Source organism: Fundulus heteroclitus, chromosome 15 (genome assembly GCF_011125445.2).
Source record: "Fundulus heteroclitus isolate FHET01 chromosome 15, MU-UCD_Fhet_4.1, whole genome shotgun sequence".
Lineage (NCBI taxonomy): Eukaryota > Metazoa > Chordata > Actinopteri > Cyprinodontiformes > Fundulidae > Fundulus > Fundulus heteroclitus.
The window spans coordinates 6,919,101-7,197,825 of NC_046375.1; the positions used below are offsets into that span (position 1 = coordinate 6,919,101).

A 278,725-nucleotide genomic window follows, 5' to 3' on the forward strand; every position below is an offset into this window, starting at 1 on the left:
ATATTAAGTAGAGAATTAACACCAATCGCACCTCCAGCGTGTGTCACAATGGCGGGTGTGACTTGGCGCAGCCTCAATGCCTCCGGCAAGTATGTGACTCAGTTCCACATGTCACCACTAGGTGGCATTGCACGCAAGTTTTGATATTATGTTCAGTCAGGCTAAGCTCGGTTCTGAGCAGGTGTTTTCAAAATATGGCCAAAATTTGGGCTTCCAAATGCAAGTTTAGTCTCTTACTGTTTGGTGGCAAAAGATTAATTCAAACTTCCTGTATTATTCAGAAAAGGTCATTCGCACCCAGTTGGTATAGAGTGTGTAGGTTGATAAATTTCAATCATAATCAATTTAGAGCAAGTTGGATCATGGATGTGGGATTTAGAGCCAACCATATGCAAATGTCTAAATAGTGAAATCTACAACTCCACCATACTCTGATAATCACATATCAGAGCACGATTCAACATTACTTTGTTCTGCATCACAGTTTGAAACTTTTATGAGTCAGAGTGTAACAGGAGGACATCCACCAATGAAACATGAAACGTCCTGTTCTAAGTGGACAAGATTAAGGTAACATTCGCAAAGGTCCCTTTGAATGTTTTGCGTTCTGGTCTGTGATCACACACAGCGCCTTGGTACAACTCTGGAATTGTGTGTGGACGTTTTTACACCTTTGTCTTTAAAGGTGTAAAGTCAGATTTTTAGGCTTGGCCAAGCCCACATGCTTTGATGCAGCATAAAGCTTTTGATACATTTTTTATCTCGAATGCTTTGAGACTATATTGAGTCATTTTGAAGTCCGTATGTTGAAAGCTTTAGGATGATTTTGCTCAGATACTTTTGTAAAAGAGACAGAATGGCAGCTTTGATCCAAAATGGCTGGCTCTGAGCGGTTTGGACCATGGCTCTAACTTATATCTGTGTAATAAATTTTATAATCCCTGGTGTAAATGTAACAAAGTTAAATATGTCTGTGGAGAAATTATAGACAAATCCTGATAAATAGGACCAGCATTGTCTGCTGTTTAGTCTGAACCTGCAGTCGATAGCATGAGTAGCAAGGGATTCCAGGTGATCCTCAGAGCAACAGCTTCACTGTATTAACCTCTTAAAAACTGAGAATTTTAGTCTAACATAAGTTTTCAATGCCAAACATTTATTTTTATGTTTCCTGAAAGATCTGTAAATGATGTTTACAAGTAATGAACACATTTTTCAGCCCTTATTCAGGTGTCTAAAATGTTGGGACCAAAATTGTCAGATCTTAATTGGCTATGGTGATGTAGTCATGAACGTCTTTGGCCAAATAATATTAATAAACTCCTGAAAGACATAAAAACGTGTTTGTATTGTGTCTTTGTATTTTGCTTTTCCTGTTTCATCATTTGATTTCATTTAAGATTTCATCTTATGCGGATGCTTCTAGGTGGCGCTGTGGAGGCACTGGGCCATGCCCACTAAAATTTTGCTGAAAATATTTTGGAGGCTGAATTGAGACGTGTCATTTTCGATTTGGTGCAGATCGGATCATGTCAGAGCCAAACGTTTGGCCATGGCGTGACTGTATTTTGCCACAGCACCACAGCCACATGCTTGGAACAAAAGTGTCGGTACTGGTGGCCACGTTACATCGACTCATCTTTCTCCGCTATGGGTAGTTTCATCGTGATTAAGTTGCAGATGTGCTGAGCTCAGCAATGTGGGTACTACCACCAACCGTGTCTGGTCGGCGGCTGGAAAAACTATGTTTTGAAAAACGTTACCAAAGTGGGAGGTTCCAGGAGACATGGATTAGCGGTGGGGGTTTTATGCATTGCTCATTTCTGCTGCTGTCAGGATGAGGGAAAGTGACCTGTTGACACCTGGAGTGACTAGGGCGACATCTGGTGGTTGTGCCAGGGAACTGTCTTTTGAGGTAGAGGATTTTTTACCCCTGAAAGTATGACATTGGTGACAAAAGCATGTACCAGTGACAATAGCATACACTGAACCAATAAGAAAATTAAATCGCAATAGCTACCATTCAGCCCGAAGAGGGCAGCACTATGACAGTTTTAGACAAATATTGCAGATCTAAAGTTCACATAAAAATAGAAAAACCTGCACAGTAACATTAAAGTAGCACATTTAGGCCTAGTTTATCTGCAGAAAAGTTGATGGTGGGGTGAGTTACACTTTAAGGTTTTGTTTTATAATTTCTACACTACAGCATTCATTGTTTTCCAACCCAAATAACAAGTCCATTTCCCACTTAAAGCTTTCATCTATGTCCCAATATGTGTAATGGTCTCTCTTTGAACATTATGAAGCCTGGCTCCATTGCCTATTTTAAATAAACCTAAAGACTCTTTTCAAATGATTTATATGTTTTATTTTTCTGAGCTTACTTATATTATTTCTTTATTATTTTTATTCTGTTGTTGCTGGTTTTATTGTATTACCACCTGTTGTATTCCAAGTTTTTCTTTTGTATTTTTGTGATTCGCATATTCTGAAAGTGTTCCTCAGATAGGGCTATACTCAACCTCACATCACTTCCCTCCTCCTAAACTTACATACTATATCTTACTTTGCACTAAAGGTCCTTTTTGTTGTTTGTTGCAATCTCCCTTTTTTTCTCTGAATCTTTGGCTTCTATATAAGAATTTGTTTTATTTAAATCAATCTGATTTCCTTTCATGTTTATATGGCACAGCTGCTGTTAAGGTTTAATGTTTCTTTTATTTTAATTGCCTCCAACTACTAAACATCGCTACTCTGTTGATCAATCATTTGATCATTTGTTTTTGTTATTAATTAAGTAGGATTAAGTTTGGCTCCTTGGATGTCAAAGGAAGACCTTTTGGTTCTTCGTTTCTAACTTTGACATTTCATAAAGTTTTGAAAATACATTGGTCTGAATTTAATTTGTATGTATAGCATTGCACTTGTTGCCCTCTAAATAATTCCCACACACAGAGCTATGGAAAGTTCAGCATGCTTTCTTCCCAATTGCAAATACGTCATCAATAATTTCCAGTTGAAATGTCCAGATTGCAATGGCTGCCCACTGCTGCAAAAAACTTAAGGGTAACACATTATCTCAGCTTTGTCTTTATATTTCATAGTGACAAACAAGGACAAACACAAACACACACACACACACACACACAGCCACACGCAGACTTCTTGTTATCAGGATGTACTACAGCTGCTGGTGGAGTGACTGATTTCTATGTGTTTGTTTGAGGCATTGAGTCTCTGGCTCAGGCAATTGGCCACAACAGTTTTGCAGGAGTGAACAATGACCTTTGACTCCATTACAGCTGATTGGATTGGTTTCCCCCCTCTCTCCGCTCACAGATGGCTGGCTGCCTGGCTGTACACCCTGTGGTGACACAGTGTGGGCCAATCTCTGGTATCAATCCCCTCTGCTACCTACCTCCTTCATTTGTCTACCCTCCCCAACCAACAGCAGCACCTTTTTGGGGACCTTTCATTTATCTTTAGTTCTGCTTTTCCCCCTCTGGGCTCTTCTTTTACCTCACAAATTATCTTTGATACCTTTGGCTCCTTGCTTCCTCCTTTATGATCTACTGTATCTCCCTTCCTTGTCTATCCATCTCTCTTTAAGCTCTATTCCGTTTTTCTTTCATCACACCGTCCTCCTGCTGCTACCTTCCATCCATCCTTTTTACACAAGCTGTGTGTACAAAAGCATGTAGACCTCAGAACATTGCCCCCTCATGTGATTGTTGAATCTTTGATTCTAAGCTGTAGCCATTTTTCTGCTCCCTGCAACTGCTCCTATGATGGATTTCGACAAGATTCTGATGCCTGCTGCTGGAATCCACTGATTTTCAGCTTTGGTTAGCTCATGTTGGGGTATAAGAGATGGCTCACATGTTTTTTTTTTCTTCTTTTTTACCAAAGCCTTCACAAAAAGTGTGGTTTACAAACAGCATAAGCTTTGGCTTAGCTGTACAGCAGATAGGTCACGGCCAGAAGGTCTGTGGGATTGATATCAGGCTCCATGTGTTGAATGTACTTTGGCAAGACACAAAAACCAGTGCTGCTCTTAAAGCTAAATGATTATGGTGAAAGGACTGTTCTTTTATGACACAATTCTAGTTGTACTGGCCGACCCAAAAGCCGCTGTACTGCAAATGGCATCGCCTTAGCCACATTTCTATTGCTTGTACATTCATAAACAAGTGCATGATGGGATCAAACACACAATGGTTGACTTAATCCTCCCACTAAGCCCACAAATACAATAAATAAATGTGATAAAAGATATATTAAACATTCTTTAATCCATCTTTTTACTCTGAAATGAAAACTGCAGCAGATCATGTCTAGCTTGATGGCAACCAGAACGATGCTTTGGCTGCCATAATTATGCAAAACATAACATTACCAAAAGAGGTTTTATACCAATAAATCCTCCCTTGACGTCACACTCTCGATTTATTTTATTTGTGTTAAAGTATTATGTACAACCTGATGCCAAACATGAAAGGAGGAAAGGGGAAGAGGGGTAACAAGGACAGAGTAAGATACAAGAGAAAGCATAGGGACACAAAAACCAAATAGCCAAACATTTTAGAAACGCGACATCAAGCTACTACAAAAAAAAATCCCATGATGACCACCCTGGAGGAACCTGCAAAGGACAAACACAAACCTCGGCAAAGAGACGAAGAAGAAAAAAAACAGGAAGCAAAAATCACAGGCAGCATGATTATGGTATAACACTGAAGATACTAATGGAGAAAACTACAAGGAAACACAGCTATTATATTATCAGTGCTTAAGCAGAACCAAATGTAAATACATGAAATAGACATAGTACTCCTATTATAAACATATAAACACAGTCATCTAAACTTTTCCTGCCCTTGGATCCAGTGCAACTTCAGGAGCATTGGAAGGAAATACTTTAAAGTTGGTCATCATCTACTATTATTTATCAGTTAAAAAAATAATAATAGCTAAAAGTCCATTAAATATAAATATATACATATATTAATATATATATATATATATATATATATATATATATATATATATATATATATATATATATATATATATATATATATATATATATATATATATATATATATATATATATACATACATACATACAAAATACAAGAAAGGAAGGCTGGATATCATATTCAGGCCTGAAAATATTCACAGGTTCTATCAAACCACTACTGTCAGAGACTTTACTAATTTTTGGAAAAAAGAGAGAAAAAGATACGGCTTTGCTCGGGTTTTTGTTGTCTACCCTTTGGTTTATTATTACCGCCACCTGCTGGACTGAAGGTGAAGTCCAGTTTTTTACACAACATGCCAATACATCATTAGGCTAATTTCAATAAATGTCACATGGCCTTTGTAAGCAATGGAAACAGCAACATTGAAAGTCCCTAGGTTTCCTTTTACCCGGGTAAAACAAATGCTGGGGCTATGGCCCCTTTTCAGTGGAAAAGGGGGCCATAGTGGTATTTAGGCCTAAGCACTTTCTTGCTTGACTGCTCTCATGAATTTCTGTTCCAGAATGCAGTGCTGTCTCTGGTTTCCAGTTCTCTGCTTCCACGCTCTCTGGAACTCCATGGTGGTCTCACCTCTGGATTTCTACTGTAAAATGTCCTTAACACTCCTCTGCGTGCTCCTCCAGGGACCTGCCTGGACCCCAACACATACCAACTATCCTTCGCCTGTCCACCCTTGATCACAACACAACATCTTCTCAAAGCTTCTTTGAAAAGGAAACATAGCTCATCAGAATCTGTTTGCACACACACCAAGCCTGTCAACTTCAATTCCTGTGGACATATATAAATAAGAAATTGTGAATGGTGTTTCTAAGTGGATCATTTCTGAAACAGAAGATTTGCAGTGTGCGCAAAATGGTGTGTAAACAGTAAAACTTAAAATGACTTCCAAAAAAGGAAAATATTGTTCTAGTTTGATGGACTTTTCTGAAAAATGTATTAAAAATTTTCCAGCTATAAAAACAGACAAGAAAATGGAGTTTAAAAATGACATGACTTTTTTTCTTTGGAGCACAACTTTTTTTCTCTATGGCTCTGTAAACCTTTGCTGTCTAGCTGTTTATCCTCAGACTCTCAAGAGTTTCACATTAATCTAAAGTGACAGCTATCAGGTGATTTTATCATCCCTTGTGTTGTCCTAAAGGATGCACCTGTTTGCAGAGGGGTGCAAGCTTGACCACCTGAAGCAACTCTGCAGTCCTCTATATAATTATCAGAAAAAAAGCACTTTACAAACCCATATTTATGACTTTTCACAGCTTTCAAATTGTATTTACATTAATTGAAAACACTCTGTGTAGTTGATTGTATTATTTAAAGCCATTAATTGCAACTAAACACATAAAAACTACAAATGTTAAATAACTGGATACATCATTGTCTTTAATGTCTAAACAAAGGCACCATCCTACTGTTTAATAGCTCTTTAACAACATCAATGCCTCACAAAGTTCTGAAATTAGAGACACATAATGAAGCCCTAATACAACGTCCTTTTACCACCGGGAGTTATGGATGAAATTGTAACAATCATACTGTCTCTTGTGAAGGTTAATTCTGGGCCAGTTCCATTTTAAGTATTTGTTATTGCTGATTCCAAGCTTTCATCTGGCTGACCCCTGGCCTGATAGCGAGGCTTTAGTACACAGACTTTTACTTTCCTGCATCTGAGAATGTTTGTTAACATATATTTACAATGTTTCTTTATATAAACCAAATTTACCGCCTTTCTAAATTACCTGGCATCCAAATGACCACCTTTTATTTAGCCTAAATCAAATTTAAAGTAATTCTGATTAGGTTTTGATGAACAGCTCTTGATCATTTGCTGCAGTAATTTAGATGAAAGTCAACTGTCCTTGTAATAAAAAAAGGGCTAACTGTCAAATGTAAATATTTTAAAACATGGACTTTGATATAATTATTGCCTTTTTATGTCACGAGAGGCATGGAAAATAATCTATTTCTGAAGGATGTGTGGCCAAATTCTCTCTTGTTCTGTTTTTTTAACCCTCTCATCCACTTTTATGACATTTTCTAAACCTGTATCCTTTCTCCGTTTATGCTCATACCTCTGACACGCCTTCATATGTTCATGCTTTTGATCCCCTCTCTCTTTCATCAAATCTTTTTTTCTTCTCTCTTTCCAGAATCACCTGTCATCCCCTCTCTTCTTCACTCTGTTCATAACCCACAGCTGTACTTCGTGGAATAAAGTCATTGTCAGTCCGTGACGCAGTAAATCCACCCCCACAACTGTGTTGTGCAATTATACACTGTTTAAAGTTATTTAATGTTTCATAAATAACTCTACGTCTGTTAAGTATTGTCTGGTGATGATCAGCTCTTAAGCTGATATCAAGACAATGGTTGAAAGGGATGAATTAGAGCACTAGCGATCTTTTAACAGAAACTCTGCACACACAGGAGTGACAACTTCTTTCAAGTTGAAGAATTTAATAACAGAAATAAAATGCACATCCAGAGAACATCACTATATAATGCTGTTTATGTGAATTAACACTATATTTCGATTAACAAATCCTCTCTACTAGGCTAGTGAAACTTAACTAAACTACTAAGCAAAATCAAGATAAAAAGGAACTAAGCTACGAAACTATTTACATGCAAAGGTAAACAAAAGACAAAACAAAAGTGGTTGATCATAATCAGAATAATTCAGTGAATCCTGTTCACTGCAGATCTGATTCAAAAACATGGAATGGAGTTAAATTGATATTACATTGACAAAAAATGAGCAAAACCAGCGTCAACAAAAACAGAACCCGGCCATCTATTGTTTGGTTTTCAGACATCTTGTTGAACACAAAACAAAAGTTTGTAAGTGTGATGGAAGTGAATAAATAATGAAATGCCTGAGGGCTTCATGTAAAAAAGGGAAAGTGCTAAAGATGAATTTAGTCTTACTGATGCAGCAGGAGCTGGTAGTGTCTTCCACAAAGGGCAGGGGACGACCACTGATGTACCACGATGTATCTATAGATAGATGATTAAGGCTTTCAATCAGAATCAAGTTCATTGCCAAGAAGGTTTGCACTTAAAAGGAATTTGACTTGGTGTTGATGGTGCAGACAAAATAGATATATATACAGAATTTCTAGCTATGTCTTTGACTAATATTGGATTTTTTTTATGTTCTGAAACACTTTAGTGAGACAAACATGCAAAGAAAATCAGTAAGGGAGCAAACACCTTTTCACACCACTGTATGTGCATTCTCAATTTGAAAAAAAAATCTCCAAATCAATTTCAAACACCATAAAATGTTCCCCATAGTCCCAGTTTAGTCTTTATTTGTGTAGTTTTTAAACGGCAAACACACAAGTAACACAAGAGGGAGGGATTGTTGGATTAATTCAACTGTGCATCAACCAGTTGGTGACTTTCAGCTGGATAGTCGTGAGCTTTTACCAGCTTGTGTGAGGATGTGATTAAAAGCTTACCTCGGCTGCTGTTTACAAGGACACATTATGTTTCTGTGCCCTGGATTTTAATTTATTTTTAGTGTGTGAGGCACAGAGAACAATAAGGGTGTTTAAACCCTAATTTATGTGTGTGTTAACGGTGATGAGGTTGTGACATTGCGCTGCTCTTCTCTATGTCCTTAAACCGTGTTTTTGCGAACCAATCAACAGTGAATTCAAAGGAAACTTTTCTAATCTGTGTGGGGTTGCAAACAGCGTGTGTATCCATGCTGGAAGCTACACAGTCCGTTTTGTACAGCTTTTCAAACTCTGTGTATGCAACGTTTGTGCGTGTACGTACGTTTATTTTTGTAGTGACACTTTCTCGTATCACTCTTGGCCAGGAGACGTTACTCAGTTCATCAAGTGTGGACAATGCCTGCGAGGGTGCTGTTAATGAAGCAGAAACTTCCTCTCGTGGAAATAGGAGGAAAAAAAAGATTTACATGGTAATGAAAGCATTAACGGGCTCTGACAAAGCTCCAAATGGACAGAAAACAAATATTAATTATCTCCTTTAATCCTTTGATATGTTTCATATTCTGATTTGTTTGAGCTGGAGGAGGGGGGCTTAGCCACTTCAGCCAGATAAAGCCTTTGTTGAAAGGATAATGAAGAAGCAAAAATGGACACATGGGTTGATTTTCCGATACCTGAATGTGCTACAGCAGTGTGAGCAGAGGTCACCTAGAGCTTTCACGGCAAGAATGCGTCTAAAATGTACACAAAATTGGAATTTTGAGGGGGATTTGTTCATTTTTTTCACAGATTCAGACGAATGACAACCAGAGTGAAAACATAGCTCATCCACTATTGCGAGCATAATATCACCTATATTGAATATAATCCACAAATGACATATTTTATCTAAAATGTGCTTGCATGCTTCCGCTCGCGCAACATTGCATTTTGCCAAATTATGTCAATGGTATGAAAATGGCTTCCCGATGAATATCTCTCCTTTATCTGAACTGTTAGAAACATTTCATAGAAATTATTGAGAGGATTGAATATTGCTCTCTCCTCAAAAGGCTGAACATTGCTTTTAAACTAAATAAATACTGATCGGCAGCTAAGGTGCCAGCACCAGATAGCTTGTTTTTTACGCTTTAATCTCCCATATTTGTCCTCCAATTTAAAACATGGAAATCTACTTGCTGGTGTACTCTCAGTAAATCTATGTCGGCTGCACACCAAGTGAAAGGATTTTAGTAAACCCTGGTCTATTTCAGAATTAGATCGTGCTTTTCTTTCAATGGAAGGAAGCATCTTGTCTTAGTGACCTTCCTGTCTTTGTTATATTACTGTGATGTTGTTGGATGCTGTCTATTATGGAACATTATGGTTCAAAACATGGTGCAAATCTCTCACTCATCCCTGCACTTTATATTACAAGGTCAACTTATCTGTAGACTCATGCATTAGTGCATTTTCATCTATAAAGCTATTCTTGGATTGTTCCTGCCTTATTTCTCCTCCTACATGTCACTTAGACAGTCCAACTGCAGACTATGTTCTCATGATTTTATCTCCTTCAGTGCTCCGTTAGTACAATCAGAAACCATTTTCTTTCCCTGCCCCAAGAACTTGAAATTCTCTCTACAGCGGGATCTATCTGCATTAATTCATCTGGGACAATTTAAATGTATTAATGGGGAAATCTTCCTTCAAAACCTGTTTTCAGGTCATTCGCTGATTTAGTTTGAATCAAATGTTTTGGTTGTTTGTATTGTTACTGTGCAAGTTTTTTTATTTTTTTTTTTTTTTTTATTGTATCAAAGCAGGTCTCTCTCATAAATACAATCTCGAATCTCAAAAAGTTAACCTCTATAAATAAAATGTCGAATAAAAAAAATATATTTCTGTTTGCCCAGGTTACAAAACTGCATTAATGGCCTTGCACATGTTTTAGGGTAAACCAAGACATCTTGACTACACACTGTTGAGGAAAATAAAATTAACTGTTATATTAATCAGGCATTTGTATGTAAGTAATAAGGAAGTACTGGCCTCTAAAACTGTGTCTCTCTTTAAGGCAAAGTAAACATGGAGCTTGCAGGATGTGTTGAGAGCGGGTTTATAGCTGTGGAGGTCATTTGGCTTGACCCCTGATCAGACGGTCTGAGTAATAAATCAAGCTTTACCAAGAAGAACAGCCTCTTTGTTTTAGAAACAGATCCTCCATGTCTGGGGTCCCCCCCCCCCCATCCCCCCAAAAAACTAAGCAGGAGTGGCAGTCAGTCTTTTAAAAGATGTCTTCAGAGTAGTGTAAAGTAGACAGAATCACTTGCATCACCATGGGGCAGGACATAATATACTGTATACAGCGAAATAGTATTGTAAATTTTGTCTCCTTTTGGAATTCCAAATGAATTAAATATGCATATTTTAAATGTTTGCCTCTGATCATTGTTTCTCCTTTACTGCCAAATATTAAACCGGGGTAAAACAGGCCTTCAGAAATAAGCAAGAGCAGGCCCATATTAATACCAACAACACCAAGTTCTAAAATCTATTGTTATCTCTCTTCTGGCTCACTACCATTGTCAGTTTGTACCAAAAGTAAAAATCTCACTACCTAAAACTTCTGTTACGAGTGCACAAAATGCAATGTTATGGCTTTTATTTTGAAGGCGGCTATTGCGGGTGGCTTAGCTGAGTTTAGAGGGCACACAGCAATGCTGCTTTTTAATTCATTTGGTGACTTTTTGAGCATGTTTAGGTCCCCAAAACGCCAGTACACTTGATAAAAGAATAATAAGAAACCATGTGATCATAATATGTCCTCACACTACCTTGAGTGCTGGGGTAACAATACATTTAAGTTGTCATAGTTTTAAAATTAAGTCAAAACTGGCAAGGAAAGACTTGAAATTATTTTTAAGGCTTGGAACAAAAATAAGCCAGCTTTTTAGAAACTATTTTGCAAACTGAAGACAATTAAAAGCACAAGTGGACTTTCAAGTTTTTATAGAAAAAGCCATTTCCTTAGGATGTCTTTTTTTGTATGACCTACGGCCTATATAGCCTTGGTTCTGAATATGCAGAATGTTTGTAATTTTTCTACAGGAAGTATCATAGATACTTCCTGTAGAAGCATCGTTGGTCAAAAAAATTATTCTAAAGTTTCAAGAATATTAGTATATTTCATCCTATTGAATATTTATTTCCAATAACATAGCAAAACAGAACATTTACAGTGGGTATTTGTTTTATGGTTACATGAAATGTCAATTTAGTTTATTTAAAAGTTTAATGGTCAGACATATTTCCTGCTATATAGTTCAACAAGACCTGTTTGCTTCTGTCTCTGAATGCACTTTGTGATTAATAAATCCCTAGCTTTGTCCTAGGTTTGCCCTAAAGTTTCACCCCTGATGGAAGTTTGACAAACCTCCTCTTTTTCGGTTATTTATTTCGCTTTTGTTTTTCTCTTTTGCTTCCTCTCTATCCATCAGTCTCCCGCTTCATCTCTTTTTAGCTCCTGCTGAACCTTTTTGTCTACGTCGTTTTTCTTTCCCTCCCCTCTGAACTCACTCTCAACACTGGATGAGAGAAAATGAGACATCTGTCTGGAAATCAAAAGAGCGGGGCATCTTGTCTCCACATGAATTCCTACACACCTTGTAATTGCTGTCAGCGAGCCCCCCGACAACTCATTTAATTGCCTGCCATCCAATTTATCGTAAGATTGGTAAGGCAGAAATAAAAAAAAAGGAAGAAGAATGAGAAGAGGTGGGTAAAGTGAGATGATAAGAGGAGTAAAAATGGCAGGGGAGGTGGAGAACTAAACCCAAAAAAGATGTGGTTGCCTAGCACTAATAAGAACAGTGCAGTGTAGATAAAAGCAGACTAATATTTAATAATAGTGAGGATTTTTTTTGTGTGAGGCAAAGTTATTAACTTTACAACTAACTCAGGAGAAACTCACCATGGACCCGCAATTAGTGTGGCCCTCATTAATGTTAGAGACAAGTGGATCGAGGGCGCTGAAATAACGATTCAAGGTGGGAGGGCTGAACAGAAGCTGCTTTTGTTCACAAAGGCACACTGCATGCTATAATTGGAATAAGTGCTGTCATTAACACTCCATTGAGCCTCATAACATTGTCTTTTAAGTTTATTTAAGGCTTTTAGAGCCCTTTTTACACTGATGGTAAGTCATTTACACATTATGCAATGTAGCAGAATTAGACAGGAGTCTAGCTGTATGCTAAACCTCCATTTAATTACAAGACTCTTCTAAATCTGCAAGGACGACACAGTATAACAAGTTAAACATCAAAGTACAAAGAAAAAAAAAGGCCTGTGTTTTAGTGCTGTTGTGGGTCAGAGCTCTACCAAAAAATGAAAAACAAACAGGGGTCACAAGCCAGTGATGAACTGGAAAACCAATCCCAGTGGATATTAACCCTCAGATAAAAAGAAAACAAGAACAGAAAATACAAGACAAGGCAGCAGTACTTGTACTAGCAGTTCTTTTTTTTCTTTTTGTCAACAGCCAGAAGTTGCATTATTTGCAGATAACTGGTGAAAAATAATCGAAATGCATCCTTTGTTGGTTGGTCTCTTTATTCTCATTCTGTCAAAGTCACAGCTGATTTTTTTTACACATTTTCTTCTTTCTTTGATGTCAACATTTTTGAGAAGCAACAACTTTGCAATGCTAACAGGCACAAAGACTGGCTGGTAACAAGTAGCAACAGAAACCTGTGGGATCGGCAGGGGTATGTCTGGAATGATTGCTGGGGTGTTGCAACGACATATATATCGTATTCGTGTGGCACTTTGCACAAGATCAAGAAGGCAAAGCAAGAAGTTTAAAAACAAACCACAGGATTGTTTTTGACTTCAGCAAAGAAGCTTGTCATAGGAAAAAAAAAATAACACTGGCCTCTCTTCTGATCTCATTGTCATTTAGATATGTGACTTCTTTGTTCCAAATAAATACATTTTACAAGCTGAGAAGAACATCTGTGATTGCATTAAGTAATTGGGATTAAAAAAGCCATTATTATTGCAAGAAAGCAAATGACAAGCTTTAGTATAAATAATTGTAAAATCTGTACATACATGAAACATCTGACACTGATGTCATTGAATTAGTTACATCTATTGTTCTGATTGTTTGTGATGCAGTTTTCAGTTTTCTTTTTCCTTTCTATTATGTTAAATTTTAGGGACGAAACACTGAGAAGAGTTGCTATAATACCAACCAGTAATATACAAATAATGTAACACTGAAAATATCCAGCAAAAATAAGTGGAACAATTCCTAAAGGCCAAAAATGTGTCGCTAAAAATCAAACGTACAAAAGTAGAGAATATTGTCCCATATAGTATTAGTAAATAAATTCACCTGTATATCTTTGGCCTGAAACATTTTATGGTCCCATTTTAAGCAGTCCAAGACTGAACACTGTCAGGTCTGTGTTGTCTCTAGCTGACCACTGGAAGGCTCAACTGAGTCGAAGATAATGGTTTCATGGGTTCTTGATCTGATCAAAAATCATTCAATCATTCGACGACCAGGAGGTGTAAGGAGCAGTTAGGGTTTTTTTACCCTTAATTTGTCCCAAAATATAATTTTAAGATGTTTCCAAAAAAGCACACGACAAAACTTTATATGTGCTGTCAGTTCATCTAGATTATGAGCCTATTTGAATCTGCTTTCAGAGTTTTTGGAGCAGCAGAGCTCTGTTTAAAGGCCGGTCTGCCTGCTAAGCTAACCAGGCAGCCGGAGTGGGATACCCTGGTACCCCAGCCTTTAGTCAGCCTGGTACTCTGGGATTTACTGCTATCTGCTAAGTGTTTTTTACAGCTAAAGTAAATATAAAGTGTTTGATAGGTTTGTGGTAAATAAGTGCAAGTACCAGAGTGTAAAATGTTCTTTTCGCCTAAAGTGTTTTGTATTTTATGTTAATGTAGACATTCATTATAAATAGTTTTGTCAGAGGTCTGTAAGAAAAATATGTTAATGGAGTACAGTACAGTGTGTCCCCTACTGTGCCAGGCGTGTAATACAGAGCAGGTGGGGTGGGGTGGTAGGGCAAGTCTTTGGCATTAAGACAGCAATTCTTCATGCTACACACCCAGACAGGACACATTTAAAACACACATACTAAATGCCATTTATAGTGGGGCAAAAAGGTATTTAGTCAGCCACTGTTTGTACAAGTTCTCCTACTTAGAAAGATGAGAGTGTCAGGATGGTAGATCCTGCAGTATGAGTATGATTACTGTTGTTTTGTTCACCCTTAAATCCTTGTTCCGTCACCTGTTTCAAAAATCAAGACTCTTATTGTCATCGCATGTTACTGTAGTGATTTTTTTTCTGGGTTTAGCTTTGTGTTAGTATTTATTTTATATATTATTTCAATAGTTGTGTTAGCTCCGCTTCTGTTATTTTGGTATGTTCGTCCTTAGATCATCTTGTTATCATCTGTTAGTTTTCTGTTAAGCGTTTCTGATAATTATTCGGGTATTGGTTGGATTGTTCCTGTCTGGTTAACTTTGTTCTGTAGATAGGGAAATAACAAAGGCCATATGCTAACCAAATCTATCATTACAAGAACACACCAAAGTATAAATAACAGAACAGAAACTAACGAAAGGCAAGCATGAAATAAGGATCTAACTTATAAAATAATAAGGTCGTAACAGAAAACTAAACAGGTAACACAAATGAGGATCCCTAACTAAACTAATACTAGTTCTGTTTCTCTCGTCAGGCCATTTTCCATCCCGTGTAGATTCTGTTAATTGCCTGCACCTGCCAATTGATTACCCCTCCTTTTATTTGCCTTGATTGTATCCCTCGGTTCACTTGTGCCTAACTACCATCTTATTGTTTCCCTCTGTCTCTTCCCTTTTATATTCAGTCCACGCTGTCAGACATATACCCCATATACACTACCCTTTTTTTAACAGAGCCGAGACCAGTCCGAGCTCGGTAACCAAGATAACTCTGTAAGCAGTGTAAATGGTAAGCAGACTGAACTGAACCAAGCTAGATATAACCGGACCGCGCTAAATGCAGACCAGTTTCAGGTGTGGTCTGTGCCTGTTTTTTCTGTCCCGGTTATCTGATAACGAAGAGTGCATGAGCAGACTGTGTCATTCCCTTACAGTCAGCTGACTGTCCGCGGTTTTTCCGGCGTGTCTGGCTGCACGTCCCGATTCACACTCCATTCAGACAAATTTTAGACATTCATAAAAATACTAGCTTCCTTACCATGCTACACGATTTCCAGAGATGATTCTGCTTAGCAGTGTGATTAACCTCACCGTCTGTTGTTGTTTCCTGCGTCTGTAAATCCTTATTAGACGTTCGTTTGTCTTATCCACGTCCCAAAAGCCAACTCTGTCAAACCATAACTTCCTGAATGTTACAGGCGCCGCCGTTTTGATTTGCTTTGTCCCGCCTTCAATCCCAGAGAGCAGCAGTATAGCAGGTCGTCACTAGGAGGCGAGGAGCAACCAAGGAACCGGGATAGCGTGATGTGTAAACGGTCATCAGAACGAGGCCCGGCTTGGTTAACTGATCCAAGCTCGGACTGGTCTCGGCTCGGATCGGTTTAACAAGGGTAGTGTAAATGGGGCTATATTGTCAGGTCATTCCTCTTCATTAATCTGTCTAACCTGTTATGGTCAAACCGTGTTGCTGCCTCCTGTTTCTCTGCTTGCCTGTAAGCCTGTTGATTTATTCAAATTAATATTCAACTCATCATGCCCCTCCCGAGCTCTTGTCTGTGTTCCCGGTCCAACCACAACCCTGACAGTACAACCTGACCATGACTCAAACCAAGCCAGTAAGAGCACCACTCAGTTGTTTGGGACCACCCACGTGGAGTTCACCCCTATTCTGCTGCTGCCTACTCCTTCGAACCAATGGCAAGGACGCCACAGGTGAACTTGATCCATTCCATGGCCTGCTGCACTGGTCTCAGCTTGTCAGGATGAGCCCACTCCCAACGCACCAGTTCCCGTCTCTGCCGTTTGACCCGATTCCTCTTTTTCTGGCTCAGCTGTCCTGGATGACACTAGCTGATCAGTCTGTGCAATAAAGAAGGTCCAGGTCACCATTGATCTACTAAGGTGTTTGGAACTGAACAACACCTTACTTGGGAGGAGACTGGAACTGATTGATCTCTCTGCAGTCCTGGGTAGAAATGTGGGGAGAGATGTTTCCGTCTTTCAACTTGGTGAGGCTACTGAAGATGGTGTGGCTCGTCCGCCAGGAGTCGCTGAATCACATTTTTGCCTCTAGCTTCCAGCAAAGGAAACCTCTTGTTGACAGTCCACGCAATTCCTCTGCTGATCAGCTTGGCTTCCTCACCCCAGTTCCTACCATCCAGAGCGATGTGTCTCAGACTGTTTCACCCCAGTTTCCTGGTCTACGCTCGACTCTCCTGTTCTATTTACAGCAGCTCATTCCACCACGTAAGCTCCAGCCATTTCTGTTGTGCTTGACGAGTTGATGCCTGCTTCTGTTCCCTCTGGCTCCACTGCTCCTCCTGCCTAACTATTGGCTGATCTAGAGGTCCTAGGAACTAAGAACAAAAATTCCCACCTGCCATCTGTTGCTTCGGTGCTGTGTCAGAAACACATTTGGCAGTGCAGGACATCCACAGCCATCAGAGAGCTTCTGACGTCCACGTCATCAACCATTGCAGGAGGTTCAGTAGTCCCTGGGTGCACCTCCAACCTTTAGTCACCAGAGGGCCGCAGAGTTCAACCATAGCCATTAGGCCAATCACCCTGGTCCCCCTCGTTGTATCGCATGGGAGCTCTGGGAACCCACTATTCAAGCCAGATACAGTGTTTGCGTTTAAAAATGTTTGTTTTAAAATGGAACAAGTTGGCAGGAGAGACAGGCAGGCAGCAATGGATGACCAGATGATGCAGGATGAGGCAGACTTGACCAGAAGAATGTCATAGGGGATGCAGGCGAAGACAGACTTGACCAGACGATACAGGCAAAGAGACTTGACCAGGTTTTGCCGATGAGTACCCAGCAAGGGCAGAGTAAGCTACAGAATCCCCAGGAACACTTCAACCAGGCTGAACACACAACCACTAGTGAAGTCAACTAGCGGGGGCAGGGTGAGAACAGATCTATAGGATCAGCAGGCTAAGCGACACAAGCCTACAGCTTTGAGGTCATGGTTCCAGCCTTCTGCTTCGAGATCACCCCCCTGAACTCTCTGGCTCATCGGGACAACCTCACGGTTGCCCTGCTGAACTGTTCTAATTTTTCTTTTCTTTTTTTGCTTTATGGGTTTCTTCCTGGACTCCAGCAAGAAGATTTTAGACCTGCACCAGGCTGGGAAAAGTGAATCCACAATAGGCAAGCAAGTTAGTATGAATAACTCAACCGTGGGAGCAATTGTAAGAAAGTGGAAGACATACAAGACCATCGATAACCTCCCTTGATCTGGGGCATCATGCAAGATCTTGTCCTGTGGGGGCAAAAATCCCAGAATTACACAGAGGGACTTGATGAATGACCAGCAGAGAGGTGGGCTAAAGTAACAAACACTACCATCAGTAACACACTCAGAGGGACTCAAATCCTGCAGTGCCAGGTCCAGCAGTGTGCCCCTGCTTAAGCCAGTGTATGTCCTTTCCATCTGAAGTTTGCTAGAGAGTATATGAATGATCCAGAACAGGACTGGGAGGATATCATGTGATCATCTGAAACCAAAATTGAACCTTTTGGCAAAAACTCGAGTTGTTATGTTTGGAGTTAAAAGAATGCAGATTGTATCCCGAGAACACCATACCTAATGTAAAGCATGGGGTGGAAACATAAATCTTTGGGGCTGTTTTTCTACAAAGGGGAAAGGACAACTGATCCGTGTTAACAGAAGAATGAACGGTGCCATGTATCATAAGATTTTAAGCCAAAACCTCCTTCCATCAGTTAGAGCATTGAAGATGGAACATGGCTGGGTCTTCCAGCACGACGATGATCCCAAACATGCTGCTCGGGCAATGGAGTGGCTACGTAAAAAAGCATTTCAAGGTCCTGGAGTGGCCTAGCCAGTTTCTAGACCTCAACCCATAGAAAATTTGTGGAGGGAGTTGAAAGTCCGTGTTGCACAAGCGACAACCCCCAAAACATCACTACTCTAGAGGAGATCTGTAGGGAGGAATGGGTCAAAATACCAGCTATAGTGTCTGCAAAGCTGGTGAAAACTTACAGGAAATGTTTGACCTCTGTCATTGCCAACAACGTTATGCTACAAAGTATTTGAACTATTGAGTTGTATTGACCAAATACTTATTTTCCACCATAATTTACAAAGAAATATTTAAAGCAGCAATGTGATTCTTAGATTTTTTTTCTCATTTTATCTCATAGTTGAAGTGTTCCTATGATGAAAAAATTCTAACTCTCTCATCTTTCTAAGTAGGAGAACTTGCACAGTCAGTGGCTGACTGAATACTTTTTTGCCCCACTGTAACTGTTTATCAAACATTGCTGACTGTCTGAAAAATGCCAAGCTGCACACACATGCTTAATAGCAGCCTGCACAGAACATCCATATGTGCCAAGTGGTGTATGTTGACTTGAAAAATCCTTTATCCCAAATTAAGCTAGTACTTGGTTCAAAACTTACATGATGCTCCTTTAAGAATAGAAGATGGGGTAACCGATGACCTGAAAAATACTCTATAGTTTCTATCTAAAAAGACACTATCTTCAGAGAGTTATAAAAAAGTTTCAAAAAAAGAAAGAATGGAAACGGCTTTAGTCGGACGTTGGTTTTTAAGGCTTTGTTTTTATTTATATGGCCACCTCCTGGACTGAAGGGAAAGTGAAGTTTTCCTCACAACTTTCCTATTCTTTATGAGGCTTGTTTAAATAAATGACCTGTGGAAAATAGAAAAATAGAAAAGCTCCTATTTGAATTCCCCAGGAAAAACTAAAGAAAAACATAAAACACATTAAGCATTTTGATGTCTGAAAGATCTATTATATATTATAGAAACATGCTAGATTAAAAACATGAAACACATGCACACAGAATAAGATAAAAGACATGCATAGCACAGCTTCTTCTCAAATGTTAGAAAGACAAAGAAAATAAAACATCGGTGGACTTAAATTAACTGGCCATAGTTCCTGAAGATGAAGTGGACACACTCTTCCTTCAGGGTGTGGGCTTTTCCTTTGATGCATATTAATGAGAATATATCTGGTATGAGTGAGGAAGGGAAATGTTTTCTTCAGTCAAGAGATAGAAAGAGCACATTCTTGCAGCATTAAATAGTGATGGGCATGTGAAGTTGGCTTGATAAAAACATATTGATATATGCTTGCATGAGTTTGTTCCTCTGTGTAAGAATCAGCAAAGATGGGTGGTGTTGTTACTGTTTAGACAGGTGAAAGATGAAGAATGTCATAGGGGTCACAGATATGATGTTTAAATATGCGCAACAGCCTTTTTGTGTCTGTTTTCTGAGGAACAGATGTGCTAGACGCTGTGAATTGTAAAACTCCTAAGGCTCACATCAGTTCCTGTCCAGCATATACAATATCATGCTGATATACTGATGTTAACAGAAGCAGCTGGCCTTTAAAGCTGCACGAGGTGAGATAATTTGTTTCAAATTCTGCTTCTGTAGACTCAACAGGGATACGAAACCCAGCAGGGCAGCGATAAATTCTATGAAAGCCTTTTGTTTGTTTATCAAAGGCATAAAATTACAGCAATGCCACTGTGAGGACCAAAATACACTTCAACAGCTGCATCCTGAATCACTTTGCTGTGTTTTTTTAGTTTATGACATTTCTTCTCTATCTTGGTGACTATGCAATGACACATTTCCTCACCAAATCCCTACCTTCGGGAATGTGAAGGTTAAAAAGTGTTTTAGTAAAAATGTGATTTAGAAAGGAAGTAAATTAACTTAAAATTTGACATTGTCACCTTTGAGCAGTATCTCTTGTTTTGCATGTGTTGACTTGCAACACAATCACATAAAGACCTGAATCCACATAGCCGTTTTTTAATTTGTCAGTTGGATTATAGAAAACTCACCTCTAGTGTAGTTTTTGCAGGACTTTTCCAGAATGAGATAATGAGCTTTTTAGCTACTGGAGCTAGAATTAATTACAGTATTGCTGCAGGCCTATTAGCAATTATGCATAATAACTGAAGAAGATACAGCAGAGTCATGAGTACAGTCTGCTGTTACAGTAGTTTCATGAAGTCAGATGAAAGTCAGCTAAATGCAAGAACAGAAATTCAAGAACTTTGCATGCAAAATTGTATCTGTTTGGCGGCAAGTTTTATTAGAGGTCTTTAGTTAGTTAATTATGGTGTGTTTTCATATTATTAAGTTGATTCTGAGGCCCAATATGATGTAGTAGGACCAGTGTGAGAAACCAATATTGTAGATTTTACCTGCCAATGCCCAAATATCAACATTATCAAAGCTGTGCAGGCTCATTATGGCAGATTAAATAATATAAAGCCAATACAAAGAGAAGAAACGATTTTTTTATGCACACTGATTATCCACTTTTTAAAAGTGTATGAAACAATTAAAGGAAATATGTTTTAAGAAGATCAAAGTTATGTAAATGAATGAAGATTTTTGTTCATGATCCTGGGGTGATTGTGTTACTTTTTTTTCTTTTTACTTTTTTTCTGTCTTCTCTCACCATCTTCCTACCATGTAATGTAGTTCTAATTAATCTCTCCTGACCACCAGAGGGCAGTGCTGAAAGGACTTAATGTTCCCTTCATGCATGTGCTTTTCAAGTAATAATATTATCAGTTACACATGTGACAGACTGGATGACAAATCAAAACCAAATAGTCTGATGCCATCCAAGTCTTTGTTCCTTTTTTCTTCTTGCGTGAGGTCTGCTGTGCATGTCTTTTGCTTGCAGAAATATTTGAACCGATTATTCCGTTGTCGGACATCCCATGGCCTGACATGTATTTCGCCCTCCTAGGGCTGCAATGATTTGATCGTTGATGGTTGACTACTGGCAGGTAGGTGTGATGTTCGTTGATGAGCACAGCGTTCTCGTCCCCTCTCCCAGTTATAGCCGACCTTATAGTCGCAATAATCTATTATAATGTATATCTATAGTATCACTAACGGTGTTTGCCTTCCTTGGTTTGTTGTATATAATTGCCGGCGGTAGTGGTTTCGCCCCCTCTTCAGGTTTTAGTCAACCTTGTGGTCCACATTCTTTATTTCAGCCTCAGAATGGTCTGTTTCACCTCCATTGAGAGCTCCTTTGACCACATGTTGTGTATACAATACTACAGCTTCCAAATGCAAACGTCACACCTGGAATCAACTCCAGACCTTGTAACTGCTTAATTGATGACAGGTTAACAAGGGAAGAGCCCATGCAGCGTTGTTATTTATTTTTGCAGTGGTCAGAGTCAATTGTCCAATTACGTTTGGTCCCTTGAAAAAGAGGCTGCTACTTATTAAAGAGCTGTAATTCCAAAACCCTTGCTCCAATTTGGATGTGAATACTCTCAAATTACAGCTGAGAGTCTGCACTTTAAGTCAATACTAATTATATAAATGCATCCTAAATATATTTTCATAAACAGGTAGAATAACGAAATTTGTGTCCAGTTTGTGTCCATACTAACTGTATGTTTGGGCCAAATAACAAACTGGCCAGTATTGCAGAATCATTCAAAACCTTCTGGCTAGATATACTGTAAGTAAATGTGGGAAGGCTAAAGAGTTTTGTATTGAGTTTTTTCATGTGTAAAAGTTGTGTTCACCCAAAAATAAAGTTTTACTTCAGCCACACTTGAAAGGAAGCAGCAGGAGAGAGGAGGTTGACAGAAAAGGGAGGCTGTAGGGTTGAAAAGAAAAGTTTTTCTCTGAAGAGATGGGATCAGGGATGAGGGAGTGATCTGTAGAGGCTGAACACCAGTAGACATTCTATTATTCTGCATAAAACAATGTTGTTTAAGGGAATAACGAATGACACCCATGGGACAAAATCAGGGACTGAGAAAAGTCCAAATTCTCATCAAGAGAAAAGGGATCTCTGCTATTTATATTTAAATCATAAGAGTGTATATATATATATATATATATATATATATATATATATATATATATATATATATATATATATATATATATATATATATATATATACACACACACATACACACACATACATACATTTATATACATATATTTTCTGTATATGTGTTTCTTGGCAGGGGAACAGGTGGGATGAAGCTAGAGAGGCTTGAATACAGATGCTACCAGCTGCAGCATGGGGATTGAAGCTCTCATTCCCAGAACCCTCTGGAGAGAGAAGGAGCTTTAACGGATAGGGGGGTAAAAATAGCAGTGGCACTGAAATAAAAGGCTGTTCCATGCTGCCAATATCTGCTCATAGTCCTGTTGAGGGAAACTGAAAACCATGCAGGCAATGCTGCCAACACTGCTCTGGGCCCCGGGAGGATTCGGAAACTTAAGTGTTGCAATCAACTCTGGCAAAGGTGTTTGATTAGTTTTACAAAATCTTTAATAAAACATATTTCTTTCTAAATGAGCACACCAACTCCTCCAACAAAGTTAAAATTAGAAAAAAACGACATATGACCTTTTCTGAAATGACTGCAATTAAATGAGACAAAACCTTTCCTGTTTCAGGTCAATTAGGACATCAGAACAATGAGAGAGCGAACTCTTTATTAACTTTAGGATAAGAGTAGTGGACTTCCACAAATCTGGTTCATCCTTTGGTACATTTTTCAGATGGCTAAAGATTCATCTCTCTAAAGCAATTATAAGCACCAAGGGAATTTCGATCCAATATATAAATCTGCAAAGGTTTAGGGTCCCAGAAACGAATGTTTTTAATTTGGTGCAAATCTAAATGTATAGTCAAATTAGATACAGCGTCATGAGGACAATAAGTAGCCGTATTGGAGCGGCCATCACAAAGTCTGATCTCAGTCCCATTGATAATTTGTGGACTGAGTTGTTTTTTTGTGAGCAAATGGACCTACAACACTGAATCAGGCACGCTAGTTGTGTGAAGAGGAATTTCTCCAGAGTTGTCAAAGGAGCAAACCTTTATAAATCTAATATTTTCTGCTACATTAAATCTAAAGCAGTGAAATGTTCATAAACGTTACAGGTTAAGACATGATTAAAGACATTTATGAACACTTAGATTAAAACTCTTTATCCCCGGCCTCTCCCTTGATGTCTTTCTTAAATATCTTTATTTCTCTTGGATGATTTAACCTTAATCTGCCATGCCTGACAGATTAATCCTGCAGACCTTCCTTTAGAATTCACTTACTAACCTTGTCCCTTGCTAACTTGAATAGTTCTACATTTGCATAATAAATGTCTGCAATTGTGATTTATTGTTAGGGACACCTTCAGAGAAGACCAGGAGATAACAGGCTTTGATCGAGGAATTGTTTAATCAAGCAATCAGGTTCTCCAGGCCAAAGTTGTTCACCTAAGTTTGAGCTTACATAATTGTCCTTATCTTTGTTTCTACTTTGCTAAACATACTGTAGGCCACATACATGGTTGCCAGTATTGTGTATCTGTTGCCGATTGTTAAAGCATTTTCAGAATGTACTGCTGAGGTCTTGCCCTTTACAGCCCATCTTCCAGAAATAAAATGATACAGAAAACCCTTCACCTATCTATTTGCCTAAGGCTCAGATATAGTCTATACTCTACAGAATAAACTTGACTTTTTATTCAATAAACATCCATTCTGTTTGGTAACTTAACATGTAAACAAAAACTAAAGGAAAACAAGATTTCAATGACTTAATAATGTGATTAAATTAGACTAATTAACCTGACTTGTGTATTCCTTTTTACAACACAGTCATTGAAACTGAACCCAAATAAAAGTGAAGTATACGGGGTATGTTGGATCAAGTCACCCAGCAATACAGCATGTCCATGCAATATTACACTATGACACATGAATACTTTATTTCAATCAGGGCCACCAAGCCAGGAAAATCAAACCCGATTTCTCAAAGAACAATTATCACAGCTCTTCTCTTATTCAGAGAGCATGCACGCAGATCAGAGAGCTCACACTCCCCATTTCTGGAATTCCTCAGCCTTGCAGCTCCAGGATGCTACTTATGCCTTTTTTGGGCACTCTTTGTGTAAAGGTCTGGCTTAGAGTGTTGCTTCAAGGCCTAATGTATCATCAGACAGTACAAAAGTTGTTTTATTTTTTCAGAAATTTAAATATAAACATATATTAAATACATAGAATTTTGTCTTATCCTTTTCTCCTCATTTATTTCTCTTTTACCTTTCCGTTTCTGTGTCCATTGAACTTGAAATAATCCCAAAATAATATCTAATAATTTTTTTTCCCATATATATCAAGCGGAACACTATGGCAAAAGCAGTAATGCTCCACTTGTGAAAGTAAATCTGTTGGGCTTTCTTTGGCATTAAGACAGCAATTCTTCATGCTACACTGCCAGACAGGAGGTGTTAAAAAAGAAAAGAAAAGGTTTCATTATTTAATAGCATTTATAATTCCGTTTGGATGTCAGGTTGTCCTGGTAAAGTTGATTTCTCAGTTTTAGTAGCAAAAAGAAACAGAAATGCTTTAAAAGTCTAAATCTTATATTATGTGGTTTGTGTATCGCATTATTTAGAATGTAGTAGAATGCAAATATGTCATGCATTTGAAAAACATCAGGATATTAAGAATAGCATACATCAGGATATATTAACAGTATAAGATTCTGTTACCCATCACTCATTTTTCTCCCTCTTTTCCATTATAATGGGAAGTGATGATGTAAGAGTTAAGATGGATTTTTTTAATACACCTCAAGCCACCAATTGTGACATGACTGTCACAACTAAGACACGCAGAATATGCTGCAGTATTAGGAAATTTACCAAAATAGTTACCAAATCTGATAGCATTGACGAATTAACACCACTATATAATGTAATGGCTAGCTATGCAAATGCTCTGTTTTCTGATTTACACTGCATATCTGTGTGAACACTGGGGCACACACATACACTGCATACAGAGCTTTTAACTTTCAGTCAAAGATGAGCATATTACTGCAGTGCTACAGTATGTATGCAGTAATATGCTGTATATTTTACACTCTTAATCTGAATAGGGCCAGGTCCAGTTGCTAGTATTAAGGTATGCTGTGGTCAGAAAAAGTTAAAATCTTCCTAAAAATATCACACTGCGGCTAATGTAATAGCTTTGGATAGAGAAGACTTTAAAGCTGAGTTGTGACCCTCCTTCCCCTGTTGTAGTACACTAGTCATTCTCTGTTTCTTTGCTAGAAAGATTTCCAGTGTTGGCCACCAGTTCCTTAAATAGTTATGGGGTGAAAACTACGAAAACACTAACAATTAGTTGTAGGCTTTTTGAATGTGATGTTAACATACTGTTCTTCAGCTTTAGTATGACAAGTGGAGTAAACGCTAAAAACAAGCCTGACTAATTAGCCGATTATAATTACTATACAAGTCACTCCTGACAAGCGGAACCGCAAAAAGCAATAAATTTCAGCACAATAAACACATTTACCTAAAATAATTCAATTAACTCCAACAGGTTTGTATTCAATATTGACTACTTGTGACTGAAATACCATTAAACTCCACATCAGTATTTCTAGCTGAAAAATCCACTTTGTTTAGTTCAGCCATTATTATGAGTAAATCAAAGTGCCAACTTTTAGCTGTGTTCTCAATCACAACAGTAGAACAGTGTCATTTGTATCACTTGGGTAGACATTGTTATGGTGTATAAATACTATTATACTACTAATCATGGTCAGTAACATTCTGAAACTATTATATTTTAACTTGAGACTGTGTCTTTATGAAATTAAAGTCTAATACCAATCCATGCCCATATTGTATGAACCAGAATTCTAACATAAATGTAATGCCGAAGCAGAGAGGGAACCCGATATTCAAGCCTGATGCGTAGCGCTGTAAAAGGTTTATCAATAGAAACCTGGTGCAGACAGAAAACCTCTGCAGACTCAAGGCGGTACCTGGCGGTGATGAGGGTAGGTATAGCTCACAGCAAGAGATTGGCAGGATGAGAGATAATGCTGATCCCCAGAGGGTTAAATCAGTACCATAAGACAGACAGGGGTCAAAAACAGGCAGGCAATGACATGCAGACAGATCAGTAGGGCTTGGCAAGGTTTGCAATCAAGAGGTCGGTCCAGGTCGTGTCCAGAAACCAGAAGGCTGCGTAAATGTCCGACAAGGGCTTGGTGAGGAAGGAATAACGCATGACGATGTCGTCAAGATGAAAACATGAAATGAGACTCTGAACTTCTACTCACTTTGAGGCTTTCAATAATCTGACACCAAATGACTGGGAAGATGTTGCTTAAATATGAAGGCAAGAACAGGTGAATGGAATGACACCGATTGTGCTGCTGCTGCTGGAGTTAGGATCACAGGTGCATCAAATCACACTGATTGCTGAGTGCATTAGGAGATATTAGGAGGTGTAAGGCCAGCTTCACACTGACTATGTTACATGTACGCTCCGTCCTTCCACTGCAATATGTGCCGTGCAGCAATCCAAACTGGATACGGACTGGATCTGTTCATGCTCCCAGAAAGCCATGACTCCCTCTCCCCTATAATCTGCTTTACGCCTCTTGTGTCTGACTTCCTTCTGGCTCATCTGGTTATTAGAAATGGATGTGTTTTTCTCCGTCATCCATCCTAAATGGACTCAACCTGTATTTCTGATTGAGAACGGAGAAGGGCTGTCTGTCATGCCGTAGCGCCACAGAGCCGGTTGGAAATACCCCATTGACTGAAATGGCTTTTATTTGTGACGGCACAGAGTACGCACAGATGATGGAGTCTGTGTGGACTACTGGTGAGAGGATCTTCTCAGTCAGCTGGACCAAAACATGACAAAGATACATTCTTGATTGATTTGACAGGACAGGATGTTGCACAAAATGTGCTTCACATCTGAATCCAGTATTTTTACATATGCCAATTTATGTGGCAAGATAACAAAAGGAGTGTTTCAGCAGTTTCAGATAATTTCCTGTCCTTGTCTGTAGCACCAAAGTTATGAAATATTGACAATTTTTCTCAAGGTTTTTTTGTTAGCTTGCAATGCACAGTTCAGTTCAGTTCACGTTTACACAGTGAGAATTGCATTACACAAAATAAATTCTGATACATTTTATACCACAGCAGCTGGCATTAAAATGTAAATCAGAAAAATACAAAAGCTGTTTTATTTTTGCTATAGTATGTATGTGTGGGTTTGTTTGTGAACACATTCATGGTATGCAGATTATAGTGTAACATTGCCCCATGTTGGTGTTTTACATTTATTGTGGCTTCAAGGGGCATCTTCGCCAACCTCTATAGCATGACAGATCCATATGTATGGCCTGGGCTCACCTAAAGCTTTGCTTTTGTGTCATCCAACCACTGTGCAGGTGGGAAATATTGCAAAACACATAATGTATTTTCATTATGTGGTGTCTGTGTACATACACAGCAAAGAGGAAGAGACAGTTTTACTCTTCAGCTATCTTAATCAGCATTGTCTGTTCTCTTGCTGATGGGCTGCTTAATTTCAAGTTGGTTGTTGGAATTTATGAAGTAGTCCCCGGTGTGAACAATGACCATTAAACACTTCAATAAAAATGGCTAGTGGCTTTCAAGTCTGGCTCCTTGTGGTAAAAATATATGATCAGATAAAATGTGTTATAGAACTTGTGTCTCATCTAGACACCGAGCAGCTAATTATAAATGACCTAATCAGCTCTGTTTGTTTTTGTGAAGCACTATTTCAGTCTTGTCCACTTCCTCCAAGTACTTACACCAGCCATTACTCATACATGGCTGCTTCCTATAATGTTTACTCAAATGCTAGACTGCCCTCTGGGTTACTCTTTTAGAAAAAGAATGCACAGTTGACACAAATATTTTATTTCTAAGTTAGTTTTTTTTTTTTTCCGTTTACTTATTTTTAGTAGGGGTGTCCCAATACCAGTTTTTTCCAGACCAAGTACTTTAGTTTAGATGCTTGCTGATTCCAAGTACTGATACTAAGTACTTAATAAATTGGTACTTATAGATCACAAATAACTTAATGTCATTGGCCACTGAAAACGATTGATCATCAAGGGCGATATATTTGGTTAAAGTTTTGGTTAAAAAGCTAATTATTTCCTTTGGAGGGTCAGCCAACAACCTCTTTGTGTATAGCACCACTACCTGGTATAGAGTGACATCTAATCTTTGAGTTGCAGCGTATCTCAGCCTAGGAGGAAAATTGGTATCAGTTCAGAGCATCAGGTTGCTTTTACAATACGAGTATGGGTACTTGACCCTAGAATTAGGCCCGATACCAATACCAGTATTGGTAGCAGGACACCACTAATTGCGTTATTCTTATCCCTTCCTTCTTAGTTATTTTATTCACCTTTGCGTTATTTTTTGTTGTGCATAATACAGGAGAACCTGATTGTCAGCCAGACAGAGTTAAGTTCTAAAAAGTTTTATTGAAAAGATGAGTAGTGGTAGACAAAGCAGGCAGTCAAAACCAGACTGGACGGATGACTAGTGGCAGGTGAAGCAGGCAAATAGAACCAGACTGCAGGCAGTAACTGGACAAACCAGATGAAAGCAGGAGCTGACCAGAACAGACGATGTGGTTCGAGGAACAACTAGGATGGGCAGAGCAAGCAACTGGAGCCCACAGTGAACAAGGTAGACTTCGAGCAGCACGCAAACAGTGGAAACGCACATCAGTGAAGGCTGAACACAACCAGGAAACTAGAGTCCAGTTAGTAGAGCACATAAGAACTGGTAATAACACAGTAACGCAGTGCACATGAGGTATGACAATATGTTCTGGCAGAGAGTGAATGACTGAGGCAGGTATAAGTAGGCAGGTGAACAGGTGAGCAGTGTTGACTGTAATTAGTGGCAGCAGGTGGATCTGATCTGAGCTGATTGGATGGGGACTGAGGAGTGGACTGAGCTGATTGGATGGGGACAGATGACTGTTGGCTGAGGGGAGTGAAAACTAATTAGTCCAGAAAAGTCCAAAACAAATAAACAAAAACCTAAATCATGACAATTTTATATTTTTATATTTTTGGATAAAAGTCAGCATCAAACTATATTTTTTATAAAAAATATTATTTTTCAAGAGATATATGAGGTTATCAATGATTATTTAGCAAAGTCCAAAGATTCTTAGACATTAATCAATCTTTTTGGGACATCATTCCCATTGATGAAGTATTTTCACTGCCAACTCTTTCACTTTTTTTCCCCCTATGTTGTTATTATGTTTGTTTCCTGATTCTGATAAAACTGATTTATTTACATGTTTGGCAATAAGACAACAAATACAGTAAAAAGAGTTAAAATCATGTCCCATTGTGAATTTCTGAGAATATAACTAAGCTTTTATTAAATAAATTGCAATGCAAAAATATGGAACCATGATTCACATCAACATGTATAATAAGCAGGTGTATTTTTTTTTTCCTGCTACAGCCACATTACAAATCATTTCTAGAACAGAGCTGTTTGACCTACAGCAGAGCCCCCACCCCTCCCTACCCCACCCTTGAATAAATGCAGGTTACCGAACTAACAAGATAAAAGATTCCCAGCAGAAACTCCTTTCTGTTCTTGTGACCAGAGTCGGTAATATAAAACACTGAAGTGTCATATTTCTTTCTCCCTTTGAGCTGAAAGGCAATATCTCAAGTCTGAACACGGCAAATAAAAATGTCGGATAATAAACCTCATATGGGTCTGGGGTCAGAGTGACATTGCTACAACTGACTTTTTTTTTTTTTAGTTTAGTTTGATTACAGTGAGCCTTACTGAAAAGTGTAATAACTGAGAATGTGAAAAGGTATTTTACATACATGCATTCTCTTTACTCCCATAATCCTTATGCTGCTGGGAAGGCAGAGGAATAATTGACATTGTTAAAAAATATAGTCTAAACCTTAATGCATTTCTTTCAGCAGATATGTGTATTGCAATATTGTGTCTTTCCATAAACGGGTGTAAGTGTTGGAGTGCACTTCTGTGCTAATGTCTGAGGTTATGTCCAGTTTATGGTGTTTGTATGTGTTTTCCTGTACTCCTACTAAAGTTGTTTGCATACCCCTAGCAGCCCTTTTACAGTAAGTTAGAAATAAATGTACCTGCTGTTAGCTTTGTTTTGCCTTCTAGTCAGCACAAAGTTTCACGTCACATATTTTTGCTGTAGTATTACTTATGGCTTTGTACATAATCAATGTACCTTTTGTATTTTCCCCCAGGCAATAATAGCCAGTTTGGAGTTTCTTACGAACCGAAACACAAACATCATTCATTGTTCTGTTCTTTTATTTTTCTTTTTTTCTTTTTTTTTACAAAGACTCCAAACAGAGAGAAAATGGAGCAGAGGAAAATCAATAAGCCTATCAGTAGGTAATAAAGATTTAGCTCTAATTATACTGATTTAAAATTAAAATTAAAATATCTGAATAAATTATAATGAAGGTAAATAAATGTTGCAGCATTAGCACTTCTAAAAATCCCTGATTTCCATTGCAGTTCTTCCAAACATGGTCTATTTGAGAGCCCTGGGAAGACCCTGTGAGGAAACTGAAGTTTTCATAATGTTCTCTTAGGATGTTGTATAGGGAATATTTATGAAGAAACACATAACAGCAGCCTTTCTGTAGCCTGGCACATGAATGTTTTATTAAAGTTTCAGTGCAATGTTTACTGCACAGGGGGTAGAGTAGTTGTCTTGCAGCGGGAAGGTCGTGAGTTCATCTCCAGCTTCGCCCTGTCAAATGTCCATGTGCCCCTGGGCAAGACACTTAACCCCAAGTTTGCCTACCGATCTGCATATCGGTGTATGAATGTGTGTGCCTTAGTGAGTGTGGCTATGGTGTGTCAGTATGACTAGAAAAGCACTATAGAATGTCGGTCCGTTTATTCGTCTTTATCACAACTTATATGTTCTTTCATTGGGTTTTAGCAAGGTTTTAATTAAAAACAAATGCGCCATAGCTCTAAAGGGTATATAACCCACTTAAGATTATTAATTATTGGTACTGAGAGTTTGAAAATCTGTTGCCAGATATCAGTTCTCATTAAAAATACCTACCTTAGCAACTTCCTTCAGTTCACCATAATCCATCACTGCCCTTTTCTCTGGTCAGACTTCTCAGAACTTCCTTGTTGGGTGACCCTCCCTTGTCCTCCTCCGAGATTCTCAGCTCCTTCCAGCACCAGTGATAACCTTCTCGTGTCAAGTAAACATTATTTGACATTATTTAATAGATAATAAATCTTCTGTTTAACCGTACTCACCTAACATCACTGCCTTACTGCATTTGTGTCAAACAAAGCATGACACGGTTTAGTCCAAGCTATGTAACAATGCTCTTAAATTAAGTTGATCGCTACAGGTGCATGCAAAAGATTTCTGTGTGTTATCACCAAGTACTTTACTTCAGTTGTACTGAATTCATCAGCAACATTTTTCAGTCTTGCAAAACATTAACCCAATTTGTGATCCTGTGCGCATTATTATGAATGACATTTATTTAAAGACACTCTGGAGCTCGAATGAGTTCAAAACAAATCAAGTGAAAGTTTTGATTAGATCCTGTAGATTAAATGCATAAATCAATATTTAATTCAGTATGAAGACCAACAGTTAAAGTAGCAGGAAGCAGCAAAAACTTCTGATATGAGCATGCTGGAGGTGACATTCTGGGATGCATTAAACTAAAAAAAAAAAAAAAAACACTTTCCAGACCTGCATATGACACAATCCATCAGCTGGTAGATCAGAAGCTGATAAATGATTCCGGATGAAACTCAGATAAGGACAGAAAATATGAAGTTTGGAATGAAGACAGTTTTATCGTGATCTTTTTGCCCCTGGAGCATTTGCTGGACGTTTTCGTTTTTGTTTGACATGACAGATGCAAAGACACTGAAGAGAAGTGCTGTCAGTGACAGATAAAATGAATCACACTGTTTATCTTGTTCAGATGTCCCCAGTCAAGAACTGAGATATATTAAAGGGACAACTTTGTCTTTTGAAGTCAGGTTGTTTGAAATGCCTATGATTAGTTACTGTCGTGTCTTTAGTAGTAGGTGTTCAGAGTGCTGTCTATTTTAAGACAAAGAGAGATTTCCTGTGATTCAGTGTGTTCTTTTCAGTATTTTCATATTTCTATTCAATAACAGTGAATCTTTGTCATACTATGTCTTGCAATTTGGTATTCCACAAGCAACAGACCATATAAAAACTGGATTGTGCATTAACATTATGTAAATTGTGTAAATAACAAAACTGGTTTGAATGCCTTTGATACAGCATTGGTAAAAATACAATAACTTAGATTAAGAAAAAAGATGTAATTTGGCTACATTTCAGAGCTCTTGCTATTTGCACCGTTACTGCTGTCGTCTCTGACAGAACCCTGACAAGTGGTCTTCTTTCTAAGTAGCTCATTGTTACTTTTGACAATAACTGCATTGTTATATCCTCATTTGTGTGTCGCTCTGACTAAAAGCATATGTTAAGAGCTTGAAAGCAAACACAACCAGAGCAGCACAATATATCGAAATGCAGCTCTCATCGCAATACCTGTGTGTAAAATCACAATTTTGTTGTGCTATAGTAATTCAGGAGCCATCTCTTCAAATCTACCTGCCAATAATACTGTGCACAAGTTGCAGTATTAATGAGGCTACTTTCACTTGCTAAATGCACTTGCTAAATCTGACTCTGAAACTCTAGGCAACAACAGCACTACTGTGCAAAAAAGCAGCAATTTTTATACATGTTGATTTCTTTTATAAAACAGAAAAGGTCTCCACAACAACCCGGCCGATGTGAAAAAGTAATTGTCCCCAAACCTAATAACTATCCTAGGTGTTGACGACTGTCAACAAGTGTTTACCATAACTGCCAACGAGTCTTTTACACGCTGTGTGGGGGTTTTGTGTTCTTTTTTTATTTATTTTTTGTAGAATTGTTTAATTCAGTCACATTGCTGACGTTTTGTGAATTAAGGGCCTGTTAAAGGTTTTGCCTCAGCGTCTCAATCAGATTTAAGTGTATACTTTAAACAGACCACAATAACACCCTCATTGTGTGTTTTCTGAACCATAATTTGAATTATTGTACTGCTATAATCCAAATAGATTTTTGTTTGGACCAGGGCACGATATGTTTAGCCTATTTTAGGAGAGGTTCTACTTAAAATGCCCATAATCCCAATTAATCCAAATATAATTGCCCCCATTTAACAAAGCAAACAATCATTACGTTCACACAGAGGTTTGGATAGCGTTTATTTGCTTAATATTTAGGTTTGTCTCATAATGCATTTTCCAGATGATCTAAAACATTTAACTGTTTACAAAAGCATAGGGATAGGCACAAATATTTTCACAACATTGCAAATGGCAATTGATAAAAAGATATATAAGAAGAAAATATGTCTTCGAGGTGCTGACTTTGTAACAAAATAGAGTTTGACTAAATTTTATTAATACCCAGAAGACCTGGGAAATACCTTGTCCTCTTGTTAAAAAAAAGTCTGCCATTGAAGTTCTGCAAAAAATAATGTTTCTCAAATTGCTAGAATAAAACAACACATAAAAATTCGAAAGCCATATCGAAGCTTTCATATGAATGATTTGTTCAGAGTAACTGCAAGCGGCCGAGTCAAAGTTCTCTATTTAAAAGATGTTTTGAGTGCAGCTCGTTGCTCGCCATGCTCTGGAGCACACCTAAGTGAGCTTTGCATGCTTTCCTATCGAGCCAACAAACATCAACACTCAACCTGAAGAGACCAAGAAAGACGTCAGAAGATACAGCTTAATAACCAGGCTTGCGGTGGTTTAAAAGGTGGAGGGACGGAAATTGCAAGCAGCTGGCGTTCTGAGGTGGTGCTTGTTAACACAACAAATGGAGTGCAAGAACGTTTTGCAGCCCTATTTGCTACAAACGTGCTCTAACTGCATATAGGTTCCATAAAAGAAGTAATACAGCAATGATTTCTTCCAAAACGATTTTCCCGATGCCAGTCGCTTGTGAGTCAACATAATTTCTTAAGTTCTGCTGAAATCTAGCTGAAGGGTAGGTAAATTTCTGATGGTGAAATATTTGTTTTAAAAAAAAAAATAACGTGGTGAAAGTGTTGTACACAAACCGGAGACATTCATGTCACATTTTCTGCTACATTTCTTTTTTTTACCAGGTGTTGCCACTCAGCTCATTGTCAAGTTGAAAATAGCTTCAGAAACACAGGAGGGAACCGTGGACCCCTGTTATTTTGTCTGTGTCAGTTGTTTGATGCAGCAACAGAGAAAAGTTAGGATGACTAAAAGATGGGAGGGGGGGTAGCCTATTGGTCCTTGAATTCAGGCAAGCGGGAGCGACTCTTCAGCCATGCAAACAGGCTGACTTGGCTGTGGAAAATAAACAGCAGACCTGAAGAATCAATTCTCTGTGGCTGTCAGAGGACTGTCAAACTCCACTCCATGATGGACAGTCTGGATGTTCACAGTCTATTTGCCTCCAGGCTGTGGAGCGGTGAGTAAGTGAACCGTGCAGGACCGAGCACAGACAATATGAAGAGGGAGTGCAGAGCAATATTTGCTGTTGGCGTGCTAGATCAGCATAAACGTGAAGGCTGGTCTCCTGTGGCCCGAGGAGGCTCCTGGAGGGGCTCCAGGCCTGGATGTGGGTGTGTTGGTGTCTGAGGTGGTGTCGATACGTGCAAGTGTTTGCAGTGTCATACATATTTGTCTGTGCGGTTAAGCTAAATGGTAACATAAATCAGCCTTGAAATTTTAATTAACCCAATCCATTTACTTATGGCCTGATTTGTTTTTCGTGGTGCATGAGCAGCTGAGATAAATTCACGGGAAATCCAAGATAGAGACAGTGCTACAGAAAATAATTAAAAGCATGTTTTATTTTATTTTTTTTAAATGCAGAGCAACCTGAAAAGTTTCCAAACTTTTCACAGTAATAAGTCACAAAATAGATATCCTGAGCCACACCTACAGAGTTTGCAGTTCTAAAGCCTGTAAATCATACAAGACCTGGCACTGAGATGGTCCTTCAGCACTTTTTCCTCAAGGTCTGTTTGTCCTCATTGTGTAGCAGAGTCTATTCAAATTTGAAAAAGATTGCTGGCTGTCTTGTTTAATATCACACCTGCAGGTTCTACATTTTGTATCTTTGGGCAATTCACAATTTGTAGCTCTATTTTATACCCAGAAGGAACCAATTCAACTTGTTCTATTTCCATTTTGCATACCTCTGTACCCAATAAATGTCATATTGCACTGTTTTTGATTTCATACCTTATTCTCTTATAAGTACATATGACATATCAAGGCTCCACACGAAACCAAAATAACTCTGAGCAACCCCCTACTGGCAGATATCATTTATTGGAGTCACATAACCTGACTTCTGTACAATACAAAATTATTGTTTTTACATTTTCAGTTGTCAAACCATGTACAAAACATTTTATTGGTGAGTGTGAATTGGTGATTGGTATGAAATGTTCTGTGGAAGGTTGCTCTATTTAAAACCTTAAAACGTTGGTGGAAAACAGTCCAAACTATTAAGTGGCAAAATTACCTGCTCTCGCCTTTTCTTAAATAGGTACAATAATATTGGCATCTGAGATCAAATAAATAACAATTTTCAGAGAAAATTCAAAAATATTAAGTGTTGAAAAATTGGTATTGGTCTAAGAGCATCTTAAAACAATACCTTAATAATAATAATAATAATAATAATAATAATAATAATAATAATAATATTATGCTGCTTCGCAATGGCATTTTATGCATTGCTGTGGCAGGCTCCAATAATACGAGCTTTGCCATTGTGTTAAGAAGGCAACAGCCGTACTTGACATTCTTCACTAGCACTTTGGGTGGTCAGCATGACTGGAAAAGCGCTATATAAGTTCAGTCCATTTACCATTTATTTACTATGTGAATCAGTTTATTTTCCCAAGACAATAAAGGAATTCGGACTTTGGCTATGCCGTTTAAAGTGTACAGACATTAGGCATAAACATATGAACAGCAGTATTTGTATGTGTGTATTTTTTGTGATATGTAAAGAAAAAAGGGGTGACAGTGTAATGGTGCAAATACACGTGCGCAGGATGTGTGGGGTCTGTCGCAATGTCAGCTGACCTTTTCCTGACCCTAGACCAAGTGCACAGTGGACTCAGTCTCTACCTGTTTAATTTTGTCAGTGTTAGTGATGCACATTTGTTCACATTTTTTTCAAGATTGGTCAGTTTGGTTTTGGATTTTCAACTATTTTAACATTGGTGTCCATGTTAAAAATTACAACTGGAGGATGATTAACAAACAAGCCAAACACACTCACCCCTGTAAAAAGAAAGCATAACTGAACACAGGCCAAAACAAAATATGCTCTGAGAAAACGATTCTTAAAAGGGTGGAATTTTTAATGTAGAGTTTATAAGGATCTTTAATTACGAAACTAAGGTGACGGACGCTTTGCGAAGTTTCATTGTGCCAGTGATCAGTGCCTCAGAAAAGTCCTTAGTCCTATGCCCTTTTAAATAAAAATCAGGATTTGTAATTACATCAAAAATTTAGGTATTAAATTATTAAAATATATGTTCTATCCAAGCTTGTGGATGAAGCAGCTGGTCCATTGTCATTCACACTCACTCTTATTCTGCCATGGATCACTGAACAGGGTCAGCTCCCGTTGTGTCCTTCAAAATGTAAGGACGTTCCAGGAGTAACGATTAAACATAAATGCAAATCCCCGGTAATAAAAGCATCTGTTTTCTTGATGTCTCTTTGTAATGTCCCTTGTAAATGTTAAACACAAGAAGTCCTTCAGAATAGTTCAAACGAAAGCTGTACATCTTGGGTCAGGAACTGAGCATGTCTGAAGCCCTGTCAGATTCTCCCCAGTTTGAGCTTAAAGGAAAGTCACTCGAAACAGTCATCATGAGACATTCACGGTCGAAATTGAATGAAGTACGAAGAACGAAGTTGATTGCAACTTAAAAGAAAGAAATAGGCCAAACCAATAAGACAATCGATAGTTTAAAACCGAGAGTCATATTCAATGAATTAAAATAATATCAAAAAGTCAATTTGTTTCAGTAACCCAATAAACTAACATAAACACATTACATAGATTGATTACGCACACACTGATGTTTAAAAGCCCTGATTTCTGTTAATAACAATTATTTCTGTGCTTACATGTAATGAAAACACAATAGTTACAATTGGAAAAACAATTACTCTTTTAATACATAAATGTGGGCTTATTGTGAAGTTAGGGTTAGTAAAGTTAGCAGGTTTAATTCTTGCTTGAAGATTATTTTCAAAATGTACTTTTAATCTTACTAATGAGCCCCATTGGAGCTATTCTATTGCATTGAAATTACTGTATGTTTACTTTACTTATTGTAAAGAGGAACATATTTATATTTTCATTGCTCTTTAGCTGTGAAGATCTAAATAAACATTTTATCAAATGTGCACTGTGATCTATAGAAGCTATAAATATAAAATTCATTACAGTGAAATAAAAGGCAAAGCCGTGTGTGTCTTAAACGTTATATTGTAGGTGTTCTTTTTTATCATTGAACAAATTGAAGAATGACTCCTTAAATAGTCCCACCCGGCTCATGGAGAATAGTTAAAGAAAAAAAATTCCAGATTCCCCTCTTCCTCATGTGGTAAATAGAAACAAAAAAGCAATTAGAACCTTATTTCAAGTTTACAAAGAACTGTTTCTACCTACTTCTAACTAGAAACTGGAAAAGTTAAGAATAACTTGGAAAGTAGCTGATACTGATGCTAATGAGCTGATTAGTTATTTTGCGGCAGGGCGTTGGCTGTAAAACTTTACAAAAAAAATCCTGTTTGTAACAGGCAACACAGCCAGGAGGGTGATGAAACAAACATGGTTTACCGAGCAAACTGATATACAGAAGAGGGTCACTCTTAGAAACAGGTCAACTGTGGAAAAACTAACCCACACCTTTAAAGTCAAACAAAGGAAGTTATAGAAACTTGTCTTTGTATGTCTGATGACAGAGGTAAAGAGGCAATACTTTCAGCATGTCAGCACATGTTTAATGAGAGTTTAAGAGAGATTATATTTTTGTGTCCAAAATATCTCAATGAAGCCACATTAAAACTTTAGTAGAAGTAACTTGTCAGAGGCTAAAAGACTACCGTTCTTACTCACTTCCACAGAGCAACAGGCATGCAGGTGTCTGGTAATGGTCATCAAGTCAGAGTGGCCATAGTGCTGCAGGCTCTGCTCAAGCTGAGCATTGATGGAGTATGATGGCTCTACACAAAAAAAGGGGAAAGAACTGTTAGGAACTTAACTCTGTTAGATTTTCCTGTACAAATGTGCAGCGCTAACGCTACACAATTAAACAGGAAGAGACTTTGCAAGGCCACTGTTTTATATATTTCTACGAAAAGGCCACAACTGAATGCTCAGTAGATATTCTTTATGTAAAACATTCTCATGTCCTTGTCTACAGAAGAAGATAAATGCGGCTCCCTTACTCTTGCTGATCTTCTTAATGAGCACAGTAATGTTTCTTTGCTGCTGCTGCTGCTGTGTGTTACAAAGCAACTCCATGAATGACTGGATGTATTTTTTCTCCCCTTTGTCATGTCTCGCTTCATGGCAAGCAGAATGGTGCTCAAACTGCCATAGGTAAACCAAACATATCTGCCTAACCGAGGGAGGCTTCATACCTATAAATCCTCCCTTGGTAATTAATTTTATTGCTGTTCAGGTGTTATTTACAAACTCATGCCAAACATGACAGGGGGAGAGAAATAAAAAGGGCAATGTAAGAAAAAGAGAAAGATGACAGAGACACAAATAAAACATATAGAGAAACAAATTACAAACCGGACAACAGCCGCTAGAGAAAATCCTCATATGGCCACCATGGGAAAACCAGGGAAAGACAACCAAAAACATCTGCAGAGAGATAAAACTTACAGAAGAAAAAGAAAAAAAGAATCAACAGCTCCTTGTCAAGTTGAAAATAGCTTTAGAAACACAGGAGGGAACCGTGGACCCCTGTTATTTTGTCCGTGTCAGTTGTTTGGTGCAGCGACAGAGATACTGATACCGGAGAAAACTACAGGAAAGCACAGTTACTATATTATCGGTGCAAAATCTATTTAAATGCCAATGAAAATGTTGTCACTATTTTGTTATGATTATCAGTTTTATTCCATGTGAGCGCTTAGCTGGTGCTTAAAATATTATTAACAATTAACCCAACTCTGGATACTCATTAAAAGTGTGACCGGCCACAGGGACACATTCGTTCACATATTTTCCTTTCTGTCATTCTTGTCTGGTTTGTGAATATTTGACACATCGTCCCCCATGTGGCTCACCTTACATCGCTGCTGTGGCTTGACACAAAGTAGGACCCATGTGGCAGCAGCTAGACAAAAAGGGAAAGCTTACCTGGTTTTGTTGCCCACTTGAAGGAGCAGCCATAGTGAAGAGGAATACAGCTGCGTATATGTTGTGGGCATATGACATTTTAATGCCAAAGTGTTGCTGACGATGTTAAAGTTTTAATATTTTCATCGTTCCCTGTTAAGCTTTGAGTTTCAAGAGCCAACTGAAAATGCTACATCTGTTGTAATTCATGTTATTAAAACATTTATGTAAATATAGCTTACCAGAAATCTGACACTTGACCATAAAACAGTTCAAACTCTCCTTGTTTTATGCAACATGATAGGGGCAGACACTTCAGCCATGTTGGCCATGCTGTCCATCATGAGACTTTGTGATTAGCTAAGGAGACACCAGTGTAGAACCTGCCTCAGTTTGTCAGGTCCCCAGGGGTGTGATATCTTATGGTAGCTCCCTGGAGTCTGTGTTTACGTTAGCCTTTGTTTTATTCATCCTTAGATCTTTCTTTATCTGGTCCATTTTCCATCTCCTGTTAGCTTCTGTTAAATCCTGGTTTCCTTATATAGGACATTTTTGACCAATCTGTATAATCTGACCCAATCTGTATAATATGATTGAACTTGACTTTGTAAAGTGCCTTGAGATGACATGTTTCATGATTTGGCGCTATATAAATAAAATTGAATTGAATTGAATTGAAATCCCTGCACCTGCCAGCTCATTACCCATCTTTTTCCTCTGCTTGACTGCTTCCCTCAGTACACCTGTGATTAATTATCCATCCATTGTTTCCCTCTGTTTCATCCCCTTTAAATTCAGCTCTCTCTCTCTGACACTTTGTTATATCCTTCGTCTTCATCCGTCAAGTTGCTCTGTTCTGGTCGCTCCCCTGGTACCCGGTCCCTTGTAAGACTGTTTTCTTTAATAAATCTGCATTATCTGCAACATCCGACCCCCAAGCTCTTGTCTGCTTTTCGGTTCAAACTCCTCAACCCTGACACAGTTAAATGTTAAGTCATAGAAATAAAAGAACTTCTCTGGGATATATACAGTGGAGTCACCATTAAAAACTAACAAAGTTTCAGTGCAGCCAAGTACCACTTTTGAGAAACGTGCAAACTCTGAGATTTCTTGATGTGAGTTAATATGAAACAACATCTCAACACTTTTCCTGTTATTTTGGGAAACAACTCACATTTTGACAATTGCAATTACAATCAGAAATACACAATTGATATGTCTTCTTTTAACTGTATATGTGGTATGCCCACTGGATGGCTTGCTCGGGATCTCAGTAATCTGCACAGATCAGGTTAGTTAAAGAGCAATATTTTTGACATAACTATTACAAGAGGGAGGAAGAGAAAAAAGGAACGCAGAAATGCTTGTTCAGCCAGTTTGTATTGTTGTCGTTTAATTAGCATATTTGAAATGTTTATGTGCTTCAGGCAGTGGTAGTCGGGGTCGTTGTTCCCTTCTGCTGTTATATTCTGTGTCATAAGATGAAAAACTTGGGAACCATGGTTTTGGATCACAGTAGCAAGGCAAATAATTAATATGCTGAAGAACAAAGATATTTGCATAAATAGCATAAAAACCTACCCTTTTTTCTCATGCTGCAAAAACACATTAAACAATGTTGGTGTTAAAGGTCAATTAAAACAATCAAACCTATTTTCATTTGTCAAAATGCCAGAATAATGTGAAGCAGAACTTTTTAGAGATTTTTTTTGCAATTTGTTCAAATTCAGAAGTTAACATACATGAAGATTACTAAAGTTTTAAAAAAGTTGGAAAAGACCAGAGGTTGATAACTGAATACTACAATAGAGCTCAATGGAGGCACAGCTTTGGATGTGTTTAAATCAACAACCGCCTGCCTGCCTGCCTGCCTGCCTGCCTGCCTGCCTGCCTGCCTGCTTTAGATCGCTGGTAATTGCATTTGTTGGAGTCTCTTCTTTCAAACTTTTTTTTTTTCCTGTAGGAGGGATCACTGCTCGTTCGGGTGACTGGCTTGCTCATTGTCATCAGTTGTTTCTCCCTGGATGGGCTGCACGGTCACAGTCCAAAGACGCGCATGCAACTTGTCAAAACTGGTGGTTTTCAGGGAGCAGAATGACAAAAGACAGGGACCGCTGTACTCTGCAGAGCCTCCTTCTCTGTTTGTATCACAGCAGTTCACTGTGAGGGAGCATTCATGCTCTGTTGCTCTGGTCTGAGTGCTCAGCTTGCCTTGGGGTGTCTGAGTTGTCCAACAGAAGACTGTAAATCCTCCTGTGTCTGATGGCTATTGATTAGATATTCACATTCCACCTCCCACCCAAGAGAAAACAGCTCTGACCTCGACTCTCTCTCACTTGTAATCCTTTTCCCCCATTCATGGTTGTGGTTCTACAAATTGGACCTTATATAGACATAGTGGTGTGCAGTATTATATGCAAAACACAAACACAGCTTTTTGGTTCTTCTCAGGGAAATAAACATATTGCCTTTGCACCTTTTTTTTTTTAATCTGACACTATGTCTTTTTTTCCCTTGCCTAGACTGACAGGAGCTGTGTTTACATGTACAACTGATACAGGACAAAATTATTCCTTCCAGGGCAATATTATGTTTGGTTGCATATAGAATATGCTATTCATATCTCTGTTTACATATTGCAGAGTATAGTCTGAGTGAGTCATCTTCATGCATGCTCATCCAGATCACTGCTTTGTTTGGGCTTCCAGAAAGAAAAACAAAAAAAGTACAGTATCTAAATCCCTGGAAATATAAAGCATTGCCTTGTTTTTTACATGACCCAATATGCACCTTATTCCCAACAAGGTCTGCATCCAGCTCACTGCTGGAGCTGGAGTTACTGAAACAAGTAGGTCAGTCCAGTTTAAGTAAAAAAATCCAACTTGGTGCTTCAGGAACTGAATGCATCCACTGTAAAGCAGCCATTACCCTTATTTATATATATATATATATATATATATATATATATATATATATATATATATATATATGTGTGTGTGTGTGTTTTTTGCATGTTCATACAGTGCCTTACTAAATTGTTCCTTACTATAGAACTTGTTCACATTTTAATATTTATTTGCAATAAAGGTTTGTTTTTTAACAACTGAAAATCTGAAAAAATGTCCAGAGGAAAAGTCAGCCTGCTAAATCAACATTATAGAAGCTTCTTCTGTAGCAAATTTAGCTGTTTAGCTGTAAGTATTTGAGATATAGCTCCACTAGCTTTTAACAGCTAAAGTCTGAATGTTTTGCCTTTACCTTTTTTTTTGCATAACTGCAGAATTAATGGAGTCTCTGTAAATAGTGATTTTCCATAAGACTTAAAGGAGCATTAAGCAAAATTTCACTATTTTAGATAGAACTAAAAGTAGCTTTATGAAGAACCAAAGGTATGTTTTTAGATGGACTATGGTTAAACGTCACACATTATCTCTCTGTGTTGTTCTCCAATCTCTTGTTTACATAGCCGGGACAGCCGCGCATGCACGTAGGCACATGCAGGTACACGTATGTGCAAGTGAACAGCTGCCCCCTCCCTGCCCATAAAATGCCACCTCCACAAAATGGCGGAGAGCTACTTACTCCTTCACTTGACATGTTCCTCTGATAGGTGATGCTGTTTTGCTATGTTTTTATCCTTTGCAAATAGGCTCATACGGGTGAGAAGGAGAAATGGGTGTCGAGTGGTAGAGTAGCGATAGAGAGAGGTGTGGCTACACATCTTGTTACAGACAGCGCTCCAGCTTCACCTGGTGGTGAAAAATCACTTATTGCTTCTTCAAAGTCTAGTCTTTGAAAAATGCCATTATACAAGAAAATGCTCTGGTCTAAAATATTCTATTGTAGCTATGGTTGTATGTTTGGAGTTGTGCTCCTGCTGGAAGGAGAAGCTTTCTCCAGATATGTAGTGTTGTGCTGGCTCTAACTGGTCTTCGTCCATGTAGCCATCCATCTTTCAAACAACTCTGACCAGCTCTGTGTCCCTGCTGATGGAACACATCCCCATTTCATGATGGTGCCACCATCCTGTCAGCATAGAGAACTTGGAATCGGGTCAGAAAGACGGACATATTTGAATTAGTTGTGTGACCTACATGGCTTGCGCATATTTTGAACGGGACTTATTCTGACTTTCTTCCAACAGTCACTTTCTTCTGGCCAGTCTTTCATCAAAGCCACACTTGTGGAGTTATGGCTAACACCTTTACTGTCAACAGATTCTCCCACCTCAGCTGTAGATCTCTGCAGCTCCTCCAGAGTTATCGTGGAACTCTTGGCTGTTTCTATGAATATTGCTCTGGTCGTTATGATGCACTTTGTACAAATATTGAAAAACATGCGTCAGTTGACTTCTGCTTCCCCCAGACATACATTGTTTTCACCCATAGAAAGCCCCAATAACATACAGTAGGGTTAGTGGCTTTAATTAAAAAAAAAAATCTAGAAACTTTCAAGGAGTATTAATACTTTTAGTACTTTTGAAACTCCCTTTCTGCCATGCAATCTGCATATTTTAAATTAGTATTTGATATTTCTTCGGGGGTGAAATCCTTATCCTGGTTAACCAGAGTTTGTTAGGTTAATGTCAAAGTATCACTGTAAATGTAAACATTGTCACTGTGTCTTTTTAACTTGCACTCATCTTGTCGCTTTCTCTCTATCACCGGATCATTTATTCCCTCTCTTTTGCAATTAGCATGTCACTTCTGTACCTTTTATCTGGGGCATAGCAAGCACTCTGGACGTAATTGCTCCCCACTGGGGAGGCGTGGAAGCACGCTGCGTGTCATACCTGATCATGTTAATATATGCAGATGCGTCTTCGCAAATGAATTAAGCACCTCTATCCGGAGGGAAGGTCTAAACTTAGCTGACCAGGCGTTCAACTGAGCTTTTATTGATGTGGGTTGCACAAAGCTAAGAGTTGCACCGTTAACAAAACCGATTAACCCTTACGGATATAGTTGGTAGCTGTTGTGATACAAAGAAACATGGCATTGGAAAGAGCAAACACACAGAACATAGGAAAGCGGGTCGGCTTGATTTACACAGTTTTCTTAGAGAAAAACAAATTAAACAAAAACTGCCTGGTGCTTGTTCTGCCCAGAAACTCACGTCTTCAAGCGGTCATGCGGTGTCAAACTAAATGGCAATAAATGCAATTTAGGAGACAAAAATTGCAGCTAAGCTATTTATAGCTGAAATGTGAATAAAAAGTCCACAACCTTAAGTTACAATCAAAACCGGCATACATCACTTTTATTATCTCCTTGCTTCATTTTACTACGTGTATTTACAACTCCTCCCCACATGCTGTGTTTCAACCTGTAGCTTTTAGCTAAAAGTCTGGGTGTAATCTAATTTCCAGGTGACAGTGTATATATCTATATATACAAATATATAGATATATATATTTGTGTGTGTGTGTGTGTGTGTGTGTATTTTAAATAACTCTGCAGGGTTTCTAGCATGCAGAGCTTGTCATCTCCAAGAAGCAGGGGTGTTTGGAAGCGATTGGAGCCATGCATGGCATGTCATTGCGTGCATGCATTTTTGTGTGTGACAGTAGGGAAATAAAGACTGAAATAGAGGGGAGCTTATTTTGGCTTTTCTTTGTGAATGAATGAATGTGTTGAGGGTGTTTTTTTTAACGAGGGAGAACGTGCATCTCGGTGTACACTTGTACATGTGTGCCACAGATTTGTATGGCAATTTCACAGTGGATGTCAGACTGCATCTGCCTATGTGCAAGAAGAGGGAATTATGGTTGGTGTGTTAAGGTGTGGGAGAAAACAAGTAAACTGTCCACATGAGTTATTGTTGGAGAAAGAATTGCAGGCAGTCTTTGAGTTGCATGAACATATTTTCAAAATTTGCGGGGTTGAATGTGTGACTCTATTCCCTCATGTGTGCATAAGTGTGTGGGTGCATGGACAGCCCATCCGTGAGCTGGAGGCCTGCCCAGAAGCCTCCGAGAACCCTCTCTCAGGTGATTTAGGAAGCTATCGATTTCATAGTCTTTCTTTGTTTTTCCGCTTTCTCATAAATAGCAGATCAAACTCGCTATAGCCCCTGTTTGTTTTGTTCTCTTCCTCCTGCAGGCTATTTACTCTGACATTTCCTCCACCATCCTTGTTACATGGTGCAGGAAAAAAAATCATTTTTTTTTTTTCATCAGACTCTTGCAGAGTAAAACAGCTGTGGTGATGATAAAGAGTCTGATGCAAATGAAATATCATGGATGAAAAGCTCTTGATGAGCCCATTATTTCTGTCATTGTAAAAGTTAGGAAAAAAAAAGAAAAAGAAAACTATATTCATGCTGTTAATGTTGATGCATTTTATTGTTCACTTTTCCAAAAGACCAGTGCATAATAGATTTTTGTTTGCCTCTTGGCATTATTAAGTTAAATAGTGTGTTGCATTTTTTTTTTTTTTTACTTCTAGGACCTTTAGCATTTTGGTCAGGGTAAAGTTACAAACTGCAGTATATTTTACATGATACACCATCATAAAGTAGCACAATAATAGGGACTGTTGTCATATCATGAATGGATGCCATCCCAGTTTTAGTAGCTTTCTGTTTCTATTCCTCCTGACTGCACCAGTCCTCCATACGTGAGCGTGGCTGCTCTGCTGGGATGGCTGCGCAAAACGATCTGGCAGATATCCTTCTTCCACATGCTGGTCAACTTTGGTTGCCACCCAGAGATCTACTTTTAGTGTTCTCTGCAGAGAGAACACTAAAAGAACCCCTCCAAAAACAGCCAATGGGGACTCAAGCGAATAACGTGTCCCTCCATGGACATCGGTCACTAGTTCTTTCAACGCCTCTGTGTGGCCATCCTCCAATTAAAGCCTTGTGTGGAATAAAAATCTAAAAGTTCACGCTCCCTTATATGTGAAAGAACATCAGTTATTTCAATAACTCACCATCTCATCATCAATCGCATTATTTGCTGCCACCTCCTTTTTAAGCCAGTCGGATTGCACCTAGACACATAATCTATTTCCCGGGGTAAACCTAAGTCTGGGGCTTTTTGGTTTTCGTGTTTACATTAGCGAGGGGCCATTTATGTAAAACAGCCCCAATGGCTTATGGGAAATTGGAGACGTTGAGGAAAAAACTGCAGTACCACTCCAGCAAGTCTCAGCAAGAAGACAGGGGTCAAACAGACAAATCGGGAAAAGTGGTTTGACCGAAGCCACAGGAAAGTAAAGCCATAGGAAAGTGAAATTAATCGTGTAAATGTGTATGGAAACGCTACCTGGAATTTCAAAAGCCCTAGGATTTTGAGTGGCAATGGAAAATGGGCTAATTAGAGAAAAGAATTGTCATCTGTTTAACATTTTCAAAGTCCAGACAAAATCCATTTGTTTATATGTGAGAAGACCTGAATTGCTGTTCTTAGATGCTCTTTATCCAGTTGATCTGGAGTGATTTTGAAAAAATGCCAGGAGCACAAAAAGGGCAGAGAAAGTTTGTTCTGCAGAGCACTAAATCAGATTGGTGACTACAAATATGCCACAACATTTTTCTGTTTTGAATTTGTAGTGCGTGCTATTTTATTCAGCCAGTTCACAATTCTCCACTATGAGATCTTGATACAAATACATTGAACATAGCAAAAAGTTAAACACTTTAGGGTAAATGTTATTGATAAGGGTATCAATAAGATTTCAAGGTACTTTACAGCCATATTTGACGTTATTGCTTTTTTGTCTCCAGGGATGAGGGCTTTTATGTAGCTCAGACAAAATAGAAAAATAGATTTAACAAAGATTTTACAGCCATCTGTCTTTCAAGAAACCGCATTGATGTGTAATACAACTGAAATCTTCTGGATAAAACCTTGACACCTTTGAAAATAGAACTATAAGACTTACATGATCGAACCTTACTAGGTAGAAGGAGACAATGCATGTGGCTCTGTGCAAAGATAATTCAATATTTTCCCTCTGAAATTGAATACTGAATAATCAAATATTTTAAGCATGCAAACGTGGCATGCCTCAAGATAGGCACATCAGCTTATTCATTATGCTAGATATCTTTTTTAAGTAAATAAAACGTACTTTGAGCTTTTTTAATTTAGTTTTCAGCATTATCCATTGTTTTTTTTAGACTATGACAGGAGGAATCTGGGAAATGTGGTTGCTAATTCACCAATTTCAATTCAAATGTGAGTTAATACAATCTTAGAGCGATTTTCCTACATACTTTTTGAGCGCTCATTGGGGAATGCTCTTGCCCTTGAGATTTCTGTGACGATGTTTGAGGTTGTGAATGTGTTCGGAACACTGAGATGAATGTTAGCATTTTACAGAAGTTTCAGCCTTTGCCGTCTGCCAACAGCTTAAATATATCTACCACCTGTTCCCTGGGTAAACTGGGCTCAAGCACCGAAAGCACCACTGTGACGTAAAAAAAAAATGATTTATAACACTAAGTTAGCCCATTTGGTTTTCTTCAGGGTCGACACCGGAGTGGATCAATATGTTTGCATCTGACATTTTTAGCGGGTTAGGAGGGTCAGCACGGACGGTCTGAAAGGTCAGCAACTGCAAAGCAAGCTGCGGTGCACTGACTGTGGTTGGTGGTGCAAATAGAACAGTGCCAATTACATTCTGTAAACTACAACCATAAAATTGTTGTCTCTTCAGTCGCCGTGCTGCGTTTGACAGCTGCCAGATATTTTTAAACTGATCTTACCCAAAAAGGCCAGCTGTATGAAAAATGACTCATTCTTGTAATCTTTTTCAAAGAAATTCAACTTCTTATTCAAAGTAACTTTTTAATTCTTTACGCCTCTCTTTAACTGGTTCAGATAAACACAAAATGAAGGTTTTGGAGCAGTCTATTCAAAGTAAATATTTAACTTCAAATGGCAATTCTGTGGTATGACCTTAAATTAAGTGTTTGCGGTTGACAGTCCTTCAATGCGGCTGAATCAAAACTGTTCTGCAACACAAAGGTGGCATAAATTCCTACAGAGCAATGCAAAACACTCACTGCCGGTTATCATAAATGCTTGATGGCAGCAAGGACATTAGGTTTAGGGTGTGATCACTTTTTGACATAGATATAGGCTGATTCCAATAGCTTTTTCCCTTTGTTAATGAATTTTTGAATTTACAGAAACAGATTAGGCTTTATTGGCCAAGATTGTGTGAGGAAACAGGCAATATGAAGTAGGTTTCAATTGCTCACAGCGTACAGAGGCTAAGTATCAATAAATAAACTTTAGAGGAAATATACATGCATGTTTGTGTACAGCTGCTTTATATGTATATATAAAGAAAAGAGAAAAGGCATGTTATGGAAGGACAATAAGCTTGTTTTGTTTCACAAGGTAGAAGCTGAGTACTCGGGCTGTGAGGTGTTAACTGTGACAGAGAGATAGCCTGGGAGGAGAAGCTGTCTCTATGGCGACTGGTTTTTGCAAACGGTGCTCTGTAGTGCCGACCCGAAGGTAAAAGTCTCAACAGGATGAGGATGTGGACACACTTAACATACCAAACCACGCAGTCATGGGTGTGCACAGGACAGGCTGACAAATGGCAGTGAAGAAGATGACAAGCAGCTCCTGTGAAAGGCTGCTCTTTAGACGTCCCCGAAGGAAGTCCGGTCTCTGCTGGGCCTTCTTCGGAACAGTGTCGATTTGTCCTGAGTGAGGACAAATCTCAGGTCCCGACAAAGGGTGGCTCCAAAGAACACATTGGATTTCTTGTGGTGTAATGGGATATTAGGTGATGAAAAACGGCTTTGCTTGTAACCCCAGTTTGAGAGGAGATCAGTTTGATTTATTTGTCGGGAAATCCCTCTTTGTCTGAAAATAGACAGCATCCTGATGGCCTCCTACTGCAGTGAAGACACTGACTAATCATAAGTTTTTCAAACAACGTGACTTGAAAACAAGTGCTATTGCTTTAATATATCTCACTCCCTGACTGGTTCCACCTGAACAAGATAAACAGTGTGATTCATTTTATCTGTCAGTGACGGCCCTTTTCTCCAGTCTTTTTGCATTTGTCACTTCAAACAATAACCAGAACGTCCAGCAGATGCTTTGGGGAGAGCAAAGATCGTGACAACACTGCCTTTACTCCAAATTTTATATTTTCTGTCCATATCTGAGTTTCATCAGGAATCATTTATCAGCTTTGGATTCACTAGCTTATCAACCGTGTTATCAAATGCAAGTGTGGGATAGTGGGAAATTTAGTCATATGGTGTTCTAAACGTCTCCTTCAGCTCGTAGCAGCAGTATATGATGGTGTTGGCTCTTGTCATCACTATTTGTCATCATGCAGAATTGAATGTTCATTTATGTGTTTAATTTATAGGATCTAATCTAAACGTGCAGCTGAGATTTGTTTAGAACTTACTTTAATGTCTTCGACCAAATCTTCACACGTAATTATTTGCAAAGATTACAGATGTTGTATTTTGCTGAGCTGGATTACTGAATTCATCACACCCACTTTATTACAAATACTCGGTGATAATAAGTGAATATTTGATGACAGGGTAATATTACTGATGTTCCAGCAGGAGCAATGTCATTATTATGATGATGATGAGAATGATAATGATGATGGTTATCGTTGTGACTCTGATGAAGTTAACGCTGTCTGACTATAATAATAATGACAAAGGAGCTGTGGCTGAAGCAGTTAATAAGGTTTTTAATAATAGCATCCAGATAGGAGTTATTTTCAGGAGACAGATATTTGTCTGGCTGGTGCAAAATCATTCCTCACCTTTGTATTACCAGGATTTGACTCATAGTGCTAGTTTGCAGGGTATTTTTAGGGGTTTTAGTCAATGTAGAATTAGTTAGTTTGGGAGTAGGTGCCTATCCTGTTGAGTTCATGCGCAGCCAACATTACAGAGCTGAATTCAATTTGAATTAACTTGCAATGAAGAATTTCTTGGTATAATTGAATGAAACCCATTTATGGAAACATAATTTAAACAGATCATCTAATATGGTGTTTGCAATTATGCTCCTTGAATCAAGGACACATTTGAGCTTTACAGAGATTATTTAAATGTAAAACGAAATTAGATCCCTTTTTAAATAAAGCAATTTGTGAGATATGCAAGCTATACCATAGAGGCTCACACATTTAGATGGAAATAAATGTTAACTACCTATAAAAGTTAGGGTTTTACGTATTGCGCAGCTTTGATAGCCGTCCAGCGGAATTTGGTAAAAATAAAGTCTTGAACGTTTCCCTTTGTTCAGTGACTGAACATACATTAAACCAGGGGTGTCCAAACTTTTTGTTACATGTGCCAAAATTGTCAAGTCAAAACCACTTGGCCAAAAAAATCAAATTTAAAAAACAAAATTACCAACAAATTATATTGTGACGTTTTTTTTTTTTTTGTTTTTTGTAATTTTTTTTTTTTTTTACCTGCTCCACAAAATTATCATGCAATATTTCAATTAAGCAAATTAGTCAGAAAACTTGGAAAGTGTTTCACAATTTGCCTTATCAAAATACAGTCATCCAGCTTGCTAAGTATTTTGGGCTTGATTTAAAAAAAAGTGTCTTATTTTCAGCAAAAGGAACAGGATTTGGGTCAGTCTGTCTCTGAAAACGCCTGCTGAATTTAGCCAATTTTAACAACTGAATCAATGGCAGATTTTGGTGCAACAAAGTCTGCATTTGACTAAGTCATTGGTCTTATATACTATGAAATTAAAGAGAATATGGTGTTATGGTTATTAAAAGACATTGTGTTGTGCCTAACATTTTCAATCTGCCTTGTCTGTAATAATTTTGCCATATTTGAAAATAAGAAAAAGTCTTCATCTGCACCAACCAACTGCGCTGGAGGACTGAATCATTCTTGAATTGTAGCTGGGGGCCGCACAAAACAAGTCCAGGGGCCGCAATTGCCCCCCGGGCCGCACTTTGGACACCACCACTGCATTAAACTGTTTATATGCTCCATCTCACTGCAGTAAAACTGTTCATTTGTTTTCTATGATTGTTTTGTATTCACACCCTTTGTGCCTTTGCACATTGTGTCTTGTTTATGAAGTTAATTGGTCGTATAACATCACATTAGACATTTTGAGCTTACATGCAAAATGTTACACTAGACAGAAAGGTAGCAATGCGAAACTGGGTAATGGCAGCATTATGTTGTGAGAATGCTTTTGTTGAGCAAGACAAGGAAGCTGGTTAGAGTTGATGGATGGTTAAATGAATCCCAATCCTATAAAAACTTGTTAAAAGCGGCTAAAGACTTGAGGCTGTTAGGGGAGGTGGTTCACGTTGAACCAGGATAATAAGCCAAGATACTCAGATCGGCAATGGAATGGTTCAGATAAAAGCATATTTATGTTGGAATGGCTCAAAAGTCAAGACATGAATTCAAATAAAATCATTTGCACAGACGATCCCCAATATACCTAATTGAACGTGAGCATTTTTTGGATAAAAATGGAGGCTTCTGTGAGCTCACTTTTACCTGGAGTATTTTCTTTAAATAACGTGTTTTTGAAGTATTTTGAAATGATACTGCCATTGTGTGGATAAGCCTTGGGCCATCAATCCTTCAGCTCCATTACAGCCTGACTTTCTTCCAACCCTCATTCTGATTAATATATTTCTTGTCTTTCTGAAGGTTTTCTTTTTTCATTTAATATTAGTGGCATTTTTTTTATTTTCAATTTTGTGTTCATTTCTTGTCCACTTCCTGACCGTTTCAGATGAATGGGGCTTTCTCTGGTTCTGTTTTTGTTTGCAGAGCTCCTTAGCTCTGCCCCATGAATAATGCAGACATTAAAAACGCAGCCAAGCTCCGGGGACACATTGTAGTGTAGAACAGGCATCTTAGCAAGGATTCGGTTTTAAATGGAATCTTCATTTCAGGCAGCCTGTCACAAAGGTAAATTTCATCTTTGTTCTTTTGTTTCGTCCTTAAATCTCCACCTGAGATAACTTACATAGGTTGGTAGACACATAATGACGCTATATCTCAGGAAGGTGATTCTCTAAAATCTTTTCACTGAAAAGCTGCTCCACACTGCAATGATCAGCGATGGATGATGCATCTCTTACATCTTGTGGTAGGTCTATAACATGACTCTCAGATACTTTTCTGAATTTCTTGTTAGTCCTTCACCTGTGCACCTTTGATTTTTTTTCTGCACAAACGAAGAACAGGACAGAAAAATCTGTGAACTAAAAAATGCACAAAGAGCAAAGAAAGCTTGGACAGCTATTACTCAATGCCACTGTAGAAGTTTCCAAAAATAATTCTAGTTATCTTTTAAGAAAACTATAAATAAATTATATAGCATTAAGACATTTAGGAACATTTTATTAATCTCTTAAGCTCTTACAGGCTAAAGTAGGGATGGGGCCCATCTCAAGCAGATGAGAATTAGGGAAAACCCTAAAAAAAACTAAATTGGTTAATCAGAGGTAAGCACAAGCACGTGATAAACAACCATGCACGTACACGCTCAAACCTAAGCCAGAGAATCCAAAGTGAAACCACATGTGTACAGGATGAACGTGTAAACTCATTGCAGAAAGGCCCTAGCCAAAACATGAACCCAACACCTTCCAGTCACCATGCTGTCAAATCTGTCACCTTGCAGCCCAAGACACTTACAGTACCTCGCAAAAGGATGTGTACCCCTTTTGTTCATTTTGTCACATTATGGACAAAAACCTAAATGTGTTTTACTGGTATTTTTATGTGATACACAAACACAAAGTGTGTGTGTGAGTGTGTTTTTACCAAATACATTTCTGAAAAGTGTGGCATACAAATGGATTCAGGCCCGTTCGCTCTGAGCCAGTGCAACGCATGTCCTGCAGAAGTCACATACCTAGTAAATAAAATCCTCCTCTGTGCAATGATATTATCCTTTTAAAAACTTGAAAGCTTGTGGTTGTAAGTTGTCAAAATTTAAAAATGCTCAAGGAACTTTAGCAAGGCACAGTAGCCCAACGTATTAATAGTTTATTCTGCTATCATTCTCCATCCTTACTTGCTGTATGATGATGACAAGTGGTTGTTGCTAATGAATAGGCGGATGTACTTGTACGTTATGTAATAGGAATGTGATAATGATCACACTAATGAATACAATGGCATGACAATGAGAAGCTAGTGAGTAGAGACAGTGGCACTAATGAAGCTAAACAGTGAGGCAAAAGAATGGAGGTTTCAGCCTTAATGTAGGGCTTTTTGTGTCTAAGTAATAGTGCAAGTGAGAAATTGCTTACTTCTCTGTCACGGCAGCAGCCCTGAAAGTGTGTTAGTCGATCATCATGAAACAAACGTTATATATGGCGGGAAGGGAACCATAGCAACGATTTGTCTCAGCTTAATATCCCATGTGGCACAGGGGTCCAAATTAGCTTCAAAGATTCACTTTGTGTTTGCATTTAGCTAATTTCCACTAAACTATCGTGCCAGTTTGTCTTGGAAACGGCCTTCCAATTTGTTACCCGTTTTAAAAGGATTCATTGGGGTTTTTGAAGCAGGCCCCATTACCAGCGGATATGCATCTCAGAGAACACAGATGCTGTGTCGCTGGCCGCATAGAAAGCCTTAAGATCCCTCCGCAGATGTGCTCGTTTCTGGAAGCAAAGACGAAGCGGCATGCCTGTGTGCTGGATTTGGACACATCATCTAGAAATTATACGGACGTAAACTGTTAAATAATTCATCCTGGGCCAGATTCTGCCTCTTGGTAAAAAAAAAAAAAAAAAAAAAAAAAACGGTTTATTTATGTCAAACAGTCTGCCCTTATGACACTTTCAAACAACAGCGCTAATTAGGCTGCATTCAAAGAAAACTTGCCCTTGTTATGTGATCCATAAACTAAAGTCTCAAGGGTGTTAGAAAAAAAAAGACTAAAATGCAGGAAAACTTAAAGCAAGGCGACTCATTCAAATTAAAAGATGTTTTTTTTTTTTATTACTTAATGCTCATCATGCCACTCTCGGTTCTTTTATTTTTGTTTGTTGTTGCGGTAATTATTTTAGAGCCGCTGACCACGACCTCTCCCCTGGGAAGTGCAGTCAGCAGAATAACAATAAAGCAGAAAACCGAGGCCCGTCTCTTTGGTTTCAGGTCGACAGCAGAATGTGTTTGTGTCAGTCTGCGGGAGCTAAATTAAAACTAAGTAGATGAGAGACGGCCCCCAGTCCTCTGAAGACTGTGTGGTAAGTGTGGGGGGGGGGGAGAGGAAGATTTTAATATGACTTCAACTAGTATTGGTGTTTGCTGTGTTGATTTTCTGTGAAAGAGGGGTTTAAAAGAAGCCAGGCCAAACCGATCCGCTGGAATGAGCTCTGGGGGATAAGTTGGAGGATTAAGTGAAAATGTGAGAAAGTTAAAAAAAAAGGGGAAAGGAGTTTAAAAAAAGAGAGAGAAAATGTCTTCAGCACAGAGAGAGAGGGATGAGTGAGAAATGAAGATGAAGTGAGGCAGGGAGAACAGAATGGAAATTATCTAGGATATGTTAGGACAGAGGAAGAATGTTTGAGACTACAACTTTAAAAAAATAAAAATAAACTGCCAATAAAACCAGCTGTCTTTTGGCTGCTTTGGAAAATGAAAAAGAGGAGCACTGAGTATCGAGTCCAAGGACCAGTGGAGCATTACGGGGCCCGGTGAGGACGAACAAGTTGACCGGGCCTTTTTCTCGGAGCAAGACCTCATTTACAGTCATTAGAGCTCCTCTAGCTTGGCCAGTAAAATTAAACTCCTCTCTATCTTCAAATCTGTCACTTTTTCTATTATGCACTACAGTAAAACATGCATCTTCATCCAGTGACATGACAAACAGCCCTCTTTGTGTCATGGCTCCTGCTTTGGCTGCGTGACTGATACTCTCACAAAACGTTGCCCTCAAACGAACGTCACGGAATGAAATTGTGGAGAAAATGAGCAAGCTTTGGGGGCGATAGAGAAGCTGCTTTGCTCACAGTAAACACAGATCCTTTCTGCTGGGGTTCCAGTAATGACTGAAGATACCTGCTGTGTCCTCCCTGCTTGTTCCTTTTACACCTCTGGGTCTAGCCTCTGCTTTGTTTGGCAGGCAACAACACGAAATGGGTTTTGTTGTGGATTTCTATTGGTAAAATAAAGATGTAAAGTAGTCAAGTAGTAAGAAACTGACCAATGTTTAAACAACATTAAAATGCACAGAACCAAATACTTCTTTGGCAATTTAACTCATATGTAGGATAGATTTGGTACTGCCTTTCAAGAGTTTTTTTATACATACACATTCTCAGCTCTTTAAAGGGTAATCTGCGTAATATGAGATGTTGTTTGCTGGTTAATTAGTTGGGCTGTCTGCCCAGATAGGCAGCCTGCAGTCAACATATTGTTTGCAGTCTGCCAGCTGTAGTTTTGACAGTGTTACCTTAGTAAGAGTGATGGATGGTGCTTTTTCAGTTTCCACACTTAATGTCCACGTTTTTCAGGACAAAAGGCCCTAAAGAACATGGAAAAAATGTGCCTTCTTCCAGGCTGCTGATTGGCAGTGAGCAGCAACAGGCGAGGGAGGGGCAACGCCGATTATCCATACTGCTCATTTTAATGACTTAAACCATAGAAAGAAAGCTGTAAGTGGTGCAAATCTTCTTAACTGCGAACCGACTGAAGCTTTTTGGGTTAGATTGTGAAAAGACACATTTTTGTCAAACAGTTTTTATTTTACTCAATCCCAACACCAAAAGAAAACATGAAAGATGCTCTTTAAGTGGTGTGAATGTTTTTTTTTTTTTTCAGGAAGGACTGTTAAAGCATGTTGATTTGTTTATTTTGTTAGAACTGAAATATAAAGATGATTTAAGTTCCAGGAAGTTAAAATGTTGTTACTGTCCACCAAAAATCTTGACTCTGTTCTGTATTTTCATCCTCTGAGATTCATGTACCTATCAGAAAGCGTTTGACCTGCAGTTTCCTACAATTCCTACAATACTGAGTGTCTATGGCTCTAATATATATATATATATATATATATATATATATATATATATATATAGTCAGAAACTCTACTTTGTGTCACAAATGTTGTGTAATCTGCTCTTAAAAAGCTTTCCTAAGATGAGAAAGCACTCTCAGGATGCAGCGTTATTTATTTCAGAGGCATAAAATTTACTTCATGCAAAATGCGTTTCCTCTGAGTAAAATCAATACCTTTAGCAACTTGGTGCATCAGTTTGGCTTATCCTTATTGCACTTCTTTGTGACTTGTTTTGGTGAGGAAAAAGTTCTTAAGCAGAGGATTCTACTTTCTCCGCCTTGCCTGTCTAAATATTTCTTCCACGGTCTTGTCTTCCTGGCAAGAGCAGCAGCTCACTGTGATCTGAAAATATCGAGCAGAACAGAGCTCATCAGGGAAACTGCCACCGGTGCCGGTGCGGTGCAGACAAGAGTGAAAAGGTGCAACGTTCACAGAGAGCGGTGACGTGAGTGAGTGGATTTGCCTGAAATTAAAGACCGGTGCCCGCTGAGATATTGGGCTCACCTCGCTATTACCCATAAATCCCCACTGCCCTCATTATGAAGTAAATTAATCTTGTCAGATGCCCAGGCATGGCTGAATTTAGGCCTCCAATTGCCGTCTCTCTTTACAGTTCGGCCTTTGTCCTCGTCAGTAAATAGAGATGCCCTTGTCAAACGTAAGATGTTCCTTGTTGACATCTTTACAACGTTGCTTACACCATGTCTTCTGAGATTATGTTGAGTCACCACACTTTCTTTACCAAGGATTTGTTTGAATAGTATATTTTCAAAGTTTAATATTTCATGTTCATTTGTTCTGGACCATGAAATGACTACTGTGTAAATCCACAGTGAGTGTCTTGCTAAAGTTTTCATCTTCCTAGAGGCGTCTGACATGTTGTCGTGTTTTACCCTGCAAACTTCCATGGAGTTTGTATCATCTATTTATTAAAAATTTGCATACAGTCCCCCAAAGTCCAGGGGTCTGCTACATGTGGCCTTGGAGCCTCAAGAAGCTCTTTAGACTCTTCTGAAAAGTTATTAAAGACTTTGGCCAAATTGTATAAAATAAATGACCAATATCTATTTATTATTTTTAAGTTTTTGTGCTGTTTTTGCAAACAATTTGTACAACAGAATGCCACCATGCATTTCTTTTTGAGTACAGCATAAAGTATGTTTTCTATTGTACCTTTCCATTGATACAGAAATTAAATAATGATGTTTATTGAGAAGAGTAAAGCTGCCACCCAAACAAAAGACCACTAGAGCTCGGTTGCCTTGGATCGGTAGGGGCTGGGTCGCTCGGTGCTGGTCTCAGCTTGTTGCTCAGGCGGTCTACTCTCCTCCCCCCTGGTGAAGGGAGTCACCTCCTGGGTCCAGGGGGCTGGTCTGCCCTCTGGACCTGGGAGTTTAGGATGTGTGCGGGGCGTGTAAATGTGTCTACGTCATCGACTCGAGTGTTATTGAGTGCATGGTTATGAGTGTCTGCATGTGTGGGCGTTACGGTGGTAACCTCTCAGGTCTCCACTAGTCGTGCCCCCAATAGCAGTTCATGTGGGGAAGTGTTTATCCATGGAGCCTTTAGCTGAATAAGAAATAAAAAAAAATGCTGCCTCCTCAGTCGAATTGGATTCATTCTTCCATCTGTAAAGCCCCATGCTTGTTTAAGTTGCTTCTCAGGGTATGCGTCCTTATCACAGTTCTGTCCGAGCTCATGCTTCGGGCTGCTGAATAACAGCTACATCTCTCCACGGCTCTGTCGAAGCAGGAAACCAGACTTAATCAGTTCCTGTTGACAAGCCATTTTTCTCAACCACTTGACTGCAGCATCATTCATTTCATTATGTTATAATGTAAACATACATTAGGTTCTAAGATGAAAGCTTTGACTCTTTTTTCTTATTGCATGAAAGATATGTAAATTTTAATAAGGTGATGTTATATTGTTCAAATGTGAAACATACATTTTTCCCCACAAGCTCGCATGAATAAAAATTAGGATGGATGGATGGATGAATGGATGGATGGATGGATGGATGGATGGATGGATGGATGGATGTTTGTACTCTATGACTTGGTATAGCTCTACCTTTTTTTTCACTGGGGTGTCGGCTAGTTTCCAAAAACTAGATGTTATTTGTTTCTGGAAGGGTAATGCCGTTCATTAGGCTTTAAATAGATTTTATTTAACCTGTAAAATCCATAGATTTTACAGGTTGCTGACTCCTGTTGCGAATTGATACTTCATAGAACCATGTTTCGCTGCAAGGCTTTGTTTGTGGGTTGATCAGCTCTATTAGACACATGTTGTTTTGCAGATTCTTTCCGGTTTTATTCCAGGACCACCCTGCATTTATGTCCATCCACCTTCCCATCTCTAATTAAGTCTGAAAAGCGTGCCCACTGCATGATGCTGCCACCACCATGTGTCGTCTTGGGAATGGTGGCTGTTCAACGGTGCTTTCAAGTGACCAGGGCTCCTTTTCCCCTCCATTGTTGCTGTTTCCACCAAGAAAAGGAAACTGCTAACATAACTTTTTATGGCTTTCTTCTTCTTTTTTGTCCCCCATGAAATCCAGATATGTGTAGTACTAGTTCCTAATTAATAGTTGTAGACCAGGGATCACAAACCATTTTGAAACTGAGAGCTACTTGATTAGTACTGTGTCATACAAAGGAGTCCAATCTCAACCTAACTTTATGTAATATAAATATGTTTTTAATGCTTTTCTCATTTTTAAATCTATGTAAATACAAGTATGATTATAAAGGAAAAGCAACGGAATAAGACAGCATTTTAAATTCAGCTCACTGTGGAGCACCACACATGGTCTATGGGGGCTACCTGGTGCCTGCGGGCACCATAACCCCTGGATTAGACAGATTCTCCCACCTGAGCTGTGAGCTCTGAGGCTCCTCCCGAGTTACCATTGATGATCTCCTTATCCATTTGCCCATTTCTAATCAGATTAAAGTACATAACAGTGGAATGTGTTTATTAACTTGAATAATAAAGGCAATTTGTTAAATTGGATTTTTTTAGGGAGTACCAAAGTAAAGGGGTCTCACATAAATGAAAACCACATTTTTACGATGCAGCAATGTGTTAGCCTATTACATAAAACTCCTCCAAAATACCTTGAAGCATGTGGCTGCAACCAGACAAAATGTTGAAAGGTTCAGTGGGTATGCATACTTTTGGAAGGAGCTATATCCCCCTTTGTAAAGGTGCACTGCCATGAATGGCCTGTCATTATTCTGTTCTTGAATCGTCTTTAACGTCGCTATCAGTATGAAGACGAGCCCATTGTCCCACCCTGCTGGTTAGCAGAGTGAAGCCAGCCCGGCCATCATTGCATCCACGCTTGTCACTGTTGGCTTGTTATCATTAAAAGAAGCCAGATAGCGTAGAGAAATGAAACACGTGGCTACTCCCTCTGTCTGTCTAAAACTGATAGGTTTGTTTTTCCTCAGCGCGTATTAGTTTGGTGCGTTCAGCGATCCCTGAATGGTCTGTGTGATAAGCTGTGAGGAGGATGTTTTTGGTGAGTGGGTTAATATTTGTTCTCTGCATACCCTACAGAAGAAAAATCTGTTTCCAATTTTAATTTTTATTTATTAACTGTTTTATTTTATTAGTATTCATTTATTTTTTTTTATTTTTTTTGCAGCTCTCCTGGCGTTTTGTTTAGACATCTGGGGGAGTGGGGAAAATGGTGACCTCAGGTTTAAAGGCATTGTCTCTGCTTTTCAATTCTACAGCACAAAAGGAGGTAAAACATACCGTTTTAACTCGGTTTTTCATACTGATGAAGCAGATGGTGACTTTAAATGTACCCTGTGGTCATTTTACTTCTAAGAAACCAATTTTAAACATATTGTGAAGTCTGTGCTTCTTCAATGTTTGTAATTAAACAGTGTGTTCCCAGGGACATACCCAACAGTAGTTAATGGAACAGTGGACCCAGAGGGAGCCAACATTATCATCAAATGATTTATCCTTTTCAGTATTAAAATTTAAATATGGTAATTGCATGTCTCTAATACATTAGCATACAAGACTTTGACCTTTTAGCCAGAAAGTTTCTGGTTTAGGTATTGTAACCCCAAATGATTAGGTGCAGCGATTAAACTGCAAGTAATCTTCAGGGATGTACCACAGATGTCCCTTTTATGGTAAAATATTGCAAGGAGCTATTTTTAGGGTTAGTACAGGTCAAAAGGAGGGCCATAATCACTATAAAGCAACAATAAACACACACACACACACACGTGTGTGTGTGTGTGTGTGTATATAAATATAATATATATATATATATATATATATATATATATATATATATATATATATATATATATATATATATAATATGGCGCCGATGTATGTCTCGTTTTTGTCAGTCAGCCCCAGGGCAGCTGTGGCTACAAATGTAGCTCGCATAAACTAGGCCCATTCATTTTCTGAGGACAAGATTGATTCATTGATTGCTTTAAGTCATGCAGAAATAAATATATTGCAAAGGCAAGATCCTCAAATTTAACATCAAACTCTGTTGAAGATTGTTTGAAATTAGTCATCAAGTCAATTTAATTAAATGAAAATCAAGGCTTGGCTGGAGACCAGATTAGATAGATTATTATTATTATTATTATTATTATTATTATTATTATTATTATTATTATTATTTATATTTAACGTGTTCTGTCTGGTTGTGGAGCACTAAGAAATGCTTTTTTAATGCCAGAGAGAGGCCAACAGATTTACTTTCCCAAATGAACCATTACTATTTTCAGAAAGCTGACATCACTGAGAAGTGTGGTCAGGTAAGTTTCTTTTTTATACAAGCAGGGAGTTTAGTACTTGATTTGAAAGACTCTGGATCTTTATTTTAAGTTATAAAGTTTTTCTATGTTTTTTGTGTTCATTTGAGCAGTAACACTGTGAGCCATATACAAATCAAGAAAAATAAGGAACACTTCAACTTTCCCCCAATATCTGTTGGTGTTACTATTGTCTATGAAAGCGTGGTTGTTTTTTTTTTGTGCCGTGGGGCATCACGGTTGAGGACCTCTTTCCTCTGATTCACTTCGTACTTATTGCAGTTTCTGTTTCCTACTCATTCAACCTCAATTCTGGGAAAATATGAACCATGTGGTGGCAAACAGGGGAATATGAAACAGAGCCTCCAAAGGTCCACAGTAACCCTAACCCCACATTTTTCACCTTTTAGTAATAAATGGGCTTTTCAGATGAGCACGAAAAGAAGAGTCCATCCACTTCTCTCTGTGTGCTTTGAAATATATCCAGACAGTTCATGCCGGCATAAAGGGAGTGCTGAAAATGCTACACACATGCAGTGCACACAATATAAAAGATATCTCTCCAACCATTTACAGCCACTGCCTCTACCATTTGCAGCTAGAGATCTCCCAGATAACCCACTATCTCACAAATTAGAATAGTCACTTAGCCAGGCTCTCCTCAGCATATTCCTTAACGGCAGCAGATTTGTGATGATCTCAACTACCATGATTCAATTTAAATTTCTTCTTGCCATGCTGAGTGCGAGACGGTGCTTTAGAGCAGTCCCGTTCTATAGGTGGCAAGGATTTTCTGCAAAGGAAAGCCCGATTGCCGTGAGCAGTGGCTGAATTGGAAGAAAAAAAAAGCCCACTTACCTGTAGATCTTGACCTTGAGATTTTTTTTTGCATTTCATTCAAATGGCTGGCCTTTTCAAGCTCAGCGTAATAACTGATGAGTTTCATAGTTGCACCGATTATGCTCTTCATTATGTGTAAATGCCAGGCACTGCTACAAATGGAAGACTGTGAGCCATTTAAACTCGCTTCTGACAGTAAACACAGGTGCTGCCATCAATCATGAAGTGACACGAGTATAACAATATGGAAGCAGATGTCAGCTTCACAGTACAGGGTTCATAAAACATCCTGTCATAAACACTGGAAACCTTCATCGTTTTCCAGGATGCCGGTGATTCCTTACTCCGCAGTCTATAAAATCGTGCGGGTGTTGAGAAATAAAGGTACGAAATACAAATGCTTAGCATGATTGGAAACCATTTGAAACTATATATACTAAATTCTGGCTCTAAGATGTTAGATGTTAATGTATTTATTTTTTAAATTATTATTATTTCAGGGATATCCCAATCACGATAAAGCATATTTGCCGACACAAAGTACCAGTCGAATGCTACTATAAAATCTATGCCATGTACGTCTTCGAAAGTTCAGCAGCTTTAAGAGGCAGCAAAACAACACACCATACAATTTATATAAGTACTTTCATTCAACAAACTAACATATGATTGTTCCGATGTTGCAGTATCGTATTTTTTTTGGTAGCAACAGACGTTTTGTCCCAAAAGCTGTTTCTGCGGAAAAGCCTTTTGCTTCTCAGTTCAGTCTCTGATAAAGTTGTCTTGCTCCTGCTATAATTTTTTTTTTATCCCATGAAGGTGAGATGTTTCTCCAACAGCAAGCCCTGGATAAACCTGGACATAAAATCTTTGCTGAGGGAGAAGATAAGGGCTTTCAGGTCAGCAGATCAGAAGGTCAGAAGAGCTGAAAGATGGACAGAAAAAAAGGAAAGAACAGCCTACGTGAAGAAAATGGAATCACAGCTGCTAGACAACAACATGAGTGATGTCTGGAAAAGCCTACAAACCATCTCGGGTCACAAGTAGTGCGTCCAGGCTGTAGGTGACTTGAGATGGGGGAATAAGCAGGACTTGGACCAGCCAGCCCCTCCCCCAACCCTCCTAACATGCCGCAGACACCCTCACCTACCTGTTCTTCCACCCAGAACTGCACATCTTTCAGCTCTCAGCTGTCATCCACCCCCTTCGCTTCAGATGACTCCACTAATGAGCCCGCCGCCGCCACACTGTCACACGATCCAAGTGAGGAACATTCTGAGAAAGACCAAACCGAGGAAGGCTGCACGTCCAGATGGCATCAAGCATGAAGCAGAGGAGAGTACCACAGCTGTGGAAAACCTCCTGTGTGGTGCGGGTGCCCAAGACCGCACACCCCAAAGATCTCAACAGCTACAGGCCAGTGGCACTAACATCGCAACTGATGAAGACCCTCGAGAGGTTGATGTTCAATCATCTTCTCCCCCTGTGAGGTCTTCATTGGATCCTCTGCGGTTTGCCTACCAGCTTGGCATCGGGGTGGATGATGCCATCGTCTACCAGCTGCAACGAGTTCTGCTCCGTCTGGAAAACTGTGGAAGCACCGTGAGAATCATGTTCTTTCATATCTCCAGTGCCTTCAACAACATCCATCCAGGACTTCTAAAGGACAACCTGGAGAGGTCAGGGGAGGATCACCAACTTTCTGAGGGATTCTGGATTACCTTACTGGTCGACCCGAGTATGTTAGGACATAGGGCAGTGTCTCTGACCTCACAGGAGAACCGCAGGGAACTGTGTTGGCAACGTTTCTATTCACCCTCTACTCTGCAGACTTCTCCATCAACTCACCAGGCTGCCACCTGCAGAAGTTCTCAGATGACTCTGCCATAGTCGCTCTTACAGATGAGGAAGGGTCAGGATCCAGAGCTTTGTAGGCTGGTGCCAGCAGAACCACCTCATGTTAAATGCAGACAAAACAAAGGAGCTGGAGGTAGACTTTCGGAGATGCAGACCCACCTGTCTGACACAGGTGAACATCCATGGAACTGATGTGGAGATAGTGGACTCTTATAGGTACCTGGGTGTTCACCTGAACCATAAACTGGACTGGAGTCACAACACTGATGCTCTTTACAGGAAGGATCGGAGCAGACTCTACCTGCTGAGGAGACTGGGGTCTTTAGGAGTCCATGGGGCGCTCCTGAAGACCTTCTTCAACTCTGTGGTGGCATCAGCCATCTTCTATGATGTGGTTTGTTGGAGCAGCAGCTTATCTGTAGCTGAGAGGAACCAGCTGGATAAACTCATTAGGAGAGCCAGCCCTGTCCTGGGATGCTCTTTGGACCCAGTTCAGGTGGTGGGAGACAGAAGGACTGTAAGGAAAATCACATCAGTGATGGACAACGTCTGTAGCAGAGCTGGAGAGCTCTTTCAGTGACAGACTGCTGCATCCTGGATGCTCTAAGGAGCGCTTCCGTCGATCGTTCCTCCTGGCTGCAGTCAGACTGTATAATCTTAGCCTTTCCCAACAAACATAATATCTATTCAAATCATGCAAATTGTTGCACAGGTCTTGAGCCAACCATTAATTGTTTATTCTGTTTATACTGTTCTAAGATGCTAACTGTCTACATCATGCAAATGGTTGTGCAGGCTCTGACTCAGCCATTAATTCTTTATTTTTGTTTTCCTCTAGTAAATGTGTTTAATTGTACAAGATATACAAATGTCATGATATATATGAAAAAGGTTTTGAGATGATTTATCAAAATCATTTTGTTTTACATCACAACAGACTGGCATATACAGGACTGCGTATACTTTTGAGAGACACAGTATGTATTGATGTATTGCCAGCATGGTAATAAGTGCTGCTTCATAACCTGGTATGAGACAACATTTATATCTAGTCTCTCCTCAGGAGTACCTCTGTCCTCACAGCATATTTCCCAGTAACTATATATTTTTTTCTCTCTTGTCAGTCATTATAAAAGAAGTGCGTGAGCACAAAAGTAAACACTGCAAAAGCTAAAGCTGTTGGCAAGTGACCCCTGGAGAGCAGCATGGTTGGGAGAAAGAGGCGATCGGCTGGAATTTGTTTAGAGCCTGAGTGCAGATCACTGCTCTCTTCTTCCATTCTCGATGACATTTAAGAGCCAATGGCATCAGGCAACACTGAGGACCGGAGACCTGTTCACAGCAATTCAAGATCCTGCTGCTTATCCAGCATAAACACCACTGGTCGGGTGTTGAAAAAGGTCAGTACTGTTGAACCCTCTGAGTCATAAAATATATACGTATAAGCAGGTAGACAAAATGCAAGAATGCTGTCTTTTACTTGCAGTTTTAGTTTTGTTTTTCATGTCGAGCACCCTTGTTACCTTTGTACCCTAGAAATCCTTTCATCTTTGTTCTAGATGCAGCTGATGCCATCGTGACATTTCCAGCTGATTTGGAAAAGGATGAAAGGATGATGAAAATGATGGCTATGATGATGATGATGATGATGCAGTGTGAGCAGCTGTGTTGGGCTAAGCTCCCTTTGCTGTGAGGAAGCATCAGTCACTCCTGTTTTTTGCATCCACAACCTCGATGGGACCTCCTGTAATCACAATTTTTATCCAAATTTAACCAATGGGAAGCTGTCACATTGATTTTTGGTTGAGTTCAATCACCTGGCAGATTTACATATCCCAGCAGTTAGCCTGTTGGCGCAAAGATGTGGGTGGCGGTAAACAGAAATATCAACGAGGAAATGCAGAGTGCACATAATACTGATTTGACATTGACTAACGCACAGAAAGAATTACGTATAAATCCTAGACAAAAAGCCCCATTAGTGGATGCTGCTGGGAATTTTCAGTATTTGTCACACTGCACAGTCATGAGGATAGTGACACTGTTGTGATCTTATACTGCCATCTGGTGTTTGGGATAAAGAAAAAAGCCTATGAAAGTTCTGAACATGTAAAAGCAATTAAATTATGCATTTTGCCTGGATTTGGCAGGTACACTATGCTAACCACCGTCTTTAAGAATTAATAGAAGAGTGAAAAAATTCAGGGTCTCATGCTAATCCATTTGACCATACATAACAGTAATTCCATTTAAATGCTTCTCTCTGCTCCTCTTAAGACATTGCAAGTATTACCATAGGTTCAAACAGTCATTAATGTTTTGGAAGCGCTTGTTCAAAATAAAACTTGGATCAGGATTATGTTTCACAAGGGAAGAAATATTCAAAATACATATTTTATTTTCAGAAATCTAAAACGAACCTACAGTTTAAGATCACTGTACATTGTACATAGCGGAAATATGCTCCTTTTGTTTGGTCTGTTATGTGATGTTTGAATCAAGTAACAATGGTAAGACTCTGTTTTGCATGAGTAGAATTTACTCAAATTAAAGAAAAGAAAATGTTCAGTGGGACCAAATATTGTCTTTTCTGGGTAAATTTATTAGATTTCAGTCAATTTTAGTCAGACAAATTTACAAAGACTGAGACCATGTCGTGACATGAAAGAAGGAAGTGAGGGACAGACACTCTGGACAGCATGTGTTGTGGTACAGGGGAGGTATACAGAGAAACAAAGAGATGGTTAGGTGGATTTCAATTCAAGGATTTCAATCTTAAATCTTTTGCTAAAATGATAAACAATAGTAACTCTGTATTTTCTGTAAAACCTAAACTGTATTGATAATTTGGCTAAGAAAAGAAGGTGCTGAGTGACACTAAACTCCATCCAGATGAAGCTGGGTTTGGCTGTACCTGACAAACTTGTTAGGATAGGGAGTCCCATCCAGAACAAGTGGCCTTGAAACTGACTACATTTGAAACCTGCTCCGAAAGTGGATAGGTCTTATACTCAAACTTTTACTGGTACCTGTGTAGATACCGTATTCGGCATCATGCAGATGTAGTGTATAAGAGCTATTTAGGAGTTAAGCAGAAAAAACATCCTTTCATCACCAGTTTGCAATAGGTGGTTATATACATAAAAATTCAGGAAGATCTCTGGTGGTCCACCACGTCCTTCCCTTTCTGTGAAAACAACCTAATGAAAACCTAACAATGGATTAAAAGTTATAAAAATGAAGTTTTCATAAACAACTATGATGTTTTGGAGATTGGGTAAAGACAACAGAAACCCGTTTTTGGTCTTGGCCTTTCTCTGATTGGCCACGAGATTTAAAGGAGCATAGCGTAAATTCCAAATTTTTTGCAGACGTCTGCCCCCTCTGGCAACCAGTTGAAATGACACCAGTGTTTAGCTCCAGGGGAGAAGAAGAAAAGCATCTGCCCCTGTGACTGCACTGGTCCTTTGTTTAGCCATGTAACTTCTTCAGAGGTAAGACAGTTATAAATAACAAAGTTAGCCCGTGTTCTCTCGCTAATGCATCGATTACGGCGGAGACTCAACAAAGTAGCCAGATGAACGAAAGCACACAGTGCGTCACACACACACACACACACACACACATGCACGGCCAGAGGATTCGGACCGAATCAGCCTCTCCCGAACTGACTAATGGAGCCTATAAAGGCAACTGATTTAGATAAAGTATAACTCATTTTACACATATCGGGCAATTGTAAGGGCATGTATGGGAAAGAAAATGAATATTTAACTTAAAAACTTGAACTATGCACCTTTAACCTCCAAGAGCAACTAATCTGGATTTACACAGAATGAAAAGGCCAAGAGAGCCATTTACTACAGGTAGGATATCAAATGCTAATAACATTTTAACCTCACTTCACCGAGGCAGCAATACTTTTAAAGCACTTTTTATTTGTTTCTTTATTAGATGTTAGAGACATGGACTATGTTGTGTAGCAGCATTTCTCATCAAATAATTACATCTATAGAGTAAAAAAAAGGCAACAAGTGGAAAAAAAAATATACAGACTGAATCCATTATATTTGTTCTGATTTAAAATATGTTTTAACATTATTGATAACTTTTAGTAGTATCATTTTTGTTTTGAGAAATAGCAAAACTACTGTTTGATTTGAGTGAAACTTTGCACCTTGGAGAACATTGCAACCTAGAAAAAAGGAAAAACACAGAGACGCATTCAGAGAAGGAGATAATCAGGAAACTCCACATAGAAACATAAAGCATAAACAGGCATCCAGGCATTGGAGGGATGAGATGTATCAAATATTTGTTAATCAGAAAGGGAAGTAAATGGACTATTTCTGCACATTGATGCCTTTTTAGAAAAGGCAAAATATACTGATTTGGTGAATGAATATTTAAATGTAGAATAACACTGCACTGTTAAATCAAAAGGCAACACAGTCAAAATCACAATTATCTTTATTCGGCAAAGATTGTGTGAACAATCAAGGAATTTGACTTTGGTTACAGTGCTCACAGCATCCAGACATTGTTCTGCAACAGACAGCTTGATTAATTTGACAAAAAGTGTGATATAATTTGATCTTGTTTTCTAAATACAAACTTATTCATGAAATAATAAACAATTGTCACTTTTTGTCTCAATAATTATGAACAACAATCTAACATGCTTAATTTTTTTTTTTGAGGGACAGAAAGCTTTTTTTTCTTTTTTGTAAATCAACTGTTTAATATAATTATTGAAGAAAATAGATCATGAAACCAAAAGAATAAATTTTCTTCTCCAGTATTTGATCATTGCTTACTTGGTAATTCTGCTTTAGAAGTTAATAATAATCATACTGAACCATTATGTCTTATAAATAACTCTCAGTTCTCTGCAAAAGCTTAGTTGCTTTTAGGATAAGTGCTTATGATACCAGTGTTTGGCATTTTATTAGTATATTTATGGCAGTTGGACTGCCACAACGATGAACATTGTTGCTTAAAAACAAAACACAGAACCATAAGGACAGGCAATAAATATCAGGAATATAATCTTGGGGTGCCACTAGCTATTAAATCTTGCCTGAAAAAATAAGATTTGAGGTTTGATTTAAAAAGACTTAGCCCAGTGGTGTAGCGTTGATCCTGAGGCAGCTGGTTCGGGTGCTGTTTGAGTTTGGGTGCTGCCATTGAAAAAACTCCATCACCCCAGTATTTAGACCTGATCCTTGGTATTAGAAATAGAAACTAGTTTTCAGACCTCAAAGACCTGCCAGGCACACTAAAGCTAAGTAATTCAGACAAATAATGTTGGGGCAGAAAATGGACTGGAAACCATTATAAAGGGGAAAAAACAAGGGTGACGTGATTACGTTTGGATCAGTTGGTTAGAAGACAAGCAGCTGCTAAGCACTTCACAAACCATAGAGACTATTAAACATATGTCAAGAGGCCTCCAAGGTCAAACTAATTTTAATGGAAGTAAATTCATACAATGTTTGTTTGGCTTTCCATATCGTAAATCACCAACAAAATCAATAGCTTTACATTCATTAAACCTACCGACCTATAGTGTATAAACAGTAACCTATAGTTACTGTATTTTCAGACTATAAGACACACTTAAAATCCTTAAATTTTCTCAAAAATTGATGGTGTGCCTTGTAATCCGGTGCACCTTATATATGATTATCGTTGTGCTTACTGACTGATTTTATGTGGTACAATGCACTCAGAAATCTGTCAATATGTGTAAGTACAACTTTGGTAAGCAATGAAGCCGCTCTGCTCAATGGATATTCGGAGCATTACGGTACACTGTGTCACTACCTGATCAGACCCCTGAGCTGTCTACAAATATATGAACCCAAAATTAACCTTAGTTTTAACATTCAGTTGTTTTAAAAGTTTTTAATTATCCTTTAAGTAATTCAATACTGTTTTTATGATAGCTGAAAAACAAAAGTATGTTTGTTATTGGTCAAATTTGTTTCTTTTAAACTTACAATTTTTGTGGACTGATCACTCATTTTTAACACAGTTTATGTATAATATGAGATAAGCTAAAATAAGATAAGGATAAGATAAAGCCCCTAAACCAGCATAGGAGTCTACAGGAGTAAATACAGAAGGAGCAACTCTGCCTGTATGTTCTGCATTTTATGGTTGCAATAACCAGCGATAACCACTGAAATTAGATCACATGGTGCAGATCATCAATTTGGGCTGAGATTGGTTCTGGAGATGAGTTTTTACTTGATGAGAATAATGCAGAAACCTAATAGATGGACCATAATTTTATGTTTATTCATTTGTTATCGCTGTATTTCACAAATTAAGGCTGAAACACGTTGCCAAATTTAGTATCATAGAGTTACAGAGGACCAACAAATGCAAGAAACTGTGCAAAACAATTGTTTTTCAAGGGTCTTAAACTCCAGCCATATTTACAAGCATCGTAGTGTAAGACACTGGAATGACCTGGAAACTTTAAACAACACTTTTCTAGGCCTTTAAAAAGCTGTGTGTATGCATGTGTGCATGCTCAGCACGCAGAAATATGACGTAATTATTGTTGATGCACAGAGAAGGCTCAGGCTTGTACATGTGTGAAAGAGTGAAATAAATTTAAATCAACAGTCCAACTTGTCTCTTTATTGAAATATATAATGTATTAATTCATACATTTATTAACTTGTAATACCACACGTCTCTTTGTTTAAGAGCATAAAACAAAGTATTTCAGCATGAAAGCATGTATTTATTTACATATTTAAAAACATGCCATACCACATGTCTGTTAAATAGCATAAAACAAGGTAGGAAATTACGTAGTTATACAATAAGATACCATATGCCTGTCTGCTAATTTCAGCATTGAAATATGTTTTTTTATGTATGACAGCATCTCGTATCATAAACACACTTCTGCCGTTTGTAACAAACCAAACCGTGTGAAATCCGGTAGAAATTCAGGGAGTTATGATTTATTTTAGTTGGGCAAGCAGCTTCCTCAGCACAAATAAATGCACTGGGGCCACGTGAGAGACCCATCCAAGATGGCGGCAGTGGTGAAACGTCAGTGCCAACAGGCAACGCCAGTCCATGGGGCGTCTACTTATATAATGTCTACGCGTGATTCGTGTGTAAAAAAAGAGCATGCAGCGACACGGACTTATTAACCCTTTTTCCTATGGGGTTCAGCACTGCCCCCTAATAGTGTGGCGTGGTACTTTTTGCCTCAGCAAATTTGAATTGCTCATTAATGGCCAATTACAAATAACTATGTTGCACACTCATATATATTTTAGACAGACTGTGGAACGTCAGCATATGCGATACGTGTGACCTAACATGTATATTGACGGTATAAAGCGGGGCATCAGGGGGCTGCCTGTGTCAGTCAGACAGTCGCCCTTCTCCCATGTATTTAAGCGGGCAACCTCAATTTAAAACAGCAGTCTGATTTTTTTTTTCTTTTTTTGATGCAGCAGAGACATGACAGAAGATGTAAGAGCTGCAACGTCCTTGACCATCCACTTTACCCCAAGCCTTCAGCTAACACTTTGGAAATCACATCGGTGTTGAAAGAAATAAACATGTATGCCTGCCAAATTGTGTTCTCTGCTATGTGTTACATGTCATTACTAAAATGACAACAGACTAAGTGTCTGTAAACAGACTGCCAGTGACAAACGGATTCAATTTAAAATGGGCTGTGTGCAAGACTTCCTGTTAAAGGTTGACATGACACTGATTCGAGTTTAGGATCACGATCCATTGAAAGAACAAATTTAATCTGAAAATATGCCATTTTATGGATTGTTCAAGACTTTTGCACAATTTATATGGGTATAATTTAATTGTTATTTACAATATTATGGCTTGAAAGGCATAAAGATAATTTGTCAAAAATACCAAGTATCTAATAAAAGTGAAAGTATATATTTGTTTGTTTTGACCACAAAAACACAAAAAATGGAATAAAAAAAATGAAAAGCAAAGGCATGTCATGAAAAGCACATATTTGGCTGCTCATCAGCATGCCACTCATTTAAAAGTATTTTAAATGAGTGGCATAAGCTAATAAAAAAGATGGTATTAGAAGATGCTAATAGATTATTATTATTATTATTATTATTATTATTATTATTATTATTATTATTATTATTATCATTATCATCCCTAGGATCTTAGCTGTTCCTAAGATTGCATTGTCAGATGTTTCGCAGGTATCTATTGGAGCCACTTCTCCAGAGTGGGGGTTACTGCCCCGAGTGGTCCGATTATCATGGGCACTACTGTTGTCTTTATATATATATATGTATATGTATGTGTGTGTGTGTGTGTGTGTGTGTGTGTGTGTGTGTGTGTGTGTGTGTGTGTGTGTGTGTGTGTGTGTGTGTGTGTGTGTGTGTGTATGTTAAACATCACACAGACCTTTTACCTAATGGTGGTAAAAGGTCACATGTCACGTCGAAACAACTTTGTGCTTCCTTCAAGGTCACTTAACCATTAAGACAACAATTTTTATTGCCACATTGCCAGACAGGACACTGTTTAAAAAAAGATCACTCGACCATTGACAATACCTGAGCAATGAGTACTTTCAATAAGAATTAAAAAGAGAGCACACATAGTTAAATGATAGCAAATTCAACTCAACAAAAATCATTAGGCCAGAGTATTAAAAGTTTTCTGGCCAGGATTACATTTTATAGTAAAGAAGAATAAACAGAGCAGACGTGGTTAATAGCAGCAATGGCTCAGTAAACAAATATTCGAAAGAAACAGCTAAAATCCGATGTACTGGGACAGTATGAAAAATTATCATTGCAAGTGTTGCTAGTTTCAGTGAGGAGTCATCGTCATGTAGAATATCTTCCAGCGTCTACTCAAATGCTTTTATTATTCAATCTAGAATTTTAAGTGATGTCAACTCGTATTACATGGCAACGATATTTTCCTGCACGAACATCATGAAGCTTTTTTACTTTTCAATGTATTTTAAATTCAAATGGTAGCAATTTTCTAATGGTGTTTTAATGATCTTTTAATTAGTCTCATCCACTCTGCCTCTGTTGTGTGACACTTTGATACTAAGGATACTGAGGTTTGCATTCTGTAGCACAAAACTCTGCATTCCTATGCTTTTTTTGGAGCATCTGCCTCTTGATCTGCAATCTGTCATCAGACACAGGGAACAAAACGTAAAAATTAAAAGGTCAAGGAGGCTCGACCTGTCTCACCGTGCAGCGTGATTGACACTGATGGTAATATCAGGTTGCTTCATCTGCACGTGGTTTGCATGATACGTTTGAGTTTATTTAATTTTTACTCATGTTTCAGATTGCTACGTTTGTTTACGTGGCCAGTTAGTGGGATAATAGTTCCATTTTGGACTCAAAACCCAGGCTAATGTGGTGGACGTTCAATTTGAACCAACTGAGGTGAGATCAAGGCTTTATCTTAGGTTAGACACAAAGTGTTCATGTTTTGGTGCCTATGCATGTTTCCAGGTTACGACGTTTTTTGTGTGTAATAAGCTCTCAAGTGATGGAGCATCTGCATTTTTGTTGTTTTATGAAATGGTACCCAATAGACTTGAGCATCGCTGCGAATCAGGCCCAGATGTCTGCAAGCAGAGTTGCGCTGTTCCTTTTATACCACATGATGGCGGTGTTTGGACAGCATCGGCAGTCAAAACAGCCAAGTAAGATGGAAAATATGTGTGCAACAAATGTAGGCGGGGGTTGTTATAGTGATTCAGCTCCTTGCCACAGGAGAGAGAGAGAGAGACCTCTCAGAGGCGCACTGCATATTTTTCAAAAATTCATGAAAAAGAGGCAACAAATGAAAAGCCTGCAGGTATTATGAATTTGATTTAGTGGCTTAATTCTCAAGGGAGACAGAAAAAGGGGGTAGGAAAACAGCATGCAGTGGTTCACAGAGTGTTGTGGTAAATTACACATTTAGGGGCAACAAATTGCAACCTGAAACCATGTTTACTGTTTCACAGCACCCCATCCACAAAAAAAAAAAGAAAAAGTGGGAAGAGAGAAAAAAGAAATGCATGCATGTGGTTTGTCTTTCCTTTGCAAACCTGGTTAACCCCAACTGGGATAAACCCATGAGTTTATAAGGGATGTGTATGCCTACAACACATTAGCAACTGTGCTTGGATTCCTCTGTGCTTCAGGAAGGCATCATTTAGCAACATGAAACGGCGCGTGTGAGACAGAATGTCTTTGTTGAGTCCGTTTCAAGTTAATGAACCTCTGCTGAACAAAGCTGACCAACCGCAATAGAAAAAATGAATATCGTTTAATCTGAATGATTACAGGGAATCACTGAATAAGCAGGTCTTCGCGGCGTGCCGAATTTGATTAAGTGTAACCTTTACGGAAGTCCTTTGCAGCCGTGTGACTGATGACTGAACCAGACTCTGTCCGCCCAGGTTTGCTTTTAATAAATGTATATGGATAGGCTTTGCATCAATATCAAATGTACAAAGAGGCTCAGCTTTCTCCCAAAGCTGAGGGTGCAGAGGTGGAAACTGAATAAGAGTAAAAATACATGAAAGCAGGTTTCCAGCAGTCGTGCACATCCTTCAGGTTCGACTTTAGACATAATGCTTGTTAAAATAAATAAATAAATAAAATAACCACCAAACTCCCCTCATCCTTTCACATTTGGTCCTTGAATATCTCATTTTGGAGACTTTTCAACACTTTTTACTAGAATTTTACTAGGCACTGTGTCTTCTTGGTATTGTCATGTGTCTTTATGCGCTTTTCTTGGGCATGGTTTAACTCTTTTCTGGCAGTTTTATGAGTACTTCATCTCTTTTAACCTTTTCAATATTGGTATACATTTGTATCTCTTTCTTGCTTCATTTTCCTTTGAGCTGTCATTTTTTTTGCAAGTCCGCTTGATCCTTCTTTTGGTTCCTTTTCCGACTGTCTCCGGCTCAGTTTTTAATTTGTTTTGATGTCTTCCGCCGTTTTTGCATGTATTTGCTGCAGTTTTGCATCATGCACCCTCTCCCTGCTGTCCTTTTGTGTTTGAGAGTACTTTCCTCTGCATTTGCACCGGGGTTTGTATCTATTTGTATTCATTTAGCATCTCCCTTTAGTCAATTCTTTCTCGATTTGCATATTTATTTTGTGTTTGTGTGTGTGAGTTTGCAGTCCATTTGCGTTTGTTCGCTATCTCATTTTAATTGCTTTGCACATTTTCTGCTTTTTAAAATTTTCTTGTGGTTGTTTGCTTCACTTTGTACCATTTTGTGGCTCTGTGTGATTGTTTTTGAGTCATTTGCCATCTCTTCAGAGTTGCTCTGTATAGCCTTGTGGAAATTTAATTGGGTTTCCAACAAGGAATGCCAATCATTTCCTAAACCATGTCTAAACCAGAGCTCAGGACTCAGGAGAGGAACTTAATCTAGTAGGTTATACCTCAGATTTGCTAAGGGGATTTTATGTATGTATTAGCTTATTAGACATAGTCTTTCAAATGTAAATTTAATATTAGGAAATTTTGATATTTAAAATCGGAAATTAGATCAACACAAAATACCAGAGTGGTTGAGTGTAAACTGAGCAACCATCCAAAAAAAACAACAACAAGCATTTAAGAAATATACATTAAAAAGTTTTAATGTATTCACCACTGTTTCCCATATATAGGGGAGACCGGGGCTAGTTGACACACTTTTTACACTCATACATAAATATTGGAATCAAAACCACATATATCACCATATATAAAAAACATCTGTACCAGATGAAAGAGCAAAGTCTCAGGTATATATTTTGTATTCCGGTATTTTTCATATCTTATTTCTAAGATAAGTTATAAGCGATCTAATGGAGATTGTCACCATGTGACATGTTGCCCCTCCAAAGGGTAAGTTGTCACACTATATGGGGTTTTGCGACTAATAAAATAAGGGCAAAATTAATTTTGTTGTTATTTTTGAATGTTAAGTGAATAAATGACAATAACTCACTTTTACTACTTATGAAATAACATGAAATAATATGCAACATGCATTACGAAACTGACACTTAAACTTTGAATACAAACAAAAGAACAAAAGAAAACTGCACGAGTCAGACTCCTCACCTGAGTTGCAGTTTTGGCATAGCTTATGCAGATTGAATTGCCAGGAGCACATGCATCATATGAAATAACATGATATAAAATTAAATACTATGAAACATTGATTGATAGCTGTCTGACCCTGAATGTCCGCTGGTGTGAATGTTTGACAGTATCACCCCAAAGTACAGTAATTGACATTAAAGTGCTTCCCTGTACTCCTGTTCGACTTGTGACCTAGGGTCACCTGCCTGACTGCCCTCAGCATCACGTCAGGTGCTGCACGGCCATGCTCTGTTTTTCTTTTATAACTCCTGACCATCTTCTCACTTTGTCCTCTCTTTCCTGTAAAAATAATGTAAAATATTTATTAGAACGTATTGATTTAAATTACCCCCAAAAAGTAAGTAAGTAAGTTGTTAGATGTGACAACTTGCACCAAAAATTACTGTGACATGTTGCCCCAAATGACCATGTTTGCTAATGCTAGCTCTATCTTAACGTTAGGCTAAATCAGAATAATGACTGAGGTATGACTGGATGCCTTAATATATACTTTAACGAGTCCATATGTATAACTGCTAGAATTTTTATCTGAATGAAGGTTATTTAAAAAAATATAGAGTTAATATTTTTTACTTTGGGTACTGGAAAATGGTCAATTGGTGCTCATCTCAATTTACTATGTCTTGCCCCTATATCTATCTATCTATCTATCTATCTATCTATCTATCTATCTATCTATCTATCTATCTATCTATCTATCTATCTATCTATCTATCTATCTATCTATCTATCTATCTATCTATCTATCTATCTATCTATCTATCTATCTATCTATCTATCTATCTATCTATCTATCTATCTATCTATCTATCTACAAATTCCAAACTCAGATTTTGTAAGTGTGTCTTAAAAATGGAAATCAAGTTTGTTCGAGTTTTCTAATCTGCAAACAGTAACCTAAACAGATGAGTCTGAGGCTGAGCGCACCTCTTGGGAAGTAATAGGCAATATCGAAATAAATGAGGAATGATCACTTTGCATTACACCGCATAACTCCAGAGGAGCAAGGAGCGACTCCAGCTGGCACCATCTCCTTCGCTTTCTGAGCCCAAGTGAATGTAGTACAACAACCTGACACTGGTGTGCGCACTGCAGCTTTCATTTCAACCCACTCACACCAGGACCCGCAGCAGCCAAAGTGAAGTCAACCAGCATGAGCTACGCACAGGCAGGAAAATACGTTGCAACGCCTTCAAAATAAATCATCTAAACCTTTAACAGGAGGACGAAGAGGCACTTTGAATACCAGGATGAGGGTGAGTTATGCATGTGAATTCTCAGAATCTGAGAAGGCAGAACCCTGGAGTCCTGACATTTTTGGTGGCCCAAAATAAGGGTTTTCTCTTTTTGATTAATGTATAATCTACTGCCTTGATATTTTAGTTTAAGTTTAGAAAGTGCAAATCCATATCGCTGTAAGAAGCAAGACATAAAGTCTTCTGACATAACTTATTACTCTTTTGTGGGAAGACTGCAAATTAAAGATTATCTGGGAAAATAAACTCAAGTTTCATTTGGAAAAAGGCCAGAAATCCTTTAAAATGTGTATCTAGTCCATCAACTTTAATTTATCTACATAAAAAAGAAAAAAAGTGGGGCCTCAAAACTATCTCTAGCCCAAGGGGCCACATCCTCTGATGTCCAACCCCGCTATTAAAATAATCTTCCGAGTTTATGTTTTTTTTTTTACATAATCTTCCCGGGGCTGCTTATCCAACTAGAGGTTTTAGGCAGCTGCAAAGCCCGCTTATACTTGGGCCAGCCCTGTGTGTAGAAATGAGTGAACACCAGGAAGACTGAAAGCATCTGCAGGGTGACCAAGACTGCAGAGAAAAAAAATGTTTCGCTTTGACTTTGATGGCTTTCCTTTTTTGGAGGGATATTTCTCAGCAGCTTGAATGAGCATTCTAGGAATTAAAGTGTGTTTCTTGCTCCAGGAAACAGTTTCTGGTCTCAATACTAAAAGTTTTTTTTTTTTTTTTTTTTTTTTTTTTAAGTTACAATCCACAAAATCTTGCATAACACCACTATTTCTGTGGTTTAACGTCATCTAAGTGAAGTGCAAGAGAGCATGCTGCCGTGGTCGGTGCTTTGTCCCACCGTATGAAGCATTGAGCAACAACTGCCTTACTTTCCGCGTGTGTATCCGTGTGCTGCTGATCAGTTGGCTGAAGGAAAGCTATTCAGGCTTAAAAGGAAGGGCAATCTGGCAGTTTCTGGAGGCGGATAGCATGACCAGTCATGTTGTTGAAGGTAAAGGAGTGCCGCCCACCACCTGAGCAGTCAGCTGGCTAATTAAGCAGCAGATAAAAGCCTGTCAGACTGCTACATCTACATTCTAGACCAGGTTGCTCTGCATATCAAAGTAATGGTAATTGGTAAAGATACACCAACAACTGTAATAATAATTATGGTTAGAATATTTTAGCAGCAGTATGGAAAATTGTTGCTTCTCCAATTTGAACAACAACACTTAAATCTGTTATGTTTTTTTTTTATTATTATTATTGTGCAAACATTTTGATACCATGTGGTACCCATTGACCCCCTTTCTTCACTCTGTTGTGTTCTCCCTCTAATGCTTTAACATTACATTAATTGCGGTTATTGCTGCAATTAACTTTTTATTCTCTCTTTTTTTTTCTCTCAATAGAAGCTACTCTTGGCCACTGCTTAACCATATTTCTATCTTAGACAAAACCATTGAAGGCTGCCCTTAAGTATGTTATTTAATTTTTTTTAATAGATAATACTACTGGATCAGTGCAAGTCTCTTTAACTGTATTGCATTAACCGTTACCTACTCAAAGCTAACAACTAACCTCCACAGCTAATATTAACTCTGTGTACCATTTTTTATTTACATAGAGAGGAGTCTGTTTAATCCTTTTAGCTCTCAGTTGGTTGTGGAACATTATTCCGCTGTATTTGAAATAACGTGATGATGGACCAGAACAGGTTGTACAGTAACCTATTAATTAAATCAGCATCACACTCCTGTTTAGCAGAAGCATTACAATAATCTACATATGTAAAACAGGTATTTTTTGAAAGGGGCCTAGTCAAGTGCTGTGACCAAACCAATATAACCATAAAAACACATGTATTTGTTTTTAAATAAAACAAAATACGGCAATCGTTTGTCCTGAGAGTGTTTACTAGAGTCCTTTTTGAGCCTGACAAGAGTTTTGCACTGGGCGCATTAAGCAGACATAAACATCGTTGTGCCATATAACAGCAGCACAGTGGAGCCATCAGGAAAACAAGATATTATAAATATAATGCTTATTCTTAATAAATGTAATTAGAAATGAGAAGTTTGAGATTTAGATCCTCTCTGAGAACTGCTGTATGCTTACAGGGGCCCTGCTCGCCTGGGTCAGGTCTCTTGTGCCTTAGACTGGCTCTAAACATTAAATATGATTGCAATATCTTGTTATGTAAAGATCTCGAATTTGAACAGAATCGCATTCTATACAGGAGATGAATTTGAGCGTTTTTTCTTGTTTATTTATTTGTCCTAAGATGACATGCGTTCTAATTTGCAGCTGTGTAAATCAACTTAAATTAAATCTCAACTGTATACTCTATGCTTTACACTCTAAAGCATGGGTCTTCAACGTTTTCCAGGCCAAGGACCCCCAAACTGATGGCGAGATGGAGCGGGGACCCCCTAATTATATATATTGTATAAAATTGTGTTATATCAAACTGGTCCTATAGTGCCATGTGTAAATGTACCTTGTTATTGTGCATTCAATTCTAAGATACTCAAATAATACACAGGTTCATATATTCATGTTTTTATTTTAAACATGTGCAAGGCACAGTGAGTAGGGTGGCCATGCCACTGCCATTTATAAACATAACATAATACAATAAACTGATACCTGCCAAGACCAACAATGTCTGTCAATTGCATGTAATCATGCATAAAGACATTTCAATTTAAAGACATTTCAATTAGTGGAAAAAAATTGCAGGGGGGATATAGAAAAATGTCTAATCAACCAAAACTTTCGCGACCCCCATGCAGTACCTCCGCTGACCCCCTAGGGGTGCTCTAAAGCACATACGTCAAACTCAAGGCCCGCGGGCCAAATCCGGCCCATCAAGGTAATTTATCTGGCCCTCAAGAGCCAAAACAGGCATATCATGTCATAAAGTAGAGGTATATGTCCGTTTAAAGTGTATTAAGTGGCTAAAACTGTGCCTCTTGTAGGGAATGTTGATTTTTTTTCACTGTGTAGTAACAGCATCCTGCCACTAGATGTCAGTTTTTCCACAACACATTAAAACGACCCAGAAATGTCCAAAAAGAGAAAATGTGATGCAGAATCATGAGTTGTGTATAAAGGTGCCAATTTTATGTTACTGGGATTTTATTGTTTTTATTTTCATGGAAAGACATTATGAAATCAAAAGTGTCATCAATACAGGTGCAACCGGCCCTTTTAATGACTTCACGGTGCCAAAGCGTCCCAGTATAGAAATGAGTCTCACACCCCTGCTCTAAAGCAACGCTCGACTAATTTAAGATGAAATTACAAAGGCTTTTATTTCTAAAAAACCCTCCCCGGAAGTCGTGTTTTCACTCCTCCCCGCACCGTGTTGACACCGGCCATTCAGTACATCCCCACAGATCAGCCTTGGACCGCCGTATTCAGAGACGCAAGCTCCTCCAGTTCCTGTTTCCGCTGCAGCCGTTCTGCCCAGCTTTCTGGAGCGACGAGACCCGCGTCAGACCCAGCCTCCCGCAGCCCCTCCAGTCGGATGCCTCTGGAAGCCGGCGCGTCACACCGGGGTAAGGAGCGCACTCTCATTTTGCTTGACGGAAACGCAGACGCCGTGAAAAGCAGGCTGCTGCTCGCGTCTGCACCCCCCCCCCCCTCCTCTTCCCCGGCCTGTTGACTGCGTCGCGGCTGATCGCATCGGGGTGGCCGAATAGCGGCCGGGTGCAGGCAGCGGTCTCCGTGACCGTTATCTGAGCGCCGCTGCTCGGACGTGTTCGGCTGCAGATGGGGGGGATGCGAGGATGCTATTCCGCTGCACCGGGTCCCTGCTTTGTTTGTTTATTTCTGGGCAAAAGCAAGCAGGACCCGTGTCGTTACCTTGGACTCAGATGAGAGATTGCGTTGTAACCTCTGGCGTGTGGTTGGATGAATCAACGCGCGTTCCCTCCGATTCTCTTGGAGAGGCACGTCGGAGCTGGAAAGCCGTAGCTCACAAAGCTAAATGTTTGTAGCCACACGGGGGTTCTGCCGTTGAAACTAAAGGCTGGAGCGCATGTGACTCACAACCTGGAGAGAAAGCCGCATGACACCATTTGTCATGTGTGCCCATCCTCTTCTGTCTGTGGTGTTATGAGCGCAGCCGCTAGTTTGGGTCAGCCTGGCTGCATCGCTGCTGCTGCTGCTGCTGCCAGGATGTGGGAAATGTGCAGGTTAATAACCAGCGCAGCCAGACAGACAGGAGTTTGATTTGAACACCAGGAGGTGTGGTCTAATAAGGCCTCCGATATGGCTTTTGAATGAAACGCTCTGGCGTGACATCAGAACAGCGATACGAGGGGGGGTGGTGGCTTCTGTTTCGCACCAACTTTCTAAAAGCTGCACGGTCGCAGAGGCCAGGGACGCTCTCATACGCGGAGACGACGTGAGCGTTGCAATGACGCGAAGGTGCCAAACGTCCTGGTGTACATTGCTTGCAAACTCCGTGCGTATGATGCAGGTGGATGCCGGTGACAGGCTTTACGTGCTGGGTTGCTGTCCTGCTGGAAGGTCACCCTCCACCCCAGTTTTTACAGTTTTTTTTTTTTTTTTTTTTTTTTTTTGCAGCCTCTAATAGATTTTCTTAATGGATTATCCTGTATTTAGATGCACCCATCAGCTCTGACCAGCTTCACTTCCTATGCTGATTTTTTTTTAAATTTTTTTTTAGGACCCCACACCATGATGCTGACACCACCATGTTTTACCGTGGACATGGTGTTTTCAGAGTGATCCGCAGTATTAGTTTGCACCACATACTTTATATTTTGGCCAAAAAGTATTTTTTTTGTCCCATCTCCCCAAAGCATCTTCCACATATTTGCTAACCTGATTCTCGCCTGATGGATTTGGTTCCGCAGAGCTCCCCACGGCCATCTGGGGTCGCTTCATTGGAGTTGTATTTCAGAAGGAGGGGGGGCCTTATCCAAAATCCTTGCGTATGATTGGATAAACCACTTGTCCATCATCTTTACTGATGTGGCACAAGCTATTGCCAATCCCGGTTGGGAGAAGGGCGAGAACATGGTTTCCACTAACAAAAGCCTTCAAAGCCTCTCAGGTGTTCTTTTAAAGAATGAATATTCTGTAAGAATAGTAGATTGTACAACACGGATGAAATAGCAGCATCAATGTTACCGCTCGCTACAGTCGCTTCTCTGATGCGTCACATCTATGAAAATCCCGGTGATTGGCTCGTCCGTTTTAAGTGGTATTGACGTCCCTCTCAATGTCAGCGATTCCAGATGGATGTGTGGAGCTGTGTGGAGCTCGGACGAACTACATCCACCTGGCGAGAGTCAGGTTACATGTATGCAAAGAATAAAATAAATGAATAGCTAAATAAAATTAAAAATGAAAATAAAATGATATGACTGACAAAAAAACTGGAATATGCTAAGTAATATTCAACTAAATATTCAGAAATATAAAAGTCATCAAAAGATCAACTTACCATAAGGCCGAACCAGTGAAAGGCCTGAGCTTGTTTCTGCAACCTGGCTGTCCCATCTAGGGGTAAAGGAAGACAGTAGCTACATTTACATGGAGAAAAGTAATCAGAATCATTTTCTTTTCAGGGAAATTGGATAACTGCGCATACCAGAGTGGTTTTGTTCGAAATAAAGACAGGTGCATATAAACGCACATCATGATCGGATTAACTGTGTGCCCATATAAACGGTACAATCAAATTATTATTTTTCACATTTCAATCCGATCGTGACATTTTGTGCACGTTAACATAGCTAATGACCCACAAAGTGTGTTGCCTATTTGATCGCCAGGATCCTTTTGTACTTTTAAGGCCGCAGTCATTGCGCCGCTTTTCCTAGAAGTTTACGCCAAAGGTCTTTTTGCGGCTGGCAGGGTGGATTCTTCACCAACAGTGAATGGCTTCTTTGCCTCGGCAATACGGTTTGCCACCGAACATGACGCTGTCAGCGTATCTGTTCATGTGACCGGGACAGCTGTCAAGAGTGAGCCGCAAGCCGTGTTGCCAGCCAGTTCTCATGCGAATTTTGAGCAAACTTTCAAGCATTATGGGAACATTAGAGAAGACGGCAGCGACAGGAACAGCTGATCAGTCATGTGAGGTAAATGTTGGCTACGTCAGAACTAATTCGACAAATGCATTCCTGTCTCTTCTAGCACATTTACTGCTTTTCGGAAGAAGAAAAAAAGAAAAAAAATCAAAAACCACCTCAAGGTAATGTTAAAAACTTCTTTTTTTTTTTGCAAAATTTTGTAAGTTTCTTTTGTAAGATTCAAATTTTGCCATTTCCATTATCCTTTTCTAATGTGACACTTCTAAACACGCATTATAAACATTGCTGGAAACGCGACTGCAGATGGATGTAATGGACAGAATATGGCCATTGGTCACGACAAAACACGCCTCAAAATAAAACATTGTTCAGGTTTGGATGAGAAAAAAGAAGAAGCAAATAACGCAAGTTATTTATTCTTTCTGTGCATTCTGGTACCCAATAACCCATGTACTGGTGCAGTACCGGTCCATGCTCTGGTGGATGGGAACCACTACCCTACGTGGCTCCTGGCATAATTTTGGTCAGCCATATTTGTAGAGTGCATCACTAATAGTTGTCCTGTCAACTGGATGTGGAAAAGTTCAAGGAGCATCTCTTATCTCTTCTGCCTGTTTTACAAGACTCGGTTCATCTTCCTTACAGAACAGCAAACTATTTGACAATAAGTGCCATGATAATTCCAGACTTCCAACCCATTTGCGCCAGCACTTCTGTTTGAATTGCAGCGGCTGATAAGGTGGAAGGCAACTCAACACCTATGGACAACTAATTCATCATTAATGTTATCTTATAAAGCGTGCCTTGGTTACTGGCAGAGCAGATTGATTGAGTTAGTAGCCGTAATCCATTCATGAATAAGTAAACAGCCGTATATACTGCGGCGACAGCACTTTGTGCCCGTAGTCTCGGGTTCTGTCGCCGGCAACAAGATAGATGTCTGCCTAAATTTAAACTGCTTTCAACTGTCAGCGGCCAATTATTTTACGTAAAGCAAAAGTGACTCATTCTTCGGCTGCAATTTGCTTTGATCAGGACTGGCGTGCCATTTTTACATTTTTTTTTCTTTTTCTTTTTTTTTTTTGCACTGAACTTGGGTGCTGGGTTCATATCTGCCAGTTCAAATAATTACATTGGAGATGTTAATTCAAGGCTGTGCAATTTTTGATGATTAAATCAAATAATAGAGAGGGCACTCAGAATGACCCTTAATATTTGCAAGGAAGTTTTTTTTTTTTTTTTCCTCTTCCACAATCCAGCTCTGACTTTTCCGACAAATGACACCAGCACGCTGGCACACTTCCTACCGTGTTTACGCCGAGTCACATGCATCCTGCCATGCACTTTAGAGAAGTAGCCTCCCTCACTTGATCTGATCTACTCTCCTCCGTCTCCTGTGTTTCATGCTCTCGCTTTCTGACCTTTGTGGCCCCACGTCTCATGCCTCACACCACTGTCTGTCTTCATTTTTTTGACTAATGACTTCATTAAACATATTAGTGTTGCTCTGCCAAAGCCGTTAGGCGCGCTGCACTGAGCAAAAATTGGCAGTGACTCCTGTAATAATTTAGACTGTATATATAATGGTGGCGTTCATCACATGGTGAGGAGCTTTTCTGTGTTTGTTTGCCCCCCCACCCCACACCCCAAACCCACCATCACTTTTTTTGTGCAACAACTCACTGCCAAGTGGAGTTTTATTTAAAATAGCACTCGGATTTGTTTTTCATTTCGGCTCTGTCTGCAGCGGCAGCTCCGTCATCACCTGCACAGCTAGCGACCATGTTTGCATGAAAAGCCATTCTAATTTCAAGCATCACAGTGTTTTGGCTCAGTGTACAGTGTGTGTATAATGCTTGATATTGGCTTGCGTGTGCTCTGTATACATCTCCTTTCCTGCTTTTGTTGTTCCAGATATATCCTGTAGTCCCCCCCCCCCCCTCTCCTGAAAACATCAGACTTTTTTTTCTTTTTGGAGAGGGGGGGGTTGCTTATTTCTGCTTTCAGTTGGGGGGGCGAGCACAAACAACAGGGAGGTAAAAACTCAATGCAAGGCTTTAAAATCCTTGTAGCATCGGGTGTTAACAATGCTACAAAAGGATGCAGGCTTATAGAGAAGCATTGTTTTGTGTGTATTGATCATCGCAGTGCAGTGCATCCCAGTTTTAGGCAATATTATCTCTAAATAGAGCAGGAGCCATTGAAAAGATGCCTTTGTTGAATATCCGGAATAAATATATATGGAATTAGGAGTGCATTATGTGCAGAAAAGAAGGCTGTTTGTTTGCATGTGATTGGTGTTTTATGGAATTTTTGTCTTTCATCTCGGGTTTTCTTCATCTTAGCCTTTTGAAAACAATTACTAACCTAATGATGGATAAAATGGGGATAATAAGTATGGGCCATGTCAATCATTTTCACAGTTAAATGTCTTTTTAATGGGGCTATTTACACGAAATTCACAACCCGAATCATATAAAGGTACAACGAATGAAAAGCAAAACGGTCCATTAATGTAATTTTGTGAAGTGAAGTGGAAAACCTCAGAGAATAAGTACCGAACATGCTTATGTGAAATGTTTTCAGTTATAAGGAGGAAAAGTCTTTGTTCATAATGACAGCTACCTTTGTTGAGATTATCAGGAAAGTCCCAACTACATTGCTCCATTAATGCTTCCTTTTAATTATCATATGCAGTATCATATACCAAAAACAGCCCCACATCATGATGTTCCAACCTCCAAACTTGCAATTTCTGCCATTTCTGTTGCAAAAGTGGTATGTGCAATTTCATTTAAAGAGTTCTGTTTTGGTCTTATCTCGTGGGACTATGCTTTTCCCAGTGTTATACTGGCCTATCCAGATGTTCTGTAGCAAACCTTAAATCAGCTTCAAGGTGTCTTTTCTTCAGCAGTGGAGTCTGGCGCGGTGTGGCCATAGAGGCCTTTGCACTTGAATGAGTTACTGACTGTTTTCATGTAAAGCCAGCTGCCGCTGATCCTCAGTCTTTCTGGTCACCTCTCTGAGTGGTCTTTGGCTCTTTGACAAATAAACTAAATATTCTTTTGACTCCTCTGTCATCGTTCAAGGAGAACCCGGTAAGGGTAATTTCACGGTACAATGGTGTACTTTAACCGTCAGATAATCGTCCTGAAGGAGCTCCCAGGAACATTCAGAAGTTTAGAAATGCATCTGTAAACAGTGCCATCAGGATGTGTTTTGCAAAAATCAGTTTGCGAGAGCTATTTACTTTTACTTATCATGACTTCTTGTGCGTTAGCATGGTAATGGAAGTGTTTATTTGCACTGATAGGGTTTAGGATTGCTTTCCAAATATTTACAGATTTCAGTGATTGTTCTTGGCTCCCTTTGCCTTTTTTAATGTTTTTTTTTCTTCATGTTTTCAATACTCGTTCCTTGTAACACACTTGTTAAATTTTTACCCAATTAGGTGCTAATTTGTACCATTTTCTTTGTATGTATGGATTACTTGAGCTGTTGCCCGATTCTGGTGTTAATTTCATGTCAATAAGCCCGCTAGAAACATATTGAGTAAGAAAAACGTTGACGCGTTCAATACTAATTTTTCTCACTGTAGCGCCTTGGAGACTTTTAAGAGAACAGCCACTGTACGGTATGTATGTAGGCACTGAGTTTGTTTTTAAGGCATTTTCAGGATGTGGCTAAAGGGCAAAATCTGTAGGAAAAAAGCCCTTTCCACATCAGTCTTCTCCCGCTGTCATCCTTTGCAGAGTGCCATTATTATCTGTATTGTAAGACAGAGTGTCTGTCTGGTGATTGTGCGAACCAATCACAGGTTGAGAGCGAGGCAGGTTTCCATGGAGAAACGGCAGCGAGGACCGGCCCAAGAGGCTGCCGAAGCCCAGCTTGAACAAGCTAGACTGATCTGGGCAGATAGCATTCTCCAGCAGGTGAAAGAGTAAGGCCCCAGAAGTGCCGCCTTTCTAAATGTCTTGTCGTTTATCTTCCTGTCTCACTCAGGTGTTTGGAATAGAAATTCAGTCAGAAAGGAAAAATAGTAGCTCTACCCAACAGCGTTGCGCCGTCAGGTTGGATAGACAGTGGATTTATAGCACATAAAGTTGTCGTTGTTAGATATCAAAAATGTTACAATGTTAGAGTTTGGGTCATAGTTTAACTCAGAATGTGGCCTGCCTTTGTTTTGGTGGTAACCAGTGCAAGGTCTTGACCTGAACTCTACCTCAAACGGTCTGCTGCCCTGGCTGTGTTTGGCCCTGCAGGGAGGTTGCTCAGCAGGAGCAAAAACAGAAAGGAAAAAAAAAAAGAGAGAAGATAACATCAGAAAAGATGTGTTTCCATGCGCACATAAGCAGACTTATGTGTGCATGGTTTTGCTATATCTCGGGGAGTTATTGCTACAGCAGCCATGCCTGGGAAGTGGGTCTTAGAACATTTCTTCTTGGCTCATTGGAGCTGTCCAGAAATAGGCATCTCACCCATTCAGACGCAGTGCTTAGATTCCCTCTTCCCCCGTTTTTTCCTTTCTGCTTATCACTGGGAGGTACTTAACTCTATTGTTGCTCGGTCTCCTGTGTGGCTCTGCATGCGTTTCTCTCTTTCTACTTTAAATATACAGGGGTAGGAATATTTGTAGTCATACCCCTTGAACACGTCGTGCCATGTCACAACCATTAGCTTCCTAAAATTGCAACATAAATAGGAAAGGGAAGGAAAAGATACAAGAAAATTAAATGAGGAAGAAAAACCTAAATATAAAAAAAATGCAGTAAAAATGTATTCCGATAAGTGAATCTTGATGTAACAATTAAGTTTCCTTTGTTCCACCACACACAAGGGAAACTGATCTTTTCTTAACAATTTTACATAATGATTTTGAAACTTTTGGCCTATTTACTAAGTCTGCTTACCCTATGATCTGATTCAATCTGACAGAGCTTAAGCTGTATCTAGACGTGCAGATCTGGTGGAGACATACCTCCAAAGACTTGCAGCCGTAATTTTAGCAAAAAGTTGTCGATACCGGGGGGCTACTTGAGAATGCCGAATTGTTTAGGTTGTTATTTGTAAACAATCCTCCATCATTCCACTTCACATTGCACTACTTTGTGCTTTTCCAAGGCATTGTGTTGTCTCTGTGTGTGTGTGTGTGTGTGTGTGTGTGTGTGTGTGTGTGTGTGATCAACTGCATCAAGAAAAATGAACTTTTCCAACTCTTTATCTTCCTTAACAGCTGAATTGCAATGGCTGTGACACACAGTGAGAATTTGGAGCTCATCAGAAGTTGCTCAGGGATTCACAGTGGGACACAACACCCCCCCCCCCCACACACACACACACACACACCTCCCTCACTCCCACATCCCCATAGATTCCCCTGATGCTCAGTACCCTGGGTCCATCAAAGCGCCTTTTAGCCGCCGCGAGTCCACGGCTGAGGACGGGATCAGAGCGAGCACGGAGGGCTGGAGGGATTCAGAGACGCTGCGAAAAACTCTCAGCTGCTTGACAAGATACTGTGCTTTCTGGGTTTTAGGAAGTGGCACCGCACAGTGCCTTACCCAAAGCTGAATCTGAGTTTGCTTTGGTCTTCAAGAGCTCTTCCTCTGAATTGGAGCGGTTTGAAAGCGCAGCCGACTCAGGTAGCATCAAGGCATGCGTGGGACAAAGGTTTGGAGTTTGGAAACAGCAGATGGAGCAAGAGATTGAGGTGCCCGCGCAGCTTCAGGCACAAACACTCCGATGATCTCCCGAACACAAAAGAAGAGTCAAAAGAACCAGACACTGGACATTAGGCTCATAGTGACAATAGCCCCAACTGCATTCTCCAGCCGTAACTCAGAACACACAGGCCAACAGCGACATGCAGAAAAGAGCCCGACTATGAGCTCATGTGACAGAACTGGTGCATTTCCCACACTCGGGTAGAAAAGGTTGTGTGACAGGACTGCCTCTGCATGGGGGGGGAAATTTGGTATTATTCTGTTTTCAGCGCCGAGCTGAAATTTCCCAGCAGTGGCTCCCCGTCCATCCACACACGCACACACATACGCCGAACGTCCCCCATTTAGCCAGGAGTATCTGATTCAGTGCTAGCCGAGTATCGAGCGCCCTTAGTGTGACCTCTGCACAAATCCAGAAAGGGTGCGTCCCCAGGCCTCTGGAAAGTGGGTGCTGGAACGTGATGAAAGGTGGGCGATATCTAGCTCACAGGCAGGGATTTCTATAGGTGCCACTCATGCCAGTCCTTCTTCCTGGAGGGCTTCTTAGCCTTAGTAGGGTGGTGTTGTGATTCCTGTTAAACTATTGATCCTGAGGGGGTAGATTTATCTCGTTGACCTGTTCGGAGAGGTCATATAGCAAGGTCACCTGCTCTATAAAGCTGGAAGCGGTCCAGTGTTATTTAACACCTAGCACCCCCCCCCCCGCCCCCCCCCCCCCCCCCCCCCCCCACAGTATGTCTCTATAAAGTTCAAAAGAGCTAAGGTTATTACTGTGCATGATTTGCTCTCTATATCCCTATGAGTTCATTGTAAGTGCATGTGGCATTTGCTGCGTTTGCTCCTGACGGTGTGGCGGCGTGCGGGCGGCGGCTGAAACGGATTGCGAAGGATTGGAGAGGATTGGCCTGATTGGATTTCAGCCGCGGGAGTCCTGTCACCTGGCACAGCGTGGGGCCTATGGAAGACGCCGGGCTTGTAATCAGACAGCAGTCAAACTGTGAAGAAACAGCAAAATCGGCAGTCAGGCGCTGATGGCACACTTAGTCACAATGGGGGAAAATGCCAACAAATACTCTGCATACCTGGTAGGGGTTTGTGTGTGAGGCGAACAGTGGTCGCAGTTAAACATTTTTCAAGGTTCGGAACAGTCCGGTTAAGTAGAGGATGGGGAAATATTGACTTTTTAACGAGTTTTTCTTTCCTCTCCAGTTGTCTACACACACATATACTTCTAAAATGATTAGCTTTTTAATGTAAAAGAAATTAATCCATCCATCCATTGACCCATGGAAGTATTGATTGAGAAATCCATCCATCCATGTAATAATCGGTTAAGAATTCCATCCGTCTGTCTGCCCATATTAATCCATCCGTCCAGTCATAAACACATTCATCTGTCCAGTCTGGGTTTTCTGCAGGTTCCATAAATAAAGCCTGATTACTGTAGAAACTACTTGTGACAAAGATGTACGTAAAAGTGATTAGACTGTGCTGTTAGGTTGCCTTTTAAAGACCCAAATGCAGTGTGCTCTGACTGAGGTCCAGGAATATCTGCTTACCATCTTTTCTTTTTTACAGTTTGGACCGAGATCCAAAACTGTATAAAACGACCTCTTCTTCTATTCAGCTTTCCTTTTTATAACGCTTGTTGAAAAGCACTCTGGGAAATATAGGAAATCGCTAACTCAAGGCAAATGTGATGAAAAATGGGAACAACGAGATTGTAAATATACCAATCAACACCGAAACGCGTGTTTGTTACATATTGTGTTTCTCAGACAATGCGGATGTTTCTGAAGACGGAATAGTTTATTTTTTATTTTTGTATCAGTGCACAATGGAGGGATTCAAATGGGGTCTTCAGCAAAAGATTCAGCTGATAATGCAGAGGAGGGAGAGGAGAGAAATCCTAAGGAGTCGATTGTCAAAGGTATGTGAGTGGACGGGAATGAACACAATCCTTGAGCCTAACATCTCAGGCTCATTGTTGCAAATTCTAATAGGCCAGAAATGATTTATGTTGTACTTGAAAGGTTTTCTCTCTTCGTTTAGTGGTGAACAAGTGAGGCCCTCTCATCGGAGATAAATGAAGAAAATTGGATGTTATGTTTATCTTTTGTACAATGCATATTCTTTCTACCACATTTAAAATTAAAAAACTCCTTAACTTTCACAACACAAACAAGTAACACAAGCAAGACTCTCAGGACGGTTTTACATGAAAAAACGAAACGACAACACCATTTTACCACCATTATTATGACTCAGTGCTGGTAATATATTCACTCGTTTTATTGCTTTCAGGTCATTGTTCTTGGCCAGTGCATGCTATTTTTAACAATCATTCTGCAACCCAAGGACAACCAACATGTGGGGGAGCAGCTGCAACTCACACAGCGAGCAAGCTTTACTTTAGGCTTTTCGCGCAAGTCTGCTCAGCAAAACGCTACCAGATCCGCAAAGCGGGGAGAAAAGCATCACATCAGCATGTTTTGACAGTTATTGTAATTGTGGCGCATTTAGAAGAGAGGATTTATGGTTATATTAACCTAATAGATGTATCTTGAAATATTTCCAGGAGCGTTACCCTCCTAGAATACAGTTGTAATATCTCTTATTAGAGCTCGCTGTGATGTTCACTTTATGATCGCTTAATGGTATTCCTGGGTACTTGGGTGCTCTGCTGGCCAGGAAAGTCTCATTTCCAATGCTTCAGTTATTGATTGAATTATAAAATGAATTTACAAGGCTTATGTTGCAGCCTGTGCAATATAGATGCGCTTCTTTTATTTTATGCTGCACTGTCAATAAAAATCCTCCCCTACTTGTGCCAGCGCAGATGGAGGTTATTTGCTGGTTGCAGGGGCACTCAATCTTAGTAATGTGCATGGTTTATGAAAAGCAACATGTATTACTCTTGAGACAAAGCAGGCAACACAGGACGCCAAGCGGTTTTTCATGTACAAGGGAAGCATTGAATTTTCCGTTCCGCATCACCCCTAAAATAAATATTTGCAGAAGTGAAAGACGTGCTGTCAGCTCTGTTCAAAGGGAATTGAGATGTACAATTAGTATGACGTTTCTTTTTCTTGATGTTTGTGTCTCGCGCAAACACGTAATCCTTTTTGTTCTTAATATTCTGCAGAGCAGCAGCTTCCCAATTAATGTCTAAGAATCTCAATTGTTTGTGTTATTACGCTGTTGGCAAGAGCAATGCAGCCATGCTTTTTATACCAGCGCTGCAGCTTTAATCATTCATCTACAGTATATAATCTCTTTCTGCATTAAGCTTCTAATGTATTACAAGAGAAGATTAAATACTCTCTGGCGTCTCTAAAACTTCTGTCAGTTACAGAGCACAGTTTATGACTAGCACGTTTATAGTGGCCGAGGCATCTTTTGATGCTTGATAGAATCCTATATTTTCTTTTCTTTGTCTCATATTTTCCCTGTTTACTTTTTAATTGAGTGTTTTTCTGCCTTATATGAAAGTGCTTTGCGTATTTTCATTGAAAGGGCGGCGCAGTGGCGCAGTTGGCAGCACTGCTGCCTTGCAGCAAGGTTTGAATCCCAGCCTATGGTTAATTGACCTCTCCAAATTGCCCTATGGTGTGTATATGTGGGTGCTCATGGTGGTTTGTCCTGTGTGTCTCTGTGTTTCCCTGTGATACACTGGCGACCTGTCTAGGGTTTAACCCGCTTTTCGCCCAATGATACCTGGAGCCACCCTGCAGGGAAAAGCAGGTATGGGCAGGTATAGACAATAGATGAACATATTGCTTGAAATTAGCTTAGTAATTGATCTGTGAAATACCATCCATTTGATCTAGGAAACCTTTATTATAGTTTTTTTAAAACATGCGCCTTCAGACCCTTATAGATTTAGACAAGCATAAAGAAACCGCACTGTGTAGACAGACTAGATTGTTGTCTAAATGATTGTACCCAGATTGCAGAGTCATCAAAACACAATTTGTGATTCATTAAGCTAGAGGTGGACCAATCAGGCTTTTCCTGGCCAGTAGCAATACCTGCTGTTTTTCCTGTTCTGACCTTCTTGTTACAATTTTGACCCATGCTAATGTTTTATTTTCAAAGGATTATAACGCAAAAACAAATGCAGCGGTTTCTGTAAAAGATGTAAAAGGTTTGAATTCACAGTGAAATTGATGGAACTGAAAAGTTATTCATGTTTATGCAAAAAAAGCCTTTCTTTTAGGTTAAACTCAGTAAAGTACGTCAAAGTATTTGGTGTTTGATGCCATTACAGAAAGAAAATTCTTAAAGGTATATAGCCATATGCTTATTAAAAAAAGACCCAAAACTGTTTGATCATGACAAAATAAAGGTTTATACACCAAGCTTCTATCCTCATAATGTTTTGATGGTGCTTTTTGAGGATAAAAATATCCCCAGGGCGCGGTGACCAGATATGAACAGACAGTATCACAGAACTATCATAATGCCGGTTTGCTTAAATAATTAAACAGTATTAAATGATGGCAACCCTCTGCAATGCTTTACAGTAAAGCGGCAGCTTGGCGTGATCGTACACCAACCGTTATCAATTAAATAAAACGATCTACAGCAACTTTAAGAGCCTCTTATCAGAAAATGTGCTCACGTCAATCAACTCTGCCGTCACATCTGAGCAATTGACAGGTTTTGTATCTGCTTCAGTGAACACCAACATTTGTACTGTATTACCAGCGACATTCCAGTCCCTTCCCTCTTGGAATCATGTTTTTTTTACGTGTTTTTTTTTTTTTTTTTTCCCTCTGGATCTTGGAACATTCTTAATTGTTTCGCTGGTAGATGCTAATAGCCGTTAGCCACTTCCTTGTTTTAACTCCTGCTGTACAAGTGCAGTACGTACTTCCTCTGTTCTTAAAAATAATCACGTAAGGCTTTATTTACTAACGGAGCGTAAAACACCAAAATAACAACTAATACGCCAGCAGGATGTGATAACCTTTAATAAAAACTTTGTATGCAACCAGTGAGTTACGACGTATATATTAAAAAAGTCAAATAACGCGGCCATGCACTTTTAAGCAATATATTGGGTAAGATATTATATCTAAGTGTTGTCCATTCATACTCCTCAAATCATTAATACATTTAGCCAGTTGGGTGGCTAAATGCTACCCCCCCCCCCCCAAAAAAAAAAAAAGCCCACAAGAGCTTTATATATTTAGTTGTTGAGATCCCGATGGATAGGTTTAAGGACGCTGTGCACTGGTTACGGAAGAAAAGTCTCAGGATTATGTGGGTTATTTGTAAGCAATTTTATCATTGCAATTTTCAGTAATCGTGCCATTGTGGCATATTTTCCTCATCATGTAGCTCTAATGATGAGAACCGACGAAGGGAAAACTCGCCCATTTAGATTTTTGGCCAGCTGATTGATTATTTACATGAAAACTCACTATATTTGGGTATTTTTAGATTATCTCTCTTGTGAGCTAGTTTTTTTTCATTACACCCCAAGATGCCTTGCTAGTATGGCTAGAAAGGACAAAAAATAAATAAAAATAAAGATAAACCTTTTAAGCTACATTTTGCTACCTCTGAAAGCTTGTACATTCCTCTCAGCCCTCTCTCAGCATTTGTAAGAGCGGTATTCACTACGGCAAAACCTTTGGAAAAGCAGCACAAGGCCGTGTCCATCTGACACATCTGCCGTGTAGCCTCGGAGATCTTGCCATCGCCTAGTGTTCCTGTTTGCATGCTTTCCTGGCGCTCTCTGACATCGCCTTATTGCCAGTACCATCAGTGCATGAAGGACTTTAAAAAGGCCAGTTTGGAAGACGCTGTCCTCAGCTTTAGTCTTGGAGAGCAATAACAACATGCCAGTCAGATATAAGGCCCCTAATAGGACTCAGTGTGATGACACAGCTGTCCAAGACCCATTATGTTGTTGGAGCTGTAAGACAGATTGGGGATGGGGGTGGTGGTGGAGCCAGAGCAAGCGACTGACCGCCGTCCAAAAACACGAGGCAACATCGTTCACTCGAGCAGCAGGAAAAGCATGATAGAGGTGCCGGGAAACAGCGCAGAGTTAGTGGGATGGATCCTGTCTGCGTCGGTCGCCCCTGAGCGAGTTTTGACGAGGATCGAGGAGACACTCCTGTGATGCCAGCCATGCTACCACGTTTGAAATGTGCATCTGTAGAAAAGCTGTGTGACACGCTGTGTGATGAAAAAACATAAGCCTGCCTCAGTGTGGCTGTTTATTTTTTTTTAAAACAAAATCTAGAACTAAAGTCGGCACATCAATTTAACGCGGGGCTTTAAACACCTTCCGAGAGCTTTTTTTTTTTTTCCCCTCAACTCTTGGATTTGAGGAGAGAATAAAGGATTATTGTTGATGGATTCGCTGTTATGGCTGCATTGAAGCTTTCCATCTTGAAACAAAGAAAATAGAGCCGGGAAGCTATCTGTACTGCTTTGCTGTCACATTAGAAGATTTATGAGGCACAATGCAACCCCATATGGCATACTTACTCATTATCGTTTCACGTTAACACCATGTTATTGAGTCATTTAGATACCGATGTGATCTGCGAGCTGATTTTTGCAGGCGTTATTGAACCTGGATCATGGGAATAATCAGGCTCCGTGTGTAAACCCAGCCCTCCGTTTAAAAGCCCATCCATCCACTCAAGTGAAATAGCAAGACGCCTTTCTCAATCATAGCATCATCCGCCTCACTCGTTCTGTGCGCCCTAATTGAGGCACTCTTGAGCCATGTTTATCACCGTGGCAACGTTACCTCACAGATAATCATTGTCTTGCGGATTAACATAACAACAGAGAGGAGGCTTTGCTTTAATTCCTTTAACACTGGACCAAGCTCCTTTGTGCCGGCCTGCCTGCTGGGCTTGTCTTAACTGAGATTAGGAGCCCGGGCCCCCGTGTTGCGCTCATGCCCTCGCCTCAACAACTTTGGACCAACTTTTCGTGGCGCCCTTGGATGGTTCTGTAATGAAGATAACTGTTAATTATTATGTTAATAAACTTTGAGCAAAATAGAAGAAAAGAAGACGTACTCGAGAGCTGCCGTTTAGGTTTAGCGTGGCTTTTAGGCTGGTCAACAATGTCACAATACTAGGGCTGGGTATCGATTCGAATTTCAGGACCCGATTCGATTACGATTCTCAAGATTTAGAATCGATTCTTTTCGATCCGATCTCAAGCTGGATTGCTGGTATTACAAAGATTTTTTTTTTTAGCTGTTACCTGAATTACATGACTGTGTAGTTATGCAGCATATTTATACTAGAGTTATATTAACATTCAACAGCAAATTAATGAAGTAATGGTAGTTAATGGGGGCTGTAAGGACCAAACCCTCTCCCTGAATGTTGGGACGATTGCTTTCACAAACATGCTGTGCGGCAGAATACCCAAACAGATCCAGGGTAGAAAACAGAGTGACGCCAGAGATATATACAGCGGCTGTTTGAATAGCAGCTGTATATGTATCAATAGAAAGTGATTTATGAGGAGCATAGGGTAATGCAGCGTTCCCCATCTGTTGCTTCAAACTGCTGGTCAGCTAGCTGAAAGAAACGACTACAACTTTTCCTTGTTTCCAGGACAGACAAATCGGGCTATTTCAGCAACTCCTGTTACTCCTATCAACGTTATTTAGCGGTTGGAACAATTGTTGATCATCTGTTTTGGTTAAAAAAGAAAAAAAAGAAAGAAAAAAAGTGATGTTTTTTTATGGCATATTGGTAAACCGGCGTTAAAACAAGAACTGGAACTAGGAAGACATATTTTTGTGTATGAAAGAAACAGAAGTGCCAACCAGCTGAGTTTGAAATGCTTTGGTTGCATTTTGGTTAAAAAAAAAAAAAAAGAAAGAAAAAAAATACTAATCGTCTAAAATTGATCTGCCTAATATTTTAACTGATGTTTTTCATTTTAAGAGAGTAAAAAATCGAAACTGTTCTTTCTAAAGTATTATTTTTTTATTGAAGATTAAGAAGAAAACACAAAAATGTAAGATTTACATTGTGCTTCTCCAGAACAATTACAGAAAAGCTTACATAAAGATCAGAAAGCCTATTTTAAATGGCATTTGTGATTAATGTTACAGATGCTTTTGAATGCAGTGCTGGTACGGATTCACTGATGGTTTAACTTTCCTTGTCCTAGATTGAGTCGGACACTCAGCCATAATCAGTAACTCTGTGTTTTTTGCTTTGCTCATCCTTCACATTAAAATGACCCCTGGTTCAGTGATTTGATGTTCCTCTTTACAAAGCCATAAAAGGAGTCGTTCCTGCCATTAAGCTTTTTTGCTCTTTATTTTTACATTTACATAGAACATACTCCTCTTCTCCTGGCCCAGCGCTTCTTTCTTTTGCTTCCTCTATTTCCTTGACGAAAGCCAATGATGAACCAATTACTGCCGTTAACTTTGTGTCCTCCCTCATACTGAGCCCAGTTCTGCCAGAGGTTTCTACCCATTAAAAGGGAAGCATTTCCTCTCACTGTCAGGACATGAGGGATTGCTGCAAAACCAGCGACTCGATGTAATTGGGTGGACATCCTTGGACAGATTTCTTAATTTTTTTTTCACAAATTGGCATTAAATGCTTAACTGACATTACCTCTGTAGTAAAATATATTGAGCTGAACTGGACTCTATTTCATTGGGACTGACTGATTGAGTAATTGATCTGGGTCGGGATGAGTTGAGTTCTATATAAATTAATTTAAATCTGACCCCGTTATATCGCAAAGGTCCTTGCGGTGGCACTTGCTGAAACGAATTTCTGCCACGCCGCAAAGACCACCGATGCTATAAAGTTTGATTGAGAGTGCTATGTTAATTGTGCGGCGTAAAAAAAACTACATTTAAGTGAGAGTAGTCTAAATAAGTAACTGACGCAATGACAAAATTTTTTTTACCTAATGGTACTGAACCGTGCCCTGCTTGGTGTCATTAGAAATGAGTCACAATTGGCAGCAAGTGGGTGGCTGGTGGCAGCTGAAGGGAATGGAGGCAGGCGTGTAACAGGAGTGTGCCGTGCCGTCCTATGCTGATCTTGTCAGAGAAGAGCGGAGCAGCAGGGGCTCCTCTGGGACGCTGAGTGTAATCACTTGTGTCCTCCTAGTGGGGTGGGGGGTGGGGGTGGGGTGATAGGCTGAGGCGGGAGGGAGTGAAAGTAAAGGTAAAGAGTGGGGAGCTCGGGCCGGCGCTGACCTCGAAAGCACACAAGATTAAGCAGAAGAATAAAACGCTGTCTTCCCAGTGCTTCACTAATACGCGTGGTAATTTAAAGACTCTACAGAAAAGAAATGTCAGCGCTGTGTGGGTGGGCACATTTCGGAGAGAGCGAGAGAGACAGAGCGAGCGAGAGAGAGAGAGAGAGAGAAGGAAAATGATGCATCAACAATCTGCATGGTGGTTTCTTGTGGCGAACCATTTCGGGCTTCTCCAGCAAACAAGTGGCGAGGCGTGCAAAAGGAATTTCAGGCCCTCTCAAAAAGATGACCACACCATGGCTAGGGAGCTCCTTTGAGCGATTAGCAGAGCCTTTATGCTCTCACCACACAGACACAAACCCCGACACACACAGGTCTTTGTTCCATTTATTCGCTGATTGTGGTTTCACACATCTTCCTGCAGCAGACACTATCTAAGTACATTATCCATTGCCAGGCTTTTTATCCCGACTGATAAGATGTGTTTAAGGCCAGTGTTTAATTTAGCGCAGCGTGCAGTGTACACACTTGGCAAGCCCATCGCAAAACCTGACATAGCCAGTAGCTCTGGATAGCATTTTTTTTTTTTTTTGGTTTCTTTTTGGATTTTCTCAGATCTTTTTTTTTTTTTTTTTTTTTTTTTGGTCAGTATTTCAATAAAAGAGGATCTAAACAACAATGAAAACAGCATGCCTCTTGCTTTCCGTGTCAGTGCTACCATGTGGAGCTGCACGCCAACGACCGCAGCAGTGGCTGGGGTATGCGACGCAAGCTGTATGAGGCAGGGACCAGGTGACATCTGTGACCCAGCACAGCGTCGGTGGATGCCGGACACATGCTCCCTTTTCAAAAAGCTGCTGGCGGCATTTCTGCCTCAGCGGGCCCGGCTCCACATAAACCCATCCTCAAACACACAGTGCCCTCGGATTTGTTGAGTTTAGTTAGTTTTGCATTTTATTATTATTGAGTAAACTCTTTACAAGCAGAAAAAAAACAATTGTTCTGCAAACATGAAACACCGGCCAAATCTCAGGATCATCCGCTTACAAAACACAAAGCCCTGAAATGTGCATTTTCATCATATCTGATTTGGATCGCTCTTTACCTCCAAGCTGTATAAAACCCGTCTCATGTAAAAGTTCTCCCTAGTGCTTATCATGACCCAAAATGCAGAGCTCTTTTTGGATAGACCAGGGGGTCCGTAACCTTTACAACCCTAAGAGCTATTTTAGCTGTCAGTCAGCTGAATAAAACTCGCTCAGAGCCACAAATGTTTTTTTTTTTTTAAGAAAACTTCAGATTTTCTTACAAACATCTACTATACAAAATTTGTTGTCGTTTGTAAATAGTTAACATTTTATTTCTATTTTGTAGGTTTTGAAATAAGGAAAAACTTAAAGCAACAAGCATTTCCTTTTTGTGAGATGTTGATATTTGAATCAACTCTGACCCTAATGAAAAGAAAAACAGAATCAAAGAATGATGTTTTTAGAGTCATTCTTTTTGTGGAAATTCAATGCGATTGTTCAATGAAAAACTTAAAAACAGCTAAAACCTGCATTTGTTCTTATATCTAGCATATCTAAGAACACATTTCAACATTGATCCCTTAGTTATTTAAGAACCATTGTGAAAGGCTCTGGAGCCATAAGTTGCAGGCCGCTGGGATAAACCAGCACAATGCATTGCATAATTGAAAGTTGGAAGTAAATAATTTTCCAAATGATTTACAAACGAAAAAGCTGAAAATTCATCGATACAGTATTTACTCTTACTCTTTTAGCCTTGAAGGAACCCAGTGCACCCAATTGCCTAATTTCAGACTCCCCCTGTGTGTAGTACTGAGACTTTGGAGGAGCTGGAACCAAAGCTGTGGTGAGAAATAATTTGACAGCACGGCCATTAGCGATGGACCCCAAAAATATGGCCTGTATGCGAGAAGATATTGTTGAAAAAGCTGCTCCGGTCAGCTGAGAGAAAAATAAAACATTTTTTTGCGTACGAACAGAATGCTTTTAAAACGTAACAGCCTAAAAACTCAACGATCACAGTGAAGCATAATGATGGCAGCGTCATGCAGGGAAGCGGGTAAAAGCTGACAAGAAGATGGACTGAATGAAAATCTCCTAGAGGCTACAAAAGACTTTAGATTAGGGTGAAGGTTCCCCTTTTAAAATTACCATGACCCTAAAAATACAGCAAGAGCTGAAACGGTTTGGAAATATAAAAGTACTGACTCAGGCAGGCTGAATAGAAACAAAATCTTTCCGTTTTTTTTTATTTTTACATCAACAGCTTTGAAAAACCATATGCATTATTTTGTTTGTCTACCACAAAATATTCCAATAAGATGCTTTGAGGATTTTGAAGCAAAATGCGATAAAGTTCAAATGGTATTAATACTTTTGCAAGGCTCTGTGTAGTGCCTAACCTAGAACTTTCTGCAGTTTCACAAAGTGACAATCAGATGATTGATCATACTTTTTGAGTTATAAACCCATTATATTTAGTAAGCCATTAGCCGTGTTATAATTGAACTGTTAATTAAAACAGAGGCCGCGTTTTCTCTTTATTGAGTCCCAAACTCCCCTCAGTAGTTGATTTTCCGCTGACTGGTAAAGGAAATTTGAAACAATATTGGAAAAGTTTGCAAAAATAAATAAAAAAATGAAGCAGTCTGCATTTGATTAACTTTTTTTAAGGTAATAGTCTGCATAGCATTGCCACACTATGGCAACAAAGAATTCATGTCCAATAATTGGAATTCAGAAGGCCAATTGGTTGTCCTAATTAGATTAAGAACGAGGACATCTACAATTTGTGGAGGAACATTTTTAAACCAATAAATGGAAGCTCATCTTTAAAAGAATATCATGACTTAGGACTAAAGAAGTAACTATAACATTAGTTTTGGCCTGTATGTGTCATCACAGCATTATAGTGATCAAAGAAATTAACCTTTTTTCTTATTATTGGAAGCTTTTAACCTTAACCTTTTGCATATAATTGGAAAACAATAGATACTCAACCGCTGTATCTGGACACATTAATAATTTGGCATGGTATCAATGCTAAATATTTTAGCATACGAGGCAAACGAAGAAGGGAAACCCAAAGATCTTGACAAGCCTGTGTGCAAACAGGGCTTTAACGTGGTGTCAACGAAGTCAAGCAGCACAACGAACTTGGCCAAACATCTCAAGGACTGACACCCTGGCCTTCATGATGAATTCTGACAGGTTAATCAATTAAAGTTCCCGTTCATAACTTCATTTCATTCATTAAATGTATTACTGACGCTAGTGTGACCGGTGGTCATCGTTAATGTTGTGTGATTAGCTGTGGCTAGCATGCTACTAGGCATGTTATATTTGGGTTATTTATTTAGCACTCATTTGCACACTTATTTAACAAGCATCTGTGATTCTGTTGAGAAAGCATGTTTTATGTTGAGTTTTTCACATTAATAACATATTTTTTATGGCTTTAATTATTTGTAACTTTTTAAAAAAAAACCCCATGGTATCAAAAATGGTATAGAGTATGGGATATTTTCCTGGGTATCGATATCGAGTTTGATATTTTAGTATCGTGACGACCCTAATGGGGAGTTTGAATTATTACAATATTTTCTGGTATTTATTAGGATGCCATTAAAATGGAAATGATTAAAATTGATAGGATGGAGCTAATAATTAGGGTCATGGCAAGGAGGCCTTCCAGTTTCAAAATCTGGGAGTGTAGACAGGGAACAGAACGGTGTGATTTATGTAATATAAATAAAAACTTTTTAATTAATTATTCATAAGAATATACTCATTTAACTTGCTTTTTTGATAAAATGTGAATAGAAGGCAGGTGAAGTATTATTTTCAAAATTGATGCTGCTTTTACATTGCTAATTAACCTTAGTAGAGATGCCTGTTTCATTTACACTCCAAACAAACTTTTAATTTTAAATCTAAATCTGCCACGGGTGGGAATAACTCAGCTTAAATATACCCTATTAACACGTTACTATACAACGAGTTTGCAAATATTCTCAATACATTTGTCAAATGAAATGGTACTGTACACGCTACGGTATTGCCCCGTCTCTTGTAGAGGAACCCTGAGACCCATTATGCACCACTATAGTTAATGCAGGCCTCAAGCACTCTGTCTTCTGTCGCTTCTGTTCCCCTACCCACACTGTCGGCGTGTGTACTGTAGTTTCCAAATACTCGTAACAACCCACATCCAGGACTATGTCAATAAAAGCACTACATTCCTGCCCTAAGTCAGAATGTATTATTCTCTAATTTTCTTTTCATGCGCCTCTACCCCACCATGCAGCGCTGCGTTCCTCTTCCCCTCTCCCTGCAGGGAACACGGCTCTTCTCCTGCTTTTTCCTTGCATCCTGATAAAGCAGACTCTCCCTCTGATGTTTCTTATCTGCTTGCATCTCATGCTGTAAAGTCCACTTCTGTTTGTTCTAAGCTCCCTGACAGTTTTATTTATTTTATTTATTTTTGCTCCCCCTTACACCCTCTCCCCAGTCTTCCCAACCCAGCACTCCTCTCAGGTGACGGCTTGGGCCGCGTACCTGGCACGCAATGAATCAAGACTTGTCAGAGTAACCAAATTGTATGTTGACCTGCTTCCCGACCCGTACTGTTTATCAGAGTCTATGATGTACTGTAGCTAGATAACCCCCCTCCGAACTCTTACTTTCCCTGTGCAGTATAGATTTGTTTCACTATATCTCTGGCAGTGCACGGCTCTGCTTGCCTGCAGAGGGTGTGTCCAGCGCAGGCTCTGCTTGGATGCATCAGGTTAATGCTGGCGGCTAGCACAGATCTAGCAAACAAACATCTATTACTGAAAGCAGGGAGAATGGTTATGTTGCCAAAAGGCCACAGCGTGTGTGTGTGTGTGTGTGTGTGTGTGTGTTTGTGTGTGCATATATGTGTGTCTGAATGCATTTCCTGACATGATTGTGTAAGCGTGCACGCTGACCTAGTATGCACGCTGCACTGCAAGAATCAACGGTTTCAGGCCAGCTCTGACCAGGCTTAGGGCTGTGGTGTAATAACATCAAAGTTGAAGCTGCTAGGAGTAGAAACTGTTATGCAGCGAACTCATTTGTGCGCCGTTGCTGTTTTGAGCGTCTTTTGGTCAACATTAGTTAACCTTTGCAAGCTAGGAATAAGAAATCGCTAGTTCATGGATTGGAGATTAAGGAAATCTGTAAATGTTCAACGACTGAAATGGGAAATCCTTATTTCTCAGGCAAAAATGAGACAACTTTGTGTCGTATCCTTTGCTGAGTATTGATAGATACTGATTGCATTTTAGCTGTATGAACACGCCCCTCATAAACATAAAATACATTTTTTTAAAAATCATGGAACATACAGCATTTATGGGAAAGCGATCGTGAATTGGCTTCACCTTCCAATTTAACATTTATAATTCAGAGAAGAAAGGCGAATCGGACGTCACCTAAAGCCTTCAGGAATGCGCTTCGCTGTTTTGCACTTCATTTCCTTCTGCACAAGATAATCAGCTCGAGTGTGAGTTTTCTTCCACAGCAGAACAAAACACACACGCAAAAAAAAAAAAAGAAAAAAAAGAAAAAGCCTAGGGAGGAACAGCAGCCTAATGAATCGCTTCATGGGGTGGTGGTTCACCGTGAAGGTGAAGATGGTTTAAAAAAAACAAAAAAAAAAAAAAAAAGACTAATTACTAAAGGGAAAAAAAGACTGACTGCAGGGTATAAAAACAGAATTTGAAAGGCTGAAAAATCTAAAGCAAACCATTTCGCTGGTTTAAACATTTGATGGTGATTCATGTAAATTAACCAAACCAGACGACCATTGCGTTGTGGCTTTTTTTTTTTTAAGCGCTAATATTTCCTGAATTCCCTGAAGATAATTACAGTACAGGCAAGGTATGTCACCCTCCGTTGCTGTGTTAGACCCTCGCCTTCTCTATGCTTCCTGCTTATCTTTTAACGGTCACGCAAAGGCCAAGCCGCAAAAAAAAAAAAAGAAAAAAAAAAGTCCTGGTCTGAAGATTTCGAATCCAGATGTCTTATCAGCGCCAGCATTGATGTCACAGGCAGAGGCAGTTTCCCTTCTGATGTTTAACTCCAGTTCGCCGTGGATCTCAGAGGGAACTTGTTTGCAAGGGATTTGACTGGCGGATTGGCAGACCCAACTGTATGGCAATATGGGGATTTGTTCTCTCTCTCCAGCATCAGATGCCTGCAGGAAAATCACTGAAGTTCATTTTAAAATGTGGGCTTGCCGCCGGCTTTAGAACCTGCTCAACCTGCCAGACGTTATTTTATTTATTTTTTGCTCTAGCCTGTAAGGGGGTTAAAATATACCAAATTGATCCCATTTTATATCATAGTCCTGCAAAGACATTAACCCATTGGGGTCAACGTTGTATGACAACATTAATGCGTAATAAAATAAAGAAAATAAAGAAAATTTGACTTAGTCATAGATTTGGGTGCCTGAAATCACCATGACTTCAAAAGACTTTAGACCATGCTCTGTATTTTCTGCTGTAAATCTAAAAGCTCTGGAAGCACGATCAATGCTGAGCTTTGGTGCTGTAACCATGTAGTAAGCAAACCTAAAGCAAATCACAGGAATTTTGAGTCTACAGAAGCGCTAAGCAGACAACTGCCAGCCAGGGGCGATTACTGAATAAGACTCACACAAACTAACTTTGTTTTACGTCTGATTTAGACGTAAAAAAAAACATCAAAAGCATTGTCCAAAATGCTGCGGCTTCCATGGTTGAAGGAGTGGTTTTAAATCCAATAGAAGATGAAGGGATTACAAGATTAAACGTGTTTATACATGAAAGCATACTGTATGTTTTTATTCTTTCTGATTTTTAGGGCACATTCCGAGTTTGTTTTTGTCCTTCTCCTTGTGCTTTCTGAACTGATTTATATGCAGCACGAGTGCACTTTACCAGAGTTTTGCTCTTTACCTTTTTTAATAAAGATGCACTGATCAGGTTTTTCCGGGCAACAATGCGGCGTTTTCTTTAAGGTCTGACCCGAAGAAGTAAGTAAGAAATAAGAAAGAAATAAGACCAAAGTGTATTCGGGAGATTTTTTTACGCAATCTCCTCGAGGGAAGGAAGAGTAGGGATGGGCTTTTGAATGCGCAGTTATTCAAAAAGTGACATTTCTAGGAAAAATCGTCTACTATACCTTTAACCTCTTTTTATAAAGCTAACAAAAAGTATATCAAAGCACATATAGTTCATGGGTGCTTTTATTGATAGAAAATGGTAAGATTTCTTAGCTTTGGTGCTTTATAAAAAAAAGATATACATAATCGATAACAGAGTAGAGTCCATCATGGAAAAAGTTGCTGAGTCCGATTTTTGGCAAATTTATTGGCATATCTCTACTTTTTGGAGTGAATCTGAGACTGGGTGTATTTTCAAGAATTAAATATGTCAGCCTATTTTTTGAATGTCAGTCATTCTTAGTTAAATGGCACAAACAGCTTATACATTTTTTTTTTTTTTTTTTTTTTAGAAATGTACTTATGTAGGCCTAAATGTCCTGTTATCTGGTTTTCTTTATGAGCAATATTTTGTTTCATGGTTTTACTGTAAGATTAAATCATGATATAATATTATTGTCACTCAACCAGTGACTGCAGGTCCTTGTGCTGAAGGTGGGTTTGATTGGATATTCTAGTGCTTCTAAAACTGCGACTTTATACAATCTGTGATGTACTCTGAACCTTTTATTGATTCATGTTCATCTTTGAGTGCGTAAAAAAAAAAAAAAAACGTTTGGAAAGAGTCGCTGTTTCTGCGCTGTCCCTCGCTACACTGTTATCTTTTCCTTCTGTCACATTTGCCCTTGACTTTGTATTGGCCTAAGAATGCAAAAACGGTTATTTTATGTGAATTTGCTCTGGTAAAATGCACCTCTTCTGGTTGATCTGTCACACTTTCAAAATCTCATTTTCCCCCTGTCACTCTTTCTCATGCCTCTTCTCCTTCTCACGCCTTTTCTTTCATATGATCTGATTTCTAAACAAAGATTGCTGGCAGATATGTAGTTATATTCCATCAGGACTCTTGTGTTAGTTCTAATATTCCTGCTATTTGTCTGTGTTCCCCTGTTTTATTTTTTTTTTAAGCTCACAGAGCCAAACACACTGTGAGCTTAGCTCAGGTGTTAGAATGAGGTGGCAGCCTGCTCTCTCTGTCAGGTCCTCAGCTCCCACTGGCCTTCCAGATGGTCTCCTTGTCACGACCGTACCTTTTTGGCTAACACAACACGCCCTGCACCCTTCATCAGTGCAATCCGTAAGCCCCTCTGCCTGTTGAAAAGCATGCAGTTGGAAATTATTATCTACGTGGAGGAAATCAAACAAATAATTCCTGATTAGGTTGTTGTTTTGGATCTAAGAGAAATGGCAAAGCAGAAAAAGGCACAAAAAAAAAAAAGACATCCGGCTTTCATGTTTAGGAGCTTTATTTTGTTGCCAACATGCCAGATGGCTCATGGGGTTCTTTACAGTATACTTCACATTTGATTTGTATGAAAGGGTTTTGTTGCGGCCTTCGCATCCATTGGTATCCTGAGCGAATAAGTGTGAAAACCCTAAATTAAATTGAGGATTTCAGTGGAAAAGGATACTTTCATGCTGAAAATCATATCTGAAACTTTAATTTGAGTGCATTTTTTAATCTACTAAAAATATATACTTATATACATATGACTATGTTTTGCAAAAGCCTTGGCACTACAGCTATAGGGACACCGGCTTTTAATACCCAGAAGACGACGTCCAGTTCAGGCCTTTAGACGGATCACTCTGAGCATTGGGTCTTCAGCTCACCTCACAGGTTTAGTCTGAGATTGACTCTGGTTTGAGCATATTTTTTTAATCGTTTTTCAGTTTTGTGGTAGAACACCGTAGACTTTCTTAAAATATTCAAAGAGCGTACTCTAACGAGGTTTTCAGAGGCTTTGAAAAACGAGAGAAACACTTCAGGCGCCCAGCATCACGTATGCTTTACAGTAATTATTAGTGGGAAGGAGAGGGTTTGCGGCCTAAAAGCTCAATCTTCGTCTTATATAACTAAAGTTCTAATTGAACACTTGGCAGTGTTTAGCAAACAGCGCATATTCGTGTTTGCGGTCGTAGGACAGAACATATGTCCTGACTCCCGATTGTCATTTAGATTGGATCTAATGGAAACCTTTGTGTGGAGTTGCTAGAAAAATAAAAAAAAAATTAAAATTGTTGCAGTTCTAGTTGTGCTATTCCTTTTAATCATTGCTCTGGTTGCAAATATTCTTAAACTTAGACGAGCATTTATTTTCCTCCAGTCATTTCCTGCTTGTTAAACACATGTAACTCGCCTGACTATCGCGTTCTTTTGTCTTTCGCTTTTTATGAAAGAGGCTAACATAAATAAGCCTAGATTTTTCATGGTAACTCGGTTAAAATTTAAAACATAAAGTGCAAAATAAAAGAAATGCTGTCACTACGTTTATTTCATAGGAATTAGAGGTGCAGGTAAGGGTGCAGGTTATGACGCAGGTTTTTCCCGTGTTCTGTTTTTGTTCCCAGCTTTGAAGAATTTTTCAGAGGAGTCCATGAGAACGTTTTGTGAAACTAGGCTGAGAGAAAGTGTTTTGTCCAGGGAGAGACCAACAACTCCTGCTGTATTTTTCTAATAAGAGAAGTAGAAAAAAAATAACTCTGTAGATTCAGCTGTGCAGGAGGTTTTTACAGCAGGACCTTTTTTTTTTTAACACCATTAAATTATTCAGCAAAAATCTGCAGATGGCTGTTCGCCCTTGTTTTGAAACGCAGTCATGCACGTTTTGCATGCATTCAGCATTGTGGATTCGCCGTTCTGATAGGAAGCCAACCCCTGACTTCCTTTTTTGGCCACGGTACAAAGCTAACCAGGCAGTTTGTCTTTACTGTGCTCTTGTTTGGTGTTGAGGAAGCGAGGGCCCTCCGTCACACTGTCTCTCTTTTGACGTGGTCGTCATTTTTAAACCTTGATTCAAGCACCTCGTTTATGGTTTTAATTCTGTTCCCGTCGTCTCTCCTTTCAGTCATTATTGAAGCAAGGTTCAGCTATTCAAAGACATATTCCCATTTGCTCCGTGTCTCAGCGGCGCTCCTTTTCATTAGCGTGCCTCATTCTCTCGTCTTGCTGCTCTCTCTGTTAATATATGCCTCCTTGCTACCCCCGGTGAATTCCTCTGTGGTGTGTATAAATAAAATCCCATTTGTTGTCCCTATCATGATCATCTCTCCTGCTGTCCTCCCCTCCCCTTCAATCTCTCCCGACGTACCCCTCGCCTCCTCTCTTTTCCTTATTCTCTCTCTGCCTGCCTCCAACCTCGCTGAAGGGTTGAATCGGTACCCCCCCTCCCCTTCATCTATTTGGGCCTCGTCACACAGCCTGACATCCTGTAGCAGAAAGCTACAGGCGCCCGATGTCCGAAACGTCACCACTGACCTCTCTCTCTCTCTCGAAAAAAGCACCTCTGCCGTGTGGGATTTTTAATTGACAATTACGGCACCAGCGGTTTTTATTCGAGCCTTTTTCTTCCTGATCCAGCGAGGGAAGTAGACAAAGGAGGTCTGATATATTTGCGCCTCTGTTATGTGATTGCAGCCGCACTTTATCTGTGTCTGGATTCAGATACAGTCGCCCACTTGGTAGTCTCGGGTTGTTGTCCACACAACAGACCACATCAGCGCTATTCTCACCAGAGCTCTCTCTAGATCACAAAGGAGTTCTTCAGCGAACTTTCCGTTCAAAACGGCGCGCCTCGCACTCGCGCACGCATCCGCTTTTGAGCAGCAGAAACCCCAGCCTTGATGTTAAAAAGTGCATACAAATGAAAAGTCCCCCAGAATCCTCCTCGATGGGGAAATTGAGTCATGGTCCCTTTCTGCTTGCGTAAACTGACAGACAAGCCAAGCGAAAAATGGAATCAAAAATGTCCCTATGCTCCGGGAGTGTGTGGGCATAAGCAGTGACAGTGTGCAGCTCTGTAACAAGCACATGCAAATCAAGTCAATCCAAACCCCCCCACCCCCGAGGCTCACTAAATTTAAAAAAAAAAAAATGTCAGTGAGGACAAAAGCTTGAATCTGCTGTAACCTTGCATATCCATAATAAGTGCTCTTCCCTAATGTGGAGTGAAAGGATGTAACGCGGGTTGACATTTTGTGGCTGGCTGGTCCTGGATCTGAGCTTTTGCTGTGTGGATTGTGAGTACAGAGGAGTATAAGCGAATTATGTATTCAAATTGACCCGATCAGACTCTTTTCTGTAGATGTTGCCTCATTGTCGATCAGTTACAGGCTTTCAAAAAACGTAAACACCATATTTTTGTACAGATTTTTAAACATTTGCTGATCAGTTTTGGCTCAACGAAAAGGGGGAGAAGACTTCCATGGCGCCTTTTTATGAGAGGCTCCTAATAATCAGTAGAATATAAAATACAAAGTTTAATTTGAGATCAAAATTCAGCTGTAGATTTTTTGAAAATTTCTTATCAGGAAAGCTTTTTTTTTGTTGATGGTTTAAAAGTTTAATATCTAAATCACTCCTTAGGGATTTTGGTGCAAAGATACTATTAACTAGAGCTACACCGTAGCATATTTCTCATTTGCCGACAGCAACTGTCCTGAATTCCCGATTCGGCGCTACAACATAATATACAATATCATCATTTAAAACAGTGTTTTTTTTCTGCTGTAGGATAGTTATATTAAAACAGAAATAAAATGCTTGTGAAATGTACAATGTTTTGTTTAAATTCTTGGCACCAGTGTCCTGTATTTGACAGTAAACTGCCAGGAACTGGAGTTGAGAAAGAGGGGAAACCCATGCGGCAAACGTCCGCAGGGGCGTGGAACTTGAACCCAGGATTCATCGAGGCCTCAGGTCTTGCTGATCAGGTCTCGCTTAGAGCAGTGGTAGGCCTACGTCTATTTATTTATTTACAAAGTTCTCTAACATCTTTCTGTCAAAAGAGGGTGTTTGCTTTTGATTTTAAACTGAGATAACCCGTTGATGTCACAACCTGAAGCATACCTGAAGCTTGGCTTTGAATCAGGTTTTCTTTGGAAACAGTAATTGGTAGTTGAAGTCGTCATTGATGACTAAGAGTACTAGATGACACGCACAAATGCATCACATCAGCAACAGGAGCCTTGTATTAGCTTTCTGTTCTCTACTCGCTGCTCTTTATTACAGGTTGGAGTAGTTGCTAGATGTGCTGTCACTGCCTCCTAGAGTACTAAAAGATATTTGAGGATAGTTAACAAAAAATAGAAGAAAACCTTAATGATGGTAAACCTTTTGTACTAAGTTTTCTATTTTGTTGCATTGTCCCCAAATAAGCCCTGTACGTCATGCTAAATAAGGTATCAATGCACCATGGAGTACATGTGTGTGTTTTTAAACTATTTCTAATGTAACAATGGATTAAATAATTAGCTAGAACTTGCTCCTGGGCATTATCTTATCTTTCTAAGCACACAGAAGTTAAATGCATGTTCCCTGTTTAGGCTGAACCCATAAAACCATTGCAAACACCATATTTCCTGCTACATCCCTAGTTTTATTGGTGTACTGCGAAAGCCAGCTGTGGGTCGGCGACATAGGGCAAACAGAGACGGCCAAACACTGCGCCATAGCGCATATGGCTGTATATGCAAATAGCTTTTATTGTCACTATCGGTGCTGTAGCACATAATTTTTAGGTTGCAGTATTACGACCAATTTCTAACCACCAATTTTGTAAAAACTGGAATGCTCATTTAAGCTGATTCAGATTTTTATTTAGTGGCTATGACTAAAAGCATGATTTTTCTCTACTTTCTGCAGAAATTGAAAATGTGACGAGTCATCTTTCTATCATGTTTTTTTTTTTGAATGCGCATTTTAAAGTATCGCATTAGAAAAGGTTGATGGAAATGGCAAAATTCAAATTAACTCACTAAAGAAAGGTTTTACACTCGCTCAAGGTGGTTTTTGAGTATTTCAAAAAACAGTGAATGGAAACGCATTCGTTGAATTAGTTCTGACGTGGCGGACATTTACCTCACATGACTAATCAGCTGTTTCTGCTGCTGGTATTTTCTCGGATGTTCCCATAGCGCTCAAAAGCAGGGCTGGAAGCAACAAGATCCATTGTCAGCAGCATTAACTCAGTCACATATAACATTGCTAAACATCTTGGCTCAGCTGGCTGGAAACTACACCACATACAAAACTCCGCAGACGTCGTTTTCAAAGTCCGACTCCCAAGATTGGCACCAGGTTAAACCATTGTTTTTTTTTTATGTCACCTCTTTTCATCTGCATTTCTACATCAAAGGCAGTGAACACTATCATGACGAACTACTTAATTATAGAACCAATTTAACACCAAACCAGATATGTGACCCTACTTTTCTTGACCACATATTTCAAGAACAGAGATAACTTTTACAGACAGAGAAATGGATGTGCCATTGGTTTCCCAGTTTCACCCATTGTGGCCAATTTGTACATGGAGACCAACATGTTGCCCTTTCTGGACTGAGCGGTGCATATTGAGGTACATATTGAGGACGAAGGGAGACAAGACAGACAAGAGTCCATCGGTAACAGAGGAGAAAATGAACACAAGCACGTCAGGGACTCACTTCAGACATGTGGTTATCCTAACTGGACATGATGTTCTACAAGGATTGATGTCCAACTCTCTTGAATAATAATATTCTGAATAATAAAAACACTTACATTTCTTGTTTCAAATAGTCCTCATTTAAAAACATCTTTTATCTTAAGGCAAGTCTTGTTGTTTATGCTTAATGCAGAGAAAAGTCAGTTATATCGCAATCGCAATTATGGTTAAAATAAATCGCAATTTTGATTTTTGGCAAAATCGTACAGCCCTACGCAGGACGGCCAGCAGCTCGGGGCAAGTTTCAGCAGTCAGCTTGCATCTCATGAGCAAGGACACACTTTTGATGACAATGATGTCTAGATTTTGGACAGACAGAACAGATGGTTGGAAAGTCGGGTGAAAGAATCAACCTTTGTCAAGAGAGAAAAGCCATCATTTAACAGAGGGGGAGGATGGAGCTTTCAACTCCCCAGTGTGTACAGCTCGACCCTTCAACTCACTTATCCATGGAGATAACACTAGCAGTCTCATCATGATTAAGGTGATCAAGTGGTCAAATGACACCAAGCGATAGCCTCTACCAACCCAGGAGAGTAATGGGTGGGTCATTGATTTGTATCAGACTTGGAATGTGCCTAGGAGGATGGGCCTCCATGTGCTTAAAAACAGCAGCGCTCCAACTACAGGCTGCTCAAGTGCGAGCCACCAGAATTGACAAAGACTCCTGGATAGGTGTCAAAACCTTTTCAGAGAAACCAAGCGAAAGTCCGGTTGCATCCGACTTAAGCCTATTGTCAATATCATAAGAATTTTAAACGTAATACAGGTGGTAATGTATTACTGTGTCCATTTATCTCTTGTCATTTCAAAGCGTTTCCAAATCCATAACAGAAGTACACAACTCGGATAAATAGAATAGTAAGTGTACTGCAATGTGTTCAAATTCCTGTTATTTGCTCAAATCATCCATCCATCCATGCACGTCGCGTGGGCCATGGTGGCTAGCTCCCGTGGGAATTAGGTGAACCCTCGACAGGTCACCAATGGATCATAGGGCAGCACTTGGAGACAGAGCAAAAAAAATAAAAAAACATGCATGCACACAATCATTTGACCTTCAGGGCAATTTTGAGCGACCAGTTAACCTAATACGCTTATTTTTGCTCTGTGGGAGGAAGCTGGATTACCCAGGGAGAACAGACATATGTATGGACAGAACAAACTCCATGGAGAAAGACCCCAAGGTTGGGATTTGCTTTCAAGTACTACTTGGTGCAAGGCAATCATGCCAATAACTATGCTTCCATGCAGCATGTACAAAATACTGCTTCCTTTATAAATGTTTTGTCTTCCCTTACTTTACATCTCACAGAAATAAAAAAAAAAGGCAACACACTCTTCATCTTTCTGTAAAATCTTCCACACCGATGAGATTTGTCAGCATGAGCTGTTGGTTGGTTTCGGGGTTGGATCTCTAAAAATGACCTAAAGGGCTTAAAGCTAGTTCTTGACCCAATTTTCAGGACGAGTCTCTGGTTTTCCGATTCAGATTTTAAGTTGAAAATTACCAAGACAGCTGTAGAAAACGTGGTTAGATTAGCGTAGGGACCAGTGGGAATACGGATTAGATGCCTCCACTAATTTTAAATCCCTCAGTCAGCAGAGTGGAAGTAAAGGAGAACCCATTTAAATCAGGCTGCACTGATCTCTGAGTCTTTGCTCAAAGTGATGGGTCACATATGTGTAAAGAGGACTTGGGCTCTGACAGACAGTCTTCATTAATGCTCCACTTTCTGCTGCACGGCCCAATCAAGGGGCTCCACACACGAGCACCCTCAAACACTGAAGCGCTTTCACACGAATACATCCATCCAAGCAATGATACGGGCGGGCTGAGCGTGGGCACTGATGGCTTCACCGCTTCAATTGATGGCCGATTAGAAAGGGAGTGAAAAAAGGAGATGCGGGGCCAGCGAGAGTGATGGAACGGCTGGTGTGCCCCGCTGACGACCGTCTGATAGCAAGAGCTTAGCGCCACTTCTGCTCAACATGCAAAGCCCATTACATTAACTCACTTGCTACCCAGCTGTTTCCATTAAACGCTTCAGTCCTGAAAAATCGGTTCAGCTGTCAACAGATACACTGAAGCCACAAATGAAAGCCTCCTCACTCCCAGGTGTGAATTTATGCCATCAAAAAAGCTGCCTCCTGTTTTACAGGTTGACTCTTTGCCCAACGCTTGTATGCCGAGCCAAAGGGAGTGCGGCGATAGAATCGGTGTTTTTGCCGTAGATTGCTTACATTAGAGGTAACTGTTATCACTTATATGTTGTCTTTTTATCCGCCTCTACAACGAACTGGCAGGTGCCATGTGTGGCAATATGTGATCATGCAATTTTACAGCGAGACTTGGCAACGCTTAGTGCAGTTTCTGTCACAGCGCTCTTGTTTGTGCTGTCATTCAAATATTTACTTCCCGGACAGCCATCTGAAGGGAATTCAGCAATATGTGCATTAACTGTGCGCCCATTTGGTGCTGTGATTGAGTCAAATGGTGGACAAACAGGCAAAGGCCCCAGCGAACATTTTTCCTTCGATAAAGAGGACAATCGCTGACTGGAGCGGCCTCTCCCTGATCCATCCTTGACCTCGCTGACAATAAAGGCTTTCAGAGTGCGGCAGGGTCCAAAGTCAAGAATAAAAACGTAAAAAAAAAAACATGTGGTGCTTTGTAAACATCTGGCTTGACTTAAATACATGAAATCTGATTTCACTTCTTCCTTGTTGACATTCTTGTTCAATGAAATGAATATCATACACAAAACTCTATGTACTACTAATATGTTTTATCTTTTCCATAGTTTTGCATCCATTTACAAGCAAACAAAGCACATTAGTTGACTTATATATCAACAGAATTACCGTATTTATTTTTTTCGGACTATATGGAGCACTTAAAATCCTTACATTTTCTAAAAAAAATTGCTGGTGCTCCTTATAATGTGGTGCACCTTATGGGACACAAAGATATATGATTTTTGTGGTAAAATGCGCTCAAAAATCTGTTAATGCATACGTACGACTTTGGCTAGCAGTGTTTCACTTGGGGGGGGGGGGGGGTTTCTTCCACTTAGCTTTCCATTAATATCACAGAATACATCTTTATACAAGCAGCCATTTTCTGTCTCTCTTATTTATCCATCTTTCTGTTTATCTTTTTATGTTTCCGTCTCTTCATGTAAATGTATACATGGTTATATTCTGAAGGCTACCTGCCATTCTCCCTTCCTACTTCTTGACTGAATGAAAAAAATTAAAATCTAGATCTGCTAGACTTCTTCTGATCCGTTCATGGGATCTATCTACCAACAAAAATGTGTTTTCCAAGAATTAAGCAGCCATCTGTTTTCAGCGATGGACTCAGGAGGTGGATTTTTGTTTCTAACTGACAGACTTTTGAGGATTTGCGACAGTCAAAGCAAATAATATTATTGTAGGACATTTGATGTCACATTATGCCTTATAATCAGGGGCGCCTTATGGTCCGAAAAATACGGTAACCAATATCTAAATAATCTCCAAAGGGTAATTGTTGCCTGCTGTTGTTGCTGAATTGTGGCTGTAGAGTATTATTTTTTAAGTCTATTAGCATGATCAAGAAACAACTTTGTGTGTTAGTTGTGTTGCTGGTGGTGTAAAGGTTGAGGACGAGCTGCATGCATGTGCTCAATTATGTGATCATGCATCTAATCTTTTTTTTTTTTGTCACTTCTTATATGTGTTGTCAAAAAGTAATGTGTAGATGGGTTGAAGTCCAAAGTAGTTTAGTGCAGTCAAGCAATGCATGTAACACGTCCTGCCTCATATTCTTCCTGCGTCCTATCTTGACCGTGATATTAACATATTAATTATTACAGTCAAAATAATCTGAAACTATAGAATCAATTTACTCCTATTTTGAGAGTAAGATGCACCCACTAAATTTGCTAGTGTATTTGTAGTTCTTATAGCACAGAACATTATACATATTTACCATTCTGCTCTTTATAGAGTAACATTAGGAGCGTAACAAGCTGGCTAATTAGTCAAGCTAACTACCCCGTTAGCCAGCCTGCAGCCTGCTACTAAACAGCCATGCTAGTCGCAGCTTGCCAACTATAGCTTTAATTCATTCAGTGCTCTTCATTAAGAGTTAGGTTGGTGATCCATTGCTTTGCAAAACACGACAGTCAATGTTTTTCAAACCCTGAATTATTCCAAACAGTTGATTTTTCTTTTTCTTTTCTGGAAGCAAGGGAAACATTCCTTCAGCTGGCTGATTAGCAGTGTGTGGCAATAGGTGTGGGATGGCCAGTGCTGTAGTATTCTGTGGTATCTACAGGAGGAGAAAACTCTGGTTTAACACTTTTTGTGGCATCTCATTAAAACAGCTTAGATTGTAGGGACAGTATGACAGAAAATGTTTGAGCATTCTTTTTTGTAGTGAAATAATTCAGGTAAAAAAATATAAGATGCAATGATATAAGTCCTAATTATCCTGTATTTTTGTATCTTATTTTGAAATAAGACAGGAGGTGACAGACTATGAAAGAAATGCTTTGCTGGCACTGCATAAAAATATTGTAGCATTCTGCAGCTGGCTGACAACGAAAAAGTTGACTCTTCTACATTTAGCATAAAGTAGAAGAGCTTTCTCCTCTTCTGTTTTTTTAAGAAACTAGAATGCCTTGAGTTGAAAAACTAAAACAGTTTTTTCAGGTGAAATTTAAACTAGATTAAACAGAAATTCTCTTAATATAGTTTGAGAGTGATGAATGGTTTTATTCTGTCTGTGAATAAAAGAGGGAACGTTTACAATCCTTTTTTGGGATTCATAAAACCTACTTGTGAAAACGAAGAAAAAGGCGATTCTTAGTTCTCCCAAAACATGTTAAAATATTCTCATTTCATGTTGCTCTTATGACATGAGTATCTTTACACGCTTGTCTTGCCTATTTTTTTTCTTTCTGGGAACCTCAAATTCTCATAATAACTGGGCTCCAGTTTCCTGTATGCTCTTTGTCTTGCCTCTTTTCTGTATCAACAACATCTCCTCTGCAGCCTATAAGAGATTTTAGGGCTTGTATTGCAGGCATTAGAAAAATCTCAGTTGGTTGCCCCTGCATGGTAAAAAAAAAATCTGTCTGAAAGCACCTAAGCTGGACAGGACAAAGTGAGAAGGAAAAACCTGTATTTCAAAGGAAACAGAAAGCTCAAGTATAAATTCCCAAGAAAACTAAAACGAAAGAAAAACAGATTTTTTTTTCAATTTACCCTGTAGAGTCTCTGTTCCTATTGCTCTCTGTGATATCAGAGGAACCACTAAAGATCTAATGTTACACTTGTTTCTATAACATTAGGAATTCCTTGACAAGGAGTAGTTAACGGTTTTATTAGTGTGGAACCATGTGCGTGTGTGAAACCACAAAAAGCTGAGCTTGAAATATGAATACAAAATGGTGCTTTTCTTTATAATATTTGCTCTCCCTCTTCTTTTAAATGGGCATAACAATGTAAAACAGCCCGGTGCACTTTGAAAGTCTAATTAGCACAAATTTTGCTAATACGAAAGAGGAAATTCTCAAGTATATGTGATTTGGCGGTAATGCCAACGTGACGAAGCTGGTTTTTAAACTCCTTAATTACTGAAGCTGCATGGCAGAGATTTTAAAATATTGACTGTGACAGAAAATCAAACCTAAAAGCAAAGCCATAAATTATGCCGGACGTCTTTTCAAGCGTGTGCTGTGTTCCCTTGAGACCGCTTATCCGTTTCAGTAGTTCCCACACCAGTCAAATAGTTGCCCTCTCACTATTTTAGCACAAAGAAAATAACATTTTCAATTGATCTAATGATTCTGAAAGCTTATGTTCATGTAAGCATTCAATATGGGGCCTGCTTGTTGGTTTGAAACCATCCTTCTCTCGCAGTCTCTTTCCTAATTAAGTTGTAGCAGATTTTCTTGCCCCTACCATCCTCATGCTCAGCTAATCACATGAGACAGTTGCAGTCAGGGACAAGACTGATCAATCTCATTAGATGAGCTGATACATCTGAGGAAACGGCATGAGTATTGGCTGGTGGACATGCGGGGACAAACAGAGCTGCGTGACTCGGAGTCTGCTTCAAAGTGCATCCCTTTGAGCGGTTAGGGGAATGAAAACAGGTTTTGCTCCGTCAGGAGTGCAACACTGAGACGGGGTAATGAATTCTAGGGGGCTGAGCATGCTAACGAGTTCATTATTGCTGCACGGTTTAGGAGTAATTACCATTTTGCATCCAAAGCAAGTCAAGTCTGAGTTACGCTTGTCAAATTAAGACAAGTGTGAACTTGTAAAAACCATCTGCATAAACATGAGAATGCACTATGTCAATTTATTTACTCTGCTGTCAGTGGCTTTTGGTTTGCTGACATACACATTGACCCTATAGTGCATTCCACTGACTCTGATCAGTGAGGATTTGTTGGCATCTGCCACATATTCAATGGTAACGTAGCCAATTTTGATGACTAGCTTACAGCTAATTAAAACCCAAAATTCATACAGACAATTACAATGTCATTCAAGACCGATACAAATGGATTTGCAATACAGCAATGGTATCTTCTAAACAATCAAGTGGAAGACTGCTGACATTTCCTTGCCACCCACAGGATAAGCTACACAAGTTCAGAGAAAAAGTTGAGTGGAAGGAAGAAGTGCATTTGACAAATCTGTGCAGGCAGCCTTGAGTGGATTGCAAAGGTAGATCCATTGAAGACTCAAAATGTGTGGACTGTGACTGTTGTCAGGCCCACCAAAAAGACATATTAAGGAAACAGGTTAAAACTGCAACAATCTTTATTACTCCTGAACCAGAGGCTGCAGAAGTGGTTTACCTGGACTAAGGAAAACAAGGAATGTACTGTTGCTCGGTGGCCCAAATTTCATTTAGAAATTAAGATCCCAGAATCTGGAGAAAGAGCAGAAATGCACATCATTCAAGCTATTTGAGGGCTAATGTAAAGTTCTCTGGTCTTCCTGTGGAACTTCCTGTGGTACCAAAAGTACCAATTAATGGTTTAATGACCGTGGGATCCCTGTGATTGACTGGCCAACAAACTAACTTGACCAAAACCAAATTAAGAATCTGTGCGATATTGTCAAGAGGAAGACAAGAGAAACCACAACCAATGTAGTAGGCGTGCTGAAAACCACTATTAAGGCAACGTAGGCCAGGGGACATCTACACTGTATTGATGCAGAAACTCATGTAGAAGGAGCCCCACCGAGCGTTGAGTGCCTATATTGTTCAGTGCATGGACAGACTTTTCTGTCTGTCAACATCTCTGGAATGCAAGTATTTGCTTTAATTGGTATCATATAGTATTTAAATTGTCTGAAAAGCTGACTTTAGATTTTTTTTTTACATTAGCTCTTACCCAAAATCATCAAAATTAAACATTTGATATACGTCGCTTTATTTGTAGTGAAAATAGATATTAAAAGTTTCAGTTATTTGAATCGAATTAGTGAAATAAAGTAACTCTTTAGTGAAATTCAAACGTACTGGGATGCGCCTGTATGTCTCCCATTGTGTGCTTGCTGGCTGCAAACCTGTTTCCCTCCGAACCTTTCGCTCTGTTTCCTTTTCCAGAATGAGATTGGAAATGGCATGTTCCTAATAAGCAGCCATGCATATAGCCCAAATCAGATAAGTAGGTTCCTCTTTTTTTTTTTTATTTTAGGTCTCGGAAGAACATCATTAATTATAAAAAAAGAACAAGCCACTGCAGTTGTCTGTGTTGGTACTCTTATTCCCTTACTTCCCAGAATACACAGCCACAGAGGAGGATGTGCGAGTGCATCCTCTGCAAGCTTCAGAACTCTCCAATGCTTCATTAAATCTCCTTGTAGGGGTTGCTCAATCAATGTTCCTGAAAAGACGAGGTTTTAAGAAGATCCCAACAGGCGTGTAGAGAGGGATTGATTCTGTACGTCGGCCGATGTGTGACATTAACAGCTTAGAGCTAAAATTCGTTAGGATTTAGCCTTTCTCAAAATCCTAAAAAGTTCACTTACCGACATTAAATACATTATTTTTTTCAAAAGGCTGTAATAATTTTATTAAATTGTTAGGAAGCGCTCACTCTCTTGCAATTCCCTCATTTTCTAATTTTAAGTCCCTGGAATGAATGATTTATAGCCTCAAATTGGTTATCCTTGCTTTTCCTTTGTTGTTTTGCACATGTATTACTTAACATGTCTTTCATTAGGCTGGGACCGAATAAATTATAAAAGCACACGAGAGCCGTGATTAAACTTCATTATCTGTTACAGTTATGGTGTAGTTTCTCTTCTTTGGACTAATGATTAAAGTAAATCATCTTTCGCATGTTATTGTTGTTTTCAACAGACACTTAGGGGAGCAAAAAAAACAACAACTATATGTATAAGACCTAAGGCAGCAATGGCAAAAAAAAAAAAAGATTCCCAAATAAATTAGCTATCTGTAGCTGGAAGCACATTACATCAGAGATCAGACAGAAATCTAACTGGAGATGATACACAACCACAATGTTGGCTGTGCACCTCGCAAAGCCTCCAACAATTGGTATTTATCACAAAGAGCCTTTGTTGTTCTGAATAAACAGATATATTACTGGGAGCGCAGAGTTCAGCCCTCATTGCCGGCTAGCCATAGGCACACACTCTGTCTTCGGGCTAAGAAATATGTTCACTGCTGGATCAATTTGGACTGGAACATCACAAGTCAGTAAGATGAAGGTTGAAGTACAAGAGTCACATATTTCTCCTAAGGAATCTGCAAAAGCATCCAGTGGAAAGAAAAAATGACATCAAGCAGACACATTGTTCAGTTCCAATTAGAGATTTTCATCAAGCAATGGTAAGTTTAACTACGTTCATCTGATTCTTCATCTGGATCCTGCTCTGTAAAAATCCGTACATGTAACATTACTTCGCAAAAGTATTCATACTCCTTGAACATTTTCTCACGTTACAACTACAAACTTTTTTTTCCATTGGGATTTGATATGTTAAATATGTATAACGAAATGCATAAATATAAAGTTGAACGAATATGATGGAAGGTTTTTAAGTTAACTTTATTTCATGATAAATGCATTTATTTTGTGAAGGCCTCAGATATTTGTTGGATAACGTTGGTGAGCAAACGGCATCATGAGGACCAATGAACACACCAGACCACTGAGATTTAGGGAAGCTACACAACAGCAAACCTACCAAGATTGTATTGTAAAGCTGGGCAAGGAGAGCTTTAGACATAAATCATGACCAAAAGCCTGTGCTACCTCTGGAGGAGCTGCAGAGATCCACAACTCAGGAGCAATAATTTGTTGATGGGGCAGTTTCAGCTGTGTGCTCCACAAAGTTGCCATTCATGTGTCTGGGTCGATGATAAACCTTCCAGCATGGCAGCGAACCTAAACATCCAATAAGAGCTTTTTGTCCAGTGGGATGGTTTAGATCAGGGGTGTCCAAACATTTTGGCACCACGGGCAAACAAGCCAGATTTATTTATTTAAAAATGTAAAGTAAATTAGTGTGAAATCTTACCTTTTTTATCTGGTCAGCAATAAACTAAATATGCAATATTTTATTGAAACAAAGTTGAAAAGATTCAATTATTGTAGGTCCATAAAATGGTCTCAGATGTTTGCCTAATGGAGGTAAAGGTGTACAGATGTCTTCTATTTTATTGGTAAAGAGACCAATTTTAGCCTATTCCCAAGCGCAAATAACATAATTTTTTCAAGAACACTTGCTGTATTTTTTAAGTTAAACCAACGGTTGTGCCCATGTCTGTTCTGGAGTAAATATTGGCTGGATATTTGTAGCCCTATTTTAAATAAACATGAAATCAAAACAACATGGCTTATTAATGAAAATACTTTAGTACCTAAAAATCTCCATTTAATAAGAGAGACATTTTTTGTTTAAACCCTCAGCTTTTAAACGTTACCAAAAGTGTCCATCTGCTTCTGTTTTTTTGCTTAAAGGTTAATTTCTTACCATTGTGTAACTGTGGTCAGGGGCCACAGTAAATTAAGGGCCATATATGGCTTCTGGGCTGCACTTTGGACATGCCGGGTTTAGATCGTAACACACTCGTGTGTAATCCGAATTTGTGGAATGACTTCACAATTGATATTTACTGTACATCCAAACCGAATGAGCTTGAGCCGTTTTGCAGGGGAGGATTGGGCAGAAATTTCAGCTGCTTCATGCGAATCTTGTCGAGGCATGAGCCAAAAGACTTGCAGCAGTAATTGGATCAAATGCTGGTTATAGAAAATATTAATCTAGGAGGCCTGAACGCACATTCACACAACATTGTAAACAGTTTTGAGGACCTAGCATCCAGTTTCCTTCTACCTCAGTCATGCACTTCTTTGTGTTGGCCTCGCAAAAAAAAAAAATGCCAAGAAAAATACACAGACATTTAGGGGGGTAACACAGCAAAAGTGTGAAAAAGCTCAAGGGGTATAAATACTTTTTTTTTCAAGGTACTGCGATTTAATGACAATAGCAGCTACAACAATTCAACACAAACTTCCCCAACAGAAAATCTATTTCTGTGGTTTTTAACACTGGTCGTATTAAAGCAGCTGCCTCTAAAAACATGCGGTGTCTCTGCAGGTGTTTAGCTTTGTAATTTTGACTGAGAGTGTGCTCCTCTTTTCATTTGCATGCCACTGCAGGTGCACAACCGAGATTTGGAAACTTTACATTACAAAGATTGCTTCTTTTTTTTTTTCCTCTCTCAGAAATGGGAAACTTGGAAAGAGCTACTTGAAAATTTGACGTGATTTCCACAGGGTGAATATTTAGTTGCTAGGCAGCGGTTCTTGGCATCCGACGGCATTCGTCAACTGAAGATGATAAAAGGTGGTGTGTGTGTATGCGCGCGTGTGTGTGCGTGCATGGCAAAAAAAAAAAACAGAAACAAGAGTAGATCAGATTCAGTTTTATGAACAAAGTGGCAATTTCATGAGGCTTGAACTGACTATGTTGTTTGGATAAATTGGCCCACATGCTGGACAGCTGATTACCAAAATAAGGCCTTTAATCAGCATGACTCAACATTAGGCAGCCTCCTAACAGAGAATTTATTCAAAGCTCTAAAATTTCTAGTTTTTCTTTGACTTGTAAAATAACCAGGGAAAAAAAAACAATCAAAGGTATGGTTGCTGTGGATTTACAGTCGAAACCAGATATCTGCATAACCTATTTGAAAAATGTTTGTAACTTTTTTTTCCCCCTGACTTTAATTATGCTAATCATTCCTGCTATATATCAGTTAGTACTTAAAAAAAAATAAAATCCCCGCTTAAATATTTAACAAATGCCATATTCATGAGACAGAGATTCAGTTTGAGATTTTTTCGACCTTTTTTCAACCTTAGGCATACGTACATTTCCTTAGTGTTAGTAGCATATTCTCTGAATTATGTGACCGGGGTTAAACTTCTCACAATAGTTTACCAGAATGTTGTCCCTTTCCTCCTGATGGTACCAATGATAGACACAAGTCGGGTTTGATGCCTGTCTTGCTTGCGCACACCTTTTTTCCACTCTGCCCACAGATTTCCTGTGGCATCAAGATATCCAAAGCATTGACGTTGTTTTAAATAGGTTACTTTGTAACTAATTTGGTAGTATGATTAGAGTTTTTATCGGAGAAGTCCCTGTTTGTGTGTAAGGTTGAACTTCCTGGCTGACCTCAACCTTTCTAAATAGTCATTCCTCATGATGCCATCTATTGTGTGAAGTACACCACTCTCTCCTGCAACAAAAATTTCTTATACAACATCATAGAACAGAATTGAATACAAAACAATTATCTCTCCACACTGGTGATATAAATTCTTCTTTGACAAGGGCTCCATGAACATCATCCCCACATAATTACACAACTTAATGAATACAAATAAAAAAAGCACATAAAACCACATAAAAGAAAATAAACTCAACTTTAGAGGTATATAGTGTACAATCTTCTTTCGTGTTCGTGTTCCGGGGGGATCATCTTATCAGTTGATTGTTCCACGTGCCAGTCTTTGTGACGTGCTCACCCAACTACACCTATGTGCATGCTAATTCCTTCCTAGTTTCCTCTCACTGCGCACTTCTAGTGTCCATGAATCCAGCGAGCTCGGGTTTCAGCCGTTCATTGTAGCTCCGCTGCTCTCACCGTATACTTGGCCTAGAGTCGCAAGAAGCAAACTGTCTTACAAGTTTCTGAGAAGAAGTGGAAGGCCTCAGAAGACAGAAATAGGACAAGAGTGTTTTAGGAGAATTTTTCACACGATGGCAGAAGAGCAGGTAGGATGGTCTTGTGCATGCAGTTATTAAAAAAGTGACTTCACCGGTTCGGAAAAATCGTCCACCATACCTTTAACCTCCTGATTTTCAGGAGTTTAGAGTGGATATTGCAAATGGTATGGATTATCTATTGTGGGTGTTTTTCCTGGGTCAGTGGCACCTTATATCTTCTGTCTGATGGAAGCAGCTGGAATGAATGATGACAGGGGGTGAGATGGATTCTGTGTGGTCAGAGTGGCCTTCCTGATAACAGAGACCATAAACGGTTCATAAAGAGGTGTCCGTTGTAATCCAGTAACTTTGCTGGCCTGGTTGATGATACGAGACAGTTTGGTTTTATATTTGACCATGAGGAAGTTGTACCAGGATGAAATATTTAAGGGGAGGATGGATTCTATTAATGATTTATACACCAGAGTACATGTGTAAATAAAAAATGTCCACTTCAGTCTCCAGGTGCTTAAAGGGTAACTCTCCTCCAAATCAACTTTTTGTTGCCAATAAACTATGTACATGGATGTCTTATAGTTCTGTCCACACATACTGGTCATTATTTTCTGACAATTTAGCACACATTTGTTCAAATCCTTCTTTGGTGTTCAAAAGTCTGTGTCTGTGTGGCGCCCTCTCTTGGTTTAACAAGTGTTTTTGCAGTGAATTTCGAATCAGTATTGCTATTGGATCAAAGGTTTTTGCTACGTCACCCAGAGTAACTGATGACGGTATCGAGGGCTGTCACAATAATCGCTATATTAATTAATCGCCCAATACCTTTTAATCACATGATTAATTAAAATAGGCTTGGTAATTTGTGCATGCAAATGATCTCCCTTGTGTTTCCCTTTCCTCTCGGAGACTGGATAAAAGTTTTCAGTACGGTGCATCGGCGTCTACTCACCCCTCCCTTCTCGTTTCCTCACTGTAAGCGGAGTTCAATTTTGTGTCAGGTAGGCACATGCTCAAGTTTAGCATGAAAGCTTCGTGAAGGAGAGCCTGAGAAGCGCTAGTTTGAAAAGAAAATGGAAACCGTGTCAAAGCCGAAAACACCACTGCAGTGTGGCAGTTTTTTGGATTTAAGCCAAATGACAGAGACCAACCGCTTAATCTATCGGAGCCATTATGTCAAGAGGATATACCTGTGTTATTATGTCATTATTATGTTATTTGAAAAATGTCTCCATATGACAGTATTGTGGCTTATCGTGATTATTTTTAGGAAGATTTATCGTCAGCAAAATTTGTTATCGTGACTGGCCTAACCAGGGTTTCCCTCAGAAAATGGACTAGTCCTGTCGGTAGGTGTCTTTGTGGGTTTGTGGTAATCCGCGTGCTACCATGGAGTGTTACCTATTTAGGGCGCAAGGTTTTCTGACCATTTTATGACGCTCTGAAATATCGACACATTTAAAATAAACAAACGACGCTTAGCCTGGCGGGGGGGGTGTGGGGGATAGTATAGCCTGGCCAGTCTTTTAATACACTGGGGGAAACCCTGGGCCTAACCGCAGGGTATACAAGTAACTCCGTCTCTTATGCCTCTGTAGCAACTTGGAGTTTGAATAGTGAGGTCAGTGGTCCGTCTATCGATTTTTCAGGTTGCCGATTTATTAGCTTACCATTCAGTTAGTTTATTTAGTATTTGCAAGTAGCCTAGACCATGGCCAGACACCCCCCACCCCTCGCACTTTTCCTGGTCTGCCGGGCACTGCCTCCTTTCAGCACATTTTTCAAATATGAGATTGGGTGGAGTAAGGCTCTGATAGGGTGTGAGTTACACTTTAAAAGACTTTGCATGCTCCACCTGCTGGCCCTGGATGACAATAGGATGGAAGATTGATGATCTGTCATCTTAGGCTCTGCCTCTGCCCCAGCAGCAAAACGTTTTGGTTTTCGAGGCATTTAGTTGCTAAAAGTTTTTGTCAAGGTGTTGATTACATTCTGGTACCGGGGGAAGGGCCTCAGGACCAGTCATGTGGGCAACCAGGGCCATGTCATCTGTTTATTTAAAAAGGGACATTGTTCCAGTGTTACAGAAGATGCCGTAGATGTAAAGTGACAACAATACTGGGTGATAAAACACAACCCTGAGGGAGTCCTGTGTTTAAAACCAATTGACAAGATTTAAAACCATGTAAGACGACCTCCTGCGTTCTGAATTTGTGAATCCATAAAACCAGTGCTGGGTAAATCTGGAGGTCTAGAAAGCACTGCAATAAAACGGTGGTATACGGTGTTAAAAGCAGAGGGAAAGTCCATAAATAAAACCCTGGTGTGTAGTGATGGTATCTAAAAGCATACATCTGGCATCTTCCACCCTACGAATTCCCTTATATGCAAACTGGAGTGTATCCATATTTTCAGACCCTATCTTATTAAGAAAGTCATGATGGTGCCCCACGTACTTCACAGATGGAAAGGTACCCTCTAGCTTGCAATTTCCTCTCTGTTTCTTTTAAAAGGTAACGATGATTCAACAGAGTACAGGACAAGTGTCTCCAGAAATATAAGGCTATGTTCGTAAGTGCATATGCAAATCTGCCTCTGTCTTGTTTCTTTTGCATTAATGGATTCTTCTTCTATGAGTGGCCCTTAAGGCCAGAAACATAAACTATGATGTTTATGTAAATGTCCAGTTTAAAATGTGAATGCCTTGATAACTTAAATGCTTGATGTTTTTTGCGTCACTATCTCACTACCAGCACAACACTGCCATTTTTATTTTATTCACTCATTATCGTCAGAGTGTTGTGGATGTTACTTTCTCAGTCCTTCCGGCTACCACAGAAGAAGACTAGGACACTAGGAATGTTCCTACCATGATTTCGCATCCAATCACATTTTCTCCATCACATTTAAAAAAAATAAATGTCTGATGTTTCTAATCTCAGGGCACGGGCTAATGGTATTTGCAGAGCAAAATCAGTTTTAGACCTGTTTTTTTTTTTTTTTAATGGCTTCAAGTGTGTGACATTGCCTGGAGCCCCCTGTCTTGAATAGTGGAAGGATGGGTCTAATTTTGGGTAATAGGTGACTCAGCCACCATCATCATGTGTCCCTCGGTGGGCTGCAGATGGTCGTTGAGCCACGGGTGCAGGAAAGCCATTGTTACACACACACACACACACACACACATTCACAGTCACACGATGCATCAAGCCTGTGACACATGCAGCCAATTCTGGCATTTGTCAAGGCACATCCAGTAAAAGGAGGGCGGGTGTAATGAGCCCCGCTCAGCTAAAGGTGAGCAAAACGCAGAAGGAAAGGGTTAATCAGTAGCCAAGATAATCGAATCATTTGTCATCAGATTAGATTAAAGCACTGAACCTTTCCTTGGGCGGTCGCAGGGAGATAGCTGCTGCTCGGGGACTATCGCATAGATGAATTATACGGTGTGGTAAGGGACGGCTTGCTTTTGCTTTAACTTATCTGCATATAATTGCTGATAGACCCAAGGTAGACTGCTCGGAAGTTGCAGGTTTTAGGGGTGTGTTTAGCCATGCATGCTAGCTGCTGAATGTGCAGCATGGAGAGAGTGACGGGTGAAGGCGGGGGAGAACTGTGGGGGTGGCATCCAGCAGCATGCTGGTTCCCAGTGGGGAGTGTGGCTGAGGGCAGGCAGCAGCCGGGTGCTGCAGTGCTTAGTTTACATTCCACAGACTCGGCTAAGCTTCACCAAGCTCTACTCTGCTTAGACATGCACACAGACGACACCCCCCACCCCACCCACACGCACATGCTGATGTGTTTGCAATTTATCAGAAAATATAGATTCACTATTCCTACACCTTGTAGAAAACTGCTGTACATCCTAAAACCCTTCATCATGTTCTTTCAACAATGCGGACTGATAACAAACCATCACATCTGTACCACCTCGCCTCATCCCTATTGACTTCCTTTCCCAAGTAACCTTGGCAACAGCGTCACCTCACTTCATTGTGATGGAGTGTGGAGGAGGAAGAGAAGGTGCTGCGCGGTTGCGTCGTGCGCGAGTCGCCCCCAGGGGTCCGCAGGCCCGCTTACAAGTGTACCCGACAGCATAGGCCTGCAGCAGATTCCCCCAGCCCTCCGAGACCGATTACCAGAGGTCAGAGAACTGGTCTCAGAGCAGCAGCCCTGCTGGGGCCTCTGTGTGTAACCCGTCAGAGATCAGCTGTGTGACCTGAGTGCAGATGGGGCTCGTCAGGATGGTTAGGTGGTAACACATGTCTGCTGTGGATCGTCTGTGAGCTGTTACAGGATCAAGGAAGATACTGACATCCCTTCTACAGAAATTAAAATCCATTCAAATAATTTCTTTTTATTCGATTTTTTTTTTTTTTTTTTTTTTTGTGACATGTTGGCTGTAAGTTGCCAATGCCTTTTTCTGAGATTTATGTCTTTGGATGGTTCAACTTTTTGCTTTGCCATGTTTGTGATACTGGTGAAGGGCAATAATGTTCTTTCCTTAGAGCACATGTGCCAATGTGTCAGAAAAAAAGTATTTTTTAATTTATAATCAAAACTTTTGATGGGCAAAGTACTACTGTCCCACCACTGGGGGTGATGTTGATTCAAGTGGTATAATTATTAATTACTTTCATTTTCTAAAAGAAGCATGACTTGGAAATAGTGCTGTAATTGGAACACAGCGTGGCAGGAATTTGTAACATGGGTGGTGCTGTTTATAATGTTTTTTTATTTATTTTTACTTGTAACTTGTGTGATTAAAAAAATATTGTCCCCGATTTGTCATTTGTTTAAAAAATATGTATACAATGAATAACAACTGTATAAGGTTTTAAAAGAAGCCTAACATTGGAGTTTTATTCATAATGCTCGGTTCAGGTTTTCATAACATCCTGGAAACAAGTGAAAATTTATGGAGTTTGATTAAGATTTGTATGAAAAAACTGAATACGGGATATAGAAATATTTGTATTTACAGACTTTTATTCCCTCTACATCTTCTAAGAGTCCCGCCCGTCCATCTATCCATTTGTCCGTCCGTCCGTCCATTTAGTAGGTTCCGGATTTAAAGTCGGACCACTGCCATGAATTATTATTAAACTTTTTGTTTTTAACAAATAGAACCTCAAAACGAATGAAAATGTAAATCTGAGGATGGAAAAGTATAACATTTTGGCTTGAAAATTATGCAGGGACCCAAATTGATTGTTAACTTGTTAGTTATTCTTAACAGGCAGTGAAATTATTGAAAGGCAATTCTGAGAGGGAATTTCCCCATATTGGCATTGCATAGAGGTTCATTTATGGACTACTGGTGACCTCCTCTATAGCTCATCTTGTTCCTTTCTAACTCACGGTGTTTATTTACAGGCTGTATAACAGAAAACATTTACATGATATCAACAGAAAATTACCTGAATAAAGTAATCTTTTCGTATGGGGAAAAGTCTAAATACTTCCTTTTAAAGTGATATTATTTTAGTTGTTTTAGTTTCCTTGTATTTTGAATATTAGGGCCTAGTCAGGTTGTCATGGCATCTGGTAACACACTGCTGCTTTGTGACGCATGTGGCCCTCGGCTCCTGCAGAGTCAAGAAATAATGAATGCTTTGGATGGAGCAGATTTTTGTGAGAAACAGTTGTGAGGAATGAAAGCAAAAAAAAAAAAATACAACAGCAACAGTGATCATAATGAATTGCGCTGGTGCAGTCAGTGACCTTAATAACGGCAAGCCTCGTAAGCTGAATACATCTGCAAAGCTTCTGTTATTTTTGTCCACAAAATGACATCTAAACGCTTATTATTGTAACACAGCGCCGCAGTGTTTCTGTTATGCTGAGCAAAAAAACAAAACTCTGTACAATCCCACCACCGAGTACAGCCCGAGAAATGATCAGATCAGTCCTCTCTTACACAGTCAACAAAAAGGCATTGTATTCTCGACAAAAGCTTGACATACTGCAGGACTGTTGCACAGGATTGCATTAGGGTTTACAATCCTTTGTTACATATTTCGCCCACTGTTCGGAGACAGCTACCAACTTAGGCACTACTTCGGTTTAACAGTTGTTGAGGCACAACTTAAATAAGCAAAACCCACCAGACCTAAAACATGGCGGGTTCTTCAGTCCATCTCATAATCGTTCTGCAAATTTTGCGAGACTAGGTTAGGCAGCAGCCGGCTCGTTAGTCTATAAAAGAGCGAGAGACTTTTGCGACGAGATTCTGAGCCGACTCAAATGAAATGTCAACAAAAGCGCTGCCAAAATACACCCCACTCCAGAGTTGACTCGCAGCCAAGATCTGGTGAAGGCGAGAGTCAAACAAGTGGTAGGAGGAGGACTTATCTGTACACAGATCATTAATAAAGTGTCCCCACGCCTCGTCGCTGTAACCGCACGCCAACTTTTGGGGAGATGCTGCATACGCTGCAGCCTTGTGCAATTTAAAGAAAGCTCGGCGTGTGCCTGTGCTCGGTTATGTCTATATTTATGGGAGAATTCCTGGGCTGCGCGAGCCCTGCCCTGCTTCTGCCTCCAGGTCCCCATTACCGGCAAAAATGACATTAAGGAAGCGCATAAACATTTTTAGCATCAGACAGTCTCAGACCAAACATCTACTGCAGCATCAGATAATTCAAAGCAGTGGCATGTGACAGGTCATGCAGATAAGGTTCCTTCCTTCCTTCCCCTGCAGTCCCACAGAGCTTAGTTGAAAGGACCTGTAACCCAGCGTGAACAACTTTTTTTTTTTTTTTTTTTCCGTAGGAGACAGCCTGTAATGAGAAAGCCCCATTATGTGTCCAGCAGGAGCTTGTGCCTTTGCGCTGCTACATCTCCCACAGTTACCCATGAGGTCTTTCTCTTTGTTAGTTAAGAGCAAGAGCAGCCGCAGACGTCCCTCGCTCTCTGCTTGTTAGCCAGCAGTAATGACAAGGCTGTGGGGAGCCAGGCAACCAGGCCAAGATGCTGGCAGCACGTTCCCCTCTGCTGGCCTTCAGCTCACCGACAGGAAGGGGAACAGAAGCAGACAGCACAGAGGACACACTGGGAGGATCAGATCCAACAGACTGGGGAGGAAAGGCAAGATTGTAGAGGTGGTGGAAAAAAGATGTATTTATTTATTTCTTTTTACCTCTGGACAGACTGAGACCAGACCGGGGCCATTATCAACATGCACACAGACGGCGTCGAGCAAGTACCCCTCTTGTTCGAACCTGGCATTCTCGCTGGCTTGCCGAGCAGCATTAGGATCGATGCATAATTTGTACAGAAATTGCCTCTCAGGGGTTTGTCTTGCTCTGGGATCCTGAATTTACAAGGCCCGTGATTTGAATTTCTGAGGCCGTTAACTGTTTGCATCAGGAGACATTACAATAGGAGTCATTGCAGGGAAGAATTTCAGCCACCCGATCGAAAAGGACTCCCTTTTTATCTCGAGATGCAAAATCCCGATACTGTAAACGCAAACGCTGCCTCTGGCATTTCGTGACATTAGAAATGCTTGTTCGTTATAACTGAACTAGCATATCGTGCGTGCCGCATGCTTTTACTGGATTCATCAGAGATAGAGAGAGCACACTGAAATTTCTTGGTGATTGTAATAGTCGGATTTCTGTGTGACTTATGCTGAGCAATGACTAGATGGTCAGTAACAGATAGTAAACGCACCATACTGGGCGTTACCAGGTCATGCTAACAGTTACGTATATTTCCAAAACTCTCAACATTTAAAGAGCCAACCATTTCCATGGAAGACCCAAGGTTAAAAGCTTTAAAATATAGATCAGAACACTTTGCCGTACTCTGTTTAGTCTTTCTGTTATCTGCTGCACATCTTGCTCTCTCTTGCAACCTGAAGAACCGCAGACATGTATCAAGAAGGCGTACATAATGCATTTTACTTTTAAAGTGCTTCTTATATCTCTGTGCTTCCTATTTCGTAACTGTAAACACTTTACTGATAGTAAAGGTTTTGTAGAGCATGGGCATGGTGGGTTCACTGGGGTCTTTCAGTTTCCAGTTGGCCAATCACAGGTAAGGGTTGATTCTGGTAACCTCCCAGTTTGTACATCTCTGGTATTTAGGTCAGGTTTATTGCCAGATCAGTAATCCACTGGTCTAGAACCTCAAGTAAAAATGTTGAATGGGATTGAGTTGCTTATATTTAAAACCAAGTAGAGATGGTTATCTCGACTGCTTCTAAAGCATAGTACAAAACATTGATAGTTATAGTTTAAGTCATCTTATTTGCATCGTTAACTTTGTATTTTGATTGTAACGTAGAGTTGAGTGAAAAAAGAAGACTAAACAGCATCTAAATTTAACAGAAGTTGCTAAGTAGTTACTTCATAGAATAAATCCTTTGTGGTTTTGATAGAGTAACACTGTTGATGTTAGCTGGTTTAGTTATTGCTGGTTTATGTAAATAACCTGCACTCATTTCAAAGAGCTTCATTTTTTTCCTTCCTGTTAGCGACTAAAACTATTTTGAACCTTATCTCAGCCAACTGAATAAGGGTTTGTGCAATATGTGGCAGATGGGCAACGGTGCGTTTCTGTAGGCCTCATCCAACTGTAGGAAATGGTTCAGCCCTTTTTTATGGCCTCTCAATAAAAAAAAACCTTAGACTATAGGTAGAAATTGAAACCACAAGTGTTTCAGACCTTAGTATAGCAGTAAACAGTAAATGTAGTCGCAAAATGTAGTGTGCATATTTAACATAAACTGTGCTTCGTTTGAGGAAGATGGGACCAAACGCCGTTGGAAGCGACTGCTTTGTTTTGTTGAGCTCAACAAGAAGCTACTGATAAGCTGCAATGGGGGAGGATGTCCCAAGCCAGCAGGGCACAATACTCAGTAGACAGGAGCACAGACAGGCACAGTGAAGACTTATTTAGTAGAAGATGGTGAACTCTAATTCCTGGTGTGGAAGCATTTTTTTTTTTTTATTTCTTTATGTATAAGGTTATTTTGTGCTGACTCAAAACCCTTTCCCTCAGTTCATCTTTTTGCTGCCAACACCACTCACGCTCCCCCTCATCTGCACAGCCGATCATCCATTCTTCCCCTCTTCCCCACCAATTTGTCAGGGCTTTTTGGAAAGACCCATCTTTTATGCAGACCGTTGATATAGCCCGGGCTCCGCCAGACCCGTGCCACGGTTGCACTTGAATGGAGCTGACTGCAGTGCTGAAACCCAATAGCCTCCCTGATATTGATCACCTTTGGATGTAACCTTGGTGCTTAGGAGTGACCTCCACGTATGAACCGATATTTGTGCTCTGGCGTAATTTGTTGCAGGAAGGGAGGGGTTATGTTGAATCGCTCAGCTCGTGTTCATCGAGTGGTGAATTCTGGCTGTGACGGCATCAGGAGGCAGGACGGCAGACTCGAAAACTGAATAGAAATGGAGTCTGACTCTGCACAAGAGCGAAATGGGATAGCTCCTGTTATAAATAGATGTCATCAATCTGAGGAAATGTCCCTCATTTGGCATGCGTCAGTCCTGGAGGGAGAAATACATATTCAATCTTGAACAATGAGTGTCAGTCACTCTACTTTCATCCAACACATGACTGCGGTGCACGGTGGCTGCTTATACACTCAGAGAATAGCAGCTGCAAGGAAGTAGGAAGGAGGGGAAACCCAATCATTTTGTTACCAACAATCTGGGAGCATGATTGATGGACATGTTCACACTGGACATGATACACATCTAACGGTACAAACATTACGAACCAAATACTTACATACTCTATAAAAAGACAATCATTTTCTCCATGTGTCTGACATTAACTCAAAGTCAGCTTTTTTATCTGTTTTTGCCAAGATGGCATTACCTTAACAGTTTCTAAATGTTGCTAAATGTTCAAATAATGAGGAAAAACAAAGTTTTACAGAATTGTTGTATTGCTTTCTTTAAATTTAGAAGTTTATATACTAAGACTACTATGCTTTTAAACAATTCAATTAATCCCAGTTTATGATGGCATGTGGTTGAAAGTTTCTAATAGGTTATTTTGGATTAAATGGCGTCACAGCTGTGGATGTATTTAAAGCGACAGCTCAGACATACTGCTTCGTTGTTACAAAATGGTAAAATCAAAAGAAATTAGGAAAGAAATCAGGAAGAGATGTGTACCTCCAGAAGTCTGTTTCATGCTTGGGTACATTTCCCAGATTCCGATAGGTCGGAGCTCATAGAGGGTCATAATACTCTAAAATGCTTGAACTTGAAAATGGTGTTTTAGAGTTTAAAAAATGGTTGATTTTTGGATAAAGAGTTTAAAAGTTCTTGAAACCAGTACTTAATGTGTTTTATGTTGCTTTCCAAACCTGCTAGCTTTCTTATTTAACATAGTCAAACTATAATATATTTTTAATTACCCCTATAAAACTGGTTTACCGGTTTCCACACATTTCGTCTGAACATAATTTAATCAATACTTAAAAGTAGAAATTAGGTAAGTTCGACAGCTGAAAGACACAGCACATTTCAGTCAGTTTTTTTAATGTAAGAACTTTATATATATATATATTTTAAACATTACTTGCAGTTAACTGTTTATCTTTTTATTAGTAGGTAGAAGGGTGATGCTTACAAGCCTGATTATCATTCCAACCATAAAGTTCAGGGGTAGCACCATCAATATTGTGCTTTTTTTCTAAAAAAGAGGACTGGTGTTTTGAACAGAATAAAGTTTACATGAAGAAAGAATGTGTGCATATATATTGAGCTACATTTCCAATCATCTGTTACAACTTGGGCACAAACGGGTCTTCTCAATAGACATTGAATCGCAATTTAGTAAATTTTTTTTAACAGTAAAAGGAAAAGAAAAATCCTCTTTCACATCTTTCTGATATTCAGGAAACATAAATAAATGTAGTAATCCTCGCTGAGCAAGAGCGGGTAGAACGTGAGGAAGAAAGAGTTTTTATCTTTTCGTACGTAGATATCTGGTATCAGCAGTGTATATGGAAATGCCATGGTGTCTGATGCAAAACGACTTGACCGTTAACATCCCAAAGCATCATGAGAGAGTCCATCTGTCCCCTGCAGGACGTCCCTGGACTGATCCTCCCAACTGTAAGGGCGCCAGCATGTTGAAGCAAGGATGCAGCTGCTCCCAGCTGGATCACAGTGTTACGCCAGCAGTGGAAGACATTTTTTGATCTTTCTCTCTTCACTTCCAGCTTTTACCAAGTCACGTTGTGTAAACTCCTGCTCCAGCTTTCCTGTGTACTAATAAAGCCTCCGTGGTGTCTGCTCTGGACGGAAGGGAGGCCTAGAAAGATCTATCTGTTTGCACTGACACATAAATGTGTTTTTGTTCTTGTCGCCACGCAAGGAATGTTGTTTGCAAGTGTGACTGGACTCACCAAGCCCCAAGTTTTCTCATTTTGCTGTTCACAAAAGGTTTAAGCAAGAGATTCTTGATAGAAGGTAGAAAGATGTCGGCGGAAGATTGTTTCCTTTTACTCGCATGTAAAAAAGCTTCATCTTCTTGAGGCGATGCACTTTTTTTCCCCCCTTCTTTTTACTTATTGACGCTTGCATCATTTCTTTCTTGTCCAGCCGAGGAATGCAGAGTTGAGCTATTTGGGGCCAAGCGCGAGCGTATATGCCGAAGAAAAAAAAAAAAAAAAAAACAGGAGCTGGTTTTGAAATGCCGCAGAGGGAATGTCTGCTGTGGCCTGTAATTGTCAGTTTCATTACACTAACAGCCAATGATATATGCAGTTCATGAAAGTCAAGACTGAACATAGTGAATCTGATTAGTGTCTCCAGTCAAGCAGAAATGCTTTAGTCTGATGACAGGATTGTTTTGCTACAACACCAGAATAAACTCTTCTTGAACCAGTCAAAGCAAATCATCCCTACATTCTCACACACACACACACACACACATAAAAAAAAGGATCCGCACAAGGAAACGGTTACATAATATGCATTAACTACTAACGACTTACAAACGGGTCACATTGAGTAGAAAGAATCAGCCAAGTGGAAGCTGAGGGGCCGAGCAGACGCACACAATGCGAGACGTAGAGGCGGAGTGGAAGAGACGGAGGTTAAGTCATGCATACGCACAAGTACGGACCTGAAGCAGAAAATGCAACCTGACGGGGACGTGGCGGTCTGTCAATACGGCTTATGATGCATGCAGACTGATGCAGCAAAATCATAAAAAAGGCAGAACTCTTTACCAAAGATGAAAGGAAATGAATAGACAGTGCTGGTAAACATTTGCTGCTGGAGTGCAAAATTAAATAGCGCAGAATGTGCTCAAATAATCAAAGACTGGTCCAGACTACCAAACCTTACTAGCTAAAAAAAACATTTTCACTTGAACTCGTTTTTTTACTTTTTCTTCTTTTAAAAGCACCAAACCTCGTTGTATGTTTACTGGGATTTTAGGTGGACTAAAACAATTTAGTGCTTATGAGGTGGAAAGAAAAAAAAATACTTGGGTTTCTAAATTTCTTACAGATAAAAACCAGAGGTTCGGGACGCATCTACCACATTTAACCTGAAATCCTTAAATACAATTCTGTGCAACCATTTACCTTTAAAGGTAACCTAACCAGAAAACAGTTCAGTGTGTGTGTATTTTGATTTCTCTGCTGTTCCATGAAAGTTTCAAAGGTTTGTTAAAGAACACAAAGAACTATCAGGAAATTGAAGGGGAACGATGAACCTTCCACACATGTCAGAGATGAAGTTGCAGAACAGGTTAAATTTATGTGTTTTTCACTGTGTTATGGCCAACCAAACCTGTAAAGACACGGATATCCACCTGAACTGACAGACCTGTGCAAGAAGAACTTTAATCAGAGAAACACCCCAGAGCCCCATAGTGCCTCTGGAGGAGCTGCAGGGATACAGAACACACGTGGAACAAGAGTGAGAATTTGTAATGAGCCAGATGTATTTCATGAATTACACTTTATGTGACAGTAGCGTATTTAGTAAAATCCATACACCTGACAATGACAGTTGGGTCTTATATGCTAATGGTACCGGTCAGCCCTGGTAGCATTGGAATGGCAGATGAAATTATGGATGTGGGTTCTGCTCTGGATGGCAGACGCCCCATCTTCACTGTAATATTTTGCAATATCACAAATGTAGTCAAAGTCCCAACCTAAGTCTTGCCGTTAACCTGTAACATGACTTTTGCTCCATGGATGTGATTTCAGCAAATGTTCTGTTCATCACATTTTGACTCAGGTAGGCTGAATAGACATGAATTACTTACTATATTTTTATTTGTAAAAAAAACAAAACAAAAAAAAAAAAAAAATTAATAAAATGTATATTTTTACTTTCATTTCACAATATTGTGCAGCTTTTGTGTTTGTCTGGATAAAAATACATTGACGGTTGCGGTTATAATGTGGCAAAATGTGAAAGCGTCCAAGGAGTGTTAATACTTTACAAAGACTGTGTTCATCCAAGGCTCCGGCACTCAGAAATTACAATGTAGTTTTTCACACAGTAAGACTATTTAAACATTGTTCAGGTAATCCTGACCTAAACTGATTAAACTAGAAAATTAATTGCAAACGTACCCTTCTCTGTTCCCCTCAGGTCCCACTGGGTTGGGGTTTAAATGCCAAGCTCTGACCAAATTCAATGAGAATAACGAAGAGGAAATGGAGTTAAGGCCAAGCATGGAGCAAAATCAAGAAATAAAAAACAAAAACACTGTGGAAGATGGTAGAACGCCCGAAAAGACGCGTTCACATAAGGGCAAGGCAGCAAAATCTGTCATCTGCACTTGTAAATTATTATTTACACAGTCTGCTTGTTGTTTATTGGCAGTCTGTCAGAAGCATAATACAGACAGAACAATGGTTGAAGGTTGATCCGATGCGTAATTTTTGTTTCGCCTCACTTGGATATCTTCAGTAGCAGGAAAGAAAGGGGGAAGCCGTCAGAAAATGCAGAGGCCCTGCAAGGTTTTTGCTCGCCGGCGACGTCCCGACTGCCGCTGAACTCCCAGGTCCTAAAAGAAATTACGCCGCAATAATCTTGTCTCTTACAGTCAAACATTTCTTTAATGTGGTGACATTTCAAAATGCACCAAAATTCTTTGGTTTTGTTTTTTTACCGCAGAAAGATTTTGTTTATATAGAATGCCGTAAAGGTCGTCTCAGAATCAGCTGTCTGGCGCAGATGCCCGCTAAATTGAATTTCTCCTGTCTAGGTGAAAGCCAGACTATAAAGCTGAGCGGAGGATAGGCGTCCGCACTGATTGGATTTAAGGTCAGCGTATTAGCTGTCCATTAAGGGAAAATGATGAGAGTTCATGTAGCAGTGTGTCATGAATCTTAGGGAATCTAATGCATCTCCTGTTTATTTTCATTGCCTCCTGCTTGGTCTCCTCTTTTCCTTCCTTGGCTCTTTTTATTATTTTCCACCTCTGTATGTCTCTAGAGCTATTTCTCTCCTTTTGTCTGCCGCTGCACGCTTGAGCTGTGTCCTTTGCCCTCTTCCCTGTTTTTAGTCTTCCTCTTCCACAGCTGCCTGCGTCTCGTCGGCTGAGGCTCTCTCCTCTACATCCTTTCTATTCCAGCCCCGGTAGTTGTTACTTTATGACTCAAACCTCAGAGAGAGAGTGAGTGCGAGACCGCGCTATGAATTGTTGCAGGGCTGTGCTACATTTGCCCTGAGCCAGGGCATAATGGGAGTTAACCGCCGGCCGTAAATTCGGCCGCAGAAGATGCAAGGGGTATGAAATGCTCAGCAGTGGGGCGTGCTGCTTATTGTGCTGGAAATGTAACTTATTGCACAAGAGACTGCCGGGCCCCCCTGTTCTCGTCAATCCTTGCTTTTATTGGGAGATTGCGAGAGAAGATTACAGCAATTCTTCCTCCCGTCTCCCTCTGTGGCTGGTGTTCCCTAACTGCAAACGTTGTTGTGTTTTCTTAAGAATGTATGTGAGCCACTGTCACAAAGCAGCGCATATTATAACGTCAGAGAGACTTGTTTGACATTTCCAAACTTGAAAAGCATTTTCCAGTACCCTTTTTAACTGATAACCCTAGTTAGTGAATGTAGCGTAATTAAATCTCTGTGTAAGTCCGAGCCCAGAGAACATTAGCGAAGAACCAGAAAAACCAACATCTCACAGAGTACGTTTCAGATTCCATAGATGGTATAGCACAAAAAAAAAAAAAACTAACAAGACTTGGCCAACCACTTAATGTAGCAAGCGGAGAAATTATCTGCGAAACAGACGAAAACTGAGGTAAGACTGAGAGACAGAGAACCCCCTCACCTCCTTTCTGAAACACAACCAAGATGAAAATATATCTCGGTTACACTTAGAACATACAATTGGTTAACATGCAACTTTAACTTTAAACTGCTTGTTAAATCTTTTATGGATGTGTTAAAGAGGTTGTACCTGGGTTATTCACTCCCAAAGACATCCCCACGACTGAAACCTAGCCAGAAGCACCTCCTTTGTGGTCTTGTCCTTTTTTCCAGCAATTGACGACAATACCATGAAACCACCTTGTATTATGCCTGCCTTGTGTCAAGTATGACACACCTCAAACTGATGGATTCCTCCTTACGTTCTGCCATCTTAAGTACATCAGCTCCAACTAAACCTCAAGCGGGGGTCGTGCAGACACAGAAGTGAAAACACCAAAAAGCAGGGTGCTGCTGCAGTGTACAGCAGGGGGAGAACAATATATTTTGCATCATTTAAAGGGTGCAACATGCACCAAAACACAAGCAGCTAGTAAATAAGCTTATTTTGTACCCTTTAGCTGTCTAGAACACATATTTCTTTTGTCCCTTGCATTCGCAGGAGATTGGAGACAAATTATAGAAATTACAGTAGCAGTATTTGGTCTGGCCACTTTTATGGCTTTCTTCTGAGGTCTGGTAATCTGAATATGGGAAGCCTATTCAGTCAAATCGATTCTCATTTTCCAGCTTGGATTAAGGCTCTAGGAAAAGAAAATGAAAAACTATTACAATTTTATTTCAGATGTTATTGTCTAAAATACAAATGGTCATCTACCTGCCCAACAATCTGTCCATCAATCTATCTATTTGCCCATTCATCCAGCCATGAGTCCTTCTGTCCATCCATCCATCCATTTGTTCATCTTCCATTTATCCATCCAATGTGCAAGCATCCTATTCCTCCTTGTCTAGTTGCCTGTTCTGCATTTTAAGTCTGGCCACTATTGCAGCATGTACCCTTTTTCTCCAGGAATTTGTTTGCACTTTAAAACGTCTCTGGAAACTCTAGAAATTGTATTCTGGAAAATGTCTGGGAGCGCTGTTTAAAGTGACCAAAATGAAGGTTGGCACGTTCTGCATGGGGTCACTGCGAGCCCATTCACCCTCCCCTCTCTCTGGCCTGTCCCTGGCACCCCAGGCTGCGAAAGGTCAGCCATCTTTGGGACTCATTATGCGGAACAGAAACTGGAACAGACAGTAAATGTGCGCGGGGTCCCAGCCGCAATATAGCTAGAGGTAGATGGGTAACCCTGACCATGAGGTTATGCTTTTCGCTCTCACGTAACGACGGTCAAGGTCCTTCGCAGCCTTCAGTCGGGCTCCCATACGGGGGGGCCGCTTTACAGCGCTGAACATAGAGTAAATGATTGATTTAGAATTTCTCTGCAAACCACCCATCGCCACATAAACACCGACGCTCAAGGTTCCGTCTCTCGCTGCGGGCTTGACACATGCAGCCGCTTGAACGTCATTGACCCCTGCTCCGTAAGTTTCTCTCTCACTCATACCCAAACGCACGATCTATTGCAGAGCCAGTTCATCAACTTCCCTGACATGTGGGGATTTACAACGCCGCCCTTGACCGTGGCTCGGTCCTGAGATCCATCCTCACTCGTCAGGAGATAGATTGGGTTGGCAGGTGTGAACCACCCACCCCCCCCCCCCACCCGACCCCGCCCAAGTCTGCGTTTTTATATGGACATAAAAGGTAATAAAGCAGTGGAGTGATAGGTGCTTTTCATTGCTAATTATGTCCCTCCGTGGCAATTAAAACCTGTTTGCATACACTGTTGGCACAAATGAGGCCCATCACACCCCCACCACTTGGCCAGTGAGGTGTGTGTGTGTGGGGGGGGGGGGGTGCATGTATGCATGAGTACCTAGCTTAGTGTCACCCTGGGGACGCGTGTCCATGTGTTTTCTGCCGTCAGCGAATTTTCCAAAGAGATGACCTTGAAGGAGAGCGCTTGGCTGCGACTCCTCCGAACGCCGAGCTGGAGCGGGCAAAGCGATGGCACGGCCAGAACTTCTCCGAGACCTTTAGCCACTTTGAGGGGACTTAATCCCAAAGTTGAGATGAAGTGGAGCAGCTTAAGTGCTTTAGCGGAGGCAAAAGCACACACAGTTCGTTCATGAAAATGAAAGACTGTCTCTGCGGATAGTTCCTGAAAGGAGAGGGGAAATAATAGACTTTTGCTTATCCTTATTTGATTATAATATTTCCTCTTTTAAAAGTTAAATGGTGACATTTAAATGCTTTCCCAGGCTTGCATTACTCACATTTTGGTCTAGTTGTTAATCAGTCAGTATACCTCACTCAACTATTTGCCAAATGGACTTTTATTCAGATGAATTTTAACTTCACACAGGATAGAACTGCTATTAAAGCCTCAAGGGCATTTTTATTTGAAAAAAGTGAATCTTTTCTGTAAAAGAATACAGAGTTATCTTGCAATTACAAATCAATAATGCAAGGATTCAAGAATCGCATTAGACCATTTGAATGACATTTAATAACCATAATAACCACCCTGCTTTACATTAATGGACAGAGCTCTGCTTTTGGTTGCTCATTGGATGTTTTTTTTCTTTTTTCTCCAAATACATTTTGGGTCAGTGTCTTTAAGTGGGCCACTAAATCATTTGGGTATCTTTGCAGCGTTTGCTGGCTGGCCAAGCAGCACAGCTCTTGGGTCCATGTGATTGAAAATTGCCCTACATACTGATTATGGACTTCTTAAATGTTGGAGACTCCTTTCGCTGCTGCACAAAAGACCTGGGATGCCCTAATCAGTGTTTTGTTTTGATTTTATTTATTGAATAATGCATTTGCCCATGCTAAATCTTAGACCAATGTTTTTGTAAAAAAGAATACAGTGGTTATGCTAAAAACCCAGTACCTTTTAAGATGCAGGAAAATAGCACAAATTAAACTCCTGTCCTGCTCCGGCAGATGTTTTTACTTTCAACTGTGGGCTAAAATGACAGGCTAATGCTATTTAACATCCTTTTTCATATGAATTGTAGTTAAATGGGGTCTTAAAAGGCTTCTTTGCGCTCCCAGTTAATTGTGTGCAGACAAAGCATCCTGAAAAGGTCATTCTCCTGATTTGTAAACTCAGTGCTTTGCTTTGGACGTGGAAGGAAAATCATCAATATCGCGAAAACCTAGATTTGTTTCATCAGCTAAATAAAGTGGATGGCTTGTAATACATTTTGACAGACACACACACATGTGAGCCCATAGTTTTTTTTTTTTTTTTTTAAATTGGACACACAAATTAGCTTGCTAGGAGTTTAATTGACATAAAACCCAGACAGGTATTTAAAAATGATTTCAAAAATGATCCGGGGCTTTATCTGAAGCCTTATATTGGCTCAAGGTCCTTTTTAAAAAAAAAATAAATAAAAAAAATATTATTTTATACATTTGTTTGAACACTGCTGAGGGATATTCAAGACTGATCTCAAAATTAAATTTACAAAATTAAATAGAACACAAACACAAAACTGTTTGGAAAACACAGAGAGGAAAAAAAAACATGCTTATTTTTTTTTTTTTTTTTTTTTTTACTCCATTGGGGCTTCTGTTGTACGCCAGATATGCCAGCTAAGCATCTATTGCACAACAAATGATGACTAATGCATCAAATCTTAAACGGTGACATTTGAGTAAATAAAAGTGTGCAATATTATAAACGGTCTATAAATGCAAACTTTATGTAATTTGTCTGCAATTACAAAATTGCTGCTTAATAAACCCTCACTGAGGACATGACCGTGGTCTATAACACGTTGCCTGTGGGTCTCTCCTTCCATATGTGTGCATTAAAATTCATTGCATTTATTTGGCCGTCATGCCCTTTAGTCCCCCGGCTTTCCATCAGTCTATTTTCTTCTCTTTCCACCATGCTTGTCCTCATGCCCGGCTTTCTCTTCGCCTTTTAGCTTAAGTTAATGGACTACTGCACATTCGGCTTAGAAATGTTGTGAAGTAAACAGCAGCTCATGAAATATTTACCACTCTCCGAAGTGTGAGGGTGGATGCCTGAATGTCTGTGGATGCAGTCAGCTGTACCCAGCCTTTGCTACTCCCACACCCACACCCACGCACACTCTCCCCCTCTCTCCTTGGCTCACGCTCACATATAAAACACCAGGGGCACCCCAAAAAGCGGAGGGTGCCTCTGCATCTCGGCACAGAACCAGCAAAGCAGTGGAAGGCAGCTCTGGGAGTGGTAGCGTTCTGCTGCTGAGTGAGTCACACAATTGCTTGTATTCATATTTACAAAAAAATTGCACTCAGATTCCAACATTTTGGTCTTGGATAAAGGAAATTAGATGAAAAATCATTGATATTTAAACCGTTGTTAGCTTTGTTAAACTGTATTAACGTGCATAAAACAATCAGGTTCATAATCTGTTAAAGAGCAAATTGAATCTGATTTTTTTTTTTTTTTCCTATGAACGATCAACGTTACAACAAACAATTAGGAGAGTTCTGTGTATTTCTCAGGGTTCGAATTTATTCGCAATCAACACAATGGTAATCAAGTATTTTACTGAAAACGTTTAAGAAAGATTAAGAAGAGCTCATCATTAAAAGAATCAAGAACAAAATCAACTTCTAATCTCCTCAATGACTAAATAAGCAGAATACGCTTACAATCAAATTAAGACAAGGAGCACAATTTAATGTACAAACTACCACTAAATGGGTAAAGTTTTGTGTCTTGGAAATGAAAAATACCATCCAAACACATTGAAGTTTTAAATTTATCAAGATTATTTGCTAAACTTAAGCTAAACGATTCTCTATGATCGTGTGAAAAAGCAGGCTCTTGCAAGAAAGACCTTTGTATACATTGCTTCCGATAGTGACAAAAAATACAATTAAGACAACGGGATCTTAAAAAGTTGGTTTGCCCTCTCTGACCTGATTGGGCCAGAGGACTGTCACATTGTGACACCATTCATAAACACTGGAGCTTTTTTTTTTTTCTAAGTTAGTAGGATAAGATTATTAACTTGAATAAAAACAATTTGAGTCCTGTTTATGAGAAACGTAGATACTGTCTGACATTTGGATAAACAGCTTCAACTGGTCCTGGTTCCAGGCCAGCATGGTAATATGGCGTTTCATTAGTGGTATTACGTGGACATTTTGACATGACCTTGAGAAAAGCAGGTAAAATACGAGAATTTTTACATCTTAGGAAGGCAGGGCTCATAACTTTATTGCGATAACCGGGTGACTGTTTTATTTTTTTGTTGAAATGTTTTGAAGTAACATTTATGCTTTACTTATACTACATAACACAAGATGTCTGATTCAGTTCAAAAGGTGTCGCCCGGGTGTGTCTAAAACTCCTTCTGTTGCTCTGTAGAATAAAATCTTTAAACAATGGCAGGTTGCTGAACTAGAGTTTTACACAAACTTTGCTGTCAGCTATGAAACAGTAAGAAGTAACTTAAGCTTAATGGTGACAAAGATGTCTGTTTGTCAAAAAAAAAAACTGCCTGCTCAGCAAAGACCACTGCAGGGTATATTATAGATAAAAACCGCCGCCAGAGTCGGCATTTTTCTTGTTAATGTTTTGTCTTTGTAGTCCAACCAGAAATTCCCCAGCATTGTATCTCATATACTGATAAGGACAATCAAATGTCTCAAACTGGTGATGTGCTGCCCTGGAAAGGCCTAAATTGTTTGGAATACTTTGATGTTATCAGCAAAGACCCATCTCCACCTCAGTGGAGGCTTGCATTGGGCTTCATCTGTCATATAAATATTTAAGTGGCGCATATATATGTGCAAATTTGTGCGAAAAGGCTTCTCCGCGTCCTTTTTCTTCATTTAATCTTTTTTTTTTTTTTTCAAGACTGCCCCTCTCTCAGTTCCTGATCTGGCACCTTATTTTCAAGCACAACCATATCTGTCCTCTACCAAGCCATGTGCCATGACACGCATCACATCGTGCAAGAAAAACCCTTAGATTTGCCTGTAGCAGTGAACACACAATATATAAAATCCTCCGAGCTAGCAGAAATGAGAAGTACATACTGTGTGTATATTATATATATATATATATATATATATATATATATACTTTAGAATGTTTTAAGGGACATTCCTATGTTCTTTAGGGCACTTATTTCTAAAATGTGCAATATGGTTGGTGCTCCCTTGTCATTGTCCTCAAAGCTGAGTTGCTGTGTTCGTGTAATAGGAGCTGCCCTTAGTTGAGCTGCATGCATAATTCAGTATCAAACCTCATCGCACTTCTTATTGGCTGGAGACCGTGGGATGCAGATAAATAACCCCTATTACTGCCTAAGACACTAAAGAAATCACCAACATTCCCAAAAACAGGTCTGTCCTGCTGACCCCCCTGGGCTTTCTCCACTTGCTCTTGTTCTGCGACATTTTGTGACGGTGCCAACAGGCCACCCTATGGGGTCAGACGCACTTCAGCTGCTCAGACGCGAAGGGGACACTGGGACATAATAATGTTGTCTGAAATTCAAGGTTAAGAGTAAGCCTTTGGTGAGCTGGAGTGCAGCAGGTGCAGACAAAGGTTGTGTTTATGATCAGCACAGGCCCACTTATCATACCCATTTTTTAAAGTAGCAGGGCTGGACGTTTAAAGGGAAGCATATTTCATCCTGTCCATAACCACTAAGAGCTGGCATTCATGTCTCCGCTTTACTTTGAGGCGGAGGATTTAGGGGAATAAAGAGGAAAACTTCTCTAAAATCCCTCTGTCAGCAAGTCTGTTCCACAGTCCAACTTGAATAATTGTCCCACAGTAGGGAACTCTTATTTATTTAACTGACATTATTAGGATTTCCATTAATAATGTATACCCTTCTGTTCGTTTGACTGAAGGGCAGATGTGAGAGGGTTTCGAAATTGCTCAAATCTTCAGTGGAATATTACACTGGCAGATTGTCATCAGTGGAACAAATTGTAGTAGAGTATCATAGCGGAGCAACAATTTCTCTTTAATCGGGTTACATTCTGCGGACACAGGACTCAATAGACATCTCCTCGTTCTTTTAATTATAAAAATCCAGCTATCTGAAACTTTATAATGTGTTTCTCCTCTCCTGTGCTGCTACATCAAAGCCACAGCTAAGCTGAAAGGCGTGATGAGAAGGGACCGTAGCACCATCTCCGCTCGTTTTTTTTGAAGCCACTGACTGGCCATTGTTGGTGATCATTTTCCTAATGTTCAGTTGCTGCAAATGGCTTTCATTTAGAAAACGGATCAACACACGAGCCTGCAGTTTTCACTCCTTCTGATCAGAGTATGTTTATTTACCAGGGTTTTATTGAACGAGGTTACAGTCGTATTCGGTGTTCTCTGAGTAAAGTAATTAGATTATCTAACTTATTTTGACACTGTTACACAATTATGGGGGGGACTGAATTTAAGTTCAGTGGTGTCAGGAAAGTCTGTAATAATTTTCACTTTGTTGTTGAGCAGCAATTAGAGCTGCAGGATATTGGGAAAATGTGGCAGTATTAATAAAGTAAAAGCGTTGCAATAACTGTATATGTCTTGTGATAAACAAACCAATTTTTTAGGAAGCGTTCATGTCTTTTTGCTTTACTGTTCGCAGCCAACATAACATCCAGATAATGAGCAGTTTATCAAGCCACTGACAAAAAACAGCAAATTCATTAATTCCATCTGTGAAGCAAGCATTTTGGGAAATAGTTGCATCTGGTCAACACCTGCTTCGTTATCAGTAAAACTATTTAATTGTAGCTCCTTTGTGACTTGACCACCTTGCCGGCTCTGTGCGCTGTCAAACATTTTATGCTACATTAAATGTTTAGTGGACTCTTTTTTTCGGAAATTTAGGTAAGAATCGTCCAAGTTTTATTTTGAATAACTTCACTCGTGCACAAGACAGTCCTACCTGCCATCTTCCGCTCCTCAGGGGGATCGCATGGAGAAAAAAATCTCCCAAACACAACCTGATCTTATTTCTGTCTTCTGAGGCATTCCTCTTTTTCTCATAAACTTGTAAGGCAGCTTGTTTCATGTGACTCTCAGCCATTTACAATGAACGGCTGAAATCGGAGCTCGCTGCATATATAAACACACATGTGGGACAACCGATAGATAAGATAATCCCCTCCGGAACTCGAACCCAAAAGAAGATCGTCCACTATACCTTTAAACAATAAGTGTTACCACGTGCATGATACTTGAATAATTACCTAACATTTATTCTGGCAGTTATTTATGATAATGTGCACACTGATATTGCTATGGCCATTAATTTGTGCTATGCAATTGGAAATAAATATCGTTTATTGTCCCTCAGCGGGGAAGTTGACGGCCAAAATGGAAGCAGGCAGATTCACATAAAGGTAAAAATATCCAAACAAAAGATAAGAATACAGGACTGTACAGTAAGGGCAAATTCACAACACCAGAAAAATACTGTGCAGTTTAAAAATGCGCAGCTGGGGAGGATCATTTTAAGGAAATTACAAAATGTGCATGTATATATGCATAAAGAAAACCAACAGCAAACGATTTACAATAAATGAAAAGGCTGCAAATTACAGTACAGACATAACCACTGATTGAGTTTGTGCAGCTCCAGCAGTAATACATTAACGCGACAGGCTACCTCAGGCTATCATTAAAAACTTGAGCTTAAAGATTCTGAAGACTGAGATAGCGGAAATAAACTGTGTACCCAGCCCAACTGTGGTGATGCTTTTACCTGAATAATTGTACAAGTTCCTGCGTCACAATTTGTCCCAGTCTGACAGGAACCTCATATCTCCAAGAGTTTTAACTTTTTAAAATGAATGAACAAAAAATGTGTTGCTTCTAAATGTGGATTCACACAGTTTGGTCAAAGTCACAAGCTCTTTTTGATACTTATCAGCCACAGGAGAGATTATTTTCACAAGAAAATTAAAATGAATGTTCTTGTTTTCCTAATACAAAATATTAACATTAAGCAGCTGTTCACAATTACCAAACCAGCGAAGCATTAGACACAATGGGGAGAGAGGAAAAAAAGGAGCAAAAGCTCTATAGGAACTCTTTATGAACCTTTTTAATTCAATACCTTATTTATTTAATTTTGTACTTCAATCCATGATCCCATAGCAACAGAACATTTTTGTGGTCTCTTAGAAACTAAAGCTGAACTACAGTCAAAAGTCTTAAAATACTTGTAATGCATGAAACAAAAAGATAAGATGAAAAGCAGTTGTAAGAAGTTAGTAATGCTTAACAATATAGGACGTTTTTTTTTTTTTTGTGTGCTGACAGTGTCAGTTTTCCTTATGAATTTTATGACATTTAAGGTTGACGGCATTCAATGTCATCGTCACAAAGACACTCTCGGGATGCAGCGGAACCTCTTGCATTCCCAGATCTTTCAGTTCGGGAGTTATTGGAACATTGACCTTGTCATTTACAGTTCCCTTTCCCAGAACAATCAAAAATCAAGGAGCTTGGACTTGTCAGCACCACAAAACCCTGGGAAGAAAAAGAAACCGATATTAAAGGCCACTGGAGAAGTTATTTGTTACCTAGCAACAATGAGCTCTCGAGTAAAGTGGTTGGAAATTTAGATCCTGTTTGGCTGTGGTGCAAAAGCAGTTGCATATGAAAACAGATTTTTCTTTTTTTTTTTTTTTTTTTACTTCCCCTTTTTCTTCTGTGTCCTGAAAGTAAATACCCTCATGCACAGTATGTTGTGTGGCACTGTTACATCCTGGTTTGCTGAGTCGGTGTCACCAGTGGGAATGATTCACTCGCTGGTTTGAGCTGCACAAGTAGGTTGAAGTTTATCTCAAAATCTAGTCAAATCCGATTTGAGCATTGAGCGCTTTTAACATGTATCAGTTTTAGTCTGCTGCACCTAAACCCCATTTACAGTTCCTCAAACACAGCGACGAGGCTTCAGTCGGCCCGGCTTTTAGTGAAGTCCAAATCATGCATTATCTAGCAGAGTGCTATCCTCACGCACCCCTTATTTTCCATAATAAAACACAGCTCAGCACTTCGTTGTTGTGCATGCATAAAGAGGAGCTCCCCGTGTGCCAATCCAGGTTAGGTTAGGCATAACAGCAACTGTTTCTAACTCCTGCATAGATTTCAATATTCCCCCATCGTTCAATAAGAGGAGAATTCATCTGCGCGTCTGTTTTACTGATCCGAGTCACTCCGTGCTGGGAAGTTTGCGCCACTGTTGCCTGGGCAGGCCCTAAAACTTTACAGCACGGCACCATTTATGTCCAACATATCAACTTTACCGTGGCGGTAAACATGAGCTACGGCTAATCCTGGCTGCCAGGAGAACCCCGGCAGGAGCATTTTCCTCAGTTCCATACGCTCCCAGACAGAGACACCAAGAGACACACTGCGACATGCCAATCACACCCATCCTAACCGCTGCTGCTCGTGCAACGTCTAGGATGTTTGGCATTATTTCTAGCGTGCTGTTATGATGGCACACACGTAGATGGCTTGCACACGCACACGCACATATCTGCCAGTCCTCATCCTGTCACAGGTCTGGTGCTGGTTTGTATGGCAGGGCTTTGTTTGGGAGTTGACAGAGAAGGCTGCTTCATAAACCCAGCGCGCATCCATCCCCATCTTCTCTGCTGCTTTGGGATGAAGGAAAGGGGGGGGATCCAGGGATTTTTATTTTTATTTTATTTATTTATTCATTCATTTCTATTTGTTCCCCTTCTCTGGTAGCTCACTGAATCACCTTGACACTAGTGCAATCTGTCACAGAGCTTGTAAGGAAATTCTTTTCTATTTTTTTCTTTTTTTTTTTGCTGGAGACACAAAGATTAATGGGTCAGTGATTAGAATCAGATATTTCCTTGATGAGCTTGAGATGATTGTTCCAATACCTTGAACTCCACCATTTTCTTTTTATTAACGCATTAATAAATTGGTGGTTCATTTCAAAATGAATAAAGGTTAAGGATATATACATTGATTCTTTAGTGGCGATAATCTTTAAATCTCTGTACCTCCCACATCTATCAGGGAACCTGCAATACTTTCCCTTCACGTATTTGTTCTGATCCTTAAAAAAAGAATCTGAGTTTGCAGATGATAAAACCAGTCATTTCTATTTTGTCCAGAATAATGTATTAACTGTGATTCAACTAACCTTAATAGATTAGGGCTGGGGGTGAACGTCAGGTAGATTAAAGAAAATAAACAATGGATTCTTTTAAATGTTGTTGCTTCTGTGTATGTACAAGTTGAGTTGATTCATGCATAGAAATGGGCGAATGAGCTAGACACAAAGTATAACATCCGTGTCCTGTCTCTACAGAAGTGCAACTCTGTTTAGGAACTGCACATCAGTGGGTAAATGCAAATTGCAGTGTCACACTGATCAATCCTGCGGGCTGCTGAGACAGGTCTCCGTCGTGACCAGTCAGCAGCATCCAGGACTGCTTTGTGCATTCTTTTGCTTAGGAACTGTCTGTTTCAGGCTTTCTGCTGGGATTGTGTCGTTATTGTTGTTAATCCTACAGTTGTGTTACTTCTTCGGGAGACATTTGAAAATCCCAAACTAATTGATGAGCTTTTTTTTTAATATCAGGATTAACCACAGGGGACCCAGCTGACTGTCTTTTCTGTGTTTGTTTCTGCAGAATGCAACTTGAATAAGAGAATCCAGAGGGACTGGAAGGACACAGCGAAGTGCTCTTGGAAAGGCTGGCCAGTGTGGAGCTGGGGGAGAGCTGAAGCCATCAATCGGGCCGCCATGCTTTAGCACACAGCAAAGACTGGCTGTTCACTGAAGAAACACCGTATTGCCTTTCCGTAGATAATTCTGAGCCACAGAAGCGAAAGTCTCCCACTTATCTGCCATTTGTCATCCTCGCGAAGATGCCAGTGCAAAGATTAGCGCGGTGGCATTTCTGGTGACGGGGCACAGAGCTTGCGTGCGCATCCAGGCAGGCAGGCCGGCTGGTGGACCGACGGGTGGACGGGCACACCACAAGACGTTACCAGTGGGCGCGGTGGAAGCATGCGGCCCTGGGCAGGCTCATGGCGGTGGATTACCCTGGTGCTGCTGGCCTGGGGCACACTCCTCTTCTACATCGGGGGCCACTTGGTGAGGGACAGCGAGCATCCGGAGCGATCCAGCAGAGAACTGTCTAAAATCCTGGCCAAGTTGGAGCGGCTCAAGCAGCAGAATGAAGACCTGCGGCGCATGGCCGAATCTCTCAGGTAACAAAATGTTAGATTGGCATGATTTGTCCGCTGCAACAAACACAAACACGCTTCAATATAGGGCTGGATGATCTATTGATCGATAGACGTATGTCGATGATAGAAAAAAGGGTCAATAAAAAGTTCTATAGAATAACAGTTTTCTTTCCTTATGCATTTTAGCCATGTAGGTTAATATTAGTCATTACATTCTTCCAACCAATCACAAACACAGACCCAGGAAACGCTCGGTCACCAAGCCCCGCCCCCTTCAAAGAGTTCAGAGAGCATGTGTTCTTTTTTTCTTTTTTAAAAACTTGTCGTTTTGGTAAAAAGTTGGTTGAATAAAGGGTTGAGTTTGAATTCAGTGTTTGTCAGTACTGTATCTAAAAATAGGTCGCTAAGCAACAGCATAAAATGGCCAGGGCTGTACTTAAAATATATGTTTTGAATTTGTTCATAATTATCATTATCGATCAATATGATTTCTATTTTATCTATATATTTTTTTTCTTTATCGACCAGCCCTACTTCAATATGCTCCCATTATATTATAATCTAACAGTTCATTTATTATAAACTATTGCCATCTTATCACATAGCTCTATGCTTGTTTGCTCGTTTTTCAGAGTTAGCCTCGCCCAAGGACAATACTGCCTGTCAGAGACATACAAAAGCAGCTACCAGGCTGACAACTAAACTAACTACTATGTTAGCTGTCAAAGTGGGCCCTATAAATGAACGATGTAATAAATGCAAAGATGTTGGTGTTTAATATCAGGTACCAGTGTTGGATTCAGGTTGCATTCATGCTATTTAGCAAAGATGGCTTGACACAGAGCAGGGAAATCTGCTCCATTTGCATGATACATAAACAATAGATGGGGAAATACGTTTGCCTCCTTGTCAATCTACCAGTTACACTTTAACAATGCAAAACAAATACTTTGCTACCCTCGCGGTACACCACCTTTCAATTTTAATATTCCGCCTCGCTTTCCCGTTCATTCCAGTTTATCAGATCATCTGCAAGTGTGATCCCCTTAATAAAGTGATTTTCCAAAATGCGGACAGCATATTAAGCGTCCTACCAGGAATGAAAACACTCTGGATCACTGTTACACAGCTTTAATAGATGCATACCGTGCTGTTCCATGTGCACCCCTAGGACTTTCTGATCACAGTCTGCTTCATCTCATTCCAACTTACAGAAAAAAAACAACAACAACGGAAAACCTCTAAGCCTGTGGTTAGTACTGTTAGAAAGTGGACTGACAAGTCAAAGCATATGTCACAGACCTCTTTTGATTCCACAGATTGGAGGGCTTATTGAAGCGTTATCCACTGACCTGAATACATTTAATGACTCTGTGACAACATATAGTACATCAGATTTTATGAGGACATGTGCGTGCAGACCTATCTCACATCTAACAACAATAAACCATGGTTGTCTTCACATCTGAGGAACGCCAAATCAGACCAAAGAAGAGACATACAGCAGTGGGGACCAGGCTGTGTACAGGTAGGGCAGGAGCAGCCAAGAGAAGATACAGTGTGAATTTAAAGTGTGGCTTCTTATCCAACCATCCAGCTTCAGTCTAGAGGATCTTGAAAAAACATTACAAGCTATAGGAGCCTGTCTCTCCATGCCGTAATGACCCTCTCAGTGGCCCTCCACCTCAAGAACGTCTTCTGTAGGTTTTGAAGACCAGCCATTCACACCTAACTCCCACACGCAAAGGACTACATACAACTCCTACCAACAACCATATCACCCCTTCTACTTTCACGTCTGCGCCTGCACTGACTGGCCGACTGGCCCCAATCTTCACTCAGATTTTAAACAAGTCTCTGGAGCTGTGTGAAGTTCCCTCCCTCTTCAAATGCTCCATCTTCATCCGGGTCATCTTAGCAACAATGACTACAGACCTTTCGCCCTGACATCTATGGCAAGAAAAAAAAAAATCCTTCGAGCAACTGGTGTTGAAGCATTTGAAGGACATCACAAAAGCCTGCTAGACCCCCTTCACTTTGCTTAGTGGGGAAACAGGTTGGCAGATGACACAGTCCGCTTGGGACAACACTTCATCTTGCATCACCTCAACCACCAGGGACATATGATAGGATCCACAGTGTCTGACTGACCAGCAGTAACACAGCACCTTTAGTCAAGAACCATCAGCACCTGCTCTCCCAGTGGCGTCTTCTTTCCCCATACCACTTCTTGCTGCACTCAAATGACTGGACCTCATTGGTGCAGTCTGTGAAACTCCTGCAGTTTGCAGACGACGCCACAGTCATTGGTTTGAACAGGCCGGAAGTGGATTGGCTGGTCCACTGGTGCAACACTGTCAGCCCTGGATCACTTCCGGTTCCTAGGAACCACCCTTTCCCAGGACCTGAGATGGTCCTCACACATACAGTAGACACTGTTCGTAAGAGGGCCCAGCAGAGACTTTACTGGCTGCGGCAACTCAAGAAGGTGCGACCTAGCAGAGGAGTCTGTCCTGTGCTCGTCCATGGCTGTGGGGTTTTGGTTCAACCACAAAACAGAACAGGCCCAAACTACAACAAACAATTAGGTCTGCAGAGAGGGTCATCGGAGCTGACCTTCCGTCCATCCAGGGCAAGCCTATATGTCGTGCACTCAAACTGTTCAGACTTTGACCCTCAGGTTGGTGTTACAGAGTGCTATTAGCAAAACCCAGCCTCCACAGAGACAGTTTCTTCCCCTGAGCTTTCTCACTGATGAACACAATGGATGCCTTACAGCCTGGTTAGTCAGCTACACTGCGGTGAAACAAAATGAGTACATAGTACTTTCCAGACTCACCTGACTTTTTCTGTTTGCTACATAAACAAAAGAAAACAATACAAACATACTTTTTATATATCTATACACATTTTCTGTACGCTGTGAGCACGGTATCGGAGGTCAGATGAATTCCTTCATCGTGCACCCGAGCATGGCCAAATAAAGCTGATTCTGATTCTGACACAGCATATCAACACAATCGAGAAAATACCAGCTGTCAAGCATAGAAGCAGAGGGGTGATGATTTGGGCTTTTCAGAACCTGTGCTCCTCTTTTCTTTTTCTTTTTTTTTTACCAAAATGTTCAAGAGTGAAATGTGAGGCCATCTGTCCTATCGATGAAACTCTGCTTAAACGTATCAATAAGAAAAATCTAGCGATCCCACATACAGCAGCAAACCCCCCCAACTGAGTGGCTGAAAAGGAGAAACACCACGATGTTCCATTTGGCCCGTCACAGTCAGCCCTCAACCTGATTGAAAGGGTGTGTTGGGACCATAAGAGAGCTGTGCAGAAACAATTAGCTGAACATGACTAACGATTAGGGCTCTAATTTGCTTCAAGGGAAGAAAAATTCCTCCAAGTTATTGCAAACATTAGGTGTATTTAGCTTTTGTACACATAGCTTATCCATCTTGGCTCCGTTTTTTTTTTTTTTTTTTTATATAACAATATTATATTTTTGTGTTTCTGTACGACCTTACCACTTTAGTGTTTTTAGCACTGATATTGTAGTATTATTTCTTTTTTACCGTCACTGCACAAACATAGGGGAAAAAAACGTCTGGATTAGAAACAAAGCATTTTAATCTGGTATGCTGAGACTTTCTAGGCATCTTTTAAAATCATCCAGCGTTGCAGCTTGCAGTTTTGCAGGACATTATCAGACCACTGGCTGCTGTTTAAATATATTATCGTGCTTCTCCACAACCGCACCATTCCCCCGTGTTTTATTTGTACGGAGAATGATGATCTGTCATTTAGACCCCAAAAAATAAAAAGCTCTCCACGGTGGATTTAATGCACCTGTTTAAACGCCCTGCAACCAGTACAGGCTGTTTGCTCCCTTTTAGTCCAATCGCAACATTATTTTAAATGCTAGAGCGTCCAAAGGCTTCTGGTGAAGCAAAGGCTCATCAGACGTCCACAGTTGTAGCGGCTTAATCAGTGGTGTGATAGATGCTGAGTGTGACAGATGGATAGTGTGTCACACGTCTCACCAGATTTTTGGTATTTTAAAAGACAATAGCACATTGTGCGAGTCCATTAACCGCGCAGCATCTTTCACACGTTCAAGCTATTTGTAACAGTGAGGCAGATGGTTCTGCTCTTATCACCGCATGCTGACAGTGTTTCTCTAAACACTTGAACCCCAGATCTGGACGTGGATGTGTGCGAGCTTGCCTTCATGTGTAGAAGACGCGGTGGTGCATTCTTGTGTGTGTGTGTGTGTGTGTGTGTCAGTGTGTGTGTGTGTGTGCGTGTGCCTGTGTGTCCGTGTGTGTGTGTGTTTGTCATATTAAGGGAAAGCTTCAGATGTTGCCATAGCTGCTCCTCTGTGATATTCGGATTCACTTTGATGCAAGGACCTCATCGGTGCAAACAAACATGAAAAAAACACACACACACATGCATTACTTCAGACAGCTGGTCCTTGATTAAATCTCCTGCTTTTGTAATTATTCAGAATTGGCTCACAAACAAGGGTGGAATTCACAGTATAAGAAAAAAAAACAAAAAAAAAAAAAAAAAAACAAGTGCAGCTTTCAGTCGGATGTCCAGATGGGTCCCTGACACACTGCATGCTCTCAGCTTGTTATTGAGTTCAGGATGTTGATCTGGGACTGAGGACTCCGCAGTTGTTTACTGGGGCAGAGCTGCGTCGCCTTGTCAAGTCCCACTAAGCTTCAGCTAAGTATTACAGAACGGCAGGCCAAAAGTAGACCGCTGGTTTGCTGAGGTTAAGCTTTATGAGCTATCAACAGCAAAATGGCTTATTTTGTGCTCTGTTCACGTCTGTTTTTTTATGCCTAGTGTTAGAGAATCCCTAGCCCTTGAAGTTTTTCCTTTTTCTTTTTACTTTAAACCAAAAATCCCAAACCCCAAACTATTTTACTGGGATTTTGTGTATTACAGAAAACACAAAGTAGTGAATAATCTTTGAAGTAGAAGCACCATGATGCAAACTTTTTACAATTAAAAATCAGAAAAGTCTGGTGGGTATATGTTTTCTTTGCTCCTGAATCGATACTTGGTAGAACTGCGTTTCGCTGAAATTACAGTTGCAACGCTTTGGGCTATGCCTCGACCAGCTTTGGAAACTGAAATGTTTTCCCATTACTCATTACTCGGATTGAAAAGAGAGCATCTGTGGGCACACATGTTCAGGTCCTGCCAATCTTAATTGGATTTAGATCGGTACTTTGACTGAGCCGCTGTGACACATGAAAATGCTCTTATCAGTTTTATTGTAGTTCTGGCTGGATGTTTTATGTCTTCCTACTGGAAGGCTAACATCTGTCTTTATCTTCCTCATTATATTTAGCTCCATCCATCAGCTTTGACCAGCTTCCCTGTCCATGCTGTAGAAAAGTGTTCCTGCAACATGATGCTGCTACCACCATGTTTGACGTATATATTTATAGTGCTTTTCTCCATAAAGGAAAGATTTCAGATTATCTTGTCTAGGTTTGCAGGTGTGTCCTACTCTTTCTGTTTTTAAATGATGGATATTCTTTAGATTTTTGTGGAATTTTTTTTTTTTCAAATCAGATCAATGTAGTTTGTTTCTATGCCAACTCACAACAAATGTTGTATTAAAGCACTTTACAAAGAAAAGGAACGTCAATCTAATCATACACACCGATTTGAAGTCAATACATTTTAATTTGATCCTAGTTATCAAACTGAGCAGTCAAGTTCAGTTTATTATTCAAACTAGTTAAAACATATCGGATCTAAAAGAACAGCAGCTGATTGCATCGAGTGATTGACTTGCAACATTCGCTCCTGGATAGGTGTGTAGTGACAGTGGGCAGTGGTCTGTTGAAAAATCATGAATAATTTTCCTTGGATTTCACAATTTGCCGTATGTTGTGTTAAGCTATAACATAGAATTCCTCTAGAATACTTTTAGACTTGTAGGCAATATTTAAGGGGTTTGAATTCTTTAGCAAGGCATTCTATGAACCCCCTTAGTGTCTGTTATTCTTACATGGGTGGTTTAATAAACACAAAGGCGTTGTTAGCGGGCTGCCCATCATCCGTACCACGGCCTCTGCCTCCTGCTCAACGACTAATCCTTCCCACCCCCATCCCATTTTCAAACCTCCTTCACCTTCGTCGTCCTCCTCCATCTCCAGCACCAAACTGCTGACAGCAGCACGTCACAGACTGTTACAGAACGGCTGGCTGTGTAACAACTCGCCAGCTCACTGATCACCTAATTCGGCTTCTCACACGTTGCTCTAATTTGGACTGAGAACACCAATCTCTGCCCGCTGCACAAGTTGCAGAGTCGGTTCTTCACGTGCATCCTGCCGACATCAGATGCGGAGGGGTGGGGGAAGAAAAAAAAAAAGACAAATTCATCCAAAGTGCGTAACTGTCACATAAAGTGTGCTCATTTTTTACGAGTGGCCTCAGAGAAATTTAAACCCATAAAAGTGACATTATTACATATCGTGTTGAGTTCTTGCACTGTGAAAAGCTCATTGCATTCAGGCTGATTTATAGATCGGAGTACAATTCAACTTGTTTAGTGTCATTACTCCACAGCAGCAAGAGATAGATGACTTAGGCATTATCGGGCAGCATGGTGCAGTCATTATGTATCTGACACAATCTCATGTTTATTTATTTATTTTCTTTATACCACTAAGTTGATTTTTCTGTTAAATAATTTGATAAATCACAGACAACACAAAATAGTATTCTTCCCCCTTACGGACTTTGTCTGATTTGTACTGTTTCCAAACTTCCAGTTCATCAAATAAAAATGTTATATCTGACAAAGATCCCCGGACTAAATGCAAAACGCTGTCGTCAAGTGATTTCCATTTTAAGGGAAAAAAGATGTGCAAAATAACCTTAAACTCAATACCTATTTGGGACACCCTTGGTGCCAATAGCTGCCATCAAGCATTTGTAGAAATTGGCAGTGAGTGCTTTACATCACTGTGGTGGAAGTTTGGCCAGCTGCTCTATGCAGTATTGCTTTAGTTTAGCTACATTGGAGGGTTTTGAAGCATGAACAGCTGGTTTGAGGTCACACCACGGCATCTTCATCAAAGTCCGAACTTTGACTAGGCCTCTCCAAATCCTTTGTTTCGATTTTTGAGCCGTTCAGAGGCGGACTTGGTGGTGCGCCTCAGTCATCAGTTAGTAAGTCCAAGTTGTCCAGGTTCTGAAGCAGCACAGCAGCCCCGGAACATCACAATGCCACCACTATGTATGACCGTCATTTTTTTTTTCTCTGAAATTTACACCTACCAAAAGGATTCACAGTGAACGTTTTGGGGATTATTTTTGGTCAGCAGCTATTTTGGCCTTGTGACTCTTCCATAGATGTCATTCTTTCCCAATCTCTTTCTTGTTGTTCAGTCATGACCAACAACTTTTATTGACGCAAGTAAGTTTTACAGTATCTAACACGTTTTTCTTGGTTCCCTTGTCTTGAATGCATTCATGGAGTAATTTGGTCGGCTGGCCGCTCCTGGGATGGTTCACCACTCCTCAGTGTTTTCTCGCTTGCCTCACCTTGGTTTATTGGCATCCCAAAGCCTTAAAGGTTGTTTTTACAACCCATTTCTAGATGTCAGTGACTTTGTTTCTCATCTGCTCTTATGATCTGTTGCTTTTGGAGACATTTTAAGCCTACTTGATGCTCTCTTAAAGGGGTTTCCTGACTCTAGAAGTCTGGCAATAAAGCGTGGATGGTGATGTGAAACTCAGCCTACGAGAAAGTGAGGTTGACTGGATCAGTTTATTTGTGATTTAACAGCGGGGACAAATTGCTTTCCACATAAATCCAAGTTTGGGTTTGGGAAGCATAATGATGTAATAATCATTTGAAAAGTGCATTGTATTTACTCAGATTTTCTTTGACTGTTAATAAAATTTATTTAATGATCTGAAACATCGTGAGCGCGATGGAAACAGCAAAAACAGATCAAATCTGTTTTTCTTTTCATCCCACCAATTGAAGTCCCCGTGTACAATTCTTTGAACTGCCATGTCCGGTTAATCAGCATCCGTCAGCGCTTGGATTCAAATTAAAGTCACCTGGCTGACCTACAGACGCAGTCCAATGAATCAGGCCACTCTTGAGTGATGTGAGTGACAGGCAGCGTGCCAACCCACCAATCACCCGGCAACTTTAATGAGAGGTGAGCATGAGGTCGAGTTGCTCGGCCTGTCTGGCTCCGCCCTCTCCGCAGCTGTCAGTCACCTCGGGCACAGAGCCACTTCTCCCGCAGAGACGCTGACACGCGCCAGCCTGATGGTGCGACACCAGAGGGAGCAAGTGGGTAAGAGTGACAGCTGGAGTGAGTGATGAGGACCTGATCGATGTCCCCCCCTTTCCACTCTCCCCTGGCATGCCAGCAGAGGGGCTGCAAGGATGGAAGGTTGCAAGGGAGGAGGGGGACAATGCAGAGGAGGAAAGGAGAATCGGGAGAATGATGGATGGCGTTAGGACCTCACTAAGTAAAGAGCAGCAAGGAGAAGATGAAAAATGACATCTGAGGGGATGAGAGGAGTTGCAGAGACCACAGTCATTGCCCTAATCGGTTTTATTTGTTATTTCAGCTTACCTCGGGGCCAACAGAATGTTTGCTGTTGTGCAATAATGTCAGAAACAAGGCGGTAAAAGAGATTTATGCATTGCGTAGCGCTGTTACAGTCGACGCAGATCTCTAAACCCGTGTAATGTGTTCTGCGAGCTAAAACGGATGCAAGGAATTATTTGCACACACAGAACCATTCGACTCAGATTTATGTACACGGAAAGAGAGAAAAGTGTATCTCTAACAAATTGTTTTTACGTGGTTCACTGGAATTGTCTTTTAATGGTAGAGGTTATTGACCATTAGACCCCAGTTACGCTCCTTCTCATGTGTGCCTGTTTGTTTCTCAGTTTATTCTGTCTGCAGGGGTTGGTGAGAGCTACACTTTCTGAGTACGGTTACCTCATTCGAGTCACCATATTGCAAGTCAAATTGGAATGCAAATTTTAACTGTGAAAAACTCATTTGTATAGCTTAGTGTGTTGAGGTCAATGTCATGTCAAGTGAAGGTAGAAGCAAGGATTGTCCTCGTGTAAACCCCGCAAAGCAGGTTCTGGCGCCGCTTCCGGACCTGAACTCCCATCAATCTGTAGGGCGAGCTCAGGCACACATAAGCCTCATTGTTAGGGCTGTCTCTGGTTGGGATATCTCTGTCAAGTAGAGTTGGCGAGCAGAAGATACACTGAACATGTGAGGCATGAATGCGGCATACTGAATCGGTTTACTTGGAATTTCACTGTTTTAATCCGTGGACGTAAGAGCAAAAAAAAAGAGATAGAAATTGGTTTTGTCAAACGATAAGTTCAAACTACAAATGTATCAGTGTAGAGAAATAGAACAAAGCCCCGGTCAAAACTCTTCCTTTAATTCTTCAAAACAGCTTCGAGTTTACATAGTGATACCAGATTGTTCCGCCAATTTTTTCCCTACTTCTGATTTCCTGTTGTTTATTAGCTTGACTTATTGAAGTCAAGTGGTAAGAGGCACTGAGTTGTCAAGAAATGCCAGAACACACTGTTTATTAAGGCCCCCGTTACACCAGTTTAAGGCCTCTCTATGACAAAAGGCAGCCACAACAAGGATGGTCTTTGCAGGGTTTTAAGGAGTTGTTTTAGGCTACATCAAGACCACAAAATCTTCAAATTTTTGGCAATAAAGCATGATTTCTTTCTAGTTTTAAACATGAACAAAGCATCGTTTAAAGCATATTATATGGCTATATATTGCTGGAAGACCATGCTAGAACCAGTGGTCGCTCGGGTATAATTTGTAGCCTGAATGCAAAAATGCATGGGTTAGTTATCGGGAAGGAGAACCATGCTAAGGCTGAAGGCTGGCCACACTCACTGTTGGTAAGGCAGCTTCTAATCACAGTACATGCATAAAACTTTAAATGAGCAACAAGTAATAATGCCACCTAGTGTTTCAAATCGGAACAACACATACACAGCTGCCTGCCAGTGACAACAGCCTATGCTGTCTCCTCAGTGGTCCGTTGCTGTTGTGAAACCCCACTGAATTTTTACTTACACAGGATCGGTATATAATGTTGTGTTCTGTACTATTTCTGGTCTGCTTCTCTTTTTGGCTTCCAGTATGAAAATCCTACTGGTTTATCTTTTTGCCAAGATGAAACACCAAATGCTGCGCTCTGTTTTGGGAACCTCGGGAAATGTCATATGATTGGCTCAGGAACCAGGAAGCAAACACAGGCTAATATTGAAAGAAGAAAAACTTGACTAAGACATTGTTTATGGAGAGGGCTGATTGTTTATAGGGAATGTTGCTTCCTTCCCAGCTGACAAATGAGAATGATTTTGGTTAATTTTACAGCACATTTCTTACTTAGTGCTCCTTTAATGATGCAGGGATGTACCTCTTTAAGTACAGGCTATGCAGAAACACACACCTCCTAATTGCACATAGACCAGTGCTGGGAGATCAAGGGGAGTTGTTCATTTTTCAAACTGCAGTTCAAATGCAAAACACCTCGCTACGCATGGATATACATGTTAAGTACAGGATGTGGAGAGGTGCACACTTCCAAATTGCACGTGGATTGGTTTGCAGGGATACCAAGCCACAGTTAAAATGCAAAGTGCATCACAATGTAATCATGCATGGATATACCCCTTTTAAACACAGGCTAGTTGGTTCTTTGTATAAAGGCAACGGGGGTTCATGTAGCTTTCTTTCATCTAAACCTCAGAGAATGCTTTACATCCCCATCCATATGTATGACTTTTTAGGTCAGCCCATAAGTTTCCTTTTGAAGTCAGCCAGAGTGGATTAAGTCAGGAATATAGGTGCAGTATTGCCACACAGGCCCCCAGTGTTCAAACTTCCCCGTCCCCCGGCTCCGATCACCTTGTGAAATCTCTGAACAGTGGGTGTAGAGGTGGGAGCCGGTGGTTTCACCAGCGAAGCTCAGACGAAATATTTAAACCTCACAGGCTTTCCAATGCAGTGCTTAGAGGTTGTAGGCCTCACCATCCCCCTGTTTTCAGAGCTCGTCTTTTATCCCTCCATATCCCTCCACGTATTTCCGTCCTGCTTCCCCTAACTCAGAGTTTTCTTTTCATCTCTTACCTTTCCTGTCCTATTTTATTTACGTGTTGTTGAATCCAGCCGCCTTGACTAATTTCTCATTCAGGTTGAGCAATCTTTTTTTTTTTTTTATTCACTGTTTGCCTTTTCTGACATATGTGTGTCTGTTAGTTTTGATTCAGCTCAGTGTTTAGACATATTTTTATACGGAGATGTCTTGTTCGTGATGATTTTTCTCTTAGACTGTGGCGATAACAAGTCCACTGGCAATTTGTATTCTATATAACCCTTATATATGATGATCTCACTAATTAGCTCATGCTTTTATGGCCTATTTCTTCTTTGTTCAAGAAGATATCAAGTTGTTTTATGTCACCATTTTAGTCACACTTAAAACCCCTGGGAAATAATGTACTAAGTCTTACTTTTTGTACAGTGGTCTAAGCAGCATGTTAAGGTGTGGCCTATGGGGAAAACCAGATGAATGTGGTACAAAAGATAATAGAGCAGAGGAAATGTCACGGGGTTTAATTTCAATGATCCGTCTCAGTGTCCTGTAGTGGACACACCAAAGCTTTGACAATGAAAAGAGATCTGAATCCAGTTAGGACAAATTAAAATGTAAAAGGTTAAATGTTGTCCATCACTAGTTTATGTACTGCCTAGGTAAAATATTCCGCTTTTTTTTTTCCTACCGCTTTGGATGCCCTTGAAGTAGATTGCTCAGTTAGTAGTCAGTGAAGTGGGAGGCAAGGGCTTCTGAGGGACCAGACTTGCACATTGAAGGGGGAGTTTTGTGACAAGAGGGGCCATTGCAACTTTCAAAGTCTCATCTCTGTGCCTGCAGGCGGCTGATGTTCTTTACTGAAGGAGCAAATTGAGTTTGCATGCCTTGATGATTCATTATGTCTAATGCACAGGGGTATTTGCACATACAATCCCGAAGAAGAAAAAAACCCGGCAGATTTTATACCATGTTAGTGACATTTTTCTCCCCCTTGACTGATAATAACTTGGTGCACTAAGCATGTCAAAGTGCTCATTTGTGTTTTGAGATCATGTGTGTGGTAGTTATTCACGGTTAACTGCGAGGCTGTAAAAATGCTAATTCAAATTTGCATTTATCAGCCAGGGATAATTCACTAAACACTTAAAATATGCAACGGTTCCGCAGATAAATTTAGATATATGCAAATGAAAAATAGTTTATTACTGTACATTAGGTTAATTAAACTGAACGTCTGTCCAAACAACCTTTCAGTGGTAATGAAAAACTGCTTTTCTGCATTTGTAAATTTGGTGACTCCCCCCCCCCCCCCTTTTTTTTTATCATAGGTGTCTCTATCATGTGGAGGAGCCTAAGATTAGCCCGCTTACCACTCTCAGCTGAATGGAGCAGTAATTTTTAATAGCATTTGTAATTAAAATAATTTTTTTGTTATTTTATTTAGTATTAGGGTTATCAGAAAGGACCAACTGAAATGCCTTTGCACTCTTGTAAGGACTGGTTCTTAGCATGTGATTCTCAAGAACATCTCGCGTGTCGCGTTCTGTTTTTCCGATTATTCTAGGCCATGTTTTTCTCTGCTGTAAAGAAGTTAGATGAAATGAATCTCATTTGCATGCTTCACTATTTTTGGTCCGGCTCTAGAGCTCTCGTCACGTATCTGAAAGGTTTAGCAGCAACATATCCTGCCCTGGTCTGACGTTTCAGATTCAGAATGGTATTTGCAAGCTTGGTTATGACTGTGAGAACAGCATGGACTGAATAAATGGGAATAAATTGTAAATCAGTTTAGAAGGTAAAAAATACATACTTGCAACCTTGGCAAACATATACAGTTTGGGTCCAAATTGTTGAAACCCCTCGTAGATTTGGATTCAAAATTATTTTAATTCAGCCAAGAACTTTTCATCTGCACTTTGACTTGTAGATCTTATTCACAAATGGATTAGAAAGTAGATATTATTAGCCACTGCACCATTAATCTTATGTGTATTCAGGCATAATTTGTCTGTTATAAAAGCAATAAAATATATCTAGGCTACACTAAACTCTAGACTGCGAGCAACTGATCATTTTAGATTTCCCATTTTACAATAATCCCACCAACATTTGTCCCCTTCTCACCAAGAATCCTGTTGTGATTTTTGTGGCACATCACAGCCTCATGCAAATATGGGATCTTGGCCACGGTGGGGAGAAGGTTGGAATGGCAGGAATTGGTTTTGTAAACAAGTGTGCTTTGTTACTCATATTTTCAGATCAGGGGCATCTATGATTGGCTGATTGGTTGGTGGCTTGCTTGTTTCATTTTTAGGTTGTTTTTATGATGGTGGGTTGATGATTAATCGTTTGGTTTGTTGGTTGCTTGTTTGGTTGGTATGTCGATTAATTGGCTTGTTGGTTGGTTAATTTAGTTAATTGGTTGTTTGCTTTTCAGATTTCATCTTAGATGTTGATTAGTTGCTTTTTGGTCAGTGGCTTACTTGGTTGTTTAGCTAGTTTTCTGTTTGGTTATCAGGTCATGTCTTTGTCGTTTGGTTAATTGTTTAATTGGGTGGTTGATTGCTTGCCTAGTTGTTTGATTAATTGTTTGGCTGGCTGGTTGTTTGGTTAATTGGTTGCTTAACTAGTTGGTTGGTTTGCAAAGTAGGAGCACAACTAATCTGTCGGAGCTAGTATCCTAACTGAAATTTTGGGAACAGCTATAAGTAAATATATATATATATATATATATGACATGTAAAGCAATTTCTAAGTTTAATGTATTTTTATCTGATTTTATTTTGTGTAAAATTAAAAGTAAACTATCATAAAATTAGACTCATTCAGGTTTAACTATCATAAAAATTAGAGCTTGTCAATTTCTTTGTAAATGTGGGGGGAAAAAAATCATCTGGCCAAATACTTACTTCCCCCACGACAAGTTAGATTCATCTCACTCAGTCACCCTTCCTGTAAAACTAAAGCTGTTAGAAAAAGTACAATTATTTATTGACAAATTTATCAATTGCTTATTTGGCATTCATCGAGTTGAAACTAGCACTCTGGCTTTACAATTACTTTTTATATTTCCATATTATTTCACATAATTGTAGCATTTCACTGTAAATCGCCATTGAGTTTACAGGATATTTAGGATAATCCTTGGATGAATTTTGAAGAAGATGACGGGTTGAACCTAACGTACCTGTTTTGATTCAGTTTGTATTCTCAGCACAATCTTGAGCTCAAAATTAATACACTGGGGCACGACTCTGGGGTATACACTCTGGCGTTTTAGCAAATTACATTTGTAGAAGTTTCAGTGGTGAGCAGTGTGAGATGCAAGCTTCCCCAGCTCAGTTTTCTCAGCAACTTTTAAATTGAAAGATGAGACCAGAGTCACCCAAGCAAGAGACTGCTCGAATCAGGCGAACCACAGGATGTTCTTGCTGCTTCGCCAACTTCCTGAGCCACAAGTGACAATTAGAAGTTAGTTTTTTGACTAAAATAGTTTGCAAGTGAATACTTTGCAGAATCCGTCTAAAGTGAGTCACAGAATAACTGAACGATCATAAAAATATTATTTTGTTATTCCATCACTGTGTTGGACGATCACATTCAGAATATTTTAGGTTTTTTTGACATATTTCTGCCCTCTTTTCTTACTATTCGTGTACTAAGCCATCCAATGTCTTTTTTTGCCTTCTAGGATACCAGAGGGTCAGGCAGAAGCTGGGTCGTTGGCCGCAGGAAGGCTCCGCTCCCTGGAGGACCAGCTAACCAGAGCCAAACAGAAGATTCACAGCTTCCAGAAACTCACCGGAGATGGTAAATTCCAGGGTCATAAGCAGTATGAGGACATGTGGAATTAGACAAAAGTTTGGATTAATACGATGAAAAGAAAATGGGGCATGGAAAAGTATTTATGCAGACTTTATTCCTTTTTCTGTGGTTTCAAATTGACATCCATCAAGTATGTATCCATACATCCATCCGATCATCTCCCCAGTCATTTCTCTATCTGTTTATTCATTTTTCTGTAGTGTTTGCTGGCTCCGTTTTAAAGTCTGACAATAATAATATTATCTGCCAAGTTCATACTGAAGTATTTTGTTTATACTTTAAACGGGGGCTGAAACGAAGTGGGAATTCTAGAACTTTAGCTCTAGAAAAAAGTGTGGAATAATGAAAAGTGCGCTGGAACCTTAAAATAGGCCCTTCAAAGGGGTTGCAAGACAGGGTTGACACGGCGTGTTGAAAGTGCAGAGCATATTGAGCATATTGAAAGTGTGTGTGGGCTGAAGATATGTATCTAGATGTGGCGCGAAACCACTCAGCTGCTTGTGGGAGCTTTTTGCCTGCAGGGACGATGTCAGTCCAGGCCAGTGTTAAACCTGCTGCAGCCTGGCGATGATGGTGGCAGAACCGCGTTCTCAATGGGGCAGGGTTATATGTGCGCGCTTACTACTCTAAGCAGTGGTCAGAAGGGGCAGGAAAGCTGTCAGGTGAATGGGGGAAACGTGTGAATGAAGTGGGAGCTGTGCGAATCCCCCCGCTGGCAAAATGAGAGACTGAGAGAGAGGAAAAAGAGACAGAGAGAAAATAAAAAAGGACATGTGAGCGTGGAGGGCAGCGGAGGGTCAGTTTTTCCATCATGCTGCAGGGGGAGAACAAGCTAAAAATACCCTCCAGCTTTTTCCACAAGCGAGCGAGTAAAGTGAGGAGAGTGTCTGAGATAGGAAGTTTAAAAAAAAAAGTGGTTTACCATCTCCACCGCCACCTCCGACTCCTCCTGCTCGAGGCTGTTCTTCGCTCTGTTCTTTTTCCATTCTTTTCCTCTCAACAGAAACCAGAGCTGCCACAAGCAGGATCCACGTTGGTTGCTCCACATTGTTTGGGTTCAAAAGGGGTATAAAGTTCTTGATGATGCGCAAAAGCTGTGATCAAGTGTTTCCTAATGAGGTCAAAGTAACACCCTGGGACAAAGTTAGAAATATTAAAAAATGTTATGGTTCCGGCAGAACATTTTATAGCAAGGGATTATTTATGCACAATGTCCAGAATCTCTCAAAAGAAAAAGCATATTTTATTTCTTCATTGTTTCTTCCTTTGAATCTGCGTTAGTGGTTTGTTGTCTTAGATGATACCTGCCCTTCAAAGCATTATAAAAACCTGCTATTATCTTCCGGCCCCTCTCTGCAGGACCCGGCCCCACTCAGGAGGAGCTGCGCAGGAAGGTGGAGAATGGCGTCAAGGAGTTCTGGTACTTTGTGCGCAGCGAGGTGAAGAAATTGTCCAATGTGGAGCCCAGCGAGAGGCAGAAATATGCTGACACGCTCCTGCAGGACCTGGGACATCAGGAGAGGTGAGCATATGCAGCAGCTTGCACCTTCGTTTTTTTGCTTAGTTTGCATCCAAATTCTCATAAAGATGGATTAAACATAGAGAATACTCTATGAATGCTTTGAATGATCTTTGTATTCTTCAAATTGGTTGGTTTGTTTTTATCTCAAGTGCGAGCCACCAGAATTGACAAAAGACTCCTGGATAGGTGTCGAAACATTTTTAGAATGAACTGAACGAAAGTCCGGGTGACTCCTATTTAAGCCTGTTTGCTGTTGCAATTCAATTAAATTGTATTTATATAGCGTCAATCATGTCATCTCAAGGCACTTTATAAAGTCAAATTCAATCAAATCATACAGACAGGTTGGTGAAAAAGTTTCCTCTCTAGGGAAACCCAGCAGATTGCATCAAGTCTTAACAAACAGCATTCACTCCTCCTCAAAGGACGTAGAGCCACAGTGGACAGTCCTCTGCATTGTCCATGGCTTTGCAGCAATCCCTCATACTGAGCATGCATTAACCGACAGACCCGGATAAATTAGAATTTGCACATACAAACGCTTTGTTTTTATTGTTTTCTAAATTTGAAAGATTAAAAACATTGAGAAAATCAGGCAAGAGGTCCATGGTTTCTCTGGAGCAACTGTAACAATCCAGTTCATGAATGGACAAAAATCTATCAACAGGACTAGTAGTAGTCATGAGTTATGCAAATCTGTTCTGATTGCTATGGAGAAATCCAACTATACCACCTTGAACACACCACCCGCCCTCTGGAACATGGTAGCGGCAGCATTATGCTGTTGGGATGTGTTTCTGAGAAAATCGATGGAGCTAAATATAATCAGCAGTACTGGAAGAAAAATAGACTTAAATAGACTTGAGAAAAGGGGTGGAGGCCCGACTTTCATCATGAACACAACACTAAACACACAGCGAACAATCTTGGCAAAAGCTTGAAAACTGTTCACAGATGACCTTGACCCAGTCTGACTGAGCTTGACCTATATTGCTAAGAAGAATGGGTAAAACGTTTATTTGTAAATGTGCAAAGCTGGTAGAGACAAATGCCCTGTAAACAATGCATGGCAAACATTTAAGATATTTTAAAATAAATGTTGAAATCGTCAACAGGTTTGCCCTATTTTGTCTTTTCTGGCCAATAAAATGAATTTTTTAGGCATTTTTATAAAGCTGATTCAGGCTTCCGAGATGTATTATTTTTTTTTTTTTTTTTTCAATTAATATAATGGAGCCTTTTTGAGAAGTGGTTATCACCTTAAAAATTGAAGAAATACGGCTGCTTCCGTGGATTTTTACAAAGTATAATGTATGGCATATGTTGTCTGGGGTGAAAAACACAGACACTATGGGTATAACAGAGACCATATGGACACACTATACTCGTACTAACAAGTTATTAGATAATAAAAATTCGGGAAGATATGATAGAAAACTAGTCTATGTATGGCTGAAAGTAAAGAGAAAGTCATTATGAAATATTGGTTAAAACCAACTGTTGAGGGCTAGATTGTCAATCTACAAAATATTCATATGATGGACAATGTCTGTTTTTCTTCCCCCCCACCCCAGAATAAAAAAATAAAAAAAAACAAGTTTCACTCAGACAGTTTAATCTGTATTATGCGACAAGAGTTCCCCCTCTATAATTAATTATAAATAATCTACATAAACTTACCTTAATTTGTTCATTGCCTCAAAACAAGCAGTTTTAACAACGGAAAACTAATACAAATACTATAGAAAAGATGTTTTACTTCATAAAGAGAACACTGTATGATTAGCTTTTGCTGAATAAAGCATCAATAAACACTTAAGGTGGTTTAAACACACAGGCAGCCACGCATTAATACCTAAATGCTACAGAAGAAGCCAAAAATATTGTCAGAGCTGATAGATAATATCGGGATATAGCCCTTTCTTTTCATTGGAGCTATTAAATATTTAGTTTGATAATAGATTAAATGTTAAAATTACAGATACTTTTGCATCTTGATTTTCCTGCAAATGAGTTATTACCAGATGATTGTAGTATACCTTTAATTTTTAAACAAATACATCAAAATATTCCAACTGTCGTAACCAAGCTTGTTACAGCCTGAACACTAGTCATCATATTTTTGTTTATTGTTAAAGATTTTTTTAAAAAAAGCACATTCCTAATGAAAATGATCATAAACCAAAAGTACTTTCCCTGTTAGGACATGATCTAGATCCCAGCAGCTCGAAGGCTATAAAGCAGCACGTGCTCCTTTCAGAGTAACATAAGGGCAAAGATCCTGAACACACCCTCTGACTCACTTGGAATCAGCTGCATGAGGGAAAAAAAATAGGTGTCTCGTTTCAAGATGTAATCCTTCCCGAGGCCGTTTACAGGACGTGTTGTCTCAGACATCGCTACCTAAGTAGCTGTCCAAAAAGAGATTAACTACCACACACACTCAGATTAACCAATACAGCCAAATATCCGCTTTGCATTTACTTTCCACCTCTTTCTCTTTGATCAACTTCTGTGTGGCTTAGATATAGACAAGGAAGACATGACAGATAGAGATGGCAGTGTGAAAAAGCAATAAAAAGAACAAATGTGCGACTTCTTCTTTTAAATTCTGCTCATGATGGGGCACGCCGGGTGTCGAGTGCGGTCTTTGTCTTGAGTGTTTTCCGATTAAAATAGAAATGGAGCTCTTAAATTGAAGTATGAAAGGATTTTCCTGCTCCTCCAGTGGAAGCGATCGTTGCATTATGAGGCGCTTTTAGGCTCATTCATCGTCTCGGATATGGAAATAATGTGGATGTTTACAGAGAACTGCCAGAAAGCAAATAAACACCTGTAAATCTCATAGGAGTAATGGGTGGCAGATTCTGTGCTAGTAGAGGTTCTTTAGGCTGTACAGTAAATATCACTCTGCATTGTAGATGTTAATTAAAAAAACAAAAACCTTGGGATCTATGAGCGGTGAACAAGAGAAACTTAAAGAGCACATAGACTAAAGTCCTTTTACTATGAGTTCAGTTTGTGACTAAAACAATGCAATTCAAAGAAGAAGAAAGCAAACTCAGACTGAAAGCTAAAATCTTTTTCGTAGATCTTGCACCGTTTCCCATTTTCTCACATTACAGCCTCAAACCGTGATGCGTTTTATTGGGATTTTATGACGCATAACTTTAGAGTGGCAGCAAGAAGATGCGTTGTTTTCATAATTTTTCTACAGTGAAAATCTGAAAGGGTTGTTGTTCATTAGTATCTGTCCTCTTTTACTCTGATACCCCTAAAGGAAAGCAGCACAACCAAGTGCCTGGGAGTAACACTAACACCACACGGGCTTAAGAGTTGGAAACTGAGACTGACGGAAGCTCTTTACCCAGTCTGACTTAAGCTTGAGCTATTTTGCTGAGACGTATGAACAAACATTCCTCTGGACGTGCAAAGCTGGTAGAAACATACCCCAGTGTGTCATCTCACACGACCCAGTTATTGCACAAGTATGTAGTAAATTGTATGGTTAAGTAGTTGTTTTTTTCTTATTATTACCAAGTAGGGCTAGACAATATAGAAAAAAAGCATATAGATAAAATAGAAATTATATTGATCGATATTGATAATCATCAAAAAATGCAAAACATATATTTGTACAGCCCTGGTCATTTGTTTGCTGTTGGTTAATTATCTATTTTTTGATAAATGACTGTGAATTCAAAGTCAACCCTTTATTCAACCAAGTTTTTTTTTTTTACCAGAACTATAAGTTTAGAAAAAAACAATATAACTCTTTGAAGGGGGCGGAGCTTGGTGACAGCGCTATCCTGGGTCTGCGATTGTGATTGGTTGGGAGGATGTAGGCTAGAAAGCAAAAGGAAGGAAAACTCTCCTATTGATTTTTTTCCCTCCCCTATCGCACCACAGGCCTATCAATTGATATATATTTTTATTGAATTGTTACTCAGATATGTAGTAAATTGAAGGGTTGACTTTTTTTCATCATTAGGGAAAAAGGCCCGTAAGAAACAGTGCACTGTTTCAAACTCTCTAAACCCAGTTTATTATCTTGGTTCCGGTTAAAAAAATACCTCTGTTCGACTTTTGGACAATGCCTTTTGTCCTCCCCCAAACACCCCCCCCCCCCCCCCACCACCACCGCCACCACCACTGTCTTTTGCCCAGTTTTCTTTCACACGGCCTGTTTATTTCCATGCTGTAATCTAAACCTGAAACACTGTATTCATTTTTTCTGGTGCAGGCAGCATCTGTGCAGAGAAATGCGGGGTGTCAGAATGCCCTCCAAGCTGCACAAATGAATGACCACAAACATTTATGCTGGCACACACAAACACGTCTGCGGGACTTCAATCCTGTGTAGCCTTCCTCTGTCTAGCAGCCAGATCCCACAGGGCCCTTTTGTTGATTCCTTCTTGCTTCGTTTTGCGGCCAGCCAGGTGTGCTCCTTACCGCAGTGGGCTTGTGATGGCTCCCCTGTGTGGAAAAATTTAGACCCATTCACCCCACCCCTACCCCAACAACACACACACACACACACCGCTTCAGAGTGGTACCATGAGTGATGATACTGTCTAAGTTAGCTTAGAAAGGCTCTATTCACAATGCATGCTTTAAGTCTTTATATCGGCTACTGAATACATGTATAAGAGTTCTCACTCGCGCGGAATGCGACATATTTGGGTCGAAAAGTGAGTAATAAATTAACCTGGCGTTCGTGTGTCTTACTGCGATGTGGACACGCTCAGCTGCGTGTATCAGAAGTCTCAGGCATGTCTGAGAGCGGATGGTCAAAACGGCAGGCTGTGTGCGACATGCTCTGGGATTTGCTGTCAGTGGGATGTAGATGGCAGACTTTACCCAAAACACAGCTCAAGAGTCAGGGAGAAGCTGCTGTTGTCCATTAGCATCGTAGCTTTGTTGTCTGTGAATCTATAAATGTCACGAAAGAATCGAGTGTTGAGATGTTCAAGACCAGGAATGCATGGATTACAGCGTTCCGAGTTGATTTAATGCCGCAAAATACCTGTAAGAAGCGTACAAATCATGCCATTTAATCTCTTTCATAGTGTTATCTGTTTTTCTTTAATAAAGTAATGCAACAAATGGCTTATAAAAGTATAAAAGACCTCTTTTCTTAAAAACTTTGCATAAACTGTTTTGCTTTATTTGATTCTGATTTCTTCAGCACAAACCCGAATAGTTCTGAGCAATGTCCTGCTGTTGGATATTAGTTGTTGGTAGAGCTGCACCATATCAGATCGACATGCAATGTTGCAACGATGTTGTTTGTGAATAAACAATTTATGTGATAAATAAAAAAAATATCGACATTAAATTTGCAAATCCCGGCCCATTTGCTATTTAGTAGCAGTGTATTTATATAATAAGCTCATATTTATTCCAATCAGAGCAGTTCTTGGAAATGTGTACTGTTGCGCACGTGGATGCTGTGAAGCATCCCTGGTTATTGGACTCATAAAAATCTAATTTATTCACAGTAGAACCTGAGTAACTTCTGAAACACATCCTTTAAAAAAGGCAGTAATATTTTTATTTGAGGGTTCTGTTTAGATATGCTTTGTAATCTTTGAAAATGCATATGTCAAGAAAAAATCAGTTTTAATACATACTATCCCTGTAGATAAATCCATTGAATGTCTCTATGTCTCTCATCAGTTTACATAGTATATCAACAACAAAAAAATGAACTATTCCCTTTGTTGGCAAAGTATGTGAAATTTCTGCTTTAAAAAAAAAAAGGCAATACAACCTTAGGAGTAAACTCTCCCAAGTGCTGCAACACTAAAGCAAGGTATTTCCCCCATAAGGCTTTTCTGCCTACGCTGTTCAGAGAACAGTAGCCAACAGAGCATGCCAGTAAGCTGCTTGCACAGCCAGACCATTGTTGTGGTTTATTCAGACAGTGGCTGTACTGTAGTTATTGTAAGAAAACAAGGTTGGAAGACATTGCGACTTTACGCCACTGCAATTGTTTCTGCGGCTAATAATTCCTAAAAGGTCAAGGTTTTGCCTTATTAATTGCATCACAGAGTGGGACTCTGGACTCTGTATTGAGAACAAAACTTTTCAGCCCCATTACAGTAAGATATGAAACGCAGCTGCTGCAAAACATGCCGGCCTCCGCATAAAACATTGACAGTTTTAGAGCTGTATTGTTCCGATTTTATATAAGAACAGAAGTTAAACTCATACCATGGTAATTGTTATTAGTTAATATTTATAACCAAGTAAATGTAATGATCTTTCCCTGCAGAGAGACAGCCCTCTGCTGGCATTTATCTTTTTTTTTTCTCTAAATTTAACTTTCTAAGGCATCACCAGGGTACCGTGTTTGGGCGCTGGGTGATTAAACACCGGCGAATGAGACTGCGTGGAGACGTGATCAGCTTTCACCGTCATTCATACGAGCATGCTCTGTTGGCAAAAAAAAAAAAAAGTCAGATTTAAAATAAAATCCACCAACAAAGCAGCTCCACATGGCTGCTTATCATAATGAAAACCAAGCTCATGGCTGTTTCCGTATTGATACCTACACGAGTTACCGAGGCAGGTATTGCCATCTGTTTATCTGTTTCAGAACTGCAATTTCACAGTTTATATTTGCATTTTTTTTTTTTTCAAATCTACACCAGCACAAACACTACTCCCATAATAAATAGATAAACAGATGCTCAAATAAACGCCAAGCCTGGTAAACAAACCTGTATGCGGCTGCAGTGATGGAGCACTCTCCTGCCATGGCTGTTACGCAACCCTCCGTATTTATCTGTGATTCTGTTTATAAGCACAGCAAATTTGCATTTCACTTTTCAGCTTCTCTTTAACCTCACTGCTACCTAAACTATTAACCTTAAGCAATATCTCCCCACTCCACACACACACACACACACACACACACACACACTACGGGCCATTTGGCAACGGGTGGCAAGTAGCCAACACCTTCGTTTCTTTTCATTTGTTTTTATTTTCCCAATTCCACACGAGATGCGGTCTCTCTCTTTCTTCAAATTTTCTCTAAGCCCACACGGTTGGCAGTAGCCTGAAAGTAAAAAAATAAATAAACAAATAAAAACTCACAGCCACAATCCGATGAAGCCGCCGTCGATCTCTCAATTGTACTTGCTGGGAATGAGACACTTAAGAGGAGTAAACTATGTTGTTGCCACGTTCAGAATAAAATGATCATGTGCTTGTTTCTATTTAGATTGTACATCAGTAACAAACATCGTAAGAAGATAAAGGAGCGAAAAGTCTTCTCCTCCTTCTTGTTCTCATTTTAAATTACCCTAATTTATATCACAGCCTTCATACATATTGATATTACTATTACAACAGCAATAATAATGCTAACAACAATAATGATTCCACCTAATTTGAATTGTCAATACTAGTGGTATTAGTAGTTGTAGTAGTAGTATTAAAGAGGCAATAAAACGTAAATTGCTAAATGACCTAAATGGATAGAATTGGTTTTAGTTAAACTACCAACACTAAATTTGGGGCTGTGTGTTCATCGTGGACAGCATCATCCAGGGAGAGGATCTTTGTGTCAAACGGTCAGTGTTTGTATCGGGTGTTGCTATAAAAAGTGTTCTCGGTGATTTGAAAATGTGTGTGCTCGTGTCTGCAGATCCATCATGACAGACTTATACTACCTCAGCCAAGCAGATGGAGTTGGCGAATGGAGAGTGAAGGAGGCTAAAGACCTGTCAGATCTGGTCCAGAACAGAATCACCTACCTACAGGTACCCACCGACACACCTGCTGCACAGGCCAGCTGGCCCGTAGTCTCCTCACGCAGATACACTTAGACTAAGCTACATTGTTAGCATTCACCCCGGCGTCTGCCTCACACGGATAGGCGCGCATATGCATTTTTTTTTTCCTTCCTTTCTTCTCCCCCTCTCCAATTCACGCTTCCTTGTCTCATTTGCACCATCTTCATCTGCCAGCTTCAGTTTCCCGCAAGTTGCCGGCAAAAAGAAAGCCGGTTTTTCGACGGGCGGGATCTGACGAGCGGGATTCTTGCTATTTGTCAGCGTTTTACAGCTCACACGCCAAGACAGAAGCCCTCGCAGAGAATGACAGATCTGCAAAAAAAAAAAAAACATGCACACACACACAGAAATGTCTATGCTGTTTAAAGACCAGCACTCCCATGCCCAGCAAGCCGCGTTGTTCCACGTTATCACACACTCACACGCACACACACACGTATACATAAATGATATTCAGGACTCATCCCTTCACCCCCCAGCAGCCCCGCTCCTCTTCCCTGGCTCTGCAGCCACAGGGTTTTCGAACGGGGCGGTGCGTTGCGGCAGCGGGTCCTGCAGCATTAATGAGCCGTGTGTTTGATGAAGAGGACCCAGTCAGTCTGGCTGGGCGGAGACGGCACCACTAACAGCTGCTGTCACCACTGCTGAGGGATCACGCTGCTCTACCAGCTGCCATCACTAATTCATCACACACACCCCCAATACACACACACACACACACACACACACGCACGCACAAACACAGAGTCGCGCACAGATGGATTCACCCGCACCTACGCAAGCAACTGTCATTGAAGTTGAGCCACAGGATTGATGCTCATGCTTAAATGCAAAGCGATAGGCTGTACGTACACGTGTGTGTCTGGCTCGCTCACGCGGATCCATACGTCTATATGTGCACACAGAGACAGACAGGCTCCTCCTTCTTGTACCGCTGTCGCTGCCACCTGCATCAGCTTCCCCCCCCCGTCGTTCCTGCCGTAACTAACTCCATCTGTCCACTCACATCTCCCAGTAACCGTGACTCCTTCAGATGGAGCTCAGTTGTTTCTTTTCGTCTTTTTTTACGCTATTTATTACTGTCTTGTTTATTTTTCGTATCTTCATTGCCTTTGCGGTTATTTTCCCAGCAATAATTCATCACAGACAAAACGCGGCTGGTAACAATGAGTCAAAAATCACAGCTTTGTTGTGTTGTTGTTGTTGTTTTTTTTTTTCTTGTCTTTTCATCGGCGACACAGTTCTCATGGCATCAAGCCATAGTCGAAGCTTTGTCACTCTCAGTCCAAAGAGTATGTGGTGACAAACAGTAGAGTATTGCAGGAATTGTTGGAAGAAAAAAGTATGTTCAAAAAAAGAGAGAGAGGGGGAAAAAAGGTTATGGATATGGTACAAGTGCAGTCTAGAAAAATACAGAATGTGATTTTTTTTTTTTTGTGATTTTATAGAAGAAGATAACATCATTGTGATAGGAAATAGTTGATTCTCTGTTTATTGTCAAATTGAGGGCATTCAGGTAAAATGACAAAGGTCTGAGTGTCTAATATGGGTGACTTACTTTTCACTCCACAAGCACCTTTTTTTGTAACACATTGTCTCCTCTGCTTCTTTCACGAAAGCAACCTTTGGTGGTGTCGCACAGCACCTTGGGATCGTCATGTCGCAAAACTCTAATGAACATTGAATAAAAGCCCTTGACCAAAAAGTTATTGTCGTATTTCTGCAGACTGTACATCATGCCACACATTATTTTTTTTTAAAAAACATCTGGATTCTTTCTGTCTTTCCTGTGTAACTCATCTGCAGATCTACACGTCTGTCCAAAATAAACCTGGTGGGTTCAGCAGAGGGTGGTAGGGCATTAAAAAAAAAAAAAAAAAACACTAAATCCAAGCCTGGGGTCCTGGCACTCAACTTCAGTAACCACATCATACACTAAACTTGTAGAAATGCTATTAAAATCACTGTGATTCAGTGTCAATTGCTCAGAAGTATACATACTTGTGTTTTTTTCCAAGTTGTTGCATTTGACCTGTTGCTTTGTGCTGTTTTTAATTAAATGAACAGTTCAAATGATTTGCAACCTTTTTAATACTTTGAACTGTACGAATACTAATGCTCTGTTTGTTTGTTTATTTTTATATCCACACATTTTACAGCATTCCAAGTTTTTTTTTTTATTATCATGTACAGCAAAATTCAGCTTGTTGCCTAGACTTTGGTTGGTAACATTTGCCCCCACAGCAAGTTAATGACTGTTGTAATCATGGGCGTCGTAAGACCTGAGGCTTTCGGGAGACTAAATGTTTTCTAGGCATCACCCCCGGATAGTTTTTTTAATAGCCCTGGAACTCCTGAAGGTCTAAAAACAACATAATTAGTTTGCATTTCCTCAATATTCAATACAGTCCTCTGCCCAAAACCATATGGGCCCCTTAAAGAAGCTATGTGCGCACACATGGCGCTGCAGCAGTGCGGCGGGTGATTCTTCTCGCAGGGTCTCAGCTCTGTAGTCATGTTGTTCTTAGAGGGTTTTTTTTTTCTCCTGTCAGAGAAGTGCACCTGAGAATGGAGATGAAGAGAGAAAAAAGTTTTCTCCTGTAACTGCAGAGCTGCTTCTTTCGGAGTCTGGTGTGACAGATTTTATCCTCAGAGAAGTGCACCTGAGAATGGAGATGAAGAGAAAAAAAAAGTTTTCTCCTGTAACTGCAGAGCTGCTTCTTTCGGAGTCTGGTGTGACAGATTTTATCCACTTCTAATTATTAAGGTGGTCTGAAACATTTCTGTCATCGTTTATGAGACCAGCGAGAATCTCCTGTTAGAACGAAAGAAAGAAAAAAAGGAGCAAATTAATAAACCCTTACAAGGCAGAATAGATAAGAACATATTTTATTGTGAAGGTCTTAAAGTGAGGTTTTTGTGTTGTCTTTAGCTGCTGTATCAGCAGCTAAAGACAATACCTATGGTTCAATTCATAGGTATTGAGGTGAATTGGTAAATTGGACCCGTCTGTCTTCATCATAAAATCAATTGGAATCATTTATTTGTACCTAAGCTCTGACAGAGGACCTGAGAAGCATCCTGCAGCGCTAAAATAATAACACTAGGAAAATTACATATAACAAATATTTGAGTTTTTGTCATGTGCGCTAAGATAAAGTAAAATGTACTTTACTGATCCCTAAATTGGTAAATTATTGGGCAGCATCAACATGACTTACAGAAAACCGGCAGTGACAAGCTCAAAGTAAGAATTACGTAGTGTAACGTAGAAAGTGTACCTAAAAATGTCTTTACATATTTACTTCTATAGCTACATACATTGTGGCTGCATTTTAAGGCTGTGCCTGCTTTACTCAGATAATGTCTAACTAATTTTTCCCCCTTCTGTTTAAAAAAAATATCTTTTATCCAGAAGCTCTCCCAAAGATAATTTAAAAGAACCACCAGGACTGTCCATGACACAAACTATGTAATGGGAGATAAAAAAAATAAACAATATTCTGAAGACGTCTTAGTTTTTCTCTTCCTAGAACAATTGTAGTTTGCTTTTTTCCTTGTCCTCCCATTATTTGCTTTTTTAATCAAGACAAAGCGACTCAAATGTACACATAAACAGAGGCAACCTAAAAAAAGGTTAATTTTCATTTTTTTTCATCTCCCCTTTGGAATAGCATTTGTTTTGAATTTGGTTTATCTCACAAAAGCTCTTTTTGACCATGGATGAGTATTTAATGAAAAAGAAATGGATGGAGGCCCTGGTCACAGCAATACGGTGGGCCTAATGAACTCAGACACGCTGCCTTCTGCCATCGTAACAAGCTTTCACGCTCACACCAGTTATGTGCATTCTAAAAAGTTAAACATCTCATGATTATGATTATCCATTAAGACAGAGAACACGTATAAATATTTGCCATAAACATTAGATTTTTTTTACATAATCATTTAAAATGGTCAAAAAAAAGGACAAAAACTGAAAATTTAGAACAAAAACTCTGGATGTCTAGAAAATTGCGGCATTCTCTAATGAGAATGTCAGAATAGAAATACACCGACATTCTGTTGCTGGAAAAAATTAAGTAGCTATAAATTGTCGACCAATTAGGTTTGATATAATTAAGACAAATTTTAATGGAGGCGTAAAGATTCCCTTAATTGGCCATTGTTTAATGGGATGTGTATTTGTGAGTGTGTGCGGTGAGGATAAGAAATGAAGGGAGAGGAAGGGATTTTATGTATAAATGTTTAGTGTTCTTTTATAGAAATGCGTCATCACAATAAAGCATCTTTAAATATTATTTGGAATATTTGAGGGTTTTTTATTGTTTTTGTTTTTGTTTTTTGAAAACGTGGCTCATTAAAGCCTTGTTGAATGTTTCTTCAGCTTTCTCTTGCACCTTTAGCTGTAAAATCTGTCAGTCTGCACAACAGGTGTTATTTTTTTTTCTAAAATAGCACTCATAAGGAAGCTGTAAAGCCTGATATGAATATGGCAGTAGTGCTGAACCCTTCTTTTATTACTGAAGGTCTTTTGCCAGCACAGAGTAAAAGCACAGGGAATGTGCTACAGTGTCTCTTTAAGTTTATTGAAGTGAGTGGATAAGGAGAGCACAGTGGATAATTACCAGAAGTTATTATTCCTGTCAAACTTAGTTGGTTTCAGACGTCGCTCCTAAACCAACAATATCGCTGCGGCCTCTCCGAAACCGAACCGCTCCTGCTGCTGACCCCGGGTGTTACCATGTGAGAAGAATATTATTTAAAGAGCTACTTAACCTAGAGAGTGCTGCCTGAGCACGCATCTGCCGTCATTATCCTTGAACCGTGCATCTCCGCGGTTGTGAGCAGTTTCAGCTGCACCATTAGCAAACCCCGGGCTTCCAGGGACGGCTCGGTCTCTCTCTGCGTGACTCGTGCCATAAAATGACCTCATGCAGATACAGTGACATCTGTCTGCGCAGAGGAGGCGAGCTTTGAGAAGGTCCTTTGTAATCAGATGCCATTGTAGACTTCAGTGGCTTGGCTTACACCCGTGGGGCTGCTGGTGAACTGGGTACCTGGAACCAGAAGGAAATACCTGTGTTGGGTCGCCGTGTCCCTTTTTTGCGGCACTTGTACTCTGAGTTATTAAAACGCGGTTCTTCTAATCAGTTCTGGGAAGGTCCCTGTCTTCTTTTGCTTATTGCTTCCTTTCCATCAACTACCATTCTTTTTTTTATTCATTTCATCACTCCTTGTTTTTTTTTTCTCCCTTGTGCCCATTTCTCATCTTTCCTCTCCTCTTTTCCCTTCTCCTTCTCCTGCTGGTGCGTGATAGGCAGCGTTAGCCGGTGGGTGTCGAGCGGCCTGATTACTCTGAACTACTCCACAGCTGCAGCAACCTAATGAGGAAAACACTCCCATCAGCGAATAATTGCTGTTTAGGAAGCCGGTTGGCACGAGCGCGCCAGTCGCTCAGATCGGCTGCAGAGCGGATCACAACCCGCTCGGCAACTCGTCGGTGGCACAGTACGCAGCAATCTGTTGCGTTCCACTTGTTTTGTACCTAAAATAGACAGTTTATTGTTCCCGCTCCCGTCTCCTCTCATTCGGTATTCTTCCCCTCAGACTGCATAATGTTGCAGCTAATTTTTGAGCTGATGAATTGAGAGAGAGCACTGGAAAATGAGAGGAAGGATGAGACAAAGGATATTAAATGATAGGAAGCAGAGGGACAGCTTAAGAATTAGCTTGGGAAAACAACAGTGAAGTAAACATAAAGCAAAAGCGGGCATTGACGAGTGAATAAGGGAAAGAAAAAGTAACAATAAAGAGATTAAAGGATGGAGCTGGCACTATTCTATATTTTTCTTATGGTTAACAAATCCCCGGCTTGTCCGTTTCCGTCAGTGGCATTCAGCCCATTTTGAAAACAAGCGATAATTTTCCACAACAGCTGCTGAAGAGCACTCCGTCTTTTATCAAAAATCACTCAAACAAAAGCCAAATGTAGATTTTCTAGCTCTATATTGTTCTAGAATCAATTGCACTCTGGTGAGCGTCTGGTTACCCACACAGCTTTGAAAAGTGTTGTAATTTGATTGAGGTATTCTCCAGACCTCGATAAATATAAAAAGAGGGGATAAATGCAGTGCGTGCATCTCCTTTTTATCCTCACCTTCTAAAATATACACCAGAATCTCTAAAAAAAAAAATAAGCACCTTCAGGCAGAACCCTTTTTGATTAGCCTTGGTAAAAAAAAAAAAGGATGAAGACCCATCATTCGATTTTTTTCACCTATCCATTGATGTATCTTTTTGTCCATCAATCTGTCTGTCCAGCCGTCTGTCCATCCATCCTTCTATCCCTCCTTCCTTCCTTTTTTTGATCATTTGTCTTCAATCAATAATGTGTCTGTCGATCTATTCTTTACCTTTTATAGAAAAGAAGCAGACACATCCATCTGCCAGTTTGTTAGTCCATCCATTTGTCTTTCTTTCCATTTATCCGTCTGTCTTTCTGTCCATCCCTTTTCCTTCCTTCTTCCCTTCCCTCTTTTGGTCCTTTGTCAGTCATATTGTTTTTCCTTCCTTACATCCTTCCTAACTTTTTCTTTCCTTTCCTCATCCAGTCTAAAATCTAAGCATTGTAAAAAAATAATAATAATAAAAAAAAAAAATAGAAAAACTGCCATAAATTCATAATGAACTATTCTATTTGATCTATTTTATTGTCAAACATCTGGGAATATAAGTGTAAAAGTCGGAAATGAAAAACGTGTAGGAAACATGGTCAGGTGGGTTCATCTGCAAAACAATTTGATGGGTTGTCATCCCCCAGAAAACCCTTCCTTATTGAAGAAACACAACACTGACTTATTTGCATGACCCCGGATACAAACCCTCTTTTTGAATGAAACAAAAATACAAAATATCAAATCTTTATATTTTATCCGTAAAGCAGAATGATGGAATGAAAAGACAGTTGGAGATAAGCTGAAGAGATCATTTCAAAAGACAAGCGGGGGGGGGAAAGGCATGAGCAGGCAACATAAAATTAGAGTTCAGCAGCAATGAAAACTAATAAAACACTATGAGCCATGTGTTATTACATGTCAGAGAGCAGCCCTCCAAGAAACACGAGTTGAAAGTTGAGCAATAAAGGAAAAAAAAAATGTTGAAACACTGTGTCCTTCTCCTCCCAGAATCCCCCAGACTGCAGTAAGGCGAGGAAGCTGGTGTGTAACATCAATAAGGGCTGCGGTTACGGCTGCCAGCTCCACCACGTCGTCTACTGCTTCATGATCGCGTACGGCACCCAGCGCACGCTCATCCTGGAGTCGCACAACTGGCGCTACGCTCCCGGCGGCTGGGAGACCGTCTTTCTGCCCGTCAGCAACACGTGCAGCGACCGGTCCGGGGCTTCTACTGGTCACTGGTCAGGTGGGTACGTCCACAGCAACGCGGTCGCAGGATGAGCCGCACACTGCAAAAACGGATCCAAAAATAAGTGAAATGTTTGTTTAAATTTGAGCAGATAAATAATATTGTCTGCCAATGGAATGAGTATTTTGACCCCTAATTAGACATTCTGCACTAGAAATAAGATGATGGAGATGAGTTGTTCCTATTTTAAGTGCAAAAATCTTATTCCATTGGCATATCTTCTTTATTTACCTGCTCAAATCAAGGACAAATACACTCATTTTAGGAAAATATTACTTATTTTTAGTTCTGTTTTTGCAGTGCAGTCAGCTCTAGATGTAGCACTGGCAGCAAAAAAAAAAAAAAAAAAAAAAAAAAGCTAAAGGTGCCGGTCCAATTGTTTATGGTTCTTATGTAAAACATGAAGTTTGATGAATGTTGCTGCCGCACAAGGGGGGTTGCTTTTCAAAGACTTCATTACCAAAAACCTTGTGTTATTACTTTCTGTAAACACAACCACTCCTCTTGTTTATGTGTGCAGTTTTCAACCCGGTCGAGTGATCATTTCCTCACATTTATATACATTTCCGCACAGGTTTAGCAGAAATACATTTCACCAGGCATAGCAGGCTTACAAAGTACTAATTCTCTGTGTGTTTTCCAGCGTTGCATGGAGCCACTGAAGGCTCTTATATTTTCACATTAAAAGCTGCTCTTGGCCGACGTAAACATATTCCTGCCAAAAATCCATTTTGACATCAATATTTAATGTCATCTTGAATATAGAAATAGTGCTTTTTCTTAAAACTCTACTACTTTTTCCGTGTATTTTCTCTCTAATAAATTATAAACGTGCAGTCAATAGTATATGTCTAGTACTTGGCTTCGAAGGTGTCATGTTTCCATTAAGATTTTTTTAGCATCTGTTTGGGTGTATGTCTGTAGCTTGTAAACAATAACGCTGGTTCTGAGCACAGCTTTCAAACTCAGCTTCCTTGTTCGTATTTCTCATTCTCACTCGTGCATGAAGCAGCCACAGTCATATGAACCCAGCTTTGTGTTGTTTCCAAAAGGGCTTTCATTTGTCTTAGATGGAGGTTAAAAACTCATCAGACTTCTAGATTTTCTTATTTTCCACTATTAAAACAAGCGATCTTTGTGTGAATAAGTCTTAATTGGAAACAAAGACAATCCATTTAGCAAACAACACAAGAAATATAAACTTTTACGCCTTAAATTAGGTCTGTTATGTTGGGGGTTCTGCAATTTCATGGTTGATTTCTGGGCTCCCCACCCTTATTGACACCCCGGCTAAAGAGCAGTGAAAAATGGCACAAAATAAATGAGCGCTTTACTGTGGTCGCATCATCCACACTGAAAATATTGAAAAATAGGTAAATAAATAGACACGGTTAAAAAGTAATTGTTCTCAGAAATCACTATTTCCACATCTTTTTACATCCCTATTAATTCTACCAAAATAAATGTCAGTGAATTTGCATTTTTATACTTTTTTTTTTTCTTCAGTTTTTTCTGGGATAAAAAATATGGCAGGACAAAAAAAGCGATTCCTCTGAGCCACTCTGTAAACTCTTGAAGACATGGCTAAACGCCTTCCAAGTAAGGCAGATGTGTCGTAAGTCAGGAAATGGCCAAAAAGAGAAAAAAAAGCTACTGGTCTAAACGTGTCATTGTGTGCAGTCAGAGCAACAACTTAACAGCTTAAAACAACTTGAACTGTGAAAAACAAAACTGCACAAAAACCCAATGTGTAGAAAAAGGCCATTAAAAAAAATCCTAATCTCAGTGTTGGAGAGCCACAGAATAGAAAAGCATCCTGGTCAAGTTCATATAGCAGTCATTAGGACGGCACCTACAGGCAGATACCAGAAAATAAGCCTTCTTGTCCTCCAATCACAAGCATAAATTACATCACACTACATTAACAATTGCTTGATAGATTCATTTTATTTTTAGAATATTACATCTTTGAAGCCTATCCTGCATATCGATATATATATTTTGACCAGTGTCGTACCTTATTTCCTGCTGTTACTTAAAAGTTGCTGACTTTAGTGTCCCCTTTAAGTTAACTGGGAATCCCAGAAGTTCACATGGCAAAGTAATATATTATTTTCCATAAAAAAGTTAAGCTCTATGGTTCTAGCTTTTCTATTTAATTGTGTTTTTACTTATTTCATTTTAGATCTCATGAGAATGCCTGATGCAAAAAAAAAAAAAACGGTTTATGCACAAATTGAAGGGCTACAGGGAGACGAGATGACAGAAAAACATGCTTCTGTTGCACAAGCTGTATATGGACTTGTGTGCATGCTGAGCAGCGAGGTTGCGTCCCGCTGAGTAAAAAGCAGAGATATCATTACTGTTTCAGACGTGATGGTTGTTTGGTTTTCGGTTGCAGTTAGTGACTCAGATAGGAGCCGGTGGTTCACTTGAATCGTGTTCATTGCTATTCCCTCCAATTTTTATAAATTTGCAAATTGAAACTTTGAAGGAACGTCACAGCTTTGCATCAACTTTGTTCGAATATCTCTCAGCTCCTATTCCCCACTGGTATCTCATCACTGATATTTTCAGCATAGCTTTAACTACTAAGCCAATGATGACCATCGCCTGAAACTAGGCCTAGGTAGTGTTTGTGGAGCCGTACTGTGCTTGTGGAAAACACAGAGGATCTACGCTCTTGAAGCACCTTCATGCCTTTCGTGTATATCAATCAAATCTCTCTGTGCATGTCGCAGAGAAATGCTGCGGCAGCAGTGAGAGCTTTAAACTTTTTCAGACGGGTGTGGGCGTGCCGAAAGGGTTCCCCAGGATAGAAATGGGTTTATAAGATTCCCTTTCTCCGCTCTGTTTCCCTGCCTGTGTTGGCTCAGGGACGGTAAAAGGTGTTGTTTGTGTGGGTGGGATTTCCCCACTTAATAAGCTATGTCAAGGCATGATAGCATTAAAATCATAACTTCATGAATTACCAGGAATTCTGGACCCAAATTAAATCCCTGGTATAATTCAGTGCTTTGCGGAAGTATTCACACCGCTTGCTTGCTTGCTTGCTTGCTTGCTTGTTGTTATTTTACATTTTCTGATGCCACAACCAGAAACCTTGATGCATTTTACTGTGCTTTTGGAAAACATGAACATAAAGTAATGCACAGTATTTGAAGGAAAAAGATATGGTTTTTCAAATAGTTGTACAAATGAACATCTGAGTTACTTTCTTTCAGAAGTAACTTAGTTAACAGAGCTCACATGTGTGGTATTTAATCTGCGAGGGCCTCTGGGGTTAGGTAGGTTGGCTGCGAAAGATTTTGCAAAGGAGAACTGGCACAGCTTTCATATTCAGTGTTTACTAATGATATGACATCTGAGGGCAGTTGATGGCACTGGGTTTTATTTAGGGCTATCAGAGTAAAAGGATTTGAATACAAATGTCTGCTCAGATTTATATTTGTGAAAAACACTATAAAACCATTAATCATTTTCTTTTACCTGATGATTAAGTAATTTAAGTAAGTGGATTAAGTAATTTCTCTCTGGGATTATTAAAGGATGTCTGATTCTGATTATACTGGAGTTCCTGCTGGTCACATCACATGAAATCCCAATAAACTTCATTGAGGTTTGTGGCTGTAACGTGACAAAAATAAAAGTCGCTGTAGGATTAGAGAAAATGCCCACTGTACATTTACTTCATTAAACCTAAAACATTTAAAGCATTGCCGAAGGAATTCGAGTTATGATTATGAAAGTTCAGCATAGCCCTATTATCTTCTCTCTCCTAGCTCCCTGCTCTCATCGATGCATTCTTCCAGCTTCTTATTTTTATCCTATTGGTTCATTTGACTTGTGCTCTCATGGGCTCCCTCTTCTTATCTCCTGCTCTCCCACTGCCTTTTCTCTCTCGTATCCTCGCCTTTCATACGTCCTTTTTCGCTTTTTAATGCATTTCCTTTCTTTCCATATGTGTGACTGTTTGTTTATAATAAAAGCTACATCATATGGCCATATGGCTGTTCACTCCCAACAAGTGATTCGCCTCTTTCGCTTTTTAAGCACTCTGAGTGGCTTTCCATACAATAATCTGCCAGTTAATGAAGAAGTGGTTTTCTGATCATCACACCAGCTAACTGGTAACCTGACTCTCACCAGATGGATGTAGTTCTGCTGAGATCCACACGGCTCCACACATCCATCTGGGATTGCTCCATTGGAGTTGTATTTCAGAAAGAGGGGCCTTATCTAAAATCCTTGCATATGATTGGATAAACCACTTTTCCATCATTTTTACTGACTGTTCGACTTCAACCACTCACATGAAAATCAACCCGTGACGCTGACATAAGGGAAGCTCTTGCCAAACCCGGTCGGGAGAAAGGTGAAAATATCGTTTCCATTAACAAAAGCCGTTCTCTGGTGTTCTTTTAAAGAATCAATATTCGGTGATTGGACAACACTGATATAGCAGCATCAATGTCACCGCTCGCTTCCTCGCTGAATCCAAACAGTCGCTTCTCTGATGCGTCACATCTACAAAAATCCCGCCCGCCGATCCTGATTGGCTCGTCCATTTTAAGTGTTATTGAAATCCCGCCCAATGGCAGCCATTCCAGATGGATGTGTGGAGCGGGGTGGAGCTCGGCGGAATGACATCCATCTGGCGAGAGTAAGGTCAGCAAACTAGATGGTCCTAGTTGAGTGGTTTGGTACGCCTGTGGTCATGCCTGGTGTGGAGACATTCCAAGCGAGCACACTTGTCAAAGCTGTAAATTGAAAGGGGTTCCTAAAGCTTTGGACAGATAAGCAGGTGTGCGCTGAATATCACAGCGATGTTTGTCTATGCCTATAAGGTAACACTGTAAATGCAGGCTCCTCAAATCTTGGATGGTATTGAGCTTTGTGCTATAAAGACATTGGTTTGCTTCTGTGACTCACAAGCTATTAGAATAATCTGTGCTGTGTTACTTAAAGCAAAATACAACCCACTGTTTTTCTTTATATAGACGTAGACCTTGAATGTACTGTATTAGGCCAGTTTTTTCACGCCGTTTATGCTTACATAGGAAATTAGTTTTTCTGGAAGCTAATGTCTCAAGTCCACAAAATTCAAACTTCCCCATAAATCTTAACATGGATAGCCCGCTCTCTTTTAAGTGCCACCCTTGGGATCTGAGACACTTACCAGAGGAAGATGCATGCTATGTGTGTTTGTGACAGGGTGTTTCTGTCAAGAGAACACATTGCTTTAGGGGAGGAGAAAAAGATAAAGACAAAGATGGCGAAGCTATTATTGGACCCGCTGATTTTCTTCTCGCAAACGCGAAAGCATTGCAAGGAATGCACATTCAGACAAAAATAACACTCTGACTGCAACTCTGATTTTCTCCACTGCAGAGGTGGAATGGCTTGTCCTACAAAAGCAGCAAATAATATATAACTCAAAAAAGCTAAGTCTAGGAAGAGGACATATAGATTGGTGATTGATGATTCTCATCCCAAAAGACTTCCTCAGTTCTGCACATGGGTTGAAAGTATCAAACGTTTAAGTTATAGTCAGAACAGTAAAGTTATTAGGGCTAGTAAGGTCACTAATGGGGCTGTTAGGGACTGAAAAGTCACCTGGCCAGCTCTGCATATTTAACGTTTGGCTCGTTATCACTTGGTGACCCAGACATATCACCCAACAATCAAACATGTAAGCTGTTTGGGTTGCATGTTGTAATGTGCGAATAGCTGTTAAACTGCCTGGGGAGACTAGTCAAAGCTGCTCTGTAGGTGTTAGAAAACTGAAAGCTGTTGGCCTGTTTCGTGTTACTTTCAATGCTAAACATAGTTGGTTTCCCTCCTCTTTTTGCGCCACCTCTTTTTAAAATGTGCTTATTGCCATCTTCAGACCAGGGTCTCTTGTTGTTGAGATGTAAATGAAACGCTGAGTCTTGATCATAGGAGAGTCGTTACAATTGGGACAGGCCTAAATCAAAATGTTCAGGTCACACCTAAAGGAGCAATGGAAACTGCTATGCGTTAGTAAAAGCTTAAACATCGCATCATAACATGTATATTTATATTGAAAAAAATTAATAATTATAGCCCTAAAGTAAAGACTCTCAGCTTTAACATTATTGCTTTGATAAAAATTTAATGGGGTAGACGCTTTGACACCAATTCATGTTTTCTTTCAGCTGCTGCCCTCTGATTGCTAATTTTATTTATATACTGTAACACAGTTGAGATCATCTGCGTAAGCTTGGTTTTAACTCAAGGATTAAATGAAACAAACACCGACCATTTAAGATGAAAAAGAACTGCATGTTCATTGATGGAGGTTCTAGTTTTGAATCCAGGAGAAAATGAAGGAATAAGACTGCTGCAGAGTCAGAGACCTATGCATTTGGCTAGGTTTCCTTTGGTTGAAATCCTTTTTACCAATGGGAAAAACAAACTGAACTTGTCCACTTTGTTCTCGAACTTGCATCAAATTTAAATGCATGTGACTGACTTTAAATCTATTATTGGATTTGATTGACACTATCTTTCTTTATAAAGGTTGGGTTGCTTTGCTTTTTAATGTGCCTTGAGACTACATTCATTGTGACGCGGCACCATATAAACAAACTTAACATTTATTCCTTAAAGCACTTGTCCCAAACATTTGTCATCCTTTTACTAAACTCCTATAAAAGTGCATTAAAATACATGCCATTATTATACTGTGCCTGAAGTCCAAAAAACAAGAGTTTGCAGTTTTGATGCATTTAATGCCAAGCAGAAAGAAAGATTTTTCAGGATTTGACCCACCAAAAACACATCACCACTCACAGCTGATCCAGGGAAGACTAGTGGATCACACTGGCTCATTGATTGAAAGGAAAAAGCATAACTATTTGAGAGTTTTTGGAATGTTACTTTGTATGCATTTTGTGAGGAGGTTCCTTGTCCAGGCCTTTTAATTTTGTTAATCAGTCTTTTCGGTCTTTAATCTTTTTTAAAACATAACACGTCGCCGCTGCGGGTCGCTTTGTTTATTTACCCATTTTTCACTTACGCATTACCATTTCATCCTTTCCTACAATCATTTTTTGCCTGTAAACAAACTGTTTCATACCCATTCACTTAAACCGTGTACAGGTCATAAATTATTTAAATTTATTTATATATTACTGTTACAGGTTTGTACTACACATTTTTTATTACACATTTCCTGTTGCTGATCCCTGTGTAGGGCACTTGACTCATATGAAATATAATAACTAATGTCCCCTGTTTCAAGCAAAATAACTTCAAAGTACTTCCTGCTGTTAGATCTTAAGTTTTGCTGTCATGTTGCCATATTTCTTTTTAGTAGACTATGAGTAAACTGTCATAGCGGTAAAGAAATGCCCGCCTGATGGGTATGACAGGAGTTATGTCGCAACATCTTTGGACCACTCAAGCACTGTCAGGGGTATGGGACACCGGTGTTACTGGGAGAGCAGTGACTACATGGTTTTCTTCGATGCTGCTTTTAGTTCTCCTAATAGGTTCATTTTATTTAGACGTTCTACTCACTGTGTATAATTGCACCTTTTTTTTAAACGATAAAAGATTTTACAAATGGTCAGTACGAAGTATCCTGCACTTGACGGAACAATTTCATGCCCCAGTTTTCTCGGGTGACCAAAACTGGAAAAGTACAAAATAGGTGAATAGGCAAAATAACAATTAACCCGCTAGAAACTGTATTTGCTTTAAGAACATTTTTAAATAGAATTACCCATTGCCCTGACAAGTTTATGGTTAAGTAATATTTTACATTGGTTAACATGTTTCTTCTGAGTGAGAGCATTATTAACCTTATGGAGGGGCCCAGCGAGTGTCCTGACTTGAATCTGATGGAGAATGTGTGGGGGGCCTCCTTCCAACCTTTAACTCTTTGAGCTCGTCACCAAAGATAAATCAAATCAAGTACCAGCGGAAACATGCAATATTTCTGCATTAAATAAAGGAACAATTTAATTATTGTGATGTTAATGACAATGTTTCTTTCAATTATTGAGAATGGTATAAATATTTTATATGCCATTACGTTTAATAAATTGTAATAAAAACCTTTGATTTTCTTTTAAATTTTATACCCGCATGTTTTTCTTTATGACTGTTATTTGAGGAATGCCTGTTCATTTGCAACCATAAAGAAACCGAGCCCAAATAAAGCTTTGAGTTTTCAGTTCATTGTCTTAGAGAAGTATTGTCGTCTCTTCCTACAGAAGAGACGACAATACTCATACTTTTTTTTCCCTTAAATTAAAATTTTGTTTGGTTACAAACTACAACCAAGTCCATAGAATAGTCTAATGGTGTTTATTTATTTTTTTTATTATTATTTTTTTTTTTATGGAGGACGCATTGCCGTCATTGGTGGCCTAACAATAATAAATATTGAGGCCCAGATCTGTACCTATTGCCTTATCTCTGTATATTGTTGCATTCATGCAGCATAGATTAAAACAGCTAAAGGCCCAATTGTCTAACAAATTTTCAATTCACAAACCAAGACCCAGTTTACCTTTTAATACGGTGGTTAGCGGACTACAAAGCTTATTTGTCAAGAAAAGTGTATTCCATTGTGGTTTCCTGTGGAGATCTTTCTGAGCGTGAGAGTAAAAGCAGAAGGAGAAACATAATGTCCCCTGACATGCAAAGACTGGAACAAGAGATCTCCAAGTTCATAAATTCTGTCTGAAATGTATTATGAATGGAGGAGCTCCGCACTTTGTGTCTTGATGGTGTCACTCTCAGTTCTCCAGTTTCATAGTTTCCTATGAAACATTTATTAGGGCCAGTACACATCTTAGACTCCAAATACAATACAGCGTTTTTTTTTTTTTCTTTCAGTTCAGATCCAGATGCATAGAGTGGTGCTGAGTGATATAGAACATATGCAGAGGCTGTGCAGTTAAGATACACTTGAGAAAAGCTTTGTGATCTAATTAAGTCGCAGTGAGAGGAAGACATACTGCATATCTATACATCTGTGCCAAGAAAAGCAGGCTTCAAAATATGCCCTTCTATGAATCATGCCAATGTTGTTATATAAGCAAAGACAAGCCTGGGAATATTTTTTCTGTTCAATATTTAATGCATGCTCTAATTTATATTCAGTTCACGCCCCAGCACGCGCGTGTATGCACGCACGCACGCACACACACACACTCATTCGAGCCTTTTTCCTTTAGTTGTTTTTTTGCATATTTTTTATCTACCCCTTTTCTGTGAAAGGCCATTTTTAATGAGTCATTATGCCATTTATTTGGAAGGGTCTTACGGAGGCTGTGTTTGCAGCTGTGCTAGAGCCTGTGTATAGCCGTTACAAAAAGTCACTTTAGTCTCACAGAGCACAGGCCTCAAAACTTGTCTTTTTACATAATTCAAGGGTTTTATACACACACAACACAGGCAAACTCAGCTTGGGGTTTAAGACTGAAATAGAGGGAAGGTTGTGTCTGCCAGGCACATCCCTTCTGGCGAGATGTGATTAGCTGCCGCTCTCTGTGTGAGTTTGAGAGTGTGAATGCAATTTCTGTTTATTGCTGTTTTTAATTCGGACCCGCATAAGTTGTCATTGTCTGACGTTTACTGCAGTTCACAAGATTTTATTTAATTTTTATTTTTTTTAACGTGTGTACATTTTTAGGGAATATTTTACATGGTTAGGTGCAGTTCGCATGCTTGTACACGCTTTAAACCTTTGTTCTGCCACGCAGGTGCAAAGCCTCTGCATTCATGTATTTGGGTGCACACAGTTGGCTTTGATGGCCTGGCAGTTCAGACTGTTGTCCAGTCCAAAGGAATGACCTTCATAATCAGCCCTTTTTAACCCCTCTTCCTGGGGCCTTCTTCCAGCCAGGACCAAGCACTTGGGTTGTCCAGTTTTAGACCACAAACCACCCGCCCTTCCCTTACCGTTCAGGTCTCTTTTTTATTTAAGCCGACAGCGAACTTACTGTGAGCCTTAAAGGAAGAAGAGGTGAAGTCATAAAGCCTGATCATGATTACAAAAATTTTATTATTTTACCAGTCCTGCTAATCATCACAAATTAAAAACAGCTCTAATATACCAGGAACAAATATGTGTATAAAATGTAAAGCTTAGTTAAAAGATGACCAAAGGTTAAATTATTTCAAATCCAAATATAGGGATTCTTGCCCCTGGCATCAACCAGAGCAAATGCCTAAGTGTGGTATCTGCTGACACCAAGTCCGAGTCCGTTCATTAAGGGTAATAAAACCTTTGCCGTGTTGGTGGGTGGCTTTAAAGTGGAGTAAAATAATATTCTGCATTTCCATAGTATTGTACATTATTCACCAATGCTGCAAGTCTCTGGTGTTTTGACAGAGACAGATATTTTGTTCAAGCTGTAGTTTCTGGACGTCAGTTGCAATACGCTGCACAAAACTGTGTTAATTATCTATGTTCAAACTACTAGGATGCGGTGGTGACAATACAACACTTAAACAGCCATAGCGTTATCATTTGCTTCCAAACATACATGTATCTGTCTTGAAACATACTGTCTTACTCAAGTGCTAGACTTATGCTGGCAGGTTTGCTCTCAGTTTTGATGACTTGATAAATCATTTTAGATCATAACTCAGTGTTGTTCCAGTTCATTGTTTGCGGACAAAATTGAGATGATAAAGTTGCTTTGAAACATCATAAAAATTATTATTATTATTTTTTTTTTTTTTTTTTCCAGCAGCTTTTTGTGCAATGAATGCGGTCTGGGGATATCTGAGCACAGCCCTGGGACTTTCCCTACTGGGAAACTTGTTCATCTTTTTAGAATAAAAATTAAAACTAAAACATAGAAAAATAAAAACCAGCTAATAAAGTTTTATACCCAAGTTATCTGAAAAATGACTAAATTCCCTAAAGTCCCAATCCAGTGGGGGTATATGAGGGATTTATTTGGTAGATAAATGGGTCTGATCCAAGCCCCCACTTTTTCTTTTTTTTTTTAGACCCTAAAGGGCTGCTGTTAACATCTTAGTGCCGGATACCACTGCACACCTTCAGCTGTCCAAAAAGCGGGACTTCTCTTATCTGTTTTTTTTTTTCTTTTATTTCTATCCAGGGGAGGCTCATGATAAGGATGTTCAAGTTGTGGAGTTGCCCATTGTGGACAGCCTACACCCTCGGCCTCCCTACTTACCTCTGGCAATCCCGGAGGACCTGGCGCCGCGTCTGCACCGTTTGCATGGCGACCCGTCCGTCTGGTGGGTGTCGCAGTTCGTCAAGTACCTTGTACGCCCTCAGGCGTGGCTGGAAAAGGAGATCCAGCAGACCACCGCCAAGCTGGGCTTCAAACATCCTATCATCGGGTAAGGATACTCCGTTTTCTCTCTTTTATTTAATGTCTGCAGCCGTGCTTTTGTTCTGCGCTCATAAAGAGTCAGCCAGAGAAGAGTGTGTTACTATGATATTCTGCTACAAGAGAAGTTCTTCACGATTAAAGTAAGCAGAAATGTTTCTCATTGTAGGCTCCTGCTTTGTATTGCGGCGCTGTTGGCGTCTACTCGGCTCATGTTCATGCAAATCAACTAGTTTAAAGAAATTTCATCACTCTGTACTCATCACTCAGAGGTTTTTATTTATTTATCTTTTAAAAGCGGTTTGTTTGATCATTTCTTGTTTTTGCTGTCACCCTCAGTGACCTCGCATCAAATCAGCTCTTTCGGTTTAGCCGAGAACTTGCAGAAGTGAATGCTTGAGGCGGTTTCAAATTAAATGAAATTAGACCAGACAAGGAAACTACACTTTTTATTAGATGCAGTGGCCTGGCATCTGTTCTTTTATCTTCAATAGCCGCTGTTAATTAAGGCGGACTGTTTGCTTCATTTCCTTCGCTGTCAACCAATGTTTCAAAAAGCCAGAACATCACAATGGATTTATCAATTTGTGCTATTATTAAGCATTATTTGTCTTGTCAAAGCAGAGTATCGCTTTGCTTCAGTGACCTCTAGCCACCAGAAAAATATAAAGCACAAAAAGAGCTACATCGTGTATTTGTAAGGAACTGTCTATTTTGAAGTGATCTCACGTGCGTCTTTATGTTTTATCAAATACTATTTGTCGTGGCTAAATATAGTTTCAAATATATGCAGTGTTTGCACCTTTTTTTTTCCTAAATTTGGCTCACAGATGAGTCTGTTTGTACAGCAAGCCACAATAAAAGAGCAGCATTCTTTCCTGAAGTGAATTGTTTATAGATTAACGTTTCCCAGATCGATACACAATAAAATAAAGTATGTTATAACCTGCATAAAAACGATGGATCTCGATGTGTAGATGGCTGCGAGGCAAATCCAGAGGGACAATCTGTTTTTATTTGTGGCACACAAGCTGGGATATACACATTTCTTCGCCCATATTTAGTAGAAAATTTACAAATAACGAATGTGTGAAAGCTCCCCTATAGGAAGAATATAACAGTTGGAAAATAACAAGTCAGACTGTAAGATATTTTTATTTTGTTGTATTTTCCAATGAGATTAAAAGGAAATCCTTTATAAATGTTTTTTTTCCATCAACTAAGTATTTAATAAGAAAAACATTGTCTGACAAAAAAAAAATAATAATAATATAAAATACCCAAAACAGAATCAACTACTCAGATGCTTATTTTTAAATGCATGAATCAGGAAATGCCTGGTTTAGTTTATGGTAGTAAAAAAAAATATCTTTCATTTTACAAAACTCTCTATAAATTAGTTTTACACTTTTTACATACATTGCCCTATTGTAAAGTTAGATTGATTATCCGTATGTTGCTTTAAAGGCTGCATATTACTCTTGAATCTTCACATGAAAAGTGCAGATAATGTAATGTAATGGGGTCATTTTATCTCTATCATTACTGGTCTGTTTGGGCTGGGCCGTCTCCAGGAAATCAACGCTATTAAAAAGTGACCTGGGAATTGTAATTGTCCATTACAGCATAACCACAGTTCCCATGTGAGCGGCCAGCCCCTGTGAGGAGGGAGAGCATCCTGTCCAAATATTGCAGACCGGTTTTGAGAGCAGCTTTCTCTTAAACAGCTTGGACATTTCTTTGCTGTTTACTTGTTTACGTTGCAGCAAATCCCCGTCAGGCGCTGGTTCCACCAGCGCTCGTGTTCTGTCTGCAAGCCTTTTTTCCTATCATAAATTATTCCTCTCAGCAGCACTCTAAACCTGAATCAAAAAGACTGTGCAAATAATTCTTGGCAGTTTTTCTAACCCACATTGAACCGGAGAGCAGATGGTATGGGATTCGCTTTAAGAAGGCAATAAACATAATGACTGGTTAACTGTCAGACATTGGGAAGTCTGTAAAATGACTTTCGGGTCCTTTTTTAGATAGTTTTCAAATCTATGCAGAATCCCATGGCACTACCTCTGCCTGCCTGTTTGAGGAAGTAGTTTCAAACAAATGCTTAGACTTAGTGTAGAATGTTTTATAAAGGCATACCTGTGTCCTGTCCTTAGCTGCCTAGTTAGTGTTTTTATTTTATTTTTTCTTGTTGCTGCTTTCTGTCCTCATCTATGCCCTCAGTAGCTCCCATCATTCTTCTATCCTCTTCGACCCATCCCTCCTGCTCAGATCCCCTCATTTGTGATCGTTCCTCTGTCTTCATTTGTTCGCTCTGCTTCAGGGTTTTTCAAATGTTTTTCACGGTCGCTCTCACGTTCCCCAGGCATACAGCCGTACCCTTTTTCTCCGGCTCTCCCAGTTTTCCTCATGTCTCTATCGCTATCGCTTTGTGCTTTCCTCTCTACAACTCTCAGCGCACGACACCTATCGTCTCCCTTTTCTCTATACGTATCACACGGAGACGGGTTATTAAAATGAATCACTGGTTATAGAATAAAGGTTCTACCCCACCCCCCCCTTTTTTTTTTTTCTTTAGCTTTCTGTATTGCCACTCCACATTGCAGTTATGCTGCAAGAAGAAGCGTGTGTGTGCTTCTATTCTCAATGTGGAGGATGTAAAGGTTGAATGGAAAGAATGCCATAGAGGCAGTGGAAGGACCAGGCAACAGGAGGGCAGACTTGAGTTGACAGAGAGGGTGTCGAGAGATGTAGACCGACAGGCCCCAAAGTCTCTCAGCCGACTCACACACACGCCGCAGCCATCACCATCACTCTCGCCGGGCCGCTCCCTTTAGACCTAAGCTGCAGCCATAAACTAAGAGCAGCAGTCAATGCAATGTCAATTAGTCCAACTAACGGAGAATTAATCGTTGGCTTTGCGAGCAATGTTGATTCTCACCTTATGTAGGCACTGTGTAGGGGACAGATCGGAGTCACTAAGAATCTGGGGGGCACACGTCCATTAATTTTATCACCTTTCTTTTCCTGTGATGTGCATTTGTGGCGGAGATCAAAGGGAGTTAGTATTTGAAACATTAATAGGGTCTTGCATCGTGAAAAAAGGTCTTGAGGCCTCCATCCCTGATCAGAAGTGCAAATAAATGTTGTATTCATTCTGTTTTAACTTTGTTTTATATGCATGAAAGTGTTATTAAATATGAATACAGTCTACTTTTCCAGTCAGAATTCAGACTGTTGTTTGAATTTTCTGATTAGAAATTTAAAACTTCCGTTTTCAAAATACAAATAAAGCTATTAGTACTATTTCTGTTAATACAGATGGGAAATGGTTAATGAAGGAGTGGTGGCTTACTGGTTAGACCAGGGACCCTGTCTCTTGGAAAAGGCACAAGTTCCCCAACTTGAATCCCACAGACTGCCAATCTGGGTCCAAAAACATTTAGTATAAAAATGAAAAGAAATAAGAGCTAGAAAATCTGTAAAGTCAAATTAAAACATTTTTTAACAGTAAAACCAATATTTCAAATAAGAACAGTTTGTAGATGAAGTAGTGCAATAGTAGGGAGGAATTTAAATAATTGATATTTTAATAATTTATAGACTGTTTGTTTAACCAAAAATTGGAGAGATTGCTTATCTGCAGATCTATTCTAACCTTGCCTGCAAGATTAATTCTTACGGTATTTATGCTTTCACAAACACACAAGAATCTAACTTGTACCGCTCCAGCTTCATCTGTTTGTGTCTGAACCAAAAACGGTTCGGACCAATCATGTTTCAGTATTGTACTTTAAGGCGGGACATACCTGTACGTCAAAAGCGAGAGCTGACGAGCCCACAGCTGAACCAAAATAAACATGGCAGCGCATGAGGACACGCGTAGGTGCTGCTCTCACATCTGTTTTGAAACAATTCACGATTTCATCTTTGAAAGAAGATCAGCAAGAAGTGCCTTAACTAGCTTATCTTTTTCTGGTTTCACATTATAGTGCTGCTTACGTTTTAATTTGATACCATGATTGGCTAAAACCAACCTTTGGTAGGCAGGCACTAGGTGTCGCTTCACCCAATCAGTTTGGAGACTTCTGCTCCTTTCCCCGAACGGATTCGATAGGAGCAGTACCAGATTGATAATGTGCAGAACCTTGAGTGCTGCACATTATCGATCTGGCTGGCCAAGTTACGTCTATTCACGAGAATGAGACAGGATTGAGAAAGACTTTTGCTGTTTTCACAAATGGAACAAAAAACTATCAGATCATAAACTGTGTTTTGTTTCGATTCTATAAATTGGGTAATATGTTTATTTATTATTTCTGTTCCTCACCTGCCTTAAAATGAAATAAGAAATGATTAAGAACAAAGTCAAATTGATGGTGGGAAAAAAGGTAAAATCAATAAACTGGTTCAAATGACAGTTTCCCAACAACCTGCAACCATGTGTTGTTCAAATGATCTTAAAAAGTTTTCTGACGTTCTTTTATGTAGGATATAAACATTATGTGAACATACATTTGATGTATGTGACTCCTGTCAAACCTGTTTGGTAAGAACAAGAGGAGCAGGTTGAGGACTCTGGTCCACCTTTTTGGGGCAAACAGGTGAAATAAAGAATATCAAATACATGGATGGAACAAAAATAACAAAATCAGGGCTCGATGAGCAGGGCTCGATGGCTCACTGTGTTAGAATATTCTGAGCCATGTTTTTTTCTACTGTTGCACTCACCATATGCCAGTTCAATTGAAAGCAGTGGGTGACTTTGAAGTGACATGATCCATTTCAAACTGAGAATACGCTTTGGAAGTGTTAAAGTTGTGCAATCTTTGCTGCTCCTCTTGCGTCTCCTTGCAACCCTGACAGCTTACTAAAGCACTTTACTTTGACTGCTCTTTTAATTCCTCATTATCTATAATTTTAGGCAATACGGAAGAGTCTTAACAGCAGCTCTGGCATGTTTTGATGTCAAAGCACATGTTGCGTAAGCATTGAGTTTGTAGCTGTTACGTCTGTAATTATAAGCTGTTTTCTAAAGACTCAAACCCTAATGGAAACTGTGGTTCGGAAAGCCAAGTGGCCCTGAGTTCCCGTTGTCCCCTCAGCCGGCTTCTGATTGACAGCCAGAGCCCTGAGGTCAGTCTCCAACAAATAATTTATTCAGTCTGCGTGCTATTGTCGCAGTCTGCCAGAATCAGCACTTGCTGCGCCTTGTGTGGGTGTGTTTGATGCCGTTAATGTATGCTTTTACGCCCACCATGAGCATCTCCCTGCCTTGCCAATACTGTATGAATAGACGGGAATGAATCGAATTACTATAGCGGCAGTGTGGGAGAGTGCCTCTGGGTTCGAAAGAGAAAAGGTTGGGGTAGCCAAGAGATGCGCAGTACGTCACAACGGTCTCGGTCGCTCTGATAGACAGAAAAGGGAAGGTGGGGGGGGAAAAAAAGAGGTTTCACAGGAACAAAGAAATGCAGACATGAAAGAAGGAGGTGAGCAGGTGGAAGGGATCCTCACACAGCCTGATGTCAGGACCTCTGTCCGATCGCAGACAGAGAGACCAAATGAAACGCTCCAACATCCGTGTCACCCACTCAACCTTCTGTTCTCACCTCCATTCTCTTGCTTGTGTTTGCCGTGTAAATAAATCAGAGCAGCCTTGAACAGGCACTGATTGATCTCTTGCCAGAAGTAGAAATTAGGAACAGCTTGTTTATTCTTTTTCTTTGAACCTTGGAGGCATTTTTTATTTGTGCCTTTGCTTGATTCTTACAAAGGAAGTGGAGGCAACGTAAAGGTTAAGAGAAGCTGTTCCAATTCCTAAATCAGTTGACAGATGTTGGACAGTTGAAAGACTTCAATTCTTCAATGGATCCTTGATCTAAAGGATGCGTTGTGCAGTTCCTGCAAGGAAGATGTGCAGATGTTTGCTTGCTAGAAATGTGTGAAACACCAGTGTCATTGTCAACAGAAAAGTATTTTTTACCTTACCATAGGCTGAGAAGTTGCAATAAAGTCCCTGCTCCAAAATGGACTCCTTCGAGCTCAACAAAAATTTGCATGTACCCCAAGTACAGGCTGAAGGCCTTCTGGAGAAACCCTAAATGACAAGAATGTTTAGAGAAGTGCAGGGTTCCTACACGGTCTTTAAAAAGTCATAAACTTCCTTTTATCCAGAAAATATTCCTCTACAGGTCTGGAAAAGTATGGAAAACAGGACACTAAAAATGGTTTTATGAAATATGAGAATCTAATTTTTTACTAACATTTTGCATTTCATATCGTTTAATATTTCAGTTCCATGATCTTTCTTAGATTTGCCACACCACAGATGGAGTTTAAAATTTGTTATCCATCAATATTTGGTTTCTTGAGGTACTGACTGAGAACCAAAACCTAAATGCACTCGGGAGTAACAAAAGGCAGAAGGGTTTTTTTCGGGGTTCTAGACACATGTACCTTTCGTTTTTAAACCTGGTCAAGAATGGGGGTTGCAGCATCATGCATTGAGGCTGTTTCACCACCACCTAGACTAGTGCGTTACACAGAGTGGTTTTAAAAACAAGCAAGGACAACCTCCAAATCTTCATCTTCACTTTAAATCATCTGCCAGCCAGTTGAGTTGCATGGTCCAACTGGATGCTGATCCCAAACAAATCACACCTGGTTTTAAAATTTATTGAACGGCTAACATCGAGCTACTAGAACATCTCTAACCTTAACCCGGCTGGTTGGTTAACAACGTTCATTCATCACCCCACTGAGAGTTTCCTAACTTCGAATGTTTCCATGAATACTTAACCCGATGGATGGGTCGGGCGGCTCCTATGGGGAAAATGTGAAAATACTCGCTCAGTTTTCCTACTTAAATGGGAGGTCTTTCAGAATTGGAAATTTCATTTACTCCCTGAGGCTGAAAGTCACAATGGAGATTCAAGGCCGGGTAATTTTGCCATTGAATAATTCAGCATAGAAAGACATTTTGTTTCATCTTCCATCAGTCTGAGCGATATTTCTGTGCCAGAGAGGGAGTTCTTGGTTTTTTATTGTTGTGCTTTTTATGTTTTCAAGCCGTGCTCTTATCTTTACATGTAAAGCCGTGACCACAATCTTTCTGTTTTTTTCCCCTCCTTCCTCCCTGGAAGCAATAAATGCTAAAAAGAATGACAACTGGGCTCATTATTCCTTTTCTTTTCTCCATCTTTGTATCTCACTATGGTTCCTACTATAGTTCTCTGCTCCGCCACAGTTTCGTCATCGACTTTTCCCTTTGAGTTTGTCTTTTCTCCTACTGTTGTGTTTACAGCAACTGTGAAAGAATTCCTAAAGCATATTATAAAAGTTTTTTTTCTTAATCTTTTTTTTATTTGATTGGAAAACAATGGTATAACTTTTAAACAAACGTCAGGAAATTACATGCTTAGTAGAGCATTAATGTAATGCCATTTTTGCCCCTTCTTTTAAATTTTTCATGTTAGTTATCAATTCCTTTATTTCCAATTTTATTCATGTGAAAACATAATGTTGTGTTTGTTGCACATCGTTTCCATCAACTAATTAACATTCTTACAAGTCCATTTTTACTTATTTTCCCTTGTTGTAATTCACATCAAAGTAGATTTATACCTAAAAAATTTATTGCAACAAAAAAGTTAATCAAATTTATTTTATGGACTGGGAGCTTCTTTGTATTGTACTAGAAACACATATTTTATTCTGTAGATCAAGTTACCCTTAATCATCACAATGGACTGTGAGAAATTATCCATTTTTGGAGGCGGGCATTACAAAACAAAGTTGAACCTCTGCTCCAGTAAAGACAAGAAATCAAAGAGGAAGAACATTTTTATGATTTTATTTTGACATTAAAAGCAGATTACACTTTTTTGCACTAAAGTTGGAACTACATTGAAAGTACAGTTTTTATGAGACGTTAACTTACACCCATCATGGGCAAGATTGTCAATAAATTAGCTTTCTTAATCATTGTTTTTGCAATTTTTTATTTCTGGGTGGACAACCAACTTGATTTAACTATGAAAGAAACATTTTCATTTGCATGTTTGAATTCATTATGCTTTTCCTTTGTTTTGCAATTTGAAGCCTACCACATAGAATAGGAATAATACGAATAAGACTTGCTTTTTTTTCCCGCAATGGGAAAAGTTAGCTCTAAAAAAACACCAGGAGTAGAAGATAAGGGTAAATACCAGAGTCAATATTGAACAAAGTAGAAAAAAACTTTGACTGTTGAAAAAAAACTCCAAACTATTTACATAGCACACAATAATAGAACATGCAATAGTTACATAACGTATGATAATACAATATGCTATCTGCATGGTAGTGCAGCAACATCCCAGCTAAGGTGTGTGCAAGTTACCTTAGTATTTGGGAACAGTGTAAATAATTAATGGTTGAATTATAAGCCAAGTGTGTTCTGGAGAAAGCTTTTGATCAGATAAGATGACATTTAAGCTATTTGACCAAAACGAGATAATATTAGAGAAGTCAATGTGAGGCTTTCAAACTAAAGAACCACCTGTCAAGCAAAGTGACTTTAGTATCATGATGAGGGCCTGTTTCACTCCCAGTGGTTCTAATGCCAGCATAGAGAGGATGAAGGAACTTCACATCAAATCAACAATTATCCAGACAAAATTTGGATACTACAGGGTGTTTCAGGAGAACAGTGATGGAGTCTGTAAACTGTGTCTATAATCATGGCTATACCAGGAAAACAACCAGTTCAACTAAGACATTTTTTGCCAAGAGGGATCAGATGTCCAGCCGCATCATACCATATTTGCTGATGATTAAAAAAAAAAAGATTGTAGTTGAGGTGTTAATATTTATATATTAGCAGAAATGTATGTTTTTATATAATATATATATATATATATATATATATATATATATATATATATATATATATATATATATATATATAGATTATTATTTGGCCACAAGTTGGCTGTCTGAAACATAAAACAACAAATTTTAAAATCATATTTTCATCATCATTCGTAAAATCTTATTTTAGACAATCTTTCACATTTGTTGTATTGTTATTTTCATGATTACAGATTTTCAGATTGCTGTAACTATTTTCTGCAAGTCGATAGGAATAATGTTACATTGAGTAGTTTTTAAGCTAATATTTTCATTTAAAGACAGCACATAGACTTTATTTTGTACAACATTGATCTGCAAAATAATTTGTGTTCTGTTGTGACTTGCCATTCTTCTTCCTTCAATTTAGCCAGTTTTCAATTTGTCTGTGGAGAAAAGAACATCAAGTACACAACTAAGCAAAAATGTCTCAACCGATAGTAGCTGTGAGCTGCAGTACTAGTCTGTATCATCATCTGTATTTGTGTTTTTGTAGGGTCCATGTGAGGAGGACAGATAAAGTGGGAACAGAGGCAGCCTTCCACCCCATAGAGGAGTACATGCAGCACGTGGAAGAGCAATTCCAGCTTCTGGCCAGACGCGTCAATCTTGACAAGAAGCGCGTTTATTTGGCCACAGACGATCCCTCCCTGCTGCAAGAAGCTAAGACCAAGTGAGTGCTTTTGTGTCTTGCCCCTATTCACATCTAAAGTGCAGGGAAAACGTACTCCAACCCCCACCCAGGTCTTACTTTTGTTATCACATTTAAAAGTTTCAAAGACAAGCCGAGTGAAGACAAAGACCTTTTTACTAACAGTGAATCCTTTTTTTTTTTTTTAGATAAAAATGATGCTCAAGCCATTTCTGAAAATATGACTGCCCCACTTCTTCGATCGTGGCTTAAGTGTGACTAAAAACGTTTTTGGTTTAAATACCTCAACTCATGCCTGTAGAATAAATAAATCACTTAAATACAATGTGTCTGATGACGTGAAGCTGGCTAAAACGTCTCAGAAAGGAACTCTTCATGACCTCGATCTAAAAAAGGTCACAAGTCATTGACATCTATTGGCCCAGAAAGAGTACCAAAGCCTTTTTTAAGCCTTTGGGACTCCAGGGCCTCGTTTTAGAAGAATGGCCGATCTACCCAGAGTAGAAAGCAGCTACTGTGAGTAGCTCTACCTCATGCTGTCATACTGAGCGTTTTTTTTGGTTTTGGAACAGGTGATATAAATCAGGTAACTAAACTCAGTGTCCAGTCAACCCCAAGTTAAAGCATGAAAACAAGCCCTCATCAATGGAACGCATATAACGTGATTCACCACCTTATGTAGCTGCTCAAATCAAGTGGAAAATATACACATTTTAAGAAAATGTTGCTTACTTTTAGTTCCCTTTTTGCAGTGTAGTGAAGGCATAAGGAGAATGTGAAGACATAATTAACAAAAAGAAACAAAAAAGCGAGTTAGCAGCAGAGAATCGCTGAAAATGTCAATGCCTGAGTGATATCAGTGTTATCTGACGGAGAATTAAAGCTGTATTCTCACACTACGCTCATTCAACACCCAAAAACGTGAGGCGCTTTGATTACGCATCTAGGTGCAACCCGACAGGCGTAAAAAGGACGTGACAGCACATCAAGAAGAAGTATGAAAATACAGTTTAATCCGGTAAGGTCCAGTCATAAATTAATCTTATGTTTAACCTTAATCAACTAAAGCAGTCTTTGCCTGTATTCAACATATGCAATTAATGATGGGATGGTGTGAGTGAAATAATGGCTGTAAATGTGCCGTTATTTAAGTGAAGAAATGTCCTGTGGCCCTAACGGTATTGGGTGGGAGAAACCCTAAAAAACATGCAAGTGATGGAATGTGAGTGCCATGCAGCCAATTAAACCTAAAATATATGAATGGAAAATTAAAGCTGCAAGTTTCAAAATTAGATATGGAATAAATTATTGCTTTCATTCTGTGTAGTTCTTTTATTAATGTTGTGGGTCTCTGACTATGGAACACCATTAAACTCTACTATAACTGAGTGCAACAATAACATTCCTGACAGCGCGACATACAGCTGCCTCTAAAAGATTTTTCTGCATCACTTACGTTATTAAAAAGCTGCCGTTGGCATAAAAACAAAGTGCAGCACAAAGAAATTGTTCAGAATATATCTTAGTTTGTTCATCTTTTTTTTAATTTATTTTTTTATTCAGGTATCCGGACTATGAGTTCATCAGCGATAACTCCATCTCGTGGTCGGCGGGTCTTCATAACCGTTACACCGAGAACTCACTGAGAGGCGTCATCCTGGACATCCACTTTCTGTCTCAGACTGACTTCCTGGTCTGCACGTTCTCCTCACAGGTCAGCTCACAGCAGCTCACATGCAGAGATGGCTGGAAACAGTAAATGTGTGCATTCTAAAATGAAACTAAAGGTCTTAGTGGCGTTTATTGGACTGTGAACAAACGAATAATCTTGAAAGCAATAAATTTGATGGATGGGTCACAATTCCGTTGCAGCAGTAAGTAACAAATGGTCTAGAGTTGCGTGATTTATTTAAAAAAAAATGTATATATAAATGCTTGGAGTAAAAAAAGTAATCATATCACTATCTGGTTTTCTGGTAATTTCCTCTACAGTGTCCATACTTTGTAGTTTGGGAACATTAAGAAATTAAAATGACGCCAGAGCAGACGTTCTTTATTAGAAAGGTCATGCAAGGCAAAATGTCCTTTCAAACCAACAGTAACGTATTTTACAGCTGGAAAAAATGAGAATCAACAGTTGCTGTTTTCAACTTTGTCACAAGCCAAACTGGAACAGCTTCATTAAAGGCACTCATGGGATCGTCAACAAGCCCATTGTCCTCTTTTTCCTCACATGTTTCAAAGCGCAGAAACAACCCATTTACTCCAGCTTTGATGCCACATCACTCGTTGGATTATCTTGGTCTCTAAAGTCCTGTTTATTTCAAATTGTGATGTGAAGTGGAGAGGGCATATTCTGGGGCGAGAAATAGAGTGGGAGCTCCTTAATATCTGCTTACATTCCTGGTTTATAAACCCACATCAAACATCGCACCAGAAAGAGGTGCTCGGCTTTGATCTTTGTTTTCTATAGAAATAAATTAGCATCACCATGACAGCGCCATACAGTGCCTTGCAAATCTATGCGTGCCGCTTAACCTTTTTCACCTTTTGTCACATTACAACCGCACACTTGAATTTATTGTATTTGCATTCTATGTGATAAACTAGCACAAAGTATCGCTTCATTTTGAAGTAGAAGAGAAATAAAATATTTTCTTACAAGAGAAATAAATGTGAAAATTGTGCCCTAGTTTTGTATTCAGCCCCCCAGGCTCAATACTTTGTAGAACCACCTTCTTCTACAATTTCTTTACCGGCTTTACACACGAGGAGACTGATGAGAATGAAGCATTTTCAGGTCTTGCCAAAGATGCCCAATCAGATTTAAGCCTGGCCTTTGACTAGGCCACTACAACACATGAATATGCTTTGATCTCAACCATTCCAGTGTTGCTCTGTGTGCATGTTTAGGATGCATCTCCTACTGGACAGTGAAATTCTGCCGCAGTCTCAAATGTTTTGCCGCTTGTAGCAGTTTTGTTTCATTTATTTAGCCCCATCTATGCTCCCAACAACTCAGACTGTCTTCCTGTTCCCTACTTCTCCACATCTCCCTGTCTGCTGTGTTTCTCGATCGTCATGATGCTTTTTCTCAACTAATGTTCTGTAAAGAAAAAAATGAGGTGTTCGTAGATCAACTGGATCTCTGCTGAGATTAAATTAGACACAGATGGACCCTGTTTACTTTTTAGGCAGATTGTGTCTCCTATATTTATAGATATCAGGATAAAAATGACTGAATAAAACTTTTCAGGTTTTGATTTGTAAAAAATTTGGAACACCAAGTATCATTTTCCGTCAACTAAACGACGTGAGCCAAAATCCATCTAAAGAGATTGAAGCTTGTGGTTGTTATGTGGAAAAGTTCAAGGGGTATGAATAATTTGGAACAGCACTGTATTCCGCACATTTATAAAGCTCCTGTAGCCTATTCTTTTCAATTAGACTGTGAAAATAATCTCTGGTTGTGCTTCTTTTGTCAGGTTTGCCGTGTGGCCTATGAGATCATGCAGACTCTCCATCCGGACGCCTCCTCCTATTTCTACTCCCTAGATGACATCTACTACTTTGGAGGTCAGAATGCCCACAATCAGATCGCCATCTACCCGCACCAGCCACGCAACAGCGAGGACATTCCCCTAGAGCCTGGCGACGTGATAGGCGTGGCCGGCAACCACTGGGACGGATACTCCAAAGGCATCAACCGCAAGCTGGGTCGCACCGGCCTCTACCCCTCCTACAAGGTCAAGGAGAAAATTGAGACGGTGAAGTACCCACTGTACCCTGAGGCAGACAAACTGCTCACCTCTCAAAACAAGTAAAAAAAAAAAAAGAGGATAATAGGAAAAAAAAAGAAGAGTATGGAGAGACACGTGGTCTCCAGTTCCAGGGAAGGAGGCTGCTTTTTTTTGTACAGAACAAAGAGGCGTACTCGCTACGCTAAGCTGAGAAAAAAAAGAAAAAGCCTGCACCCAGGGTTGATTGGAACAAAATGCACTCTGTATGTGTGTGTATGAGTGCGTGTTTTGTTTCTTTGAACGTGTGTGTGTGTGTGTGTTTGTGTGGGTGCGTGTGTGTGTGTGCGCGCACTTTTGTAAATGCCTGTGCATATGTCAGGTCATGGAAGACTTGCACCCTACCACTGCTCCCCCTCCCCAGTGCTCCCACCTGACGTTGTGACGTCGGGTTTGTAGAGATACGTAGACATGAACGTTGATTTTTAAAACAAAGGATGGAAAAAAATAAAAAAAACTATGAAGATCTCCACGCAATCGGACCGAGCTGTCCGTCCTGAAACAACACTGGGACTACTGTAAGCCTGGCACGCCCCAGTATGAGCTTCGAATCAATGACTGAAGAAACAAACAAAAAAAAAATCAAGTTACGTGTTTTGATTTTTATTTAATTTTATCCAGTGGTTTTGATTCTAATCTTGCCTTTTTTTTTCCTCATGTATTTTTCTTTGTCTTTTGTTTACTGAATGTACTGTATTCTCTTCTTGCCATGCTTCTTGTCATTTCACCATGCTTCCTCCATTTCCTGTCATCATGTGCAATTAATTTTACAGAAACCACATTGTGCTTTTATCTAGTGTGTTTAACCGTCTTAATTTGATGCGTCTGGGGCTTATGTATTGTATACTGTAGAGTGTGTGTGGAAGAGGGCGAACGCGAGAGAGGATGTTGTTTGATCATGTGTGCCTGTGTGTGTGAGGTTTAAATCTAACGCCTTGCTCATATTGAATGCGGTGCGGGTTGCGGCCATGATCCAGTTCTGTTTTTTCCACAAACCCCGAGTCACATTGCTCCTGGGCCAGCTGCGGCTCCGGTTGCGGAAACTCCACTGGCGAGAACAGAAGTTCATGTTGTCCTTTCTGTTGCTATCCCTCATAAATGATTAAAAAACAGCCATGATTTTAATTTTTTAGGGCAAAACTCATTGTCCGTGTGCTTAAATATCCTATTTCATCCTCCAAAAGCCCCTCTGTCTCCTCGTGTTGCTGTGTCGCCGTTTTGTTTACACTAGTCAAGCTGGCTAAGTTGGTGCGGTGATTGTATTTTGAAATTCACTGCAACTTTATCCTGTATAGCACCTGACGTTTCCTGTTTAGCTCATGAAACGCAGGAGCTGAAACAGGTAAGCGCTGCGACGCCCGGCTAAACTTCCTTCTTGCAGAATTTTTCGCAGAGACGCACGGCCTCGGTTGCCAGACCTGCAACCGCGTGCAACTGATACTGATGAGTGGGAACATTGATTTTTAATTATTTGGGTTCCTTGCGGCACCGCAACCGTATTTGCACCGCATTCAATGTAAGCCCGGCGTAAGGGGCCATGTCATGACCATGTGCCTGGTTATTGGTTTTTGTATTTCTGAACGAACAGCGTTCAGGCAGCGACGGTGGGGACTCTGATTGGCCCTTAGCACTTGGATCAAACCACAAACACCAGTCACTCCACTGTTCACTATAACAAACAATAATTAGGTTGAACGGAGAATGGTGAACGACACGATACACGAGCTATTCTAAGGCTTACCCAAAAGAAGCACTCCAATAATGATGATAATGTCCTATTTTTGCCATTTTTGCTGCCTCCACCATTGTTGTTTGTTTTCCTTTTTTTTTTTCTTTGCTGGTTCAAAATAAAAGAGTAGCTATATGGGTTGTTTTTAAAACGTACTATATCAAAATCCCCACCATGAAGGCTTTTTTCATAACTTATGTTCTCGGGCATTGTCTTTGATAACCACAAATAAAATAAACTTGAGAAACAAACACATTTTCCCTCTGGTCTGATCTTTTTTTTTTACCTTCTGCAACTATCCATCCTGCCCTATGATGGACTGGCGACGTGTCCAGGGTGTACCCTGCCTCTTGCCTACTGAGATAATGCAGGTTTAGAAAATAGACTGATGAAATGGATAGAACTATCCATCCATTTATCCATTCTTTTTCATTCGGGAATGGTCCACTGTGATGTATTTAGCTACCAACATGACTAGTAGTGGCAAAAAGCTTCCACCCGTCCAACATGAATAGTTTGGCAGTGTGTAAATTACTCTTCAAAATACCTGTAGTTAGATGATTACCTCTGATAGAGCTTTGGTTTAACCTTTTGAAATCTGTGAAGGCAGGTTATTCCTATACTTTTTTCCTGAAAGGCTTGGCAGTGAAGTTGATTTGTAGTAGATTTACACAATTGGCTGTCATGTTGGTAGTTACCTAAATCACAATTCAGTTTCCTATTATCCAAGATTGGGTCCCAAAGATAACAAGGAGAGAAACCCGGATATCCTTCCCTCCATCAACACATTTAATTTTGTTCTGGGGAATCCCAAGGAAGTACAAGACCAGAAGGGATTTATAGTCCCTCCAGCAAGCAGTTCTGACCGGGGGTCACCCAGCTCCCCCAGTACTCCACCCAGCTGACTACTTTTCCCCACAATGACAAGAGCTCTTCAACCCACCTCTAAGGCTGAGACCGGGTTCTGTAATATAAGAAGCTCATCTCAGCCTTTTTGTTTTCTGGGATCTTGTCCTTTTGCTTATGATCCATACCTGATGAAAGAAGGAGATATTTCCAAACAGGTAAGAGGATCAATGTTTGTAAATCTTTACCAAGAGAAAACAACTTTACAGTTTGAGGAACGAGGAGAAATTAAAGAGAAGGTAGGCATACCACAGCCCTGATGTGGACAGGTGTCTGGTGTTTGATAAAAACCAATTGAGCTCGGTTTGATGCTTTCCAGGGTTGGATCTGAGTAGATGCAGTGAGTGAGAGTGGAAAGACATGTGAGAGGCTAAGGTGGGCCAGGCAAGGAACCTTGCAAGCAGCATAGGAGTTCCGAACCAATACTCAGACACCAACTGGGGAAACAGCATGAACCAGACGACCTAACATGAAAGGACCCTTAAAGTCAGTGGTGAGGGATGGATCCACTCTGAAGGCGTTGGAGACGAATGGTTTAATCTGTGAGACATGAAACACTGGATGTACTCTGAGATGGGAGGGAAGCTTGAGGCGGACGTTGTAAGGATTTATGATGGTGTCAATCTCAAAAGGATCCAGAAACAAGCGGAAAATCCTTGGATGACAGCCAAACCCATTCTCAATTCACACAGCTTGATTTATTAAATCAAGCTGTGAGCATAATATCTGGGGTTTGTTTCTGCTTGCCAAGTTATCTTTAAGCCTCTCACTAAGCGTGTCATGGAACGCCCCTTTGAGACCATGATCATTCCAAGCTTTGTGAAACCAAGGCTGCATCCAAAAAGGTCTTTTTGGTAAGGACTCTTTAGCCAAAGCAGAAGTGCATTAGCGGTTGCCATGATAAGTGCTGTGCGAAAACTACTACCACAAACTACATTACTAGTTTGAACCCTCGGGTGCTGGAAGAACCTGGGCCAGCTAAGCAAATGGAGTCCACCGGGAACAGTCCAAGACACAAAGATCTGCCAGGCCAGTCAGGACCACAGGCACGATGAAAGCCTTGGCAGGGCCCTCATCCCCACCCCCCTCCCAATACCAACCCCTATTCTCACCTGTCTTACCTGTGCTATGTCTCACCTGTACTCCCACAACCCCAGCCCAGTAAGTCTCAGCCATGACAGCATCTGGTCCACTCATCAGGCCAGGGATAACACTGCCTCAGTAGCAGCATCGGCATACCCCAGTAACAATGGTGCAACCCTAAGACAGATCACCCGCTATTACCATCTAATGTAGAACAGATTACTGGATCAATGTGTGCTTCTGTGCTTTTTGTCTCTCTTGTTGTGTCTCTGCTCTGTCTTCTCTAACCCCCAGTCGGTTGAGGCAGATGACCGTTCACACTGAGCCCGGTTCTGCTGGAGGTTTTCCTTCCCGTTAATGGGGAGTTTTTCTTTACACAGTCGCTTCACGCTTGCTCAGTATGAGGGAATGGTGCAAAGCCATGGACAATGCAGACAACTCTCCCTGTGGCTCTACGCTTCTCCAGGAGTGAATGCTGCTTGTCGGGACTTTGATGCAATCAAATGGTTTCCCTTATATAGGAAATTTTTGACCAATCTGTATAATATGATTGAACTTGACTTTGTAAAGTGCCTTGAGAAGACATGTTTCATGAATTGGCGCTTGTGAGGGATTTACCCCCTCACTAACAGATGTTAACAGGCATCTGCTGGTTTTAAAGTAATTGAGTATTTGGGGAAAGGTTTATTTGTATTTGATGTAACTTTATGAACTTGTTTTGTTCTCACCACTCTTTTTTTCTTTGAGGTCACCTGGTCAGGTGTTGCCATGGAAGCGCGCCCATGAGCAGTACTAATAAGGACCTGGTGTTGTCAATCAGCCTCATGAGGGAAAATCCATTTTGATTGAGATGGAGGGGAGATGTTTTGGTTTTTGTCTAGGATTTGGAGTATTGTTTTGATTTGTTGAAGTTGAATGTAAATTGTATTTTTTGTTTTTTTTTCCTCTAGAGGTTTTAATTAAGTTTGTTCCCTAAATAGAAATTGTAAATGTTGTAAAGGTTTTCACCCCTGTTACTTTTTAGTTGGTACAGGCTGGTTCTTTAAGAGCTGGGTTGTTCCAATATGGGAGAGTCTGGTTTTTTTGTTTGTCCTGCACTGTTGGAGAAAGTGGAATCCCTGCTCCTCTGCTGTATAATGTAAGGTCTGCCTTTTCACCTTTTTTGCAAATGTCTATAAAAAAAAGAAACGGAGCTCTACAATTTTTGGACTCAGTCTGATTTTTTTTCCCTTTTTGTGTGTTTTCTGCACTATACCGGTCATTTTGAAGTCCCTAAGGTTTTTGCTTTGGCATGTAAATCCTTACAGCGCTATATAAATAAAACTGAATTGAATTGAATAATTCTCCTGAATGGGACTAGGAGATGCATTTAATAATTGGAGACCAACCCCATTCAAATTTCTTCTTTTTGTTTCCTCAGCACTTTGCATTCTATTTGTACTGAATTGTGCTATATAAATAAATTTGCCTTGCCTTATAAAAAGACATTCACTCAGTAGACACCAAAATCTGATACTTTTTTAAAATAAACTCTTTATTCTTTCAGCTCTTAATTATCTTCTTTTTTTTCTTCTTTTTTTTTGCAATCCTACAAATGCAGGAAGGGTGTGACATCTATTCAGCTCCAAATTGACTTTCATTAGGTCACCAAGAAGACATATTCAGGAGCAGATTAGACATTACCACCTCACTTCAAACCTATCACTAGTTTGTCTTTTAAATCATACAGGTAAGAAAGTGAATTCAGTTTTCCATCATGTCAAAGTAAGAACTCTTAAACATGTCATGATTTGCATTTCAAACTGAGCGGCTTTAACAGAGACACATCATTGCTCTGTTTAAATATAGCTTGTGACAGCTACATGACATTTCTGCCTTGTATCTCGAAACATTTCTCCCCATGGAGGATCCATGTAGGCCCGTCAATAAAGCACCAGGAAGACTTCCTGTGGTTGTTTAATGTCCCATTTCCTACTTCCTGCACGTCTCGATCGTTTGTGATCTTGTTCAGTGTGTCTTATTTATGGGCTATCTTGTTATTTTGTTACTCTGGGGGGGCTTTGGGGAGAGTTTCATTACAGATCCCTCTTTAATTTCAACTGATCTGCATGCTTCATTGGTTGCCCATAAGGAAAGTTACGGAGCTGGCAGAGAAGATTAGCTTTTTGGTGTGAGCAAGGAAGAATAATAGTTTTTTGTGTGTGTATGTGTGTTTTTGTTCTCCACTTAGCTTTCACAAACAATGTGCAACCAATTCAGCGCATGTTGACAAAGTGTTCACAATGCACATGCAGCAATGAACGTCTCTTTTCACTGGAAAACCATCCCTTGTGGGCTTTATAAATGCGCACAGTAACTGGAGGGCACTTTAATTAAAATACACTCGTCGCTGTCACAGCAGCCTGTTACAGTCATTTAAAAGAGACGTTAATTCAGTTAATTATTCTGTTAATTGGCCAGCGCTTCTGATAGAGAACACTCAGGTTTTCAACAGGCAGATTTCTTTCTTTGTCTTTCTGCTTTAATTAAGGCATTCGCTTGTTAAGAGTACAGAGGCTATTTGTGACCCTCGCACACTGAATTGTGGCTTAAAAGGTTGAACTTATTTAGTGACTTACGTCAGAATGTTCAGCTTTCCCACAGGTTTTTCATTTGTTTGTCTTAATTCAATAAATGTCACAGATACCCTCAAATAGCAGCTGGTTGTTTCAATGCTCTTCCTTTAATTTCTACCACTTGCAGTTAAGTAAGAGAGAATCAGATTGAAAGTTGAGAGGATTCAAAAGCAAATGTAAGTCAGGTTTTGTTTTTTGTTTTTCCAGTGTGGAGGAGTGTAGTGGTGCTTTAGTTGACAGGCAGTAAGTTAGGAGGTATTTACACTTAGGATTACTTCTGTGTTTTTGTTGTTTTTTTGTCAGAAGTTAAGTCACTCCCCTCATAAACAAATTGAATGAAACCCAATTAATTAACCAATTAACCCTAGCTTAGCTCAATTTTACTTGCCACACCCAAGTGATAAGTCTGATTACAATCAGGCCTGTAGAGTCAAGAAATCACATAAACAGCACAGCACAAAGTAGGCTAAATTATCTCAGAATGCATCACATCATGCCCCAATCTAAAGAAATGTAAAACCAGAGAGGTAAATACACTGAATGGCAAAAAAAAAGAGTCTCCACCTGGATTTAACTAAGCAAATAGGCATGAGCCTCCCATTGGATAGTTACTGCATGGTCGATTATGTTTCAGCTGACAGCAAGTTATTTAACCCCAACTGGTGCAATTGGTTGCTTCTCATTTCTTGAACAACCATGTTGAATGACTGAATGTCTGTTTCAGAAGGGTCAAATCATTGGCATGCATCAAGCAGATGAGCAGTAATCTGCAGTAAATATTGAACAATGACAAACTCTAACTATGTTAAATGTTTTTGGTCAATGTAACTTGTGAAATGTTTCCTAACAAGGCTAGCTCTTGAAGTGGCTTAGTGACATGTTTCAAGATCAGGACGATTTTGAAACTGCCTGGGGACAAGAGATGTGGCTGCATTGTTGATGTTTGACAGCTGAAATTTCAGGACACCACCTCTGTTTTTGTTGTTGTTTTCCATGTTTCATATAGATAGCTTTTGTGACTTATCTCTCAACCTTTTCTTTCTTGTATATCGAAAATATGGAAATCGCAATCCTCGGAATCATGTCCATTGAAGTTGAGAAGTAACTGAACCTCTGAGCCTTGATGTGAATTGTTTGCTACATCTTTACCAGTTTGTTCCTGCATTCCATGCCCATTTTTTTTCGTTCATCCCTTCCTACTTCATTTCCCTACCTGTAAACAAACGATTTTGTACCCATTCCAAAATTTGTATTTCTCATCTATGATGGACAGTTTGACATTATGAAATGTAACAGATGGAGATCCTCTGATCTAACTGAATAAAAATCACTGCCCACACAATACCACAGGCTATGAATAGATGAAAAAAAGCGATAACATTATTTGAAATCAGTTTTTGTCCAAGTGGGTATAAAACATTGGCACGGGGTTTACAAATTGATGCAAGGTCGGCATAAAATATATCACAGTGGATGCCTCTATTCAGTACCAAGGTAGAAAATCACTGTAACTGCAAAGCTTTACAATGGTGTGGGGTTAAACCTAACAACACCTCTGTATCAATTTGATTTATTTTCACCGGTCTAGAGGTCTGACCACTCCTTGCTGTATTTGACTCTCTACATCACACCGTGGACCTCACATGGCTGTTTTAGTGTGGGAACCAATCTCTAAGTTTTAATTCCACTAGAATGTTGTTTAGGGGAGAATCCTGAGGTTTACTTATAATCCACTCACATTTTGAATGACAGTGTTTTTATTTTCCTCTTCCTTAGAGTGAGCTGGGTATTTTTTCTGGCTTTTTTAGCTGATCCAGCAAAAGCATGGTACATCGAGTTTTGTAGTGCTTCTTTAATGCGCTTATGGTCCTTGTCCTTCCAGTATGTCCTTGGGTGGATCTGTTTATCTACAAAGCCTTTAGACAAACAGTTTATGTTTCATTTAGTGAGACTTAAAAACAGGTAGGGGTTTGAGGTTAGACTTTCTGTAAAATCCAGCCTTGCTATTTTAGTGCACTATACTCCCACATATCTAGCATTTGGGGAATTCACATGATTGGTGGCTGAGAAGAGGTGCAATCAGAATTAGGGTTTTGTCTCAAAAACTTCGGAAAGCCATCTAGAAGGTAGATTTTGGAAAACATTTAGAGTGTCATGATTTAGGTTTTTGTTTATTTGTTTTGGACTTTTCTGGACTAATTAGTTTTCACTCCCCTCAGCCTACAGTCATCTATCCCCATCCAATCAGCTCAGTCCACTCCTCAGTCTCCAGTCAATCAGCTCAGATCAGATCCACCGGCTGCCACTAATTACAATCAACTCTGCTCACCTGTTCACCTGCCTACTTATACCTGCCTCAGTCATTCACTCTCTGCCAGAACGTCTTGTCACTACCAGTTCTTGTGTGCTCTGCTAACTGGACTCTAGTTCCCTGGTCGTGTTCAGCCCTCACTGGTGTGCGTCTCCACTGTCTGCATGCTACTCAAAGTCTGCCTTATTTCCCGTGAGTTCCAGTTGCTTGCTCTGCCCATCCTAGTTGTTCCTCGACCCACATCGTCTGTTCTGGTCAGCTCCTGCTTTCATCTGGTTTTTCCTGTTACTGCCTGCAATCCTGGGCAGTCTGGTACTGCTTGCCTGCCTCACCTGCCAATACTGATCCGTCCAGTCTGGTTTTGACTACCTGCTTTGTCTACCACTACTCCTCTCTTCAATAAACTTTTTAAAATGTAACTCTGTCTGGCTGAATATCTGGTTTTCCTGTATTACTCATAACATAGAGATGCAGAAATATACATGAAATTGTAGAGATAAGGTGGGAACCAACAGATTGGTTGATCTACTCCCTTCACTTACTGAAATATCAGCTGGACTTTATAGGTTTTATTTTTAATCAATAATTGGGGGGAAATATGAACCATTTAACGCAATGCTCTTGAGCATTATCATTGCTGAGCAGGGTTGCACATATATAGGTAAATGAGTATGATAAAATAGGATTTTAAAAAGTGATAAGGGACAGAAAGATATGTTTTAATGTATGGATGGCTGAGATCAGCCTTATTGACCGTTGGCTTGATGTTCTCCAATTTGCATTGTTTGGCAACTTTTATCTTTTTATTTCTCTTCATAGTTGGTTCACCTGGTCTGGTGTTCTGTTAGCTGTGACATCATCTAGGGGGCAGATCATCTGCCATTACCATATGACATAGGTTTACTTGATTAATGTGTACTTGTTATGCTGGAGGTTTTCCTTCCTGTTAAAGGAAGGAATGCTACATGTATGCTCAGTAAGAGGGATTGCTGCAAAGCCATGGACAATGCAGACTATATGTATATGTATCAAGCCCCAAGATTTGTGTGGCATTCATTTTGAGGAATGATGAGGTAGTTTTAGTCATGCATATGCTCTCCAGGTCCATCGTTTCGCAGCTGATCAGCTCCCCTTATGTCTTTGTTAATGTCAAACCAGTGCCGGCCCGAGCCTCTTGGGGGCCCTAAGCAGAAATTGATTTGGGGGCCCCCCTCCCACCACGCAAAATCAGCTATGTTAGAAGATTGTTGATACAAATGTCACGCTACAATGTTACAGCGAATATTATAAACAAATACAGTGAGGTTATGTATTAATATAAAATACGTAAATACAATACTTAAAATACTTCAATCTTTTATTAAAACTTCTGAATACAAACTGTCACAAAACATATTAAATAAATTATTTCATCATCAGTCATTCATTCATTGTTATTATTTGCTTTTGTCTCAGGCCGGCCCTGTGTCAAACAAAATTTTTGTTGTGAATGGCATGCTGCACTTACCTGACTCCGCCAGATAGATTTGCTCCGCATATCCATCTGGAAACCTTCCGTTGAAGTAACTTTGGGAAGGGGCGAAAATACTGGTTAGCTGATTGGCCTATGTTGGTGATAGACGGGCCAAATGAACCAATCAGATTCCAGAAAACACAACCACAAGCCAAGCTACTCTTGCTGCTGCAGGTAAAGGCTCGTTAGCTCAGCAAAGAAATACTCTGTAATTCCAATAAAACTTGCTCGATAGCCACGCTAACGCTAGTTTCATCGGCTGAAGCCGCCATGTTGTTTAGACTGAACTGACGCGCTTCCCGTTGCGTCACACTTCAACGCGCCTCAAAGCCAAAGCTGATTGGACGTTCGTTTGGTGAACGGCTCCAAATTTTCTTTAACAGAGAGTAGCCAGACTGATCTGCGAGTGAAACCTTGAAAGCTCGCGAGATCAGGATGGTCTCACGAGGCTAATGCTGCACTGCTGCAAACTGCAAACCTCGAGAACAAATTGAGTTTCTGAATAAATACTAAATATCTTGATCAATCTCTTTGTGAGGACCTTACTTCGAACATAATACAGATCAAAGTTTCATGCACCAACCTTAAAATGGATAGATTATGCCACGTTGTTTTGAATTTGGCTGTGTTACCTCATACAAGCCAGTAGGTTGTGGGAACAAGTTTAGACGTGGGTTGGCAACTATAACAGACACAAGTGGTGGAATATGTGGAAACGTAATGCCTTTTGTAATTTTTAAATTATCTTTGACTAATAAAGGTCATTACGAGCAAATTAAAAACTCAGGTGTTGTTAAAGTAACAGTTCAGACGTGCTTACTTGGAATCCTGATTTTTATCTAAGAGGGGAAACTTCCTAGGATCCCAGCTGACCCTTTTTTGGGTCAAGTTTCAGACTCTTTGCTAACAGCTAAAGAAGGAAAATATAGAAATGAAAGCAGCTTTCTTGATAGAGTCCCATTAAAATACAGTTGATGTGAGCAAAAATAACCAGGGTGTATTACACAAATGTTAATCATCTAATAAAGGCCATGATTCTAGCCCCAGTTGTTGACATAATCAATATAATAAGTGCTACACTATGTCATATCCTATATTTAACTGATTACAAAAAGCTTAAATAATTTGAATTACTTCAAGTTGGGAGAGTAAATTTAGCTCAGCCTGTTTGGGTAGTGAACCATTTATGTTACATGTCCATTTATTCAGTTTTAATCCGTAGTGATCTTAAAATTTAAGATGACACAGTTATTTAATTACTGAACTTGCTCAACATCAGTAAGTCATTTTCATGTTGTCCACTGGTATTTCCAGTGTGGAAAAAAATTTAACTAATGTTTTAAAAAAATTTATTTGCAATTTTGGAGTGATTAGATGTAAGGACAGACCAGGAAGCCATACACGGATCCATTTAAGTAGGGCATGTACAGTGTTGGAGTAATTGGTTTCGTTTTAAACCATTGTCAAGCACTGCACATCTGGAATGGGCCATTGGCATTAAAACCAATATAAAGAGTGACCATTAGCGTTGGACAGGAGCATTCTCAGAACACTTAGAGAGCTTTGGCTGTTATTATCTTGGGGGAAGTAATCCTGTCAGAATTTGTATTATTTAAAGGCGGTCGGGTACTGTGTTGCCTGGCGGAAGTCTTATCTTGTAAAGGGCACCTGCATTAATTCTAGCTGAGTCATGAAAATGAGAAGAGGAAATGGGAGCAATAATTGTAGTCCTGCCTGGGTGCAATCAGACCTCTACTGACGTGAAAGAAACAAGTGAAAACTTCTCTATGATAGCTTTCTGACATCAAAAGCATATAGGGAGCCATTTGAATTAGGTTTTGTAAAGTTCTGGGCAATTCAGAAAAGATCAGAGGTGTCCGTCTGTCTATTCTTTATTGTAACACAGAAACTGGCTGCAGTTTGGATATATTTTTTTTTTGGTGTTCTTAATTCCCACTTGTTAATAAAACTGTTCTGTGAAATCTCATATTCTATAATGTTGATTTCTTGCAATGAGAAAGGCCAAATTAAGGTGGGAAAACTGTATTGACTCAAAGCAACAAAGGTATTTTGTCAAACACATGCACTCTACTTAACTAAGATCCCTGCCGTTACTCCCATAAAAGGTTATTCTGAAGAAGTGAATAAAAGAACATTACCGCATACTGTACCTTTCCTCTTGTAAATTCTGTGTTGCTCCTATTTTAGTATCATGAGACCAGGTAAAGAAATGTTCTCTTCTAAGTATTTTGAAGATTTAACCAATTAGATCTATACCACTTTTTGGCCAGACTTGATTAAAAAAAAAAAATCTTAGGAGTGCTCCATGCACTGCCACTCAGTTGGCAGCCCAATGTCCTCTGAGGAGAAGCCCACATGCTGTGGAAAAATTTAGGACTCTAGGGGACATGGTTGTGGGTCTGCTTCAATAGCTCAGACTGCTAAACTTTTCTTTCAAATGACCTCTACAAAACTCTTTTTGATGTTTCAGCTAAATGGACATTTTTTTATTTTTTGCAGTCTTGTATGTGACATTTTATTTTCAATAAACTTCCACTGTTAGTGTTGTTTCTGTTGCTCACTGGAAAAGCACTTTGCAACTGTGTCCGAATAGAAATGAGAGTTAAAAAAAAAAGCACAGCGCTAGAAAATAAATCGTGATAAAGAAATCTGTTTAGTTTGAAAGAATAAAGGCTTTAGTCAGCTGATGAGATGGGTCGAACACAGGGACACAGAGAGACAAACTTTGAATCAATATATGAATCAATAGAATAAACATTTAAGCAGTCTTCCTAATTGAGCTTTGAGATTTATTCTCCGTTAAGCCGTTTGCCTGCAAGGTTTAAAAGATTAAAATCTAATCTATCGGTGTTTGCATCTCAAAGTGTCATATTTCATGAAATAAAAGTTCTACTAATTGCTTGCTGTAATCCCATCAACCACTAAGGTTAGCGTCTGCAACAGAGATAAATATTCTTTAATGAGTTTGGACTACATTTGATTGCCATTAGTTCCAAATCTAAAAAATACTTCCCTTCAGAACAGATTTATTTAAAACTCATTATTTTATCAGTGAAAACTAAACATAAATTAATGAGAGCCCCTTTTCTGTCAAAAGATCCTGTTAAATCTTTGTCTCATTCTCATGAGCCCAGTACTGTGTATTGTCTTGTTTTGTTTTTTAAGCTAAATGTTCTTTATTGTTACAGCCCCAGGTTTAATTAATATTTTCAAATTAGAGAAATAAATGCAGGGACGTTGAACGTTTTAGACATGATTGCTGCAAGATAGTCAAAGTCTTAAACATATACTGTATTTAAGAATGAGTAAACTCAAAATCATCTAGAAAGCATTTCCTTATAAACATGCAAATATGCCGCAAATATGAACATTTTTCTCCAGTAAGAAATGCATTTTAAAAAAGCCCTTAACCAAGGCTCCTTTACCCTAGTCTTAAAGCCCACCATTCTGCATAGTTTAGATTAATTATTTTTAAACTCTACTACGTGGTTCCTATAGTGATACTGCGGTATAAATTATCATGAAGGTAAAATGGAAATAAATTAACTGAAATCTAGAGCTAAGAAGTTCCAACAGCATTAAAAGGTTATTCAAACACAATTAACTGGTTGATCAGAAACATCTTAGAAGCAAAATACAGTGGAACAAATTTTCAGGAACTTCCAGACAAATTGAAGCAGATGGCAGTGAAACCAGAACTGGTAGTTGCCCACGGAGTGTTTCATTTACTGCTGAAGTTGGAACCTAGTTTTGGGAATGACATGAAAACCAATTTATTTATAATCCAGTTTCACGTTTAAAACCTAGTGGGATATGCCAGACCATATGCTTGGTGACCAAGCTAGCTTCTATAAGCCATACTGCCAAATAGTGCATTTGTCTGCATTTGTGGAAGCCAAAGAAGGTTGTATGGCAATGTGCAAGTAAAAGATTTGAGAGACAACTCAAAAAGGATTAAAGGACAATGAAATGAACAGGTAAGCATTTTTTCTTTTACATTGCTGTCTTCACTGAGTTTCATCTATAGGGCAGCCATTTTGGATTTTGACATCAAGTTTGGTAGAATTCCAACTTCAAATGGACTGTTCTGATCATTTTTCCAACTTGAACTAAGCTTCTGATTTCCATCCAACTTGTGAAATTTTAAATCCATGTTGGGAAAAAGAAAAGAAAGAAATGAGGAGTTTTGGATGGACAATTGAAAATGAAATAAAAGAATTTAAAATGAATAATTTAGAAATTACTCAAACAACACCAATATCAATTATACCACCATGGATTTTACCAGAAGCGACAGTAGATATGACAATAATGGAAAAGAAACAAGATAAATCTTACATTGTAGATAGTTATTCAGTACAGTTACATTTAAACAATTATTATCAATATATTCAAATTTATACAGATGCATCAAAAATAAATGAAAAAATAGGAATAGCATTTGTAGTACCAGAATTCAATATAAGAATGGGAAAACGAATTACAGACGGATTATCAGTATACACAGGAGAAATGTTGGCAATATTATTAGCTTTACAATGGGTAGAAGACTTAAAACCATTAAAAACAGTCATTTGTTCAGATTCAAGTTCTGCATTATTAAGTTTAAAATATAATAAATCAGATAGTAGGATGGACATTTTATTAGAAATATTTCATACATTATTCAGAATACAAAACATGGGTTTAATAGTTATATTTGTGTGGGTTCCAGCGCATATTGGGGTTGAAGGAAATGAGAGGGCAGATAAATTAGCAAAGAGGGCAATTCAAAATCCTATAAATTTTATCATTAAAACAAGTAAATCTGAGGGAAAGAGTATGATTAAAGAAAAACTTATGGAAAAATGGCAAAAAAGGTGGGATGAAGAAAAAACAGGTAGATGGTTTTATAAAATTCAAAAAACAGTAAGAGGAAAAAGAAATGGAAGACGAAATAGAAAAGAGGAGAGGGTGATAACAAGATTAAGATTTGGGCATACGGGACTTAATTATACACTTTATAAAATTCAAAAGCATAATACCGGTAAATGTGATTATTGTGGAAAATATGAAACAGTAGAACATGTTATATTAGAATGTAATAAATATGAAAGAGAGAGAACTTATATGAAGAAAGAGTTGAAATGTATTAAGGAAAAGATTAATTTGTTAGATATTTTGAGGAAGCATTTGGGGAGTAAACATATACAAATAGTTATTCAATATTTAAAGAAAACTAAATTATATCATAGAATTTAATTATAGAAGGAGTAAATTATATAAATGAGTAGAATATTAAGGTACATATAGATAGATAGATAGATAGATATAGATTGATATATATATATATATATATATATATATATATATATATATATATATATATATATATATATATATATATATATATATATATATATAGGTATATATAGATAAAATAGACCATTAAGAACCACACTCCATACCAGTAAGTGGCGGTAATGCTACTTAAAGTTTGTTGCCAACCGCCATAAAACTCCACAAGAAGAAGAAGAAGAAGCTTCTGATTTCACTGAAGGCACCCCTTGACTACATCTTTCGACCAGTTATACAGTGCCAAAGGGTAAGAGCTTTTCTCTTTCCCAGTTCTGTTGCATTAGTGGAAACTTGGTGTTTACTGAAGTGTTACTTGATCTAGAAGGTTTTCTTGAATTATTGTCTTAGATGTTGCCCTGCTCTTATACACCTGACACAAATGATTACATTTACTGCCATCACCCTGCCATCCCATCAAGTTCTGCAGAAACCTGTTATCAAGCCATTCATTTAGCTCAGATGTGTTACATTAGGGAAACATTTCAAGCATGCAGGAGATTGGGCCTTGAGGACAAGGGTTTGGTATGCTCTTACTTCTTTCTATAGAGGTGTCATGCCACAATTTAAAGGTGAAGGCAGTCAATAGTACTTCAGAGTGCAATGTTGCAGGTTTTCTCTGACATGTTCATTCAAACTCAGTCACCTTCAGTCCAAGATTAAAAATTATACTTTATAAATCAGAACATTTCATGGTGATGTCATTCTTATAGATAGATAGATAGATAGATAGATAGATAGATAGATAGATAGATAGTCAGTTTGATGGCCACATCTTAACATTTCCTCCTTTATACTCACACTTTAAACATATTTACACCATCATTTGCTTAAGTTTCTGAACAGTAGACCTTAGCTCTAAATAATAATTATTATTTTTTTCACAGACATCCACACTTTCTAATGAGGAGTAGTTGTGCAGAGCCTGAAACAAAAGGCTACATGCTAATTATTCAAATTTCCAATAAATATTCAATAAATAGTTAAAACTTCTTGTGTGCAAATGGCTATTGCTGTGCAAATTCATGCTCAAAGTGCTGTGCTAAATAAAGTGCTAGTTAAAGTGCAATAGTACTTTTCAGAATCAGAATCAAGTTTAATCGGCAAGTAGGTTTGCACTTACAAAGAATTTGACTTGGTATTGATGGTGCAGACAAAAAATAAGAATACAGTAAAATAAGAAGTAAAAGGATATATACACGGAAGCTGTATACACTCAGCAGACTGTGCGTCAATGTAACGCAGAAACAGATTTTAAATTTAAATTTTAAAGTGCACTTTTATTAAAAACAGTCCCAGTAAGCACTTCTTGGCCAGGCTTGATCAAATATTCCAGGACTGCTCCTCAGGACATCAAACTGTTACTCACCTTAAGGTCTCTGGCTGACCACCTGCTGTTGTCAGATTTAGGACTCTAGGACAGGGGTTCCCAAAATTCAGCCTACGGTCCCCCAAATAATAGTCCCAGAGACTGGCGAAATTTAGAAAAATTTACAACAAGGCACTGTCGTCCCATTCAGTTAAAATAAGGAATGTTGAGCATCTTGTACAGTTGTATTATGGTATTGGTTTTACAAATTAGAAAATATTAAATAATTTTAGCATATCAGCATCAAATTATTTTTAGTATCAGACTTTCAAACGATTCTGCAAACAATTGTGTGACTTTAATTCTCCTAATATTACGTATTTATTTTTGGAATGTTATACGTTCTTGTCCACCTAATATTATGACTTTATTCTCATAATTTCCCCCCAAAAAAATCACAATAGGGCCATCGTAGGTTGAAGAAAATAAATCATTGGCCACAGAGGAGTACATTTCCACAAATAACTCAGATAATTTGAGATTAATTTCACACATTTGTGCGAAAACAAATTGGATGTTCCCTGATGTCAAAAAGTCATAAATATTAGAGAAAAAAACGTATAATTTCCCCTGATTAAAGGCATTTATTTGCTATAATAACATCTCATCTCACGACCTCCACATGGTGTCTCGTGAGCCCCTTTTGGGTGCAGACCCCAACTGTGGGAAGCCCTGCTCTAGGGGACAGTGGCTAGCTCAGACTCCTAACCTCTTCAACAACCTCCTAAAACCCTGTGTGATGTTCCAGCTGAAAGAAAATGTTGTATGTTTTGCAGTCTTTTATGTTACATTTTATTTCCATACTTAAAATTTGCTCTGTTTTTGCTGTCTTTGTTGCTAGCTAGAAAAGCACTTTGCAACAGTATGCAAATAAACACAAGAAAATGGTAATAGTGCCAGAAAATAAATTGTAAAGAAATCTGCTGAGTATAAAAAAAATAAAGGCGTTAGTCAGCTGATTGGTCAGATACAGAAACAGAGAAACAAACTTTGAATCAATACTTGAATCAATAGAATAAACATTTAAATAGTCTTCCTAATTGAGCCTTAAGATTTATACTCTAAGCAGTTTGCCTGCAAGATTAAAGAGACTAAAATCTAATCTATCAGTGTTTGCATCTCAAAGCATCAAATTTCAAGAAATAAAAGTTCTACTGATTGCTTTCTGTCAAGCCGAAGGGTGACGATACACAATGTTAACATGCTGCTTTTGTCACAAGCACTGTGCTGATTACCTAAATATCAGCAGAGCAATTTCGCACTAAGTTGGCTGTTTTGTGCAGAACACACACAGCTGGTTGGAGTCACAGATAACTGAGCTGCAGTTCTTCAACTCGGCAGCCTCCCTTTTGTTGTGAAGCAGACAAAGCTCTTACTAATAGCAGCTTTAACGAAAGGCCAAGCATGTTATTAGCAGAGGTTTCTTAATAATGGCATATCAATGCATGATGATATGTTATTATAATTTAGAATTACTATTTTCAGATAATTGTGGGCTCTCTCAGTTTAAGTATTAGTATTTACATAGTTTGGTAATTTAGTAAAGAATTAAGAAAAATTGTGGAATAATTTACCATTTCGAAACTGTAACATGCTTTTCAGCTTAAAGACCAGTTCAACTGTATATGTACATCATTACTATGGGCAAAGAGAAGTCAGCCCAACAAACCCTAATGTTTTTGAGCAAATATAAGGATTTGGATCTTAATTTTACATATTTAGATCTGCCAGGCCACAAGCTAACAGTTAGTCCTACAAATGCTAAAGTGTGATTCTTCCTATGATACCTAACTGTACAATTGAAGAATTATCAGATTCATTTGACTGGTGATTTTAAAGTATGTGTTCACACTAACTTTATTTTTGTGTCTTCAATTTTTTATGTTTAATCACATAATCCAAGTTTATTTGTGTGCTAAATAAAAAAAGTCATACTGATTCAATTGATTATTTAAGAACATATCTCTAGAAACCCCAGGTTTAGTTAAATGGGTCATATTATGCTTCCTTTTAAACAAGTTAGCATAGGTCTATTGGCTATGCAAAACATATTAAATTTTTTGAACAAAATCGTTCTCAAATAATGAAAATTTCCCCCTCAGTTCTGCCTATTTTGAACTCCTTTCAGAATGAGCTATTTTAAGGGCTCTGTTACTTTTATGCAAATAAGCTGTAGCTGGCCCCGCCCACAACTCAATGTTTACACTCCTATATTCCTTAGAAATGTGGCTGTGACATTACCATCTAATATGAAATGCAGCCACAAAGCTCTGTTCTCTGTGACCCTCAGAATGTGTATGAACACGTTTATTGCAGTCAACAACAAAAAAATTTTTTTCCAGCAGCTGTTGTACAGAGCAAACAGCAGTAAAACCAGCTGACCAAACGTACTCCTCTTATTAAAGTAGATGGAGCTACACGTGGGTTGCTAGATGAGAGGCTTGGGTAGGGTTGCTATGTGAGGGGCAGTGTGCGCTGATTGTGAGGTTTCCAACCACTAACAAAATATTAACTTTTTTCCAAAAATTTGCTGGATGTTGATGAAATACATGCTCACTAATTGTAAGCATGTATTTCATATTAATTTAGGAAAATATGGAATCTATTTTAACTTTTTGGGGGATAGACTGATAGGGAAGAATCCTGCAGTTTCTTAATCAAAACAAGCTTTTACTTTCTATTGTACAATATAAATAGTTTATTGAAATGTTTTTACTGATTTTTAGAGCAAGACTCTTACAATGGCACAGTGTTTAACAAAGATCAATGTAACACCCTTTACTTCTCTGTTCTCTGTTCTCCTTGTTTATTTTAGTAATATATTTATAATTTAATTTATTTCATAAATAGTGTTGACAAAGTTTCCATCACCTTATTAAATTGTCCCTGTATTCTACACAAAAGCTTTTTTAAAGCTAATATCTCTATTTTAGTCCAAATTAAAATATATTATCTGCACAAATAAATTATTAAAATTAAGTTTTGAAAAAACATATCAACACTTCTTGCAAAAACCTTTTGGTACGGTAAACAGATAATTTTTAAGCAATAATTTTTGTTTTTTAGTGAGATGTTATGCAATGTTCAAAAGTTGCACCTTTTAACCAGCAGACTTTCAGTGATGAATCAGAGATGAAAACTCAGTAAGGAAGACCAGTCCAGGTTTTATTTTATTAGATGTAAGCTGCTCAGAGAATACAAACTCTGCTCAAAAGGCCCCAACTACATTAGAATCCTGGATCTTTTTGCTCTGGCGCAACATATTTCACAAAAAACTGTCAAAACTGCATTAAAGATTTACCTGATGACTTATTATTATTATTATTATTATTATTATTATTATTATTATTATTATTATTATTATTATGACTATCTACATGCTCTCCGGCACTGTTGACCTGTCAATGGCTTTTGGCTAGAAGTGTGTGACAAATTATCAACATGCCTAGAGAACACAGTCCCATTCCACACCTCAATTTGTTTTCTTGGTGACATCACAAAAGTGGATTTGGAAAAGAATATAAGCCACACCCTTCTTGTAGTTCTAGGCATTGCAAAAATAAACAATGAAATAATAAAAAGAGTTTAAATATAATTCATTTAAACAGTATCAGATTTTGTTTCTATAGAGAGAATGTCTCCTTGTAAAAAAAAAAAAAAAAAATACATGAGAAAATAAAATTGGTTTGGTCTCCAATAACTAAATACATTATTCAGTGGTGCAGGGGGTATGGGCTTTGTTGCCTCAGCATTGGGGCCAATGGGTATGAATGGTGATAAGTGTGTGTGGGGTGGGGGGGGGGGGGGGCTAGCATGGAGGTGTCATGATGGAGTCAAGGTGTTGCAACTGCCAGCATTGAAGCAAGTTTGGGTTATGGACCACCATGCAACTTGTCAGGCCTGCTGCCACTCCCACCTCATGTGGGGGGCTTCAGAGCTGGGTCCCCTGGTAGTCTGGCGCCTGCTCTTTCTACTGGTGGGGTGATTGCCTGTGCGTTGGGTGGCAGGGTACCTCCCTGGCATCCCTGGCATCCCTGGCTGTGTGTGGCAGAGCTGGAGGCCATGATGGCTGGAGCCTCATGGGAGGGGATGGAGGCCTGGGTAGGGCCGAAAATGGTGGAGCTGGCAACTTTTTGTAGACTACTTCCTGGTGTCTTTGGGAATCTCTGAGGGGTTCCTGGCTCAACTGTTCTGTATTGGTGTTGGTGTGGGTGGGACAAGAGGGGGCCAGTTGGGGAGCTGGTTCCCATGGGGATTCGTGCTGGTGCCTTGGTGCCAGTCCTCTCCTCTCAACACCAAATGTCAGGGTCTTGATGTGTGGCATGATGGACTTTGCAAGCATAGGGTAAGCACCTTGCGGCGCGCTCACGTCCACTTGATTTGGCCTTGCCAATTTTATTAATTTGAAACAAATAGAGCTTTTGGGTATGAGGGGGGAGACTCAGTGGGGTTGGCACCTCTTAGCCACAATACTAAATGTAATACCCTTGAGACGTACACAACTGCATTATTTTTTACATTACCATAGACACATATGCAAACAATGTGGTGGGGGCTTGGCTTGGCAGGCACAGTGTTGTGGGCTCCTTTCTGGTGGCTGATGGATCCTTGGGATATGTCTGGCTAGCTGTGGGCCACAGGGGGTATTACACTGGGTTCTGGTTGGCATCCCTCCCTCTTGAACTCTGAGGGAGTGGCTCACCAGTTGGCATGTTAATGTGCCCTCCATACCTTGGTCATTCCGGGATCCGGCTGCCGTGGTGTGCTGGTGCCTGCCTGATGTGTTTGGGGCATTGGGGGGGTCTCTCTCGCTTGGTGTTGGGCAGTTTGGCTATTGGAGGGACTAGGTCCCAGGATTGGCCTCATGGCTGGAAATAGCTGTGTGGCTTGGCTGGGGTGCTTGGTGCCCTGCGTCTCATTGTTATATATTGTGAGGACCGTGCCTTGACTTCCATAGACTTGCATTCATTTTCAAGCCTGTCTATGGCCTAACCCTAACCTTTACTGGTTTATACCTAAGACCTCATTGACACCCTAGCCCAGAATAAAAAGTGAGAACCTTCTGTCGGGCTCATGTTTTACAAAAAACAACAAAAAAAAAACATGTTCATTTTTTAATAATAAAATTAGCAAAAATGTTTCTCACTCAGCTGCAAGCGTGCACACACATAAATATTCAAGATAGTTGAAGGTCATACAAACACTGGTTACTAATACATCAATGTGGCTTGTCTACTCTGATGCTGGATCCATTCTTGATTTGATAAAATCAAGGGGAAAAAACACTTGAGGGGCAGTTCTACTACTGTTCCCAAATGTGGTGTCTTAGCAAATGGAGCTGAGTCCATCTCAATTCTCTGTGGCGTATTGGTTTTCTAAGGCAACAAACTACACTTTTTGCCCTCACCTTGTCCCTTCTTTTATTAAATAAAATTTCACATAACAACTGGACATACTGTATTTGTGACCAATAACAGCTAAGTAAAAGTGGGTGTTACTTTTTGTCTTTTGATTGCAACTGTCTTTTCATGAGCCAAACATCGGTTGAACACTGTGTGAGCTAAAGATGAGATGAATAACATTTTAAACAAGTTTTCATTCAAAAACTGTAGAAAAAGAATAGTATATTTGAACAAGCATGTTTAATTGAATGGAAATTCTTTATGGCATTGTTTATGTAATAAATATGTGGAGGTTTTGTTTATTAGTTAGTTGCCTAAGGACAACATTGTGCTGTGACTACATTTGCATATGCATCTGCAGGCTAACAGATGTGTCTGAGCTGTATGCACAATTATCACTATAACTAAAGTAATTGCTTTGCTATTACTATACTTTTTGGAAGTTGAAGATTTTATACAGGAAAAAAATATGGTAGAAGGTTCTGTTCGTTCCTTCCCACTGTGTGGACAAAGCGCTTGAGAACTGATATCAAGGAGGCGTGTAACCCAAAATCTGGTATAATGTGCAGTTAAGAGGTCATTGGTAAGTCGAGCAAGAGCAGCATGTTGAATGTACTGAATCTGTGTGTGTGTGTGTGTGTGTGTGTGTGTGTGTGTGTGTGTGTGTGTGTGTGTGTGTGTGTGTGTGTGTGTGTGCACATCTCTATGTGCATCATTGAATGAAAAGAACAACCAGTCTTATTTTTATATTTCCTGGTTTCATTACAGGCTTGTCTTGTGATCACAACTCTGTGAATGAAGGTTAACTGCCAGATCGATAGAGGTAGAGTTTTCCTTTGGTAGATGTCAATATTTGAAACACAGAGCAACCAAAAGCCAACATTTCAAGCTGACCATTTTTTTTAAATATTTTTTTATATATATTTGGCCAATGTGTAACATACACACAAACGTAAGTATGTCACAAACCCTAGAGATGGTGTGCGAAAACTCCCAGTAAATCAGCAGTCTCTGAAATACTCAGCCTGCTCACTGGATATTCTCTCTTTTTCGGACAATTCACTGTAAACCCTAGAGATGGTGTGCGAAACTCCCAGTAAATCAGCAGTCTCTGAAATACTCAGCCCAGCCCGTCCGGCACCAACAACCATGCCACGTTCAAAGTCACTTAAATAACCTTTCTTACCCATTCTGGTGCTCGGTTTCAACTGCAGCAGATCGTCTTGACCATGTCTACGTGCCTAAATGCATTGAGTTGCTGCCATGTGATTGGCTCACTAGAAATTTGCGTTAATGAGCAGTTGGACAGGTGTGTGTGTATGTGTGTGAATATTAGAGGTGTGGTATCAGAACAATGGATGAACTTACTTTTTTCACAGGCATTTGCAAAGTAGCAAGTGCTGCACCAACGCAGAATAAACACAACTTCTTTCCAAGTTATTCAACTTTATATTACTTTAGTCAGTAAACCCTTTAACTAAGCCAGTAACCTTGGGGTGATGGTGGTGCAGGTGTTTGCAGTTCACCCTCTAACCAGTTCAAAACCGTTATCCTGTCCATCCCAGTCATTGTGTCCTTGGGAAAGACACTTTACTCACTTTGCCTGCTGGCGGTGGTCAGAGAGCCCAGTGGGAGCGATTGTATTGTGTGTGTCCCGCTTCTTTTTGTCTGCCCCAGGGCTGTTGTGGCTACAATGTAAGTCTCTACTAACCTTGCCTGCAAGCTTTTTGGCGGCAGTCGCGTTACAGTATTACACACCAGCTGTGATGAAAGCAAGAGCAGCCAATCCAAAAGACTAACAAAAATAAATATGGCTGTGCAAGAGGACACACGTGTAGCTGCTGCTATTACATCTGATTTGTCAGAATCCATTATTTCTTATTTAAAAGAAGAACAGCAAGAAGTGCCTTGACCCGCCTAAACCGGTTGGGAATTTCATGGTGCCTGCTGCTTACATTTTCATTTGATACCGTGATTGGCTAAAACCAACCTTGGCTAGGCGAACACTAGATGTTGCTTCACCCAAGCAGCTCGGAAGGTTCTGCTTAATGTTCCTCCTTTCCCCAAACGGATTTGCTTGGAACATTCCCAGATTGAGAATAAGCACAATGTAGAGTGCTACACATTGTCAATCTTGCTTGCCAGGTTATCTGCGGCAGGCATGCAGCAGAGCTGCGGTTTTAACACTGTCTTGACCAACTTTGTAAACGGTGTTTTCAGGACTCCATGTTTTCATGGCAATCTATAATTCTTTCAGATTCTTTACTGCAGGAGCACAGAACTGGCTAGGTTCAGGCAGCTAGTCCTAGTTTCAGCTAGTATATGGTCAGCAGTTACTCAGGCGACAGCTTATTTTGGATCCAAGGTTTCTCTAAAGATGCAGTCTTTTACTCAGCCGGCAAGATCAAGATGTTCATGTTATAAGAATATTATTCTGAAGGCACTGTGGCCTCATGCCACTCGGACATGTGAGCACAGGCCTGCTGATTGCAAGGCCAAATGCTGTGTAGCTACTGTGCGGGATGATGATTGTCTAGGATAGACTGTCTTTGTTTTGTCTCATGCCAAGGCCACTATCGAGTATTAGGGAGAGCCGAAAGCAAGGAGGGGCAGAAACAGGCAGACGCAGACTGCAGCGGGACCATGGGGTGCGATTACTTTCCATCTATGTGATCTCTCCTCTGTTTCACAATAAAAGTGCTGGAAGTTCATCACTCCACCGTTTCCTTATTCAATAACTCTAGGAAGTCAGTTATTGTTTAGAATTCCAACTACATCACATCGTGTCCCCGCTATGTAGTCCTGTGGACCTGCATAAAAAGACTGCTCTGTTCTGCTCTCCTGATGCTTTTATACCTCAATGACATCACAGGGATTGCAGCTGTGAAACCCCTCCTTCCTGGAAGACATCACAGAAACAGGTTCATACTGGGATCACAGTTTTGCCGGTTTGTTTTGCCCAGATGGTCATGTTTTAGTAGGGTGAAAGGAGCTAGCTGAAACAGCAGCTTCATTCCTTTTTCTTTCTTTTTTTTTGTCTCTCCATAGTGGCGACATTTCAGGTGACTCATGTACGTAATATTTTTTTTAGAGCCAGTCCACCTAACACATAGATTCAGAAGCAGAGACGGATGATAATGTCAGAGCCTCTTTCTCTAAGAGACTCCAGATGGTTAAAGGCTTGCAATTAATCCAGCAACACACAGAGACTGACTGTCCTTTGAGATCTGTTAGGACCATGTAGTGTCACCCTCACAACTACAGTTATATTAATCACACATTTATGATACATTAAGCCACATGAACAATGTTCCCCACATACACAACCATAATTGGTTATTCCTTCAGATGGAATAGATTGTCAATATTTTTTAAAAGCCAAATATTAATCTAATTCATGAACAAGCTGACCAAAATATCAGACTGGCTCTTTTCCTGCAACTCCATACACAAAGTTCTTTTGCAGCAAAGAAAAAAATGAATTCAGACAGGTCTCATGGGAACTCTCATTCAAAAACAAAAACATACTGCATTTATAAGCGAACATGTAAACCGATGAGTGATAAACCATTTGTGTTTTTTGCTTCTGTAATGGGTATGTATGGCTGGTTTGGCTTCTTTCCTTTTTTTAAAATGCCACATATACAGTGAGTTACACTGATGCAACAAAACAAAATCTGATGGGGGATGCAGAGGGTGGAACCTTTTTGACTGCTACATTGTCAAGTACTGACAGGCAGACAAAAATAGGTTAAACTAATTTCCCTTCTTAAAATAAAAAGTAAAAGCATCAATTGATAAACGCTGTTTATGATTATCTTACTGCCAAAGACCTAGCTACAGTATAAAACCAAGTGAACAAGCTAGCTTTATGTTGGACTCTTCCTACTGATAGCACAGCTTTGAGCTGCAAGTAAAAGTACTGTCTAACTGGCTGTTTTCATCTATAAAGCAGCAACAGTTGATAAATAAATTTAAGATTAGACCAGGTCTACTGCAACATTCCAGGTGCATATAAGGCTGCAGCCGCAGCAGCTCTCCACTTTGAAATTGAAGAGGCCGGCTCAGCCTTACAAGACTGTTTTAAAACACATACACTGTGGGGTGTTTAAAGAGGATGCTGATCTGGAGGAATACACATTAGCTGTGTTGTCCTATATTCACTTTTGTGGTGAGGCTGTCTTACCCACGAAGACAATCAGAATGTTTCCCAACCAGAAACAATAGTTAGAAGAGACAGTAAGCTCCCTGCTGAAGGCCCAGGAGGCAGCAAAGGGATCAGGAGACAGACTGGCCTACAGCAGCGCTAGGAGTGAGCTGAAAAAGGGTAGCCAGAAGGCAAAGCACGGGTATAAGCAGCACATCAAGAACCACTTCAACAGCACCAACCAAAGTAACATGTGGCGAGGCATCAGGACCATCACAGACTCTCAACTCTCCAAGCAGTAGAATGACTGAACAAATTCCTCAGCACAAGGTGCAGCATCAGTCTCCTATCCTGTAGCTGATCATGTCGATCAACACCAACAAGGCCTCAGGTTTAGACATGGTGTCAGGTTGGACGCTATTATCACATGCTGACCAACTTGCAGGGTTTTTCTGGACATCTTTCACTTCTCCCTGTAGCTCTCCATAGTCCCTGTCAGCCTGAAATCATCCATCATTTTTCATGTGCCAAAAAAAAAAAAACAACCATCACCTGCCTCAATGATTACCATCCTGTTGATCTGACTCCTGTCATCGTGAAGTGCTTTGAGAGGATCCCCCTGAAATACATCAAGGACGCCATCCCTGCTGGCCTGGACAGCCTGCAGTTCTCCCACAGGGAGAATCGCTCAACAAAAGATGTCATCTCATTGGCACTTCACACAACTCTGACCCTTCTGCAGAATCCTAACACCTGTGTTAGGACGCTGTTGGTGGACTTCAGCTCAGCCTTTAACGCAGTGCTTCCAGACATGCTGGCCCTGAAGCTCCACAACCTGGGATTATCTGTACTGATCTGCTCCCGGATCAGTAACTTTCTCACCAATAGGCCCCAGGCGGTAAAGATAGGGAAACTCACATCTGCTCCACTGATCCACAACAGTGGCATGTAGCAGGGTTGTGTCGTCAGTCCTGCCCTATTCATCCTCTTTGCACACAACTGCTCTGCTATCCACCCCATAAACATGGTTGGGAAGTTTACGCACAACACCTTTGGTATCATATTCAACAATGATGAGACCTACTACAGAGAGGAGGTCCAAAATATGGCACAGTGGTGCTCCAGGAATAACCTCATTCTGAACCCCAGCAAGACAAAAGAGGTCACGGTGGGCTACAGGAGGTCCAGAAAGACTGAACACACTCCTGTCTGCACACACAGGGAGGTGGTGGAGCGTGTGGTCAGCATAAAGTTCTTAGGCATTCACATCTCCTCTGACTTCTCCGAGACTGTAAACATCTCCCACCTACTAAAGAAATTCCAACAATGGCTCTACTTCGTCAGGAAACTGAAATAGACTGGACCTTCTACTCAGCTGCTCAGAAACCTTTAAAGCATCTTGTGTTTCAGCATGACAGTGTGGCATGTGAGCTGCACGGCACAGGAGGGGAAGGATTTGGACATGATCTGGACATGATTTATTCTACCGTCCAGAAAAGGGCCACACTTATTGCCACAGTTCCCACCCTTGCAATGCATGGCTTGTCCCTTATCCATCAGGTAAACCATTCAGGAACATAAAATCAAAATCTTATAGACTTAAAAACTGCTTGTTATAAACAAGTAATAAACCAAATGCCCATTTTACAGTCTGTTTACATGTTCATAAACACACTACTGGTCCCACAGTTTCTGGATCTGATTGAGAATAATTTACAGGGTCTCTCACATGCTAATGTCTATTTGCCCACGTTAAGCTTCTCAGGGAGTATTTGTTCGGACATCCATGCAAACTGCACAGCTCTTTAACTTAAAGATTCAACATTTTGCTAATGACTATTTGCACACTAACTTATCCTGGAATATTTGGCCAATCATCCTGTAAACTGACAGCTTCCTTTCTTTTTGATTTGAACATCAATGAACTTGAACATTTGAATTTTTGCTATTGACTATTTGCACTCTTTTCAATCTCTCTAGGTGTGTTTTGTCTAATACATTCATTCAATTGCACAGTAATTTACATCATCTGTACAATGAATGTTTTTTGTCCTTTTTGATTCGAAGATTTAAATCTTACCAGATGCTTAGGAATATTTGGACACTTTGAAAAGTAACATTTAACTATTTGAACATAATGTCTTGTTTTGTGTCAATGTGTTATGTGGATTCTGAGCCGGTGTCTCACCAAGATGTCATTATGTGACCATAATGACAACAATGATTTTTGATTCATGATTACATTAGTAAAATTATATAAGACAAAAACTATTGAACAAATGTCAATGAGCAAATGTGTGTCAATAGCAAACGCCTCCATTAACTTAAATTGATCAATAAAACGTTTGTTTTTTTGGCATGTATCTGCTTTGAAACCGTGAAGTGGCATTTCACCTTGGTTGTTGACTGAATCGATTCCTCTCCACATACAATTGTATTCAAAAAATTTGAAAGAGCCCTTCTAAAGAATCTGGCCTCCAGGAAAGATGCAGATCACTAAAGTGTCTTTCACTTCTGTTGTATTAAAGTGGCTTTTGATAGGTTGGTCATCATAGCTCAGTGAAGGTTTAGCTTGCCTTCAAGGTGACCCCTGGTAAATGTGCCTATCATCCAGATACGCTTCTACAGTGTTGCCAGTTAAATGTTTCCTTTGCAAACGAATCTCCAAATGTGCTAAAGGAAAACCTCAAAATACGAATAAGCTTGTTAAAAGTAAAGTTCTGTGAAGTTCCTACCTTCCTTTGTGTTTTTCTTTTTTGGCACACTGTTTCAAATCAAATGAACATTAAGATAAATCAGACATAACTTTAATAAATGCAAATGCAGTTTCCAAATGATGGTTTAATTTTAACAATGATTAATTTTTTTTAGAGATGTAGAATCAAAAAATCACTTAAATAGAATCTGACTGACTACATTACGTAGGCTCAAAAAGCCACACATTGTGTCCAAAGCTAAATAAAGTGTTTGACATTGATCAATGTAGAAAGGGTTATAAAGCTGTTCTTACAGCTACGGGTCTCCAGAAAACCGCAGTAAGAGCCATTATCCACAAATGGAGGAAACATGGAGCAGTGGTGAACCTACAAGACAAGAGTGACAGTCCTACAAGAGTTACTATAAGCACACCAATGACTCATCCGAAAGGTCACAAAAGAAGCTGGAAAGAAACTTAAAGCACTCCAGATCACACTTGATGGAGTTAAGGTCAGTGTTTGTGATTCAGCAGTGAGAAGGAAAGTGCCAAGCTTCAAACCACTGCTGACCAAATAGGCCACAAAGGCACATTTCACATTTACCAAAAACATTCTGATGATGCCCAAGACTTTTAGGGTAATGTTCTGAGTACTGAGGATATCAAAGTAGCATTTTTGAAAGCATGCATCTCATTACATCAGTAGATCCAACACATTGACAAAAAAAAAAAAAAGAACACCACACTGACAATCAGACATGGAGGTGGTCGTGTAACAGTACTCAGCTGCTTTTGTTCAGCAGGAACTGTGCAACTTGTCATAGTCGATAGAATCACAATTCCTGCTTTGTAGCATCAAATTTTCAAGGAGAATTTGTGAGAATTTCTGACACATTTTAATCATGCAGCAGAACAATGATGCAAGAAGCACCAGCAACTCCACCTCTAAATGGCTCAAAATAACCATAATTAGAGTTATGATGAGGCCAAAGTTTGGCATTATATCTAACTGAGATGCTGTGGCAAAACCTTACGCAGGCCTGAATCGAATAACCTGATTCTCGCCAGATGGATGTAGTTCTGCCGAACTCCACATGGCTCCACACATCCATCTGGAATCACTGCCATTGGGAGGGATTTCAATACCACATGAAATGGACGAGCCAATCAGGATCACCAGGTGGGATTTTCATAGACCTATCAGAGAAGTTTGGATTCAGAGAGAAATGGCGGCTCGCAGCGAGGAAGCGAGCTGTAACATTGATGTTGCCATTTCATCAGTATTGTCCAATCTACTGAATATTAATTCTTCAAAAAAGCACCAGAGAACAGCTTTGAAGGCTTTTGTTAATGGAAACAATGTTTTCAGCCTTCTCCCGCCCGGGTTTGGGAAGAGCTTGTAGCATGTCAGTAAAGATGATGGACAAGTGGTTTATCCAATCATATGCAAGGATTTTTGATAAGGCCCCTCCTTGTGAAATACTACTCCAATAGAGAGATCCCAGATGGATGCGTGGAGTCATGTAGAGCTCGGCGGATCTACATCCATCTGGCTAGAGTCAAGTTATGAATTAAAACCATTCTATGAAGAACAATTGGCCAGTTGGTGATACAAATTATATAACACTATGAATTATATGAATAACACAATAAACTGTACTTGAACTTAAATACATCTATGGTCACTTGCCTGCTGCTGGATTTTTAAGTCTGGTAGGTCCGATCCAAATCCCTTTTATCTTTTTCTTCTGTCACTAGTGGTACTGGAGTAAAATCATGGGCTTTCACTGCTGTGTAGTTTAAATGGATAGTTGAAGGGCTGGTTACCAAACAACAAATGTTCCACGCTTAAATAAGATTTCTTTAAAGTTGAATTTAAAAAATTAAAGGCATATAAACTGTGTGTTTGCTGCTTATAACAACCTATGTTGTTATAATCATAAGCCTGCATATTCATTTGCGCTATAGGATTAACTTAGGTGTTTATTAAGGGTATTTGTACGACAAATGACGATTGCCCACTATGACTACTCATCTTGGGACCAACATTGGATATTGCAAATTGCCATAAACTTGCTGCCAGTACATGATTATCTTAACTTGTCCCAATAAAATTGAAAGCGTTGGAATAAATCCCCAGACAAAAAACAAAAATATGTACCATTGATTTATTCGTATGTGTATCTATTTGTTAATTTAAATACTTTTCACAATATTGCAAAATAAAAAGTCTCACACACACACACACATACATACATACATACATACATACATACATACATACATACATACATACATACATACATACATACATACATACATACATATATATATATATATATATATATATATATATATATATATATATATATATATATATATATATATATATATATATATATATATCCATGACTACATCTTAGAAGTCGAACATGCAAGGCAAGGTATGATTGTTAAACAAGATTCTGAAGTATTTGTATCCTCCCACACACCCGTATTGATGCAAAACGTCTCAAGTACAGGAGAAGTCTATTCTGTTGTCTTATAAATTATGAAAGCCATTCAGCTTGTTTCCAGCTCACGGTTCAAAAGTTAACATCTGTGACAATACAGGGGTGTATAGGGCAAATGGTATTAGTAGGCTACACATCATTCAGTATACACAGGATCTTTGCCACAACCTGTGCACTTCAACTGTAGTATGTAGCAAATCTCCCAATTTCACTTGCTGTTTTTTGGAGGGAAAAAAAACTTGAAGAAACAACTTTGACCTGCTGCTTTATGACAACATTTATATGTCTTTTTTTTCATAAAAAAAGGTGAAACAGACAGAATGGAGAGGTTACTAAGCTAGGATATTTGCTGTCTAAGTTTGCATTGAAAACACTGGAGCCTTTTTATAACTTTATGCAAATTTGTTTCTACAATGCTTAGTACCTGAAGTAGCTATACTTTTAGGCCAACAGTGGTAAAACATTATGCTTACTGGAAAAATAATTGTTCTCACTTTAGAAAAGGTTACAGTACAATATTTAGTTTTAAAAGGGATGATGGCACAATGCTGAGCTAAACTTTCACCAAACATTTTTGGCATCAAATTCAAGAAACCTTATTAGATATAAAATATATTATATCCCTCTGGACTTTTCACCATCCCTATTAAATGTATGTAATAAGAATCATGTTATAGTTCATTTGTAGTGGTTGATCTTTCATTAAAAAGCTGGATCCGCCCTGTGATGGACTAGTGACCTGTCCAGAGTGTACCCTGCCTCTCGCCCAATTACTGCTGTAGATAAGTGGTTATAGATGATGAATTGATGGATGGATTTATTGTTTTTATCCTCATTAACGCTTAATAAGTTAAAGGTTTTATTTTCTTTAATTTCTTATGTATGAGATTGTGCTACCTGATAAAAGATTAATTTATTTTAATACATTGTTAACAGATCTTTAACATTAGAACCAGTAAATATGGAAGGGTGCAGTTTAGACATAAAAATAATTTCAAACCTTTTCCATTGCTTACCCTTTCTTAATATTTTGGTTGGTAATTAAACAAATGTATTATGCATAGGATATTAGATATAAACTGACTCAAACTTCTGGTGATTACACTGTAATATGCATTCATTTATAAGCTGCTATGCCTGGTTTTGAAAGTCTGAACATCCTGGTTTTCATGCTCCATGTGCTTCTGGAGTAATTCAACTAAAATTTAAATAGTCACAGTCAAATAAATGATAACACAAAGTCCGACACTACAAATTGATTTGCCTTAAGGTGGAAGATGCTGAGGCTGCTGGGGTTTTATTTTATTCTTTTCTTTTTTTTAAAAAAAAAAAGGTGTTTCTATACCACAGATTTTCCGGATAGTGATGTCACATTGTGGAGTAAAATAATGGGCATTGTGCCAGTGGGCCGTCGGTTTCACTGTCCAGCACTAAGAGTAATGTTCCTGCTAAAGTGCCCGCTATCCTTCCGCGTGCCCTCATGAAGCTTTCTGCGGCAGCAATGGAGAAGAACAGACCCCGCCTCCTCCTCCTCCTCCCCGAGAACTGCTGCGTGCGGGGTTTAGCCCGCTGTGATGACCATTAGCGTCTGGCTGAGGCAGCAGGAGATAACATGTGATTTAAGGCCCTGTACCCCAACACAGCCAGAGAGAAATGGCCGGCTGTTGCTTATCTCCCCCTCTGCTGTACTCCACACACTTTTACATTAGGCTCGCCCTATTCAGAGCCATCTGTCTTCCCAGTCAGGGTTTGATAAAACCTCCAGCGTTCTTTACGAAGAGGAGGAGCAGGGGACGCACACCGCTACTCCACCTGCATACTTATGTGCCTGCGATTCAGAGGTGGAAACTGACAACACCACACTGGCTGAATACTTCATCTGCGGTGACTTGGAGCCTGGGGCGACACAGTGAGGCTCAACAACAATAGCTTAGCGCGGCACGCAAAAAATTAAATAAAATACAGTTCCTGGTGGTGATCGGGAGACCTGTGTGTAGCATCACCCCTGGACTAATTGCAAATCAATGATCTTGCTGAGATGAATGTAGTGGGATAATAATTGCCTTTGGCTTGGAGCGTATGAGGTGTTCAAGACTAGTGCTACATACACCAATCACAGCAGGGGCGCCGATGAAAGCTGGGAAGATCTTATCAGCGCTGAACAGTAAAAAAAAAAAAAAAAAGCTTTACTGTCAGAAGGCTTTCTACCTCTGAACAGTTCAATGGCAGTGACAGAAATATAACTCATACTGATTGCGCTGACAGCTTTGCTATGTCTATAGAGTGCTGATTAAATCTTAATACCATAACATATTGGGCAACCTCCAGCCCGGAAAGAAAGGGATTTCTCCATCCATCCCGGCTGTGCATATGTGAGGAAATATCTGTTATCTCTGGGGTACAAGTGGGGGGAAAAAATGCTTGTTATCTTAAGAACAACACAGAAGATCCAGAGATTGGATGTAAAAACTGAGACGGTTAAATTCAGCTGTGGCTCAGAGCTGTATAATTGCCCCATGTTTTCTGTGCTTCCCACTGAGGAGGCTATGTGGGCAGTGGCTGTCTTCCTTTGGTCCCTGCTCTGCAATTACGGTGTCATTGTGTGACAGTGGAACAGCCTTGGCAGCAGTAAAAGGACAAAAGTTATCTCGTGTCAAACTTGACAAACTCAAAGAAGAGTGGATTCGGTTTTATTCTCGATTGTCATTTCTTTCCTCTCGCTGTCTTCCATCTCTCGGTCTTTTTATGTGCCAACACTTCCATTAACCTTTGTCTCAACTAAACTTGAGGACCAAGTACAAGTCAGGAATTACAATTAACTGCATTGAACAGGTTAATGCAGTCTTCTTTGAGACTATGGTGCAGGTCTTTAGGTCAAATCACAACCGGCAGAGCAACTGTGGGGAAAATTCTGTGAGAATTACAGTTCAATTGCAGGTCTGTTGTATTCTCCCAACTGGGTCCTGCACTGCATGTTGTTAGGAGCCATTCATAGCTCTAAATCTTCTTCTGCGTATTTGATGCCATTAAACTTTGTGCCTAAGGTTTCAAATTCCAGCCTTTGAGGATTGATGTCCCCCATCCTTTAGATAAATCTCTGATCCATTCAGCATTTCTGCTAAAATTACAGGACACTAGATCTTGAATTCTGTTGTTTGAAACTTCTGACCTGAGAAATACCCGGAAACAAGAGCATCAGCATCCGATTTCATCCAGTAGAAGATCAGAACAACCTTAAAAATAAGGAATGCTTTCATTAAATTAAAACTGAATCCCAGAATATCCAAGCAGATTTTTAAACAGGACATGTTAAATAACCGATATCATATAAGCATGAAAATGTTACCTGTCATTGTCAACTTTATTTATACAACATTTTTCAAACAAGTTAAACCAAAGTGCTGCACAGAAAGAATAAAACAATTGATAGCACATAAACAGAAAGAGGGCATATTGAAGACGTGAATAAAATAACTCATTACATTAAAAGGAATAAAATATGCTGTTTGCATTATATTTATTCTGTTTTTTCCTAACAATTTAAGTGTTTTTTACCCTTCGCAATGATGGTGATAATAAACGAGAGACTGTATTGGCTGCTCTAACTCCAACTTTTATTGGGTTAAAAGCGAAAGACTAAGTTCACACTGCAGGCAAACTTTTTCTGTGCATTTTGTCCACACACAGTGAAGTATAACCAAACTAAAATGAGCCCAATTATGAATTAGTTGCTTTAAATAAGGGAAAGTTAGCCTAGCACTTTAGCAAACTGCCCAGCTTGGAAACATTGGAGCAAGACGGGAATTTGCTGAAGACTCTAGCCGCATGTTTTGAGTCACATACGTATGTGTGCCAATCTAAATGTGAAAGCTACATGCTCTGTTGAGATGATGCGTTGTCATAACATTATATTAGCTTTCAATATCTGGATAACTCCATCTTCTAATTTAATCTAGTACCAGCTTTGGACCTGGTATAGGCAAGTGTCCAATCCTAAACTCTGATCGTATCAGAGAGAAAACTTGGTTGTGGAGGATGGGGAGATCCCTATCCACAGGTGCTGAAGCTATTTAGTTTATTTTATTTATTTTTTATGTGCATGACGTTTGTATATTTGTAAATTTATCCAAAATTTCCTTCTGTATGGACATTTTTAAGCTCTTGTTCTGTTGTGGTTTGATTGGGTTTAAGACAACTTGACAGTGTACTTTCAAGTATATTTCTGGATACAGAGTTACATTCAGCAAAAACATTACTAACACATGTAAAATCCAAACACTTGAAACAAGTTTCTGCTTAATTAACAGCATGAACAAATGCTTTTTTTTAATGGCTTGCATTTCTGCATTTCTGAGGTTGCAATGAAAAAAAAGTGAAAAAGATCAAGGAATGTGAATATTTGACATTTTTATCATCATTTGATACACGTCTTTGAAATCTTGCAGTGGAACTAAATTCTTTTTGCACTTCATAATATATGAAAACTGCAGTTGTCTTGTGAAATTTTTCACAAGATGTAATCCATTAACAGAGGGAAAAAGACTGGACTGAGCCTGTGCCATTTTGACTGAAAGCATTGCCAGCTGGCACATAACCAATGAAAGACTTTTTCATAAATTTCTCCTGCTGTGATAAATTTACTGCCAGGCATTATAATAGACCTTCGTACTGGCCTGCATTCAAAATAAATGTGTCAGTCTCAGTTTGATTATGTCTAGTTTAATCATATGTTAATTCTGGTACACGTATCTGACAAAACCTCGCGATTATCCAGCTCATATCGGAATATGCAGCTGTGTAAGGAGCCTTGAATGAGCGGTTTTACCTGTAAGCCCTGTTACGGATAAGCACTTACTTCACCTGAACATGTTAGTCATCGGGGTAATTCAGCTGAGGATACTTTCTCTGTCAATTATGTATGTTCCCGTTTTGGGGCGAGATTAAAGGAGACTGCTTTTGGCAACCTTTCATGTTGCTCTGGTATTTGATCCTTTCTTCCTTTCAGGTAAAATGCATTTCTCCAGCTTATTTACCCTTCAACAGTTTGTTTGCGAGAAGGCTGACCTGTGAGATTTGAGCAGCAAGTCTGCGCTTTAGAAACTTTGTTCATTAAAGGTATTTGTATTTCAAGTTGAGTGTTGTTCTGCTATGCATAAGGGTGAAGCCTTGACCTCTGAAGACACAATTAAACATGCTGTTAGATTACTGCCTTAAGCAGCAGTCCCCCTGTGATGACGTCCTTGTCACTGACCCAGCTCTTGACTGTCATCTTGGGTGCCAAACCATGCGCATTGACAGAGTTGCTCTCTTCGGCTCGTACTGCAGCGGCCACCCTCAAAGCAGATCTCCCGCCTGGTGAGCTGAGTTTCTCATTTTACACCCTTCTCTTTCCGTCACCCTGAGCACAGGGTAAACACGCAGAAGAAAGGCAGCCTGGCAGGAAATCATGGCTGTGTGTTTAGAATGTGTGACCAAGGTTCACGTGGACATTTTTTAATCTGTCCCAGCAGGCTGTTGTTCCCGCCAGCTTACAGGGTGCAACTGTGGTACTATTGCAAAGCACTCCTGCGTTACAGTTCCAAGTGGCATTTCCTTTTCTGCCCTCACCTTCACCATCACGAAGTAATTTGAGACGCCCTTTCTGTTTTATCTGAACTCTTGCACTACTCTGGATTGGGTTCAGCTTAAACATGTCCTTTAACTTTTACGTAAATTTGGCTCCTGGAACATTCTGCTCCCAAATGCACAGTGCTAATGGAATTAGGAACATTTTGTGAGCTGGAGAAACTCATCGATGCATTTGTTGGATGTCTGAAGATTTCAATAAGAAGCCCTTTATGTTTTAAAAAAAAAATGTTGCACCAAGAGGTCCTATGTGATTTTCTTTTCATCTGTCCCTGTTAAAACCAGAATAGTGTCTGGATTAAATATTTAGCAAACTACCTCATATCTTAATGACCTAATAGTTCCAAATTCTTTCAAACTGACTTGAATTGAACACAATATCATTACTTGCTCAGTCAACTACAAAGCACAGAGGGTTAAATGGGACTAAATTAAATAAATAAACATGTAATGAAATAAATAAATGTACCATGAAATAATTAAATGTACAATTAAAGCAGTACCGTGTAAGTTTTGACCAGAGTATAATCTTAATTTGAGATATATATTTTCTTTTTGTTTTCTTTCTTTTTTTTTCTTTTTTTATATATTTTCAGGTTAAGATGCTCCATGCGGGCTGCTCTTCTCAAAAACTCGCTTATGTAACTTGAGAGCGTTGGATCCATTGCTGAATGGGTCATGTAATTTAGAGTGCCGCTCCAGGTCACACAACCTATTCTAGGTTACTGAAGTCTGAGCTGAAACTGCTGTAACAACAGCCCAAAACAGATATAACACTTACCTGATCAGACATGTTTTGAGTTCTATGATGTAGGATTTAATCTAGAGGGGGGAATATGGCCTTGTCTTTACAAGTAACTTCATGACTTCTCAATCTGCTGGTCCACAGTGGTCTGATTCCACAACGCTGAGGGGGATTGTTTGATTGATTTTTGCAACAGTGCAGTGTTGCCAGTGACCTTCAGGGGCGTTAAACCTACAAAGTCACAGGTATAGAGCCCCTAGTGGCTAAATGTTACACTGTGCTGCTTTAAATGTCCCATTAATAATACATCAATAATTATTCCATTAAATTATTACATAAACAGTTAAATTACACGTGCCATTAAATAATTAAATATGTTTTAAATTATAAATCAATCAATTAATCAAATTTTATTGTCAATTACACTTTGCATTGCAATCGAAAAATCAGTTCCAGTACAACCGTCCATCACATAAACAAACAAACATTTTGGGGGGAACGATTGACTAAGGCCTTGCGTTGCCAAGGAACGCAGCCAGTCAGACGCTGCTAAATAGCGCAGCCGTCAAGGCTGCATTCCTCCAAACAGCCCCGAACCCCGCCTGCACGGAGTTCACGAGGCACTGCCCTTGAACTCTCGAAGGAAGAGCAACAACGTGGGAGAAAGAGGGGGGGAGAAAAAAAGAGACACATGTTTGCCTATTTATGCTCTCACCAATAAAGAGACAAACAACCGACACAAAAAAACCCTCATAGCACGAAAAGCACAAATAACACAAGACAACATGTATGCAGAAGGTAAACATTTGAGACCTGTCGCGTGTGCGTAATTCATCACTTTTATGAGTATCAGTTATGCGTGTGTGTATGGGCGAAAGTGTTTTATCTCCGTGAACACTCTCCAGAGGCCATTGTCCTTGATGTTATCAGCCGGCCCACAGTTCAGAGAAGCATCCACAGGTGTCAGCGGGGGAGGGGGGTAGCCGGGTGCTTTTCTGAGCACTCTCCGCCATAACAATCCAGGAGTAGAGATAGTGAGGGAATCCAAATATGTTACTTGTTATGAGACAACCTGAACTGCCTTTCCTGTCAGCTTTTAAGTCTTTTGCTGGCTCCACATAAATTCAATTTTCTAAATTATTGGGCTTTTTCGTGCTTCACTTCCAGATTTTATCCCATCTCCCCATGATTTCAACCACCAAAGTCAGTCTGCGTTCCAACACAGGCAGCTTTTCGGCTTCGCTCCATTCACCTGCCAGGTTTGTCTGTTCACAGCCAGAGTGAGCACGTCATGCAGCCGGCAGCCTGATCAAGGCCAAATGGCTCCGACATCCGCTGTATTTGCCGATACTTCAAAAATCCACAAAAAACAATAAGTAGAGATCCCAGTATCCTTAATCCAATGTGAAAATTTCAAACGTCCAGGAATGACAAGGTCGAAAGACACACCGTTTTCCCCCAGGAACTTAGGGTGTATCTCACAAAATAAGTCAAATCAGGACAGGACGGGTCCCCCTTCCGTTGCCTACCCGTCGAAAAAAATTTATCAATAATATTGAGAGACCAGCTTACCAGATCCATGTTTTTCAGAGTTCGGTTGATATGAAGAAAGTGCTCAGAAGACAAGACATAGCAAAGCAGGTGAGGGGGAGGGGGGGGGGTAAAAGCTGCAGAGAGAGAAAAGACACGACCGACCTCGGAGAGAGACAGAGACAGTCTCTGACATTCAATAATTTAATGACATTTTTAAACAAATTAATTTAAACATACAAATAATTATTTCTCTCTGCATTTATTTATTTCATGGCTTCTGTGCAGTAGACCCATCATAAAGTTAGTTAAACTGTCAGCTTCACCCTTCAAACTCAGTGGGCGGGATTAGGGCAGCTTCAATTGAGACCCTGACATCTGATTGGCTGCTTCATACAGCAAGGCAGGACAACACACCTCAAAGTTTGCTATGATCTGAGATTAATATTTTCACACGAAAGGGTGGAAATAACTTCAATAACGTATCACAGTTTATTTACCATAAACACAGAATGAGAAATTCCAGCCTCTATATACCTGGTTTGGTCTGAAATATGTCTAATAACTTCACAAGAGAGCTCACTGGGGTTCAGCCTGCTGCCACACATTTCAGACAGGATCAACGTTAACCCCACCTACTGACTAACGCTCTCTTGGTTTTCCAACTTCCCTAACCTTCCATCTGAACAACCATGGAGGAAACTTTTACGACTGAACCCTTTACAATCAGTCTCAAAAGATCTATAATTCTATTCAGTCATATGATGGTTACTTAACCACCAGCACAAAAGAAAATTGTGTGTATGAACTAGGATTGGTTTTTGAGGAGCATTAGTCAGAATTGGCACCAAAGGCCATCCTGAAAACCGTTATTGTTTTTGCCGGTTTGACCTTGATACAGTTAAAAATGGTATTTAGATGTCATTAAATAAAGACAAGGCTGGCACAGATTTTTCAAAAAAGATCGTCCACTATACCTTTAACTGAAAATCCACAAAAGCTCCTTCCATCAAGCAGTGGATCAATGAGGCTATGTCCTTTTTTTTCCCCTTCCCCTTTTTAAAAATATTTAATTATAACTTTTTTTGTAATCAGTCTGTTTTGAAAAATATACAAATCTGAATTTAATGGTGTATACTGTTTAATGCAGACACCCATGTGCCAAGGTACTTGTATGTGCCTTTGTTCTCGTTGTGTACACATTAATAAATATGAAACCAAACTTGAACGATGAATTCAGACCAACAAAACAGCAGTTCCACTTAAATAGACCCCAACTGAATTATTTAAATGTGAAAAGGAAGGTATTAAAAAGTGTGATATGTCAGCTTCTTTGCTGTACCTAACCATATGTGAAGTAATGTTTTGCTTTTGTGGATAAATAAATTAACTCTATGGCATGCAAACCAATTTGTAACTTGTATTGTTTTTTCTTTAATGAAATTTCTTTAGCTATTTGAACCTTGGCTGTTAAGTTCTTATTGCCATGAGCATAATGTTGGCAGGCTTTTTGACTACCCTCCTTGGCAGAATTGGAAGAGCTCATTTAAGTTGGCTAGTTTGCTTGCTTGGAACCAGCTTTTCAGCGTAGTCCAAGCTTCTTGTTAGCTCGCCATGTCCAATTTGAAACCGGTTTTGACATGTATTTGGGATATTTGCCCTGTTGGAACACTCAATTGTTGAAGTAGGTTTTCTTTTCACTCATAATTGATTTTTACAGATGTAATTCTTGTCACTAATTCATGTCATCTAAATGAAAACTGAATGTTTACGGTCGGTCATATTAGTACAATATGATATCATTTATAACGAATCCTTCAGGGTTTTTTTTTTTTTTTAAATCTTGCAGCGCCACAGCAGCTCCCTGATACGTTTTGACTTTTTTTTTTCCTCTTTATCACTGAAAGCATATAAACCAGCTATAGCTCAGCGTGTAATGGAAGTTGCTGTGCATGAGCCCTTACAGTTGTAAAGCACTTCGGCGGGCGGTTAACACTGTCAAACAGATGTCCTCCTTTGGGAAAGCTTGCCCGTAAATGCTGCCTGGCCGGAGCAAACAGCATTATCAAAGGCTCACCCACCATAACCACACGTTTTTTAATCTGCTCCCATCTGGCAGGCATGGCAGAAGATTACACTCTCTCTCCAACAAGCTCAGAAGGAGCTTCTCCCCTAAGGCGGTGACTCTGCTGAACTTCACACTTCAACACCGAGCACCACTGGAGTCATTACTGCACTGTCTCAGTTCTTGACTTTTGAATATGTTCTTTCATGTTATTCCCACCATATGTATTTTATAAATCCTACAGCATGAACATAATTTCTTTAAATTTATATAAATAAAAGATATGAATATAAATATTTCCCTTCATAGTTCCATAGAAGGGAAACTTGTCTCTGCATTTAACCCATCGCACAGGGAAGAGTGTGCTGCAAGCACTGAATGACGCAGTGGGAGCAACCTTTGTGGCCTATCCAAGATACAACGGACTCCCTAACCACTAGGACAATATTAATACATGTTTAACATGTAATCGAAAAAGGTTACTCTGCACTCTCAGCAACAATGCATTTATGCATGTGTGTCCTCACACAACTCTGGTTTCCTGACAGCAAACAGGCTGAAATCGGAGGCAACCGGACTTTCGTTCAGTTCTTTCTGAAAATGTTTTGACACCTATCCAGGAGTCTTCGTTAATTACTTCACTCACACAGAGCAATAGCTTCTAACGACCCAGGAAAGTGATGGGTGGGTCATTGATTTGCATCTGACCTAGAATGTACTTTGGAGGATGGGCCTCCATGTCCTTAAATAGAGCAGTGGAACAACTGCAGGTTACTCAAGTGCGAGCCATCAGAACTGACAAAGACTCCTGGATAGGTGCTGAAATGTTTTCAGAAAGAACTGAATGAAAGTCCGGTTGCCTCCGATTTAAGCCTATTTTGTGTTGCGATGACCCGGATAACTGAGAATTTGCACAGGCACACTGGTTTCCTGCATTTCTAAACATAGTACCTAAATTAGTTATCTTGTGTGGTAAAGCTGACTATACTGAAATAAAGTGCATTATTTTATTTTGTATTCTGCAAAAGTATTAATAGCCATTGAATCTTTTTACACTTTTTTATATATATAACAACCACAACTTTAGTCTATCGAGATTCTACGCGATAGTCCAATGCAAAGAAGAGCATAGATGTGAAGGGAAATTGATAAATGCTTTTCTAATTTTTTTTTTGGTTAGAAAAATATGTTTCAGCCATATTTCGTTTTTTAAAACACCTACGTGAAATCTATTTAAACTGCCCTCAGAAGTGACCTAATTAGCAAATAGAATCCACCTATGTGTAATCTCGGTATAAATACAACTGCTCTGTGAAGGCCTCGGAACTTTCTCAGGGAACATTAGTGAACAAACTGCAACATGAACAAAGCCTTTGTCCAAGACACATAGGGAACACAAGAAAACCTATGATAAATGCCTTGGTCAGATGAGACCCAAAATAGATTATTTTTGGCCTACATTCAATATGCTGTGGGTTGGAACACAGCACACAGCACACAATCCTGAAATCATCACACCCATGCTGAATTATTGTAGTGGCAGGACCAAACTGCGGGGTTGCTTTTTTCCAGAAGGGTTAGAAAAGCTGGTCAGTGTTGATGGGACGATGGATGGAGCTAATAGAGGGGACAATCTTAGAAAACATGCAAGATGCTGCAAAAACTTAGAACTAGGGTGGCTTTAAAAATACAGCCAGAGCTACAATGGAATGGTCAAGATAAAAGAATATGTATAATTTAGAATATCTCAGTGGGAGCTCAGACACCAGTGCAGTTGAGAATGTGTGGCAAGACTTGAAAACTGATGTTCATAGACTCTCTCCATCCAATATGACTGAGCTTGAGCTGTATTGCAAAGAAAAATGGGCAGAAATTTCCACCTGTAGGTGTGCAGGACTGTCAGAGACAATGCTATTTAAATCTTGCTGCTGTAGCTGCAAATGTTCAAAATGAGCGAAGCGTGGGGATGGTGGTGATGAACACGCATTCCATGCATTTCATATTTTAATTGTAAAAAGATAAATCAATTCAATGCACTTCTCTGTTTTGTTTATTGCATAATAGCCCAGGAAATGAGAGTGACTTATGCATGACGCTTCTTTTGCAACGTAAATTTGGTTCAAGTTAATGCCTTTATTAATATGTAAATACTATTGCACTTTGCTTTAATATCCCGAAATGTAAAAAAGAAATATATAAAAATAATCAATGGAGAAAAATACTTTTGTAAGGCACTGTAGATATACTATCAAATTAACATGAATTGTTTATTTCTATAGATTTCTCTGAATCAAATCTTCTAAATAAGTCCACCTTTACTGTCAGCACACATGTATGCTTGTGTGCAAACAACACTTTTCTTCTACCTTTTGCATTATACACTGATGCAGCTCTATTGTTTCGTAGGGGAAAGATGTTGCATTGCGAAATGCACCTGTCTGAAAAGCATCTTTTGTGAAGCATAAATGTGGATGAAGTCATCGCTTGAATGAGCTTTTATTCATTTCTAAGACCTGTAAAAATAAAATTTTGTCCCTTTTACTGCTTTCTTTTCTCCCACCCACCTGATCCCTTTCACCTTCTCTATTAGTATCACAGATTGTCCTTGGCATGCATTTCAATGTGTCTCTAATAAAAGTGTTTCCACTTGTAAACATATGAGAAAAGACATACAGCATACAACCTTCTGCTACGTTCTCTGTGAGGTGTAATTTCACTCTTGACATCCATAGCTGGTGTTTGCCATTTCCCAAAGTTTCCCAAATCACAGCTTTTCAAAGTAAATATTCTTGTAGTTGGGGAAACATTATACAGTTTTACTCTGTTAATTGCAGTTTCAGTTTGAGCCTCAAATTATACAGTTAATTAACCAAACCCTTGCCCGCGGTGCTCATGCCAATTTTATCCCCATGGCCCTAATAAAAGCAGTGTCACCTCGACTGTCATCCCCTCTCAGCATGAGAAGCAGGTTGAAATTATGGGAAAGTATTTATTAGCCTGCACGAGCACGCTGTTCATCAGTAGCACAGCGGGGGTAATCTCATTTCCAAGTTTGGCGGAAAATTTAACTTATTCACATCTTCTCAGATGTTTGCTAATTTACTTTACATCCGTAACATATCTTGTATTTTTCTAAAGCTAAATTAGACCCTCATAAATCATAGGTTACTCAAGCAGAAGCTGACAAGTGAGTCCAGGCAACGTGAGATCATTTTAATGTCTGAAAGAAACTCACAGGGGAGGTTCAGTAATAGTCTGACAAACAGAATGACCTTTCTTGAAAGGTTTTTGTTCTTCCAGAGTGTCTAGTCTCTGGCTCCAGGGTGAGTTGTGCAGATAGCTCAAAATGTGTGTTTTTTTTCTGTTACTATGGAAAGAAAAGTATCAAACATTTACAGGTTACTTACATATTTCTAGGTTTGTTCAAAGAGAATTACAACGATTGCATCAGTGAGCTCTAGTTATAATGATTCATAATACATTTGACTGTATTACATGTAAAAAAATATGTTGCAGTACTGTGTATCATTATTGAGTTTTTTAGATGCAAAATCACAGTTTGAAAAGCACTTGTGGACTCCTCTTTACCAATCCATGACCGTGTATCCAAATCCACATGATGCAGTTTTGTCACAAAGCCGTTCCACGTAAAATGCAGTGGGTTAAAAAAAAAAAAAAACATGTTATAACTATTGCATATCAGTCTGTCAAATGAACAGGATTAGGGTTAACTTCTATTGCTGCAGAAGTTGAAAGAAATAAGTACCAACAATCACAGCAAACAATTCAAAGCTAGGTAAATTAAAAAATCAAATAATAACAATAAAAAATTAGACAAGTAGCATAAAGTAGTAGTACTTTGGAAATTCTTGCCGATAGAGCATTTTTTTGGATTTATTAAGGCGATAAATAATCATAACAAGTCTCAAATTTCCCTTACTCTCTAATATATTTGTTTATTATTTTCTGAAGCTTTTATATCATGCCCTGTTTCCATGGTGATTCAAATCCTGGTATGATACAATTGACTAATCGGCTCTAAATAAATATTATAATTATCAAACTTTATCATGTGTATATATCATGATAAACTATATCATGTGTATATATCATGTGTGTATATATATATATTTATATATATATATATATATATATATATATATATATATATATATATATATATATATATATATATATATATATATATATATATATAGTTCCATTTTGGGTTGCTTCAGGGACATTTTATGTCAGTGATATTTTAGTTTCACTTTCTTAAGCCCTCTGTGGGTTGATAAATTTCATTTTCATAAAATGATGAGGCATCGTTTTGTTCCTAAAACAATGAGTACTCCACCTCCATATGGATATGTAGCATATTTAAAAAAAAATCCAATTAAGATCTGATGTGTTTGCAGTGTTTCTGAACAGCATAGTTAAGGCACCAAAGAGGACAAATCAGAGGTGATTGATCTGATACCGAGACTCTCTCCAGCCATAAAAGTTGTTTTTTTCTATACACAGGCTTCTATAATGAGACTGATGCATCCTTATTGATCATAGCAACTTTTAAAAACTAGTTACAATTTAGCTAATTTATGTGTAGATAAAATTGGCTCAAACTTAACAAATTTGTTTGTCATTTTATTTCTTACAATTGTCTTGTGGTTAATATGATGTATTTAGATTTTATATAAATTATTTATGTTAACCCAAAGAAAGAAAGAAAGAAAGAAAGAAAGAAAGAAAGAAAGAAAGAAAGAAGCATTTCTTGTCTAACAAGGCTTTGTGTTGCATGTTGTTTTCTGACATGACATAAATTGGTTTCCTCTCATGTCTGTCATCTGACGGCTCCATAGTGTCCCTCAGCTGATCATGTGTCAACCAGCAGGATAAGCTTCTCGACTGGCCCCTGAAACATTCTGCTCCCCTTCTGCTATCACCTTTTTTTTAAAATAGTATCCTTGAAATGAAAGCCAAATATCAAAGGGGAAATCATTTTTCTTTTTTATTGCCAAAACTGGTATTTGTTATGACCTGCGGAAGTTTGTTTTAACTTGTCACATTTGATATTTTATATTGACTTCATCCCTGAACTTTCTAATTTCCTTATCATACATGTTCAGTTATTTTTCCTATGTTTTGTCCTGTTTCCTCATTGTCTACTTATTCTGTGTCTCTTGGTCAACTTCGCTTCTGCTCCTCACCCCTCATTCACAAAAACTCTCCATCGCAAACAAGGATGACCCTCCTCTGTTGACTGTCAGACATACGAGTCAAGTGTATTTTTGACGGATGACAGAGCAAAAGGCTGACATTTCTAAAAACTAGATCAGAATCAGAATCAGACATACTTTAATAATCCCAGAGGGAAATTACTTTTGTTACATGCTCCAGATATACACACATTTTTATATATATATTTACAACATTCCACACAAGGTAATATAAATATATACATATATAAGTCAATATATATATATATGTACATGTGTATATATATATATATATATATATATATATATATATATATATATATATATATATATATATATATATATATATATAACTACAGATCCAATAAAGTGATGCAAGACTGTGCAAGAACAGTGCAAAGAATGAATGAATGTCAGTTACAGGGGGTGGGGGGGTGTCAGAATCACTGAGGGAGGCGTTTGATGACCACAGATTGATGACCACAGGCAGGAATGATTTCCTGTGGCGCTTGTGGGAGAATTACTTAACTATTAACCTTATAAAAAAGAAAGAAAGACTCAGAGAAAATGGCGTTCCTTTGTCTTAACAACGAGAATTCGTCTTTATTATGCCTAGAAACGTACAAACGGGTTTCCGGAGCGAATTCTGACATTCAAATACAATGGTCGTCTTTTTAAAAGAACATAATGTGTGTGCGTTAAACACAAGTGTCTGTGTGTCTCCATTGGTGTGTGTGCGTTACACGCTATTGACGTCAATTGGCAACAGGGCTTAAATTCTGGGAAGTGTTTATCACTAAAAGTACAACAACAGAGCGATTAATTCCGCTACTTGACATATTTTGAAACAGATGTTTAAACAGATGTTTCCTCTTTCTCCCATCGGCGAGAGCCAGGGAAAAAGGTCAAAATGACCCGAACTCCCATAAATCCTCCCTTGGCACGTTACAGCGTGACATATCTAGAAGACCTCTTCATTGAAAATCTGACTCCACACTGATCAAGTCTAGCTGTGATAATAACAAACATGTAAAAAAAAGTCTAATTTCTTACACAACCAATGGATAACATACTAATGTAATCATGGTGTCTACACAAGTGCTGATATAAAATGTCATGTAATAAGTGCAGATTACAATCAACAACATATTTCCAATAATAGAGGAGAGAGAGAGACAGAGAGACAGAGAGAGAGTCAGAGAGAGAGACAGAGAGACATTGAGAGAGTCACGTATGCAAAACAGTCATTGCTTTTGCAATAACATCTTTCCAATTTAGATATGAAAGTGAAAAAACCCCGATAATTATCATTTATTTATGTGTCATTCTCGGGGAAAAAGTCTTTCATGGACCTCTTATACCTCTGAGCATCCGCCGTTATCATCGGTCACCTGACCGACGGCATCAATTGGAAGTCAGCCATGCTACTCGCAATGACATCCAGCACTTGTCATTTAAAAGAGTACATAAGCATGATACAATAACAAAACATCATAATACAAACAACAAACAACATATGTAAATGATCTTGCTAATAATATTGATACGCAGGATTAAAAAACGAAATGGATGTTAGAATCTAATGTTATGATAGTATAAACTAAACTAACCGGCCGCCTGTGCTACCTTATCTATCAAAGCTTCATTGTATTGTATTTTGTTTATTTATTTATTGAGTAACTTAAACAAGGTTAATAGGGTTAGTCATCTTCAGTTGTGTGCTTGGCTTGGATGAGTTCCTGGACACGTAGCAAAACAAAAAGAGTTCATCCCGATCACGGGGCTCCTTTCCATGTGGCATGAGTCTGTAGCACACGCATGAGTCCATGGATGTGTCCAGGCGGCCGGGGATCAGCCCTTCGGATGGCTGCTGCCTGATGTCATCCATCTATACATTGTCCCCACAATCCACCTTTTCAAAACAGGCACAACACAACACACAATTAAAAAGAATACAATCAGCGTTATCACCAAAATTATTCCTGTTTTTGCAGCCATTGCTCCCCATTCTCCTAAAATTTCTTCCAGACTTTTCCACGACCAGTTGTTTCTTCCAGCATTCTCTTTTACTTCTTCTCTAAGTTTCATAAGTTTAGCCATTATTACCCTAAACGAACCTTTAGGAGCTGTGTTCATGGGAATATATGTACAGCACTCATTGCCAAACATATGACATACACCTCCCTTGCTGGCTAGAAGCCAATCTAAAGCTTGCCTGTTTTGTATTGCCATTCTACTTGTTTCATGTAATTGGTCTCCTAGTGCCATAAATCCTTCCACCGTGAAATTTATCATCCTCTGCTGATTATAATAAATGTAATTTATCCATTCAACATTTTTATTAATAGTAATCTGAGGCAAAATAGACTCAAAACCTGCTTTAACTTCATGTTGTGCTTTAAATTCATCTGGAATTCCTCTTGGTTGACCAATAAGATTTAAATAAACTTTTTCATTTAATCCGTAATCTCCTAGACTCTGACGAGACCTAGTTTTACCTGTTTCAATTTGAACTAATTCTTTTACCCCTTCATACACTAAGGTTATCGGTACTTTCATTCGTACTAATGCACAAAGTCCTATCCACTTCAGTGGTAAAGTGTTCATTAGCATGTCATCACCACACATCCAGTAACTGTCTGCCACTGGATACGTTTGATCTCCTAAAAAGAAAAGTTTGGGAAAAGTCATAGTTATATTTTTACAGTCCTCTTCTACAAATTCTGGGTTTTCAACCCAAACGGGCTTTGTAGCAAACACTGGTGTTACATTTGCATGCTTAAACCAAGATAACACCCAGGTTACATTACATTTCACAGTGGTGTTTCCTACATTAATTCCTTCATTGTCCTCAAAACCTCCACTAACGAAACATTCGTAGTCTGCATCATAATCTATGTCATAATCAGTAGGTGGAACATTATCTGTAGTACTAATGTTAAATTCTGCACACAATGATTCTAATTTATACCCTTTCCATTTTTCTAAGTATTGATGAGAGTTTCTTGAACCATATAAGAGTCTACAACTCAAACCACACATAGGTAATTTAAAGAATGACACTGCGTCTTCTCTTGAAGTGAACTCACCATTGCTACATTTTTACGCTGCACTACTGCACATTCTTTTGACCTGTATTTTTTCTGGAATAACCATAGGTACTGCTCCCGGAGCAACAGTACAGACTAAGCAATCATTTTTAGTTAACTCCCTGACAGTATACCATGATGTTGTATACCATGTATTATGTAAGGCTCTTTGCCATAAAGGATCTCCCCTTGGTCTGATTCCGTGCCATTTAATATCCTGTAGTTTATTTATTGCTCTTGGTATAGCTACTTTTGGATTGCGTTTTTCATAAAATTGATCTAAACCTTCAGAGATATCCTTACATCCTTCTTTTTCAGAGCATCCATACTGTTTTGGATCCGGTTCTGTGAAATCTAATATTAGGTTTTTGTCCTGGTTTTGACGTTGCCTCAACCCGAGAAGGTACTGTTGTAATTAATCTTGTTAATGAAGGTTTAGTACTTTTTAAAACTTCCTTTGTGGATTTAACTGTACTTGAAACTACTGCTGTTTTGGGTTCTACTGCAGTTGAAACTATTGTCCGTGGATTTGCTTTAGTCGTGGCGGTTGTTGGAGGTTCGGTTATGCTATTTTCAGGTCGAGGCACCGTAGGTTTTGCATTTTCTAAATTGCTATCAACCTCTGTTGGTAGCACTTCCTTTTTGTTTGTATATACCTTTGTAGTTTTATCGTTATTGTTTGAACTTTGTATTGTGCTAGTTAAGATTGTAGATGCTGATGTAACTGTTAATGTCTTAACTGTTAAGGTTGTCGGTTTATTTGGTCCTGATGTGGTGATTGAAGTAGGTACAGTCACATGTGCACTTGGGACAGTAATTTCTTCACTTCTACAGTAGTTGTAGAAGCCATAGTTGTTGGGGGGAAACAAATGATTTCTTTTGGTAAAGCCTCTTTTTCGGTAGGTTCCATAATATAGATGAATCAACTTTTCCACTTGAAGTGATGTCTTCAAATTTCAACTCGTATGTTTTGTCAATACGGAAGGCTATAACATCTGCTTCAATAATCCATCCACAATTTGCAATCTTAACAGTCATTTTACAATTAATGTTTTCTTGATTTATACTAGATAATTGATGGCTCACATTAGCATGCGAATTACACATCCTTCGTCTGTCACCCTTTTGCAACAATCTAGAGATAATCACGTTTCTTTCAACCAAATCATATTTATCACTGTCTGGTTCAACATGAATCCTAATTTGATCATTAACAATTTGAACTGTAGCAATCATCTCCTTGTCTCCTATTCGCTCTAAATCACCATTTTGTGTACCTCCTTTACCATTACCTGGATTCTTTACTGTTAAGTCATATTTGTAATTGTCCTCAGGATCCCAATGGGACTCTATTCTTACTTCTACGCCAAAACCATCGTCCTTAATGTATAAAAGGATTGAACACTGGTCTCCCCATACACTTTATATTCCTGTTTAACACTTTTTCCGCATAATTTCCTGGTATTGTAATAGACATTTACCTCAAATTCTGTATCTAATTCTGTATGAAATTCTGTATCGGTTACCGTTGCTTTCCATTTGAATTCAGCATGGGTCTGTCTTTTCTTACGCATTCTTTTTGTTTTTACTCTTAAGTGTTCTCTAAGACCTAGATGAGTCGTTAACTTTAGTTCAGCTGGCAAAAACACTGGTGTGTACTTGTTCAAACCCATTAACGTTGTGTTGTACTTATCTTGTTCTACAAAGGTGGATTTCCCTTTATAGACCGAAGTCCCAAAGTTCATGGTTGGACGTCGACTGTCTCGACCCACATTACTTGTTGCTTTTTCTCGTAGTTGAGCTGTCGTTAGCTGATGCTGTGGCGCTGGCTGCAGGCTGTGAGAGTTCATCTCCGGCCTCGCTGTCGTTAGGTTCACCACTTCTGCCAACATCCACAGGTGAAATGTCATTAATACTAGTCTCATTGCTGCAAATCGTCTGTTCACACTTTTCCCAATGTCTGGCTTCACATTGTCTCTTGCGTACACTTTAGTACAATGAGTCAATTGAAACCACGTTTCACTTCCCTGAACTTGGACGGCGGTTGCGGTTGCTCGTTTGACCTCAAAGGGTCTATCCCATCTCGAGCCGTTCCATTTCCGTCTGAACACCTTCACGTACACCATGTCTCCCGGTTTGACTGGTCTCTTCACCACCATCCCTGGACAGGAACTTCTTTTCACACTATATTATCAGCCCTTACATAAAAGTCCGCTTCGGTGACAATTCATCCCGTTCTCCATTAACCATGCTCCACTCCAGGACATAGGAACAGTAGAAAATAAAATACATCAGCACATTTAGAACTTAAAGTCCACATCAACTGCAAAATAGTGACTTTTCACATATTTAAAAGGTTAAACAAAAATGTCCTCATTTGTCACAAAATTGTTCATCAAAATTCACAATTTAAAAAGGATATGTTCACAGGGCTTACTCCGCCAGTACCCAGACTCAGCCATACTCCTGTGCAAATTTGCTCTCCGTCTGCTCCTGAAAGATATTCCTAACAAAAATTTCCATCCTTATGATTAAAATTTAGTGACCAGGGTTTTCATGCAAGATAAGGGAGCAAAAGTAGAAGAAAAGAAGAAGAAGTGTTAGAAGTTGAGGCCCCTTTTTCCTTCCAGAACTAAGTAAAACTAAGTGGTATATTTCTATTCTCTCTTTTGTTCAGCAATTTAGAATTTTTTTTTTTTTTTTTTTTTTTTTTTTTTTTTTTTTTTTTTTTTTTTTTTGTCTTAACAAAAACAAACAAGGAGGATTAACAAGGGAGGATTTATGGATGATGATTCTTTTTAATAAACCTCACAATTGAGTTCCAGCCTGACTGACACCCCAGTATTCCTAAGAATTTAGTACAATCCAATGCATAATCTTAAGGCAATTCGCCAACATTCACTTCAGTCCGGACTTTTGTGAATACTGAGACATCAGGCATTGTGGACAGCTAAAACTTATGACCTTTGTTTACACTAATAAATTCTCGTTGATCCATTATGTCATTGCGTTAATAATGCTTATCAACATTATTATTAAAACATACTGCGATAGCACAAACAAAAATCAGACAACTGTCAGTAAACCGCCTTCGCAACATAGATTAAACATTTACACAAAATACCCCTAAACAACACTTAGACGTACACAACATTTAGACAACACTTAGACAAACACAAACTTTTGTATGTTATAGATAATCTTGCCGGCATTTATTCTATTAATTGCTATAAACAGTTTTACGTTTCTAGTTGCTTGTCAGCAGTTATTTAAAGCATGCGCGTGTGTGTGTGTGTCTGCTTTCACACAGCGAGTTTGCTCTGCATTACGATTGAAACAGCTGTTAATGCTTAAAGCCGAACATGCAATGTTAATACCTTGTCACATGCATTTCACATATTCAAATAACCTCATTTATCACATCACACGTCCAATTAAACATCCATACTAAGTAGGCTTCAACTCAACCTCAAAATCAATGATCGATCCAGTGAACCGACGACAGTAGGGCTATTAATGGGTTAATGTTCTTTGGACAGAGCGAGTTTAATTTGGCAAACGGTAGGGGTTGCCAAGGAGGTAACAAAGGGTTAAGGTTTTGGTAAGATACTGTTACATTTCAACTCTACCCTGTAAGTTTTTTTTTTTTTTTTTCTTTTTTTTTCTTGGTCAGGGGACAGCGGAGCAGACGCAGGCTCTCACTGACAAGTTGGTGGGGGTGAGGTTTCTTGCATTAGTACATTGACGCGTACATGTTTTTCTGTTGGCTACATACAGGTAAAATTCTTTATCGTAGTGCTGTTTTAGTGTCTCAAAAGCTATTTTAGCTTCAGTTGTCCATTTTAACACTGCTTTAAACAACTGGTTTCCTGCTTCTTTTAGGAGTTCTCTAAACGATGCTGTTTTCCTGCATAGTTTTCAATCCAGTCTGCATTGAAACCTGTCATTCCCAACAATGTCATCATTTCGCTGACTGTCCGTGGGCTTGGAGCTTTGCTAACACCTTCCAGTTGAGAAGGTGAAATGCTAACTCTTCCTTGAGGTATTTGTCTTTTCTAGGTAATCTACCTGTGGTTGACAGTACTGTAGTTTTGTTTGGAGACCTTGTGTCCTCCCTCTGCTAATCTTTGCAGAACTTTGATTGAGTCCTGATGACAGTCATTTAGTGTGTTTCCGCAGATTAACAAATCGTCCACATTTCGTTAATCCACATTAAGAAAAACAAAAAAAATTGAGATGCAATACGGGGTTAATTTCTCTCGTGAAAGCGAGACTAAAATCTTTAGTTTTTGTTTTTTCAGAGGTCCTTTTGTCTCTCCTCGGGCGGGGGAGAGAGGGAGAGGAGGGGCAACGCTCCGGGAGGAGGGAGTGAAAAGTGTTGTGTGTGTGGCTCTCCTTGCCTGCGTAGAGCTGTATGTGTGGTTCCTCTGCCTGAGGAGAACTTAATGTGTGTGCAAGATTTTCCTTCGGGCGGGGGAGAGAGCTACTTGGCAGCCTTTAACTAACAAGCTAAAAATAACTCAGCCTGCCAGTGGTTCTGCCCCGCTGACAGGCAAAAAAGGCAGACGGAGCCGTCTCCTTCCTCAAACAAAACAGTCTTACAAATACAAAGTTTAAATACCTGCGCCCACATCTTAACAACATAACAGCTTCAAAAAGTATACACACCTTGGTCCACCAAGATTTCCTTACAACAATAAAAGTTTCCAAGCACTTTTTAGCTCATCAACCTAGACACTTTACCTCTAACAGTGGGACTTGAATACAAAAAAAAAACAACAAAACAAAAGCAACCATGCAGTTTCATTCATCCATGCGTTTTAGTCATCCAATAAAGCTCTCATCCTTTATAATCACACGTAGACGTCAACAACAATCACACATTCTTAATCATCACCTTTCAACATTCCCACATTCTCACGTTTTCCTTTCACTCTCACTCTCACTCTCACTCTCACTCTCCCGGGAGACTTATTGTTTTTCTTAAAGGTCCAAATGTTCAATGTTCCTGGATTTTAACTGTGCGCACAGAAAATTTAAATCAGGTTTTTTATGGGACCCAGAGCAAAAAAAAAAGTTAAAAATAAACATTTATACTTCACGTGCACCAGCAAGGCCTCTTTGCTTCAAATTTGATAGGAGGCTTTAACCTCGTTTGCCTAAACCTGGAGTACTCAACCAAAAACAGACTGCAGTCAACTCTGTTAAGGCCACATTTTCATCGGAGTTCCACGCATGGAATGATCCGAGAACTGCCTTTTTCTTTTTTCAAGCGCTTACATTAACAGGGCCGCGCCCTAAAGACTCCGACCAACCGAACATTTATAAGATCAATTCTTTCAGAAATGATCTCTTTGATTCTAAAAAGTTATGTATATTAGAAAAACTTCAGCAAAGACCCGTACTGGTCCGATTCATTTCTTATACGCCGTCGCTTCTAACGTCATATTTGACGGGACATCCGATAAAAGCGGCTGGGAGTAACCAATCACTTCTTTAAGTTGTCATGTGTGCCCAACTGTGGAGGAAGCAAATATCATTCCAAATCTTTTGATGTTTAGACAACTTATTTTTCTACGTAGAAAAATACCAAATAGATGTCAAGCCAAAGGAACGACCACTCCCGTCTGTCAATCAATCACAAACAACGCTCTTCCCAATTCAAATTACACAGGCGGCAGATTCATCGCTAACAAGCAGAGAGAGGAGAAGACAGAGCAGCAAAAAATGTATTTTCACTCACCTCTGTCCTCTCTCCTCCACCCCAGCGCGGAGGGGCCAGGTCCGCGCGGGGGAACCCAAGCCGTCTGTCCGGGAAGGCAAAAACTCCCTTTTTTCCTATCACGTCGGGGTCACCAATTTTGTGGGAGAATTACTTAACTATTAACCTTATAAAAAAGAAAGAAAGACTCAGAGAAAATGGCGTTCCTTTGTCTTAACAACGAGAATTCGTCTTTATTATGCCTAGAAACGTACAAACGGGTTTCCGGAGCGAATTCTGACATTCAAATACAATGGTCGTCTTTTTAAAAGAACATAATGTGTGTGCGTTAAACACAAGTGTCTGTGTGTCTCCATTGGTGTGTGTGCGTTACACGCTATTGACGTCAATTGGCAACAGGGCTTAAATTCTGGGAAGTGTTTATCACTAAAAGTACAACAACAGAGCGATTAATTCCGCTACTTGACATATTTTGAAACAGATGTTTAAACAGATGTTTCCTCTTTCTCCCATCGGCGAGAGCCAGGGAAAAAGGTCAAAATGACCCGAACTCCCATACGCTCTGTGGTGCATCTGGGTAAGGGGAGTCTTCTGCTGTAGGAGCTCCTCTTCTGGGCCAGTGTGTCATGAAGTGGGTGTGAGACATTGTCTAAGATGGACTGGAGCCTGGACAGCATCCTAGACAAGAAGCTAGACAAGAAGTCAGAAGTGTAAAGAGGATCCAAAAAAAAAATAAAAAATAAGCGGGGAGGCTGCCTGAATGCATGAATGGATCCCACTTGCATCCAGTGTGGATTGCCGCACGGCACATTTTGTGATGGAGGATGGAGCGGACACGTAGTCGTAGTCAGTGTGAACCCAGGTGTATAGTTACTTTCCCCACACAGCTGCAGTACCTTCAGTTAATTGGACTCATCTGGCCCCCGTTCCACTGACTATCCCCATCATTTAAAACATCCAGTCCTGCTGGAGCCCTGTCAGCCCTGTCAGTATTGTAATGTGTCCTTCACCAGTTTGATCCTGAAAATCGCCAGGCCACCTTTTATTTAAAGACCCTAGAATCGTAGAATAGGATTCTGACATCCACTTGACCGCAATTAAGTCTTCCTACTCTGTAACCGACTGTGACGGGACTGTATTGTTGTTGAGAATTAGCCTCTGCCCCTCATATTTGGTTCCCATAAACTCCAGCTACAAATGAGTCTGACGCTGATCTGAATGCTGATAAAATCCTTTATCACTGCACTCAGAAGCCAAATCTCAATGTCATGTAGAATGAATAACATTCTCATCAGCTTCCTGATTAATATTATAGTAAGTAAAGTGTATTTTATAAAGTGCCTTTCACAGACACAGCCATCACAAAGCACTCTACAGAAGAACAATTAAGCAATTAAAGTCAAATGCAAACAAAAATAAGATAAAATGACAATAAAAATAAGCATTCAACAAAAGGACTTTTTAAACTAGAATTGTTTTAACGGCCTTTCAAAAGAGTCCACTCTTTTACATTTATACATATTTTTTATTCAACATTTTGCCTGTGCAAATAGATATGCTCCTGATGTAAGATAAAATAGTGACTGATTCACTCAGTGGTGAAGTCACCTTGATTGCACGCAATCCTTTATAAACTGAAGAACAATGTCTAATGAACCCTACTTTGACACTTGTCAATTTGCATAAGTATACCATAAGCTTGACGCGGATTGTGATGGGTTCATACTGTATCTGTCAGACCAGCTTGAATAATGAGATGCAAGGCAGTAATGTGCAGCACCGTGTCTTTAGATTGTCACAGGATTAACTTAGCTGAGCTTTTATTCATCCTGAGAATGTTTTTGCTGAGTGGGCAACTCGCTTTGCATACATTCTCTTTTATTGCTCTGCTCTGTTTTACAGCCTCCATTCCTGTAGTGTAGATCCTCTCTGGAGAAGTTAACTCAAAAACTTCTGTCTTGGATTTGTTGTTGAAAAGCGACACAGAAACGCAGAAATACTGTCTCCCCCTCTTGACAGTTTGTTTCAAGCTGACAAGGAAGATTTAAAAATTATATGTAAATTGAGGGGGGCAAAACTTAGCAGGCTTCAGCTTCCCTCCAAATAAATAATTTACTGACACTGAGCAGGGTCCAGAAGTCCCAGTAAGGGTCACCTTGTTTGTACATCTATGTAAAATTTATTTTTTGCTTTGTCTTGTGGACCACCGTAATGGGAAAGGGTTCTCAAGATGAAGCCAAAATCCTAGTCAGTCTACCCTAAAAGAGAGCTTGCCTTGTGTACTGAGGACACAAGGTTTGGAGCACAAGTGTGTCATAGTCAATATTCCTGAGAGAAGCTGCCAAGGCTCCTCTGATGAGCCAAAGACAGATCTTATCTGTTTTGTGTGTTCAAACAAATGGGCTGGAGGATGTGGGCCAGAAAGAATGACAAAGGGAAAGACAGCTGAAACAAGAGTTAGAGGGAAAGGAGTTCCACATTAGCTGAACAACCAGGCTCCATCAGAGATAAATGCAAGGGGATGCACCCTGAATAATTTATATATGCCAAAAATAAAATCAAAAAACCCTTTCTTTCTCCTTACAGATTGATGAGTTTCCTGGAATCCTCCGAGACTTGCAAGCAAAGTAGGAAGAGTTAGAAATTGGGATGCTCATGCAGGTCCTTTTTATTCAGCTGACATGTTTGCGGCAACGCTCATCATAACTCGTTAATGAACATTCATATTTCAACAGTGAATAATCTGTGATTAATTTGGCTTGACATAATATACAGAATGACTCCAAAGTTTCCAGTTTGCACTGAATAAAAAAAGCTTCTAAACCACAAAGTGGATATCCAATTTAAACATCAGTGCAATACTACAATGTCAGTAAGTTGGCTACTGCTAAGATGCATTAGTAATGACTCCCTAGTTTATAGTAATAATCATCATCTTTATTTGTCATTGCAACATACCATCCAATGAAATTTGTCCTCCACATTTAACTCATCCCTCAGGGAGCAGTGGGCTGCCACTGTTTGGCTCCTGGGGAGGATTCAGGGGCTTAGGCTGGCTCAGTGACTCAGAATGGCCCTCTACGAGATTCAAACCCCGCAACTTGCGGCCTCTCTAATTACCACTGCCCCCCATATCACGTTATTATTTCGGAACAAAGAAAAGAAACACAGTAACGTTGAGCATATAGAACAAAATACTTAGCTGGTGTATGATTGCTAAATAGATTGATATGTTCCTCTTTATCGGTTGGTTTGGAGGTTAATTTCACAGGTTGATGGTCTTTTGGGGTAAAAAAGGCTTTCATCCTATACCTTTATACTGTAGATATGAAGTGCACTCAAGGCAAATGAAGGCCCTTGGGCAACTCTTGCTTATCCTGCAAGGTGCAAATGGATGTCTTGACCAATAGCAAGCTTGATAGTCTCATATATTTCTCACCACCTTTCAGGCATGCCCAAAGGAATTGGACCAGACCGCTACCAAATGCCCCCCAAGCATTTAAAATTTTAGTACTTGGACCTTATAGGGACATTTAAAAAGTCTTGAAAGTTCACTCTAACTTCTCAAAGTCTCAATGTTCCACAGCTGAAGGTCTTTGAAATGTGTCCCTCTATTTGCTTTGTCTATTTTCTTTCCTGTTAAGGATAGCAGAGGGATGGAGTAGGGAACATTACCTATCCCAAGATGGCAATAAGCTGAAAGTAGAGTACGCCCTGAACAGGTTGCCAGTCCGTCACAAGGACATACAACAGTTGACACACATACTCCCACCGACGGAGCATTTATGGTGCATTCGATTTGTATTCAGAATGTATAACTTCTGAGTTCAAGTTGGAAAAATTAAATGGAGCATCCCCTGCAGCAAGATTTAATATTGTCCCCAAGCCACCCTTAGTTCAATCTCCAACAAGGGTGCTGCTCTTATAAATATCATCAGCATTGAAGGTACAAACCTTTGCTATAGCTTCAAGCTATTCGAATTGTTAGCAAACATTAATAACTGTCTAGACAATTATTGATCTTTAATAAAATTAATAACTAAATCAAAAACTCTCGGTAGACTACCTGGAAAAGAGAAACTGGTAACTAAAAATAATAGTATCAGCCTTAAAGGGGACGTATCATGCCTTTAAGTTCTTCCATTTCACATGTAAATCATTCAGTTGTGATCTTTGTAAAGTGGAACTGCAATGCTTTGGTCTGAACTCCAAGTTATTGTTGCCCCACAAGCCCTTCTTTTGTCTCCGTTCTGAAGCGCATCTGAGAGCAACTTGTTTTGGTGCAGTCTTTTTAAATCTAAACGAGGCACTTCACACCCCTCCAGGTCGCAGAGCGAGCCACTTCACTTCATTTGGTCATTTTTGGAGTATGCTGGTGGGTGATGTAATGAATTGGGTGAGTTAATACACCCAAGAACTGAACGTTTTGACTTATTCACTTGTAGCTTCTGCATCCTTCAGCTTAGACGACAAGAATAAAAATCGCAGATTCGCTTGATTGGTTAGCTGGAAATCCATGACCTTGATTAGGAGCTCTGCAGCAAATACTGTGATGTAATTGTTCAAAAAATGTAATTGGGAATAGAGAAAGCTGAACATATTGAAAATATCACCCAAGCAGAATATAAGGGTAAATGGCTTGTACTTGTTTAACGCTTTAACTAGTCCAACGACCCTAAAGCGTTTTACACTACAATCAGTCATTAACACCCTGACGGTGGTGAGCAATGTTAGTAGCCACAGCTTCCCTGGAGCAGGCTCACACACATCGGTACACATCTCTGACCACCGCCAGCAGGCATTTCATGAGAAGTGTCTTGCCCAAGGTCACAACAACTGAGACGGTCAGAACAGGAGGTTGAAGCAGCAACCCACCAATGGCAGAACAAGCTCCCTAACTCCTACGCCACTGTAAAGGGTTCAATTCAGCACCTGGAGAGGTTGCATTCAACTTTTCTGCACTCATAGGGATTCCAAGTTCACAACAAAATGTATTTAGGGCTATGAAATAGGATTGGATATGTCCCATTTAAGGTTGTATTGGCCTGTATGTGTCACTTTGTACAAAAATGAGACCTAGAACACAGAATGAAGGTTTAAATACATGCCTTTTAGCTAGAGGGTGTCACAGCAAACATTCACCAATGATGACAAACCAATTCTTCTTTAAAAATGCAATAGAAATTATTAAAATGATAATGTATAGTAAATTATCATGAACTTCCCGAACCACTAACTACCATTCCAATTACAAGATGTCTTAAAATCAACATGTTTCTTTAAGGGTATGTGGAACTCAGAGAATTTCATATTTTCCGATTTCATTTTCATCAGAGATGGTTGCTGATCCAATGTGATCAGTGTGCTTTGGCAACAAAATGGCCACTGTGACTACAACAAAGTAACACAAAGCTGGGGGAACATGTTATATGTACGATTATGTGCTCTGTATCCATGGCTGTTTCAAAATGTATGGTATGGATCTTGGGAAAAACAGGATATTTGGAGCCAACAGGTAATTTGGACCTTGAGTCTGTAATAAAAATCTATATATCTTTGAATCTTCCCTGCATTCTAGTCCCTGTTGGTGAAGATTCTCCAACAAGGACTAGATAAGAAAGGAAATGTTGATTTCAGTGGCCCATGTGCCAGACGAAACAAAAGAGAATGAGTTTGAATGCAAGCGCTTGCTTTTACACAACTCTCAGCAAAATAACAATAACGATAAAAACAGAAAATATATATAGTTGAAATAAAATAGCCTTAAGATGGACTGATACCTTCTCCAGGGTGTACCTCAGGGTGTGGTGCAATGGAAACAAAATGACTCCTGGCCCTACCAGCCAGAATGTTCAGAAAGTGGTTCCATGGTGGATGTGTATACACTGTTGGTCCTCTTTGAAAAAAATAATAACTCTAAAATAAATAGTTCTGGTCACTCTAGGTTTCCCAAGTCCAGTTGTTGCTGAAGTCATCTGGATAGAGAGGAAATATAACCTAAACCTGTGATGTTGGTAAAACAAAAACAAAGAGACTGCTGCTCTTCTGCAAGCAGATGGCAGCTAGTCAGGCTTTTTTAGGGAACTGAAAGCTCGGAATGGCTTCTTAGTAGTTAGGAATCTAACACATCCATAGAGGCACCTTGAGCAAAGCTTTGTTTCAAGTAGAGACATGAGGGAAGGGGCCATCAACTATTGTATTGGTTGACAGGTGGTGCTAGTATTTTCACCAGTACATCAGGTTTTAAAAACATAACATCATCAGCTTAACTCACAGCAGACACGTCTTTGGAGCTGAAAGCCTCAAAGATGAGGCTTTCAGCTCCAAGGAGGATATGCCATTTCCACAGACATATGTCACAGCCAGGATTTGAGCCAGGACCTTTTTGCCATGAGGTAATAGACCCATTTACAGCCTAGGTCATTAGGAAGCTGTGGATGCAGAGTGGCTAGGTATGGTGCACTCCTGCCTTTTTTTCAAACATAGGACAAAGCAGGACCACAGAATGAAGATGTAAGGTTGTTGTTAAGTTCTACTGCATAAAAAGGAACTATCTATCATTTCAGAACCACCAACAGTAGCTGTGGCTTCAGTCTTTAATAGCGTCCTTGATTGGGCCGAGGACAGTATGAAAAATAAGGTTGTGTGTTTAAATTTTGACTTCATTAGGAACCGTGGTTTTCATAAACAATTGTTTGTAAAACTTAGACCCACAAATTATTGAGGTTTAAGTTGGACTTAAATAAATATTTCCTTTAGTCCCATAGAGGGGAAACTGTTTAACCCATCCCTTAGGGCGCAGTGTGCTGCCTCACTGAGTGGCGCACAGGGAGCAACCTGTGTTCATGCATCTTGCTCAGGGACACATGGACCCAGAGTGACAGAGTTTCAAACCGGTGACCTTTACGGCCTCTCCAAGATGCAAACACCCTTTAACTGTTACGGCACCCATTTCACAGCACAGTATCAGCTTGTGGCTAAAAAACAAATGCACTGTTGTTTTTAGATTTTACAATGCATAATTTATACACCATAGTCTTTTGCTTATGCCTTTGGTTGGAGAGGATTTCAGATTCCAGGAAACGTTAGTGTCATGGTATCTCACCTGAACCACAGCTTTGTCATTCAATCCTATTAATTTTTCCATCACTGCTATACCCTGTTAATTTTATGCACTGATAATCTGAGAACCCAATACTCCAATTAGACACTGTGTTGCACTTTAAAGGTTTATTAAAAAAAAAAAAAAAACACAGAAACCGGTGCAGACAGGACAAACCTCAACAGGAGTGAGCAGTAACCTGGTGGTACTGGGAGCTGGCTGCTCACAGCAGATGGTGACAGGCAGGTTGGCTGAGGCTGAAATCAGTTTCATGAAGCCTGGCGTGGGTCATACACACAAAAAAAAAATCTGTAGGGGCTTGGCAAGGTTCATGATCGAGAAACCGTCCAGGTCATGTCCAGAAAACAGAGCCAATGAAGTGTCTGACAAGAGCAAGGCGAGACCGAGAAATACAGGAAATACAGATTGGGAACTTGGCAAAGCATGCAAGAAAAGCTGGACATTTACTCACACTTTGCTCTCAAATAGCTGGCATGGGTTGACTGTGGAAGCCCAGTATATGAACGCATATCAACAGGTGAACTGAGTGAGGCTAACTGTGTTGTGGCAGAGGAGCGCAGGTCCAGCAGATGATCCTAATAGCAGGAGTAGAGGCAGACACACAGTCAGCCAGGCCAGAATATGACAGTTTAAGGTTTCAAAATGGCCTTTCTGTCAGAGGGTGGCCCTTTTCCAATGTCTGCTTGCATGTCGGTTCAATGGGGAGTGTATGCCTTCTGTGCTGCGCACTGACAAAGCTCTTCATGAAAGCTCATGCAGGAAACGCCACTAAGCCACACTTAATTTCCCATCTGAATCCTCCTGTTTTAATACAAATATATAAATATCATTAAGAAAAAAGTCTTACAGATTCCGATCAAAGTAAAACGTAGGCTATCAAGGTAAAGAAACTACTTCACATTTCTTCTATTTTCTGAAATTCATTGACTCAGATCCAATATTTAAAAGCAAAGGCATCATTAGAGTAAAAAAAATGCTTGTTTCTATGGTTGATATTCAGGCTGCATTGCCGAAAGGGAATTATTTTGCCTGAAGGGAATAATTTATTTCCTAATGAAGTGTGCCTTTAAATCACTACCGCCATATTTTCATGTTTTTTTTTTTCCAGCACGCATTTAAAAATGGCCCTTTGAACATAGTACTTGTTCCACTAGACCTTCAGCACTATGTTCAGCTTATACAGTTAAACAACAACAACAGACCATAAAATGCAGCAATCAAAGTTGAAGCTGTGGAAAAATAGAACAACACCAACAGTCTCCTGATAGCAGTCCCATGAGGGTGAAACGCTCTTCACTCAACATGTAGAAAAAAAAGTGTTTCGTAGACCGAAAATGGGATTTCACCATGAGTGGTAGAGATATCATTTTGGCAAGAGCACTGTTAGCGGAAATGCTGCACCCATTAATGGGTTGAGACTCTTTACTTAGATTCTCAGGAAACTTGACAGCATCAAGTTTAGCTCAACTATCATCACTTTATTAACCTCATTTGTATGTAAGACTCGGCCGTGCTTGTGGCTGAAACAAAGCTACACAACACCTCTGGCTCCAGTAGTTTCCTACTCAGAAAGCACTGAGGAATGATAATTAGCGTCTCAGTCGCTATCACAAATAATGGCATGATGGACTGTATAATTGGGGCAGAAACTCACACTGGTGTTGGTTGCACCACTTCAGTTCTCCTGAATGAGTGCAACAATTTGACATGTACTAAAACAATAACGATGTTTTGAGTTATATGTACTACAGGCTGCTGATTATTGAAGTCCAATCTTCTCAATTTCTGCGTGAGAATCTAACAACACCACTGAATTGGAATGCAAAGTATTATATTAGCCAGAAGGCCGCAGGTACTTTTGCCTCCAGCTGGTTAGGCTGCAGTCGCTTTGACTGTGAGGGGTTGTTGAATAAGTGAAGCTGGAACCCTTGGGTATCTTAATGTTTAGGTTCTGTTTATACATTTAGGCCATCTGTTAACTAGTGAGACAGATGTTTAGTTGCATCCTTTTGTTTAAATTTTTGTGAGGCCAAGGCTGGTGATTTAGTTTAGTGATTATCTCACTTGCAGCAGATAACGAAATACGTGTCTTCACTTTAATGTTTTAGTCAACAGACAGTCAAAGAAAGGGCAAGAGAAATATTTATCAATATGATGCAATATTGTAAGCCTACATGTTTCTTTACATTATTACTTCAAAGAACGTATTTCATCATATTTTGGATCACATATCTAGATAGTAATAACATAAGTAAATCAGCCATTCCTTTGTTTTTCCTCTGATAAGTAATTTTTTTTTCAAATGTACTTTTAAGAGCCATTGGAGGTATGCTTTCGGAAATCAGAATCTGCACAATAGTATATAAACTAATCATGTTTTGCACGGAACAGAAGAACACAGATTTCAGATTATTTTGGCAAAAAGGACCTTTGTGACAGTAATATGTTAAATGGATGCTTGGTGACAGCCAGCGACGGATTGAGGAGCAGTATTACTTTTCCCTAAAACCGAACTATATAAGAGAAGTAGGTGAGATTCATAAAAAGTGAAGACAGTAGGTTTCTGCCACAAAACATGTTGTCTATTTAAATTACTTCCTGTCACAGGATGATCAAACAATTGTTTCTGTGTATAAGTTTCAAGGGAAGTAACAATCTAAGACTGAGGGACAAGAATTACAACAGTTCATGCATTCCCTATGGCAGGCATGGTAAAGTCAGGGCCCAGACATTTAAGGGTTACCGCAGGTGTTATTTATCATAAAGTATGATGTTTCTAAGATTACAGAGGTATGAATTTATATTTCTTGCTTCACCACATGTGTAACAACATCTTAAAGTGGATGTTTTAACCTGAATGACAGATGGTGTGCTCAAAAATTGCTTTTACTGCTACATTACTATAATGCAGTTAAATCCCTATGAATAACAGAGATAACACGTAGAAACATTAGACTTTTAGCTGCTTCCATTCAATGCTGCTGTGTTTTTACACAACCACTGCACGGCTCACCAATGTAAAGTATTGTGGTAGCACAGCATTTGAGGGCTGGGGCATGCCTGTGCAAACCAGAGTAACAATGCGAGTCAGAACCATAGCATAAATAACATGCCTGAAAGCTAGAATGTTTTTTTTATTTTCTAGCTGTCCAAATTGGAGTTCTATTCATAACATCATTCTTTGGACTGCAATCTCAGGGGCATTGCGCTCAGTTCCTTTCTTCTGCACTATTTTACACAATTCTTGATTGAAGACATGGACATGTACATATCTATTCTGAGCTACAAGTTGAAACACAAGTCTGCCATTTATGAAATAATATTGAACATTGTCATCTTTTGATGCATAAGTACAGTTAAAACATTGTGCCCATATGGAAGTTTAGTCTTTTTCAGAAGCCAATACCCATTTCTGCTCTGTCAGAGCTTTTTTTTTTTTAAGTGTCTGTGCAACAACTTTGTAAGCATCAATTTGAAAATTGGTTGTGAGCATTAGGGGGGTGGTGGCCTGGTGGTTAAAACAGCACGCTTGCACTCTGAGAAGGATGCAAGTATCCAGTTTGATCCCTGCAGACTCCCACTGTGGGTCCCTGAGTAAGAGCCTCAGCCCCAGATTGCTCCCCGGGCGCTGTAAAGCTGCCCACTGCTCCCTAAGGGATGGGTTAAATGTTAAAAGACAAATTTCATTGGAATGTACAACTGCAATGACAAATAAAGATTTATTTTTACCTCCTCTTGTTTTATTTCATAATAAAAGTTAAGAGAAATGATTGCTAATTTTCTGGTTCGTTAAAAGGCTACTTGAAAATTAAGCCAGAAGTTTTCTGCATCAGAAAAAAAAGAACTCTAATTGTTGCTAAGTTTGTAACTGTTGCTAAGCACTTTTCTGCAGATGGATAATGATTCAGTAAACGACTCAAAGAACCGAGAAACAGAAGAAAGTATCTTAGTGTAGGTTTTCATTTCTTGGCTGTATAACTATTTATAAAGAGTTTTACTAACCATGACAAACCTGTTAACAAGCAGACTCCAGAGATGATTCAACATCCGTATCTCCGTTCGGCAGATTCATTACATATTTACAGCATGTTGCTGCAGTCCGAAGATAGGTTGCAGTTGTCATGAATGAGAGCCTGCCTGAAAGGATTACAGCTGCTGATCAGTGGATAAAATTGTGAATATAGAAAAAGATTTACTCTTGTAAACGGCATGGGGAAATTATTTAACCTCACAGTTGAATCCAGAAACCTGGTGGCCCCGCAAAAACGATTGCAATAAGCAATTTATGTTGTACAGCTGTAGGCCTCAGAAGAGAGCGAAGACAGATAATAGCCCTATATTTCTTCATCTTTACTTTCCACTAACAACACTCCCCATGAGGACATTAGATGTGCTTTAACCCAGCCAGTCAAAGTTCAGTTCGACTGAACTGCAGCGCAGCATTCTAAGTGTCAGACAGAAATACCTTAAACTGTTGCCTTTAATAACTACCACCGAGTCCCTTACAGACAGATAAAATAGAGAGCAAACACTAAACCATTGTAGTAGTAACCATATTATGAAAACAGAATCCTTTTATTTAAACTACAATGCAAATACCTTGGAGCAATGTTGAATGCACAACAATACAACGCAAATAACACAATTAGAAGAGCATGTTCACTGTGGAGTCTAAACCCCACATTATTTATTTTCATTTAGATCTTTCACAAGAGAGGTCAAATATAAAATAGCGTGCATTTTTTTCCTGACCAAAAAAAACAGCAACTCCATGTTGCCAGAGGAAGCAGAAAATCAAAATAAATTCAAAAACATGACATCTAATAAAAAAAAAAAAACAGCGTATGAATCTATATTTTTTTCTTGTATTGTGGTATGAAGAGCTACCCTATGGGCAAACAGACAAATCTATTTATCAAATGAATCAGATTAACTTCAGTCCTTAGGAAAATGAGATTAGTGTGAAAAATGCGAGGGCTTTTATTAAGTTGTTTCTGCACCGCACTCAGCTGCAGTTTTCTTATTCTCGCCGTATGTTGTTTGTCCTTTCTGCAGTATCAATATCACATTTGACTACATTTTCCCTTCAGCCTCAATGGGTCACTGAGCCATTTAAGTGTTCAGATGTTTAATATTGGATTTTTGTACCTGAGGGAGAATTCAAAATGATGATTTATGCAGGGTTTTAACTGTTCCCTCAGCTGACATCAAGCTTCATTGTCTCAGTGTGGCCCTGAATGTCCCCGACAGTAAATCCAGATTCTCTTTTTAAGCTTCAAATCCATTGCTTTTTAACATATCCGCAGAAAACCCGTATAGATTTTTTGTGTGTGTTGCTATTCTGTGTCTCTTTGTCTTTCTGAAATCTACCTGTTTCTTCTTGAAATCTTTTGGGTGCGGGGTACATGTGTATTCAGCTGACAAATGGGAATCCAATTATTTAATCTGACGCTAAAGCGCTGACTTTACAGAAGCTCCTGTTGTCTGCAAAGCCCACGGGCCTAAAAGTCCATCTGCTCAGGGCATTCCCCCAAGGTTAGCATCTGTTAGTGCATGTAATTACTCGAATTAATCAAAAAATGTTACAGAAAACATTTTACCAGAAAGGTTTGTGTGGATCTGAAAGTGATCTGAAAGCTGTCTGCAAATGTTCTCAATACACTGCATATCCGCCGTGTCCAAACTTTTTGACATGTGAGGCCAAAATTGATTTTTAAATCAAAGCACATAAACTAATTTGATTGTGATTATTTTTCTTTTATATGCCCAACAATAAACTAAACAATCGTTTTGATGAAAGAAACAAAGTATTTTGAAAATTGAACTGTAATTTGTGTTACACCTGAGATACAAAAAGAGTCTTACCGTTTAAAAAAAGGCATATCATTTCTGAAATGTATAGAAAAATTGTTATACTTTAAATATGCAACCTATAAACTGCCTATGCATGTTGATTAAATCTGCAGTCGGGGGCCGCACTAATGCAGACAAGGCCTAGTTTTAGAGAAACTCTGACTCTGGCTTCTTGAATCACAATTTAGCCCTTTTAAACTTGCTTGATCCTTATTCTAGCTTACTTTGCTCCTTCTAACACATCAACTCTGAGGACTAAATGTTCAGTTGCTGCCTAATATATCCCACCCACTGACAGATGCAATAATGAATAATTAGTGTTATTATCTTCACCTGTCATAATGTTATGCCTGATGGGTGTGTTATGTGTTCTCCAATGTGTTTTTCCCTATTTCTGCTGCTCACCAGCATACTCAAAAGAAAAAAGTACCACATTTCTTTCAATGTACATTGATTTTAACTTTTATGGCAATATTTAGGTGTTTAGAGAAGTTCAAAATTAGAGAACGACTTCTTATGCCTTAATAAAAACTCAATGGTGTGAGCATTTTCTTGGCTGAAAGTAAATCAAAATTAGATATAGATTGAAAATAAATGTCTAGGCTAAAATGGGGCTTGACTTTGTCAGAAATGAAACGTTTAGGACTCATCTTAAGAAGATTGATAGATATCTACACTTAGCTTGGATCAAAATAAACAGATCTGCCATAGATGGGGATCAAAATGATCACTGCTATGTTACGTTTGGTACATCCAACTCCCCAAATTAATGAGCTGCACTCTAATAATGATCAAACCACAGAGTCCAGCAGATTAATTGTCCAATAAAAATAACAAAACTACAAATATTTGTTACCTTTTGGTAAATATGGCTAAAAAAAATGTATGGGCTCACACCTTCTTTTTTTGAATTATAAGCCATCTTGTTATCAAAGCACAGGCTCTGCAGCATGGTGCCCAAATGGCATTGAAATTAATATAATTATTTTTCATCAACCACAACAAAATGTGTCAGTATGTCTTTAATTTAGCTACATACTCTGATCTTTTAGCTTGAAACGGGCCCTGGTTTATGTACTTAATTTATAATTGTTCAGTTTTAGTGCCCTGCAAAATA

General features: G+C 39.5%; 1 protein-coding gene and 2 long non-coding RNA genes across 3 annotated transcripts; all 3 read left to right on the plus strand.

The window, feature by feature from the left end:
- The first annotated feature begins 60,572 nt into the window (after nt 1-60,572).
- On the plus strand, nt 60,573-67,493 carry LOC118566182. Its single transcript, XR_004932872.1, has 4 exons — nt 60,573-60,643; nt 60,770-60,871; nt 65,741-66,016; nt 66,176-67,493. It is a non-coding gene; the product is annotated as an uncharacterized LOC118566182 (long non-coding RNA).
- A 13,907-nt stretch (nt 67,494-81,400) lies between these two features.
- fut8b (fucosyltransferase 8b (alpha (1,6) fucosyltransferase)) lies at nt 81,401-210,986 on the plus strand. The gene is made up of 10 exons (XM_012869111.3): nt 81,401-81,585; nt 152,012-152,594; nt 167,425-167,543; nt 168,918-169,080; nt 176,738-176,852; nt 184,073-184,310; nt 195,425-195,671; nt 205,050-205,226; nt 206,769-206,919; nt 208,691-210,986. The coding sequence occupies exons 2-10, from the start codon at nt 152,392-152,394 to the stop codon at nt 209,027-209,029; spliced, it is 1,752 nt and encodes a 583-aa protein (XP_012724565.1). The 5' UTR covers nt 81,401-81,585; nt 152,012-152,391; the 3' UTR covers nt 209,030-210,986.
- A 51,609-nt stretch (nt 210,987-262,595) lies between these two features.
- LOC118566142 lies at nt 262,596-263,398 on the plus strand. The gene is made up of 3 exons (XR_004932834.1): nt 262,596-262,687; nt 262,793-262,952; nt 263,212-263,398. It is a non-coding gene; the product is annotated as an uncharacterized LOC118566142 (long non-coding RNA).
- Nucleotides 263,399-278,725: the final 15,327 nt, after the last annotated feature.

Excerpts from the sequence above, each read along its gene's own strand:
- fut8b (XM_012869111.3), top strand. The coding sequence starts at position 152,392 with ATGCGGCCCTGGGCAGGCTCATGGCGGTGGATTACCCTGGTGCTGCTG. Across the intron at positions 167,544-168,917 it reads CCAGAAACTCACCGGAGATG|GACCCGGCCCCACTCAGGAG; the intron begins GTAAATTCCAGG and ends CCCTCTCTGCAG. Across the intron at positions 195,672-205,049 it reads TTCAAACATCCTATCATCGG|GGTCCATGTGAGGAGGACAG; the intron begins GTAAGGATACTC and ends GTGTTTTTGTAG.